Source organism: Xenopus tropicalis, chromosome 1 (assembly GCF_000004195.4).
Source record: "Xenopus tropicalis strain Nigerian chromosome 1, UCB_Xtro_10.0, whole genome shotgun sequence".
Classification (NCBI taxonomy): Eukaryota; Metazoa; Chordata; class Amphibia; order Anura; family Pipidae; genus Xenopus; species Xenopus tropicalis.
Window position 1 is genome coordinate 169,520,042 of NC_030677.2, and position 288,358 is coordinate 169,808,399.

Sequence of the window (288,358 nt, forward strand, 5' to 3'; positions counted from 1 at the left end):
ACTTGACTTTGCATTAGGTGCTCTGACCCTTTGTTCGGTTTTAGCAGATGCTTTATCATCCTTAACAGCAACACAGTGTACCAGTATTTAAAGCAATCTTGTATAAAGGCAAGACATGGAGCGCAACACCCAAGGGTCACTTATTGAGCAATAAGATGGAAAGGGGTAAATTTAGTGACATTGTATTTCCAGGTTATGGTACACTATAGTCTTTATATGCAGAATTCACATAGAAATGTGTGGCAAAAAATCACACAATGACTGTAGAGGGAAACCAGCTATATGGACAAAATAAGTTTAGTTTCAAGGGAAGGCAAGGAATTTTTTTAATATCATTTAAAGGGGTTCACTGTGTGAGTGTGTTGAAAGTGGTTCCAAGATGCAGGTCACAGATCACAGATGAAAAGCAAAGCAAAGATCTGGGAATTAAGAGACAAACCTTTGCGATGACAAACCAAGGATTCAACATTGCCATGTAGCTTCCTGAGTTGCTGATCTAGATTTTCAAACTGCTGCTGTTTTTCTTCAAACCACTGGTAAAGAATAAAAGTCAAAAGGTTCATTTATCAAGGAACAAAAACTATGTTATATTAGATTTACTAGTAGTTGACAAGCTTATATAAAGAGAATTGAGTCAACACCTAAATGATCTTACTTTCTGCCTGTAGAAACTTAAAATTCAATTGTTTAGCCTCATTAGTCCATCATTATACAATTCAAAAAAATCAGTTCTTACAGCATCCGATTCATTCATCTTGATTGTCATTTTGTTGACAGCATCTGCAGCTTTGTTCACCATTCTCAATAATCCTGCTCCGCTCAAAGCCTGGGTGCTAACCGCTCTCGGCAGCTGCAATTGAATGACAAATAAGGGCAAACAAACAGGTTAAAAAGATGGAGTCTTAACAGGGCACTTGAGTATGAACAGAAAGGATGCAATGTTTTCTAGACCCTTCTACAAAATAAAGTAAATGCAATTTTCCCCGATTTACTGCTTTCAGTATCCCAGAGGACAACAAAAAACAAATGAATGTACATTTGACTTTGACAGACAACTTTAGATGAACAGACTTGTTGTTTGGCAAAGGTCAATGGAGAGAGGTCCTAGAACTTAAGGGGAAAAAAACAGGACAGTCTGTACTGGGTAGAAGGACGCAGTGGTGTAAATATAAAGGAAGCAGAGCCCCACGGTTGCAGGGATGCCTGGACCTCGGGGGTCACTTCCTCTATAGTAGTGGAAAGCCCCCCTCCCTAGCCACACTACTCCTAAAAGTGAGGGGACAGTGCAAGCTGGCAGAGAGCAGGGAATGAAAATGATGGGTGAGTTGCTCTTTGTGCTGGGTCCTTTCAAAGATTTTTAAGCATTGGCCCTAGCGTGGGATAGTTACGCCATGGCAAAGACATGGACAGCTGGTATAGAATGCTTGAGACCTGGAGTTGTCTGCATAAGAGATCTTTTGGTAATTTGGATCCCCATACCCCATAGGAATATTTTGCCACCAATATGGATTCATGCCACTAACATCAAGTACAAGGAACTGTTTTATTATTACGGAAAAAAAGGAAGTTAAAAAAAAAATGTTCAGAAAATAATAGAAAAAAACCACACACCTCAGAACTTTCCAAGAACTGCCTCAAATCTGGATCTTGCAACAGAGTAGGGTGTTTAACTGTGCGCTGTAGATATCTAGGGGTTTAAAAAAATAAACATTAACTTCAGAAAAATAATTTGATGCAAATATCACACAAAAAAATATTACCAACTCTATATACTGTAGCTTATACAAAATATTTGTGTCTAAATAGTGTTCAATTAGAACATTTATAGGCAGTAAAAGGTTATTTCTGTCAATTTGTATCTGAGTGAGTGGCAGCAGCAATGGTGGTGCTAATGCAAACCCACAAATGACAGTGCACCCCAATATAATGCAGAAACATAATTAACTATATATATATATATATATATAGATAGATAGATAGAGATAGATAGATAGAGAGAGAGATAGAGAGAGAGATAGAGTAAGAGATAGAGTAAGAGATAGAGTAAGAGATAGAGTAAGAGATAGAGTAAGAGAGAGAGAGCTATATTTTATATATACATACACATACAAATGGTAGGGAAAAGCATTAGTTCATCCTTTATTCTTACAAACAAACCATGTTTTCTTTGTATTATTTAAAGGAGTTATCCTCTGAATGAAATAAGTATTTAAAACTCAATAAGATATATCCAAAAACTCTGTTAGTGTCTAAAGATCAAAAAGAAACAAATTTCCAATATAAACCTAAATAAAAGGGGTATCTCCTGTCAAGCTATGCAGCTGCTGGCAATGCTGTGAACTCATGTTTATACAGGAAAATAGCAGAAAAGTGTTTATAAAAATCTATTATTGCTCTACTCTCTGTTTCAGTAGCAGCCTTGTGATATTGCAGTCTTGGTTTGTCAGCATCTAAGGGAATAAGGGTGCAGCACAATTTACAGTTTAGTACAAGTGAACAGGCACTCCTACTACTTCCCATCTGAGCATGAGCTGCACCAAGTTCGGCTAAAGATCAGTGGGAAAAGGACACGAAAAATGTGCTTAGTGGCTGCAAAGTGGGCCGAGTAGCAAATAAGTTGAAACAGGGAATGCCAATGTAGACACATCGCCTATATACACACCGCTATTTAACATGAGCTGAATGAATAGAACCTGTGCTGAACATACTTTTTATCTACTGTTTTAATTAAGAAATGTATATAGTGCGTCAAGTTTCTAACCTTCAAATTATTGCTTTATAATTGCCAAAAAATCAGAAAATAAGGATTTTTTTTTTTAAAAAACAACAGGCAAAATATAATCTCATTACAAGACTAATTTATTGTGCTCTGTTTTAGCAAAAATGCTTTTAGGTGTATATTGCCTGTTAAAAGATTTTGTAAGGAAATTACCTTTCTAGAGCAGCCCTTCTCTTCTCAACAAACTCATTTGATGATGAATCTTCTTTTCCTACCTTTACTTTAGTCATGCCTTAAAAATAAATAAGTAAAAATAAGGACAATGGCATATATGCAGTTCATTACACACACAAATTAGTGATCCCCACAGGCAACAGAATGCCTGAAAATACCTTTGTATAGTGGATTCATGGGAATCTCCTGTTCCAAACCAGTACAATCACAATCAAAATGCTTTCACACTAGTCCTTACTTGAAAGTGGTTACTTAGATCAAAATAAACTAACATGTAATCCTTTTATTAAGGGCAAATTCTCATCTTCTGCAGCTGCTCAGAAGATCCACACTGTGCAAACTCAAGGGGACACCTCTCATGGAAAACTTTGTAGCACACATATTCAGAAGAAACTAAGACAAAATAATTGAAATGTATTTATATTATTATAATAAAGAAAAACCACAAATACCCTGTAAGTGATATTCTTATAATAGGTGTTTTGTGATATCATCAGTTATTATTGGTGCTTAGTTCCATGACCATTTAAAGCCTATAAGGCTGAAGGCCTTATAATATCCTTATATTTTACAACAGGGGGTATATTATTCACTATATTATCATTTATTTATATAGCACTAACATATTAAATATCACTTTACAGATATTATACATTATTGGCATCTGTCTCTGTGCCAGTTGAGCTTACAATCTAAAGTCCCTATAACATTCACACACACATTATGATCAACTTTATCAGGAGCTGCCTTTGCAGACATGGACTAGAATGGACTGCCAAACTGTGATGAAACCTTAAAAAAAATGGGAAGACTCCTGAATTATTTCTAGCTAAACATAGAGTTTTTAAGTTTCAATGCCAAATTACTTAACAGCATGAATTATTATACAGGTATAGGATCTGTTATCTGGAAACCTGTTATCCTGAAAGCTCTGAATTATGGAAAGGCAATCTCCCATCAAAAAAATTCAATTAAAAAAAAAAGACTTCCATTTTCTCTGTAATAATAAAACAGAACCTTGTATTTAAGCCTTACTAAGGTACAATTAATCGTTATTGGAGGCAGAGCAATCCAACTAGGTTTATTTAATGTTTAAATCATTTTTTTGGTAATCAGCTTGAAAAAGGAACTAAAATGTTCTGAAAGTTTGCTATGGTTATCTTAGTTAGCCAATAAAGGTATCACCTTTATACCACTTTTGTTATTTTTTTATTTCAAAAGGGTTACCCTGTAATCATTTTTTAGTAGCCTTAAGGTATGGAGATCCAAAATACCGAAAGATCCCTTATCCAAAATCCCCAGGTCCCGAGCATTCTGGATATCAGGTCCCATACCTGTAATGCAGTTTTTAATGCCACCAATGTGTATTTCAGGACAAATATAATCTGGAGAGGGTTTTAAGCTAAAAATTACAGTCCTGGCAGTGATTCTCTCTGGTACCATATTTCATTAATAACATGAATACTTTAAAGACTAAAATGTTAGAACTACACATAAAAGAGTAAATATGCTCTATTTACATGTTACTATATACAGGTATGGGACCCGTTATCCAGAATGCTCGGGATCTGGGGTTTTCCGGATAAGGGGTTTTTCCGTAATTTGGATCTCCTACAGTAAGTCTAAGAAAATTATTTAAACAGTATTTAAACCCAATAGGATTGTTCTGCCTCCAATAAGGATTAATTATATCTTAGTTGGGATCAAGTACAAGGTACTGTTTTATTGTTATAGAGAAAAAGGGAACCATTTCTAAAAATGTGGATTATTTGATTAAAATGGGAGTCTATGGGAGATGGGCTTTTCGTAATTCTGAACTTTCTGGATAAGGGGTCACAGTACAATATTAATGTGTAGCTTTCTGCATGTGAAGAAGATTTACAATCTCTACATAGGCAGTACAGTTAAACATCACAAATTAGAACTCGTCTTACCTACTATACTTTTCTCAGGAGCTGGTGGCACGATATACCCAATATGCATATATTTTGTTGCTAGTTTACTATGCAGCCCAAGAAAATCACTAAATCTTCTACGGACAGAGAACTCGTTCTTGTTGAACATTGACAAAGATGTCTGCAAATAGAAACAAAGGACTTCAACTAAACACCAGCAAAAATGCAAAAAGCAATTTTCATTATGATTAAGCAGAAATTAAATCTGACCTTGGTTGTTACTTTGTATGCCATATAAGCATTCATTCCATCCCCTAAAAATAAAAAACAAAATGTCAAAATATATTGTTTAATATTATAAACTCCTAAAGGGACACTGCCATAAAGTGATACTGACAATGCATATTCAATTTGTAACTAAGGCAGAGGGGGTGCCATTCCCAGAAATCTGTGTCCTTGTGTGGAGTTTTGATTCATCTAAATCTCTGTATTTTCATACAGAGCATGTGTGTATGTGTATTTTTATTTATATAATGTGACTTATTTATACAGAACTGTACATAAGAATGATACATTAAGAAAACAAACAGGCCAATACAATAATATATACAAATAAACACAAAGTACCATTACATAACAGAGCAAAGTGTCCAAGAGACAAAAGGAAGAAGGTCCCTGCCCTGTAGAGTTTACAATCTAAGTATGCAGCTGAAAATGCTTGCTGGCTGTCAGGGGTCACTGACCCCAGCAACCAAAACAGATTGATTATGAGGATTCAATTTTATTGCTACTGCACATTTCCCTTCCGGGCCTAGCAACCTGATAACAGGTTAAATTCCAGAATAAAAAAAATTTTCAAATCAAAAGTTAAACTAATCCTTTTATTTTACACCCGAGTACATTTAGCATCCCATGTTTCGTGTGCGATCTCTTATTCAGAGATACAAAGCCCAGATTAGCATATCCATGTAAAATGTACTTTCCCAGTGTTGTTAATCTATTATTATCACATATTTATAAAATGAGGCAACTTTAGAAGTCAGTTAAGTATCCCTGGTCTAGTGCATGCCATGGAAATACGGACAACATTTACAGATACCTAGCTCCTCACCAAAGAAAGTCACTTGAACCTTAGACTGGACCACTATGGATGATGAATTCTGCTTCATTTTAGCCTTATACAGTGGGCATACCTATTGCTGATGATTCATATTTCTGATACTGTTATCTAGATACTGATATCTAGGTAACAGATATATTGAAACATTGCTGTACCAGCCATAGGGGTGTGTTACCAACATTGGAAATACATATCACTGGAGAGGTTTGTTATAGCAACCAATTGGCAATAAGATTTGAACAGTCACCTACAAGTTAGAAAACAAGCAAAGATATTATTGGCTGCTACGTGCAACATCAATCCAGTGTTAGTAAACACGCCCCATAGTCCAAAGAATATTTAGGACAGCAAATAGACTCCAAATCTTACCCAAAATTGCCAAAAGTGCATGTAAAGCTAGCTCCCCCTGCCAATTCTCTGGGGCCCCAAGAGGAAAGGCAAGCCCCACAGTTTGGAAACCAATGACCTAAGTACAAAATATCTCAACATTTTGATTTTATTCAATGAATATACAGAGAGGGGGAAAAAATTACAGCTTACCAACTTTTTCTGGGTCTGAGACACCAATTTCCACGTCAAAGGCATCCCCATTTGCTTCCTCTTCAATCTATTCAAACATAATTATGTAAAAAAAAAAAAAGGGGGGGGGGTTGTTTAAATGTAGCTAAATATATATAACTAATGAAAACATAACTAATTTATCAAAATGTTTACTTAGTGAAAAACACATAATGCTGCACTTAATTTGCATTTCTATTGCTACTTTAGCAAGAATTTATCTTATCATGAAAGGGAATCTGACTGGAAGTCCAACTCCTCATTGCTTGACCATACTTGCAGCATTCTGTAACAACGCTTCGCCATCACAGATTTGTTCTGATCTTATAACATTAACAGACCTATCTAGGTCTCACAGATGGACAGAGAGTAAAAAATTGCTGCATATAAAAGACAGAAGTGCATACCTTTTAAAGCAAGAATAGGTAATTACCAAATGTCAGCTATTAAGAAACGAGTACCAAATAATATACGGGTGCACCTAAGGTCACCATACACTTGTTGAAACATGCCAGTATCAAGGGCAGGTTGGCCCACAGGAATAATAAACTGGCATCATAGCAGTGGTCATACATGGTAAAGCCACCTTTCTATTGCCGGGCCAAATAGGAACAGCATGGCTGATGCATCATGCAATTGCTGACATGGTACTTGGTGCATGACATGGTGCAATACCTAATCCATGGCATGAATTTATTTGTCAGAACTGTCCACCAAACATACATGTATTGAAAATCACACAAAGAAATGTATACATAGCCAAATTCATGGACAATAGTTTTGCTGTAAATATTGGTAGCACAATTAAATAAGATTTATAGAGCCAAAAAATGTAACCAGAAATACAAAGGACGACATTTCCCATTATAAGATATCTTCATACCTCATCTGTTGATCTGTCATAAATCACAGGTGCAGATATGCTAATAGTTTCCATTCTCGGCATTATAAGTGAAGTTGGTGTCACAGGAGTTATGGCTGGACTTGGTTCTGATGAAAGAATGAGATCTCTTTCAGGACTGTCCAAGGAAACTTCATCTGTAGCTTCTAAAAATTACAGGGGTTTGTGTAAGGAATATGCCACATAAATAACAATCCATATTTGTTTATAGCAGAGATTTCTAGTGAGCACAAGAGGCCATTTAAGTTTTCCCCCAAAAGGAGTAAAGAAGCCTATGGCCATTCTGCAAGAGCAGTACACAGTGTGCAAAGTGCAAAAAAATGGCTGACTGTGGACTGTACAGCACACTGCATTCTGAAACATAAATGACTCCAGGAAGGACAGATGGGAGTACTGTCAGGGGCCCCATAGCAGAAAAGAGCCCAGACAGACAAGGTGGTCGGATTAATGGTTCTCTAGGTGATATATTTAAAAAAAAAAAAAAAAAAAAATTATATATATATATATATATATATATATATATATATATATATATATAGTGCTGGGCGTTATACCGATATTTATTATTTATTTTTTATTTATATACCGTCAAATACCGTGATACCGATATAATTTTGAAAAATACTGTGATATAAATTTTTGGTCATACCGCCCAGCTCTATATATATATATATATTTAGCTTGCAGGGCTCTCCCCCAGGGGCCAGTGCGCCCCTTGGGGGTCTGATAACCAAGAAGTACGGGGCCCCATTATTCCTAATGGGAACCTTGGCTCCATTCAATCTGTTCATCTGGCCCTGCCAATGAAATTAGCACAGAGACTTGAAAATTTTAGGTCCCCTTTAAACTAACGGGGATAGGTAGGAAGCAGGGGATGCATGCGTGTCTGCTCCTACCTGCTCCCTCTTCAATAGGGCACTGCCTAATGCAGGCAGCACTCTATTCAAGAGGCTAGCGCCAGGTCATTGTACTCTGGAGTTATTGGTGATGTCGCCAAGCGAGCGGATCTTCTCCCAATATCCCCCACCTACGGTTGGGTGATATCGGGAGAATCCAGGCTAATTCGATCGAATTATAACGACAGGTATAGGCAAAGTCGGTTCGGGGACTGCATCAATGAGCCAATGCAATCCCCGATCCAACTAGATTTTTAAACCTGCCCGATCGAGATCTGGCCGATTTCAGACCAGATATCGGTCGGGCAGTCCCGTCGGTAGTGCCCATACATGGGCCGGTTAACTGCCGAATCGGTCTAAGGGACCGATATCAGCAGCTAGAATTGTATGGGGACCTTTAGAGGCTTGCAGATTTTCTGCAACAGCATAACAGAAAGCAAGGTGCAAAAAAATGCTGACTGCAGCCTTTTTCTGCACTTTGCACACTGCATTTTGCAATGTAAAGAGACAGATGGGAGTCCAGACAGGGCCCCATATCCATAGCAGCCTGGACAGATAAGATGGTCTGATTCATGGTCAAGCATGCTTATAGGGGAGAAAAAAAAAAATTGGAGCTCCATTCTATTTAGCTTGCACTGTAAACATACATGCTCCCACCAAGAAATGAAAAGACCTCAATTTGTAAGGATGGGCTTAAAAGGGTTTATTAGGCATTTAAATATATTAAACTGTTATGCAGCACAGGTAAATATAGTAAATTTGCATCAGAAAATATTTATTATTATTATTTATATATTTATTTATCAATAAAAAAAACTTTTGAGTTCAAAAACACAAAAAAAACCCCCCTCCAAAACGCGAATATCTCGAATTGAAAATATGGCTTGACTTTGCCTAGGACAACTCCCATTGACTTCTATTTAAACTCAAATTTTTACATTCGAGTTTTCAGGGTTTTTTGCACTTATTTGACATTTGAGTTTTTGAACAAGAACTCGAATTTGAGGTTTTTTTTTTAGCACAAAATAAAACTCGTATCTTAAAAAAAATCTCCCCCCTAGAGTTCATTCCAGCTGAAAAGGACAAAATGGGACTTGTTTGCACAGCCAATAGAAGATAAGCTGTGTAGCGTACACTGTTTTTGTTCTTAAACAAAAAGTTATACAGGAGTAAAATGCTACTCATGGTTTTCTAAAGGAATTTAGAATGAATAATTCCCTTATGTAACATTTATTGCCAAGAAACAGTTAATTCTTAAGTGCGATATCAACAGACAAAAAGCTTTAATGTAAATATACATATATAAATATATATTATATATTTTTTTTTACTTTAAGCTATTTCTGGTGCTTCAAATGAAAATAACCCACAAGATTATTGAACATTATACCTATGAAACAAAAACAAACTTTACCAGCAAAAAGATCTTCTCTGTCATCACAAAGTAGAACTTCTGTAGTCTTAGGCCCGTTAGAATTTGTACTGATGTCTTCGGCAGGAAGACTGGCTGGTTCCGGGGATGATGGGCTTGACTAGAAAACAAGCACATACAGTTTAGAATGTTTTCACTATGGTGAAGCCCTACCGACACTTACAAAAGGAAGCTGAATGTTCGTTTGACATTGAAACCAAAAAGGATATAGCAGAAATGTCAGCACTTTCCACTTCCTAATCATGACAAGATAACAATAAACAATGAAACATTCATCACAAATACAACACACCACATTTTAGGAGAACCAAAAGGTCACATTCATAGATTAAATTTACTTTTACCACAAAAACCTTTTGTTTTTACAATAAGTAACATACTTTCAGAGAAACCTCAGCTAACATAAAAGGAAGAAATGGAAACTGAGTCATATACAGAGCACTTTTCAAAATACATGCCTAACTGTACAGGCCTTATCGGCCCGTGTATGGGGCCCTCAGATGGGCCTACCCGACTGATATCTGCCCGAAATTCTGGCAGATGTCAGTCGGGCAGGTTTAAAAATTCTGTTGGGGTGAGGATCACATTGGGGCATTGATGCTGTACTCATCCTGACGGCCTACATTCCGTCAATGTGATCCGATCATTCCACCCGATATTGCAAGGTGGGCATATCAGCGAAAGATCTGCTTGTAGGACCACTTTAAGACCTTGCCAATCTATCAGATCTCTGCCAGATCTGCACACACTTGCACTGGGCCAAATCAGTCTGATTCAGTTTTGACTAATGATGATTATACTGCAGGTTGAAAAAAATGATGTGGCCCTCACCCTATGGGATTTGCAAACCTTCCAGATATTAGCTGGGCAGGCACGTGGGAGGGCCCTATACACAAAAAGTTTCATATATACATATATATATATACAAAAAACATACATTTCACTTTAATTTTTAGATGTAGATACTACAATTTTGTGCATTTTGTCACTTTATTGCCAATAGATCCATCACAATAGTGCAAGCTAGAACACTATATTTATTTGGGAAAATGCTTTACCATACCTGAATAAACAGTCATAGAATCTCCCTCTGTTTGTTTAAGATAGCAGCTGCCATTTAAGCTTGGTCTGAATTCACTTCTGTGCCTGCACACTGCTCCCAGAACAGCTCTAAGCTCAGATTACACAGCAGAGATGGGAGGGGGAGAGAGGGAAGATGGGAGGAGGAGAAGGGAGAGGGAGAGGAGCAAACTAAGAAGACCTGTGCTGTGCCCTGAAGGGTTTTTCTGAAAGTAGGAAGTCTGACACAGAAGATCATGTATACAGAATAAAATTAAAGAAATGTGGTGTTTCTGAACTCACTGATGAGCAGCAGTTCTTATGGCTGTATTTACCTTTCTGATAACGCTTACTTTGTTTTTACCTTGCCTTCTACTTTAAAGTCACTTGGGGGTGCCAAAATGTTAAGCACCCCCAAGTGACTTAGATCGCTTACCTTGTACCCTGGGCTGGTGCCCCTGTTAGGAGAAAAAAGCACCAGCCCAGGGCACCTGTAGGAAGCGCTTCCTCCTTCCTCTTTCTTCTCTCGGCGAAATCCGTCGGCCGGTGCATGCGCAGTAGAGTAAAAAGCCGACTTAGTTTTTTAAGTTCGGCTTTTCACTCTACTGCGCATGCGCGCGCAAGCGAATAGGAAGTAGGAAGCGATCAAAGTCACTTGGGGGTACCTAACATTTTGGCACCCCCAAGTGACTTAGCATTTCCTTCTCCTTTAAATATTTTTTTAAAATTATAAGTAACAAGTATTTCTCTGTTATAACATGCCAATCATCAAACATACAGATAACATACAATTATTAAACAAAACAGGAAGAAAAAAGGGGGCATGACACATAAATAAATGGAAATAAAAATATTTTTTCAAAAAACAAACGCTGAAACTAAATTAAGAAAGATTTTGAAGAGAAATGTATTCTAATAAATTATTTAGAACCTATTTTCATTCCTTTAATTACAGTCAAACTGTCAGCTAACTGATATCATAAATGCTCAGACTCCAAAATCTCCCCAGTGTGACTTTAGAAATGGGTGTGTTTCCACATGAGCAAAGATATCTACTAATACACATGTTTTGCAGCTAAAATGTAAGCTACTTAACAATAATTTTATTAACAAGCAGAAACCATAAGCATATACATTTATAATACACGTTTACAAACAATATATAGAGGTTAACAGTACAATATATCCTTATACTTGTTGCCCTTGATGTTAGACATATATTACTTGCATGGTCCTGTTTATTCTTGTTTAACTGAATCATATCTACATATCCAGCACATATTCTATTTGATTCTATTAAGAAAATTCAGGAATTACACAGTGCCAAACATAAAGCAATAGTTCTATATTCAAAGCTCCACAACTGCAAATATTATTTACAAAAATCTGTCAAGAGAAATGTTTCTTTTAAATCTCAACAGAAAATTAACTCCAACAAAGAAAATATAATCTTGGCTGTTTTAAATTCACCCCACATAATATTAGGGCATTGAAATTGATCGCTACCAATCAGATTATGTGAGAAAGGGCCAACAGTACTTAGCCAGTCAACCAGCCCAAGAATGCAGACAGACCTTATAATGGTTATCTAACTATACAGTTAGTAGTACATTACAACTCACATCTATTGACTTCTAGTACACACATGCAAGTGATTTCAAGCAATTCTATGCGCTGTCAGACTAAAGTTGCAGCATGTCAAATTTTGGGGTGCTGGATTTCAATTGTTGAGTATGAACTTGTACCCAACTTAAACATAAGCCAATGAGTAACTTGCAAGGACCTAACTTACAGTAATAACAAGCAGTTCAGCTGTAATCAGTAAATAAGAATTATCACTTCATGACACAATTATGGTTTCCCTATCTTGCATATATAACAAAGCCAACACCCACAGGAGCTCTGGAACTTTTTTCTTTTCGTCTTCCTGCCAGCATATCTCAAGTACAAATAAGAATTATTTACAGGAAATAAAATATAACAGCAATGTATGGTAACATGATAAGAGTGAAGTTATTAAAAAAAAAACTAAGTTTGAACTTTTTAGCATGGGTCTATGTAAACTTTAGGAGAGCAAACAAATATGGTAAAATGTCCTGCAACTGAGTTATGTTGCACACTAAAGGTTGCGCTTGAAAGCAATATATTTCCAGGAAATTGTTCCTAAGGAGGCACTGGACCTGTTTACTGTACAGCGCTGCAGGATACATTGGTGCTTTATAAATGTATTATTATAATTATTAATAATAATAGTGCAAGACTATTGGGCAATCTGAAGCTTTTACAAGCCATTATATTCAGGAATCTTCAAGACACTTAAAGACACTGTCAACTTGGCATATGTAAAGTTTTGACCCACAGGAAATGGTACATTGAAGCAGAAATTAATTTAACTCAATGCTATTTTTGAATGTGAAAAATAAATGAAATACAAGGTAATGTATGGTAATGTGAAAATGAAGTTGCAAAAAATGGAGTGTAAACATCTTTACTATGGGTGTATTTCCCTATGAAAGAAATGACTATATTTGCTAAAGTGCAACTTCCAATGTGCCCTGTTTGTGGCAGTGACTATAGGCTGCCCTTCTACAGCAACAGAAGCACCAGAGAGCATTGATGCCTATTGCCAGTAATGGTGCAGAATCCATTCTACGTAACAGGAAACACACTGACTGTACATGTAGAAATGTGGCCATAGTGATGTCAATAGTAGTGTCAATTGCCTTTCCCCTCCTTGTACTGTGCTAATTTACACACAATTACATATTGTTTTCTAGGAAAAATCATATCTTTTTATACACTTTTACAGTTTAATACAGAACTGTCTGTTTACACATACAAAACTCTATTGTGTAGACATAACATTCAGGGAAAATGCCTTTCTGGCACAAATAGAGCAGCCCTCTTAACTCAGCTTTATAACTAACTTATCCAGCAACTGTTAACCTTTTGTCATAGCATTAACTATTAGTTATACAGTGACAACTTTCCCTGCAGAAATTATTTACCATCTGGAAAGACATCCACCAAAGAATGCATTTCTAATGAACTAGGAGCTGATCTACAAAGTCCTAGTGGCAAGTGAACGTCATCGTACAAAAACAATTGGCATCTTTTGGGCTTGTACTCTCAAACTCCATTGGGCCATTACACTATAGGAGTTCAACATGTGACCTTCCTGCTAATGTTGCACTGCAACTCCCAACATCCTCTGGCAGGCTATGATTTTAGGGGATTTCAGAGATGTGCAGTTTAGGCTTTTTCATCAAGATAAGAGGGTAACCCAGAGCAAGATGCTCTAATGTACCACCTTACATTGTGCTTTAGGTTCAGTATCTAATGACATTGAGAACTGATTTTTACTTTGTGACTCAGTAGCCATTCTTGCACTAAAACCCAAGCCAGGCTGCTAGAGGATGCAGGCAAGTGTAGTATAACAACAGGACGTAAGACAAAAATGCTCCCCAGAGAACCTACACCATGGAAGGATTTCCCTTACAAACTTTAGAGAAATGTCCAAGCAGCGGCCGGCCCTCCAGCTGTGGGCAAGTTCAGAGGTCAGCTGTTGAGCCCAGTGCGCTGCTTGGCTAGGCTGCCCACAGCTGGGGAGGTGTTGGACAGGCTGCACAACATCGGCAATGGGAAAGCGTTCGCATAGCAAAAGCGATAGGGAAGAGCAGAAGCAAGGCACACAGTGTAGCGGTACAGAGCACCAATGACACGACAAACCCAGGCAGCCACCCTCAGGCCTTTCTTTCACCCTTACAGCTTTGGACCCTGACACCGGAAACAAGCAGCTGCCGGCCCCAGTCTCACCTCCAGCGTAGACACGGTACTGGTAAACAAGTCTTCCCCATCCTCCAGATCCTCACACTCAGGCTGTCTCCCATCCCCAAGAGGAGGGGGCTCTCTCTCTGCTGCCATCTTGACTCGAACTGTCACTGCAGCTACTCCCTACTCGGCTTCTCCGTCACGTGCAGGCGCCTGACCCACCTGACGTGAGCACTTACAAGCCTGCAGCCAATAGGCCGCTACACGGGAAACAGTGGTCGGCCATGTTTGTTAAGGGCAATGGCAAGCTTTAGTGATGCATAAGTCTGCAGTTAAACTATATAGAGAGTTTCCGTTGAACGTATCTGTCTGTCATGGATAGTCGAGTGGTCCAAACTCTATAACGAATTAGAAAGATTCGAAACCTGGGTATACCACCTTCAAGATAGGGACACAAGTGTACCGCCTATGGGACTACTGTAGCTCTCCTAGGTTTTACTTAGGGGGCCTGACAATGATGATTGGGCACCTATTGTTCTGGGATGCTTTGTACATGAGTAAATGCTGAATAACTGTACTGCTTCTGTGACTGTCCTCCAAGTGATTGTTCTACATTCCTGTGAATGAACAGTTATCATTTGTTTTAAAGAATCACTGGCACCCAATTGAGTTACTCAATCTGAGGGTTGCAGTTCAGAAACACCCTTCCTCCACTAACTCCACCAGGGCCTGTTCCAAGTTGCATGTTTGTTTATTGGTAAAGTAAGCAGGGAGTTTTCTGGAGAACACTGCCATTCCATTTAACCAGTCTTACATATAAATCTATGGCTACAAAAGGTCTGATAGGAAGGAGTTGATAGGGCTGGATCCCTCAAGTAGCAGGGCCCAACACTAAGGGGGAGATTTACTAATCCACGAATGGTCTGAAGGTTTTTTTTCGTAATGATCAATATTTTTGCGACTTTTTCGTCGCCGTCGCAACTTTTTCGTATGTCTCGCCATTTTTTCGGCGCCATCGCTAGTTTTTTGTATATTTGCCGTCACATTTTTGACGCCGTAGCGAGAAAATCGGATTTATGGAATATATTTTTATGGAGACCTCCATTGTTTGAGGGTTTAGATTTCCTTATAAATATGGTTTTTATTTCCTGCAGTCAATATTAATACAAAGGAGAAACTGAAAGCACTTTCACTTTTCAACTTCCTGGTTCCTTAGAGAAATTGTGGGAGGAGGAAATGTCATTTAAAGGAGAATGAAAGGCTAATAATGAGTTAATCTCAAATTGCTGGCATAGATTCAATTCTCTCAATAGTTAAGTCTCCCCATATTTCTCCCGTTCAGATGATCAGAAGCCTCATAGGAAAAAAAATAGCTGAGATCTGTAAAGAAAATTCACATTAAAGTGTGTAAGCAAACATCACTGGTGATGGTGGACATAGCAACCAATCAGAGCTTTACTTTTGTTTTCTAACTTGTAGGTGAAAACAAGCTGATTGGTATGGGCAAAACCACCGGTGATGTTGACCTACACACTAAAATAAATATGCTCCACTGCGTAATGAATGTAGTGGCTGCAGTTTGGGGGGGGAGACGATATTATATTAAAGTAATACTGTCATGGGAAAACAGTTTGTTTTCAAAATGCATCAGTTAATAGAGCTTCTCTAGCAGAATCCTGCATTGAAGTCCTTTTTAAAAGTGCAAACAGACTTTTTAATATAATTTATTTTAAAATTTCACATGGGGCTAACCATATTCTTCATTGCCCAGGGTACTACAGCCATGTGATCTGTGCTCTGATAAACTTCAGTCACACATTACTGCTGCGCTGCAAGTTGGAGTGATTTCACCCCCCCTCCCTCATGAGAATAGCACTCAATTGTAAGAAATCCAAGTCCGGCTTGGGACTCCTTCAGTTACATGGGAGTAGGAGAAACAATAGGTTACCTAAAAGCAGTTCTCTGAAAGCTCAGACTCAGGGACAATGCACTGAGATGGCGCCTACACAACAATATTGCAGCTAAAAAAATACGTTTGTTGGTTCAAGAATAAAACTTTAAATGGTAAAATGAATTCTTTTCTATGCAATTTAGAAACAAAAAGTAGGCATGGGTGGTACAATGACACCATTCAATTGTCAAATCCAGTCTTTAAATAATTCATGTATTACTTCCAAAATAAAATAATTGTCCACCAAAATTCTGATTCACTCACCATGTTTCATATTGACTACTGTTAATCTCTAATGTTTGGCCTTCACGTCCAGAGACCACTCCAGTTCATAATAACCGTTATTCCTCTGTCATGCCACTTTCTTATTTCAGGATAATGACCCTGGCATCCAAAGCAGTTCAAAACTCTGCTCCATTCTACATCTCTTAAGTTCTTCTAGCGAACTCTTCTAGTGATCTACTCCTCAACACCTCACTTTACTAGAGCTGTGCCCCTTCTCTGGAATCCACTCAGATAAACATATTCCAATCTCACTGCCTTGAGATGATCTCTTAAAACAAATTTCTTCAGAATAGCTGATCCCTATTTAGCCTAGCATTTCTTTACTATATGCCACATGCAGTTCTTCATATCATTCCTCACTTTACTTACTCCTGACTTTGCTCATCCCTACCCCTTATGTATTCTTCCCTCATCTCCTTTTAGACTTTACTGAGAAGGGGCTTCTTTATGTCTTGCATCAGTTAATCATTTCATGCTATCCGTATGTTCACTGTATACACCACTCTGCTGTACAGAGCTGTGAAATATGTTAAAGTTTTATAAATATGTGTTAATTATAATAAATGCCAGGCAGCTGCTACTACACTGGAATTTTGGGAAAAGTAGTGAGTAAAAATTTGGTTCAGTGGCCTAGCTCATTAAGCTATTTGTAGTTTGTTGACCTATATATATAGGTTTTTTTAATTGATGTTCTGGTAAGCTATATTACATACATGTTATTGCTGTTATGATACCTGTAACACTTGTTTGGCTTAATAGGGGTATTATACCAGGCTAGTTGGACATTTAGAGCACGTGTTACAGCAACCCCCTTTCCCAGGAATGGGCCTCCGCTATATGGGAGCTATGTCAGGGGCTATATGGTATTGCTGAACTACAACCCACACTGGTGTTGTGCAATATAATAAGTAATAGGACGCCAGGAGCTCTTGCAGTTAACTGGATAATACTTTATTGGACAAGGCACATATGGAATAGTGCAGCAGGGTATATACTCACAGTCACAGCAGTATAGAACTTGGTCACAGAGAACAGCAGCAGATGTGACACTTAAGGTAACATTATAGCCCACTTGGAGCATATGCAGAGTATTAGCTGTATACCAGGAATGGATGCCCTTTACTGGAATGGATCCCCTCCAGCCAACTATGGTTCAGGGTGAGGAACTGCCTGAATCCTGCGTCTTAACTGTGGTCCCTACAGCAAGGCATACAAAGCCTGGGTTAGACTAAACCCTTACAGTCTCCTTTGATGGGGCTAGTGCTGCCCTTACTAAATAAGCTATCTATGCTCACCACTCCTAGAGGGTGCTATTACATATGACTGACTGTGCTGGCTTTATCTCATTCACGGGGCCCTGTCCCCGACTTACAATTGGCAGGTTCTCCTTACTGGGGCCTAATTGCCTCAGGCTCGATGACGTGCAGCCTTAGGACAACATCAGCCAAAGAGAAAGACACTTCCTTGTGCAAGACACTATATAGTCTGCCAAGGGGAGTGGTCAACCTGGCTAACCTATAGGGGGTAGCCTAATAACTGTAATCTGAGTGTAGAGGGCCCTGCCCTATAACAGCACAGATAAGGAAAAGATAGGGGATCACACCATAGGGAGCTTAACCCTATGGGTCCCTACATACCTATTTAACTTTTATGCATTTTCAGTAATTTAAGATTTTGATTTCTAAATAACCCTAATAAACTGAGTAATATGTCTAGTGGTATAACAAATAAATATACCAATCAGCTAAACTAGATTGATAGTTGTATGGTGTTAGAATAAACTTTAGGTACTGTACCCATGAGCATTTATGCAATTTTGTTGCAATGCATGCGGCTACAGCTTTTCTGTGTTTTGCAATGCCTTCTGCTAATGTGGACACAGAACCAAGGGACAGATCTTGCTTTGCCTTGCATTTAGTGGAATAGTACTTCACTGCATGAAAAACAGTTCCCAAGCTCTAGCTACACCCAAATACATGCAACACATATCCAAATACAGTAATATCTAATATATCTGAGCATGGTACTCTTACAATACACTAACTTAAATACACATTACCATAATTTTCTCACATACAGACCAAAAAACGCAATGAAATCATTCAAATCAGAAAAAAAATCAGCTAATCAGGGAAATACAACAAATAAAGGGGCCCTGGTCAAATGAACTAACAATCTAAAGATCTCAAACCTGTTTAGACAATTTACTAGAGTTAGAATGTATTTGAATTTGTTTAATGTGTAAAATAAACGTAGATAAGGCCCTAGTAAAACAAAAAGTATTTTTATTTAAGAGGTGTATCACTATATGCAAGAAAGATGTGCCCACAATGAAACCTAATTTAATTTTAAATTGATAAATCAATGTGTAAACAAATTGTCTTTTTAAAATTTGTACTAATAGCTTGTCCAGTTATTTTGGCATTAGATCAATTTTACTTAATCTAAAAGAAAGTGATATTGATGTGAATTACAACAGACCCAGCAAAGATCAAAACACCAATCCATTTGGTCAAAGAACCTGTTACATTACTGCTAATGTGGGTGACTTCCTTACTTATAATCTGCAGGAAGATAAACACATAATAAATATTTCTTTAATCACACAGCTGTAGGTTTTTGTTTTACGGAATCGCTCAAGTGAAGAAAATCATAGTTTGTCTTTTGTGATAATGCCATCTTTTTGTGCCTCTTCTGAAACAAAGCCATAGCAATTATACCATATAATTCTGTAAGCATTCCATTCAGATTCAGCACTGCTGCACTGAACCTAACCTCAGCTGAACTTAGCTGGCTCTGTAGTTGCCATGTAGTGCTCTTTTGGTCTGCTATTTTCTAAGCCAGTTTTGTTGATATATCATTGTATCAGGCAATTGTTATCATATTCATCTGCATTACTGCCAGTACCCTGCACCTCAGCTGCACTGTGCCAGTATGGGGGGACCTGATGCCCATGTCCATGCACTAGTTACACAATTAGATGGTGAGGAGGGAGGGGGAATGTGAGGAGTGCAGTGACATCTAAGAAGTTCTGAGCTGAAAGTGAAAGTAACTGTCTGCCCCACCCCTATGCCTAAGGCATAGAGGCGGGTCAGGCAATATATGATTGACAGCTGGGACTTTTAAATGCTTATATAATAGGTATAGATGTGTTAATAAAAAAATGACTTTGGGTTACATGTTTAATTTGAAAAGGGTTCGCCAAATTCGATACCAAAGTTACTCCACTTTGTTGGAGAGACTGTAAACAAGCAGGTTCTTTGGAACATATCTTTTGGGAATGTCCTAAAATCCAAGGATTGTGGAAGGAAATAGAGGTTTTTCTTAGGAAATTACCTGTGAATTTGATGTGTATTCCTCCCAGTATGGCCCTTCTCCACATAAAGACCATGGACTTGCCTCCCAAGGAGAGACTGATTTTTAATCACATTTTTGTGGTTACCAAGTGTAAGATAGCAGAAAATTGGAAATCTAAAATAATTCCCAAAATTGAAGATATTCTTAAAACTGTAGAGTTTAATCTCAATGCAGAAAAAACCTGGGCAATCAGATCAGGAAATTTACAGTCCTTTCTGGTGAGATCAAGTTTATGGCATTCGATATACCCAGATACTAAATTGAATGATCTTAATTAGAGGTTATAAATCCCATAAATCTAATAAATCCAATACATCCTATAAACCCTCTCACAGAGATGGAGACTTTTCCAGTTGTGTATTCTGCATAACACAATAATTTATGAGGAGAGCGTACTGTTCTTAACTCTTAGCAATTGAATACAACTTCATTAGTTGTAGTATTAGGTGTAGTTGTAGTTATAGTTTTTACTATATGTATACTTCCTTATTGGGATATATCAATTTATTATAGTAAAATATTGCTCTATATTTTTGGTGAAGCAAAATTTCTTAATGATACAGCTTGACTATGTTCAATCAATCCTTAGATGGATGCGACCCCTAGGATCTCAGTAGTGTCAGTTTATACGCGTTTTGCACGTTTTCAACGCGTGATTAGTATACGGGTATAAATATACGTGTACATAACAAATTTCTTAACCAACAATATTAAATTATATTATATCATATTTTATCATATGTTGACCAATACTGAATGTATAAGTTTTCAACGGCTGTTATTATTTGTACTGCAGATTATTTTTCTGCATAATGTAAATATTAATGTTTGAAAATATTTTAATGCCTTTATTTGGCTATAATGTTTAAAAAATCCCAATAAAAATGATTGAAACTAATTTGAAAAGGGCTTTTATTATACAGCTTTTTATGTCTGGGTGACAGGTCCGCTTTAAACACAACTTTACAAATACATGTTTTTTTATGAAAACCAGATACCTTGACAGATATAAAACGACACAGAGTTTTAAATTATTATTATTATTATTATTATTATTATTATTAAAATGTATTTATAAAGCGCCAACATATTCCACAGCGCTGTACAATAAGTGGGTTTCATACATTGGACATACAGAGTAACATATAAAGCAATCAATAACCGATACAAGAGGTGATGAGGGCCCTGCACAAAAGAGCTTACAATCTACAAAGGAATAACAAATTAAATTGTGGTATATAATGAAAGTATCCCCTTTCAGTCATATATATATAATATAAATCTATGTTTTATAAAATACGCTTCTTTTACAGTGTATATACTGATCAGATAAATGCAAAAATGAAATTATTGCCTATTTTATAGTGGGTAACGTAAGTGAGTTGCACTGCCAAGAACTGTGGTGCAGCCAAAGTCCCAAGAGATTGCTGTTTAGCACTGGCCATATGCTGCTCCTCTGTGCCAAACACATCAATTCCCTAGTGACTACCGGATATCAGGAAATGCTCACCACATGCTCTACCTAGCGGGAAAAATGCAGAATCGAATACAGTAAATATAATGGGTTTAAGAAACTATATAAATAATCAACCTCTAAAGTGCTGGTCATACACATTATACAACCATTATCAAAAATCAGACAAAAAATGATTCATTGCTAACATGAAGACTGCTATATTTGGCATTTGATCATTCACAAAAAACATTTGTTGTTAAAGCCTGCAGTCAGACTTTATCATCTGGATGGATGATACTATTGTTATTGAAATTGCCGGTCCAAATCACTACATTGTTCATTACATAGTTTATATTACATCTGAAAGAAAAAAAACATCAAGTTCATATATGCAAGAGTACACCCTTTAGTGATATGCACATACACTTATATATCATCACATACCTATACTAAACTAAAAATGTTAAGATCGCACTAAAAATCTGTAATATCACAATAGCTTTAAATATTATGCTTGTTCAAAGAATTAATCCATCTGATCTTAAAGGCATTAATAGAATCTCAACACAATCACAACATTACCAGGCAGGCAATTCCACAACTTCACTGCCCTCACTGAAAATTCTGTTTACTGAAAGGTCTGTTCCTTTCCCCTATCTGTCTGCAGTGTCCAGGTGACGATTCCATGCAGGGAAAAGAATCTAAAAATTGTTCCTGAACAGAAAATTAACTGTTGAATTGTAAAGTATCAGTGTCTGACATTGTAATTAAATATGTTAGTAAAATAAATGTGATGAAGTATTTGTGACCTGATAAATATACACTCACAGCTACAACCAGTTTAAGTTAAAGGGATACTGTCATCATTAGTATGGTATACTGTACGTTTATTTCTAAGTTACACTGTTTACATAGCAAATAATTCACTCTACCATTTAAATTTGTATTCTTGAACCAATAAATGTATTTTTTTAGTTGTAATATTGGTGTGTAGGCAGCCATATCAGTGGATTCTGAGATGTCAGGAAAACTAGCTCATTTCATAGGGAAACAACTCTATGACCTATTCATTGTTTTTCTTAGTGCAGTTCATTAGCATTCTCTATGTGCTATTTTTTTAATACATTGCTGAAATAGTACCTAAAGACTCCTTGTACATACAGCCTTGGTTTAAAAAAATACAGAGGCTTATTTATCAAAATTCAAATTTGTACATTTTTTCAATTTGAAACTAACTTGAATATTAAAGATTGAATAAAACCGTAAAAAAAAACTGGAGAAAAATTGAATGCATTTTATTTATACTAATAATCATTTTTAATAAGTACACAAACTCAAAAACAAAAAGTACTTTAAAAAACCTGAATTGAAAAAATCACTTAAATTTTGCCTAGGACAACTCCCTTTGACAAGCTTTTAGATACCTACTGTTAAGATAGGTTACCAAATCAAGGTGAGACAGTCTCAGGATCAAACTTTATTAGATGATTCTAACAGAAGCCATTACTGCTGAACACACTCTCTGCAGCTACCAACAAGTCTCTGTTAGCTAACTTGTACCCAGGTCTAAAAGGAGTGAGACCTCTAGTGGCTAAATCTAACACATATTGCTACATCCTTTCTCTTTTAAAGAAGACAAACATTTATAACTGCAAACATTGTTCATAACAACAGTGCTTAACATTTAACATTATGTTGTGGCCAGTTATATATAATCCTTGAGGTGGGCTGGCTTTCTGCACATTCTCCCAGCTCTTGACACATACGGTATTTCTTTAGACGAATGTGGCACTTCGGAGACATGCAAATCATTGTTTGTTGTGGGCTGTCCATTTTCTTGCTCCCCACATATTTCAGTTGCTTCCTGCCTTGTCTGGCCTTGAAGATCTGCTGTTAGAGTTTTTGATGAAGGCCAATTTTGATCATCATCAAATGGTCTGTGTGGCTTCCAGTCATCAGGTTCTCCAGTCTTCTTTAAATGTCTACGATTTCTTCTCAATACCTTTCCTTCCTCTGTTCTGACTAGGTAAGACCGATGTCCTAGGGTTTTTATGACTTTTGCTTTCTGCCAGTGCTTGCTATATTTATCAAGTGGTTGAACCCAAACATTATCGTTTATCTGAAGAGTTGGTAGATCTCTTGCTGATTTGTTGTAGTACTGTGCCTGGCGATTTTGAGTGAGTTTCAGTTTGGATTTTATGTTAACCGCAAGTTCTGGGTTCAGAAGTTGTTTAGTTATTGGTAAGAGAGTCTTTGTGCGTCTGCTCATTAGTCTCTGAACTGGACTACTGCCCAGGCCTTGTGTGGGTGTATTTCTTAACTCCAATAACATAAGATAGATATCTGTACCTGCTTGTTTTGCTTTTCGCATCAGTTTCTTGGCCATTTTCACTGCAGATTCAGCTTTGCCGTTGCTCTGAGGGTATCCTGGAGAGGAGGTATTGTGCTCAAATTCCCACTTCTTAGTAAATTGTTTGAACTCCTCTGACGTAAACTGGGCAGCATTATCAGAAAACAGTATATCTGGAATGCCATGTCTTGAAAAGTGGGCTTTTAGCTTTTTTATTACTGTTTTTGATCTGGTGTCTTGGAGGTAGTCTACTTCCCAGAAATTGGAATAGTAATCAACTGTTATCAGAAAGTCTTTTTCATTCCAAGTGAACAAATCAGTACCAACTTTTGACCATGGTCTGTCAGGGATTTCGTGGGGTTGCAGTGTTTCCTTTGGCTGCTTGTCTCCACAAGATGCACATATTTCACATTGCGTTATGAACTTTTTAATTTGATCATTCATACCAGGCCAATACACACATTCCCGTGCACGGCGTAGACACCCTTCTATACCTATATGTGAGGAGTGTAATCTTTCCATAATGTCTCTTCTGAGACTCCCTGGTATGACAACTCTTTCTCCCTTGAATATGATACCCTGATGTATTGACAGTTCATCTCTGATGTGAAAAAAGGGAGAAATTTCAACAGGTGTATATTGTTTATATTTTGGCCAACCTTGTAAAATTGTAGTCTTTAGAATTTGCATTGTGGAATCATGTTCTGTGCATGTTTGTATCTCTTTAAGCCTATCTTTACTCATTGGCAAATATTCACACATATTGATAGTTTCAATTTCCTTGTCACCTCCATGTGAGTTAGGAAGGTAGGCCCTGCTCAATGCATCTGCAATTAGTAAATCTTTTCCTGGACAGTAGGAAATGTCACAATCATACTTTTGCAATCTAAGAAGCATGCGCTGCAGTCTTTTTGGAGCATTTATTAGAGGCTTCTTTGTAATAGTCTCCAGAGGCTTATGATCTGAATGCACTGTTACGTGTCTTCCATATGTGTACTGATGGAACTTCTCCATACCAAAAACAACAGCTAAGAGTTCTTTCTCAATCTGAGCATAACCACGTTCTGTAGTTGTTAGAGCTCTGCTTGCAAATGCTACAGGTTCTTTCTCCTGCATCAGTGTGGCTCCCAGGCCATTTTCTGAGGCATCACATTGTATTACCACTGCTTGCAAAGGGTTATAGTATTTGAGAGTGGCTGCATCTGCAATACCCTGTTTTACCGAGTCAAAAGCTGTTTGCTGTACTTCTGTCCACTCCCAGAGTGAATCTTTATGTGTTAACTGTCTCAGTGGTTCACACATATCTGACAAATGGCCACAGAATTTGGAGAGATAATTAACCATGCCTAGGAAGCGCTGAACTCCCCGTATATCTGTTGGGGCAGGCATTTCCTGAATTGCCCTGACTTTTTCTGGATCCACTTTTAAGCCACTTGATGTCAAAAGATGCCCTATATATGGCACGTCAGTCATTTTAAGCTTAAATTTTTCCAGGTTGAGTTTAATTCTTTTTTGTCTACATCTTTCTAGAAGCTTGATCATTTTCAGATCATGATCCCGGGTGGCAGATTCTAGGCTGTCACCTTCACCAACAATAAGTATATCATCAGCTATTGTTTTAACACCAGCAAGTCCCTCTAGAGCTTGATTTAGCCTTTGCTGAAATACTTCTGGAGCTGGACTTATTCCCATTGGCATTCTGAGCCATCTATATCTCCCAAATGGGGTGGAAAAAGTTGTCAAGTAACTTGATTTCTCATCTAGTTCCACATGCCAGAATCCGTTTTTAACATCACATACTGAAAATATCCGGGCTTCTGATAAATCTGGCAGAATATCTTCTATTGTAGGCATTGGGTAATGATTCCTTTTTAGGGCTTTGTTAAGTGGTTTAGGATCTATACATATCCTTAGTTTGCCTGATGGTTTCTTTACTATTACCAAGCTACTTATCCAGTCAGTGCTCTTCTGTACTGGTTCTATAATGTGCCTGCTGTGTAAACTCTGAAGTTCTTCTTTTAGTGGTTGCATCAAAGCTACAGGTACTCTCCTTGTGGGTAGCCTGGATGGTTCTATGGCAGTATTGACCTCCAGTTTATATTTGCCTTCTAGGCATCCATCCCCTTTAAATAGGTCAGCATAGTTTGCTTGTATTATCTGTAAATCTAAATCATAGTCCAGCTTTTCTGGAGAACTTTGGAGACTTGCAGAGCCCTGTAGAGCCATTATGTTGTGAAACTGCACTTTTATTAAGTCCATAGCCTGCACAGCTTTTACTCCCAGCAGTGGCATATGATCTCTATTTTTTACAACAGTAAACTCCAGCCTGTAACTCTTTTTATTACACGGGTTATGAAGTTTTAGTCTGCATTTACCCATAGGTTTCAGAATACTTTTGTTGTACATCATAAGTACTTGGTCAGTGTGCTCTAGTTTAACTTCTTTTTTAAGCATATGACAAGGAATAACATTGCAGCTTGCCCCACAGTCCAGCTGAAACCTAATGGGCTTTTTATCTAGAAGAAAAGTGGCAAAAAGTTGATTTGAGTCATTAAGCATTGGTGGTTTTACCACATTTACACTCTCTGCTGCTGATTGTAGTTGCAGCCACATTATGTCCTCTGTGCTGTCAGAGTCTGTGTCCTGTGTGACTGTGTTTACAGCTCTGTGCTGTGACTTGCTGCTCTGCCTGCACTGGGCTGAGAAATGATTTCTTTTGCCACAAAGCCTGCATGTCTGACCATAAGCAGGGCATTTCTCTTTGTCTCTTTCATGCCTTTTACCACAGTATTTACACAGTATTGATACTCCCTGGATTTTGTATCTTATTTTGCCTTTGCCAGTTACTGCATGTACCATACTCTCAGATGGGCCCTCAATCATTTTCAGACTATCTTTTGTCAGCTCAGAGGCTCTGCAGATCTGGAGACATTTTTCCAGGGCCAAATTCTCTTCCCTAAGCAGTCTCTCTCTCAGGTGTGTGTCTCTGATTCCACATACTATTCTGTCTCTTATGAGGGAATCTCGTATATCCCCAAATTCACAAGTGGATGCTAGTATTTTTAGTTCTGTGACATATGTGTCAATATTTTCCCCAGGTTCCTGATTCCTTGAAAAGAATGTATATCTTTCCACAGTTTCATTCTTTTTTGGATCACAGTATTTATCAAATGCCTGGATTATGTCTCTTAAAGTGGGATTATCATCTCTGCCACTTGTTATGCTTAAAGTCTGTGAGATTTCTCTGCCCTTTTCCCCAATCAAATAATGAAAGAGCTTTATTTTGCGGTTCTCATCACTGGGTGCTACTGTGAGTTCCACATACAGGCCAAACTCCTCTTTCCAGTGTTTCCAAGCTTGTGACAGGTTGGGAGACGTTACATTTAGTCTCTCAGGGGGTTTTAGTCCGCTCTCCATATTATGTGAATATTAGCAGTGATTGTTACTCACAGTTATAGTTGTACCTCCAGTCACAGCTGGTGCTGCTTTATTTTTTACTTTCACTTCAAGTGATTCCAGTCAGCTTTTCACTCCAAGGTTCTGTTCCCTGCTGCCACCATGTTAAGATAGGTTACCAAATCAAGGTGAGACAGTCTCAGGATCAAACTTTATTAGATGATTCTAACAGAAGCCATTACTGCTGAACACACTCTCTGCAGCTACCAACAAGTCTCTGTTAGCTAACTTGTACCCAGGTCTAAAAGGAGTGAGACCTCTAGTGGCTAAATCTAACACATATTGCTACACCTACGTTTTACATTCAAGTTTTTTTGCTCTTAGTAAATATCGAACATTCAAGGTCTGGAAGCTCTAAAAGTCATGAAGTCATCAATTCTAAGTCATGAGTTTTAACGCAAAATAATTTCGAATTCCGGGAAAAAATTACATTCAAACATTGAAAATCCGCCCCTTATTATAGTATTACAAATATGTAATTATTTGTCTTATTTTCTGGCCAGGGAAGTGATAATCAAAGTTAAAAAAAAGTTGTGCAAAATGTTTGACTATCAAAGCCATACTAGACTGTAATCCTATTTTCTGACTGTCATGTGCTCCCATCCTGACAAAGAGACCTGCTAAGCCAGTAACCGTAGGCAACCTTAGTTGCCAAACTACTCTGTGGTATGTGGTACACCAAAGTCAATAGAAGTGATGCAATTTGTTTCTCTAAACAAGTCATTTTCAAGTTAGGAAGTACTATAAGCATATGTGTGATTGTTTTATTGTTTTATTTATCCATGCATGTTATTGTGTTTGTGTGGTTATTGTATTTTATTCTGCCACTACTCTAACAAAATCCTAAAATGCCCTTTGGTTTGCCATAATTAGAGACCCTCCAACCACAAAGCAGACTCTTGGCCTAAAAGTTTGGCCTGAAACCACAACAGTTGCCCCCCATTCACTAGAATGAGAAATGCAAGACAGTATTGGTACTGGTGCCATTCAGTCCAAAACGACTAAAATGTACTAGCCCCGTTGCATTGCCCTAAATCCTCTTATTCAACGTTATAATTTTAGATTCATGTCTTATTAAAAGCAAAATACTGATCTTGCCTACTTGTACATTTTAGCATTTTGTTACCTATGCTCTTGTTTCAAAAATTAACTGATACCATGAAGTCTAGTACATTAATATACTGTAGATATTCTAGCATAACACATTCAGTGACTGTTATTAAAATGTTAGTCAACTCATGGACTTTTACATGTGGCTTTAACACAATTACTTTTATGCATTGGTGCATATGATACTATAAGATAAGATACATAAGATACTACAAGTACGGGATCCCTTATCTGGAAACCCGTTATCCAGAAAGTTCCCAATTACGGAAAGGCCATCTCCCATAGACTACATTATAAGCAAATAATTCTAATTTTTAAAAATTATTTCCTTTTTCTCTGTAATAATAAAACAGTACTTGATCCCAACTAAGATATAATTAATCCTTATTGGAGGCAAAACAAGCCTATTGGGTTTATTCAATATTTAAATTATTTTATCAGACTTAAGTCATGGAGATCCAAATTATGGAAAGATCCCTTATCTGGAAAACCCCAGGTCCTGAGCATTCTGGATAACAGGTCCCATTCCTGTATAAGCAAAACCATTTCCCTTTGTTAGACTACAGTATGGTGGCTTGTATACTGAAAAAACACCTGCTTAAAGGGGTAGTTTACCTTTATATTTACTTTTAGTATGTTTTAGAAGGGCTGGTTCTAAGCAGCTTTTCCATTGGTCTTCATATTTTATTTTTTTTATAGTTATTGAAATTTTTGCCTTCCTCTTTTGTTTTCCTTCTAGTTTTCAAATAGTGGTCACTGGCCCCAGCAGCTAAAAAACGAATGCTCTGTGAGGCTACAATGTTATCGTTATTAATTATTATTATTATTTGTATTATTTATCTTTATATTCAGGCCTCTCCAATTCAAATTTCAGTCTCTCATTCACACCCCTGCCTGGTTGCTAAGGTAATTTGGACCCCAGCTGCTGAAAATCCAAACAAGAGAGGTTCTGAGCAAAAAGTGAATTAATTAAAAGAAAAACAAATAATAAAACATGAAGACCAATTGCAAATTGTCTCAAAATATAATGCTCTACATCATACTAAAAGTTAACTAAAAGGTGAACAACCTATTTGAAAAGAAACAGCTAGTACTCATTCTTTCATTGAGTGTTATGTAGTCAGGAGCTCTTATGCTTTATGGGTGCTGTGTACTGCTTGTGTCCCTGAAAGTATAGACTCTCCTAGAACACTGTTTAAGTAGCAGTATTGCCTTTACACAGATCAACTAGCTATAAAAATCAATGCAGCAATTCTTCCAACACAACTTAAGTGCCCACAGAATCCAATTATATGCTTAAGGTGGAGATAAATATATAATATCCTCCATCTGCCATATAAAAGTGTATTTCAAAACTACTTTAAGCTAATTTTCACTTAGAAGGAGGTGTTAAAGGTAACTATTATATGGTGATATAAAACAGTTTGAAACCAGTCTTCATTTAATTTTATTATGTGGTTTTTGAACTTTTTTATGCAGCTCTAAATTCTTTAAAATTAAACTGCTGGTTCTGGATATGGTTATCAGGGTCCCAGAACCAAGCACCCAGGCAGTTGTATGAATGACACAGGAATGTGAATAGGAAATGGCCTGAAATGAAATGCCAAATAAAAATATTAATAATCATTGCTCTTTGTCAAGTCAGTCTTTAGCTTTCTGGTTGCCAGACAGTTAAGTTAGCCCTTTAATTTACAGGTTGGAGAGAAACAGGGCAAATATTTATAAATCTACAGAAAATGAAAGGAAGTGCTTGGGATTACTATTAACATTTTACTAAAATCAGTTTGAGGTGAACTTCCCATATAGGATACACAGCTCTTTTGACACAGTGTTGCAGTGTTTCACATTGCTATCTTGCCATGACCTGCCTACACGGGTAAAAATAGATTTGGCCAGGAGAGTTGCAGATACATTTTGACTGAATCTGGGCATTAAAGAGTGCACAGACGTATTATATTTTTTATTTTGTAAATAATTTACTAATTTCTGCTCTTGGCATCTGTAACTTAATCTACATTATCCCACATTATACCATAGAGAGGCCATCAAAACAGGCCACAAATAAAAATAATGTTTAGCACAGTGATACCATAAATGAACTAGACTAAAGCAAACAGCATTGTTATTTCTTTCTATCTGTAGATATCTGTTGATTTATGTGAAAACATGAATCATGCATTTTGCTGTGACAAGATTTACAACAGAGGGAATGGCCCAATGTTTTCCTTGTACATTTACAGACGAAATCAAATACTTTCCCTAAGTTTTACTGTATTCAAGTTTTTGGATTTCCCCTTTGTTTTTCATCTCTTTATCATTTTATTGAAGAAATTCAGGTTTTATTAAATGGGCAGCACACCCCCTATTTAAAGGCCAATGTTTGTGGTTTTTTTTTTGCTGTTTTAATTAGGAAATATGCAAATATTCAAACTTTAACCCACTGATAAATATGCTTCTAATAATATGCTTCTAAAATCCCATAGGAATGAATAGAACATGGGTAGGTTTTTATGTATTCATTTCTACACTTACATTTTGATAAATCTGCCCCTAACCATGTGTATTTTTAGATTAAAGCAACAGACAAAAATTATGTTCAGCACAAGCCCTATTCATTAAACGCATGGCGGCAATGGGGGGAGGCTTTAAAGTGTGAATCACCACTCACAGAGCATAATACAATTGAGCTGAATATAGCGCTTCTCTTATTACGCTGCCCATTGAGATATATATATATATATATATATATACATATATTGATTGCTTTAAGTTTTGTCGGTTGTTAAACTTGAAAGACCACTTCAAAGATGCCCCTGAGACGGTGAATTATGGACCTTCTTTAAAACTGAAAAGTACTTTTACTCCACCGATCATAAATCCTGCCATTAAATTGTATAAAAATGTTATTGAAAGAGAGGGTACTAATAAATCTTTTGCCATTAGGTACAAGGACAATCTTTCTAAAAATGAACAGTTGGCAATTAAAACTCTTGGGGATGATACAAGTATAGTGATCCGTCCTGCTGATAAAGGTGGCGGTATAGTTATCTTGAATTATGGTGATTACCGTGACGAGATTTTGCGTCAACTTAGTGACTATTCGGTGTATAAGAAATTACCAAATGATCCCTTGGTTAACTTTAAAGCACAGGTACATGGGACGGTGGATAGGGCATTTGAATGCGGTATAGTTAATATGCAATTATGTGATTTTTTGAAGCATAACTATCCTAAATGTCTCGTGCTTTATACACTGACTAAAGTTCATAAAAGTTTGACAAAACCACCGGGGCGCCTGATAGTTTGGGGTGGAATCCTTGTTTGATCCCATTGGCATGTATATAGATTCAGTTTTACAGCCAGTAGTCCGCAATATTCCTACTTATCTAAAAGATACACCACACTTACTTGAGTGTATTAAACATGTGGTTTTACCCGACGATGGTCCTTGTCTACTAGCGAGTATGGACGTGGTAAGCCTTTATACAATTATACCCCATGCGTCTGGGATTGATGCTGTTAGGCGTTCTTTGTTGGGTTCAGAAGCATATGTTGGTCCACCGGTGCCTTTTATTTGGGAGTTACTGAAACCTGGCTTTATCATTGAATTATTTTTGTTTTGAGCAGAGTTATTATTTGCAGATAGCTGGTACGGCTAGGGGGGCGGCGATGGCTCCTGCCTGCACCAACCTCTATATGCATCAATATGAGCAACATTATATTATGCCAAGGTTCGGACATCATCAAACTCTTGCTTTTTCGTCATTACATCGACGATATGATTATTATTTGGCGTGGCACCGAAACAGAGTTCTGCGCGATGGTGGACAAGTTGAATAGCTTTGAAAGCCAGGTAAAGTTCACCCAAAAGTTAGTTTACCCAAAATACATTTCTTGGATGTGGAGCTTATTAGGAATGGTACACGATTTGACTTTACACTCTTTCAGAAACCCACTGATAGGAATGTTTTACTTCATTACCAAAGCAGCAATCCCGAACCTATGAAAAAATCATTAACTATTTCCCAATTCTGCAGAGTCTTAAGGAACAATTCAGTTCGGGATTCAGCAGAGAAACAGTTGGGGGAAATATGGGTTCGTTTTAAGGAGAGGGGATACCCAGACAGTATTTTGCAACAGGCACTTAAAACTGCACGGGAAAGGTGTACAGGCACTAAGAGCCCTAGGATAAGCGAGGCGCGGTTGGTTTTTAGTACCAAATATAATCAGAGCACTAGATCTCTGGGCAAAGTTGTTAGAGATCAGTGGAATATAATTGGCGTTGACAGTGATTTAAAGAGAATTGTCCCAGAACCACCTATGATCTGCTATAGAAGGGGTACCAACCTTAGGGATCTCCTAGTCAAAAGCGATCCGGTAAAATGTTATTCTCGAAAACATGGCACTTGGCTCACAGGGGCGAAACAGGGATGTTTTCGTTGTCCAAATTGCACTTTGTGCCAATATATGACACCGGGTGAGTCATTTTTGCACCCACACACAGGGAAACGGTATAGCATTAGACATCATATCACCTGTACAACTACCCATGTAATTTATTTAATTACATGCCCCTGTGGGCTTTCTTATGTGGGTAAAACTGATCAAACCCTGCGGTTGCTGATGGATGGGCACCGCTCTGCTATAAGTACGGCCTTTAGAGATGGCACAACCAATAAGCCCGTAGCCAAGCATTTTTTGGAGAAAGGGCATAGATTGCCTACCTTTCATTACATTGCCATTGATCATGTCCCGCCTCTCACTAGGGGTGGTGACCGGGCCAGGGTACTGCTCCAAAGAAAGGTGTTTTGGATTAAGAAGTTAGGCACTTTAACACCAGCAGGGTTAAACGAATATTGTTCCTTCCTGTGCTTTTTAGATCAGAGGTGAGGTGGTGCTTTGGAGAAGTTGAAACATTTGTTACAAGTGTTACTATTTTAGGTGTAAAGTTTCTGTATCTTTTTCTGTATCTGTTCTGTGAGATGCAGCTTCTATGTCAGTAAAAAAGCATGAACTGGTTTTTAATCTATTGTATTTCCTATCTATTTATTTGCTGATTTTAATAGTGTATATGGTCTTGATAAAGGTCTTAGGTGGAGACCGAAACGTTGGCCTGTTTTATCAGTATGATTCAATAAAAGTAATGTTTTATTTTTAAAGGATCCTGGTGTGCACCTTATATTTTTGGATTTTTGGATAACTGCATACATAGAGGTAGCACCCAGGCACTGTGATTTGTAAGTTTGGTGTGCTGAAAGAGTTTTGGACTGTATATACATATATATATATATATATATATATATATATATATATATGTATACTCCAATCCAAAACTACAAAGCTTCCTGCAGATAGGCATTACCTTCCCACCATCACAGACAGCAATGGAGCCCTGAACTTGCCACATGCGCTATTATCATCATCATTTATTTATATAGCGCCAATAAATTACGCAGTGCTTTATAATAAATTTAAATAAACACGGATCTTAAAAAGTTTAACAAACAAGGGTATACAGAGTAACAATAGGATCAGAGGGCCCTACTCACAAGAGCTTACAATCTACAGCCTTGTGCCAGATTTTTTTTTAGTTCAGCCAGACCCCAGATGTAAATGCTTTTTAAAAAAGCATTAAGGGGCAGCATTCTTTCGCCTTGCACTTGACTTGCAGTGTCTGCAAATGACCACCTATGTGGTCCAAAGTAGAAGATCTCAACCTAAAGGACAGTTTGGGCATTTGGAGCCAACCATTTTTTTATTGTTTTAGATTACTGTTGGGCCTCCACTTGGATTTATGAAGCAACTGTATTAGCATGCTTTATCTAAAAAAGCACTGTTGTAACCATATGAGCCCTGCTGTTAAAGGAGAACTAAAGCTGAACTAAAAAGTAGGCTATAAATGCTGCACATTATGTTTTGGGCTTCTGTACCAGCCCAAGGTACCCTCTTTAACAGTGATAATCTGTGCCTTCAAAGATGCCCCCAGTAGCCCCCCATCTTCTTTTCTGCTGATTCCCTGCACATGCTCTGTGCTGCTGTCACTTACTGAGCTTAGGGATCACAATATACAGAATATATAGAATATAAAAGTCACTATACAACTCTGATTAGTAATTAATTCAGATTCTCATTACAAAGCAGGTCAGAAACCAGTGCAATATCTGAAAATTGTTGCTTGATTACATTTTTTCCATCTTTCAGGTAAAATCAAAGCAGCACATAACTAGGAGAATTCAGTTTTTTATCTGTGTTTTCACCCAAAGAAAAAAATAACTGAGAAGGCAAGGAATAAACTAAAGGACATTGGTGAGAGTATACTGTATGTACAAATCAAGCCATCATTTACTGGGCTTAAACAGATCAAAGGTAGGGACTCCCATTCTCCACCCCCCCCCCCCCCCCCCCGAACACAAACATGTGCATTCTTTCTGGTCACATATGGAGCACTGGGGACAGGATGCGCGTCCCGACTCCAGTACTCCGTATGGGTGCAAATTTTATGTGTGGCTTGGTGGCATGCCACCTTTAGATTTATGCCCCCCTGGGCCTGGGTCTTTGTGGCCTCACTACAAATTCAGGCATGGGTAGGGGAGGTAGATTTAATTTAGGATGTCTGAGTACTTGTGTTGTGAGGTGGAAGTTACTAGATGGTTAATTCTTTAATTAAACTGTACCCAGCAATAGAGCTTTTGTACTAATTCTGCCAAAGTGACTCAGGTATCAGCTTTGATAAATGTGTCAATTTGTACAAAACTTTTCTGTTTGGGAAATGTCTCTGACAGCCAGGAAAGTTTTGCTAAAATCTGAAAATATATAGAACTGTTGGGAAGCATTCTGGATTCCTTAGTTCAGTCTATAATTAATCTGGCAGCAAAGCTTTTTGTTTGTTTTCCATGCAGTCATTTCCTCAACACAGAGCCTGTTTTTATTCTTTCAGTTATGTATGAAACGCTATTATTATATTTCTATCCTAATATCTCTTCTACAAGTCTTTCCTCTTCACTGATTTACTCTCTGGACATATTATTCTGACAATCAGCTTACAAAGACAATCGAACAAACTGCAGCTCTTTGGTCCCAGAGATATGATTTTCAGTCCTAGACTTATTGTACCTTGGCGGATGTACTGTACTGTTGGGGGAGTAAGCCAGACAAAGATTATGGGTAATTTATCTAGCTAAACAGCATTATAGATCATTCTTCATTGTTTATAGTATGTTTGGTTTAAAAATAACTATTAATTTAGTCCCCTATATGTAAAAAAATAAATAAACGTATTGGGGCCGATTCACTAAAGTGCGATAAAATGTGCGCTATTTATAGCATGCGGTAAAAATTTATTGTGTCTTAATTTTCGCGACTTTTCGCAGGATTCACTATAAGTATACTTGCGCTATTTTACGCGCGATATTTCATGCAATATTTTTGTCGCAATAAATAGCAGGCGCGGTATTTTTCGCATGCACGATATTTATCACAAGCGCTAATTGTCGTGACATTACGCACACGACAATCGGCAGCATAAAACTGCCGACATTTTGCCCTGGGAGAGCACAGAGTGCTAGAGAGGTGCTGTATAAATGTTTATTTGCAAAAAACCCCCCCCAAAAAGCAAAAAAATATAAGTAAGAAAAAAATAAGAATAAAATAGGTGGGGGTGCATTTAAGAATATTTAGCCAAATACTTAGGAGTCCGTTTGCTAAAGTGGCTTAAATTAAGTGGGAGATTTTAGACACAGAATAAATGGCAAATATTTTATGGGCACTTTATTAAACGGGAACAAATATAATATTGCAATTATTCTGGCAACAAAACATTTGATTGGCAGTTATCACACTCGCCAGAAAATACGCTACGTACTAATTAACGCAAGTTTTACTATTCAGCAAAATGGGCTAAAGACAAAATTGTTGGCAGAATATTTGCAAATATTTAAACCATATAGCATTTTGATGCTGTTACTGATAAATGTAAGAGTGTAGGGGAAACTACATGAAAGTATAGAATACCATATCAATGAAGGATAAATAATTAGACATTACTCAGTTCAAAAGTACAAAAATAAAACAACTTTTATTTTTACAATTAAAGGGGAAAAAAATAGGGAAAATAAAACTTAGGGCTTGCTGCCCTTGAGTTCTCGAATGTCCCTCCTGAGTTCGTTGATTTCCCCCCGGAGCTGGGCCAGCTCGGCCTTGATGTTGGCCAGGTCCTCCTGCACTGATGGTCCCTCGCCTGCAGGAGAACCTGGTGCGCAGCGCTTGGCCTGGGGGGAGTCCGGGGCCTGGGGGGAGAACTCAAGGGCTTGGGGGGAAACTGGGGGAGGAAAGAAGGGGGGGAGTGTCGGGGGCCTCTTCGGCCTCTGGGGCCGGTGCTGCTTGGGCCTCGGGGGCCTCTTTGGCCTCTGGGGCCGGTGCTGCTTGGGCCTCGGGGGCCTCTTCGAACTCGGGGGCCACTGGAGGTCGGGCCTCTGAAGCCGCTGGAGGAATCAGGCCCATTAACTGTTTCACCATTCATCGTGGTGGATAGGGATGGATAGGAGTAGATAGGAAGTAAAGGGTTGCATGTTTTCCTGGTAGTCATTATTAGTTATTTAGGTTAAGTGACATTATTATTGATAAGTGAATTTTTCAGGACACCATTTTGCCATATCCAAAGTGCGCATTGACTAATGCACTTGGCAGTGAATGCAGTGAAAAAACATTCATTGAGCATTAATGCATTTTGTATGAGAAAACGCCACGAAAAAACACCCATTGACTTTTAATGTGTTTCAGGAATTTTCCGTAGTTTACCAAAATTTTTAGTAAATCAAGATGGGACAGATTTGCTCATCACTAGTTTTTATGCACAACCATACAATGATTATTGGCATACAAACAGTAGAAACATTTGTAATATGCTGGACGCTGTTTAATACTTTTCAGGTCAAAGACAAATCAGAATATAAGTAAGAAGTACAACACTTGAATGCAACATTTATAGTATGGGACCAAAAGGTTCGGAAAGGCACTTGAGCACAACAGAAGAAAAAATCCTACAAGAGCTTGTTCCATTTTAAAATCACATAACCACAATATTATATTTACTTATTATAATACATACACAAACCTTTGCCGTGTAGCACTGGAGACCTAAGAACTACCTGAAAGGAGTTTGCATATTTTCCCTGCCTCTGCTTAAGTTTCTTCTGGTCTTCTTCCCATGTATATATATATATATATATATATGTATATATAAGTAGCTTAATTGTTTTGGCTCCTGATGAAATTTGCCCTAATGTGCATTGTGTCAGTGTGATAGGGAATTTAGATTGTAAGCTCCATGGGGCATGAACCAGCATGAATAATGTACAATCTCTGTAAAGCATATATAAATATAGGAAATATATGTAAAGGATAATAGGGTAGCTACCATATTTTTCCTGTAATACCAGCCTTTGGGTTGGGGGCGTAATATGGGGATGGGTAATGATGTCACAGGGCAGGGAAATGGGTGTAGTGGGAGGGGAAATGGGTGGGGTATAGGTGGGTCTGTAAGGAGTAATCCTTTAGCGAAGTGGATCAGGGAAGGAAGGGATTATATTGCATTGCATTCATTTGTAATTCTGGCCTGGCCCTAGTTGGTGATTTACCAGCTGGGTTAGTCAAATACCGGCCGGCGGTAACCCTATTAAAAGTATATAGCCACACAGGATAACACACACATATGTATAAATAAATATATATTTATTACTGACTGTGAGGTATTAGACAAGTCCTTGGTTTGGCCCTGATAATTGTATTTTCTATGCAGCGCAATGTACTTTATGCAGTAAGTGTTCAGGCAACCCTTAAAGTCATGTGACTTTAAAGATCTGGACAAATAAATATGCCATAGTTAGATAATGCCATTTTTTTCTTTAATTCTCAAACGCAAATATTCAAATTTAAATTTCTGGGCAGTATTTTTGTAGGGGTTTAGATATTCAGCTGCTTTCTTGTTCTTGGTTGGATGATGCATTTTGTAATTTTTACTCATATTTAAATATTTATGTTCAAATATCTGGTCAGTATTCAGCTAATCTTTGTGGAGGTTTCAATACTCAGCCAGATGTGAACATTTTGCATCCCTAGTTTAATAACAATAACATGCTTAGATTAAGCACACAAAACAATACCATGTTCTTGATATTTTTCTGTAAAGAACCTTAGTGAAACACAGTTTCATAATTGCTGCATGCCTTTTACCTTTGGGACATGTGGTGGCAAAGGATGATATTCCTTGTTATCCAATTAGGCGAAACTTTGCTGCTTTACTGATGTCAGAGACTGTCACACAGATTGACCTAACTATGCTTTAACTGCTCAAGTTAAGTATTGAACTGGAGTCCTGGGAGCAATGCTAAAAATAAAACAGTAATGCAACGTTCTTTTTTTACACAGTTGAAGCATATTGTAAATTCTGCTCATTTTGTCATCAGGATTTTTTTTTACATTTTTCTTACTAATATCCAGCTGAATGTACACTATAGTTTCTCTGCCAGTTAGAACTTTTCAAGCAAAATATACCCCCATGATTTGTAAAAACATTTAAAGCTGGCAACGGAAAATAATGGATTATTATGTATTTTCCCAAGGCACAACTTTGGAAATGACCACTGAAAAATTAGACAAGCCTGCCTCAGCTCCAGTCCCTGGTGAGTAGTTATCTACACAGAAATATTACTCACATTAAACAGATACCAGTCCAGACTTTGCTCAGAAATGTATGGCCAAGAAAGTAAATCAACCCTTTTCTAAAAAGGTGATGATTAATGGAAGTCAGAGGTCAAGACTTAACAAAAACGAAATGCGGCCCTTACTTATTTCCATGGCATTCAACAACTCAAATAACTTCAGGCAATTAATTTATAGGAAAGCAGAGTTAAATCATCACAGCACTGCTTTATTCTAGCCTTTGGTGTGAAGCCTCAATTATGAAATGTGTAATATTTAATGCAGGTGTGTTTTGATTAAAGTATTACATTTGGTGAAAATTTACAACATAGAAAAAACATGGACTCATTTAGCAAAGATTGGTTACATTTCTTTACTTTTTTCTCCAGGGAAAAATGGGATTTTTTTACCCTGTTATTTTTCACCAGGCATATAATTTTCGATTTTTTATTATTATTACAGGTAAAAATACTTGATTTATCCATCACACAAATGGATCCATTTTGCATTTTTTTAACATGGGCCTTCTAATATACTTTTTTCATACCTACAAGAAATTGGTCCATTAGCTATAAAGATTTTGTGTTCATTTACTGCCCATTGTAGGTCAAGCTAAAGGTGGCCAAACATGGGCCCATTGTAGCTGCCGATAAGCTGTCCCTTAAGCTGGCCATACATGCACCGATAATATCGTACGAAACCTCGTTTCGTACGATATTCGTGCGTGTATGGTAAGTCGGCGAGTCGACCGATATCGCAGGAAGCTGCTGCGATCGGCCAGGTTAAAAGATTTTGATTGGGCGCCATAGAAGGCACTTGATCAAAATCTGCCTTCTGGGCTGAATCGGCAGAAGGAGGTAGAAATCCTATTGTTTCTACCTCCTTATCTGCCGTTTCAGCCCTGAAGGTTAGTGGCCGATTGTACGATCTTTTGTGCGACCGATGGTCGCACGAAAGATTGGAAATCGCCACGCGTGTGGCCACCTTTAGACCAATTCAGCAGCTTATCAGATCGTGTAGGGGCACAAACGACGGGCCTGCCCAACCGACATATGGCCTGAAATCGACATATATCGATCGGGCAGGTTAAAAAAATTTAGTCAGATCGGGGGCCGCATCGGCTATTACCGGCATTCTAATTACATTGTTTGCCTGCAGGGCCTACCTTGCTTGCCCCTGTGGGAGTTTTGTGGTAAGACCAGGTGGCACCCGAATAACTGAGGACTAGGCCAGAGGCAAAAGGTGGCTGTTATAGGCAGACCGGAATCCAGTTACTCCCCCTGGGGTTTGGGTTTGCCATACGTGACATCGGGATCTCACCTCTGAGTAAAGCTTTTTGCACCTGCTGCAGGCAATTTTGCTCCTCAAGCACTTGGTTGTAAATGGGTTTGCTTGTCTCTTATTACTGGACTAAAGACAAGACAAACGTTGGAAAGAGTGATAATTCAAGCTTATTTAGGCACCTATTTCATGCTTATTTAAGCATTCAGCATGTTAAATAACAATTGAATTAAAATGAAAAATAACATTTTTGTTGTCTGGAATATAAATAGGCTTTTACAGGAACTACAGAACCACTTTGTTAATGTCATTATTAGTGAAAGCAGAGCAATTCAGTTCATGTCACAATACTGTGAACAGGAATCAGGGTTGTTGGTACCACTGCATCCAGAATCTGTCCCGATATTTTGAACTCTTTATGATGAGATCACTATTTACCAAGTGCATGATCTGTACTATCTAAGCACTGCTGTTCCTTTCAAAGGCATAGTATTGCAACTACACTACATGTTGCAGGTTATGCAGAAACCATATTGGACCAATATTCAATTATATTTTTCTTGGCTAAGCCAAAATAATTTTGGTTACTAGGCTAGGCAAATTTTGCACATGTTGTTGTGTAACCCTGATAACAGACATAAGGCCTCATTACATACATACATAAGCAAACATAGGTGCTAAATAGCACAAGTTCAGTTGCACATAGCAACCAATTCATTTTGATTAGTCAATTAGAAAATGAAAGGAAATATCTGATTAGTGCACTTGCCTAGGTAAATCTGCCCCTACTATTTGGAAAATGTTCTATATTTAAAAAAGTGTTTTCCTGTTCCAGGGTGGCTATATAAAAAATATGGCCACTAGGGGGAAGCCCACATTACCACCCAAATTATGCACTGTACAGAATACAATGAAATAGCATGTAGTTCATGCATAAATACATAGCATCTAAGGGTGCTAAGCACAGGCCAGGTTGCAAAGTAAAAAATAGTACTTTCCACGTCTTTTGTGCACTTTGCACCCTGTCCTACATCCTGTGGTATGTAAACAAACTCTAATGTTTATATTTACCATTGGTGTCTGTACATTTGAGTTGGAGTACAACTGATAATAGATCCACCATTTCAGGTTCTACTGACTGTCTTAAACCTGATAAAAGTGAATGTAAATGTGCTGCACGCACTTGTATTTATCCTACAAAAAATACTACATGGCTCCCACTCTCAAATGCATTCATCAAAGAAACATACATCATGCATCTTCAGAGCAGTTTCTATCGTCCCATAAACAAAAAGGAATTTCTGCTTATTCATCCTTTACTGTACAATATAAATGAAACAGATCAAAGATGTGGGTTATGAAATTAAGATACGTGACACATCCATGCATGCACAGGCATTGCTTGTATGAGCAAAAATTAAACTGATTACCAGGTCAATGCCCCATGTATATATCTGACTGGCTTTCACATTCAATAAATGAAGTGTGAATACAATAAGCAGCATGCACCTAGGGAGTACTCTTGGCACAGATTTCTGCATCCAAATATTGGCACAGTGGATTGCTTCCCATATTTTCCTTGATTGACATGTTGGCATGTAATAAGTGCTGATTGATGAGGTATCAAGAAAAGTATAATGGGTTTTTATAAAAAGCATATTAGCTCATTTTGTTACTAGCGTATAGAGTTTAATCCAAAAAACAACTAATTTAGTTGTAGTGAAAGCTAGAGGGTTAATATCTATGTGTATACAGTACATATCTACAAATTTACAAATGTAAACCCTTAGTGATAAATTGTACTGAATATCGTTAATGAACTGCAAGTTCTAATCTATATTATTAGTCTACATACATTTTCCAGAATCACATGGTATCACTTATAATTTATGTCTGGAAATATTAAAACCTGGATTGGATTTCAAATAAAAAAACTTAGCAATATAGACTTAAAGTCTGGATAGAAAAACCTTGGCTAGTTAAAATTCAGCAGTGGGTGTCCAGTTTGTCATCTATATAACTTAACATCCATTGTTTTCTACATCATCAAACAATGAAAAAGAAGAATGAGTTTACATACTACACTTCTCATTCCTCATTTGCTCAATGGCTCATTGGTGGCGGGGATCAATACTGATTTATTGGCTGCTGTTCATCACCCACCTCCCAGTTTCAATGTAACATTTCACACCTGAAAGTTTCTTTTGTCCTCTATGTTCACTGAGAATTTGACAGAATATACTACTGATAAAAAGAAAACTGGCACTAAATAGGGGATGAAATAGCAGATTTTCTTCAATACATGCATAAAAATGCACTTTGATAAATGGCTTATCAATATGTATCTGTTTGTATATTTCATCAGAACATGATGTGATATTGGGCGGTAATTAATTAGGTTTTTATTTAATTTGTGCTTATGAGCCAGTTAATAGTCCAAATAAGAATCAAAACAAGAAAAAAATGTTTGTTTGCTTGTCACTTACATAGAATCTATAGCACTAGAATAGATGAATCTTTGTGCTGACACAATAGTTTCTATGCTTTTGGGTATCACTTTTAACTATCCCAGTCTTTGTAACATCCCATTTCCATGTTTTCTTTAAGAATTTAAAATATGCAAGCTTCTTATACCCTTAATACTAACATGAAACATTGTTGGAGAAGGACCCAAGAGTATTTGTGTAAAATAAATTTAGCTCTACAAGCAATGCCAGTAAGAAGCAGACAGGGCCTGCAAGGTATTCATGGGAGGACAGGGCAATTATTTACCTTTTCAAAGCACTAGCCCCACCTAGATGTCAGGACCAGATTGGCTTCACCTGTGCATGATGCTGGTTATCAAGTACCATAAAGTTAAGGGCTAGACAAGGCATGCACCAGCCCTTCTGTGCTACTCTGCCTTTTATTATCAGGTATATGGAAGCAGGCCATATTGGGGAGTGTGGGTGGAGCGGTTCAAAAGGTGTCTTATTATATATAAGTATATAACTTTGACTTAAAAGCAGTGTTTTTCAGGGCTGTGAAGTTACTTTGCTAGAGTAAAGATCATTCAAATTAGAACAGATTTGACACTTTAGGCTTAGGTGTTTCTCTAGCAGAAGGGTAGTTTCTCCAGCTTATCAATGACACAAGTGTATAAAGAACATATCACAGTATCATAGTATTGAAATCTGCACAACTTTTGCTTTGGAGATTATCCAGTGCTATTGGTGCATCCTGGTAATGATGTAATCTGCAAACGGAAATTATTGCCATTGCCACATGATGCTCAAGAGAGGCACTGTGGATATAAAATAGTGATGACTTGCTTAGTGATGGAGGTGGGAGTTGGGGTTGTTGGGTCTTGTGCAAACTATAACAAAGAGTAAGTGTCTTTGTCTATGTGAAGCACTGGCTGTAGACAAGGCAGAAGATTAGAAGACTGAAATAGTTACAAAATTAAATAGTGTTGCTGGTTTCAGGGGCTTCTTTACATCTTCTGCCAAGCAGCTCCTTGGCAGAAGATGGGTTACACTAAATTTTAATACCTTCCTGAGACAGTGAGAACATGGATGGTTGCAATGCATATATACTCACAAGAGATGCCTAACATTCTCAGTATAAGAAAAAGTATCCGGTTACTGTTTTTAAATCAGGAAGGATTTTGCCTCTTTCTTAAGGCATTTGTCTGAGGGGTCTGACTAGTTAATTTGACTACTGCTAATTAACTACAATTTATATTTTGTCATCCTTTTAGTAGCAAGGTACATCCTAGTGACAAGATAGTGAGTTACACAGGCAATGGCACATTTGGGGTGTTATGCAATGGCACATAATAATAATAATACATGGAACTGGAAATGCTATACAAGAATAAATATAAATATAAAAGTAAGATGGGCTTCAACCAGGGGCTGGTTCAGGGGCTCAAGCTCTCAGTGATGTTACAATTAGTAACTAACATAGACTAGATATGGTACATGTGCTGATCTGAATAAACTGATAATCATTAAAAAGTTAAACAGGAATTGAGAAGCTGGGAAGTTCTGGCACAAGATACAGACAGCTCAGCATATGGGAAACAAGGAAAACTGAAATGCTGTGTTGAACAGGAAGCAGGAAAAAGGACAGATCCAGTCACGCTGGATGATGTACGGCAATGATGTTTTCTACAAAGAACTACCAAAAATATTTCCTTATTCTTTCTTTAAACCAAGGTATTTTTAACTCACATAAATGTAAATATAGTTACAGTTTTTACAGATCATCAGCATTTACAGAATATTCAGCATAATAAATACGGTTTAACATGGATAACAAGTAAAAACAATTCCTTTGCAGCCTGTATTTTATCCTGAGAAAGGTAAAAAGCCACATAAAGCTGTCTGTGATTTTGGGCACAAATGAAAAAGATATATATGTTACACGGGAGCACTTACCGCTAGTCCAAGTGTGCTATCACGCTGACCCACTCCCAAAGGTCACAAAATCCGAACATATAAGAAAAATAATTAGCGGAGCACCACAAGGATAAAAATAAAATCCAGTCTTTATTCCATCAGTGATAAAAGGCACATGCACGTCCCACAGGGTCTAACGCTTAACGCGTTTCGTGGCCTCAACGCCACTTCCTCAGAAGCCTGTGATTTTGGGCAGAAGGGGGATACAAAGGTCATTTATGACCATGAGTGAAGTGTCCAAAGTTGTATTTTGGACACAAATCACCATGTTTTTAACCTGTGATACAGTTAATTTTTTCCTGTACTAGCGGTGTAAGTGGTATATTTTTGCGTGAACTAGTATTTTGATATGGAATAGCACTGAGAAATTTGCAAGACTCATATAACTGAATATCACTGCAATTCAGCATTCATTACTAGCCCATGGAAACCACAGGAAATCATCAGGAAAGCCAAAAGCCAAGAAGTGACCAGATGGGTAATTTATGAGATCCACTGTGCAGCCTGTACCTTGCACCTTGCATTGAATGTGGCTCAATTTGCAAATAACAGCGCTGCAGGAGCAATGCAACCCTCTGCTTAACACCTGATATAGAGCAGGCTGTAATACAGGGGTCCATTATATCCTACACCCTATGGCACTCATTAGCTTGCAAGTCTAAAGGGCCCAATTACTAACATTTGTAATTTGTTAATTTTCACAAATTGTATCTTTTAGCACTAAAAATCACGGATTATACTAATTTCTCGAAACCATAAAAATTGTGTATTTTATTAAGCGTTAAAAGCGATAAACAAAAAACCCTATAACAAAGGGGTCTACTTTATTTAATTTGTAGTTTTCACGATAATTTAGTTTCTAAGCATGCAAAAATTCTTATGAAAATGAGGTTTCATTTTCTTATTTATATTTGTTCCGTATTTTTATTTGTCTATGCTTTTTATAATCAGATCTCCTAATAAATAAGTCGATATTCCACAAAAATGACACACATTTGAATTCTGATAAATAGGCCTCCACATAATGTATAATGCCCTGAGGGAATGTTTACATACTGGCCCCACATGTCATCGATTGCACTTTTTTTTGAGCTTTGAGTAAATGAACCAGAGTTGTATAGCATATCCATAGTAAAAAATTAACCTAGAATACAAAAGTGTTCAGATATAAGGAAAGAAGCCCTTATGTGCTGCTCATTTTGTGCAGTTTGCATAAATGTGTTAAATATAAGCTAATACATAAATATAAGCTATACAACATAGGCACTACTATTAAATATGGTACTGGTTAGGTCACAGTAGGTAAGATAATTTTCCCAATTGAATTTATTTGTCCTTACTCTGACGGTTATAGTCCTAAATCTGAATGGTTTTAAAAGGTAACAACACACATCGCCCTTCTCCTTTCTTCATTGCTATTAAATTTAATCTGAAAATTGCACCCACTTCCACAAAAAGATATTGTTTCATGTAATGTAAAAGTGAAATCTAAATGGTTTTGTGTTTTTGTGGAGCTGAGTGTGTGTTTATCAGAATAATATCTTTAGGGCTCTAAGTAGTTCAGTTATTGGGATTAATCTTTCTTTCTTCTGTGCCGGATAAAAAATGAAGTCCAGAGGAATGTTCATTACCTTTACGCCATGCATTGACTGCGCTGATTCGTCATCTGCCAAAGTGTGTACACTGGCTTCTGTCTCACCCAGAGACCTCTGCAACTGTATGTAATTGATCAAATTACCTTTCATTTAATCCCACACTGCTTTTGTAACCAATGATGCTTGTTATCCTTCTGGAAAAACCGTTTATTTAAACTATCACCGTGACATAATGAAAACTGCCCTTAAACATGTCAAATGAGCACTGAAGGAAGGAGACTTAGCCTCAACATAGCCAGGGATAGTTATTCACCCTGAAAGATAAAGCTGAAATATTCCCATGGTCACTACAAATATTCTATTCTATACTAAGTAAAGAAAATAGATTCTAAAAGAGTCTGCAAAGATAACATCTGCATTAAAATGCAATTAACTGTATTGACTGGTTAGGCACAGTGTTACCTGAGGCCTCATGCTGGCTTCAGCAATACCTAGGGTCTGGAGACAAGGACAGGCTGGCATGGTAGTGTAAGCATTCTGATATACAGCTTATAAAGGGGAAATATGCACCCATGATCAACATGAGTTCAACACTCTAACACTCATCTTGTGTCGGGTGTGCTTAAACAATAGGTGCATAATATATATGGCTTTTATTTTTTCTTAACTTAAATAGCACAGAACAAGTGCTTAATACTCAACCCCAGTTCTTCAAAGCAGTCACACTTTACTACCACTTTACTACCTGTACTAGAAACGTCTCCTTATCTGAAAACCTGAGCCACACCAAGCAGCTGTTGGAAGGTAGTGGTTCATTAATACAGAACTATTTATTTCTATTTAAACTAATTCTTCTGACAACAGGGAAGGAAGGAGGTAATTGAAGGGCTAATGTCCCATGGAGCGAGTTAGTCGCCCACAATAGATCTCTGCTACCGCTCCAAAATGCCTTTCCACAGGCAACAATAGGAATTGTCAAAGGGACAGAAGGGCCTGATTTACCAAATATCATACTTTTTCATTCTGAGGGATTCCCAGCAGTTCAATATTTGCTCTATTTGTCAGGAATATGAACTGAAACCTACAGTATATCTGAAACATGTATTAAACTTTCCAAGATGGGGAGCTCCTGTGACAACTGTAAAAACCTTTACATTACTCATTACTGCTATTTAGATGCTGAAACTTTAGGCTGCTGCAGTAAGTTCAGTATATACAGTAAAATATGGGATTTTTAGCCATGTTTATTTTTAGGATTTAGTTCTCCTAATTTGTTTCATTGCTTTGAGCAGTCGGATGCTATTCTGATCTGTGGGGAGATATCACTCTCCTAGTGCCCAATGCTCAGCACTGCTCATCACCCATTCAAGTTGTAACTCTCCAATGTGTATTCACTTGCATCTGGAAGTAATGTCACTGTAATGTCACTGCACACCGGCTGTAGCTGCTGATAGTTTGCCACATGCACTAATGCTTTATTGGCATCACTGAATGCTTGGAAAATGCAAAACCAAAAATGAATGCACAAAATGACCAGTAGTAAACAAACCACTCACCACGCATAAGTGGTAGTCCAGGTGCACCAGCCCCAGACCCTCAGCATGGGGTGCAGAAAGCAGAAAGCAACAACCACTATGGGCATATAGGCACTCAGTAAACTCCACAGGGGTCACAAATTTTAAAAGTAAAAAAGACTTTATTCAAAGTTACATCATAACATCTCCAAAGGCCCTATGTGTTTCATGCCCTAAGGGCACTTAATCATGAGCTGACATCACTGAATGCTTATCATGCATGTGCACACTGAAATTTGTAGAAAAACTGCAAAACTTAGGAGAAAACCTTAAGGTGACTGGCAGGGGCAGAGGTGGCCCAAATTGGGTAACTTGCAATGAAATAGGGGGGTTGACAGATCTGCAAGAGGTACTTGTGCCTAAACATGCTACTTACATTTTTTTGAACTTGCTCTGAGCGTTGTTGTATCCACCCAGCCTGCTCTGATAAAAAGTGAGGCTTATTATCTTTCTTTGCATACTGGGATCCAAAACTATACTGTGTACACTTAATCAGCCTTGCCAGTGCTTCATACTTCAAGGGGAATACATCCTTATTAGAATACCTATCCTTAAAAAGGATAGCCCTAGTTGTTGCCAACTGGCATTGCTTGGTGCAGCAACAAACCAGCAGTTCTCCCAATAAAATAGTATGGTTGTTTTTACATTCAGTTGAAATAAGAGAAATGTATCTTGGCATTACACCTTGACTGATTCTTTGTATGCTGAGATTATTTTTCTGTTTGCTTAATTATATCAATAAAGATTTAATAAAACCTTTTTAAAAAGTGTCACATTATATTTTGCTAAATCATAACCCATATAATAGATATATATTTGTAAAGGGTATAATCAAATAAAATACAGACAAATACAAATGTATTCTAGCGCTGCTTTTAACTTCTAACAGTTACTCATTTATTCTAGGTATTAAAACTGTCACATTCCTTTTTCTTGGATGAAGGTTAAATTTTTTTATAGAAGCCCCATATCTGACCCAGCTATTTCGACACATAACTGGAGTCCAATTATTCTTATTCCAGGTACTGACATGTATATTAGTTTGTGAAATCTGACAAAAGTATTGCCTTTCATTAAAGCTCAGAAGTGGTTATTTAAAGTGAAGGATTCAGATTTATAGCTAATGAGTGTTAATATAAAGACAGTATTAGGATTTATTATAAAGTCCTACAAGACATTACAGAAAAGATGTAAAATGCTAACATCCTGAACTATATTTTCTTCATGTAGGAGTCAAAGGGGAAAACCAAACTAAAGTACAGATAAATTTGTCAGATTTCCACCATATTCACAAACCTCAATCTCCACTTTTGTGAATTTGTCTTTTAAACAGATCATTTTCAGATTTTGTGAACATGACATTTTACACACTTTTTTGTCAATTTGTCTGTAGCTCTTCCTAATCCTTTCAGTCTGTCGTCACTGACTCTCAGTTATACTTGTGCCTTGTACAAATGAGTCTTTCAGAGAAAGGATTCCCTACCTCCTTTATAGGCCGATATGGGAGAACACACGCTTTATTAACTAAAATTTCAGTTTATTTCTCAGCAGCCTTCTGCGATATCGGTCGCCTCGCCGACTTGCCATACACGCACCGAAACGAGGTTTCGTACGATATTATCGGTGCGTGTATGGCCAGCTTTAGTAAGACACAGGCTTCAACAGGATTCTGTACTTACTGCATGCCTTATGGCAGGTTTACCATTTTGTCCAGATCTCCCTGCAAGGATGCCACAGTGTGGATAGAATTAGTTGGGCTGCATAGTTTTGTGCTATCAGCAAACACAGATTCATTGCTTACATTACAATACTATTTCCTTCATTTTCTTCATTAATGAAGAAAATAATATAAGTTGGCCAAATACAGGACCCTGCAGGACCCCACTAAGAACCTACTTTAAACAGAGAATGTACTATTGAAAGCCACCCTTTGTAAATGATCCTGTAGTTAGCTTCCTATCTATGTACAAACAACATTACTAATACCAAAAGTATGAAAAGTAAATGTCTGTTTGGCACTGTATTAAAAGCTTTGGCAACATCTAAATAGATCTACTGCAACCCCAAGTTCCTACATAACAGGAATGTGAATGTGATCTTCTAACAAGACTTTAAATAGCTTGTCAGATTTACAAGCCTATAATTGCCAGGCTCAGAGGCTGAGATTGTAATCCATTTTTAAATATTGTAATTACATTAGTTCTTCTCCAATATATAGGTACCCTACTTGATAAAAGTAAGTCTCAGAACATAAAAAAAATGGCCTTGTTATATATCAACTGTATTGTCTAAGTACTCCAAGGTGTATTCCGTTAGGACTCGGGCTCTTGTTCACATTAAATTTGCTTAATCATTCAAGTACCATATCCTGTGTCAGACATGAGCACCTTGACAGAGTTGGTCCTGTGTCTCCTCAGTTCTATATATGAAAGGCAAAGACTGATTTCTAATGGTGACCCTGCTGTTAGGTGCAAGGGAGCACTGTACTAGATGATACCCAAGCTTGGGGGCATTCAGAGGGACACCCATGTGACTCACACTGTACACAGCACTGTATGCCTACAGAAAGGGTGTTGTGAGGTGCATCTCATTCTTTGAGTCTTGGTAAAACAGGTGCAAAGTGCCAAAAAAAGATGTTGAGTTTTTGCCTAATATTACATTATCAGGTTATCAGTGAAATGTGTGCACTCTAGATGAGAGAAACAATAATGCTCATGGCGTTTAGTATGCACATTGACACAAACATGAGCTTACTGAGCACGTGTTGCCCCACAGTACTTGGCTGGGGATACATTTTTCAGTGGACAGTTGTTTCTCCTATTTGGAGTGTTGGCTGTATCAGCCTACAGCATGGGGGGGGGGGCCGGCAATTTTTATGCAATAGGCGTCCTTTAAGGGATCTGGCAGCTGTAAGAATGTATTTGGCTAATCTCACTGGCTTTGTACTTTTAAAGAATACACTTTCAATAAATGCAATAAAAAACGTAAGATCAAATCTGCTACTTTGCAATTCCAAAAGTGGATGAAGGAGGCACTCTCCCCTCAAGCATGGAAACAGTCTGATGGGACTAATTCACCAAACATTTTAGGCATTGGGAAGTACAGTACCATCTGTATGTAATCCTGTTATGCTCTTTCTCTAGTATTAGCACACACAGTAGTACTCCCCACATTTTCCCTGATGGTTTTCCACTTTGTCTCATTGATAGTAGTATATAACATTTTAACCCAACAGAATCCTTCATTATATAGAAAGGAAAACATAGAAACTGATTTAGAAACGAAATGGTCCATTATGAGTTGAAATATTTAGCTTAGGCAGCGTCTGCCCTCTGCTGGAATTCTCTAGTGCCTGTAGAGATTTTGTTCTGGTAGCAGGAACAGTCTGAAGCTAATGAGGTGTCTCTCTATCATTATTTAGCATGTTAAAAGTCATGGAAAAGTCAGCTGCCTTCCCATTTAAAAAAAAAAACGGAAATAAATAAATATATGTGTGTGTATAGATATTTTTTTTGTGGTTTCAAAAAAACTAAAACCACTAAATTTTAAATGTTAATAAATGGGCCTCTAAGGGGGAGATTTATTAAGACACGAACGCTCCAAGCGTATTTTCGCCGATTTTTTTGCGCTTGCGCTACTTTTTCGTAGGCTTGCGTGAAAAATTCGGAAAGGTTCTGCTGCTGTTTACAATCGTTCGGTATGAAAATTTCGGGACTTCCGGATCGCCAATAAGATATTATCGTGACTAATACGTTTTTTTCGTAAGCATTTTCGTGATATTTGTGATCTTCAGAAATTATCGTATCCAATCCGAATTTTTCCCATTCGGGATTTGATCTCGTGTTTTAATGAATCGGCCCCTAAGTGTTTGTAATAGAATAAAACAGACTAAAGAAGTTCCACACTTATAATTGTACTTTGTATGCAGAAATGAAAAATGATTTATTTTTATTCTTTAGAAACTATAATATGGGAATAAATAGCATACTTATAAATGATGATAGCATGTTAACTAGAGCTGAGTTTATTCAAAGGGAATCAATCACAAGATGCCTCTCCTTCAGGTATGTGCAAATTTAAAACATATTTCTGATGTTTTAGATTTGTTTTTTTTTAGCCTTCAACAAAATGGGAGGAGTCACAAAAGGGAAGGATGGGAATGGGTATAGCAATAGTCTATGCTTTATCACTTTATGTTATCAGAATAAATCTACCAATGTAAAAGACTTATGGAGACATATGCCCAGTAAGGAAAAGTGCCTCTGTTATATAACTAACAACTGTAAGTCAATATTGATTTATAATCAGAATATTTGTCAATCAAATATGCCAGAAGGAGTCATTCATTACCACACATCAACAAAACATGGGGAATGGGATCCTCCTAATGGCAGATCCCTTTATTCCATGGGGGCTCAGCACCAGGGAAAGGGGCTTGAACCAAAGAAAGCCAGGGCAGGCCAGGGGCAGAGCCAGGGTACAGGCAGGGGTCAAAGGAATAATAATTCTGCTATGGATCATCCCAGTGCAGTGCAGTCTATTCAGAGTTAAGTAGGATTGCAGTTAACATTTTTCTCTGAGCCCCTTATTAAAAAGGAGCAAGAAAGGCAATAAGTTTACATACAAAAAATACACTAATTTAGGGGGGTTCTTGCCAGCCAACTGAATTAAGAGTGACATAACATTAAGGTTTAATGATTGATTTACTTTCAAAGTTGAGTTTGAAAAAAAGAAAACCGATTAAAGTCAGTAACGTTTTCCCTGCAATCCATTTTTTTTCTTGATTCACATATTTATGAGATAAAGCATCCCATTAAAGCTTAGAATTTAAAAAAAAAAAGAAGGGGTTTTGAGTGTTTATAGTTTCAGGTAATAGCCTGCCATGCAAGTGCATGAAATGTACACCAGGCCATTTTTGAAAACCTGGCACCAGTATTTATTATCATTATGACAAATCAATAAGCACTTATTTATTGCACCAGAAGCAAATTATTTAATCACCTGAGGAAGTTGTAATGATTATGTCATGCATGATATCACTTGCTGCTGAAAGCCCATGCAGGACAAATGGCAACTGTTTCCATCGAAAGAGGAAGAAAATGTATTTAATTTTTAAACAAGAACAATCAGTAACATTAAAATACTGTGGAATCTGTCAAGTGTATTAATGGCCCCACAATAAAATAATTTTCCTTTAGATATACAATACTCCGGTGCTAGTGAGCTCTCACAAAGCTGGGTGACTTTTACTGGAGTGCAATTAATCCGATTAAAAGTAGCACACAAAATAATGAACAACATAAAAAATACATGAACGATATCGAAGTGTCTCTGAATCTACAGTTGAATTCTCAAAATGTTTTCTGCAGTGCAAACTGTACCTTAAACAGTGCATGTTTTCTTATTATTGCTCTATTTGAGTAGTAAAGTATAAAGCAAGTACAGGTATAGGACCGGTTATCCAGAATGCTCGGGACCAAGGGTATTCCAGATAAGGGGTCTTTCCGTCATTTGGATTTTTCATACTAAAAAATCAATAAAACATTAATTAAACCCAATAGGATTATTTTGCATCCAGCAATGATTAATTATATCTTAGTTGGAATCAAGTACAAGCACTGTTTTATTTTTACAGAAAAAAAAGAAATCAGTTTAAAAAAATCTTAATTATTTGATTAAAATTAAGTCTATGGGAGACAGGCTTTCTGTAATTTGGAGCCTTTTGGATATTGGGTTTCCGGATAACAGATCCCATATCTGTATTAAACATTGCTTACACATGATTAAAATGAGTATATAATATCACAGAATTTCTCAGTATTTAACTGTATTTGATAGACTTTCAACAAACTAGTGAAAAGTGATATATCTTTACATCAGTTGCTTTACCTGAGATTTCCAAGGAGGTTTTATACCAACGCATCATTTTTATATTTAAATAATGAATGATTTAATTAATGAAAGAAGAACAAGTTCACAGAAGAGTTTCAGGCTTTGATTACAAGCAAACTAATAACAACAATAAAATGGAGTCTTTGACATAGAAATTTAGGAAAACTTTTATGTATGTTATACTAGCTTAACTTATTTTCTGTATTGGTAAGACTACACCCTTGGCAATATATTATTGTCTGATGGCTTCAATTTATGATAGAACAATAGGAACACATTTACATTGTTTATAAAATGGACTGCATTATACTAAATTATACCAGCATTTGGCTTCACCTTTTTTACACTCAATTCAAGCAAAGGTTAGAATGCTATGTTTATGCTCTGTTTTTGTTTCCCCATTATGATGAACATGTATTTTAAAGCATGTGTTCCCTAGTTCTGTAAAATTATATTTGGTATGGGATCTATTATCCAGAATAATACAGGTATTGGATCTGGTATCCAGAATAAAACAGTACCTTTTACGTGATCCTAAATAAGATGTAATTAATCTTTATTGGAGCCAAAACAATCCTATTGGATTTATTTAGGTTAAATCTAATAATCCTATTGGAATTATTTCATGTTTAAATGATTTTTTGTAGACTTAAGGTATGGAGATCCAAATTATAGAAAGATCCCTTATTTAGAAAACCCCAGGTCCCAAGCATTCTGGATAACAGGACCCATACCAGTACAGGTATAGGACCCATTATCCAGAATGCTCGGGACCAAGGGTATTCCGGATAAGGGGTCTTTCCGTAATTTGGATCTCCATACCTTAAGTCTACTAAAAAATCAATAAAACATTAATTAAACCCAATAGGATTGTTTTGCATCCAATAATGATTAATTATATCTTAGTTGAAATCAATTACAAGGTTCTGTTTTATTTCTACATAGAAAAAGGAAATCAGTTTTAAAATTCTGAATTATTTGATTAAAATGGAGTCTATGGGAGACGGGCATTCCGTAATTCGGAGCTTTCTGGATAACGGGTTTCGAATAAGGGGTCCGATACCTGTATAAATAAAAAATAGACTCATACAAAGGCAAAGGGAATAAGGGTATCATTCACTTTAATAAAGAAAAAATTGTAGAATTTATTTAATTAAGATTCTCATGCAAGAATCTTTGGTAATACACAATTAAAATTAAAGACAATTTTAAAAACTGGAAAAAGCAGTTGGATAACTGTTTAAAACGTATGCATTTATTTTATTTTGAGCAAATATTAGGGTTTCACATAGGAACACTAAATACAAACAAGTAACAAAGAGTTGTTAATAGAGTGGTGTTATTTGCAATGTTTATATTGCACGTAGAATCCAGTAAATAAATCAATCATACTGGCAAGTGTGTTTAAGTTATCAGTACAATAATTCAACCTCACTTTGTATGTTGACTTTGCCTGTTTAAACCTTCAGGATTTGAGGCTGCTTTAATTTACTGCTTTGCAGATGGTGATTATAGAGGGATTTGAAAAGGTCTTTGCTAAAGCAGCAAGCTCTCCACTGGATTTGTTACTGAAGCCTGTTCATCTAGTGGATCAATACAGTGCGACAGCATTGGCCTGTCAACCGCGTCTCTTGAGGACTTGCTGTTCTGCTGAGGAACTTTCCCTGTTTCCGCTAAAAAATGGTTCACGTAGTTCATCTTCCTTTGTGCCACATTTTAGGCTCATTCTGCTCGATAAAAGCAGCCCCAGCACTCCTTAGCAGAGATTGGACAGTCTGTCAAAAAAGCACTATGCTAGTTACCAGCCAGCTAGATTCAGAAGCTATATCTGTTGTTTCACATTTTCATATAAATGTTTTTTATAATTAGTTCTGACAAAATCACCTTGCCAATAAACAAATGTCCTACAAGTTCACATTTTTTGACCAGCTTCAAAACAACTGAGGTGCCACAACACCTTTACAATATGCTATGAATCCCTCTGCAGAAAGTCCGCTCATATTGTAAAATACAATTATTTAGTAAAATTATTATTATGTCACAATATACAGTATTATATGCATGTTATAGAATCAATACTCACTCATTGTAAACTATGGAGCAGATTTAAAGTGTGATATTAGAACTCACCACAATAATGGGCTTATTTATCAATTTTCGAGATTCGACTTTTTCTAATTCAAATAAACTCGCATTTCACATGCTTGCTTATTTATTAATAATGAAAATGTGTTTGAATATAAAAGCTCAAATACCTAGAATTTTCGAGTTTACAAACTTGAATAAAACTCAAAAAATTCAAATGTAAAATATTGCTTGACTTTGCCCAAGACAGCTCCTATTGTCTTCTGTATAAACTTGCAAGCTTTTAGATGCTTTTAGATACCCAAGCTTTTAGGGTATCTGCACTTAAACGCTAGACATTCAAATTTTTGAAAAAAAATTCTTATTGTGCAAGTTTTAGCAATAAAAATCTTGAATCCTGGAAAAAAATCAAACTCAAATGTTGATAAAACCCCCCTTTGCATATGTATTAATGGGTGGAAGTTCACAATTTCATAAATGCACTTCTTAAAATCCTATAGTAGAGAGTACAGAGCAGAATTTTAGGGGCATTTACTAGCATTCGTATTAAATTTTTTTTCATGATTTTTTGTGACTTATTAAGGGGCAGGTTTATTATAATGTGAGTTTAGAGCTTAATACTTAAAAACTCACCCATGTTCTATTCATTCCTATGGGATTTTTAGAAATGTTTAGACAGTATGTTTAGATGGGTGAAAGTTAGAATTCAAATATTTTGATAAATCTGCCCCTAACCATCAAAACCACGAAAACAAAGAATACACAACTTTGTCATGAGGTCATGTAAAAGTAATAATTCATGCTTTTAGAGGTTTTTGGGTTTTTTTTCATTTAAAAGTGCACAAAGATTCATGGAAGGATAAAAAATGTGTGATTTTCATGTTCTTCATGTTTGCTCCTCATTTTAATTTGTTTGTGCTTTTTTAATTCATATATTCTAATAAATGACTAGACACTCATGGTTTTAGTGGAAATGAGTTTAGCTGTGGTTTAAAAAAACTCTAAAACCACAAAATCAGAATGTTAATATACCTGCCTCTTGCTGTGGTGAGTTTTAATTTCACACTTTCATAAATCTGTTCCTATGGTTTTTGGTTTATTAGATTACATTAAATAAAATATTACATGTGCAATGAACTACGTGTCCTAATTATCCACAAATGCAACTGGCTTACTTTTTTTTGCCAAATTATGGATCATCTTTCATCTTTTTAGGAGGATAATACTCCATGCCTGAGGAGTCTTGTGCTTTCATCGACCAAATAATAAAGATTCTCTTCCATTCACATCTTAATTACGAAAGATCAAAAATCAAACACAAAGCGCCTTTTTTGTACTTTTTTTGTACTGTTGCCCACACATAACAAGAAATAAAGCAACGTACAGTTTTATTATTATTTTTGACTCAAGATGCCACTGTCCACAACAAAGTAGAAAATATTCCTTTTGAATTACATTTTTCATTCATCAGTAATCACACATTTCTAGATAAACCAGAAGTTGAAAATATAAAAAATGTTACTTGGTGTACAAAGTTTAAAATGCATTAGGTCTTAAACCTTTAGGGCTCTGGCACAGGGGGAGATTAGTCGCCCGCGACAAATCTCCCTTGTCACGGGCGATTAATCTCCCCGAACTAGCATCCCACCAGCGAACATGTAAGTCGCCAGTGGGATGGTACACGCTGCGCAGGCGATTTCGGCAAATCGCCGAAGTTGCCTCGCACCGCCTGTGCCATCCCACCAGCGACTTACATGTTCACCAGTGGGATGGCAGTTGATGGCAACTCTGGGAGATTAGTCACCGCGAACAGGGAGTTTTGTCACGGGCGACTAATCTCCCCGTGTGCCAGAGCCCTTAGGGTGAAGACACACGGAGCTACTAGTAGCAGCTACTTGTCATGGCTACTAAAATAAACAATGCTGATCATTTACTAATAATTGTCTCTACGTGTGTTTTAGCAGAGGCAGTTGTCTATGGCAGGGTATTTTCTGGTGATGAAAACGTAGCTGCTACTAGTAGCTCCATTAGCAGTCAGTACGTAGAGATTGTATGCATGAAAATCCATCAGAAGGAGTGCTTGAATCAGCACCTCCCCTGGGTAATAGTATTGAGGAGAAACAATGGTATAAGCCTTGGCAAACCTGAAATGAGGAGGCCCATTTATTAACATTCTCATTTTCGTGGTTTTAGAGGTTTTTGCAACCATGAAAAAACTCATTTTCTCTAATACCAAGAATGCCAAGTTATTTATTAAAACAGCCTTTTAAAAAAACACAAATGAAGCAAAGATTAGCCAACTGAAAAAGGATTTTTACTTTCGGAATTGTCACAGTATTACCATAAAATAAATAGCAAAAAAACCCCATTTTTTTCAAACAAGAGTTTTAGCATAAAAAACACTAATTGTGAAAAAAATATGAATCTTAGTAATTACCTCCTGTATTTCCATTAATAGTATTGCTGGAAGCAATATATAAGGTACTTTTTAGATGGTATTTGACTCTAGCTAGTCAAATACCAAATACCTAGCTAGCTTTGTGAAATTTGTGCTCATGGTAACTGTTTCCTTGGATGCTATAATTTGGGGACTATCAGACACATATGCTGGGCCTGTCCCCAGGCAATTAGATTTGGTCCAGGGTGTATAATTTGATTTTTTCTGCTTCATAAGAACTTAAGGAAAAACCCACACAAAGCCCTGTTGGGCACCGTCCCTGAAGCTCTCACTAAACCTCAGCTATAGTTAGTTAATCATATACTGCTGGCAGCCTGACAGTCACTGGCTAAATCCTAGAAACAAAGGTCAATTCATTTTCCAAGCTATAAAGCGATGATAGATTGGATATTTGTTAAAGAAAAATTAGCCAGTATTACATTAGATAAACACACCCAATGTAAGAAAACATGGCTGCCCTGGATTGCCTACACATACGGAGAGACACTTACCCCCAACTGCCTACCACTCTAAAGTTGTTTAGCAGAGAGGGGCCTCCTTTTCCTTTAGCCTTTAATATTCATTTTTTATTCTGTTGTGATACCATACATTTTTCGGGCGTCAAAAGAATAGTCACGGGCATCAAAAGAATAGCCGCGCAACGAAATAATAGCCGTGCGACGAAATAATAGCCGCGGGCGACGAAATAATAGCCGTGCGACAAAATAATAGCTGCGGGCGACAAAATAATAGCCGCGGGCGGCGAAATAATAGCCACGCGACGAAACAATAGCTGCACAACAAAATAATAGCTGTGGGCACCGAAACAATAGACGCGGGCGACAATTTTTTTTTGCCGCACGACATTTTCGCCATTTCGCATTTCGAAAAGATTCTCGAATTTTTTGGCGAAGCGAAATGGAACAGATTCGCTCATCACTATTCACCATTTATTATTCGTAAAGAAAAAAAAAGGAAATATGGCTTCTAAAAGTGGTCACGGTCATGTAGAAGTCAATGGGCAGCTGTTTTGTTTCTGATCTTCTTTTGCTTAATTGTATTTTGGATTTTTTGGACACTCCATTTGTTAAAAATTCAAGTTTTCCAATTTTTTTTTCTGCATTTTTTTTGGTTCATGCTTTTTTAAAAGGCTGTTTTCATAAATCACTTGGCATTTGTGTTTTTTATGCCCCCCCCCCATCATATTAAATTATAATAATAAACCTGTCTCCAGGTATCTGAACCATACCATGATCAAAGTAAAATGGCGTAAACCAATTGTTACAGTATCTACACCTTCATTTCATAGGAATTTTATATTTTCCAGACTCAAACAAAATGCAGATGATGAGGTCATCAGTAAGAGGTTTCTGGCGTGTTCACAAGAAATGATCAATTGTACATATGTTCTAGAGTGAAAGAAAAAATAATAGTCGTGGGAAAACGTTCTGTAATGTTTTCAAGGAATAGATGACTGGCCAAGATAAAAAAGACAAATAGTAGATTACATGCATGCTGAGTGAAAGAGAAAAATAAAGCTGTAAAAGTGCTCAAAACAAGTCATTAGCAATCATTAAACAGCCAGCTAAACATGATATGTTAAATGTTTTCATTTCTAAGCTGTCTCCTGTCCTTGTTCCACTGGCTCCGCTACCTGCCTTCCAATTTGCAGGGGGCGTCCTCCAACCAATGTGTGTTTGACATGTAACCCTACCTTGGCTAAAAAGTGCCTTCTCCACTGCCATATTGTTTCCACTCTCTGGTCTGAAGTGTCCCAATTCATTTCCCAGTTTCTATCTACACCTATTCAACTTACCATAGAAATTGCATTGTTGCTATCTCCCTTCCCAGCTCTATCTCAGAACAACACATGCTAATTGCACAAATATTAGCAGCTACCCGCAGGGTTATAGCTCTGCAATGGTTAACCTCCTCACTGTCCATATCAATGGTTAAAGACAGATTTAAATTCATTCATTCTATGCACTATTTATCAGCTATTTTGGATGATAAACTGGAACATTACAACAATATATGGTCACCATGGGTCACTTACCTCTCTACAAAAAAAAACTGATTATTTAACAACCTCCCTTTTTAGGGCTCTGGCACACAGGGAGATTAGTCACCCGCGGCAAAACTCCCTGTTCGCGGGCGACTAATCTCCCCGAGTTGCCTTCCCCCTGCCATCCCACCGGCGAACATGTAAGTCGCCGGCGGGATGGCAGACGCGGCGGGGCGATTTCGGGAAATCGCCGAAAAAGACTCGCGAACAGGGAGTTTTGCCGCAGGCGACTAATCTCCCCGTGTGCCAGAGCCCTTAGTCAGTTCATACCAGTGATTATGATAAATTATGATAAATTGCGGACTATACTTTGCATAATAACTTCTCAATCAACCAAGACTTACCTGCCTATTGATTTTTTTAAATCTACAAGTTGCCCATTTTTTTCATGTTCTCTCCTTCTTTACCCTTTTTGTTTTGTAAAAAAAAATGTTTGATATCCTATACTGTAGTTACATTGTACTCAATTGTAAAGTGTTATTAAAAAAAGTTCCTTGTCCAGCTAGTGATGGTAGAACATGGGTCACACTGACTGGAGGTTGGACTAGATTACTGGGAGCTCCAGTGGGGGGAGTTAGAAAGCTGTAAGGCAATAAATTGGGGGCTAGGGGTCTGCTTCACCCATGTTTAAAGCCTTACTTTGACCTCTGCAGTAAGTTACATTTTATGTAATAAGTGCACACAAACCTTTCAGTAATAGTTGACACAATTGGTGCTGGGAGCAGGTCCGGTGCACATGGTACTTCTATTTGGAGCTATATTTTTTTGTGGTCTGATTCCCCTCATTGAAATCCTTTCACACAGCTGGGGTTCCTGTTCCCCCACTTTCTCTAGATGGTTTGTCCCTCTAGGGCAAAACTTTTTACTGGGCCTTGTTGACACCAGACTCCCCAGACACATCTACCTGGGTCAGAAGATGGAAGGCTAAAGAGGAAGTACCACCCCTTTTCAATCACTATAGTTTAGTATAACTGGAAGTGGTCACTACATCCTACCGTCCAAGAACAAATATATTTAAATAAGGTAATTTAGATACACAGACTTCTGTCTAAGAACTAGGGGAGCAGCACTTGTAGGGGATTTATGTCCGTAGGGACTAATATTGGCCCCTACAGACACCTAGGGGCACATTCATGAAAACGCGAGTTCGAATCCCGAATGGGATAAATTCGGATTGGATACGATAATTTCTTAAGATCACAAATATCACGAATATCATGAATAAAGCCATGCAGGTACGAAAAAGTCGCCGAAAATACGCTGATCGAACAATCGGAGTGTTCGTGGATTAGTAAATGTGCCCCCTATAGTGCTGTTATACTAGCCTATTTTTATTAAACCTTAAATATGGAGGAGCCCCAAAATAATGGATAGGCGGCTCATTTTAAAACATTATTAGGGCAAGATCTGTGTGAATGTATAATTGTGGGCCTTTTTTCTTGAGGTGTAGCCTGAAAGCCAGTTGGGATTAAATCCAGGAAAAACACATATATTATATTCTCTACATTACGCCAAGATGAATAATAACAGTCCTTTTGTTGATCTTTAACCATTTGACATGAGCTTAGACAGTTGATCTTGATGTAAAAAAGGCGAATAAACACTATCTAAACTGCCAAAAATAAATATATATTTATTTTTTTGTATGCAGACATACTTGATTCCTCATATTGAAAGGAAACCAAGTCTGATCCGTACCATTTTCTCACCCCTTTTAGGCTAGCAGTCATTCAAACCCCTCCCTCACTTTGTTCATTCAGGAACTCAAAGCTCCTCCATGGTGGGATTTTGGAAAGTATAATGAGGTCACTATATCCCCAAAATGTCTTAGCTATCATTTATTCAAGCTTTATGTGAATCAGATTTTAATCAGTGAGTACCCCACTTTTATAGCAGGTTCTGATTCTAATGGTTGCCTTGGAAGGGTTCTCTGGAAGTTATTGTTGTTGTTATCTCTGAAGAAAAGTGTAAAATTTTTCCATTTTAACTGTACAGTGTAGGGATGAGCGAATCTGTCCCGTTTCGCTTTGCCGAAAAATTCTTTTGAAAAATATTTTGAAAGATTTGCGTAACGGCGAAAAATTCACGAAACGGCGAAAATATTGTGCGTCAAAAAAATAGTTGCCCGTGACTATTTTTTTTTGACGCGCAACTATTCTTTTGACGCGGGCGACAATTTTTGGCCGTGTGGCAAACTTTTCCGCAGCAAATTTTTTCATCCGTTTCGCAAAACAATCTGCCAATGGCGAAACATGGAAATTTGCTGCGAATCCATGCCTGCCGAAACATTTTGCCCATCATTAGTACAGTGTACTACATAATGTATATATTATGCTTAAATTAAGGATCCTACTTTTAGGAATAAAGGAATTGCCTGCTACACTTGGCGCTAGTATAGGGAAAGCATAAATGTGAAGGAGGCAAATACACTGCCTAAATATGAGGTCACATATCTTTGTTGCATGCCTCCAAAAATACTTATGCTAAGGTTTAGATAATGATTCCTAGTTCATAAATGGTGACCTGGGCCGCCATCAGGGTTACGTATAAAGTTATGTTAAAACGTACGTAATGTATATAACTTCCGGAAAAGTTGCCTAGAAAACTTAAGAAACTGGCGTAACTTGGCGTAAACCTAGGTAACTTGCATACAAGCAAAAGAGAATGCAGAGAAGGGGCAGACAGGGGCAAACTCCACTCACCACCAATAAATGAAATAAAAGTTAAATTCCACTGCCCCCAATGAACTGACTCAGTGCTGTCCAACTGGCGGCCCGCGGGCCGCATGCGGCCCGCGACCCCCCTCTGTGTGGCCCCCCACCTGTCTGGCTGCTTTGATGGTTTACCTTTGAGTAAGCATTAAATGGTATCAGTACTGAGATTAACTGCCCCCCTGCATGGTTCTCACCTCAGATTCAGGCTGTAATCAGGCTGTATTGTTTAAATATGTAATCCCCTGTGTTTTTCACACCTTTTAATCTCTGCATTGTTCACCCCCTGCAGTGTTCACACCTCAGGCTCAGGCTGTAATCACCCCCATTGTTCACTTCTTCACACCTCAGACATAGGTACTGTAGGCAGAGTATGGCACACACAGGAAGGGTAGGGCAGGTAGAGTATGGCACATACAGCCAGCATAGGGCAGGTAGAGTATGGCACATACAGCCAGCATAGGGCAGGTAGAGTATGGCACATACAGCCAGCATAGGGCAGGTAGAGTATGGCACACACAGGCAGCATAGGTCAGGGAGGGTATGGCACACACAGGAAGGGTAGGGCAGACAGAGTATGGCACACACAGTCAGGATAGGGCAGGCAGAGTATGGCACACAGGCAGGGTAGGGCAGGCAAAGTATGGCACACAGAGGCAGCATAGGGAAGGCAGAGTATGGCACACACAGGCAGGGTAGGACAGGCAGAGTATGGCACACAGAGGCAGCATAGGGAAGGCAGAGTATGGCACACACAGGCAGGGTAGGACAGGCAGAGTATGGCACACACAGACAGCATAGGACAGGCAGAGTGCTGCCTGTGTGTGCCATACTCTGCTTTCCCTATGCTGCTTGTGGAAGGTGAACCTGGCAGGGGTTTGTTGTGGGAGTTTGTTAGCAGTTGGAAATAGCCATTAAATGGTCCCTAAGGTGTGTAATTATGTGCTGGGGGTTGCTCTGCTATCCACAGGGGAGGAGGAGGCATATGGAATTTAAGGGTATATCTTAATATGACATAATTCTTTCACATATGAATGATGGTTGATATCCCCACAGTAAGGACTAAGCATTTGGGATTTTGCTGTGCTACCACCATTGTGAAAAAATAGGTGTGGTTTGAAGTAGGTGTGGTTTCAAAAAGGGGAGTGGTAAAAACTGGCTTCCATTAGCGGCCCTCCACCATGTATGCTAGAGAAATTCCGGCCCTCAGCACCGTAGAAGTTGGACAGCACTGAACTGACTGATTAATTAGTACATTTATTATTCATTGTAACTATTTATTTAAACTGCTTATTCTAGTGAAACATCAGCTGTTTATTTTGGGAGCTATTTACTGAATTATATTAGTGTCTCCTACATGAAGTATCAGCAGGAGTGGCTGGTTATTGGGTCCCACAGCATCACTGGACCCCTACGCTTACGCAATTTATGTAACTTGTGCAAAAACTTTGTTTTTGTTACTTCCCCCAATTAAAAGACTGACTTATTACCACATTGTTTTTTCTATATTTCTTTTACTATTTTTATGAACCACTACTAACTAGTTATTGGGCCCCTAAACTTATACAGTTTAAGTAACTTATGCAAAAGTATACGTAACTTTAATCTCAAGCAATGGCAGCGCAGAGCTGGGGCAGGAAGGAGATTAAACTTAGGGCAAACTCCACTTGCTGTTAATGAACTGTTAATTAGCACATTCATTAATGAAACTCTTTCGATGAACTGCCTATCATAAAGTAACATCAGCTTTTTGTAATGTACACACAAGGGGCATGGGCAAAATCTTGGTACTGCACGCTTGTGTTCATGGGGGGGATTAAATAACCTGTGCAGGGCCCCAGAGTTTCTGATGGTGGCCTAATGGTGACTCCATCTGTTATCCTGCACAAATATCGGAAAAATACTGCCATTGCAAGAAACCAGAAGGTTAGTATGTTCTGACATTGGGGAATGATGAAATATAACTCAAGCCTTAGTGGCCCAGGTTCAGTACTGATACTGACACAGCTTCTTTATAGAATCTGTTAAATCTTGTTTAATTGCAATGCATATTTCCTTTTCTTTAGTCATGATTATATATTTTATTTTATCACTTTGTGAGTTATGAAGGTTCCTTTATGTCAATAAGTGCAGTGAGTAATGCTCAATTTTGAGTGCAATCACCATGTTTTTTTCCCCCATGAGGGGGTGATGTGATTGGAACAACTACTCTGCTTCTACCGCAATTGCAACTTGTGTGGAAGCATAATTTCTGGTGTTCTGCCAATTCAACGGTGCCTTGGTGATATGTCTTATTGGCGACACCAGCACCATAACTTATCATAAGGCTGCACTAAATAATGCTGTTAGATCAGATACTGTTCTGAATGGGTTATAACTTCCAAACAGTGTTTATGTTAGTAAGCACCCCCCCACTTTGCTCTAGTTGTCTTTATAAATGTACTATCATTAACTTCAAAATACAGGAGTAAATAGCATTCAGTTCAATGCAAAGCAGTATCTGTGCTCTCGTCCTATTTTCCTTCCATTCATTATTTTTATGAACTTTACTGCTCTTTGTGATTTTATCCCTCTGACAAACTGTTTATGGAAAAATGCACTGATTGCTGGAAAGATCAGAGGAGCAAGAAATGGAAAAATATTTTCAATTGACCTCATACCTTCTAAACTAAATACAAATCTTGTCATAACTGAAAATACAGCTAGATTACAGTTAATCGTATAAATATAAATTGTGACAGAAACATTAAAGCTTCAGCACACCCTCATTTAAAACAATAAAACACCTCAATATCGGTCACTTATACATGGCAGCACATAAATATTAGAGAAATGTACAAGTATATAATTACAGCTTTTACATTTTATAGACTCTGTATCTATTTATTGCCCATAAAAGCTATTTAATGTGAAATGTCAGGTTAGACAGATGGAAATTCTATATGCATATTGCCTATTTGGGCTTTGGTAATGGAATAGATATTCATTATAATGAAATGTAACAAATAGTAACTTTACACATTTATGATGCTACCTATTGTAAACATGTTTTATTAAATGCTTACTTTATGACCTAATAATCCTTTATATCAAAAGGTTTAGCCTTATTTTCACCTGGACTAGCAAATATACATGATGAGGTTTATTATGTAGAGGTGTATAATCTCCCTTTAAAGGGGAGGGAAACGTTAGATGCTTTTTTGCGAATACATTTTCTATTTTTCACCTCAAGACCTGAGAGTGCGGTACCTTCTATGTTATATATATATATATAGACATATATATATATATATATACATAGCTGCAGCAGAAAGCACTCACGGCTCCAATTTGTGCAAAAGTATCAAAAGTTTTATTGCTCCACGCTCACATCAACGCGTTTCGATCCACCAGGGACCGTCGTAAATGTAGGGGATCCCGTCGTAAATGTAGGGGATCCCCTGTAGTTGGATCATGGTCTTACTAACCCAGGCTTTGTGCCCCAATACCTTACAGGCCAAACACAGAGGTAAGCCTTTCTTACTTACAAGGCAATAGGATCATACAGCCCCTGTTTCTCCAAAGATTATTCTTACATTTAAAAGCCTAGATCCTTTTCTTGGGAAACCAACCCCTGCACAGCTGCTGCCTAATCCCCAAGCAGTTACCTGTCTGGGAATCCAGTTCACCTGGAGTCGCCGACTGGAATGAAGGACTCACCCACTCTTATCCATTGACTCCAGGGACTCCGTAAACCAGCTGTTACTGAACCGAAACAATAGGACAATAAAACTTTTAAATATGTTTCCCTATTGTAAAACCGGCATTTCCTGAATTTGCCACAAATATAACATTTTGAGGAATTTATAGTTTTGCAAAATTTTGTATCATCACAAAAATAGAAACAGTACTTACAATGCCACCATTTATGGTCATTAATATATAAATTTAAAGCAAAGAAACAAGGACAGACTGAGGTACCGGTCCAAATAGTAAATGTTCCATTTACCACCATTCTTTATAATCTATCCTTTAACCAGTTTCCTATCCAAGGACAAATATGTTCCAGGTGCAGATTTATCAATGTTCGGATTTTAGAGTTTCTTTAAACCATGACTAAACTAATTTCTACTAAAATCACAGATGTGTAGTCATTTATTAAAAGATCTGAATTAAAAAGCATGAATGGCAAAAAAAAACCTGTGGAAAAAAACAGGAAAATTACAATGTTTTCGTATTGTTGCACAAATGAAATCGTAAAAAGAACGCCAAAACGTCTAAAACCGCAAAGCAAAGAAAGATCTGCCATTTGTAAAAAGGACACCTACCAATGACTTCTACATGATCTGGACAGCTTTTAAATGGCATATTTTTTCTTTCATATTTGTCTCAGTTTCGTTGCAAATAATATTTGTCACATAAATGAATAAATGGTGAAAAAAATTTTGTTTTTCTTTAACAATACTGTATTTTTTTTGCAAAAATATATTTTATACATATAAATAATATATACTGGCAGTTAAGTAGTCAAGATATGACATCCCACCGGCAAGAATGTAAGTCGCCGGTGGGATGGCATACGCGGCGCCGGCGATTTGCCACGTATGCCATCCCACTGACGATTTTCATTCTTGCCGGTGGGATGTCATATTGGGGAGATTATTCGCCTGCGACAAGGGAGATTTGGCGCTGGTGATTAATCTCCCCATGTGCCACAGCCCTAATGCAAAAAATCCTATATACACAGAATACCTATATGGAAGCAGATAATTATATTTTCAAAAAGATATACCCCATATACCCCATTTACTATACATATAATTATTATTATTATTAATAACATGTATTTATAAAGTGCCAACATAATCCGCAGTACTGTAATATACAGATCCTTTATATTGTATCATAAGCTGTACATATTTTAGATTTTGCAATAACTTATTGTGTGTCAAAAGCAACATATGCAGATATTATTGATTCTAATCGTAGAAGGAGTTGCTGGCCTTTTTGCCATACAATACTAGGGATACTAGTATTTATACTTGTAGAAAAGCAAAGGAAAAGAGAGAAACATACAATTTCTTCTCACTTACCAGTCTGCAGACAACTTCAGAGGGTACATAAAATGAAAGTCTAGTCAAATTGCTGCAACAAATTCTCTAGCACTGAATTTCTGCTTTTATCAAGGAGCAATACTTGAACTGATGTTAGACAGGCAGCTGAAAGGTCAATGAGTTCCCTTGGTTGCCTTTTGTCAAGGGTTTTTGACTTGTGTGTGAATACGAATGCCCCATGAGGAAAGCAAAGTTAGATTCCCTGTCATGCGGAAGACAGCTAAGAATGTGAAAATGTTACAAAAAGCATGAGGGACTTCAAGCACACCTTCAATACAATGCTGATGCCAATCGTTTCCCATGTAAACATGTACACATGGATGTTTTGGATTTGTTCTGTCAGCTTTTGGTTGTGGAACAAATTATTGTACAGCTCTGAACCTTGAATACAAACTCACTTAAAGGTCTAAGTAGAGTTCTGAATCTAATAAAATATAACACCCTTAGTGATCAGTCAAATACACTGAGCTGAACTTCATTCAGAAGCAATAATGGGTCCTCTTTTTCATACAAAGACATTTAACCCACAGTTTCCCATTCATTGTTGGGACTATTTCATTCTACAGGCTAATGCCACATGTAGCATATGGCGCATATTTTCAGCAAGCTGAAAAACGTCTGGCGAAAATACACCCCATGTGCTTAAAACTCCCCCTACCTGTGCCTGCACTGAATGAATTGAATACGCTCGCGGGCAGGCACATGTAGCTGATATCCACATAAAGATGGGAGAAAATATGAAGTTTTGTGTTTTTATGTGGATATCAGCTACATGTGCCTGCCAACGAGCGTATTCCATTCATTCAGGTGCAGGCACAGGTAGAGGGAGTTTATATATATGGAGCGCATTTTCGGCAAGTGTTTTTCAGCTTGCTGAAAAAATATGCCATAGGGTTCTAGAGCTTAGCAGCAGCATTGAGTTCTAACACACCACCTCCCCCCCCATACCTTCAGCATGAATACTTAACCAGCAGACGCCTGTGTGTGATACTTTAGGAGCTGTGGAGCTATATATTGGCACTGAAGCAGGGTTTTACATAAGAGCTGTTTTATGCAATATAATTTTGTAGAGACCTACATTTTGGTGGTATAGTTTACCTTTAAACACTTTCAATCTAAGATGCATACTTAGCTTTGAAGGTTTCTGCTTCATTAGAAAGCATGTTTGTATTACACTACTGAAAAGTTTTGCAGTAAGAAATAACACTTTACTGTAATTTCTAGAACTAAGTAATGTATATTTTGCAGAAAACATATCTTCAATTGCCATGCTGATATGGGAAAATGGATCTGAGACAGGCATGCCAGTCCAAACAAATACACACAGATCTTATCCAGAGTGTAACTGCATTTGTTCAGGTGGTTAGATTTATTGCATTAATACCTAATATACACTTCTCAGACTTTATAACAACGTGATAGCTCTTAATCTTGATGTTATCATTTTTTTAGGGAGGCAAAGTTACATTTTGCTGAAAATGTTTCTTTTTTCACAAAGAGCATACTTAAAAAGGGATGTTATCAAAAGGTAGGAAACATTTGTTAACTTCACCATAAACTGCTATCGATAGATTACAAAGACAGATGCCATGAATCAAAGTCTCCCAAACTTTAAGAAAAAACATCTAAACAGTTTCAAGGTTTGTGTGTATATTCTATATTGTATGTGTGTGCACATAAGGTGTGTGCGGTAAACTTCACTTGTAGTAATCTATATTGGGAAATTAAAACGTAACCACTAATTTAGGTTGTGATTCTTAAATAAAAATAATAGAAAAATTCCAGTATACCAATGGTTTTACAATAGCAGAAGATATAGCAGGGACTCACTATTAGCGCACATAATAATAGGCGTTAATTAGCGCGCATGCGGTAAATGCTGCATGCAATATCGCGTGTAAATTAGCACAAGTATGCTTATAGTGAATTGTACGTAAAGTGGCGAAAATTTAGATGCAATCACATTTTTATCGCACGCTATAAATAGCGCACGTTTTAACGCACTTTAGTGAATCAGCCCTTATGTGTTTAATGTTTATGATACATTTTTGTTTTATTGCATCTGTTCTTAGGATATGTGAGCTTCCTGTATGTTCTAGTATGGATTACCTGCTGGGTAATGCACACCCAAACCCCACATATTTACTGGTAAACTCCTCGGTGTGTGACCCTATCACAATATTTTGTTTTACAATGAAAGCTTTCATAATTACTTTCTCACAAGTAGGACAAACCTGATCACCCCAATTTGTCCTGGTTTAAATAAACAATGATGCCCAGTACAAGGCAAAATAAGAATATTTTTGAGATCAGACAAGGTAATTTAGGAGCCGTTTAGCACAATACTTTATTCTGCACCTGCAGTGTCCGTTATAATGAAAGCAATTTTTTTCCTTGTTAGTTTAGTGCTCTAACATCACTCAGCATTATAATGCCTCTGCCGAAAAGGTCACACGTTTTCCTATCAAAACATTTCTTTGCTGTTTCTTCACCCATGGGTATACACAGAAACAACAATCGATATGAAAACATCACACAACTCTTTGACTTACCTTCAGAGCAATATCTGTAAGAGCAGCAGTCTACTGGGAGCTCTTTTCCAACAAAACCTTCTTCTCATTACAAGAAAAAATACTTTAAATTCTAATCACCTGAAAAAAATTCTCGATATTTTGTAGACAAAGCAAATCATTTGTGATGTTCAATTAATTTTTTTTTAAAAACTGCACACTGAAGACTTAATACATGTCCTACATGTAATAACTGGATTTGCTGAATATTTCCCAACCCTTTTGTATTTATTCTGAAATAAATAAAATGCTTAATGAAGTAAGAAGCATTGTTATGATGCTAATTTAAAATTGTTTTAGTAGAAGGCTGATGGTGACTTCCTTGTGGTGTTTTAATGATGGATGAAAGTGACTTTAAATGCACTTAAGTGTCCTGAGGCTGCACTTAGACAATGGTCTGTTGAGACTCATCAGTGCTTCATTGCATTGAAGTCTTTGTAACTGCCCAAACTCTGCTGCAAAGTAACTTACTTTTCCCAGGAGCACAAGGTCATTAACACTGGTTATAAAATTAGTCATGAGTGAATCTGTCCTGTTACACTTTGCCAAAAAATTAGCAAAACAGCCCTCACTTACTGCCCCCAGGTTTGTGGTTCATGGGTAATAAAAATTGGGAGTCTCATCTTTGGGAATAACACTACCAATGATATTGAAGCTTGGTTAAAAAGAAAAAGAATAGAAAAAAGGTAGCAAAACTAAAGAAAATATACATATACATAAAGGTAAATAAGAGATAATTAGAACACTATAGGGATAATTTATATTTTTCCAATGAGCAAGTGGTAAAACATGAAGGGGTGCAAAAGTGTGCCGCTTAGTGTTCATTGACGTGCAAGTTAGGAATGGGTTGGGGCTGGAGGGGGGATGCTTACATGACCCCCCCCTAACATGGGCAGTACTCTGGTTAAGGGGCTATCAATGTGCAAGTTATAAAAAAAAAGGTCAAGAGAACCAAGAGCACTTAAGGAGTGTTGAAATTAATATTTCAAATATTTTTATCATTTTATTAATTCGATGTTATGAAAAAGGAGCAAATACTAGTAATAGTGAGTGTGCATCTTTCCAGTATACTACTACTTGTGCAAATCTGAATTTGTCCCTTTTAATACTGTAGGTTGAATGACTAGTGTGCATGTAAGATTTTACGCTAGACGGAGTACTATCCAATAAATATGGCCACTTGTTGAAAACTGCAGGAATTCAAACTAGTATCAGCAAGGTTGTCAATGGAAGAGAAGTGAACCTTGTTGTCTTAAAACATTGTGTTAAGCAGTTTGTTAGCCCAAAACATGGACAGTTGAACATATGCAAAACCATACAAACTCATGCAAAATCAGACTGGACAATGAAGGTTGCTGAGCCATTAACATTTGGCATGTCTGACCTGACATAATGGTCAGTATTTACTGCAAACAGATTAGATGGAAAATGGAATGATTGTGTTGAGTAAATAATAGAAACTACCGACATCTTTGACTATGGTGTGCTGAGTACACCAAGAATCATATCAGAATGCCTATGCTTGCTTAGATACTAAATACCATACGCACAAATTTACTTATATGGAAATATAAGTACTTATATGGGAATATAATATATGGCAAATATAGTGGGTTTATTTAGGAGCCATGCCTACTTTAATTTGCATTACATTTATGATGTTAGACTGAAGATGGTGTCATTTCTGTCCCCAACTTTCTCCAAAAATGTAATAGACAATATGTTTATTAAGAAACAGAATATGTACTACACCATAAATAAATGCATGATGAAGTGTTTGCCAGGTTAAGGCTATGGGGAGGATTGCTAAAAGGCAAGCTCCTATGAAAGAGTAGAAAAGGGTTATCCCTTTTTAATCCAGTTAAGGCGAGTAGTTGCTTTCCTTATTATAATGTGACAACTATGAGGAATGTGAAACTATGATGTGTACAGTCCCAAAGGTATGTCTGCTTATTATTATTTGCTTTGTGTCATAGTCATTTTCCCTCAATGATCAATACTGTCTGCATCTAACTAGGATTTCAAAAACGACATCTGTCAACTTTTCATAGGTACAATTTATTACAAGGGATCTGATGAGGATCCAAACGTGTCTCGACATGGTCACTGATAGCAGCCTGCAATAATATTCATAATAATATTTACGTACGCTCTGTTTAATGCAATCTATAACAGAAATAAATCATTTGTTTATAATATTATAAGTGGACTCATACATTTAAATATGTAAGAAATTAAAAGAGGAAATGGTGTTATTTTAATATGAGTGTGTTTATTTGATGTATCAAATATAGACATCTAGACCTTGTGCAATAAAAGTGTAAAGTTGTTTTAGGTCTAGTCACCTATAGCAACCAACCAGATGTTTGTTTTTAAATTGCAAAGCAGTTAAGGGGTTATGTAACAAAAGGCACTAAGTTTGCCCAGGCGCAGTAGTCGACAGCAACCAATCAGCAGGAAGCATTTACTGGTCATCTGTTTAAAAGTAAACATCTTATTGGTTGCCATGAGTTACTGCTACTGGGCAAACAGTGCCTTTTATTACATGAGGGGGTTAATGTTAACTTCTAAGTCAGTGACTTTGGGGGGGGGGGGCACAGCTGAAAGCAGGAAGCAGAGTTCTGGCTATTATGTTAGACATCTGCGCACTCCAGCTTTTATAGATTACATTTTTGCCTAACAAATATTTTTTATTTTGCGCAGTTTTTTTTTTTTATTTTACCCAGTTTCATTTCTACACTGAACTGTTCCTTTAATGAATTGCTTCACTATACCCTCTATATTGCATCCATTTTAATGCAATCACATTTGCGGATGCACAAGAATAACATTTTACCCTGCAACAATATGCAGTTAGTTTAAATAACAGTTGCACAGTCCACACATTGCACATTAGTTGGGGTCCTCAGAAGCCACAGCATTTGCTGTTTCTTCTGTTATCTACAGTACTATCAAATATATATACAGTGGTATAATGTGCCTCAACTAGGCTTTCCTGCAAAAGGAATTTTGGACTCCTCAAGACTTACACCCTCCATGTTCATTCTTGCTGCCAGCACCATTCTCTCCCTTGTACAAATACGTTCACTGGCAGCAAAAATATGGCAGAAAAGATAAAGTAAGATGGAGCCATACAGCAGACCCCTGGCCAGTTCAGGTGACACTTTTGCCCAGGGCCCTGTGGTCAGGGGGTTTGCTTCTGGTACATACACCACTGTTGGTATACATCTGGTAAGGAGTACCTTACTCCTAAAATCCACTTCATCCCTAATCCTCTTTGAAGCCTGAATTAGGCTTGGTAATTATTTTAGGGATGCATCCCATTTATAATCATTTGCTTCATCGTGACTGAGTGAGCCAAATCCAAATACCAGACATCTGTAATTTAACTAGAACCTTGAGGTTAAGCAGGAAACACAGGTGGTTGATAAAGAAAGTTAAAGTGGAACTTAATCCTGATAATGAAAGAATATACACTATGAAAGAAAATACAATTCCAAACAATTATGCATTCATGAACGTTGTAAATAATTTTAAATAAATGTTATTGCTGTCAAAGGTAGTATCTGTCTGGCCATTTGTATATTCTACAGGATTTAGCCAGGCTGTTGCAACACTGGTAGTAAAAAGTCAGCTTTTCTCCAAATAATCTGACTTCACTTCCACAATGTCTTTTGTGCTTTTTTACGGCCCAGTTAATCACAGAACATGCAAGACATTGTAGAAACTGGCGTCTTGGCTGATGGAACTGGATTCTGAGACATTATTTTAAAATTCAGGAGAATAGAATGGGAAAGGCAGATAATGCTTCAATATCGAATACATTTACTAATAATATTAAATTCACGGCATGTTTGTAATGAATGTATATCGGAAACTTGTTTGCAGTGCACTAGACCAGTAAGAGCTAACTGTTGATTCACTGCTGTGGGTTGTGGGGCTAGAGTAAATATTGTTCACGTTGCTGCATGACTATGTTAGTCCGTAGTTGACCAATGTACCTGTTTCTTATTCACACCCTATTCTGATTCTGTCTTTTTAAAATGTATTACGATTTAAAAGGCTTGAGAAAGGGCTAGAGCCCAAACGTTGCCTGTTCTGTTGGCACAATAAAGACCTTTTTCACTTTATTCGGGGTGCTGCAGCGTGTTGTACTGCAAAGTTATATTTGGTCCTTGGCAGTGGGTTCAGCCGTCAGCACCCGACGCAACAATAAGTGGTCGTTATAGGTGAGCATTACCAATTTGTATTTGGATTTTGATTTAAAAGATTATAATCACCAGAAGGTTTAATTAGCTCTTATGGTGTTTTTTCTGCATTACTCTATCCCCTGCTCTTTTCAAGAAATACATTAGCCTATAGTCAATGCAGTAATGCAATGTAAACCTTTACTAATCCAGCAAAATACCTTTCTTCAGTCTCTGTAAAAAAAAGGTATACTTGCACATTTCTTTCGTTTAGACTTTGCTCTTGTCATCCAAGAAACAACAGAACCCAGCGGTGTCAATTATATTTGATTGACTGAGTAAAGCACACACACAAATACGGGAAAACAATGGACACAAAAATCTATATATGACTCCCCTTGTCAGATGGAATCTTGTCTCTTCCATACTTATTCTGGATGGTGTCCTGCTGCTACAGAATTAAATGTTTCCTCTAGCCCCTAAACTAGCACCAATTAAGTTAGTGGGGTCTTCAAAAGAGTCAGATGACTCCCTTGGTGATTGAATCCAACTTCTGTTCAATAAATAAGACCTAATTTATCAGTTTAACTCCAGTTTTTCGAAAACTAATGTTTAACAGCGTTATGTATTTTGTGCAGTAGGTGGGCAGTGTGCCACGATTGCAGCAATGAGAAATTGACTAACATCTGGCCAGTGACTAGACACATTTTTTTAAAAAAATTTAAGCATCTGTATTATTCCCCAATGATTCTTTCTAACATTTTGCTGTCCTTCTGGAAAATAAATAGTTAATTGACTTTTTTATGACCTGTCTGGTGTGCAGAATAGAAAGACGTTCATCAAGATACCTGAGCTCAGAAGCAGAAGAAGCAAAAAGAAGTTTTAGTTTAATATCTGCCTTGTATTACAATTTTATTCTGGGAAAACACTTAGGGGCAGATTCATGAAATCACAAGTTCGAATCCCGAATGGGATAAATTCGGATTGGATACGATAATTTCTGAAGATCGCAAATATCATGAAAATGCTTATGAAAAAATCGTATTAGTCACGATAATATCGTATTGGCGATCCGAAAGTCACGAAATTTTCGTACCAAACTATTGTAAACAGCGGGAAAACATTTCCGTTTTTTTCTCGCAAGCGTATGAAAAAGTCGCACGGACATCGGAAAATGTCGCACAGGCAACGAAAAATTCAGCAAAAATATGTTTGGAGCATCCGTGTCTTAGTAAATCTGCCCCTTAGGGTTTGGGTTGAATTAAGTGAGATTTCCAAACTTGTACATTAAAAAACATTATAAATTAGTAAATACATTATAAATAGAAATAATAGCAGGTTTACCCTTAGTTTACCATTGTGGGTTCAGGTTGGGTGCATGTCAGAATGGGGTACACTCCCAAGTTTCCCTGTATTGGAACTTATGGTGTCCACAGAAGTAGCACACAGAGTTAAAAGACACTGGTACAGATTGGGTGCAGGTTTTACAATCTTGTGGGTTAGAGTTGGGCATGGGTTAAAGTTTTGCAGGTTAGGGTTTAGGGTTGGGTTCAGGTTGATTTTTTTCCTTTACTTTACATAATTTTGATCTCCATATGTTAAGTCTATTAAAAAGTCATTTAAACATTAAATAAACCCAACAGGATTGTTTTGCTTCCAATAAGGATTAATTATATCTTAGTTGGGATCAAGTACAAGGTACTGTTTTATTATTACAGAGAAAAGGGAATCATTTAACCATGAAATAAACCCAATAGGGCTGTTCTGCCCCAATAAGGGGTAATTATATCTTAGTTGGGATCAAGTACAAGGTACTGTTTTATTATTACAGAGAAAAGGGAAATAGTTTTAAAAATTTTTAATTATGTGAATAAAATGGAGACTAAGGAAGGTGGCCTTCTCGTAATTTGGAACTTTCTGGATAAAGGATCCCATACCTTTATTATTAAAAGTTAAGAAAATTAGGGCTGCTAAATGCAGGTGTCACTTAATCACTTAATATGCATATGAAATGTCAGGAGGGGTCATTTGTCCATAATCACAGATAAACAATGGCTTTATGTAGAACACTTGTAGGGAGGGCAACCAGCAGTTCTCATACTTGCACCATGTGAATGGCACACCACTTCCAGGCAGTCAAGCAGAATAGTACCTTTATTCATACATCCAGGGGATTCACAGCATCCAGGCACATATCCACAAAATTCTGGGCCTTGTAACATGTACATTTGCTCATTATCCAGAGGAAGTCAGTCCTACCAGAAGTAGCTACAGTAGGTTGGGTTGTGATGCTGTCTCCAGTCTCCATCGGATCCCAAAGCTCATCAAACCCTTCTCCTGGCCTACCCCTATCTGTTTGGGTCCCTATCCTGTGGATGTTCCACTAGGAAAACTATTTCTCTTCTACCCTCCTCTGTGGGGCAATAGGACACCTAGTGCCTGCTCAACTATTAAGCTGCCCTTCTCTGACCTGTCCTTACCCTGTATGCCTGGTCTTCTCTTCCTCCCAGATGGTGTCTTCACTGAGCTCTCCAAAAAAGTCCCCATATCCAGGATGTTGTTCCCCTTTTATACCCTGTTACCCCCCACTGCCCCTACTGGTAGGGGTTCAGTATTACAGCTACCTAATGTCCCAGATATACTGCCACCTACTGGCCAATCAAAACAAAAGGGGCCCCTTAAAGGAGAAGGAAAGGCTAGAAAAGAGTTAATCTCAAGCTGCAGGCATACCTTCAGTTGTCTCAATAGTGCCCTTAAGTCTCCCCATATTTCTCCTGTTCAGATGATCAGAAGCCAAACAGGAAGAAAAAACGCTGAGCTCTGTAAAGAAAGTTCCCATAATGCGAGGGTAAAGAGATGTTTTCCTAAAAACTTGTTAGCAATAGACTACTGTAACATACTGAAGGCAATTTAAAGGCGAACTACCCCTTTAATGTGCTATTTTTTATCATTTGTTCTAAATGGGACCTGGCAATGAGAGCTGCAAAGTGTCTGAGTTTCTAGCAAGACATATGCAGTGCGCCAGGTGCTACAAGGTGCAATGAAAGGCAGCGTACCACTATAGAATAAAATCACTTTCTACCCCTTTAGCTCTTTTTTTCATTCTAAGCAGTGCCTGGCAGTGAGAGCTACGGATGGTTAGAGTTTCCAAAAAAAGAGCTTTGCATTGTGCTGGGTTCTGCCTTGAGAGATAAAGAAACAAAGATGATTGCTAAGGGACAAAAATACTTCTTGTTTTTTCAAAAAAAAGAGCAGTGATTAAATTCACTGGGGGGTGTCTAACATATTGGCACCCCTCCTAGTGAATCCTGTTTCCTTGTTCTTTTAATAATAGACTGTTCTATAAAATACTAAATCATATTGTTATTAAATGTAAGCTACTCCTTTACTTGCTAATTCTAATTAGTTGATGTTTTCATTAGGTACAGTATGAGGGTATAGCACATTTTGCATCTGATCCCACCATTTCAACTATACAAAAGGGGTGTTTTCTAAAAAAAAAAAAAAAAAAAAAAAGGGGGTGTTGTATTTGGGGGGCGTGGTCACAAAGGTGGACGTGTTCAAAAAATTTTGCCACACTGTGAGCAGCCAATCTTTTTGTCCAGCTTTACAGCCTCGTTATTTAAATAAGATAGTGTGGTTCCTTTCTTCAATTTAAAGAGATACTGACACCAGAAATGAGACATTTTTATCATATAATTTTGCTATAAATCTACTGCCTGATGCTCTTAGTTTATCTACATTATCTGATCCCCCATGCTCCCCTATGAGGGGGCGCCCATATTTGTGCAGCAGGAGGCCGTTAGCATTAGAAGTTATAACTGACAGGCTGAGAAGGGACAGTCAGGTTAGCAAAACACTCAGGTTTAGGAACTTCAAGTAACAATAACTTACAAAAGCAGCCCTATCAGTGGAAACTGATCAACATGACCTATAGGGAACTTTTAATGTACATTAATATTTTGAAGAGTTATTTTTTTTCATGTCAGTTTTACTTTAAAACAGAGGCCCACAAGGTCCTGGGTCTCCTATGCTGGAGTCTGGTAGCAAAAATAAAGTTGCATGCATATTAATCCATATCTAATTCATTAAATAATAGCTCCAATATGAGGTGAGCAAGGAAGCACGTTAATAAAGCAAATCGCACTATATTCCATTGAGAATAAAATTAAGAACAGTCCCCTCGTGAACATCAGTTTCCTTATATATCCACTCTTTCAGACAGTTACTGCTTTAAATTTATAAGAATATAACATGATTCTTGCTCAGCACACAAAAATATGGTTTTGAAGAGAGACGGAAACTAATTATTGATCTTTTTAGGAAAAAAATAAATAAAGTTCAGCACAGCTTCATCTGTCCCCTGGGTCCTCAGGAAAAAAAATGAAATCTTCTTCCACCAGACCTCAGTGTGATGAAATAAATTAGTATAATGATTTATGTTTACTGGTTTAGTCAATTCTGATAGAGATTATAGAGACAAAATGACAAAGTGCTTTAGCAGCAAACTTAAATCATGTCAGCCAATCTTTAGTTTTTCCTTACTCTAATTGCTGACCCTGTTCATTTATCTTCCCCAGCAATCTGAGGAAGAAATAGTAGTTTAATCAGTGCATGTGCAAAATACAGGAGATAAAAAGTTTAGTCTAATTTGTCTCCGTAAATTGCAATGCCTTTAACATTAAATGTTTGCTTTGAAGGGCACTTAAAAGTAATTTTCTAGGAAGATAGTTGAAAATATGTGAGGACATATACACTTTAATTTTGCTCTTGTAAATTGCAAGTATTAGATATAGGAGAAGTCTTCTTATTGATTAGTATTCACGGGGGGACTCATTTTCTAAAGAGGCATGATCCAGAAATTGGCATGTTCACGCTAGCTGCCACATTTCTTCTTTTGCATATGTCTGTGTATCATATCCAGTATATTGGGCACTTTAACTTGTATATTGAACACTCTGCCTAAAGATCAGTGGATAAATACAACATCAGCAAGGGATTTTCATTGCTAAATCTGATTTCTCCTGCTAATTATGACATAGCAAGAAGTTGCACACAAAGATTACTGCAAGGGTAGAACTGGTAACAAGAATAAATGGGGTAAAGGTGGCCATAAAGATCCGCTCACCTGGTGAGGTCGCCAAGCGAGCGGACCTATGGGTGGGCGATATTAGGCGAATTTAGGCTAATTCAGTTATTTGGCCCTGGGGCCAAACAATTGAATTAGAATGACGGTAATGGGCGCAGTCAGTTTGGGGACCGCATCAACGAACCAATGTGATCCCAATCCGACTGAATTTTTTAACCTGCTCGATCAATATCTGGCCAATCTCAGCTCAGTCGGGCAGGCCCGTCATTGCTGCCCCTACACGGGCCAATAAGCTGCCGAATTGGTCTAAGGGACCGATATCAGCAGCTACAATTGGCCCATGTATGGCCAACTTAAGCCCTCCATGCTGTAATTTTTTTGTGCAACTCCTTGCTATTTCATATTGTTTCATGCAAAGTTGCAATGAATCTAAGAAAAAGTAGTCTTTTAAAGGAGAAGGAAAGGCAAAGTCACTTGGGGGTGCCAAAATGTTAGGCACCCCCAAGTGAGTTAAATCGCTTACCTTTTACCCCAGGCTGGTGCCCCTGCTCGGAGAGAACAGCATCAGCCCGGGATACCTGTAGCGAGCGCTTCCTCCTTCCTATTGTGTAGTCGCAGCGAAACGAAGCCGGAAGCGCATCGCCCAGGGCAATAGGTAAGCGATTAAAGTCACATGCATAACATTTTAGCACCCCCAAGTGACTTAGCCTTTCCTTCTCCTTTAAAGAGATTTACTATTTTCCATGTTATTGTTCAATGGGTTCACCTGGTAATTGCCAGACCACTAGAAACTCTATATTTTATACAACCTGTAGACTAGAGGAAGACTTGGGATTTCTGCTTCTTGACATGTATAGCTGACCCCCCTACCTGTGTTTAAGCAATGTCAATGAAGAAAAAAAATTGAGTGTTCATGCATTAGGATCATTAAAATAGTGATCCTGATACCACAAATAGTTTTCCTAATAATCTATCCCAGGCTAGTTGGTTTCACTCATTATACACCTTGTCCAATTAGTCTTAAGTACATTTTTAAAATACGAGGGCTACACCAAAGCCAACATTTTGGGTTCAGCCACTAAATAAATGACCAAACCAAACAAAAACATTAAAACTGGAATAAGATTTTTTTTAAAAATATCCCCATATGTGAATAAAAAATATTAATTTCATTAAAGGTTTGACTAAATCTAAACTGAGCAAAAGCAATGGTGTTCAACCCCCTCTTTGTAAACCAAATCCTGGATTTTCACTTCATTTAACTTCAGTTTCATGATAAAATGTTATTTTATGTCATGTGAAAACTTATGGTTGCGATTCAATATGCAGAGGACTTTGCTCTTGGTTCATTTCCAGGTTTTTCCCATAGATTTCAATAAAGTTTTCATGTGACAAACAGTAAGAAAAGTTTTTCTCACTGAATTGCATTTGGCTCTATGGAAAAATCTGGAATTGAATTAGATGATAAGCTTTTCTCATCAGATTGAATCTGGCCCAATATTTGTTATTGTGAAACAGAGACACTTCCGACTAACACATATTTGAAAAGTTGCAATATACAGTATTATTCAGCACTATAGAAGGGTATACACATTAAACATACAAATACCAACCAATATAAGTAGTGATAACAGTTCTGCTCGTCAGAGCTTACAATCGAAAAGATTAAAATATTCACAAATCAATTCTTTCTCTTTCCTGGTTTAATACATCTAGTGATACAACAAATATATTGTAACTGGTTCCAGAGCTGCCAAAAGGCCCAGTGAAATATAAATGATAAACAAAAAGATGTGTCTCATGATGAGTTCACTGCGAGTTACCATGATTGAATGTTTATTTGTGAATGTGGCACAACATGAAACATATCTGAAATCAATGAGGCACACCTCAGAATAATGAGGTTGTTTTAACACAAAGTGCCCTTTCCTTTGTTTGGAGTCGATATGCTTATTAATACACACAGTAACAGATGTAAGGTAATATATACACCATTGAAATCTCAATTGTTACCTACTGTGATGGCACAGAGAGCCTGATAATGGGGAATCTAACATTTAACATCTAACATTTTTTTTCCATCTGCTTGTGCCGTGAGTTTCTGAGTGAGTTTAAACTTCTGTAACTGGCTGATTCCACCATGAAGCAGCAATTTAAAATGTATAAGACATTGCTGGGAGTGCAATACAGGGTTATGTGTGAGGAGCACGATTAATTGACAGTATCTCACAGCAGGTATTTTATTAACTTAACTGCATAGGTGAGGAATAACAAAGGAATATATATAAAATCAAGACAGAAGGCGCCAGATGTTTTTGCTGAACATCCACAGAATTTACTCACAACACCGATTCTCAGAGGCAAGTGTAACAGGCAACAACACATGCAGAGTGTAATACAAACTGACATTTCCCTAAAGGCAGACTTTGCAGAAATCTCACTTCACCTCTGCTACAACCCATAGTGGCTTGGATCGCCTCCAGGGAATCCTCTATCCTGATTCCCTATCCACTGGCATCTCTACACTGCAGGCAATATGGCCTGGGAGAGATACCTACAAATCTGCCACTCTTACGCTGGAGCTCAGAACTGCTTATTCTAGCTCAACCCTAACTGCCTTACACTCCTAGAGAGTACTGGTTACGGAGCTACACCCCAACTTCACCAAGGACCCACCTCCTTTACTAGGCCCAATGCCCCAGCTCCCAGCAGACATACACCCTGTTCCTCAGGTGAAATCCAAAGAGGAAGTGCCACACCTTTCCCAGCACTATATCAAAATGAGGCAGGAAATTGTCACCCTACCTGCTAGCCAATAGCATATATATGTAAATTAGCTTATTCAGATACATTCCATTTTTCCCAGCAACTATGGGAACTGAACCTGTAGGGATTTAAAGCCTTAGGGGCAATTAACATCTGCAATGCATACATTACACTTGTCTCCTGACATAGCTCTGTAGCTGTTGCCTGGACAAGCCTGGGATCCGTATGGTACTGAGAAAGTCTAGGGGGCACATTTACTAATCCACGAACGTCTGAAAAGCGTCCAAATGCGTTTTTTTCGTAATGATCGATATTTTGCGACTTTTTCGCGAATTGACGGGAATTTTTCAAGCGCTCAATACGAAAAAGTCACGACAATTCACAAAAGTCGTAATGGCTATGAAAAAGTCGCGATAATTCACGAAAGTCATAATGGCTATGAAAAAGTCGCGACAATTCACGAAATTTGTAATGGCTATGAAAAAGTTGCGACAATTCGTGCAAGTCGTAACGGCTACGAAAAAGTTGCGACAATTCACGAAAAAGTCACGACAGTGACGAAAAAATCGCAAAAAATACAAAAAAGTCGCAAAATGTTCGTTTCCAATCCGATTTTTTCCCATTCGTGGATTAGTAAATCAGCCCCAAGGTGTGCTAGTACAATAATATAGCATAGTGCCTCCATGTAATGAGGTCTGGGCAATCACTAGTGGAAAGTTCCACTAAAAATAATAAACCACACACCGTGTACTGTATGCCATTGATATGATATGAGTTGTAGTGTACTTTTAAAATCCTTAGCTTATGCTCCATATTTTGGGATCTCCTACAGTAAGGAAACTGTGAGTTATACATTTGCTAATATTGCACGTTTAGAACAGTATAAAGCAGAGGTGTCCAAAACGTTGATTTTGTTGAAGTGCAGCACAAATGCGGAAGTGCAGCACTTTTATTGGATGTGTGTACATACACTGCATCTGGTACGTACGTGGGGAGGAGCGTGAATAAGTCTGGGCGTGAATAAGTCTGGGCACCACCTATATAAAGCATTAAGGAAATATGGTGTTCATTGCTTAAAGATTAGAATTAGAGTGGGAAACCTCTCTTTTTCAGATTCATACTAAATACTTAACCATCAAGTACAAGGTACTGTTTTATTATTACAGAGATAAAAGATAAAAATTTTTAATATTTCTGGATAACAGGTTTAATTTAATGAATCCCATACAATATTATTTTAATTGCAGGGAAAAATGTTAATGCCATTATGTTTCAAGAGCTTCCTTTGTAACAAAAGTATCTAAAGGATGTTCAGCTCACAGGTATGGGATCAGTTATCCGGAAACCCATTATTAAGAAATCTCCTTATTATAGGAAGGCCATCTCCAATAGACATTTTAATGAAATAATTCAAATTTTAATATCATTGCCTTTTTCTCTGTAATAATAAACCAGTACCTTGTACTTGATCCCTACTAAGATACAATTAATTCTTATTGGGAGCAAAACAAGCCTATTGGGTTTAATTGATGTTGAATGAATTTTTAGTAGACTTAAGGTACGGAGTTCTAAATCATGGAAAAAACCCTTATCCAGAAAAGCGTCCCATACCTGTACTATATATGGAATACAAGTAACCCTATTGACAACTGATAAATATTTAATATATTCCCCAGTATATTAAAGCTTTTTTTATTTCTGCTTTTACTTACTTAGTATAATAAGCGTAGCATATAAATCATTATGCTCTTAAATGTGCAGTAAATTGGGATAAAGCATACAGGTTCAATGGATTGTAGCTAAACAACATTTTCAATAAACCCAGAACAAAGCAGATGTCTTATACAATCCCTTAAGGAATTACCTTTGCCCATAATTTTTCTTTGTTGTTGAGCAGCAGTGTCACAGACTGCCGTTACACTCAATAATGCCAATTAATTTCTGCAAATGTTAATGACATCCTTTTGTGTACAAATCTCTGATATTGTTCTGTGAATATGATTGATGTTGGCAAACATTTGATTTGTGCAGGGCTCTTGATTTTTTTCCTACAGTTAAAAAGTCCCACTGCAGCCAATCAAGCGATCAACATCAAATTCTTAGATTCCCTATTGGAAAATAAGAAGAAAAAAAGACAATTCAATGGTTTGCATTATTTTGAATTCTGCTGGGTATGCTATGTAGTTTTCTTACTGATAAATTACCAACATTTTTCTTTGAGAGGAAAATTGTCAAAAATAACTTTTTGGAACTTAGAAATCACAGGGTAAATAGGGCAATGTGAACTCCTATGGGGGAATGTCAAAGTGTTTGCAATTTATTTCACCTATTGGCTGTCATACTATTCTGCTTTATTCATTATGGATTTTCTTGAGAGTTGTGCTTTCTGTTTCTTATTATCAAGTAACTGCAAAGATTATAAAGAGATAAACAATACAAACGCCTGCCAATTATTTTGCACCGTTGTATAAAATACAGCAGTAATTCTCTTCATGTTTCTTTGGAGGATTGTAGCTTATTTATTTCAAGAGTAGAATGACAGTATTATTTTAGTTTGTAGATGCTTACTTGCAGAGGAATCATCAATTTACCACATGAATTGCATTGATGACAATTTTGTATGTATTTTAAAAATATATATACATTTTAGGGCTCACTCACAATGCCCAGCGCAGTGTGCAAAGTGAAAAAAAAAGGTTGCGAATGGGCTTTTTTTATACTTTACTGCGTGGGGCATTGTGCAAATAGCCTTTGGCCTACGCAATCTGTTTCAGAGATCAGAGACCTACACTTAGAAATGGATGCCACCTGCATTAGGCCTCGCTCATCAGAGCCCTGTCCTTACTGCCTGCCTTGAGCTGTGCATCCTGACATTTTCACTGACCACTTGATTTTTCATTTGGCGCCCAGTGCAGAGTGCAGTATAGAGCGGTGCACAAACGCTCCATAGTTGAGTACAGGACACTTGCGCCCCCTGGGGTCATAAATGATCCTTTTTTAAAATTTGTATTGATTTAATTGAAATTGTTGGTTGGTTGGTGAGTATTTGCTTTCCTCTTCCTTCCTATTAACTTCCTTAAATCAGAGTTAAGCCAAATAGATTTATTCTTGATGTGTTCACATTTGTTTACAGAAGGGAACAAACCAACTAAGAAATGCACTATTGTTGGAGTACCAACGTGAAGTCATTTACATGATTTACATAATAAACAAAAACATACGAAAATCAGAATGAGTAAAAATGAAATGTGGAAAGTTACAGGGGTCTGCTTTATTTAATCTGAACTTTGAAGACTAAGAGGGGGCACTGAAAGCAGCATATCTGCCATTAATTCAAACTATACATGGCATTTAAATTTATCAGGATATGACATGAATTTGGATCTGGACAAAATGACAATTTTGGCAGCTAAATGTAAGGCAGTGATCCCCAACCAGTGGCTCGGGGGCAACATGTTGCTCACCAACCCCTTGGATGTTGCTCTCAGTGCCCCCAAACCAGGTAGTTATTTTTGAATTCCTGACTTGGGGGCAAGTTTTGGTTGAATAAAAACAAGATTTACTACCAAATAAAGCCTCCTGTAAGCTGATAGTGTGCTTAGAGGCTGCCTAATAGCCAATCTTAACCCTTATTTGGCACCTCCATGAACTGTTATGATGTTTGTGTTGCTCTCTGAGTCTTTTTACATTTGACTGTGGCTCACAAGTAAGAAAGGACGGGGACCCCTGGTGTAAGGTAATGGGCTTGGAATTTAAAAATATGAAGGCTATGTATACCTTAAATGGGACTAAGCTAGGGGGTATTTATAGATAATGAACTTAGATGGAGCAAGCAATGCCACTGAGGAGCAGGAAGGGCCAGCAGGGCATTCCTTTATATTAAAAGGGTTATAGAATCATGGATGGACAGTGTAGTTCTTCCTATTTACGAATTACTAAAGCCCCATCCAGAATACACAGTGTAAAGCAAAGTTGATCCAGAGACTAGACTAACTGCCTTTTTGGGGTCTGGATGGATTTTTTACCTGCTCTGAGGCAAGTTAGACCGAGACAGGGTTTGCTCACCTTCCTTTGGGCAAACTTAACTAATGCAGGTTTCTCTTGGAAATGGGGTTAAACCTGATATCTTATTTTAAACCTCATCTACTATGTAACTATGTAAGTGTCTTATTCTCGCATCAGTATTTCAGCTGCTTTAGTTATACAGCTACTGTAAATATTTTATTTATAACAGTCATTGTCTTACAAAAAACATTGTATATCTAGAAAATAATTTTACACCAAGGAAATCAATACACCATGACCCACATTGTTCAAGCTTAGCAAGTTGTTTTATTGTATAAAACTGTGTAATGTACAGTGATATGCTGATCTTCGGCTTATGTTAACCTAATTATACCTTGTTAAATCCAGCCTTTAGCTCAAATGATTTATCTGAATTTACTGGATAGCTGGTAAATGTGTCTAGTAGAGTGAGAGGATTAGGTAATGAATTGCGGGGATTAGTAGCTATCAGAGAGACATCATTAGCAGGCAATTTCATTTTAACTATGTTACCAGATGCCTGCAACTCATTAGTTCAATAACGTATTGGCTGTACCTTCTGGGGAAGATTGTTGACCATGTACTGATTGATATGCTGGAAAAACAAATATTACTAGTATTTGCTCAGTATGTGCTAGTGTTGATAATTGGTGGAAATTGGTCACTGGTCAGTATTTCTCATCTGAACATTCATAAAATTTGTTAGAAGAGGCATTTTTAAACATAAATCAATTGTGTGTTTTTTTGGAGTATTTATGAAGCATTATCTCCCTTCCATTCTGCCACTGATACATACTGTATTCCCTTGCTAGAAGGTGAATTTATAGATAGGGTTATTTACTAAATACAGTATTAAAGATTAAGACCATAATGATAAATTCTCTGGAAATAACAAGTATTTGAACTCCTCTCCTCCATTTCCAGTGTGCAAATAAATTAAAGACTGTAATACCTGTATGGTAGCAGTGGGGTATTTCAAATTTTAATGCGGTGCTCTTGACACATAAAGCAGAATTGATGATGTCGGATGACACTTTAGGACAATAGTTTTCCCTTCCTAAAGTGATAACCCACCATAGAGATCCCCAGCCCTTAAATACCCAGCAGTGCAGCGACACCTAGTAAATGTAAATTTCTATAAGAAAAGTATACATTGTTACAATAGTCCAAATCCATAGTTCTATAGTCCATAGTGTCCAAAATTTTAAAAAAAGTCCAAACATTTATTGCAAATAAAATGTCCATAGAGTTTGTGTGTACATCCAATTTATAGTAGGAAAACTTTTCAAGATAAAAATGACATAATACATTTTTGAGGTGTCAATAAAAAGTTAGTATAAGAGTATAAAATACTTACTATCTCTAGAGAAGGAAAATGTTCTTTCTTTCATCTGTAGTCTCCTTCTCATTCACTGTGAGAATAAAAAGACATATAATTAATTGCTTTATTTAAGCCTTTAGGAGATAAAGTATTGAGCCTCCATATCCAAAAGGTTTCTTTCTGCAAATGTTTCTCTTTTAAATACCTAGTGGAGACCGCCATGATCCAACACAATTGTGAAATAGAGTGATTACATTCATCACAGTTGTACATATAAAGCATTCTTTGGGGGTAATTGACAACCTCCTGGGAAGTGTGCAAAGTACAAAGAATGGGAGAAATGTGCCCTTTCTTTGCATTTCACACACTATGGGGCTGATTTACTAACCCACGAATCCGACCCGAATTGGAAAAGTTCCGACTTGAAAACGAACATTTTGCGACTTTTTCGTATGTTTTGCGATTTTTTCGGATTCTTTACGAATTTTTCGTTACCAATACGATTTTTGCGTAAAAACGCGAGTTTTTCGTATCCATTACGAAAGTTGCGTAAAAAGTTGCGCATTTTTCGTAGCGTTAAAACTTACGCGAAAAATGCGCAACTTTTACGCAACTTTCGTAATGGATACGAAAAACTCGCGTTTTTACGCAAAAATCGTATTGGTAACGAAAAATTCGTAAAGAATCCGAAAAAATCGCAAAACATACGAAAAAATCGCAAAATACCGATCATTACGAAAAAAACGCAATCGGACTCATTTCGACCCGTTCGTGGGTAAGTAAATCAGCCCCTAAAGTGCATTAAAACGTGCGTTAAAAATTTTATCGCGTAAATTTTTGCAACTTAACGCATGATTCACTATAAGCATACTTGTGTTAATTTACACGCAATACTGCATGCGTTATTTTAGTCGCGAAGACTATTTTCGTGCAGTATTTGACAGTACATGCGCTAATCAAGACCCTCGTATAAATAGTCGCCGCATATAAATAGATGCATATAAATAGTAGCTGCATATAAATAGTAGCTGCATATAAATAGTCGCCGCATATAAATAGTCACCGCGTATAAATGGTAGCGTATAAATAGTGCATATAAATAGTAGCATATAAATGGTAGCATATAAATGGTAGCTGCATATAAATAGTAGCATATAAATAGTAGCATATAAATGGTAGCTGCATATAAATAGTGCATAAAAATAGTAGCATATAAATGGTAGCATATAAATGGTAGCTGCGTATAAATAGTGCATATAAATAGTAGCATATAAATGGTAGCATATAAATGGTAACTGCATATAAATAGTAGCATATAAATAGTAGCATATAAATGGTAGCTGCATATAAATAGTAGCCGCTAGTGATGAGCGAATCCATTCCTTTTGTGCTTCGCCGAAAAATTTGTGAATCTTTCAAAAGATCCGCGAAACGGCAAAAAAATTAGCGAAAAGGCAAAAATGTTGTACGGCAAAAAAATTGACCCCTGTGACTATTATTTTGTACATGCGCTAATCAAGACCCGCGTATAAATAGTCGCCGCAAATAAATAGTCGCTGCATATAAATAGATGCATAGAAATAGTAGCTGCATATAAATAGTAGCTACATATAAATAGACGCATATAAATAGTCGCCGCATATAAATAGACGCACATAAATAGTAGCTGCATATAAATAGTCACCGCGTATAAATGGTAGGATATAAATAGTGCATATAAATAGTAGCATATAAATGGTAGCATATAAATGGTAGCTGCATATAAATAGTGCATAAAAATAGTAGCATATAAATGGTAGCATATAAATGGTAGCTGCATATAAATAGTGCATATAAATAGTAGCATATAAATGGTAGCTGCATATAAATAGTAGCATATAAATAGTAGCATATAAATGGTAGCTGCATACAAATAGTAGCCGCTAGTGATGAGCGAATCCGTTCCTTTTGTGCTTCGCTGAAAAATTTGTGAATCTTTCAAAAGATCCGCGAAACGGCAAAAAATTAGCGAAAAGGCAAAAATATTGTGCGGCAAAAAAATTGACCCCTGCGACTATTATTTTGACGCCCGCGACTATTCTTTTTTGAGGCCCGCAACAATTTTGGACGTGCAGCGAATTTTTCCGCGGCAAATTTTTTCATCCGTTTAGCAAAACAATCCGGCAATGGTGAAACGTGGAAATTCGCAGCGAATCCATGCCTGGCGAAACATTTCCCATCACTAGTAGCCGCAAATAAATAATCGTGCGAATAAACGCACGCCATGTTAGCCATATATGCCAATACTTGCGGAAAATTACTGTACTGAAAATGACCATTTCCTGCAAACTGGAGGCTACATCACTCTAGGGCCAACACAGACTTGAATAAATCCCGCTGCAAAGTCCATATTGTGTTCCCAAAAGCTCATTAACTGCACTTTTCTATAATTACTGCCTGCCTCAAGTAGGTGTTAATTTTTGCATAGACTAATGCGATATTTAGCGCGTCTAAGTGTTTGTGAATCATGCGTTAGTATTATTTCTGTGCGCTAATTCACGCATGCGGCTGCGCGCAAATTAACGCATGTGATGTGCAACTTAACGCACGCGGTAATACTGTAGTGAATCACGCGCTAATTTTCACGTTTATTTTAACGCAAAAAAGCATGCGATAATAATTAACGCACTTTAGTGAATCAACCCTACTCTGCTATTACAGAATTGTGAATTGGCACGCAGAGACCTGTGGCTATTCCCTACATGCCTCAACCCTCCCACACCCTACCCATCCACTAACTTGCATGTCATTCAGAAGTGTGACTTAGGTAGTGGCAGAGGACATAGGCCGCAATGGAGCTTTGTCCTTACCACCTGACTATGACAGGCAGTAAGGACAGTGCTGGACTGGGATCTCTGAGCACCTCATGCTTTGTTTCTGAGCATGAACTGGCATCACTGATTTTAAGTGAGCCTTTGTGATTTAGATATGGTTGGTTGGGGGGTGCAGCAAGGGAAGGAGATGTTTACAGATACCTGCATACCATGATACAATTTCTCCTTCTGGCCTTATGGTCTGTATAGCTGTACCTCCTACCCTGTGCTTTCCAGGTGCCTCTCCACCCGGGATGCTTTTTCATTTGCAATGATGTGTCTTAGTAATAGTATTTCTAAAAAAGACTTATTTATTTCAGGGGGCAATACAATAATTTCCCATCAACCAGCATCTTGTTCCATAAGGAAATAATTATTTATTTAAACATTCACTTTCCCTCCTACAAAGATTCACCAAGCCGCCTGTCTTTTTGTGTCCAAATAGTTTAGTTATCTTTGGCTCAATTGAGATTTACGTAGGAAAAACAAGCATCACTTAAAAATGCAATGATGGATTCCAGGCCCAAAACGCTGCCCAGTGACACGTCCTTCGTATCTCTCCCCGTGAAATATCCCATGCCAGCTCCTCTTTTATCGTTTGAAGGGGCTTTGCTCATCTGTAAATAATTATAGAACATTCTTATTAAAATCACTTTATCTTCCATGTAAATTAAGATACACTTGTTAAAACATGACTTTGGGTGTCTGGTAAATGAAACAGTAGCAGATAGTACAAAATGTTGTGCCCCAGTCAATATGTTTATGTTATCAGGCTTTGACCCAGCACTACATCAAATAATGTAATATATGAGTGGATTAGAATGCATTGCATCATTCTGCAATACAGTAAAGTAAAAAACTAAACAAGGTGACGTTGTACTCAACCAGCTCAAGTACAATAGGTGGGTGCGTCCTTACAGCATAGGAGCCTGGCCAGGTAAAAATAGAGCTGTTTTTATTTACTGCCCCCCTCCCCCCACTGAATGCGATTGTCCTTGTCTTTTAAATATGAATTAAGGCTACAGCTTAAGCATTTCCTATATTTACCATAGGGTATAATGGTTATATTAGCTTTAAGGCATTCTTAATATGACAGAAGAAACCCTTATTCAAAAAACCCCAGAAACCAAGCATTCAGGATAATAAATCCCATAATACATCTATGGGCACATGAAAGTTACAAAATAGAATGACGTTAGAATTAAAATTAATTATTAAAGTGTAAATATACACAACTGTTAAGGAAAATAAAGGAAGGAACCCCCTACTTATGATTATTTTAATCCTAAATAAGACTGCAAGCAATTTATGTTTAAAATCCTAAATAACCTTGTGCTTTGCATGATTGCCATGTGCTCTCTATATTGACTTTCTTCTCATTTTTGGTTATAACTAGGTAAATCTGCTGCATTTACTTTGTTCTAAACATTCCACAATAGCCACCGTGCGACTGTCTCTTACCAATTCATTGCCCTTATCAGGATACATGTCTGTTGATTAGTGGGGAGCAGGCTGTTTTTCGTTCCTGACAAAGTCCAGTGATTAAAATGTAGTGGCTTGCCCATATTCCCTTGATAAAGGTGACAGCTGCAGAGGTTCCAGTGTGAGTGGATATGCTCCATGCAGATTGCTTTTTAATGAAAGCAATATATTATCTTACCTAGAGACCCTACAGCCTTACCTTGCTAATGCAATCTAACTTGGCACCATGTTCATCTGTAAATTAGTCTTCCAATTCCTAGTTCTTGTGTCATTAAAGATCCATTCTTCTCCTTTCTTGACCTATACAGACACACACAAGGTACAAGCAAAAGTTCATTTTTTTACATATTAATTGCATGATTTATCAAATAACAGATGTGGTACTATACCCTAAGTACAGTCTCAAGCACAACACTTGGCACTTAAGCATACTTAATCTGTACATATGTACACTTATACGTACAGGTAACATTCTTTCTAACGTAATGAATAATCTTTATCTGTATTCTATTGTTATTGTATAGGCTTGGGCTTGACTTATTAGGGACATTTAATAGAATGTTCTGCAACTTGTTGCAGTTAGTCTTCTTTTTACATTCTATGTGGTTTTTAATTAATTTGTTTTGCTAGTCCTCCTTTTTCAATTCTGAAATGTACAATGCTCCCAGGCTAAAAGGGTCACTGATACCAACAATGCAGATTCATTTTTACTGTTATTAATGGTAGTGGGCCTGGACTGTGAGCTAAAATAGGCCCTGGCATTTTAAGTAAACAGAGGTCTAAACAGCCCCCCACCAGCCCAATATATAGTGACTGACTATGGCATCTTACAGCAGCCCCTCTGGCATTTGCCAGAATCCACAGATTCCCAGTCCAAGCCTGGATGGTAAATTTTCATCGTTATCATGCTATTCATGCCTTTCACTTGTTTTTTTCAAGTTTGCCATTTAAAGGAACAGTTCAGTGTAAAAATGAATCTGAGTAAAATAGATAGGCTGCGCAAAATACAAAAGGGTTGATTCACTAAAGTGCGATAACCCATATTGCATGCTTTTTTGCACTAAAATTGATGCAAAAAAACCCACGTGCGTTAATTTGCATATCGCATGCATTAAATTTTGCGCTACCGTGTGCGTTAATTTTACCCCTTTGCGTTAATTAGCGCGCAGAAATAATACTAATGCACGATTCACACTTAGACGCGCTAAATATCGCATTTGTCTGTGCGAAAAATAACTTGGGGCAGGCGGTAATTATAGAAAATACAGTTCATGAGCTTTTGGCAACTTTTTTGGCAGCTTTTGGCAGCTTTTTGACTTTGCAGTGGGATTTATTCAAGTCTGTGTTGGCCCTAGAGCAGCGTTTTTCAACCGCTGTTCCGCCTGGTGTGCCGTAGGCAGGGCCGCAATTTTTACTTTCCCTTTAATAAAATCCGGGCCCTGTCATTGGTTGCGCCCCGTGTGTACGGGTGACGTCAGTACGCACGGGGCGCAACGTTATAAAAGGGCCTGTGTGCGGTCGCGTGTAGGCAGAAGTGCAGAGGCGGCGCGCGTGAGGGGAAGATGCTGCTGAAGCCGCCGAAGAGCAGAAGTAAAATGCTGCTGGGCACCAATGTATTAGGGGGGGCCACGGGGCACACTGACTTATGGGGGCACTGCTGCTGGGCACCAATGTACTAGGGGGGCTGGCTCTTGGCACCAATGTACTGGGGGGCACTGCTGCTGGGCACCAATGTACTAGGGGGGCACTGCTGCTGGGCACCAATGTACTAGGGGGGCACTGCTCTTGGCACCAATGTACTAGGGGGGCACTGCTGCTGGGCACCAATGTACTAGGGGGGCACTGCTCTTGGCACCAATGTACTAGGGGGCACTGCTGCTGGGCACCAATGTACTAGGGGGGCACAGCTCTTGGCACCAATGTACTAGGGGGGCACTGCTGCTGGGCACCAGTGTACTGGGGGGGCACTGCTGCTGGGCACAGAGTTACATTTTTTAACATTTTCTAATGGTGGTGTGCCTCGTGATTTTTTTCATGAAACAAGTGTGCCTTTGCCCAAAAAAGGTTGAAAAACACTGCCCTAGAGTGATGCAGCCGCCAGTTCAGGGAAATGGTAATTTTCTTAAAAGTAGTTTTACGAAAGTAATGGCATGTATGGCTATTATGGCGTGTGTTTTTTCGCACGCGGCAACTATTTGTGCGCAATGCGTTCATTAGCGCGCGTTCCATCAAATACCGCACAAAAATAGTCTTCGCAACTTAAATAACGCAAACAGCATCGCGTCTAAATTAAAGTATCTTTTTAGTGAATCGTGCGTTAAGACACGAAAAATTAGACACAATAAAACTTTTAACGCATGCTATAAATAGCGCACGTTTCAACGCACTTTAGTGAATCGGCCCTAAAATGTTTTCAATTTAGATTAAAAAAATGTAATCTATAAGGGCTGGAGTTGGCAGATGTCTAACATAATGACCAGAACACTACTTCCTTAAGGGGGAGGGGGCATATGGGACTTAACTGTTAGTTTGTATTTGAATCTGACCTGCATGCTCACAAACTAACTAAACTGTTATGTCCCATGTAGCACCCCTAAAGTCACTGAATAACTAAGAGGCTAGAGAGCTGTAAAGGAGGAAGTAGTGTTTTGGCCATTATGTTAGACATCTGTCAACTCCAGCATTTATAGATTACATTATTGCCAAACTATATTGCAAACATTTTTTATTTTGCACAGTCTATTCATTTTATCCAGTTTAATTGTTACACTGAACTGTTTCCTTAAAATTCTAAGTTAGAGTAAATGTGACCCTTGGAACTGTCTATAAAAGCATTTCATACATAGTTACATATAGTCCATCAAGTTCAACCCTTCCAAGTAAACCCAGCACATACAACCCTATACTGACTTATCTATACACTCACATACATAACTATATATACAAACATTAATACTAACTGTATCACAATAGCCTTGGATATTCTGCTTATTAAAGAACTCATCCAGGCCCCTCTTAAAGGCATTAACAGAATCTGCCATTACCACATCACTAGGAAGGGCATTCCCCAACCTCACTGCCCTCACCGTGAAAAACCACCTACGCTGCTTCAAATGGAAGCTCCTTTCCTCTAATCTATAGGGGTGACCTCTGGTGCGTTGATTGTTTTTATGGGAAAAAAGAACATCCCCCAACTGCCTATAATCCCCTCTAATGTACTTGTACTTGTTTTAATAAAAATGAATAAATGAATTACCCATCTATAAATTTGCACTATTTAAACTAATGCCACGGTTCCACTTTGACTTGTAGGGGACATGTTATGTTTTGGTAGCCGGGAAATGAGTAAAGTGGCACAGTGCTTTATTAACAGCTTTAGTCAGCACAGCATTACAACTGAAGTAGGAACTTCAGTAACTGGCCAGTAGATGTCATTGTTCTATTCTATAAAAGGTGAAGCCTACATGCTCCCTGTCTTTCTTTGGATGGAATCTTCCTGGAAGGTGGGTGCTTTGGTGGATGTAGTTCCATCAGGTGAAGTTAGTGTGAAGTTAGTTCTATAATAGCGCACTCCTCAAGTGACAGATAGGATCAGGCTATAGAATCAGGTTAGCTAATGAGTATCCTGATGCTCCAACAAGGATAATTAGAAGGATTAGAGGCCTGGGTGTACCACCCTCAGAATAGGGATACAAGTGTACAGACTTAGGGACTACTGTACTGTAGTTCACCTAGGATCCACTTGGGGGGCCAGATACGAAGAATCCGATATTTCTGATTTTACTAAATCCACTGTTTCTTGACCCTTGATGGGTAAATGCTTATAGGAAGCTATGTACAGCTACACCATGTAACTATAGGCTTACACATTATCTATAAGTTCAAACTCCAGAGGCAACAGTTATGCTGGTATTTATGTTAAAGCAGACACTTCAGTGAACTTGGTGATGGTGAAAATCTAGAAAATCTGTGTAAAAACTGTGTAGTTGGAAAAGTATTATTATAAGAACTGATCTTGTGGTTTTACTGTCAATGCCAGTTCTGTATTCATTAACAGGCTGGCCATAAACAACCCCCTCCCCCAATAGTACTGTATCAGCTTTATAATTCCACTACAAGCACCCAATTAGGGGGTGCCTGGCACTTCAAAAATTACAAAACTGGGTACATGACTTGCTGAATAAGGCATTTTCCATAGCAGGGATAACTCTAGGTTCTGTAATTCATGCCAGCTCAGGTATTCCCTTGTGTATATTCTTCTCTCCCCCATCTCGTCCAGCTGCTCCTTGGGCCCCAGCTTGTATTGCACTCTGCAACATTCACTGCCACGTAAATCCAATAACTGGGCATCCAACAAAAGGCAGCTGTCCTACAATTGTCTAAATAATAGCTTTCCAGCAAGTGCTACATGGAAGCGTGGAGATGGAACTGTCGGCACCTCAAAGAATTACACAACCTCCTAAGCAGATATGAATTTTATGAAGCTGCATTTCTAGGTTTAATTAATGTAGGTAAACTGTCTGGTCTCTAGGGCAACACTGCCCAAATTTTTCCAAATGAGAAAGTCATTTAAGACTGTAGAGCTCTGCGGTAGACTGGGGGGGGGGGGGGGCACATCTGGCTGCAGACCAAATATAAGAAATACTTATACTGCTGATTGGGCACTGTTGGCCAAGGAGCACATCGATGTGTTGATGAAGAGGTGGTACCATGCTTGGCATTCTATCAATATGTCGCAGGACACAGGATGGGCTGGCACTGGATCCTCCTATGCCTGTGAATTAATTTTTCACCCCCCCTTAAAGGAAAACTATTCCCCCGAACCAATTAGATCTCTATATAATATATTGCATAAACCGGCTCATGTAAAACTCTGCTTCATCTAAATAAACCATTTTCATACTTTTTTAGTACCATGTGCCATTGGGTAATCCTAAATAGAAAATTGCCATTTTAAGAATTAAGGGCCTCCCCTGGGATCATAGGATTCACAGTGCACACAAACAAGGCACACATACATGCTAGGCCCCATCAGCCAATGAATGGACAGAGTTCTGTCTCTTGCTTCCACACTACTTCCTGTTACAGTAAGAGCTGCATTATTTCCTGTCAGCTGATCTCTGAGGGGGCACACAGCCCATCACTAAATGGTGGCTCAAGAGAAAAGTTGCAAACGAGCAATATTTACTGATATTTATATTTCAGTTTGGCAAGATTCTTTAATAGATCACTTAACATAATATAAAATGACATTACTTGTCATTTAAGATTTCTCAAGGTAACTTATAAATGGTGCATTACCAAAACAAAAACTGTACAAAAATGTACAAACAAAAATGTGCAATGTTTATTTGGAAAACTTTAAACAAAAAAAAAAAAAGATTTAGCAGTGTCTTGTATGTAACTTTTAACTGCTCTCTCCTCTTTGTTTTATATATTTACAATACTAGATGATTTGCAGATACAGCTAAATACCACATAGATATTAAAATAGAATATACATGGAAAGAGGTTGTGTACTTGGTGTGATGCTGCCATCTAGTGACAAATAACTATACCAAAGAAACATTCATTACTGCTGCTTACTGCATAGTATTTCACTAAAATGTCTCATAAATGTTCTGTTTGCCCCATGGGATTTATTTAATTAAATTACAAGATGCTTTTGGAGAGTTTAGACTTTTTGTATTGAAAAGGAAAGGAAATCTGTATTTTTCAATTATTCAAGGTAAAAAAGAGTCTACTAGTGAGTAACTACTGACAGCAGGACAAATCTGGGACTACTGTAGTTTTACTAAGATAAATCTGCACCTACAATATGGACTGAACTTTAATTTACGGTGTTAGACAGTGGGGATCTATAAAATGATTTAGCTGGCATATTGCACATTCAGCTTGGCAGTGAGTTGACTGAAGTCCCAATAGGTTGGTATTTCAGCACATTTTCAGCTATTTAAGTGAAAGTACTTAAAGAAACCCTGGTACCTGAGAACATTCTGAATGTTTAACTCTTTGCATGGTTCCTGTACCCTTTGCTGTTAGCAGGTGGGATCCTATCTCTGGTGCCACCATAGACATCAGACCAGAAGCAGCCCCTCACCAACCCTGTACTTCACTCAATTCTCGTGACCAGAGCACTAAATAATTCTAACTTAATTCACCTTTAAAGTTGCCAGACGTGGCTATTTGCTTTCTTTTCTAAAGTTCTCCCTGCCAGTTTCAGGGAAGGATCTCCACCAAACCCCCGGACCACTTGCCACTGGCCCTGATCTGCCAATAAAATCCCCTTCCCAAGCCCGATGTATAAACCCAGTAGACTTATGATAAACTCAGTGGGCTCACTGGGCTGACATGCCTGCTACCATAAAGATTGCTTTATTTTGTTATCTTGTGGGATATACTTCTTCCCACTTTCAACCGAGTCAGTGCCAGAGGGGGCAGGGCTAAAGCAAATGGCATGTAGTCTGCCCTGCATCTATGTTTACTTTTGGTGCATATCATTGGTTATTATTTTAACCTTCTAATACTTATTAAAATTGGGTCACTCTCCCAAGGGAGAATTTGTCCCTGTTGGCAATTCCTGGGTGCCAGATATGCTGCGGAAACTTACAGAGATGCCCTGCCTTTGCCCACAAGAAAAATGATAACAGGCAGCTTAAGGAGCCATGCCAAGTTTAACAGTTGTTTGACTTTTCTGCCACTTACACAGCCCAAGCATGGCTCCCTGATTGTGATCTGAACTTCAGAATACAATATTTACTATGCAGCTGAGGAGAGGGTGCTTGGCAAGGAACCCTAATGGTGGGTATGGTGGCCCAGTGGTTAGCATTGCTACCTTGCAACACCACCGTCCTGAGTTCGACTCCAGCCTGCCTGCGAGGCGTTTGTATGTTCTCCCCAAATCTGGTGGACAGAAACATACAAGCAGGTGAAGTGGCTCCTAATGTGTGTGAATGTGAATGGGACATTAGATCTAAATGCACAGAGGAAAGGACTGTGTGAATGTCAGTGTTAAATAACACGAGATGTACTACCCAATGCTAACCTCCGGGGTTGGGTGCAAGCTAATTTGCCTCATTCAACTTTGAGGTAAGCTACAGTATAACCGGTATCTCTTACTAAACCTGCACTATGGCCTTCTCCTACCAGGTACCTAATAAGGTATTACCAGATGAGGGAGGCTTATGAGATATACCTAATACAAGCCTGCATATTTTTTAATAAACCCAGTGTTATGCACTTTACATTAGCATGTAACATATATACTTACTGTATAACTGCAATTTAACTTCCTTTGAAGCCAGATCTATATAACTTGTATTTGACATAATGCATGTGTTATGACTGCACTGGTTTTTATATGGCTTTGCCATGTTTATAAATTCTAAATGCTGGCAACTTTCTCCTCTAATTGCCTATGTTTATAAAATACACCTAATGTAATTCTGCCCAGGTTTATCCAGTTGTAAACTCTGCACCCAGAAATGAAAGGGACGAGTTGGCAGTCCTCTTTGTTGCATGGGTTTCAGCACAGCTACACAGAAGTCAGTTGCAGTTCACAACTAAATCCTATATGGTTCCTGCCCTCTCTGAGCCTTTTGGAGTTATAATCCTGCTTGGCCATGTAGTCAATCCTTTCCCCAGAATCCTTTTCTACAGAACAGTAGCCTCTTTTTCAGTCCCATCTATCGCCCCTGATCCTCCTCCTGGTTTAGGATGGAAACACCTAATAATCACCATCAGCAAATCCCTGGCAAGATACTGGCACTGTCCAAATGCCCAGAATACCTGCTGCAGGGCCACTTGAAGGGTTTAAAGGAGTAAACCGCTTTAGAAGCTTTCTCTGTTTGCTTAAGATAGCAGCTGCCATTTTAAGTAGCTTCCTGCCTGCAGTCTAGCCATTATAACTCAGATCACACATTCTAGTGGGAGTGGGAGCAGGAGAGGGGAGAGAGGAGGGAGAGAACTGTGCTGTCTCTGGCCACGAGAATTAAGGATGTTTCTGACAGAGGAAGTCAGACACTGGAACATCATGTTTATGAGACAAGAAATCCTGTGTTTCTTTTGATAGAGGACTCCGTGCAGTGTTTCTGTGAGTGCTTATGGCTGTAATTATATAGACCTTTCTAATAAAGCTTACTTAGTTTTTACCTTTCCTTTTCCTTTAAAAGAAAGATACTAGTGTTTAATATTTAGGTGAAACTTTTCTAAACAGGAACCAAAAATCCTTTTGTTGATGCCAAGAAACACCAGAATGTCTAGAAGAGCAGAATGCACTAAAAAATCTGGAATGTATCTCACAAAGGATCAGATTCAGTTCAGTGAGAAAAGGGTTTATCATATGTCGAGATTTAATTTGAGATGTTATTCAATTCAGAAAAATCACAGCTTATTATGTGAAAACTCTATTCAAATCTATGGGAAAAACTGGAACTGAATAAAGAGAATTGTTTTTTTCATCAAATTGAATCTCTTCCATGAGTTTTCATGTGATGAACCATGAGATCAGTTTTTCTTACTGAATTGTTCATGTACCCAAATTAGCTATACTTGTTTGGTTTTTGACCTGGTTTTTGTTGTAAGTTGCATCCCACTTTGTATTTGAATATGTCAGTAAAAGCTGCAAATACTGCAGTACAGTGCACCATAGTACTATCATACTATGATTAGTGCCCCAAAAGTACACAACGTGGTCTTTAGTATTGCTGTGCTGGTGGTGGGACTGTTGGGACTGGTGGTACAACCAATACTGTATAACCAGGGTGAGTTGGGACAGGATGGGGAAAGAAAGTTTTGTTTAACTGGGTTGTGGCATGGGGAACAACAAACAAAAAGCACTGGGACTTATTTGTCAATGCTGGGCAGATTTCCAATTAGGCAGTAATCAGGCCAACTACATCCCCGGTCTGGCCTACACTTACTTTCATTCTTCACAGCAGCAGTGGCCCGCTCCATATTGTAGCTCCCATCATTTCCAGCGACAGTCAGGTGATCCCAATGGGCCAATAAAAAGGGCAACCATTTGGGAGTTTTAACCCTGAAAGCAAGTAAGTTGCAGGTAAAACTTTGTCCCTGTAAAATGTATAATGAAGCAGTTGAATTCTTAATGAATCAGATGAATGTGAGTGTAGGACTGGCCAGACCGGGGATGACTATGACATAGTTGGCCAGCTTGAAGTATATAACAATATATGTATGTATGTATAACTTTATTTATAAAGTGCCACAAGGGTACGCAGCGCTGTACAATCTTACAATATACAGAATTACACACAGGGAGGACGAGTGATATAATAAATACAATAAATCAGTATAAATACACAGGGAGTAAGTGCCATGTGGTATGAGACACAGTAGGAAGGAGGTCCCTGCCCCGTAGAGCTTACAATCTAAGTGGTTGGTAACATACAGGCACAAATTGGAAGGTAAGAGTGCACCAGGTATGGGCATTTGCCCTTAAGCGCAGGACTGGGCAAGATAATGTCTTAGTGCTCCAGAAGGTAACAGCTGAGCTTTTTCTTAAAGAGAGCGGGTGCGTTTTCCCTACGGAGGGATTCAGGGATAGAGTTCCAGAGGTAAGGAGCAGCGAGATAGAAAGGTTTAAGACGAGAGAGCGCAGTCGGTATGGATGGTGTAAAGAGACGGAGGCTCTGAGAGGAGCGGAGGAGACGACCAGGAACATGCAGGGAGACCAGTGAAGAAATGTAGTGAGGAGCAGAGGAGTGAAGGGCTTTGAATGTCAGCAGAAGGATTTTGTAAGTTATCCTTTGCTTAACAGGCAGCCATGCAAGAGAGTTTAAGTGAACAGGTTCCCTCTGCAGCAGAGTTTAAGATTGAAAATATGGACAAACAATCCCTGTTTTATTTAAAGGGAAGGGCATTTCCTAGTAGTTTAGTGCACAGAATGTCTTAGGGGCTTATTCATCAATTTTCAAATTTGTGAATGTGAGTTTCCTTTTCTAAATCGATTAAACTTGCATAGCGAATGCTCGCTTATTTATTAAAGTGGCAAACTTATGCAAATTGAGTTTCAAACTCAAAACAAACTGGAATAAAACTCATAAACTCAAACTGAACATATGACTTGACTTTGTCTATGACAACTCCCATTGACTTCTATACTTCAAGTTTTTAGATGGTGAATTTTTACATTTGGGACAGGGTGACACTTTTCAGACCCTATGTGATGCAAACAGGACTGGAAATAAAGTGGATCCAGCAATACAGGAAATCTGGGGGTCCCCAACTTTAGAGAAAAAAATAATGAAACCACAGACGTCTGACCTGTAATCCTTCCTCTTTCCTTTCATTGAGCTGTTGGATGGTTGTTCTACAGTAGCTAGAGAATCATAGGATGAGCACCCCCACATTTATTTCCACAACATAAGTAAGCATTTTTTCATACTAAGGAGATCTTCTGTTCAAGAGGCCCCTTATGGTAGTTCAAAATCTCTAATTTGAACAAAGAACAAATTAAGATTTTTTTTTTTTTAGAATATGGCACAAGGCTGTATAAATAAGCCACCTTGGGTATATAAATCCCTTACAAAAAGTGATTCAGACCAGTTACACTCATCCTACACAAACCATATATTAATTGTAGATTCTCTTAGTACATAAAGATTCTTTCTTTTGTGTGGAATGATTTTATCTAGAAAGCAGGATTATCCATAACGTTAGAATGTAATATATTATACAAGAGGTTGGGGGCCATCTAAAAATGAATGTTAAACTGGTACCACAAAGGAAGCCGGAGGTGCCATATTTCATTTCAGCATCGCTTTTATTATTATTTTGTTTTTCTCAGCCTCAGTCTCATGCATGACTATTTTTAGTCTATGTCATTCTTTCATTCAACACTATGGCTTTGATGCCAGCCCTGCGTAAATACTTAGCTCTTTTCCAACAAAGCGTAAAGAGCCTTTTCTGCTGTTTCGGATGATATGGCTTTTAAACTAATGCGATTAATGTACCATTAAATAACCAGTAAGAGACAACTGTGAGAAAAATAAGCTGAACAGTGATTTCTATGGACATATTTGGACTATAAAATTGCAATTCTTACTGTCTGTAAATGGCAACATTAGTGGAGGATTGAGCTTTAGCTAAGGTTCTCTCAAGGCTTGGTAATTCCATGTGGGAAAATCCATTCAGCGATCCCTTGTGTGCAGAAAATACTATTGTAATATGCTCCTAGAGAGTTCTTTTGCATTAATTCTGGGGTGCAGTTTGGGTGTATTAAATAGGACCAAAATGTTTAAATATTTTGTGTGAAATGTAATCATTAACCTGTGACATTTACTTTAGTAGCAAAACTGAAAAATGTAACATAAACACACACACATATATATAGCTCAACAACTGCATAAATTCAAATTATTCTGGTCAGCACTCAAATGTAAATGACAAAATAACAGTGTTTAATTGCATATTAATCAGCACCACCAATGTTTTGGCTCCTATCTGGGGCCTTCCTAGGGAACTTATAAAATATCTTTGTTCACCGTTGTCTATGTTAGGCCTAAAATACAGTTCTCCTATGACGTGCTTTGGAACGTTCCCAATATGATAAGCACGCATGCTTTGATACATTAACAGAACAGAATGTACAATTGTATTTGGAGTTTGTTAGCAGAAACCAGAGGCTTATAAAGGAATATCAGCCCTGCACATGAATTAAAAACCCACATTAGGCTTAGATTTGTAAAAGGTTAAGACGTTCACCCTGAGCTCAATCTTGAGTTTTTCCTGCAGACTGAGACCTTTCTGTGATTTAGTAGTTTTCTCACTTTTTTTTACCTAAGCATCCGGGTTCTCAGTGGTGAGGAGATTCGAACGAAAAGTCAAACAAGCTAGGGTTGCTACCTTTGTGTTATTTGAAAACTGCATGGGAGGTGGCTAATGTCAGGGACAGAGTTGACAAGAATGGCATCAGGGGACAAGGCTGCGAAGCAGCAACCTGTGATTGGCTGACTGCAGCATCAGTCAGTCTAGCAGTGCAGTTTTGAACCTGACAGCCAGTTCAAAACTAAACAGGTAGTAACCTTAAAACCAGCTTTAGCAAATCCATTCAGTAGTAACATTTATTTATCAAAATATTGATGAACATATATACATATAACTTTTGACTTCTTTTAACACTTTCTGTAATGGCTATAGTGAGCTGCATGTTGCCAAAGTTATTGTATATATCATATTTTTGGGTCAGATTATGTTAAAATGATAAAATAGTTTTCTTATCCAAATAAAATGTCATTATCAGTAATAATAATCAGTAATTGAAATCATCTGAAGCACTAAAATAGACTTTATCCAATAACCTTATCAAAACAAGTAGGTTATGATGTGTCTTACCCCTAATGATTCGGTTAACCACATGACACAAAATAATGGTTGGACAAATGGGTCAACTGGAATGAGTGACTGTAGTAGGTGGTTTGCAGATTTGACAAAGCACACCTCAAACACCCACCAAGGCAGGGGCCAGTATTACAAATTTACCAGCAAATTTACCAGCAATGTAGTTTGCCAGTAAATTTGTAATATCCTTAAATTTAGCACCTGGCCTGCCCACCTAAGCCCTTGACCTGCCCCAATCTTAACTTTTCTCTTTACAGATCTCCCCCCAAATCCACCCTCTAGCTGTCCATCGCATCATAGCCCTGCCCCTTTGTGTCACTTGCCCTCTTGTCACGTCCCATTTACATCATTGCCTGCCCCCTTTAGTCACTGCCCCCAGCCAGCTGGTAAAAGGAATTTTTGAAGGTGGCAACCCTAACCTCAGATCACAAACAAATTTTGTACATTTACATTTAAAATGCTTGACAAACATGTCTATGAAGGTTTTTTCATCCAGGTCATTATGTATCTAATAGTGGTAATTCTAAGTCATCTGGACTAGCCAATTACTTTTTCATTCCTCATCCTTTCATCCCTCGACAAACATTTATCCTTCATCCAAGTGGCTTTTTCGAGCAATTTATACAATTACTATAATGCAACCATTTACACTAATAATTTTAATACCTGCCTCAGCAAGTCACATGGAATCATGGTTACTGGATAATGGCAGTTATTAATGGTGATGGTACATAGAGTTACTTAGGTCTCTGTAAGCGTCCCTTCTTTTCAGCAGCCCAAAGAAGCTTCCCATAGACTTAAATAAACCACCTGTCATTGCTTACCACCACTAGATAACTCACAAATAAATGTGGCTAGCCTCCACATTTTTTTTAAGCTTGGCTGTTGGCCATAAGCAAGAAAGCAACTTTGATTATTTTCTTTTTTTATTAGGTGGGTTTTTATGGTGCCACGGCAAAAGATCCAACTTTGTTGTCAGTAATAAATACAAAACAAACTGGTAAAAAAAATCAATATACAAGAGAATGCATCTAATGGTCTAAATGTCTCTCAGGCAATCAATCTAGTTCATGCAGCTATTACAGTATAGAAAAAAGGGTTGCAGTCCTTAGGAAAGTTTAGTATATCATAAGAAAAAGTGCCCACAGGAAGCCAACTCTTCTCTTCATCGAATTGCAAAAATAAAGGCAGTAGAAATGTAAGGCATTGGTTGCTGGTAAGCTCTTGGGGCACAAGCTTGGCATTTCTTGTTGTGAGTGACCATTAGAGGAAGAATTCTTTCATCTCTTCTTCTTTTCCATTAATATCTTCAAGCAAAATCTTCACTGTTCTGTCTACCACGTTAGGCCTGAAAAGGGCAAGAAATACATTATTGAGACTTATTCCATAAGCGACAGTGGTGGCACATAGCCCTATTATATCCTACAAAGCACCTGTATGGCAGGCAGTGCAGTAATCAGGGGTGGTTTTTGGCATTTTAACCAATGACCAAAGAAAGGCCATTATTAATGTGATTTGGCATCTCGTCCACACACATTTATGCTTACATTTACACACACATAGACCTACAGGAACATATACCTATTCAAGGTCACTTTTAGAATAGATCAAAAACATAATTTGTTTACGGGCAATATATGGCATTCTAAAATGTAAACTATAAATATAGGCTAATTGGCCTTGGTGATATCAATTATTTTATACAATTTATTTGTGCTTTTACAAAAGATTTAAAATCTGTAAAGCTCAAGTATATCATCATTTTTTTTATTCCCTATATGTTTCACTGATACAGAGAGAGCTGAATGTATATTTGATATTACCCCTAGCTTCTATGAAAATATTACTGGCTTAGCCTTCCCTGGTAGGATGTCCACAAGTTCCTTACAGGGGTGATACTTGCCCCTGCGCCGCCCTGAGGCAGCTTTAGTGATGCCTCCCAACCACCCCACACTTACTTTTCCAGTGCTTAAGGGGGTCCATGGGGGGCTGCATTGCTAGTGCACAATAGAGCTTTCTGCACTAGATGAGACAAATTTCCAGTTTAGTAACTAGAAATGTGGCTAGTTAATGCCCCCCCCCCGGTAGCTCGCAGGGCATTTCCACCTAAGGCAAGGTTCTCACAGCATGAGTGACCCTTGTTCCTTATAACCTCCCATTCTCAGCCAGAAGGGGGGATTGCCAAATGGTCAATGAAGGGGTGGTGCTATGGCATCAGTAGGCATGAACACATTTGGAATTTAATTTAAGCCCTTTAAAGATATTAGTAGCTTCTATGGCTAATCAGGAAGTGCAAATAAGAATATAAGAATAAGCACATCAAGAAATTCCTCTGTTGTAAAACTGTTCCCATATGACACATTTTTACGCTATTGGCTCTGGAATAAAGCTATTTTTGAGTTTGTAAGGAACATCTGCTACATGTTGGGTCATTCTTTTTCTAGTTTATTCCAAATGGGTCCACTTCTCTTTTTAAGGGTGGTTATAAGAGTTATTATTTATATTTGTATTTGCAGAAAGCAGGCTTATATCCCTATACAGTATATATGCTCCCCTAACAATAAGAAAATCTGTAATTCTCTACTGTCCGGGCTCTGTGTATCATTTAATAGCTGACAATATTTCCATAACGGACACGCATTATTCATTTAGTTCTGGCTGGCTCTAGAAATAACAAGTGGAAGTGCATATACAGATGTCTGTTTGGTTTTTCTTTAACTATGATGGATAATGTACTGAAAGTACACCAAACCCATTAAAATGTCACATTTATGTGTTTTCTGAGTTCATCCAAGACTTTTTGGGCAGCCCAGAGTATGTTTGTGAGAAAGAACATTCTAGGCCAGTGGTGTTTGTATACTAGCTAAATCTAACTAGGGAGAGAAACATCCACAAAGGAGGCGTCTCTGATTTGGGGCATTTCCACTGTAAGGTAAGGTTACAATACATCCATTAACATGTCCAAAATGTGCTATGCTGAATGGAAATGTTGGGCAGCCATCATTCCTTTTCCAATTACAGCTCCATCCGTTCCCCGAAGTTCTTTGGTGGGTGCTGTATGGCAGTGTGTATATTTATAATATGATTGGTCCTACATTAATACTCAATAGCTACTGTTATTAACATGGCACATATATGCAGCTATATTAATATATATATATGAGTAAGAGCTTTGCTGAGTTGCGGTGCAACATCATTTAGTGCATATGCATTATCTATCTATCATCTATCTATGGTAAATGGCTCCCACTGAGCAAGCAATATGGCAACTTCTACACAGTGAAAGTAGCAGTTAAGGAATGTTCTGTGCAAATACTCAGTTGAAAACAACAGAGAACAACACAAAAGACACAAAATTAACCTCCATATTTTTGACCCTAGGTTCCTGGCATTCTGTATTTCTGCACACACTGCAAGCACTTAATGGAAGCAATAAACAGTATCTGCCATTGCCATACATTAGGCCAGATTCAATTCGGTGAGAAAAGGGTTTATCACTCCTCAATGAGATTCAATCTGAAATGCAATTCAATTCAGAAAAAACTCTATTGAAATCTACGGGGAAACTAAATTTGGAGAAATGTTTTTCTTCTCGAATTGAATCTCGTCTACTCGATAAACCAAAAGATAACTTTGGTTATCTTGGAGAATGCAGTTATACAGCCCTATTCAGCTAATGCCCTTAAGAACTAATATATAACTGACCTTACTGTATGTAATTGCAATAGGGACCTTAGATTGTAAGCTTTTCTGAGGAAGGGATAGATGTGACTGATGTATAATCTCTGTATAGATCTGGTGGTGCTATATAACTAGGTATTAATGATAATTCCTGATTAAAGAGTACTAGTTCCTAAAGAGCATATGAAAATACAGCAATTTTTCCCATGATAAACAGCCCACCTGAAGCAGTAAAGTGCTTGCAGTTCACAGGAGACCCCTGTTCGTATTTGTTTCCCTTTTTATAGAGTTGCTTAAATGCTAATGGCTATTGTTATATTGAAATTACAGCAGCTTTAATGAGCTGTGGTCACATTCCTACATTCCAAGACTTACAAAAATGCTTAAAATAAAACCAGAGCACACATTTGACTATAATTCTCATTCTCCACACCCAACAATGCTGCAGTCCATTCCGCGTATTATTTGCAGGCACTCCTTATTTGTGAAGTAAACACCAATTATGATAGTGTGTGGGCGCAAGCCGCAAACTCATTTTTAAGCAATATGATTTTCATTTATTTTAATGGTTATTTTTAACAATGGAGTCAACATCCCAACGATAATCACTGAGGGCATTCACTGTCTAGACTTCTTTCTGGTGCATGTACCAAACATTAGGGCCATTCTTCATCAGGTCCAATGTTGACTGGTGTGCCGAAATGAACTATCTATATATCACCACCTTGTCTTTTCCCTATAACCACCCTGTATTTATAAAGTACATAATATTAAAAAATTACTGTTTTCTGAATTTGGAGTAATGCAGACAAATAGAGCCCATGACAAAAGTGGAGTTGCTGTAGGTTTTTGTCTTTTTTAAAATCATTTCCTTTATGTTATTAAAGGAGACATATCATATAAAAATTAAGAATGTACCAGTGAATTATACTCCTCAAAATATAGAAGGGTTGTACTTAATAAAGTTGTGTTTCGGACTGATTTATTGAGAAATTCCACCAACACCCCACTAGCCCCGCCCATCCGTTCCACTTCCTGTTGGCTGAATACTCTGGATGTGCAGGACGGCTGGCAGCTCTCGGTACACTGCACTGTAGGATAGGAACCAATCAGCAGCCAGGCTGACCTGATAGGGAACTGAAGCCTGTCTTTGCTTGTGTGAGTGCAGGGCTGTGATTGGCTCTCCCCCTCCTACTGTGCTTCTGGCAGGGACTGTTAGGACACGCCCACCCTTCATTTGAAACACGGACAGAGAACTGATAGGATCTATAGGGAGCTCCAGCTCATGGTTTGCTACTATTAAAATCAGCAGGGTTTATCCCGCTTAAACAAATCCTGTTGTGCCAGTATTTTGTGTTATTTGGATCGTGGTGGAGAGTACCGACGTCTCTCTAAATACTGTGCACCAGGTGGAACAGAGTGGAAAGGCCAGGGTGTGCTGGTGAGTGTGGATTAGCTCCAATAGAGGGGCCATTTTTACAGATAGAATTTATGTTTAGCCCAAAGTGAAACCAGCACCATATATTATTCATAATTGCCTATAAAATTAGGTTTTTCCATTTATCCAATATGTCTCCTTTAACATATTCAGAAAACAGAGTGAATTGGTTGGAATCACTGTTGCTCCTAAGTTTTTGAATAAAGAAAAAATGTTTTCAAAACTTCTGTGAAATAAAAACCTGGGTAGTATAATGAAGGCCCATGGCATTATTTGGTGGCTCTGCTCACTATAGGCAAAGAGATATTAAAAACACTAGTAACAACATTTCTGCATTGGGAGGTGAATGGTGCAGCATGTGCAATGCCTTTGTGTCAGGGGCAGCAGTGCATAATGGGTATATAACCCCCCCTCCCCCGTGATTTAGGGCTCTGAGCAGCCAAACACCATGATAACTTGTGGGATTGCTGCCATTGGATGCAAGGCTGGGCCATATTGGCACTCAAGGGAAAAGTACTTGACTCAGTGCCCTGTCTGAACCCCAAAACCACCCCCCGCCTCGCTCACATACCCATTCTGCTCCATCCAGCTCCATCTCCTCTGCCCCCACAGTCTACATGCTCCCATACTTGCTTCACTTGATTCTGTTCCTCTTCTCCACTCCAATTGTAACCCCCTGCCAATTTCACCCAAGACACGGGCTTTGTTGCCTACTCCTAGTTCTAGTATTGACTGGACGCCACAACTGTTCAAATAAGTCAATAAGTCAATTTTTGACTCCAAACATTAGTCAGATACCAGTTATAGTACCAGATGGGCTTCATGAACATATTTTTATATTTGTGTATTACTGAGTGACTTATAAGGAAAAGCACAAAAGAGATTGTGTAAGGTCACTTCAAAGTCCAGGATGATTAAGGACAATTTTATTTTTTATGGATATTTCCCCTGAGGTCAAACCTTCTATGCCTACAAAGGAAACTGCCTGTCACAGGAGGGAAGATTGGCACTGGGACTGTGTGCCTTAAACAAAATAATTATAAGATTACTGAGTTTATTTGAACACTAGCAATGACTGTAAAAACCAGAGACAGTAGTGTTAATAGGGTATGTTACGCAGCCCCCCAGAAGGACTGCCTCCATGCAAAATATAAAACAGAAGATCAGTGCCTAATGTTGAAAAGGAAAGAATAAAAGAATAATAAAAATCTATAGTATTGTTGAAAAAAAATCTGCGATGTACCCAGAGTGGCAGAATTCACTTTTAAAGTTCCCAGGAGAATGCTATACAATCCAAATAATGTCCTGATCGCAAACACTACACCACTCTGACAGAGTCATCATATAATGCATTCCATAAGGTACAAATTGACTTTGCTCCCTATCTCTCTCTCTCTGGTCTCTTTAATAAAAAAAAACAAAAAAACCTTTGAGTCCAGGCTTAGTGAGGCAGGCTGAAAAAAGTTAAAAGCACAATAATCCAGTTCTGTAGCTGGCGGGTTGGCTGCCAGTTGGAACGCACAAGCACATGCTAAGCAAGTCGTCCTTTCCAAAGCAGGAAGAGAGCTTTCGTATATTAAAGAGAATTCAATTTCATTCTTGCTCTACATGGGAAGTCATTAAATATATGCAGTCTGTTTCCTCTATTAGGAGTAGCCTTTATATATAACTAATTATTTCACATAAGAAAATCAAGGTATAATAATGTAAAATTCAGTTTCACTACAAAGTGGTGCTGGATAGGTTATAAACGGCTTCGTAGTTAGGAGCAAAGCTCTAAACGTGACTGAATAAAGGCATATTAGTCACTGGCATAACAAACTTATAGGAAAACCTTACCTATATATGTCAGTGAACATTAGACTCAAACACAATCAAACCCTCTATACACCCTAAGGCTCATTTGGCATTTTTTAAACTTAGAGTCAATACTACACCTGTAACTGCACAACAGTATTGCAGCCATACTGAGGAGCGATGCATGGCTTGCACCTGTTTGCAGCTTTGCTTTGACATTTTGAAAAGGGGAACAGTCATGTTGGCTCCCTGACTTTGTCCAGCCACCAACAGGTGGCAAAAGGACCTGCTTGGGTGGCAGTGGCTGAAAATTTGTGCTACATGTGAGATTTTGTAGAAAAGTAAGGAAAGAGTAGCCTGCGACTCTTCCATTCATGCTGATGGACTTGTAAGCAAAGAGAAAAGAAACCTGCCGCTTGCACACAGCCGACTTGATAATGTGGAGGTGATTTTCCCACACATGGCAGGAAATTTAGTTTCCATTCACATCATCTGCTAAATGACTTCTGCTCAGCAGAGACCTCGAGCTATGCCAAGATGTACTATGCAGCGAGTCGGATTTATGAGTGCGACTTCCCTTTTATATGAAAAGAGCCAGAGTAGCCAATTCTGCTCCGCTAGAGCTGTCAGCAAGAAATAACTGCTGATATATGTTTTTAATTGAAATAGGCAGATCTATTTGATTTTACTGCAACATTCACATCCAAGCGTGGAAGCTTAAAGAAGCATGCATACATAGAAAACACAGGAAATACCCGTTAACCGGTGCCAACACATACCATGCAGGAGTATTAGGAAGAAGATCCTCAAGCAGAGCCCTAGTAGAGGAAATACTGCCACAGCAGGTGTATGATTCCTGGGGGATTGCACACAGAGATGAGTACATGCAGCATGCAGAATGCATTCCATAGCTCATACATGCAAAGCAACACATATGGGGGCAATGGAGAACATCCATAAACAGTGCACTGAAATGTTAGCACAAAAAATACAACTTTATACAATACAACTCGTGTTTGTTTCTTTTTACGTGAATTATGTTTGCAGGTGACATTTCCACTAATTATATGGGAAGCAAAGCAGCCTCAACTGCCAAATTAGTTGCTCCTAATTTTAGACCTGACTTGAATGCGCCACTATTATGTGAACATGAAAGGAATACTATCACCCATAAAAGAAACTGATGATCTGCTTCTAACTGAAACAGAGCATGTGATTTGCCTGAGGCTGCATAAGAAGCGCACCCCCCAAACAGCTGTTATCACAGTGACATAACACCAATGCCCCTTTCTTGGCTGGCAGGATACTCAGCACGTTAAGCATTTCAGTAGCTGCCAGTATTATGAGTACTGCTGTATGTACCAGTAGCTGCCGTATCCAGGGTGCTCCTTAGCCGTACATAAATGGGTTCTTTGCACAGAATTTAGAACACTCGGAAGTGCTAATTGTGAGACAATGAAGCTATGTTATTTTTATTTGTTTTTAATCCAAGGAAGACAGCATTTCTTTAATTAAAATTCCCACTGTCCTGTCCATTGAGCTTTCAGCTCAGTACTGGTGGCAAATACAAATAGGGTTAGGTACCAGATTATTTCAAGTTTAAAGCAAATGTTACTCACTGAAATGCTATGCCTGGAATTTGTACTGATAGCTACAGTAGAGAATTGCTCTGCTAGTGATCATGGACATGTCTTATCGCTAGTGATAGCCACTTGAAATTCGGCAAATTGCCATTACAGCAAGCAGGCTATCCTTTAACTATGCATTCACTTGTCCAGTTTGACAACTGTTTAAATTATGGTAAGTACTACCGGAGACACTTCATGTAAATCTTCAACTAAAGAAGGAGAAATAACCATAGCAAGCAGCTACATCTTCAGCATGTAAATCTCAACAGTTCTCCAAATGTGGGAAATTATTGGACAAAACACAAAATAAGGGCACAGAACTTTTTGACTGTATTGGAGTGGATAGTCTCCTGCATTAAGTTATAATACGATTATAAGGTGGAATGCAGAAACACATGATATTAAAGAAGCCATTATTAAGAACAACTTCTAATGCTGATTTTGGGGGTTCAGTAGTTTTAGTTGCCTTACAATCAGGCAGGCAGGGCAGTTGAAGAAGAAATATAACCTATGTAAAAGAAGTGACTAAATGGTGGTTGGTTTCTATTATTGCTTAACATTAACATTAAATCATTATGGATTCCCATTGGTATGTGCTGTATATAGATACCAAAGGTTATGCCAAAGCATTATTTGAGTCACTTACTGTTTTGTTTTTTCCCTTTGCGGGGCCTGCGGGATTGGCCTTTGCCTCTGTTGCCTTTTTCCCTAATGAGGTAAAGGAGGACGATGCTTTGGCTGTGTTTGCAGCCTGGCAATTATTGTTATTGTTCTGATTTCCACTAAAACTTTCCATAATGGATCTTAAAGCTCCAAAGGGCCTTTTTTGCTGTTCTCCAGTTTCACCATTAGATGGGGCCTTTTGTGGAGCTTTGCTTGTTTCTTTCTCTTTTTCTTCATTTGGAACATCCTCAATATGTTCAACCTGCACTACAGGCTCCTCAAATGTTACTCGAAGTTTCAAGTTTTGTGAAGTCCTTCGTTTGGAAGATGGTGATTTTAGGGCACTTTTTGGACTAGTAGTCTTTTGAGCAGAACTGCTGTTTGGGGAAGAATTGGATTCCGCTGCTCCTGAACACTGAGGTATGCTTGACATCTGGTAGTGTGGCTCATAGTCAGGGTCACTGCTTTCAGACGTCGGGGATGGACTATGACCATCCACAGATTTGGAAGACTTTAATCCAAAAGGAAACCTCCTACTTGCACTACTTGCCTGAGTATGCTTTTTTATAATTAACTGTAGATTTTCAGAGTTTTCTACATTTTCTACTATGGGCTGTGGCCTTGGCTTATCTGCTTTTCTGACTACAGGATTCTTCTGATCCTCTGAATTATTAGAGTCTGTGTCAGACTCGCTGAGAGATCGTTGCATAAGTTGCCGTAAGCGAGCAAGTTTGTATTCTCTCTTTTCTGGGGGAATTCTCTTCCCACTTCGGGTGGCTTGGCCATCTTGGAATTCCAGTGAAAGCTTTTCTGGACTGGAAACATTCTCAGCAATGTCCTTGCCCAGTAACTGCCGCAGGATTTTATCAGATTCGTCGTCTAGTGCCCGGCAGCGTAGTCGGCTTGGAATAGATGTATTCAGGGACTGGTAATTTTCACTATAGCCATTAAGTTTGCCTTTTTGATTCAAATCTTCTGCATCAATTGTCTTCCACTGGTTACTGCCAGATGCAGGGGATGATGGTGAGCTGAGCAAAGCAAAGAGAAAGATTAAGTACTGTAACAGGTACAGATTTTATAAGAAGTTAAACATGCACTATATTATCTTAATGCAACATTTGGTACAGAATGACACCATATCAGCTCACTCGATGATCAGTGCCTATGTTATTAGTGTATCATGTTAGACTAATTGTGATTTAAAATTATAAACAGACCCCTGGCTGCAGCCCTTGTTGTACTATATGTATGTGGTTTGTTCCTGCTGCTATCACTTACTGTATCACTATGCTATGTAGTATATTTCTGTTTGTTGCATTTTCACCATTTTATATATATGCTTCTAAAAATACCATAGGAATGAATAAAGAGTAATAGTTTCCTCTCAAGGCAACTTTGGCGACTTCGGGAAATCACGGAGCCCCGTATGCCATCCCACCGGCGATTTACATTCTAGCCGTTGAGATGGCATTGCGGGGAGATTAGTCGCCCACAACAAGGAAGATTTGTTGTGTGGTGACTAATCTTCCCATGTGTCACAGCCCTTACTGGCACTGTTGGTTTAAGGCCCAATAACATGCTAATGTACTATTTTAGACCAAAAACTGTTTTTCTTTCATGTGAATGGTGGTGGCACAGAGAGGTTTAGGATGTGTTTCTGTGGGCTGACATAAAAACGCAGAGAAATATTATGTGTGCCATTATTTAAGCTGTTTCTATGTAAAATGTAATAAGTAGGGCCCCTTTATCAGCTTCATTTTGTATGAAGTATGTGTATACACCCTTCTGTTGTACAGCACTATGGACTACAGTAATGTTTTATAAATATTACATTAAAATAGAGTCTTGGGCTATGGCCATACTGGTGTGATTCTTGGTCTGTGGATAGCCCCTGCACTCTGATTAGATTTCAGATGTGCCTGCATCCGGAGCCACTGCATCAGTCCGGGTGCAGGCACACACAGCGGTACATACTCATGGATTTCAGGCCAAAACTCGCTCTGTGTGCCTGGACCTGGGCGGACACAGTGGTTCCAGATGCAGGCACATACTGTATGAAAGCTGATCAGAGTGTAGGGGCAGATTCTCGGCCTGCGTTCATTCACAGCCCAGGAATCAGCCCTATATGGCCCTATATAAGCTCAAGGACATAAACCTAAAGCAACCAGACATTTCCTTAATTGATAATATTATATCTTCTAGAATTGGTAATTTGCTATAGGTTACAGCCCTGCCATGTAACTTAATGAGTGACATAAGTTTTGCAACAGGAAAATTTGCATTGAATTACACTATCTTTCTCATCTTTGTTATAATCTATAGTAAAGTTGGTACATTTGATTGATAGTTATATGCAGAAAGAAAACTGTGTTATTTGCAACACAAACACTTTGGTTCAGCTGCAATGCTCCTATTTGGCGCTGCTAACGGGATTCTGCTCTGTAACAAAGCATCTACCTTGTGGTAGGAAGCAGATATTCAGCAGCCGGCGTGACCTTCGCTACCTGGCCTATTATATTTCATAGTTACAATTCCGATTACGTGCAGAGACCAATGAAATATTAAATGGTGCGCTGGGGTGCGAGGCTTCGTCATTCCCAATGTGTGAAACAAATACCCGTAGAACACAAATCCTTTAAGTGAATTTCAAGACATGAAACTCTAGCTAGTGAAAATGTACACATAATCCACTGGATTTTTAGAAGGAATCAAAAATAATATCAACGTGCCATTTGTGCATGGACTCTGGACTATAGTGTGTCACAGCTCAGCTCTTTGTACTGTAGTTCCACGGCAGCTGTTGCTGAGTTAAAGCTCCCAGCATCCCCCAACATATGGATGATGTGGGATGTGGGGACTTGTAGTCCAACAATGTGTACACTGAAAGTAATCCTGATTTAAAGGGATAGTGCAACTGATTTTAACACACACATTCATAAAGAACCCTGTATTTAAATTCTAAATGATAAAATTGTATTAAAAATCTGGTTTTCAGAAGGAACTTGGAGGAAGTCAGTGAGCGTGCATGCTATCCTGTGTAGCACATGTGAATATCCGGTGTAATGGGACCTGCCCCTGCTCCAGTCTTTCACTCTGTTTATTATCTGGTTCTCTTGCTTTCCAGCATAGCACCCTTTGCTCTTTGCCTTCATCCTTTTGGCAGGGCATGAACAGAACCCATTATATTACCTGGGGGATGTGGGGAGGGATCTCCCCTCAGTTCTGTGCGCTTCCAGTAGCTGCTGAAGGTGAGTCTGTAAATTGATACGCTCAGCCGTCTGCCTGCAAAGAAATACGCTGAATTTAAACCGAAGTTTCATGTGTCAGAAAGCCCCTCCCGACTCCAAGTGCTTTGTAGCTTAATCCCAGAATACTTTTAAACTGACTTTTTGCTTTTATTGTCATGGTTCTTGCCTATAAACTCTTAAACAACTCGTAAAAGGAAACGTGACGTGTGAGCTGATTTTAACCAGAGGGGCACTATATCATTATTTTAATGGTAAAGAAATGGCACTGGGAGCTGTAGTCGTGCAAGAAGTAGTATGGCTGTCTATTCCTGGAGGGCAATGATGTCCAGTCTGCATTCCACTAGTTGTTGTTGAACCACAACTCCCAGGTTGTACATCCCTTATGTATTTACTTGAGATATCAACTCAAGGGCTCCTCTGTGTGGGGCCCACCAGACAGTATTATTAGTAGCTGTGTATGGCCATCTTAAGGCCATCAGCCACATTCTCTCTTGTGTAAGATGCACAGTCACTTCCTTTGTTTAATTATTAATCCTGCTTTACAGCAAATTGGGAATGTACTTGCACCTTACCCAGAACAAAGGGCTCATTTATCATTTGCAAGGCAGGGTGCAAAGTGAAAAAAGCAAGCACAAGTTGGCATATTTTTGCACTTCGCACAGTCTCCCAAGACAACCACCTCTGGGGTGCAAGGACCTGTGCTTTCCCCATGAATACAGTGCTAACTACATTGACAGCACTGTATTCATAAAAGGTAAATGAGCACTTTGTGGGTATGTACAGAAGCAAACCAAACCTCAGAAGCATGTTGTGAAGCTCTAAGGATCACTAAATCAAGCAGTGCTTTAGCATTTGCATCTCGGGCACTGGTTAATTATTCCTCAATTATTAACTGTAGAATCTGTCTATGGAACCCAATCACCCATGATATGTAACATAAACACGTTAATAGGACCTTTTCTGGATAGAGGGACCCTGCCAAGTCAAAGGTCCTGAGGCAAATGCTCTGTTTTTAACATACAAAGATGAGGATATACTGTACACTAGAATTTTAATAAAAGAGAATATACAGTGTTTCATATAAAAGAGGTTGTTTTTGCATCTCTTACTCTTTTAACTGTTTAGTGAGTTTCACAACTTGAGAAGCCAAGGACATGCACGTCTCGACGACAACCAAGTATCTGGAGCACATTGTGTGGCCCTGGCGTTCGGCACTCTGTGAAGGCTTTTCCCCGGCATGGTTCTGCATAGTCACATTTGCTCCATACTCGACTAATGTCTGAAAAAATAATTATATTTTATTTCATGATATAAAACAGTCACAGAATGAGGGCATTATTTCTGCAGAACCCTGGAAATCTCACGGTAACTGAAGTTTATGGATCCATGCAATTCTAATAAAATATTTACATACAAAAACCATCAGAACTGAGTCTACCTTAAAATATTGGGCTAAGTCTGTAAATATCATTGGATAAACAGTGTATCTATCAAAGGGATTCTGCAAAACCTTTTAGGGTATAGTTTTTATTACTATATTACACTGTTCCCATAGCAAATAATCCATTCTACCATTTAACATTTTATTTTTGTAATGTATTTTTTTAGTTGTAATACTGGTGTGTAGGCGCCATCTCAGTGCCTGAGTCGCTGATCGGCTGCTGGGGGGTTTATCATAGCACAAGTCACATGTCTCTGACACCTGGGAAAGTAAGAATATGTCTATCCCCACTTCAAATTTTTTAAAATTAAATTTAAAAAAATGTGTTTGCACTTTTGAAAACAGATTTCAATGCAGGATTCTGATGGAGAAACACTATGAACTGATGCATTTTAAAAAAACATGTTTTCCCATGACAGAATGCCTTTAACTATTATTCTATAAAGGATTCCTATATACAGAGGCACATAAGACTAAACTATTATATAAGACTTTGCACAAGATCGTAAATTGTGCTTATTTTTCTGTATCAACAAGGAGGCAGAAATCACTAAGTAGGGATCTATATGTATAAATATATGTAGAACATACTTTTTCACATGTCCCTGTATATCAGCTGTCTGTCGCTGGCCTTGGTTTTGCTTTATATCTCTGGTTAGTGGAATCAGTACAGTACCCATTAGTAACTATGTTAGAGCTGTGAGCTCTTTACTCCTGTCACACTTCTTATACCAACCCCAATGATAGGGTATCTGTATCTGTCTGAGCAGCCAGCCATAGAGGGAAAACCCTGGAGAGAACATGTTGCATTCAGAAACAGGAGACTGTTGCCACTGTACAACTGGTTAAGTTTGATTTTGTTTTAACAAAGAAGTGACAAAACAATATGTCTGATCAAATTATGTACTAATATTTATCTATTACAAATGTAAAACTATAGGAACAGCTTGATTATAAAGTGCACACATTTGCTATCATCCTCATGTTTACGCAGCAGAATAGTCTGTCATATTTGGCAAAGTGCTGTACACATTCAGAATTATGACCTTTATATGTTATACAAATGTATAGTTCCGAGGCCCACTAATGCTCCAGACACTAATGCCAAAACTTGACTCATACAACTTTTGTGCTATTTTATCCTATCAAGCAATACTGACCCTGCTATGTTTTGTTATTAACCCCCTAAACAAAGTGGAAAATGCCACTACAGAAACAGCAATATTCTTTGGAACAAAATAATAATGGACCCAACTATACTCCATCTGCACTATATCATTAACTAACCTAATCACAAGTCTTCCCAACAAAATCCCCTTCATTGGCTGCCAACATAAAAATGTTCTTCCACTAGAGGGAGGTATCTGAAAAAGCTTTGAAATTAGTAAAAAACATGAACAAAAGCAACTAGCAAGCATATCCATCTTTGTTTAACAAAGCTTCTCTATTTACAAGCCAGTGCTATAAGAGTTAAACTATGACCAATTACCTGCCAATTAAAGTCAATAGTGCCACTCTTTATTAACATGAACTAATAAAATGGCACCTAGATAATTAAGTATGTCCTAATCAAATCTTAACTCTTTTAACCACTAGTCTGCTCACTTTGTGTGGGTCATAGCCTATGCATGATGTATGGGCCTTTGAATTTTACTGAAGACCCAATGAACATTAGTTGTACACATCTCTATACAGTATAAGTAAGTGCGTGCGCGCACGAAACGCGTCAGGCGTCTAGTTTTTAGATGGAATAATAAAGACCTGGTTTTAGCAGCATATCGTGTCCGGAGATGTTTGGAGCTCAACTGTGTATGATATAGATTCTCCCTCCAGCTACGGGTTCGGGGCCCTGAGCACCCGGACCATTTGTGGACTCTGGTGAGCCTTTTCTGATTCTGCATCATTTACAAATCTTTATTTGGGGCCCCCTAGAGATTCTTTACAACTACGCTAGGTCTGGGGTGTTCACACCTGGACCTTATTTATCTATTTGGTACGGGTTTTTACTTATTTGGGGCTTCAATTGTTATTGTTTATATTTACTTTGTTATAAATATTATTTAGATTTTAGGCTTTATTATTTGTTTGCACATCTCTATACAAACCAAAACAATATAACAACTGGATTGAGGAACATATCATCCTAAAATAGAGTAGTATGACATAAAATAGACCCCTTTTACCTGTATGCAGCCAAGATACCCATGCTGGGATGCAATGTGCACAGCGCTGTTTCCACACTTGTCAATTTCATCCAAGGAAATCCCTTGTTCTTGCATGAACTGTAGAAGCCAAAGAAGTATTTTTTCCTAAGCAAAACACAAGCAAGGTCATTTTCAGTCTTGCTGAACACACCCAAGCCCTGCTAAACAGAGATTGCTATAACCTAGGTGTATTGGCAGAGAGAATGAGGCAATGTTTTATGAAGCCTCTTAACAACTGTTATTCATTAAATATTGTGAGTTTCATTTTCCCTCTGGTGGATGCATCAGGCTGCTCTAGGCTTGGAATGAACTATGCAGACAGTATTGCGCACTGCTTATGGTGCAGAACAGCAGAGGTGCTGCCAGTATTATATACATAAAGCCAGCGCTACATCTGGTCTGAAACCAGCTCCACACACCTAGTCATACTGGAAGAATTACTTCTTGTGTCTTTTTGAATAATAAATCACTGTATCTTATCCATGTGAGCAAATGTATTGCCAGGCAGCCTAACATTAGTTTATCTATCCATACGACAGTAGACTCAATGGCACGTTGGTCCATGCATGTACCAGTGCTTGGCAATACCAGTACCCACCTGTATGTAGGAAAATTATTTGCCAAACACAAATAGCCCTACTGTACCCCTTGGCTACAGGTATATGATCCATTATCCAAAATCCTATAATCTAGAAACTCTGAATTATGGGAGGGCCATAGAGTCTGTTTTAATCAAATTATTCTAATTTTTAAACATGATTATCTTTTACTCTGTAATAATAAAACAGTAACTTGTACTTGATCCCAACTAAGATATATTTAATCCTTATTGAAGGAAAAACAATCCTATTGGGTTTATTTAATGTTTTAATGATTTTATAGTAGACAAAGTATTGTGATCCAAATTATGGAAAACGCCCTTGAACATTCTGGATAACAGGTCCCATACCTGTAGGTTTATATTTTAATATAGCCCTTGTCTTCATATATGTAGAATAACACTCTAACTTCCTGCATCCCTCCACCTCCCCAACTCCCATTTCAGTTTTGGGTTTTTAATTGGTACTGTATCCAGTCTCTTACTATGCTCTTACAATGGTATTAAGGGTTTCTTGTGAAGTTCTGAACAAAATTCATGTAACCCTACACTATTACACCTTAGGTCATTTTCCAACTCTAGCATGTCCTGTCTCTAATATTCATAGAGAGCCAAGTCTTGATACTTTGCAAATGCATCTAAACATGCAGCTTCTCAGAACTCCATTTAATTGTAGCTCCCAGTAGGGCAAGCCTCTACTGATCACCACCTACTCTCTGTTAGTACAAACAAATAGATTGCAAGGTGCCTGGGCAATCTGGACATCACCCTTCATTTTTTTTATTAAAGGATGGGGATCAAGTATAAAGGCTAATTAGAATGAGATTTAGAATACACACTTGATTCCTGCAGGGGTACTTCTGGATTGAACAGAATGATTAAAACAATAATGTTATATATAGCAAATAATTTAGGCATGAGGCCCAGGCTAAATTCATTTATACAGGTCATGAAAGTAGTACACATAAACACCAGTAGAAAGAATATATGTTACACCTTATTCCCAGCTCTTGTGTATTATTTAACATTGTTATATGCTGGCCTAACCAAATATCATGGGGCAGGTGGGGGGTGAAATTGGGAAGTTTGAAAAAAAACTGCCCTGGGGAGCAGGTCCAGTATAGCTAAATATATACATAATACATATAGTCAAATTTGCAATATACTGAGAATGTTTTCTATAAACTGATATCAAACAGATGCTGACACTGCATTTTTGTTTTATGGATCATCTGAAGGGATATGTTCTGTTCTGCTTTCCTATACTCCTTGCCATTTCCTATTAGTGGTTCTCAGTTTGAAAAACAAAAAAAGAAGCTGCTCGGATGAGTAGTGAAATGTCTTCAATGATTACCAAACAAGTCCAGTTGCTTTAGATTTATTTATACTAGACAATCTATATTTATGTTTCCTTGTATCCTTGATACTGTTATTATTCCCATGTACTGTTGATGTACCAGTTATATACTGCATTGCATATTCAGAGTCTACCAGGCCAAGGGAGTCTCTTGGGACTTATGGTCAGAAGAAGCCAACACAGGAAGAGAATCCATGTTTTCCACAATAAAGGGTTCATTGTTACAGCTCAGGTTTTCAATGAAGTCGCTCCTTCAATTTCCTTAATACCTCATTACCTTTACTACACATTTCTAAATATTTCTGAGACTGGGCAATTATGAAAAGGAAGAACTTAGTATAATCTCTGATCTGAAATAACATTAGTGGAATAAACAGTAATATAATTCCTTAGGAATATGGCCCAAAGGAAAGTATGTGGAGGAAAAAGGGTGAAAGTTCAAAATACTTGAAGAAATGATTATCAATCTTAGGTGTTCAGAGGAAAACAGCAACCATCAATTTTACGGCATGTTGGGTGAGAAAAGGGCAGTGACAGCAATAATATAGTTATATTATTGCTGTCACTGCCCTTTTCTCATCCAACATGCCTCTAGATTTAAGACTACTTTTTGGAGAATTCCTTTTCTTAAGCCCCTCCATGGCAGTGATGGCATCACTCAAGCTCACAACAGTGTCAAGTAAAAAATAACAAAATCCACAAACTTAAAACAACATAGGCTACTTACAAAGAGCTACGTTATGGGGTACTGCTTCCAAAGTGGCAGATTCACATTAATCCTTTGTGTCTATGTAACATTTTGTGCCTTTTTAACTCAATTAAGGGTGGTCATAGACGAGTTATGACAATTTGTACCTCTCAACTTTTGCACTTGTATTTTTTAAAATCTTTCTGAAGTTTGAGTTGAGCCAGCAAACTGATCAGAGCAATATACAAAATACAACACAACAAATAAATCTATTTAGCTAATCTGGAAACTATCTCAGCGCTTGTGATTGGTTGCAGTAGATACACAATTGAACAAATCGCCCATGTTGAGGTGTAAGAGCTAAAAAATATGTTATACTTTGTCAATTTTGATACACCTTAGAAAAGTGTTCTTGTTTATCATACGTTATAATGAATGAAAATGAGTGTAAGTGTGCAAAGGGGAGATTTGCATGACTGTAAAAGTGTTTTTTCTGCCTTATGTCTTGTACCATGTGTTACAAATTTTAGGAGAAAAATATGGTAAAGAAATATATATATAATATATATATATATATAATATTCAAAATATATATATAATATATATATAAAGAAAAACATATACTGCTAAATGTATAAAGAGAAATATAAAGAGAAAGAAGAAGAATGAGCACAGTAAGAAAAAAGAGGAGGTGGGATCAACTGAAGGCTGAACAGTTGGAAGCTATGGATGACAGTCAAGAAAGTGCTTCAATACACTGAAAAGTTTATGAAAGCCTTTCAGGGCTTTTTAAATGTGCTGATTTGTCAGAATTCATTTACCTGCTTTGATAAGTTAAATTAAGTTCTTTCCTACAAAGATTTAGAGTTCACCCTACTGTGTTGGTAAGTCTCTTAAGGACTTACTACAAAACAAACGTATATAGACACATTATTCTGCCCCCCAGTTATTTGGCCTTTAGGCTGAATATGCAGGTCTAAGATAAAATAATGTATAATTTTGGCTTTGTTCACTTCAACATCTACTGATGCCCTATCTACTCCTAAAGAAGGAGGATCAACAAATTAAACTTTTACTTTGGAAAGATTCTGATGTAATAAATCGCGTGGCAGGATAGTCTGTCAAAAATTCCCCCTATATATGCCCAGATGGTTAGGTAGTATAATTAAAATTGACAACATTCCCTGAACAAATCTGGTCAAGTGGCAAACAGTGTGTACACTAAATAGTATACTGTGTACACTAGAGTGGGGCACTAAAGGCCCACCAGAAAACCCAATATCAAGCGCCCACACAACTTGAGGCATTTTTATGCTTGCACAGGAAAACTCTGGTATCCCCATATATTAAAAAATCAAATTGAGAAAGGGCCCACTGTACGCCGGCAGGCCAGTCCAAAACTAATTGTATACAAGGATGATGGATGTAACAATGAATAGGCAAACTTTGTTACAAGAGGTGTAGTAATAAATCTATCCATGAATAAAGCAGTAATTAACACCAAGTGCAGCCATAAAAGTGTAGTAAAATGACACAGTGTGAGCTACATACCTGTCCATAGCCAGCGGCATAATGGATAAGGCTTGGGTGATCTTTAGAGCAGCTTAACTCTGCAATGGCTTCTGTTTCACTCACCATCCAACGGACACACTCCAGCTGACCTCTCTGAATGAAAAGGAAGAAAAAGAATTTGTCAAAATATACAGACATCATCCCTGGCCCAATAAAAAGCCTTGGAACAAGAAGGCCTGTCATAAGAAAGTACGTGTATTAATTCATCACGTTTACTGCCTCTTTCTTTTAAGAGGTTCTGGGAAATGCTGGTTGCCAGAAATAATGCATCAAGTATAGTTATGGGCCACTGGACAGGCGTAGTTATCAGAAGAATCCTGCATACTTTCTCCTCTCCTTCGGACACAATAAGTGAGTAGAATTCCGCTCTTAGAACATTAGCTTTATCTAGTTTGCACAAAAACATTAAACATTTACAGAAACCTCTTTATTCCTGTTTGACTGAATGTCAAACAAATGTCATTTTTCATATTCCTTATCATGTGCTGTTCTTCTAATACTCCCTAAAGACAACCAAAAATAAAATTTCTTAAAGTGAAATTTTTTTTGCCACAAATACTCGAATCGTTGCAAAGATTGGAATTCGAATGTTGATAAATCTGCTACCTCATATCTTTTATTATATAACTCTGTAGTCTCAAAAAAAATGCTTACATTTTAATACACCATTAAGGGATATAAATCTTCAAGACAGTGCAAAAACTTAACAAAAACGCCAAATAAATCATAAATGACATTTGCTCTACATAATTCATGGCCTGGTCCATATAGAAAATGTACTGCTTTGCTCATACAAGCAATGTTTAGTTACTTTCAAAAATGATTCTCTTTGCATGGAATCACAAGTCCATTTATCAATTGGAACATTCAGTACACTTACTAAATGTGCCTTTTTAAAACATAATTACGAACATATGTTGAGTGCGCAATGGCAAAGGCTATGACATGAATATTAAGCAGACATCATTAATAAATTACAAGAAACATGCAAATATTGTGATCTTCTTCCAGGGGTCATGAAGAGACATTCTCATAAGTAATTTAGGATTCCTCTCCATGGTCTTTGGAGGAAGCAATATTCCTCATGGGCCTCATTTAACAAAACAAGGGCTTGTTTGTCAGGGGTCAAGGTCTGCAAATGGTAGATGAGGTTCAAGGTAAATTAAGGCAAAGTTATACATCTGGATAGTTAGAATATTTATGGTAATGATAGGTAAATAGTCCATGAAGAATAATTTGTGGGTAATAATGAAATACAGAATAGGCAACTGGAAGAAATTTCTGGAAGGAGAAAATATTTGATTAGATAAGCAGTACAGCTCTGATAGCAACTTCATAAAAGGCATGTCATGAAATGAGTACAAATTGCCAAGATGGGTCGTTTAACTAATATTCAGTTTGGAGGATCAGTTATGGATTCCCAGAAGCTTGAAATGATCAGATTTATTAATGCCTTCTTGACTGGCAGGAAAGTAATCTCCCATTCATCAGAAGAATTGCCCAAGGGATGTGAGGCACTAAATATTTTATTAGCGTCATAGATTTTGGTTATAAGTTAGGCAGACATACTGATATAAAAAGATTTTTCTTCCACTAGCTTGTCCTGCAGTTGCCTAAATACAAGCAAATTGTCATTAGTAATTCAGATCTGGAAAAATTGGTGTGAACTGGGATATTTAATAAAATACATATCTGCCAAATGCACAGATGGTGGCAGTTTCACCTGTATGTGAATCTAATGGACAAATGCACAGTATGCTCTCTATGAATATATCTATGAGTATTATATATACCATAAAACGTTTATATCATTGTATATGTATGAAGTCAATTATAAAAAGTTTTTTTTTACCAAAAGCAAGTATTTTGTTAATCCCTCCCCTCCTTACATGATAATGCATTATTTATGGCTATAAGGTGTCCTGCAGAATTCCCTCTTTGCTCTTTTTCCAAATGTATATAAAAGTTTGTTGAACCAGACAGACACAATCTTGGATATTTTCCAAAAAAAAAAAAGTTAAATACAGCAGTGACTTATGGCAAAAGCATTTAACAGCCTGTCGATTTAAATACCCTTGGGGTGATGAATCAAACTATAGAAGGAGATCTTTCTCCATTAAGTTACTCTAAGCACCATTTAAAATCCAAATACTTTCCTTCTGTTCATATGAAAAAGGCAACAGTTGGATTAGTTATATCACGTTCCAGGTGTTATTTGCTGGGAATGCAACAGCGGTAATATTTTTTAAAAAGCAGCATGTTTAATCACATTATTAATTCAGTAATAACCAGAATGGGGGGCAGTATTATATGGCATTAGACTAATCTTATCTTTTAAGTGCAGAGTTACCATAAAGTTTTGTCATTCTAAAACTGCATCTATAAAATATAAGATACGAATGAACAAAATTAGAAATATATCTTGAAATTAAATAAATACATAAATAATTGATATGGGTTTGCAGACATGGTATCCATTATTAGTTCCTTAAGTTGCTACAGTAACCCATTATTTATTTACTGGTTAATTTAGCTGATGGCGTAACCCATCATTTATTTATTCTCAGTTCAGAATGACAGGATTAAGAATGAAGTGATGGAAAAAGCCCAGTGTAGCCACAGAAAGTAGGAGGAGGAAATAATTAACTGACAGGCCATGGTTTGTATTGGATAATGTTATTGGGTTTTGATCCACTTCCTTATCTAGAGTAAAGCATATTTATATTTAAATGTTCATTTTATTGATTTTTCTTTAGTCTTAGGAAGATGTTATCAATGTTAATATTCTGGTTGCAAATTTGGTAGCTTTTGACTTTTCTTTATCTAAAACGTCACCAGGACCAGAAAGTCTGCTAAACTCAGTTCAAAGTTAACCTAAAACTGAGGCTTTTGTATCTTGTGGTCTACTATCCTTGCCTTAAAATAACTTTACTCAGGTTGTGGCGATACATTACTTACACCAGTCACTGCCCCAGTGGAGCTTACAATCTAAGGTACCTATCACATTCACACAAGCACTATGGTCAGTTAACCTCCCTGTTTATTCTGGGGTGTGGGGGGAAGTTGGGAAACCTGGAGAAAACACACAGAAGCATGGGAAAAACATATAAATTCCTTGCAGATATTGCCCTGCCTGGCATTGAACACACTCACTAAGGTATGACAGAAGTTATTTAAAAAAAAATAAAAAACAAATGAACTTATATTTCTTAGATATCCCTTTTAATCTTCTAGCTCAAATCTTATTCTAAACAAGAAGAAAACTGGAAGTATGCCATATCTTGACATAAGCAGAAATCCCATTTGTAAATCATCATGCTAAACAGTAGATAAAAACCAGTGGGGTTGTTTACTTAAGTCTTCAAAGTGGAAAGCTTGGCACAAATCCTGTCAGTGTCTATGATATTTTATTTACGAAGTAACCTAGATCGCTGATTCTCCTCTGATTATATAACAGTGAGAAGGCGCCGTAATGTCTAATTTGCTTGAAGAATCAAATAACACCTGAACTGCTGATTTTCTCCCCCAAAATTAATACAGATGCATTTTTTTAGCTATCTCTTCACTGGTCACTCAGGTCTCATTGGATATCAACCGGGGAATCTTTAAAGTACAACTAGTAGTGTTTGTTGGATGTGGTTGAATTAACAGATCACATCCTATATGTCAGATGTAGGTACACATGGCTATTAATAAAATCTGATCTATTAACAACTAGGATTTTGCATCCAACATGACAATTGGAAGGGAATATGAAGGTTTTGTAGGATGCCACAAAATCTTGAGCTGTTGCATGATGAGTTCCTATGGGTCAATTAAAGACAAAAATCTACCGTGTCGATCTGACCTGTTTGCCAGCACAATGCGACCAAACAAGAATTACCTTTATTGCTAAGCCAGCAGGAGTAAGTTTCTCATCATTCCTTTCACTCAAGCAGTCTTCGCCCATGAGAGAAGTAAGGTGCTGCAAGCATTCGGCATGGCCCTGGGATGCGGCAATATGCAAAAGGTTGTTTCCATTTTCATCATGGATCTGATCCAAATTATCAACGGCAATGTGCGGCTGTACAAAGGAACAAAGGAAAAGCACAACTATCATTGCAGAAAAATTTATGGAAAGAATCTGTCTTTATATATGTTGTAAATTTACCATATCTGGAGCAAAAAGCCACAATAGGCAATATGTTCTAGTTTTTGCTGTATTTCTTTAGTTAAAGCTGATTTCAAGGCAAACCAAGAAAGATTTCCAGTTAAAACATCATATTTTAATAAGAGAAGGAGATGGAGCAGTGTGCTTGCCAAGATGTTCTGGCATTTAAACAGCTCTCAGTAAAATATGATGAATTCATGAACATTTCTGATGGATCTGCATTATGGCAGCCATTACCTTTGTTATAAATGTTTGTGTATAAAAGGCAAACCTGTTTGTCAGTGCTGTAAACAATGGCATAAAGGTAATGCAAAATGATGAAAAAAACATATAAAGGCATAAAACTGAGTGGGAATTCATTGCTGCTAAATTAAGTTTTACAATCTTTGGTCAATAATGCACAGAGTCAACCTATATAATAGTTCCCAAGCTGATACCTGTGTCAGGTAGAATGTTATTTATGCAAGAATGAAAGAGAGAAGACGCTACTGTGACTCAAAGATTTATAAAAATACAAACCATCGTTCAAACCAAAGAATACATGAAGAATGCAGAAACAAAATGGCATCTCTGAATTCCTCCCCACCTGTCAAGGGATAATAATGGTGGTTGTAGCTGAACAGCCAGAGGACCACAGGTTGGACCTTCCTTCAAACAGTATATTTAATAATATAATATACGTAAATGTATATGGCAGCATGGTACAGCTTTTCTAATTAAGATACACATTTAGAATGGCTGAGGTGCCTGGTGATATACCCAATAAAACAACACATTGTGTTCCTGTAGATAGCACAGACATGTCAAATAGCCAGCACCATTAGCATCTGCAGACAGCCGTTGCCAATCTCTTTCTGGAAAGCTGACAGGTTGGCTTGCCTTCTGTCTGTCTCCCTTTTATCACTTATTACTTAGTACAACATCTGCAGCCCACACCACTAGTAGACTCAGCTATATAATAATTACAGGAAGGCAGGCTGAGTGCCTAGTTGGGACACTGTCCAGTCAGAATAAACTCTCATTATTCCAAGAATACTGTTAATGATATTTCCAACAATGACTTACTATTCTAGACTGTAATTATCCATAAAGAGGTTAGGTACAGAATGATTCCACCAATGCTCACAGTAGAGGGCTAAATTGGCTTATAGGTAAGGTACAAATACTTTCCACAGCATTACTTACAGATGCAGGAAATCATAGAGTGGTGCCCCCAAAATTCTAATTTTTCCTTTTAATGAATGATTTTTGTTTTTGTCAGTCTTTTATTTTTTCTTGGCAGAATACCCCTCGAACCAAACATTTAATTAGGAAAATTTGCTGTACCACAAGAACTTCATATTTACTTAAAATAATATGCCCTCCCTCACAACTTTTATTTTAGCTAAGAACAATGTGTTGCTAAGAGTATATTTTGATTCCATACTAAGAATTATATGCCTTGCCCCAGATTTTTATTATAGCTGAGAAAAATATATCATATAGTTGCTCCTATACCTTTATCTGGGCTTACCTGTATTTTAAATGAGCATAAGATACCTTTCCCCTAGACTTGTATTTTAGCTAAAAATAATATGTCTTTCCCCCAGGACATTTATTTCTGCTGAGTACAATATGTCTTGCCCTGAGACTTTTACTTTTTGCTTAAAATAACATGCCTTGGCCCCAGGGACTTTAATATATTTGGTGATAGATGATATTTAAGTTTTTTTGGAGAATAATGAAATTTCAAGAACCAAACTACCATCTATCAGCACAGATTTAGAAGTCTCTGGAGAACAAAGACTAACATTACCTTCTTAAAGCCTAAATAAAAGCCCAATTCCCAACAGCTGCTCAGTATGTAAGTATGTATAACTTTATTTAAAGAGTGCTTTTAGGATACTAGTATTTTATGATTATGGTAATTCTGAAGAGCAAGTGTCCAACCTACCACTTGCACAAAATAACTACTTTGATAGATATCTTTTGATAAAACCCCTTTCTATTAATCTTGTTGCAAGATGGTCCTTTTTTGCCAACGCCATGTATTCTACACCATGTGGGACGTGAAGCGTTAAACATGGTACTATAAAGTTCAACATTATGATTCTTCAAAAGAATCTCCATTCAAGTGGAAATCTGGTAACATTATTTTGAGCTGACTGTGTCAGGTTTTTATAGTTATTCATTTTGGACTATAATGTGTTTCACCAAGTGCTAAAATCCCTTGGAAGGTTTCACTACTATCGTTTCAAAGCTATATTCCAGACAGTTGCACAAATTAACAAATTAAACTTATAGTGAATTTCCCTGAATACTATATAATCTTATGAGTGCCGGAGGGTTCAACAGCACATCTGTCATCAGAATCAACGCACATAAATTTTATTTATAGCAGTCAAGAAATTACATTTGTCAACTGATTCAGTGCAGGTGTCTTTGTGTTTTTTGTAAATCATGGAAAAGTCTTTAAACTTGAGATGTGATTTCATTTATTTCACTTATGTATATATATACATATATATATATACATACACAGGTATGGGATCAATTAGCTGGAAAACCCATTATTCAGAAAGTTCAAAATTACGGGAAGGCCATCTCCCATAGACTCCATTTTAATCAAATAATTAAAAATGTTAAAAATGATTCCCTTTTCTCTGTAATAATAAAACAGTACCTTGTACTTAATCCCAACTAAGACATAATTTATCCTTATTGAAGGCAAAACAATCCTATCTGCATAACAGGTCCCATACCTGCATGTATATGTATATTTACACACAAGAGTTATGAATAATCTATAAAATGTTATTATAAACAGGGATTAACGAAGTCATCAGCTCTGCTTTGTGCTTTGTGATGTCACATGACAAACTAAAATGTGCAGTTTCATATATAAAAGCACTCGGCTTGTGGCCTTGATCTTCTATGTGGTGTTGGAATTCCTCAATGATTTACAACAGGGGGTACGGTATTCCCTCTATAATGTATTTGCAGTATAGTCTAGGAAATGGCTTGCTCTTCTCTGATTGCATGACTTGCCATGCCCTAATGGAGATTCATTGCAGGAATTGCCCAAGTACCTTTTTAATTGTTGCATACCAGTAGAAAATGACACACAGTAAAATTAATTGGACATGTATCTAAAGGCACAAAGAATGAATAGCCTAGGTCCCATTGTATAAACAATGCCATTATATACATGAAATCAATTATATTTTGTTAACAAACTTTGCACTAATGGAAAAGACCACAAAATTAAGCAAAAACCAACACAAACTTACATAAAATGCCTGGTGCCATCCAGCAGGTAATACATATTTTCCTAATTAACTCCAACCTGGCGAGCATTTATAGTAATTGTGGTTAGAGTAACAGAGAGGCCCAACATATAACCGTACACGTTAGGTATAACTGTCAGCAAAGAGTAAGCCAGAATAAGGCTACAGGTTTAGAATGTGCACTAGAAATGCATGTTATTTTGTAATGTAAAAGACCAGGCTGCATGAATTGCTTCATGTTTTTAAGCTATTATTTGTCACTTGGTAACCAATAATAATGGCTCCTAATTAGCAAAGCTTTGACTAGCAAAACACTTTGCATGGGTCGGGGGATATTTATCTTTATGCTCAGCCTCTGCCTGTGAAGTCTGTGCTGTGAAGTGCTGGCAAAAAAGTTCCTCCGAATACTAATTGAAGGACAAGAGGCAGGCCGGTGTTCCCACGGTGAGCAATGACAAGCAGCTGATGGCAGCCAGGCTTCCTTGCATTGATAATGAAAGCTATTTCAAAGCTGACACAGTGTAAACATATTGAAAAATAAATAAATAACTCAATTAATCATGACGAAAATTTGTTGGTTCTTGCGGAAATGAGCTACAACATATGCATCAAATTATACCCAACTACTCCTCCCTGTTTCCCCTCTTTGTCACCTACACATATATACATACATATATATAGATTCAGTTCCCATTAAAGTGTTTGTGTTTTGTTTGCAAACAGTCTGCAGATTGCAGTCTTTGCTACATAAAATTCTTCTGCCTCCTCAAAAACAAACATTAAAGAAAAAGTTTTGACTCACCAGCAAAGATATTTGGCCTTCTTTAACAATGTTTATTATGCTTTTTATTTTCTTCATATCTTCACTTCTTTCCTCAGAAAAGTTCCAGTTGAGATTACCATTTATTCCATCCAGTTGTGTGTCGGTAGCTGCTCCCTGCAGATGGAAAGCCCTGAGCTGGCAGTTTGGCATATTCTTTTCAAGTTTCTGTGCATGGGAATCCGACAAAGTCCTGTTAAGAAAGCCCTTGTTCTGGTATTCAGGTTCATGGACTGAGCCACTTTGAATACCAGACTGAGAAAGCTCTAATCCCCCAGATGAATGCCTGTTCTGATCAAGGACAGAGGGCTGGGCAGGGTTTTTAACAGGGGATAGCACACAAAATTGTGCACCGTTTGATGATAAATTTTCTACGTTTCCAATAGTCCCAGTTTTTCCTTTGACCAATGGGTATATATTTGAAGTCCTTTTCTCAGCTGCAACCTTAGTAAATAGACTGAGCTGTTGGCTGGATTTGATGTAAGGCACGTCCAAAATCTCATCCATGTCCAAGTCATAATGTTCAATTTCACCAAGCAAAACACTTGCTTCAATACTCTTAGTTTTATAGCCCCCATCATCAGCAGGAATGTTCTCTGTGGTGCTGGACTTATCTGGATCACCATTCTTTTGGTTTTCCTCTTTTTCTTCTTTTTGGTCATCACTTTCATTGATCTGAGGGCTCTCTGGCTGATGTTTTAGTGGGGAAACTCTTTTCACTGGTCTGAATTTACTATAGACATCTGCAATTCCTGTTGGCTTCTGTGTGTTTCCAATAAGAGTTGACACTCCACAGCTCCAATTTGTGCTGGAAACTAAAATATCATGAAAACAAATCATTATTTAGGAAGGCTTTCAAAAGACATTCACATTAAATGAACCAAAAAAATATATGTGTGAAGTTTCTTTCTTTATAGACAAACATTTTAGGACATTTCCCTTCAAATTATTTATGGGGTACATTGTAATTATGTCAAATCATTGGGCCTGGATAAAATATTCTAAATAGACATCACAACTCAACTATACACCTTTTGAAGTGAAATACAAGAGAAAAATGGGGGAAACTCTAGTGGGGGTCATTTTTTAAACTCTGGGCAGTTACTTCCAATCAGAAGTCTGCCTTAATTGTTACGCAGCTGGCTGGTAAAACATAATCACTGGTTTCTGCAGGTTCCTGTCCAGGTGTAAATTCACCCAGTGTTTATAAATGAGCCCTGAATCTTCTCTGCTACCATAGGACATTACAGAAGATGGCTTAACCTATAGGTAATACTGCAACTAACCATTTTCTATTCTTTCTTATTCCAAAAATATCTGCCATTGTAACCCTACTCTGAATTTTGTAAAGCAAAAATAAATAAATATATATATATATTCTCACTCCTTTTCGACACTGAATGTTTTTTAGGCAAAAGAAAGGAAGAGGAAATATACACATACGACCAGTCTGTATGTGCACTCCGCAATAAACAGTATTTTTTACACGAGCAAAACGTTTTGTATGCATTTCCTCTTCCTTTCTTTTGCCTATTGCTATATGCACTTAGCCAGGTGCACCAACGGATAACGGACTGAGTTTACTACGGGGAACTGTGAGTGTATTTTTGTTTACTGAATGTTTTTTAGACACTGTGGTTGTTGTATTTGTCACTTTGAAAAAGGCTAGAGTGCTAGCCGAATTGTTAGTCTCCCCCACAATAAGTGTATAAGTCCTGTGAGTACGGATCCTTTACATTAGAAAGTCGGCACTCACGATAAAGTAAATCAGACAACCTGGGTGCAGTCCATACAAATCATTGAGACCAATATCATCCTACGAGGAATCAGCACTCACAGGACTTATGTGCAAAAAAAATTTTTTTTTGTTCTCCAAATAAAAATCTTTTTTTGCACATAAGTCGTGTGAGTGTGGATTCCTTGTCGGATTATTTTGGTCTATATATATATATATATATATATATATATATATATATATAGGACAATATGTGAGCTAAAACTATAAAAATGTAATTGTAAGTGACAGTATTTTCTACTACCCTTCTTATGGCTGCTGAACCAGGCCTGTTCCTGTTCTTCTATGGTAAATAAACTTATGGGCAGCTTTAGGCATCAACTCAATATTCTTAGAGAGTACAAAAATGTTTGTGATTTTTTTTAAGGGTGGGTCCTGTATGAAAAATAAACAAAACTATGCCTTGTTCTGCTGGAATAAAATGTGTTTTGTTTCTGGTGGAAATTTGATACTAGGGGTATTTAGTCTTTCAAGCTAGGAAAAATGTAGGGATACAGCAACTTTTACAATGGCTTGTATGAAAAGCCTATGCAGGGCAATCAGAACAATTGCTTTATTTAATAATGTGATGTTTTAGAAGGAATTTACTAAAAGTAAAGTAATGATTTCCAACAAATTAGCCAACAAGTAAGTATAGAATTATCATGCTAAAACTTTGGAGACAAATTACTTTTTAAGAGTATCTAAAAGTCTGTGAATTTAATCCTGCTGATAAGGAATCCCAAATATCATATATATTGATAAATATATGCTATAAACAGTAAAAGTAATTACATTTTAAAGCCAATTAATATTTATGAGGCAAACTAGATAAATTCAAATTGCTCCTATAGTTTATGAGAAAATATCATGGAGCATGTCAAGTTGTTTTGAACTCTGTGATCTTCCCTGCACAAATTTAGGGCAGCATGCCGCCCAAGCCACAGTGAAACAAACAGAGCAATGGAGACCGGACACACAGAAACGTCAGCATGTCCTCTCCCCACTGCTCCGTATGTGAGCTAAGTGGGTGCACATGCGCGGAAAGGAAGAAGGAGGTGGGTGGGCGTAGAAAGGAGGTGGTCATGGGGGTGCCCAGTTATCAAATCTGGCCCCGGACACAGCTAGAAAAATGTTTAAGTGTATGGGCAGATTGTCAGCCTGCGTTTATCTGCAAGCTGACAATTCACCTATGTGACCCTACCCTAAAAGATTTAATTAAAGAGACAGCATGCACCCCTTTTCAACATGATCTAATGAATAGGGTTTGTGCTGAACATAGTTGTTGGCTGCTGTTTTAATAACAAAATACCTATAGTTTGCATTATTTCTAGCACTTCTGATCCTGTAGGGCATAACAGGAGCTGATAAAACTTATTAATAGTCCACCAAGAGTCCCTAAGGCTAGGAAGGGGTTTGTTCTGAATAAATTAACCTGTTTATAAAGTTTTAAATCAGTACTTTAGAGTTGACAAAAAAAAAATAGGAAAATAAGTTGTTTTTTTAAATTAAAACTATAATTAGAATGTCATTTCAACACAATGCCTACTTATTATGGTCATTTTTAGCAAATGTGTTCACAACAGCTTCACTATTTCTCTTTTGTTTGTACAATGTATCCTCCTACTTCGGTGATGCACAGGCTGAAACAGGTGGTTGCAGTTTGCAGTCACATTGGTGATATAACGGCAAAGACAAGTTAACAACTTCTAAATGATGGGTTCCTGCCTAACGAACTAATGACCTTAAAAGGATTTACTGAGGCTGTTCTTGTACATTTCTTTCCTTTTATTAGTCAAAAGGATCTCTGATTTCTTGACTACCCAAACTTACAGAATGTAAGCTGATGTAAAAAAAAATTGAGAAATCTTGGCGTTTTAGTAAATCTGCCCCTGCGACTATATAAACGCATGCAAAAAATTTCAAGGTGCATCATTTTGTTACTTTTTTAAAGATTTAAACACCTGGAAAAAGTAGAAAAAATTCTTCGCAATTGGAGCACCATACTATTGGACTTTTCTGCCAAAGTAGATTTTTCTTCATTATTAGAAAAACCAAATAGAGCCAAATCAAAAAGTCATTTGGTTTCAAGCACTGAATAGCCAAAAGCAACACATCTCTTTAGATGATACAAACTTCTGAGGATTTTGCTTAAAGTTGAATAAGCAAATTAGGGCTTGGATTCAGTTTGGTATTTGGCTGGATCTTTTTGCCAAGGATTCAGTATTTATTCAGTGCATCCCTATATAATATAAAAATGAAAACCTAGGTAACAAAAATACTAGAACACAGCATAGAAATAAGGTATTATTTATAAATATAGAAAGATAAGCTTAATTATTAAAGATCAAATAGAGAATCCCACAGGTTTCATTCAAGGTTCCTATCCATTAATCTTGTAGTCATCTTAATGAAGCCAATTCAATTATACTATCAGATTGAATCAATTTAAACTCTCACACCCCACATAAGGATCGGCTGGGAAGATGAAATACTAGCAGGGTAGTTGTGTGAGGTATGTAGCTACGTGATGAAAACTAATTAGTCAAAGCAACATGAATAAATGGATATCGGCATAAACAGGTTTTATCTAAGGCAGAATGGTAATAAATCATAGGACTACACTGCACTTTATTATTTCTATTGATTTCACACGTTTCTACAATATGTTTACAGTTGGATTTCCTTTTGTAGATGACATAATCATTCTCAGGAAACAAAGTTGCTTTACCCCCCTCTGTGCCATAGAATGTAGAATCTATAGTGCTCAAATAAAGGGGCCGTAGTGCTGTAGATTTGACATTTCTGCTCTTTGAACTATGCTGCGCACTTGTTTACTTGGCAACTTGCAACACAGATTAAAGGTCTGGCTGCTGGCACAGACAGAGTTAAAGTTTAGACCTCATTTTATTATTGGTGTGTTACATGATAAATAGTTTGTGTGTATTTGTATGTGATATTTTAATGTCAGGGTGTGAGTCAGACTCCATATTTCATTTTCCAAACTGGAGAGCGCGTTCACTTGCTAATACACATAATGTAACAGGCGCATTGCAGTTATCAATTTAATGCACAATGCAAGTCAAGTAGACTGGAAATGTGATTCTTGAGTAAACACTGTGATAAAGTAAATTCCCTTGTAGCTTAACTGCAGCTATTGGGCTAACAGACCATCCTTATGCGTTTTTATAACACACAATGATGTGTTTTATAATAGCTCTAAACTAAATTGCTTTCAAATATGAGAGCATGACAGATCCAAAGAAACATTATAACTCTACAAATGTAGAACCTGTTCACAATAATGTGTGTAATATTTCAATCTTCAAGGAATTATGGGACTTCAAAATGTGTGTAATATTTCAATCTTCAAGGAATTATGGGACTTCAAAATGTGTGTGTAATATTTAAATCTTCAAGGAATTATGGCACTTCAAAATTTCACACAAAAACTTCATGGGAAAATACACAATCTATCCAAGACCTTTTTTTTCTAGTGTTTCTAGAGTTAAGCACTCTTCCTGTGATAAATTCCATATTATGCTTGTGTTGACTCAAGCTCAGCTCATCAGCCATGTATTACAAGGTTGCTTTATGGGCTGCTGCCCCCTTACCCTCCTGTGTTCACCTATTTTGCATTGAAGCAGGGGCTCATCACTACTGTAAAGAGTACAGTTGCACTCTTTGCACTAGAAGGGTCAAATTTGGCTTTTTAAAGTTACAAAAGGCAGCTTTTTGCCATGCCTGGTTAAGTGCTACCTCAAACAATGTTCTTACATTGCCTAATGCCTGAAGCATCCCTCATGTATTAGATAAATACCTTTGCCAGCAACTAACAGTTATTTTACACTGATTCTCATCTTAAAAAAGACAAGAAATGTCACCCAAACTGGACCATGTTAATGTGGATTAATGACGATTACAATTATATGTGGGTGTGGTATCATGGAATGGAAAAGAATGTCCCCACCACACAAAAAAAACATTTTTATTGGTTGTTACCTTTAAGGGCAAGGGCACACGAGGTGGATTGTCAGCCTGCGGATAAGCACATACTGACTGCCCCTATGCTCTAGTTGTGCCTGCATCCGAAAGCAGTGAATCTGCCCAAGTGCAGGAATACGCAGCTGATATTTGCCCATACTTGGAAGGTTTTTCCCAAAAAGCCAACAAACAATGGAAATAAAAGCAAGGAAAATAGCACTGTGAGTCTGTAATTCCTTAACAGAATTTACATGAAGAATTTACAATTTAAGAAAAAGGTTGAATCGTTTTTAATGAAAAATGGTAAAAAATGAAATGAAAATAAAATTGCATTGTTTTATTCTTTTTCATTGAAGCTATAAAGCTATAACAAAAAGCTAAATATCTGAAAAATCACAAAAAAAAAATACAAACCAACTGCAAATTGTCTGTTATAATAAACGTTAACTGAAAGATGAACAAGACCTAAATTTGCCCCTTGATATTTTATTGCGCTGGTTTAAAGGAAAAATGAAATCGGAATAATGGCTCATTAATCTCTTGAAGGCAAATATAATATGGTTAATATGATTGTTCTTTTCCAGAAAGATTCATATTTTTTCACATTCTGTTTGGGGGCTTGCTATTCTGTAGCTTAGCAATGGTTGAATGATGCCAGCAGTTAGTCTTGCCCAAATGTCTTGTAACTCTAATTGACTCACATACAAAGCCAAAATATATAGAAACCTAGGCAATTCGCAGATATTTGATGGCATCCTGCCATGTAAACCATAAAGCCATTCTGGTATTAAGCTCATCAATCCCATTCTCAGCACCTAGGTATGGTGCCTAGTGTATGTTTGCTCCTTCTCTTACTTTGTTCTTATTCATTTTTAAATCCGTTAGTTTGCAAAAAAACATGAAAATGAACATTACACATCAGACTTTGGATTTAGTGATCTCTGTAATGTAACGATAACTTTGGGGATAACATGGGACATTCTGAACAACTGATAATGATGGCTGTAAAGGGAAAGCCAAGTACATGTATTGCTCTGTTTAAGCTGTTATGGCTGAAAGCTACTACAAAGTAGATGAGAAGTCAGTCTGTGACTCAGTGCTTGGGGCTATTGTTGTGCTTAAGGTATGATGTGTTGGTTACATGATCCAGCGCGGGACCTTTTCCAAGCTGCTTTTCAGTAATGCTTTAAAAACTGTTTCCAGGCATAGACACAGGGATACTTAAAATATATACTGAACATTAGAAGATGATTTTGGAGCTTCTCTAGCCAATAAAATATTATTGATTTTAGCTATTTAAGTCCATGACATTCCACAATATATTGAAATTCCCAGTGAGCTCCTTCACCTCGTGTGCCGGGTTACTTGTCAGAATTCTCTTTCTTTTTCATATTTTTCTATTGTAATTCATACAGTGCAGTTTTATGTCAATCTGCAAATCTTACTATGAAGAATACAGAGGGGAAACAGTGTGAAATGTACAACTCGTTGCATTTAGTATGTGCCAGTCAGCAGACAATCAGTAATATGCTTTTGAATTTGGCATGCAATCGGGTTGACCCTCTGATTTAGAGTGTGGCTTGAATTATAAACTGAAATAAAAGCAATAAAAATAATAAAACTTGAAAATGAACCTCACAATGAGTGAACAATAGCATAGAATGAAGAATAAAAAAGTAACACAGTATATAAAAGTTGCCACAGTTCTCCCTTAAGTGTAATGGCACATAGATTGATTCTCTGTCTTTTGTTAACTAAGCATCATCACATAAGGCGAGTGGGCAAAAAGATTTATCTTAAATGAATTGTCTGCACCTTAAGGTGCATTCACAGGATAGGCATGGCTAATGCATTTTTAAATGATAAGCACTATACCCTGGAGTGCATCAGGAGGTACACAGGCAGATATCTTTATGAATGCCATAAAAAACACATCACAAGCACTACAGCAGCAAATCTGAGATACCCTATCACATGTATTTAACCAATGGATTTATCACTGCTGTGCTTTTGCTTCTGTATAACAACCCACTGTTTCATGCTTGGATGAGCAGGAGGAACATTTTCAACTGAAATGTCCTTGAGCCTCCTAGCCCAGAGATCTGCAGACATTTCTAACTCATATCTCAGTTCTTACCCTTCTGCTTGGTTTGCTTTAGATAAGGATACAGATATCTAAAAACATGGTCCTAACTTTCCCTTTGCCAAAATTAACCAGGCCAGTATCAAATATTCAACCTTTCATTTACCTTAACTAAATTCAAGCCTGACTACCCTTTCCAATGCATTAAACCATCCAAGGGTGGGGGGGGGGGTAATTTAACTTTCTAATATTTCATTGCCTCTGTCATGCAAGGACAGCAGTTAGTGTTAGTTACTCAAATTAAAATGGGACAAACAGGTTTAGATATTAGGGAGGACCCCTTAAAAAGGCTGATCTAAAGGATAGGCATATGATTTAACCAAAAGTAATGTTAGCAGTTGTACACGCAGAATCCTGTAATAAACACAGGTAACAGGAATTATCTCTGGTCCTTGAACTGTTCTTGACCAAGACATTTTAGTTATACAGGAATCTTGGCAGTTGGTCGTGGTCACTAGAGCCTAACCAATCCCAGGAATACAGATGAGGACCAAATGAAAAACTTGTATTAGTATTAAACAAACTATGTGCAATACTGCAATACCTGCCAACCCAAGATTTAATTCATAAAGCACAAGCCAGCAGTACTTCTTCCCTTCCAAAGCAAACAGGCATGGTGGCATGTGCTTTCACTAACCTGCACTCCCTGTGGATAATATTCCCAGGCAATATATTATCCATAGACAGAGTATATTTTTATAAAGGTTAATCCTAAACACAAAGTGCCACATGCACCACACAATGCAGGTGACAATTCAGAGATCTGTAGTCCCAGTACGGTTTCGCTGGATGTTCCCTTTGCTGGAAAATCTAAAGTGCAAACGTTTGGACCTACTGCTCACGTTATCTCAGGACAAAGGAAACGGCAGTAAGTCACTTGTCCAATACAAAGAGAGCATTGTGAAGATTTATTTATGCCTCGTATAAGATTCTAGGTTGAAGGGCTACACTTTTATGTTGGTTTTATTTACATGTGAAATTTTTTCCAAGTGATACAGGGAAATGGATACCATATGCTCCCCAGCTGCTCTGCTCTGACAGGAACCATTAAAGGCAGTGCATGGAAATGAATTCTGTCTAAGCCTTATGAAAACACTTCTTTCTGCACAAGGGTCTGGCAAGCAGGAAGACTCGGCTGCACTTTCAGCTTCTTGTCAGTTTCACAGACATGGCTCCGCTGTTCTGGCTTCTAACCTGAAAATGAACCTCAGTGCTCTCATGTATATGTGCTACTGTTTATTTAATATTTTGTTTGTTTAGAAGAAAGAAATTGGACCTACTGAAAATGGGTTAAGATGTCTTCATTCTAATGAGGACAGTAACTCAATGTGTTTCCCAAACCTTATTTCATCCATTTTATCTAGTCTCACCTCTGGTACATGAAGGCTTCTAGAGATACTGTATCTTGATTTTTATCTGTGATGAACGATATGGTAGTATAAGGGCTTAAATGGACCCTGCAGCTAAACCTTTCAAGGGCATATCCATGCACGTTTATGAGCCTTATGGCTCTGTGCTGCTTTTACTATTTTTAGAATCCATAGGTCCAGTTAATTACCTATTTATCAATAAAATGAGTCTGGCTTATAAATAAAAAAAATTCTAAACATAAGACCCCATACATAACTACTATTTTATCAAGTATTTATTACGTAGCACAGTGGTTTGGATAAATATATTATATAATGCCCTAATAAACCTTAAATATGAATGCTACTGAATGTGTAGTGCCTCCAAACCATTAGTTTTAATAACAAATATCCCCAGTGGTTTTACACTTGCCAGATAATTTGTAGTTTTTTGGCCAAAGCTAAATATATTTGCAAAAATAATACAGAAGGGTGGAGGTTTGCACACTTTTTTTTAATAATACTCATGACTGGAAGTAGGCTTTGAGTATTGGGAAATGATGCCAAGGCAATAAATGACCTCATCAAATTTTGTCAATGCCATATAAAAAAAGGGGGGACTGAATAAAATTCATGGTTATGTGAATATATATGATTTTTACATTCTCAGTTATATATTGTTACATTTTACAGTATAGGCAACTTGGCACCGCGAGTTCTCAGTAGTATCTATTCGGTTATGCCCAACTTCTCCCTATGCCAATTAAATCCTTTATTCAAAAAAAGAGTGAAAACTGGAAAAGTGTTAAATTAGTCACTCAAGTGATACAGGTATATGATCCGTTATCCGGAAGCCCATTATCTACAAAGCTCTGGCTCATCGCCTAAAGACACTTTAATCAAACAAATCAAGTTTTAACAAATGATTTCCTTTTTCTCTGTAATAATAAAACAGTAACTCATACTTGACCCTAGCTAAAATAGTCCTATTGGATTTATATAATGTTTTATGTACATAAGATATGGAGATCCAAATTACAGAATAATCCCTTATCCAGAAAACCCCAGGCCCTCGTCATTCAGAATAATAGGTCCCATACCTGTATATAGTGCAGACAAAATAATATGGGCCAGATTCATTAAAGTACGAATTACAAGTACGATTTGCGAATTACGAAGTCGCATTGTGCTTGTACAAAATATCGTGGTACAATCAAAAAGTTACGAAATGTTTGAATCCAAACGATCGTAAACGGCGGGAAAAACTTTCTGACTTTGAACCTTCAGTGCATGATTTTGGAAGCCTCTCATAGGCACTCTGCAGCTCCAACCTGGCTAAAGGAAAGTCATGATACCGAAGCTTGAATGAATCCAAGACTTTCGTACCCGTTGTGACAAATACGATTTTGTCGCACAAATTGTCGCAAAGTATGGAAGAGTTGCGCAAATTAACAAAAATATCGCAGAAAATACACAAAAGTTGTAAACTTTAGAAAAAATACGAATTTTTTGTAAACTGACCTGTAATACTTTAATGAATGTGCCCCTAAATGTGTACTGAGTTACACATAGAGAACAGCTTCAGTCATTTTTGAGAGATTACATTGCCCTACATGCTTAAAACAGTTTTTAGCAATATTTGGCCTTTTTTCAAGAAGAAAAATTCCCAACTCTTTGAGAGGTTAAAGACATGGAAAACTGCTCTACAGTGTACACTTAACTCTAGATTTTCTATTAAATGGCAAAGAAAGGCACTACAGACTAGAGAAACTATAGAAGGTGTTTGACAATTGAGTCTGGCGTGAATGACCAACTTAAATCAAATTAGAAGTGCATATAAGGGGTTTAGTCATGGAATGTGGGTGATTTTTTAAACCAGTTACTACACTGAAACCGTTTCTGTATTCTGTGCTTAAAATTCTACCATGCTGAGCAATACCCAGGCCCTATAACTTACACAATTACAAAGTCCATCAAATTCACCCCCTCCAAATGATACCCAAAGCATATATATACAGCAAAGGGAAGATGGCCACTCTAGCTCTGTGCTAGTAAAAAACACTTTTAAACTTTAGGGCCTGTTCCACTAAGCCACATCTTGCCAAGCTCTATTGGAAACAATTTGTGTGAGACCAATTTTTCTTTATATACACAACACAGGCCTTGGATATTAGTACAAGGTTTGAAATGGTCATTAATGTTACCAGACCAAAGGGAAAAAGGGAGCCCCACAGGTGCAAAGAATATGGCTGCAGAAATAAATTAAATGCAAAAGACTAACATACTTTTACTGATAGGAAGGATAGGGGCTGGATGAGGGTTTATAGTAAGAACCTGGTGGTGACAGGGCCGGGTGTTAAAGCAATAAGCTGATACTAGGACTAAATGATTTTACTAATTCACTAAATCTTAATAAATAATAAAAATAAATCTCTGTTTCCTATACAAATGCCTATTGACCCAATTAAGGTCTCAAAGTAAACAGATGCCAAGGCTGAATGTATCAGCTTCACTACTCATCTTTACAAGTATCAGACTGCAGAATTCAGACGATCAAAGTTTGACAGTCTCTACAATACTATTTACGGTTGGTCTCTACAATACTGCTTAGGGTTGGTCTCTACAATACTATTTACGGTTGGTCTCTACAATATTGCTTAGGGTTGTTCTCTACAATACTGCTTAGGGTTGGTCTCTGCAATACTGCTTAGGGTTGGTCTCTACAATATTGCTTAGGGTTGTTCTCTACAATACTGCTTAGGGTTGGTCTCTGCAATACTGCTTAGGGTTGGTCTCTACAATACTGCTTAGGGTTGGTCTCTACAATATTGATTAGGATTGGTCTCTACAATATTGCTTAGGGTTGGTCTCTACAATACTGCTTAGGGTTGGTCTTTACAATATTGCTTAGGGTTGGTCTCTACAATACTGCTTAGGGTTGGTCTCTACAATATTGATTAGGATTGGTCTCTACAATATTGCTTAGGGTTGGTCTCTACAATACTGCTTAGGGTTGGTCTCTACAATATTGCTTAGGGTTGGTCTCTACAATATTGCTTAGGGTTGGTCTCTACAATATTGATTAGGATTGGTCTCTACAATATTGCTTAGGGTTGGTCTCTACAATATTGCTAAGGGTTGGTCTCTACAATATTGATTAGGATTGGTCTCTACAATATTGCTTAGGGTTGGTCTCTACAATATTGCTTGGGGTTGGTCTCTACAATACTGCGTAGGGTTGGTCTCTACTATATTGCTTAGGGTTGTTCTCTACAATACTGCTTAGGGTAAGTCTTCTTGATCCCCCTGAATACATTGACATTTGTTTCCACAGCATGCAGATATATTTGATGTAAATTTCCAAAAACAAACTAAGCCAAACTAAGCACCTGCCTGTGCCTTTATTCAGTTATAATTAGGGTGTTGCTCAACTGGCAAACGGGAAGGGCAAATAGTACCATTTACATTTATAGGATTGTTCTGTTAGCTGTTCTAGCTAGCAACTTCAGAAGCAACACATCTTGAGCTGACCTTATTGCACTAGTTTCATGGGTTAATTATATACTGGGCTTTTTCCAGTCCTTTCTTGAACAATATGCCACCTGAACCCCTCCATGGTTGGAACACCAACTGTATGCTGCAGGACTAACCACAGTCAGGAAAAACTAGATAGAACATTCAGAACGTCCTGTGCTAGAAGCTGCTAACTGCTCTCAAATAAAGGAAAAACACAAAATGTACTGGCACATGATACACACTCAGTTCTTTGCAGTGACCATCAACATTTACCAAAAGAAGATGTCACACAATTTCTGTGTATACAGGGAAGAGCTCTTCTACAGGACGGTCCTATGGTGGCTATGACTGATGGAACTGTTTATTTAGTGATGCAGTTGACAGATTGGGATAGGAAGAATTAATATCTAGCTCAGTCCAAATATTTTGGAAAGATAATGGGCTGTTTGTTTGTAGTACAGATATCCAGTACATTTTTATTACAAATGTAAACATCTCTCGGCAGTACAATGTTTGGAAAGTAGAGTTTTCATTTGACTTTTTATGGTCTTCTTTTAAAATGCTTTCACATTTAATTTTTTTTTTATCAAAAAGAAGAACTTCTTTCATACTAATCGGAGCACCAGGAGACTGAAGAATAATAAGAAAAATGAAAGATTACTGTATTTACTTAACTGATAAGGAGTCAAACTGATGCCACAGTAAAAAGAGATGAACATAAGTCAATTAAATATCTTTCTGTCTTTACAAATGATATGTCATATGTTAATTCCATCTCCCCTATAAAACTTTAAAAGCCACTCAGATGAGCGGTGAAATGTTTTCAGAACTCAGAAAAGTCCAGTTGTTTTAGACTTAATTCTGCTAGATACCGTTAATTTGTTATTCTAATCAGCAAATAGTCCTGTTTTTGGTCACTGCCTGATCAAGAACTGAATGGACTGTATGTAGAGATTCAAAGCAAGATCCAGAAATGTTCATATAAGCCATGCACCTTGGCATCTGTGGTCACCATTCTCTCATGTTGGATTTTACTAAAATGCCAACATTCAGGCTAAGCCTTTTACTGTATGTAAGCCATTCTTTGTATAAAAAAAACATGAAGTTCTTACACCATCAATATTTTCTGTGTATCTGATAAAGGTTAGTTTATTGGTGAACCTTAATCATGTCCCTAAAGCCTTATTTTGAGTATGCAGTGCAGTTGTGGGATCTGTTCCTTAACAAGGATATAAATGAGCAGGAGATGTAGAGATGTGTATCTAAACAGGTAAAGAGAATGGAAGAAATAAACTATAATACTCATTACAAGTACATTAAAGGGCCATATAATCAGATAGTGGGGGGTTTTCACATATAAAAAAATGTAAAAGAACAAGAGGCCACCGCTTTAGACTTGAGAAACTGAACTTTCCCTTAAAACAACTCAACTAATTTTTCACAGTGAGGGCAGTGGGATTGTGGAATGCCCTGCTGGGTGATGCTGTAAAGGCAGATTCTATTATTGTTCTATTATTCAACCCAAATTAGCAATGTGACTATGGGGGGTGTCATTTATGTAGCCCTGGGAAAGGTATACAAGAGCACGCAAAGGGACGCAAGAGCACGGCGGACACCATTGTGGCCTGTGTCCACTACTGCTGCCTAACTTGTGTGTCAGAATGCCAAGCAAGTTGGGGGATGGGTAGGGGAAGGTTGTGGGCACCTACATGCCTGTGTTTAGCAGTGTTGTGTCTGCTGTCCCTATAACTAGCATGTCAGAATGACAAGTTAGAGGAATTCTAGGGGGAAGGACAGGGAGCACCTACATGTCTCCCATGGCCATGCAAGGTATGGATTGATTAGAAGCAGTCATTTTGGTGCCCCCAAGCTGTTTCTGCCTTATATCACCAGAGCCTGCATAGTGTGCCAAAGCCACAAAGAACCTGAAATAGTGGATTAAAAAGAAAAGTATCCCGGCATGATAAAGCTGTTTCATTATTTAAAACACAGGTATAAAGTTGAGGAAGACATACTTAATAAGCTACTGTATATGGAGTATAAAATCAGCTTTTTATTGTCCTATGCTCCTTTAAACTGAATGTGGACCCCACACCAGGCTATCATTTTTACATTTGCTGACAATAATAATTTCAGATAACATGTTGCCTGTTTTTATCTCATCGGAGGAGGAAAATAAAATAAAAAAGAAACATGTCTTTTGAACTAATAGCATTAATTCAATATATTACAGCATATGGCTGGAGGCGACAGATAAGATGAATCCTTGTGTTTATTTGCTCTCATGTATAAATCTTTGTCATTATTTTAAACAACTGACCTAGAATTCGATAAAATACTCATTTCTGACAAACTGTTGCCTTAACTGCTGCCCTCAGGGACAAAGCAGAAAATGCTCTCAAATCAAGGTGGAATGCTAGAATATACACACATGGAACCACTCATACCTGATCTGTCATCGTTCTGGGGATCACATCTTCTGCACAGCTCTGGAATTGTTTTCAGGGATGTTATAGAATACTGGAAAAAAGAAAACATATTCATTATACCATACAACTGGCAATTCGCATTGCTGTGTCACCTATGGCTAAATAATGCTTTGATACATAGAAGACATTAGAATTAGGCCTTAAAGGGGTGGTTCACTTTTAAGATAGCTTTTAGTACGTTTTAGAATTACCTATTATAAGCAACTTTTCAGTTGGTCCTTATTATTTATTTGTTATAGTTTTTCAATTATTTAGGAAAACATCAGGCAGGCACTCTGGTAATCCCAAAAATAAGTTTGCAAAGTAGCTCAATATTAAAGTAAAAACATTGTATTATTATTATTATTTATATAGCGCCATCAATTTACGCATCGCTTTACAGAATAGAGGGGTACAAAAGCAGAACAGTTAACATGTACATATAAACAATTCACAAAAATGGTTTGCAGTTACACTGGATGAGGATCAGAGACAATAGGGGGAGGGCCCTGCTCGCAAGAGCTTACATTCTAAAAGGGAGGGCTGAGACATTTTAGTTTATTATATCCATACACATAATTTGACAAAAGCCTTATGCGTTTCATACTAAAAGGGGTACTTAATCATAGGCTAATTTTTTTTCATTATTTGCCTTCTTCTTGCAACTCTTTGCAGCTTTTAAATGGGGTCACTGACCCCGGCAGCCAAAAAACGTATTGCTCTGTGAGGCAACAGTTTTATTGTTATTGTTACTTTTTGCAACTTTCTTTTCTATTCAGGCCCTCTCCTATTCATAAAACGGTCTCTCATCCAAAACCCTGGTTGCTACTACTACTACTGAAACTCAAAACTGGAGAGCCCCTGAACTGAAAATGAAATAAATAAACAAACTACAAATAATAAAAAATGAAGACCAATTGCAAATTGTCTCAGAATATTACTTTCTACTAGGGATGCACCAAATCCAGGATACGGTTTGGCATTCGGCCAGGATTCGGACTTTTTTGGCAGGGTTAGGTTTCGACCTAATCCACAGTCTTGGCCGAACCAAATCTGAACCCTAATTAGCATAAACTAGCATTTGGAGGGGTTACATGTTAGGGGGGAAAAAATTTGCCACGTGCGGCGATTTTTAACCCTTCCCGATCCTATTTCACATAGGATTCGGATTCAGTTTGGTATTCGGGCCGAATCCATCGGAGTGGGTTCGGGGGTTCGGCCGAACCCAAAAAAAGTGGGTTCGGTGAATCCCTACTTTATACATCATATAAAAGTTAACTCAAAGGTGAACAGTCCCTTTAATTAATTAGGAATTCATGTACATCTGCTGGAAAAAGGGATGTAAACGCATAAAACATATAGTCCAGTGAAGGAAATTGTATAGTTGACCATATATGGTAAGATTGGTTTATTTTGCCAAGAGCTGATCTTTACTTAATTTGGCCACCAACACTGTGCTTATAAAGTCTGCGGCCAGCAGTATATTCCGCCAGATATCAATTGGGCAGTACGTACTGCAACCCCATACACCGGCTGATAAACTGACTCCTACCCCACAAACACTCAAGCCATGCGATTACCTGAAAGACTTACATTATTAGACCTGACCAAGTTATAATGTATCACCAATGGGAAGCAGTGTAGAAGCAGGTGACCGATTCACTACAGGGTTCAGTGCAGAAAGTTTGCCGCAGTTGTGGGACAAACTGGCATTCATTAATGGTACTCCTTGAACAACTCTTTCTCTATAGTTGCACTCAATATTCTGTTTTCTTACTACCTTTGCTTGTGTGCCTATTGATGCAGAGAAACCCTGGAGCTACCGCCACACTCAAAGGTACCAGTTGCTCCAGGGTTCCCACAGTGGCCTGCATCAATAAGTGCATCAGGCGTGCATGTATTGCTATACATACAATAATGATTTTACATCTCTATGCTTTTTGTGAGCTAAAGGGGCCCCTGAACAAATACTAGACAATAATGAAAAGTTAAAAAACAAGGCATTATTAATTATAGGTAAAATAAATAAGTACCAGTCCTGAAATCCATGGATACCCCTGTTTATGTCCATTATGACTATAGCTGTGGGCTGAATGGTGTTTGGGGATTAACTGCAGCACAAGCAGAGTGGATCTGACAGCCTCTAGGAGAACATTTGCCAGGCTCTCAGCAGAAGATTGTAGGCCCAACCTGAGATGTGTAACTATGAAAACTATTAAACAGATGATTCCTTCAGCTCTAAAATGCAAAGAAATGATTTGAGGCACAAAAACAAAAGTAATAGTGTTGCAATCACGCATTTCACAGCCACATTTTTTCACAACTCATCAGCATATATAAACATGAAGGGCTTATTATGGATTCAGTTTCAAATTCCTTTGTGACCTCTGCATTTCTTAATCAGGCACCAAAAAGCTTTCCTTTCATACGTCATTTCAAACAAGGCAGAAAAATAATATGGAAAATAAAAGGGAAACAATGTCAGAAATGCGCAGAAATTAAGCCGAGCTGCTTTTGCAATAGGAAATAAGGCAGCAGAGCTGAGTGAAAGAACCACAGCATTAACCACAATAAAGATTTACTATTTATACTTTGGTTTCTTGTTCTAGCGCAGGGTAACATTTTTATGTTCTTCATCCTATTATTATTCTTATTATTGTGTGCTATCCAGCCTTCGGATGTTAAAAATAAGACTATAGCTGCATGATTTAAAGGGGTTGTTCACCTTTACGTTAACTTTTTGAATGACGTAGAAAGTAATATACTGAGACAATTTGCAATTAGTCTTCATTTTTTATTATTTGTAGTTTTTTTTTGTTATTTCATTTTCAGTTCAGCAGCTCTCCAGTTTGGAGTTTCAGCAGTTATTTGGTTGCTAGGGTCCAAGTTACCTTAGCAACCAGAGAGTGGTTTGGATAGACTGGTATATGAATAGGAGAGGGCCTGAATAGAAAAGAAAGTTATAAAAAGTAACAATAACAATAAAACTGTAGCCTCACAGAGCAATAGTTTCTGGCTGCCGGGTGAGTGACCCCAATTTAAAATAACTCTAACAAATAATGAAGACCAATTGAAATGTTGCTTAGGATAGGTCATTCTATAACATACTAAAAGTTGCTTAAAGGTGAACCCCCCCCCCCTTTCCAGTGACTTGTCCCTAAATGTATCATATCAAGAAATAAACCTGTAAACCTTGTCTCTAAATGTATTTTTCTCTTTTACAACCCCAGCTCTTACTGGATACATGTAGTTAGGCTTTGCTAGTGCCCCTGTAATCATGGAGCAATAACCATTTAACTGTGCATTGTATTATATTGTTGAATATTTGTCAATTGACTGCGGTACAGGAAGGTACCAGGCTCAGCATAAAGGCTAGTCATGCTGACATTAGTGGAGAATACTTATCAACCATGGATATCTCTGAAAGCCCAGCCTGAAAGCCAGTTGACACAGTTGGCATGTGTGATTTGCTGTTCTAGACATGTTTAGAACCATATCCCCATGACTAATACATATCTCCAACATTACGGTCCAGATGTGGGACAAATGGGACCATGCCCAAATATGTACCAACACCACTGATCCTCCCAAAACGAAAACAATTTTTTAGGTCTGTGATTCTTGACTTTTCCAGAAAATGAGACAGAATTGTCTGCTTTAAAGGAGAAGGAAAGGTAAAAACTAAGTAAGCTTTATCAGAAAGGTCTATGTAATTACAGCCATAAGCACTCACAGAAACACTGCACTGAGTCCTCTATCAAAAGAAACACAGGATTTCTTGTCTCCTTTTTTGTAAACATGTTCTTAGGGTATCTGATTCCTCTCTTTAGAAAAATCCTTCATTCCAGGGACCAGAGTTTGCGCAGCTCTCTTCTGCTCCCCCCTCCCATAAGAATTCATAAAACTCACTCCCCCCACCTTTAGGAATGACTTTCCTTCTCCTTTTAAAGATATGGATGGATTCTATTAGGCTAGAGAATGCATGTTTCACAGCTCTAAGTTCATAGAGGTAATCTGTTCCTAACTATTATAGTATATTACTAATGGGGGTGGTTTAAATACAGTGATGGACTTAGTTATCTGGAATGCTTGAAACTTAAGGTTCTGCAAGATATAGGGTTTTTTCACCATAGCACCATACCGAAACACAACTTAAAAACACATATTAAAAAGCCAATTGATCAGGAATAAAGTACTAATAACTTTTGAATCAAGCACTCTTGAGGAGGCCCCTTGTCCCCTACTTCATTAGCTTTCCATGGAAATGTTGCTAAACTATAGGAAAGTGTGTTGTGAATGAAATACAGAATGGGACAATCCAGGGAGGCCACCTTATAGGAACATTTCTGATTAAAATGAAATGTAAATGTGGAACAGCTGTAGCAAATTAGTTGCACAGAGAACACACAAAAATAATACTGGAATACTGGAGTAGTTGGAATAAAGATCACAGTTTGTGTGTTAAGCAACAATCTGTACAAGCAGTTCATTTCACAAGCTGTTGGTTAAAGAGGAAACTAAAGGCTTCACACATATATTTTACATTCTATGTTCTTGGGTCACAAGGCTAATGCATAAGCCTGAAGGTACCAAATGCATGACAGAAAGCAATGTAGCCCTTTTACTTGCCCCATAACTCTATGGGGCCTATTTATAAAGATGTCTAAAAAGTGCTGTAAAATAAATGGCATATTTATAAAGCTGTGTATTTCTCTTTATGTGTGATTTTATCCCAATCCTGGAAATCAATCATTATTTGATTTGGTATTTATAAAGACATTTGCTTAAATGCTGTTTTGAACACTGCCATTTACACTAACCCAGACCTGGTGTAACAAATTCAAGTAAAAAAGAAAAGTTCAGAAAATTAACACTCCACAGAAAACAATTTACCCAGTTTATTCTTTTTCACCTTTATTTCCATCTCCCACCCATTCTCCACCCACAATCCTCAGACTGGCTATCCCCAGCACAGTTTTTGGTCCCCTAGAGGCCCGTCCTTACAGTGTTGGACCAGAAACAGCAGGCAAATACCCTCCACAATGACATAAACGAATAAAGCACACCTTTTTTAAGGTATCCTGCAGTACTTTGACTTCTTTTTTTGGATTGTTAGTCTATGTTTTTCCTATTACTGATTCTTTTTTTACCTAAAACTATTTTGACTGTGCATGGCTTCCCGATGACCTGCACATTCAATCTTCATCATTCCAAAGGCAGCAGAAAAAAATAACAAACAGGCCATGAAATTCTGATCAAGACCGTAAGGCATATTTTTCAGGTTCAATTAGGGAGCGTCGGGAGTTTGCTGGGAGAGCTGCTCCTATTACTAACACGTCTGCCAGAAGCAAATGATCACATTATATCATAGCTACTAACCAATGTGTTTTCACATTGTGTGTTTTAACTATGTAACTAGTGACCATATTCCCAGAACTTAAACTCCTGCATATGATCAGTTAGCTGCACTCAACCAAAATGAGCTCTGCCCACTGCTTTGGGATATCTCATATCACTTTAAACAAAGGAAATTCAAGACAATTGACATGGATCAAATCAGGTATATGATGGAAAATTATTATATTTTTTCTTGTAAACAGGAACAATTAAGATGCTTGGGATACTAAATATAAAAACACTGACTTTATTGTTGAAATCTATATTTTTAAAGTTTTGTTTGACCTCTACCCAACGGTCCCTACCCTAGTCACACCCCCTTAGGCCCACTCACCTGTCCATTCTCCTGCATTTGCAATACAAAGTGGCTACATGTGCCAATTGGATAGATTAGCCCCCCATTATTCAGCTACACTGCCAGATATTGTAGAATGTGTCTGGCAGCGGGCTAAAAAAATCATTTTTATATAGCTACTTATTCGGGTGCCTATATAGAAAATATCTATCTATATTTATAGCACTCAATCTGTTTGTTCCCCCTGTCTGTACTGTTATGACATTGCATACATTTCCAAAGATAGATATATATATATATATAGTAAGTAGTTCAATAAAAATATGGACATAGATACAAATGCACATTTAGTAGGTATAGTAAACCATTAGAGCATGCAGAAGCATTTGATTCTAAGGCTTATGCCACATGGGGCTGATTTCCCAGCCTGCAGAAAAATACAGGCCTAGAATCAGCCCCTAAGCTGGCATCAGGCTCCATGCCTACAGCTGGAACTATTGCATTGGCCTGAAATGCTTTGTCTTGGGTTTCAGCGATGATATTCGCCAAATGTGCCTACAGCTGGGTCAACACAATGGTTGCAGGCAAGGTAGGAGGCTGATACCAGGCGCAGGCCCAGAATCAGCCCCGTGTTACCTATGAGTAACTAAAATTACTTTTATGAGTCCATCAAGTTCAACCCTTCCAAATATACCCAGCACACACAAACCCATACTGACCTATGTATACACTCACATACATAAACTATATATACGAATGTTTTAGCATCACAATAGCCTTACATACTATGCTTGTTCAAGAACCCATCAAACCCCTTCTTAAAGGCATTAACAGAATCTGCCATTACATCACTCAGAAGGGCTTGTATTTATATTATTTCTTGCTGCCCAGTTTTCCAATTTTGTCAAATCGCTCTGCAAAGTTGAAGCATCCTGGATGGAATGCACACACTTTAGTATCGTCAGCAAAAATTAAAACAGTACTTTGTATGCCCACCTCCAGGTCATTAATGAACAAGTTAAAAAGCAAAGGACCAAGGACTGACCCCTGCGGTACTCCACTAACAACACTGGTCCAATTAGAAAATGTTTCATTATGGATTTTCCTGCAACAATCCATTGATTATCATCCCTTTATTAGACATAAATGCAAGCCAAAGTCTCTGTGGGAAAACAAGTACTAAATAAACAAAGTAATAAAGTGTAAAATTCAAATGATTATTTTCAAAGATGATTTTCTTTTTTGCAAATGAATTGTTTTTGAGCCGCAAGATTGTTCCTAGGACTGAAATGGTTAACATCGCCTGGATGTACAGTCACTTTGCCAGGAGCTTTCTCCACACTTTCAGCAATCTGGCCTTTAATGGGTCCAAGTTTGCTATTATATGTGGAGAAAACAGAAAGCGTGAATTACGTGAGAAAGTTATGGTGCTAATAACTCTCTTTTACTAAGTCTCAGTTTCTTCGGTGGTAGCTGCTGCTGCACTTTGTTACAGATCGGTGCGCTGCCATTATATTAGCAGCAAACAAAACCTTTGCTTGGGAACAATAGCAACACTGTCGTTTCAAAGGAAGTCCTAGAAAGTGATGTGTCAATTGGAGGAAAAAGGAAACGTTTAACGCTCTGAAAGTCCTTTCCTGCAAAAATACATTCATGGGAGTGACTAAGAATCCAGTCATTTCACCACAGAAAATCAGAAAACCTAAATTAAAGGAGAATGAAAACTTTTAAATAACTTATGGTCCTGCAGAGGCTGCCACCCTCCCCCACAGAAAAGCACCACACAGGGACCCCAATACTGTCTCTTTGCCTGTACCTCAATAAAAATCATAGTAATGCAGTGGGTGGCGGCGTTCCATATCTGGCTGCTTGATATCTTATTTTTCAGCTCTCTGGTGAATCACTGGGCAGCAGCATGTACCAGAGCTGAGAAAATGAAGTTAAGCGGCCAAAGATGGAAGCTGCCAACTCACTGTGCTGTAATTTATTAACAGGTACCGCCATACAGGATAGTACTGGGGGCCGTGTGGTGTGCCATTCAGGAAAGGGCAGAAAGCCTAAGTGATATTAATGGCTTTTGTTCTCCTTAAAAAAAATTTATTTGGTAGAGGACAGTGTTTGTAAAGGTGACCATACACCTGAACATCTGCCAAACAAGCAGATCTATGTATGCTGAATAAGGGTCTGTGTGTGTGTGTTTATGTGTGTATGCTGTTTGCATTAGGAAAATGTGATGGTGCTGGCAAGCAGAGGGGATATATGCAGTAGAAATTATGCCATTTGGGTGAGGGACACATGCCCAACTGATATATATTGAAGGCAATTGTAGGCTTTACATGTCCTTTAATGGTATTCTAAACTAAACACAATATAAGAACCAGAATAAAGGTAAGGTAAGTTATACTTACAGATATGTCATCGCTAAAATCAATTTCATCCAAGTCGAGATATTCGGGAGCTTCCATCATTCTTCAATGAACATTTTTAGTTGGTAGCTGAAGAGTTACACAGACCTGACAGAGAAAGCAGAGTTGGTTAGTAAGCAATAAACTGCACCTTAAGTAGCCTAGAACTAGCATTTGCTCTGCTTGTAATGAGAACAGCATGTGTAAGCTCTTGCTGAGACTTCAAATTGTGCAAAGGAGGGGCAAAATGGACAAATGTTTGTTTTTAAGCTGAAACAGTTTCCCTCCGGTTATAAGTAAGCTATTACAGTGCTAATTAATTGAGTGTTATATGGCACATCCATTTATAACCAAGATAAAGATGTACTGTGCAGCCCCTTGCTTTAACCTCATGGACTACATTTTCATGGGTTCATTTTGCTGTAGAATAATAATGATTGCCATACACAGGAGTACTTCAAGCATATCCTACAGGAGTGGCAGTAACAGCGAGTATAATTCTGACAGTGATTAATTAGCTGTTATGGCTTACTGGATCAGGGCAACAATATTTGCCCATATTACTATATACCTTCCTAAGTTTCTATTTTTTGTGGACTTCCCATGATAGTGAAAGATTTTCTACAGATTATAGGGGTCTGTAGAATTTATAAAATGTTTTCCTAACCAGAAAAATATATTCAGAAACCAATTAGGATTAGGGGACACTGCTTTTGCTCTATGCCTTTTGCCAGTGGCAGAAAAGGGGCTGCTAGTGCCCAAGAATTGACAACTGTTTATTTTCACAACTGTGGGTGAAAATAAAATTCAGCACAGAATGAGGACATAGTTTAAATCCTGGCACAGCACAGAAACTGGATTGCATAAACTTGCCACACATTGCCAATATCCACCATCAGCAACTGGAAAATGGAAAACAGTTGTTACTGCAACAGAACATCACAGTCTGAAAATTGAAAATTTTAATAACTCCCATACATCTGGGGGGGGGGGGAATACTGACATCAGTCCCATAGAATGCTGAGGTTGGGCCAGAACTGTAACGGGCACTTTGCTACCTGATGAATCTCTGTATGTCTTGAATAAACATATAATTATCTCTGTGGCTTTCTGGGCCCTATACAAGATTACATTGTGGAACCCACACCTATATCTAGGATAGACGCATTTAGGCCACTAACTTAACAACAGCTGATTAAACTTTACATAACAAATCTTCACTAGGTAATGGCTTTTGCATGTGCTGTAACATTTTCCACGCGTCTGCATTATCTGTAGCTATCAAGACATTACATCACCAAGATAATCTGTCTCATAATTTAATTTGTGTCAGATTTCTCATTCATTTTTTACAAGAGAAAATTAGCATGCCTACAGTATAAGCCAGTGAACCCATGGTCTTACTTATGCAGTACAAACTCACACCTTGACAATACTAAAATAAATGTATAGGCAATAGATTGGACATTTATTTAAACACTGGAGTGAGTTCTTCCTCTATTTTTATGGATTTCCTCTGGGTGCTTTGGTTCCTTGCAAAGTCCAGAAACATAGAAATAGGTCAGTTGGATTTTGAGGAATATTGGTCTATATTTGTATGTCATTTTTATGTTTTAAATATACTTTATAATGTAGTGCTATTGGCACTTTATAAATATATATTTAATATGGGGCTTGTAGTTGGCATTCCAATGAATCTAAATGGGATTCATTAAGGCTGAGTTGAGGATTTTATGCAGTTGGCAATAAGTGCAAATAGATCAGCCTTTTCATTTGTATCTCAACAAAACCAATTCTTGGTTTGTGTAACCTGACATTTTTTTTTTAAATGAAGCTACAAAAGGCCTTAGATATTTGCCAGAAAGTAGCAAGCACAAGCTAGTCAACAATATCATTGCATGCTGTGGTGCTTAAGTTCACATTTTTTGGAGCCAGGCATTCTAGTCTAAACCATGAAAACCCACCCCAGAATATAATACCAGCTCCTAAAACTACAGCCACCATTACACATCTAGACTTTCCTTATATCCCACTCGCCCCCATTAGGAAGCCACCTCTCCATGGAATTCTATCTTGTTAAGTTCCTAACCACTGATGTTGCTCAAAGAGACAGTTTGAAACTCAGCAGCACCAAGTCGCTAAGATCCTTGGTATGGCTTAGATATAATATCGCTGTGCACCTAATTCACACCTAAATTCTAAATATTCAATTTATTTGGCCAAGCACTGAATTTCTAATCCAGCTTTTTACGGTTACTGTCTGCTTACAATCAGTGTTCTATCAGTCCTTGCCTGGAAACATAGTAGTATATGAGCAGCCAAAACACAGTTCTGCCTTCACACAAACAAATACAGACCACAGTTTCCTGTCTGGTCCACCTAGCTGCTGATTGGCTGTCAGCCAGAAAAAAACCTTCATAGCAATGAAAATGTGATTGTTTCATTGGTTTTTACAAATTCAACTGTTAAACTTTTACTAAAAAAGCTTGCTAGGTCTTAATTGAAAATCTTTCATTTGAATACTTTGATTGATATGTCTTATAGATTTTAATTTGAAAGACTTTCCATTTTTTGCTGCAATTTTCTTGAATGGTGGCAAAACCTCTAATATGAATTTTCATAATCAGGCTTTAAGCAACAGTCCTCTTTAAAGGTCTGAGTGACATTTAACCCAAGGGTTGCTGACTTTCACCCAAGAACCCAAAGCCTATGTATTAGCAGTCTAAAACTCCTAATATCTAAAAATAGAAAGAAAATGTTAACTGTTTACATAATTTCATTTTTGGGTTTAGCTCTCCATAAGTTAAATCACTGATTAGAGGCTTGGCAGCTAAGGCACCGAGGTATGAATCTAACCTTGGCCAAATGAATATTTAATAACCTTGATTATTAAATAAAATAAACTTTTCCATTAATAAACTGAATAAATTCAGTTCCCTGGCCTCAAGAAAAACATGGCATTGCAAGCTTCATTGTCTGTGTAATGGAGCGTAATATTTCAAAGGTTGGAAACATGGCTGAGGGCCTTTATAAATGTTCTAAATTAGGATCAATATTTTGGCTTTTTAATGCAATGCCCCAAGAGTGATGCATTGTTCAGTACATACAATTCTTTTATTTTTACAATTCTTTATTTTTTACATACTTATTTGGCCTGTATATGAATACTTTTTGCTACTTATCTGTGAACATCTATACTGTTACAAACCCTGCACTTTTTAATATGAACAGAAACAATAAAATACTGAAATAATAAAGGACTGGGGATCTTTGAGTAGGAAGCATAAGCCTCAGCTTACAATTAACTTTTAGGGTTCATTTATTCAAATTTAAGATTACATTTTTTTCAGCACACTCTCAATAGGAAGGGCATTTTAAGCATTCCAGTTATTTTCCGTAATTCTTCTAGCAAGTAAATTTGTGAATTTTCTTTTGGAAAAAAAGTTTTGGAAAAATATTGAATCAAAAATGAATAATTTGACTCCTTTTATTATGAAGACAATGGAATTTTAAGACAATTTGCAACTGATATACATTGTTTTCATTGATTTATTTACATGTATTGTTCTGAGTGCTCAGGCTTTAAATTTACACCATCGGGTTTATAGGGGTTTATTACCCTAGCAACCAGGAAGCAGTTATGAGAATGAATAGTAGAAGGCCTGTAAAGAAAAATGAGAGCCAAAATAACACAGATAAGAATTTATAGCATAAAAACCATACTAACAAATAACAAAGACCAACTGAAAAGTTTATTTTAATAGGTCCATCTATAAAATATTAAAAGTTAAGATAAACTTTCCCTTTAAAAACAAAAATTAAGCAACGGCAGATAGTGTGGAAATTCTAACACATAGGGGCACATTTACTTACTCACGAACCGGGCAAATGCGTCCGATTGCGTTTTTTTCGTAATGATCGGTATTTGGCGATTTTTCCGGAAAATTATCGCGAATTTTTCGTTGCCATCCGAATGTTGTGCAAAATCTGGTGATTTTTTCGTAGCGTTAAAACTTGCGCGAAAAGTCGCGCCTTTTTCGTAGCCATTCCGAAAGTTGCGCAAAATGTTGCGATTTTTTGTAGCATTCGGATTCATTCAAGCTTCAGTATGGTGACTTTTCTTGGGCCAGGTTGGAGCTGCAGGGTGCCATTGAGTCCTATGGGAGGCTTCCAAAATCATGCTAAGTCTGAAAGTTTTGGCCGCCGCTTACGAGCGCTCAATACGAAAAAGTCGCGACAAGATACGAGCGAATCGTAATGGCTACGAAAAACTCGTGTTTTTTCGCGAAAATCGTATTGGTAACGAAAAAGTCGCGACAATTTCCAAAAAGTCGTAAAGGCACCGAAAAAAATCGAAAAAAATACGAAAAAGACGCAAAATGTTCGTTTTCCAACCGGAATTTTTCCAATTTGGATTCGAATTCGTGTCTTAGTAAATCAGCCCCATAGTATGAGATTTGGTGATAGAGCCTTGCACAGTGAAAGTAATTCAAAATGTGAGTATGCAAGTTCCTATTCCAACAAAAGACCTTGGAGGTTCATACAGGGTCTGCAGTTCATTTCCTTCTGCTGCTGGATTCTCAGCTGGATCTGTCTTCTGCGGCATTAGGAATTCCTAATATACCAAGGCTTCTAATCCTGTCTGAAAGTCCTGTATAAATTATGCAGAGGAATTCACAAGGGGATAGCTAATATCAGTGAGTGACCCACTGCCCCTCCTGAAAATGCCTACAACAACCATTTAGCAGCAGGGGATAGGTCAGGACTGCCAAACCATTGCAATAAATGAAGGTTGGTTTTCCTCCTGCTGCTTCTCAGTGGGCAGTTCACAAAACAGATTCATGTTCATGATTCTTCCAAAATTCTGCCTTTTTTTACGGATCATGCAGACTTCATTATACAATTTAACCGTGACGAAAATATTCAGTTCTTTTATGTCCTTCAATAAGGCTGCTTACTGTATATAGGGTCAGACAAGGACCCGCCAAGAAACCTTAAACTAATGGTTCCTATACTGAGGAGCTGGTTGGTTGGGGGTCTAGAACAGAGGCTGCAGGAAGGGGGGCTACTAGTGGCTAAGGGGGGCCTTGGTAAAAAAAGCCAAAAAGACTTTTTTTTTTGACTGTAATGAACATGAATTAATTTAAGGAAAAATGGAAGGTGCAGTAGGAAGATGGTGTACCCATATGATGCTAAAAATGATAAGGATGCAGCATTTACAAACAGGGAAAAATTTTATTCTCTGTGCTTCCAAGACTTGTGTCCAAGCCAGAAATTTAAAAATGGCCACCTACACTGAGGCGACTGGGGGCAACATAAAAGGGGTTGGTGAGCAACATGTTGCTCTTGAGCCACTGTTTGGGGATCACTGATATAGAACATACAACCACACGGGAACTTGGACCATTGATGGTCCACTGTATGGTTCCTTCTCCCCAGTCCTGTCTTTAATTTAAAATTTCCCTTTTGCTGCATAAAAGCGAGCAGGAGGAAAAAGAGAATGCCGAGCCTTAGATTGTGAGCAAGGCTACCTGACTTTTTGCAGGGGGGCTGGCTCTGTTAGTTATAGTACTTATGTCCAGAAAATGTTGAAAATAGAGTCCAAGTAGCAACTTTTTTTTTTGCAAACAACATTAGATTTGTACCTACTTATGTGCAGCAAAACAAGCGGCATGTTTTTGACAAAATTTTGTATGGTAAGCAACAATCAGTATGCCAGCAGCCTTATGGCATCTGGCTGCTCACTATTTTATTGTATTTATTTATTTGTTTATGCACAACAAATATTCAAAGTGTATTACAAGGCATAAACTCAAACAGATCAGAAGAATTTGTAATCTATAAGAAAGAGGAGGCAGACAGAAACAGTGGAACCAGTGCATAGAAAGTGCCTATTGACTAACCATTGGCATTCTGCTTTTGGCTACCAAATACATGAACACTAATTGGCCACAAACTGGAAAACAAACTTCCTAATGATCATGAAAGCTTTGTATGAAGTGTTTTTGCCAGTATCCTGTGCGCCTACTGTAACCATGCTATGCACGCGTGTTCCAGGCAAGGAAGTCTTATAAAAGGACCTCTTGTCAAAACAACATTTTTAATGAGCCAAAGCCTGAGGAAGGGTAACTTCTATTTAACTCGTCAATATGTCACAGTCAATTTATTAAACCAGTTAATTCACAGAATGTTACAGATTTACTGAGTCACCAAAAGATCAATTTGCTTTCACAGCTCAGCTAGAATTCCCAGTGGAATGGAGTAATGAAAACAGTGGTCTAGGAAAATGTGTGCATGCATACTGTGTAGTCTTTATAAAAGGCTTGTAGCATGAATACACCATTGCTTGGAACTCTTATTAGACAATGATAATTTGATCAGAGACTTTTGCAGACATTGCCTTCCACCACCCAAAATTAAACATATATTTTGGCAGCCACATTAAGCATGTAATGGAATAAAATCACCTAAAATACAGCATTTTATAATGTGCCTGCTATTTCCCCAAAACCAAAAAGTTCAGTAACAATGCAAATATTTATCTATTAAACTCTGCTGACTCTACAATTGATTCACATGCTGTATAATGTAAGCTCTTTTGATTGCTTATTGATTTAATGACCAGATTTTATCTAAAACTCCACTAAGGTTTTTGGGAAGTAAATGTATCTCACTCTTTTTCCTGGAAGAGATCTCCTTAGTCTTGGCAAAGCCCAATATCCTCTCTCATTACTAATAAACCAAAGTAACTACTAGTGTGTGTGAGTATGTAATGCTGCACACAGCTTCCCTAGCAGTGTTTTATTCTTCATGCTGTGGTGAGACTAAAATTAGCTTTATACAGAAACTGGACTTTTAAATACAATAAATTTAAATACAATAAATGAAATGAAGGACTAGTGCTCCAGAGTTTGTTAAATCTCATCTTTAGTAAGAAACACCCATTTGCTTTAACCCTACTACCAAGCTCACTATCTGACTAGCACTGGTATATAGAATGGAATTCTAAATATGTCAACTCAGGGTTTTATATCAGTAGGATAAGTGACATCTTATGTTTGACACAGAAATACACTGGTCAATGTTCATTTAATATCCACTGGTCAATGTTCATTTACTATATTACAAAGACTAACATAAAAGACAATAGTAACTGACAATCTGTTTTACACACATGAAAATAACACAGGTAAGGCCATATGCATTTCCTAACTGGTCTGAGCTTGCTCCCACACATATATTCTACATTGCCTCAATGAGCTGCACATTTTTGGCTGTAGGACAACAGAAAGGTGGGTTATCAGAGAAACAATATAAAAAGCTTAGTCTACAATTTCATTAAGGATACAGTGCATTTACTGGAAAAATCACTTCTATCAAATATAGAGATAACAGACTTATGTGCCATTGAATACAGAGTGCCATCTCCTGTTCTAGGTTTGTAGGAACAGTATAATTGACTCACTGACAAGCCAGGCTGTTTTCATGTTCCATCTGTTGCAGAACAATGATTTCTTGTGTCCTCAGCAATGATCTGGAAGTTGTAGTCCAGCAGCAGTTAAGCCACAGTGAATCGGGAGGACGCAATATTTCATGAGACAGTGCATGCTAGCAGGTGCAGTTATGTCCCTCAGATATTTACTTGCCTCAAAGTCTTAAAAATACTTGCTTTCCAGATGTTTTGTGCATTAACCATCTCATCTGTCAACTATGCATCCCCCCCCACTAAATTGATGACTCTGTGGTTAACTGTTTGCACTGATGTTCCTGGCAATAAATACAGTTAATGGATGGAACATTTACAGTATAAAATAAGAGGCAGCTCCATGTATGAAATAAAGAAAATTCCACGTGAGGAATATGTCTGTCAAAGTAGATAAACCTGTTAATCATGTCTGTAAAACTGTTAACAGTAGCTTTTTCTCTCTGTGGGTCATGCAGGTAAATTGGAGCAAATTCAAGCTGTTATGAGGGGGGAAAACACAAAAAGTGCAGGTCAGGTTTCTAGAAGGAAGGAAGAGGAACTGTTTGTGGCTGAAATGGAGAAGTCTAACCCTGTATGAGAAATGCATTTTAGATCTTTTATTCCATTGTAGATTAAGGGAGTCATAAGACTTAAATTGGAAAGGAAACAGCAGTAACAGTCATCAGACCAAAGAATGCCCAAATTAAATACACAACCCAGAAACCAGACGACTAGGAACATCTAAAAAACAAAATGTTTTCTTTGTCAGAATCTAAGAATATGAATCTTGACATATTTATGCTTTTTGTAACACACTGACTTCTTCAGTTTATCGAGGTTTATTCTAATAACATTTTTTTGCTTTACAGACTGCAGCATTTCTCAGTGCAGTCAAGGATAAACTATATTAAATATATTAAACATCAGATCTTGTAGATTGTAAGCTCTTTTGGGCAGGGCCCTCTTCACCTCTTGTATTGTTATTGATTGCTTTATTACTCTGTATGTCCAATGTATGAAACCCACTTATTGTACAGCGCTGTAGTAATAAAGTTTTCTATACAAACATACTCAACATTATTAAAGTGAAAATGCATTCATATGAAGCACCCCTTTAAAAATATATGGTGGAACATCAAAATAACTACTGACGAAGTAAGTGTTACTAGTATGGTAATTAAGTTTGTAAGTCATTATGATTTTAATAGCTAAAGCAATGTTCTGTGGATTAATGGTACCTTCAGGAAAATATATGTATTTGTCCTATTCTTCTTTCCCCCTTTAGGCCGACATACTTGCCAGATATTTTTATTGCTGTTTGAGTACTGCAATAAGCCTTGCTTGATGTCATCAACAATTGAATTACAGCTCCTGCTGTTTCCGTTTTACTGATCTTTGGTTGTTATATGATACTTCCCAACAAGCACAGGGATTAATCCATTCAGGTCAGCACCGGCACAGCCAGAAGCACAAGGTTTCACCTTATTGCTGTATAATAATGCTTAGCAGGGTTGGTTTTAAGGAAGGGCAGAGTGGGCATTTACAATGGGCCCCAAGTGTCTGAAGGAGCCTGTTGTAACAGTGAGATAACTGACAGAGGGTTCAATAGTCAGCTGTAAAGAAAATTATTAGATTACAGGGAAGATATTATTCTGAACAAAGTTCTGATCCAAGGTCCATTTACACTTTGGTTCAGAAAAAAAACATAAGCCTTATCAAGAGTTTGGGCGGTGCTCTCACAGTCAGCTATCCCTATAGCCTTTCTCGCTAAAAAAACCCCAAATTACATTTTTTTTATGGATTTGCTTAATTACACATGTGGCTGACCCAAATGTGTTTGCTTTCATCATGGGTTTGTTTGTGTAAGAACCCTTGTATTGGGGACCCTGCCTCTGAACACAGAGGAACCAAGAGCAAGGGGAACATAGGAGATTAAGCCACTAGAATTGACTTTCCTATTGTCAATTAGAAACATGGCAGCCCCATGCAATTACATGAAAGTGCAGACAAAATTTAATATGGTGGTTTTCAGTTGCCCTTCAATACCACACATGTTCTTTCCTATGTCTCTATTTCTCTCTCTCTCTCTGTATTGTGAAACTTTTAGGTTCAGATTACAGATGTATTTTATACATTTTTTCTTTCAAAGCAGTCCATTTATATGGAACAAACGATTTTTTTAAAGGCCATCAAACGTCTAATTTCACTAGGTCTCCTCTAAAAAAAAACTCTTCCAGGAATAGTTAATCTGGCAGACACAATCTAGGTTCCATTGAAAGCTCTTTAATATCACGTATTTGGTTACTGTTCACCTCATCCCCCTCCTATAAATCTGATCACTTCTGCTTGGATTGCAGGCAAGGGATTATTTTGTGGGCAGACTCACAGATGTCTCCTATCAACCAAGGCAAATGTTAGAGCCCTATAATAATGCCTCAAACGTTTCTTTCTAATCGAACCACCTTATTACACTGAATCCACTCATAATATCTGCCAGGCTCTTATTTCTGCCATTTTCAGTAGCTAAAGAAAGTGATGTGATCATGATTGCACCCTAAAACGAGTAACCTGATACAGCAGGACCTCTGCTTGACCACACCAGTTCTTATGTCCATGAAACTGGTAGCTTTTAAGCAGTTTAAAAGTACTTTATACCAGGGTTTAAATACTTTATATCTGTGTTTGTCAAAACATACATTCATACAAATATAAATCAGTATAAATAAGGTCAAGTTTTTATGTAGATTCATAACAGACAAAATCTAAATACACTTTTGTAGGAGCCTCTTGTAAAACACCAACATTAACATTGTCAGCTCAAGACCAGTATTAAGGCCAATATTTCGAAAGTATAGACATTTTTAGCTGGAAAGTAGCACAAATTAAAAATGCTTTGCACAACACATGTGACTGTCTTTTAATGTAATTCAAACCCATTGCAATTTAATAATTCTTTAGATTTCTGTGTTTTATTTTCATTTTGGTTTGGATCAAGTTCTACACTTGGCCCTTCTTTGGTCTGTTATAGATACGGCAAGCAAGTGAATGGAAGGATCCAAAAAATATTTTATTTCTTTGGCTGTGAAAAACTCTTAGACTTCAGAGAGTGATTTCAGGTTATAAACTGCCACTGGATTCTGAAAATAGCTGCGCTCAAGGTAATGAGTTTTCCATAAAAATGTACATTGAGTACAGTGTTATTTGATGACCAAGGGCAGGATGTAAATCTTTTCTGGATGTAATTTACTATTTAGAGCAAGGCCAATTTTAAAGTTGGGCAGAAAGTGCATTCATCTCTGATATGATAACCCAGTAACAAAGGGGCCCCTTATAAGAAAAAACTATAGATAAAAATATGCTGTACAAGTTTAAGATACTTTTACTACATACAGATGTAGAAAACTTGACATCACATTACAGCACAACATGTCACAGTATGTGTATGTAAAAAGATGCAAAAATGTTTTTTAAAATAGAATGACATATCGGCAAAAAACTTTGCTCTATCTGTAAATCAGAGATCTCCAACATCCAACCTGCTGGCCTCCGGTTGTATGTGGGATTTATAGCTAAACAGCTGCAGGGTTGAAGGTTGGACACACCTGATTTAGGTATGTATCTCCTCCATTCTTTCTGCATTTCTGGGGCACCACTCTTTTCTAGCTCTTGTCCTACTTTTTCAGACCAGAACATTCAAGAACTTTTTGTTTGGTGCAATTTTTTGTATTAGTAACTAGTGATGAGCGAATGTTTTCACCAGGCATGGATTCGCAGCGAATTTCCGCATTTCACCATTGGTGAATTGTTTCGCGAAACTTCTGTGAAAATTCGGTGTGCAGATTTTTTGTTTTCACATGTCAAATCGGGTGCAGTCGCGTCAAAAAAAGAACACGGTCACGTCAGAAATAGTGCGGGTGACAAACAAAATAGACGCGGGCGACGAAAAAGACATGCGCGACAAATGCGTTTCACTAATTTTCTTGCAGTTTTGCAAATTTTATGGCGAAGCAAAACAGGACAGATTCGCTCATCACTATTAGGCACCATGTTTTTGTACTGCCATCATTATAAGCAAGGTTCTGCAGCCGAGCTTTCAATAGTGTTAAATTATTACACTTCCCAGGGTCCCTTGATAGCCGCTATGCCATATTGCCCAATATCAACTAAAGCCAATATCAACTAAAGACATTTCACTGCTTCACTTTAGCTGCTCAGCTATCTAATTCTGGATTGAAGGACCACTGTAGATCTATATCATTTTCATTCTACTAAGAACAGTTCTTCTAGGAATTTATAAAATGGCCTCGATTTAGGGTATCTTTCTGTAAAGGCTATGAAACAAAGTAAGACAAATTTAAGAAAGTGCTCTTTATAACCCTGTTTAGCAGCTTGTTATGCCACTAGCTCACCCCCATTACTTGCTTCTTTTGGGAATGATAAACAAAATTGTCCCTATAGGAGGTGATAGGAAAACCTAGGGCCAACTAGATAACCAAATAACGGCTGCTCAGGTAAGACAACTCAGCTACATGCTTCAACAGTAATACCTTTATAGAAATTTGGAAAAATAAGTATACTTTTTAATTTTAATATATTCATTAGACATATTAAGAAGAAATAGTAAAAAGAAAGAAAAAAAAAGGCACAGTGAAGTCTTATGAACATTAGCTTCCAGAATTCTGCCATCCCCCCTAGAGTCAATGATTAACATACAATCAGTAATGATGTTGTTACATGCTATAGTCTACAGTGAGTTGCATTCACCTTTTAATTCAGTCGAGTTCTACATTTAGGAAAGACCACATAGCGCTTTATATAAATCAGATCTATGTGGTTTCAGAAGTGCCTGCACATAATTATAATGAAAGTCCAATAAAAAGTATCACATCCAATAAATGATCCCATTTTCACTAGCACAATTAAGGCTAACAAGCAAGGCTAGACAGAAGCAAACACTTCACCTAGGGAAATCCAAAAACGTGCCAAATAATAAAATATCATTTTATTATTATAATATAAGCCTTTTGTGCCTCAGAAATATTCATATAGAGAAAAGGTACCGTAGAGAGTAGGTCACAAAACTACAGACTTTTCTGAGCTTAAAGAAGACTTTCATACACAGACAATTGGGAACTATTGCAGATCCAAAAAAAAGTTTTGTACATTTTAAAATGGGTGCAAGGCAAATATGGGCACAACAATTCTGCCTCCATGCTTTGTGCCTGGAAATATGTGGACTGGCAATCTATGGATTCTGGCAAATGCCAAAGGGGCTACTGTAAGAGGCCTTAGGCAGTCACAATTTTTAGGGCTGGCAGGAGGCTGTTTGGGCCTCTGTGTACTTGAAATGCCAGGGCCAATTTTGAATCCCAGTCCAGACCTACAAGGAACATTAAAACAATTAATATGGCATCAAGCTGTCAGTGCACATGATACGGCAGTATAGCAATTAGGAATCCAGGCTGCCTTGTGTGTTTGTAAAACCCTTAAAATCTGAATGTAAGAACATGTTCCTCAGTTTTCAACTATAGCATTTTTGGGCAAGGATTTTTCAGCATCTGAAGATTTGCTTTTTTTTGTATTTGTACAGCAGAAGGAGCTCAAAGATCTGAGCTTTAAGCTGATCTTGTAATTAATTAACATTAGCAAGTACGGACTAAGACTTGAATATCCAGAAAATAAAACAGCCACAACCGTTGGAGAGAAAGACCAGGAAGTGATATATTTTAGAAAATAGACAAGAATAAAATGTGAAATCCATAAGGCGGTAACCAAGGACATTAAGAGAATTACCAGCTTTGATGCTCTTAATACCTCTGTTTCAGAAGCATCATGGCGAAGCCAAAAATTTCCATAAGTAGCATTTTTTCGCTCATAAAGAAGAAGCACAATTCGAAAACTTAACATGACCAATATGGCCAAAGGGAGCAAGTCAATGATAACCATAAATATTTGCTGGTAATACAATTTCACATTATCATCTCTAAATAAAATTCCGCATTCCTCATTTAGAAAATTGTGATGAAAGAAGTATGAAATGTTCAGTGGTGCTTCATTTTCCACATTGTCCCCAAATATCAGATATGGACAGGAAAGTGCTATTGCAGTAATCCAGAGAGCGAAAACAGTCATTAAGTGAAATTTTCGCCACTTGCCATTTGGAGGGGCCCTTCGTGGATAGACAACGCGGTTGAGTTTAAAACAATAGAATATCGCTAAATACAGAGTAAACCAAATCTCCAATGTTGTGCCCACTGATCCAGTAAAAATTCCAATTTTGCAGGAAAGAGTAGTGGAGGGAATTCCTGCACTATATGATATATTTATAGTATTGACCACCAAGTTCTTGACTAAATGCACAACTGAAAGACTGAAAATAAGAGCAAAGGAAGTTGGCAGGCGTCTCTCAATGCATCTCCAGGTGCAGTAAATCAGTATGGTATTTCCAAGAAAGCTCACAAAGATTAGGATGGAGCAGGCAATTATTCTGACACTGTTTGCTGGAAGCTTCATGTTTTCTTCATCGAAGATTGCTGGAGGATTCTGTCAATTTTCCAATGTTAAGTAGCAGCCAAAGAGATCTTTGATTATGGTCATATTGAATATCCTCTCACACAAGTCAAAGAAATTGCTAGAGCTGTGAAACACGGGTTTCTCTGGCTGAATTCAGTGCTGCTACTGTGCAAGCAATATGGTATTATCATGGGATGGAGTGATGGAAAGACACTGCATGCGCACCTGATAATTAAATCTCCTAGAAACCTGGGAGGACTTAAGCCATATATTACTATTTCTCTGGGGGATTCTGACTGCAATGCAAAAACTAAACTGAAATAGAGAAATAAACACAATCCATTCACTCAATAATCTATGTAATTTACTTAAACGGAAAGTATTGAACAATCATTGTTTGAAAAGAATGCAGCCCAAGCAAATTACTAGCAGACGTTGGGTTTGAGCCTGTAATTGCTATAATGGATTTGATAACGTGTTTGTTTCCTTGTATTGGTTTTACTATGCAAAAGGCATTTTTTATTTTAGTATGTTTCGTCGCATTTATTAAAAAGACAAAGTAAATAAAACAAATTTCAAGTACTGGTGTTTTCTAGGATGTTTTTAAATGAAAAAAAAATAAGGTTAGGGTTAGAGGGCCAAAAAGGAGCTGAAAAAGGATTGTGAAAATAGAAGGTACCAGTGGTTCTGGAGGCACAGTTGGTCATAGGAAAGTAAAGGAAAACTCTGTATATCTCCACCCATAATTCCTGTAATTGGTGGTTTTAAGGCAGTGCTAAATGTGTAGTATGAGGCATATTAATATCTTCTAATTTCAGAAGGCATTTCAGTTCCATGTGGCCCTTTTCACTCTAACCTTGATGGTTTTTTCATTTATCTGTTTTCCAAGTCCTACCTTTAAGAAACCTTGTTCCAGAATTTTATACTTAAGGCGCTTAAGGTGGGATATGATAGCTGTGTATAAATACATAAGAGGACTATTTAATAAACGTTCTAATGCTTTATTTAACAGTAGGTCCTTCCAGCAGACACGAGGGCATCCAATCCAATTAGAACTTCACAGTAAGTAAGCTGTGAAGTTGTGGAATTTTCTCCCTGAATCATTCGTACTGGCAGATACAAGAAGGAGTTGGATGGCTTTTTGGCAAGTGAAGGAATAGAGGGTTTTTGAAAATAGCTCTTAGTACAAGTCCAAGTTTGGATTTATGTCTCTGAATTATTAGGCACAACAAGCATTAATATGATAGCATGCCAGCTAAGCACATAACAACTTCTATTTTGGTAGTTACAACCATGAAAATGATGAGATTTGGCCACAACCTTAAAGGGATGTTAAACTGACCACTCATGGGTAGGTGCCGCCTTTTGCGTAAAAAAATGCTGTGCTTCCAATACTTTTGTCTTTTTTCTCTATTAATAAAATTGGCATCAATACCAGCCCAGATGGCAACTCTAATCATGGATTTTTAAAACCATACATGTCAATCATACATCAACCATACAATCACTTCTTTGAAGAATTACACTATAATTCGCTTATGTTAATCAAATTCACCTTTTAAAGTTATTTTATAAAGCACACCAAGCATTTCAAACATTGCCCATCAACAGTAACAGTAATTATCAGAGCCTATGAATGTGATTACCTCAACACAAACATGGTTCTTTCCCAGTCATTTTAATATAGAGTTAGATAATGCTCCCTATGCCAAAAACATATTTCAATGTTTATAAAGGAGAAAAAAACAATTTAAAACCTATTATAAAATAGCCTCTTCTGGCTCTAATTTAACTTCTGCACTTTAACACAGTGTGTTGAAAAAGACACCTGTCGATTAAGTTCATTCTTTTATGTCTAAATGAAACCTGCCTAACTGCTAAAAGGCAAAAACCCCATTTGAAGCCTCATCGATTTGCCTTAAAGATGGCAAACGGATCAGTCTTCGGATCATCCAGACTATTTTCAGTAGCCCTGTATTGTCTCACTTGCAAAAAACAATCTAAACCCTTCTTAAAGCTATCTAATGTATCAGCCAGTACGACTCAGGGAGAGAATTTTTACAACTCTCACTGTAAAAACCTGTTCTGAATATTTAGACAGAAAATCCTTTTTTCTAAGCTGAATGAATGCCCTTGTGTCTGAGGGAAGGACCTACAGTAAATAAAGCATTACAGAGATTATTATATATTTATACATAGGTATCATTTCTCCCCTTAAAGGAGAAGGAAAGTCTAAGTCACTTGGGGGTGCCAAAATGTTTAGCACCCCCAAGTGACTTAAATCGCTTACCTTCTACCCCGGCCTGGTGCCCCTGTACAGAGAGAACAGCACCAGTCCGGGGTAGCAGCGTTCGCCTCCTTCTTCCTGATCGCGTGCGCGCGCATGCGCAGTAGAGTGAAAAGCCGAACTTTGAACAGAGATGTCGGCTTTTCACTCTACAGCGCATGCGTCTGTCCCGGACAATTGGCTGCAGCGTGAATAGGGAAGAAGGAAGCGCTCGCTACAGGTACCCCGGGCTGGTGCTATTTTCTCCTAACAGGGGCACCAGCCCGGGGTACAAGGCAAGCGATTTAAGTCACTTGGGGGTGCCTAACATTTTGGAACCCCCAAGTGACTTAGACTTTCCTTGTCCTTTAAGCACATTTTCTCTTGCATAAACAGACCCAACTTGGCCAATGTTTCTTCATAACCAAAATGTTCCATACCCATCCCTTCTTTGCACTCTTTAATTCATTAATATCCAATCTGAGCACTGCAGACCAAAACTGGTCTGCAGATAGGCCTTACCAGAGCTATGTAAAGCTGAAGAACAAATCTCTCCTTCTGTAAATCTATACCCCTTTCAATACAGCTCAAAACCTTGCTCTTGTCTTTAGTCATCAACACCATACTGCCATACTGTCACACTGGTAAAAAGAAGGTACCGGTATATTTATTTATCCATAAATGTCCAAGTCAAGTTTAAACCTCAACCTAGAGCAATCTATGGGGAAGCAGCTGCTATGGGTAATTGGCTGCTGCATGTGCCTGTGCCAAGATAGAAAACTAGCCTAACTTATAACCTACGTAAGGATTGTCCATCAGATCACTGTGGCAAATCCACAGACACAATTTCCCAATAAGGCAGCATGTTGACCATGTTATAGATCTCATGACAAGTCTAAGCAGCTCATGGAAGTGGTAGACTACAGAGAAGCTCGATTTGCTTGCAGACGCATTTGCTTCTGTTCCTTCACTTCAAGTGACATTTCCTGAAAATGATAATTACCATTACTCACGCAGGTTTTGGGTCAAAAAGAAAAAAAAGAACAAAGAAAAAAACCCAATGGTCTGCTTTTTCTTCTACTGCATTTCCAGCACGTGTCATAAGTGATTTATGTTATTGAAAGAATAAGCTCCAAGCAAGGGATCACCTTATCCTTTGCAAGGTTTATACAGATTTTTTCCTTCTGCGGAAAGTTCAACAGTTCAGGTTGAAGTAATTTTTTGGGGGGTGGGAGAGAGGATTTTACTTCAGAAGGCAGCGTTGCTTTTAATCAGAAATGAAGAGATAATAAAAGCAAAAAAATCAAATCTGGCAGTGAGCTATAAAGATATACATGTGGGATGTGTGCATGTATGTTTTCACTGCTTTCTTAAAATAAACTGGATTTTATAGACTATGGGTGAATGACATAGCAAATCCAGACTCCAAGGATATGTAAATTAAATGCTGCAGCTTTGTATTGTATAAAATGAGCAACATTTGCCATAGGCCTCAGTCTGTTACCATAAACAATTACAGTACAGTTATGGGATTCATTATGCAGAAACCCATTATCCAAAAAGCTCAGAATTATGTGAAGGCCATCTCCCATAGACCAATCCACACACACCAGCACACCCTGGCCTTTCCACTCTGTTCCGCCTGGTGCACAGTATTTAGAGAGACTTCGGCACTCTTCAATATGATACAAATAGCACAAAAATACCGGCACAACAGGACTTGTTTAAGTGGGATAAACCCTGCTGATTTTTAATAGTAGCAAACCATGTGTTTGCTACTATTAAAAATCAGCAGGGTTTATCCCGCTTAAACAGGTCCTGTTGTGCCGGTATTTTTGTGCTATTCATCTCCCATAGACTCCATTTTAATAAAATAATTCAGATTTTTAAAATTGATTTCCTTTATCCGGATAATAAATCCTATACCTGTATTAGCCACCGCACTAATCTGAGACATAACATTTTCCAAATGGTGAGACAAATATGCATTCTATTGTACCGTAATATTTTGGATAAATTATAATACAATTGTGATGTTTTACCAAAAAAAAGTAAATTTGCTTGGTTAGTCTGAGAGACATAAAAATAACTTAAAGAGCCACGTGTGATCCACAGTATGGCAGACCTGAACTAAGGCAATACCTTTCAAGCTTTATTTCTCCAACTAGAGACCTGAAAAGGTTGTGGGCCATGTCCACAAGTAGAACTGTTTTGAAAAAGTCAGATCATAGAACTGTTTTGAAAAAGTCAAATCAGGTGGAAGATCCAGCTAGAAACTCTTTATTCTATTTAAATAGTGGCTAGCTGTAATATTATTTATGTGTTTACATGTGTGTATTTACGTTGCGCACTGAATCTTGCAAGCTATATTAAACTGTAATTAGCAAAAAAAAGCCTTTCCAAGGTTAATTTGAGGCAAACTAGAAGAAGTCAAATAACCCTCTGCCAAAATAATGCTCTCAACATTATTTGTACGTAATTATATAAGTTTCCATATACAAAACCTGTTTATTGTGCCTTTAGAGGCTGTTTGGGACTCACTGTATTTAAAATACAGGGTCTCATTTTGAATCTCAGTTTGAACTTGACAATAATTCATCTACTCAGGGCATCTACGTGTGTTGATGATTTGTACTGTTTGACTTGATTTATTAAAGGGTTTGCACATCTAATAAACTATACATGCTTATTTAATAGTCTATCATAAAGATATATATATATATATACTTGCCTTGGCTGTGCCATTCTGTTTACAACAATGCAAGTAAAAAATATGGCAAGTGGTATCCAGCCATACACATGCACATAACAAAGCCTTTATGTATGATCACATACTTTTATCTCTAAGTGGAAGAAATCCCTTACCCTTTTTATGTTTCAGATGGTGAGCATTACATAGAATCCTTTGAAAAGCAGTTTATAGCAATCTAGAAATAAGTCTGGATGTGGGTAAGTGCTACTGAAAAAATAAGAAATAGAAATAGGAGTAGCTAAAAAGGAGTTTTATATAGAGCTGTCACATTTTCAAAGGAGATGGAAACCAGAAAACCTTCTAAAATAAGACTGGACCTTTGAAAAATGGACTTTCCAAGTTTAAACTCGACAAGTGGCAACACTTAAGGTCATGCATGTTACAACCCAAATGTAATCCTGATCTCATAGCTGATGAGTTATGTTTGGTCCCTGCCTCTAATATATCAACTGACACAATGAAACAAGCAACTGAGCTATACAAAACATGATTTCACTTTAAGATTTCTAAGAAGTACAAGTAAAGGTATTTGAAGTCCTGCTTATCTACTGACGCTGAATAGTTGCATTTAGTGTATGCATTATACTGGTAACGCAGCCTTTGCCAAACAAAATTGCAACCTAGTTGCTATTTAGGAAATGCCATAAATGTTTACTTATACAGCAATAAAAATACAGCAAGGTAATCAGCATAATAATGAACAATGGAGGTAATGAGAAACACATGTGGCATATTTATCAAGGCAGAATTTGAGTAATTCACAATCACTGTGCCCCAGAATTGTTCCTATTTAGCCTTCACAAACAAAAGCCATAGAGTGCCTACATGTATCAGAAGGTTTAGAGTCTGGCTGATTCCCAAACTCAATACTAGATCTGGTGCATTTCTAGTTAACTGATGTGTTTTTGTCTCATTTATTAAATAGATGCAGACACAACAATACTTCTGCTTGGAACAACCCTAGTTACAAAGTAATATTAATATAAGGCACTTTCCTTAGGCTTACCCCTTCTCATGGCACCTCCCCTACAAGAACATTTTTTGTGTATACATTACTGGGTCCACATCCTGAAGCTTATGCCCTAGGCACAAGCCCTCAGGATCCTATAAAGAAAATACAGCTCTGCCTAATTACTGTACAGTAAAGTAAAGAGTAGCAATACAAATGTGTTCTGCTGATTGAGGTGTACATAGTTTTTACACCTCAGTAGCACTTACCCATTGAAAGAGCAACGCTTTCCGATTTGAGAGTGCCCCTGCTTTAAAGAAAAAGATAACAATAATAGAAATAGCTTCATAGGTAGATTAAAGGGAAACTTTATACCCAGAATTAATACTTGAAAGGTATCTATGACACTAAAATTGCTTTCCTCACCACCTGGATAGGCTAACAGATGATATCATATTAAGTGGCCTATTAAAGAATCTTGCCAAACTAGAATATATATATTTCAGTAATTATTGCCATTTTGCATTTTTACCTTGAACAACCATTTTGTGATGGTCTGTGTGCTCAGATCACCTGACAGGACATAATTTCTGTAACAGGAAGAAGTATGTGACCTAACATGTATGTGTGCCCTTGGTTTGTTTGTGTGCACTGTGAATTGTATCATCCCAGGGGGTGGTTGGTCCTTAGAACTTAGAAAGTGGTGGTTCACCTTGAAGTTAACTTGTAGTATGTTATAGAATATCAATTTCTAATCAACCTTTCAATTGGTCTTCATTATTTTTTTTTTGTAGTTTTTTAAATTATTTGTCTTCTTCTTCTAACTCTTTGCAGCTTTCAAATGGGGGGCGGTGTCACTGTCCCCAGCAGCCAAAAATACTGTTGCTCTGTTAGGCTAAAGTTTTATTGTTTCTTTTTAGAATGTTTTTTTTTTTTTGCAAGTGTGTTATATAATAAGTTTCCATGCATTCATACCCTACAGAGATGAAGGGAAAAATCCCTCATTCCATATACTAATTTTGGAAGCAAGCACAGTACTGTGGAAAAAGAAATGTCACATGCAAAATTAGATTAGTAAGCCCCTAAAAGAAGAATAGGATGGAAATAAAAGACAGGTGGAATTTCATGCATATATCCATGCTGAACTAACTGGAATCAGGAATACATTGACCTTTACACCACATCAATGTGTTCTACTTTTTGTGACTATTTTTGGTCAATTTTAAGGTCTTGCTGTTTATTTCTATTAATGGATTTATACCACCTGCTTCAGGCTCCCTAAAACTTGGGAATTCCCCTGCTGGGATTTGGGAACCAGTGCTTGGTATAATTTTGGTATATAAAGCGGCAATGAGCCAGATAATTCGAATAGATTAATAAATTAACGTAACAGATTCCAGCCATTGGCAGGAATGTTCTTAGGGGGGTAGGGTACTGTGTAAGGTAGGCCCGCTGCCAAATTAAAACCCTAATTTTCTTTAATGTGTGAACTAAAGTCAAGTGATGTTTAGGGCAGGGGTGGGCAAACTACGACCCGCGGGCCACATCTGGCCCGTAGGTCTTTTTAATCCGGCCTGCCGATTCCGCAAGTCTCATCATACGAGACTTGGCGTCTGGGGACTGACGAGCGGAAACGGTGTAACGCTGCCCCGGCCCGTCTGTCAAATTTTAAAAGTCAATGTGGCCCCTGAGCCAAAAAGTTTGCCCACCCCTGTTTTAGGGTCTGGATTCAGTTGGACTAGACATTTGGATTTATCTGAATCCGAATCCTGCTGAAAGAGCTTCAGATTCTTGGAATTCTAGATTCGGTGCTTCCGAATTTTTCTATAGTGTTCTAAACTATATTTTATAGGTATTATAATTTAGGAGTCACGTTTGACACTGTTTTTTAAGTACAGGTATGTAATCTATTATAATATGGAGAGGGATGTGACAACCATACAGAAGTGCAAGGAGCACTAGTGCAACTGACTGCAGCAAACCCAAGTGATTGTAACTGCATTTTTGCTGTCATTGGAAATACATTGTTTTGCCATCAACATAGATTCATGCTAGCTTCCATAACTAGTAGGTTACTATCATATAACATGGTAGTTATCATCATACTAACATATCATCTCCTACAGTTACAAAGCAAGGTCTGAGAATGATCATGCAGTAATCAGCTATAGAGTGAGCTTTTATTCAATTTCATAATGTCAAGTAACTTTTATTCTCTTACTGCATAACCTAAAACACCAAATGCAACCAACTTTTGGTCCACCTTATGTGCAGGAATGGTTAAAGGGAAGTCAATTCTAACTTAATAGCACTACTTATAATCTCTTCCATGATTTAATATATCATACTTTAGCTGGGGATGTCCCCATGAGTCAAATGAATCAGAGAATAGACCATTTGTGAAGCTGAGCTCTCTCCTTGACCCCTCTTAACCTGTTTATATGTGTGTTTTAAAGCTTGTTTTACTGTAGAGCTGCTTGATCAGTGAAGAGCATGCTGTCAGTTTTGGTCATGTTACTGTCTATTCAACAAACACAACTAAGTAAAACAAAATATTCAAATTAAAAAATATATGTGACACCAAATGCGAAAAAACAGTTTCATTGGGTAGTGTATGGGTTTAATGCTTATAACCAAACCACAAATTTGCTTTCCATGGTCCTACAGTGACAGTGTCCTGTGGTTAAATGAAAGCAAACACAGAAGAGAAAATAACTACGGTCTTCACATATTTAATTGGGAATGTCTGTATTTCTGTGGAAAATATAATTTTAAAAGTGTCTGAGGTATTAGAAAAAATTGAAAATCTTATCAGGCAATTGTTGTGCACAATAAATATGTGCTGACTTCATTACTTGTAATGACATAAATCAGTCACATCATTTGCTAGGAAATTATATCAGCAGTAATAAGGTACCAGCATATCACAGGGATAAAAGTGAATGCATAAAAACTTGACATGAGTAACGTTGGAACTTGACCCGCCCTTCTCCCAACCAACAACCCCCTTTTACCTCTTTACTTACCATCCCCAATAAACACACAGACACCAATTCTTGGGATAAAAATGGCCGCAGAAAATTTATTAACAACAAGTGAAGTTTTAATTTAAAACATAACATAAATAACAAATGTGAAACAACATCTCAAACATAACACAAATGTTTGTATAACAAACAAATCAACTTTTAAATAGCCAAACACTGTAACAATCCAATAACTGCGCAGCGCAACTGGCGCTGCCAGCTGCCCTTCTGGCCCGGAACCAACTACCCAACAAAAATCACCTCCTAATCCACTTTCTTACCCCTGAGGTTCCAAGCATGCCAGCCCCACTTAACTATAAAACTCCCCTCCTAACCCAACCATTGCTTTCCCCCAACTTAATCACCCCGCCAACGACACTCCGCTACCTCCACCTCTATAGGGTGGGAGGGTGGGCGTTTTACTCTGCTGACTAAAATGGAGTGAGAAGCGGGAACCGTTACCAGCATTTTATACCCCTTACGAACTAACCAATCACCTGCAACTGGGGAGTGGCTAAGTCTGTCCAACGCGTCTGTCATGCCCCTGCTTCCCTACGTTTTACTACGGGTCATTGGGCTACTGTACAGACTGCATCATGGGAACCAATCCATTCTGAAGTAACATAGTAACATAGTAACATAGTAAGTTGGGTTGAAAAAAGACATACGTCCATCAAGTTCAACCATAATGCCTATATATAACCTGACTAACTACTAGTTGATCCAGAGGAAGGCAAAAAACCCCATCTGAAGCCTCTCTAATTTGCCGCAGAGGGGAAAAGTGACCATCTATACAGCACAACACACTATGGCTGCACATTTTGCAGTCTGTAGTCATTATAAGTCTGTGAGCTGGTATCTCCCCAGGCTATTTTGTCTTGTATATTATTATATTAGGCAAATTTTCCATATTGCAGTGTCGTAAATCAACTGGTCAGCAGTTAGATACTACAATTAGAATAACAAAATATTAATGGTAGCTAGTCTTGTAATTTACAGCAATCAATCCCATGTGCGTACTGTATCTTCCTACTGAGATTATACCCACAAAAACCTAACTGCTTATTTTTTGCTATAGGTTACTAGACCATGGAATATGTTGCCTAGACTTGTTGTACATACTGATAAGGCTTGATCAAAGGAAAAGAGTAGACTTACCTGATTTTATTATCGTGGAGTGTTTGGGCATAGAAGGCACAATGTCTTGTTCAATTAATGTGACCTAGAGAAACAGAAAACAATGAAAGATAAAAAGGAAATTACATAACATTTTTTTTAATTCATCAAGTCATTAGCCACACTTCAGTTCACATATTTGTTATTTCTCATTAAGACTTAAGCAGGACATTGATGCCCAGATTTTTTACGCCCGCACTGGGAGGGACACATCTGCACCCAATGCATCAAAATGGGTGCAATTGTGTTTACATCTTGAGGTAATTCAGACACAATTGCGCTAAGAGTTTCTAAGACAAGATGAATCATTTCTGGAGCTGGGCATCAACAGTCAAACTAGTCTGTTATGCATAATGATCCTGGCTTAATGAGAACCCTAGAAATACAGGCAGCTTGAAGGTGGTGATAACTCAAGGGTTCCCCTGCAGAGAGCCACTTGCACATAAATCGGAACAGAAGACAGAATGGACAGACTTGCACTAAGAGCAACTATAGGGAAGCACAAGGTGCAAATTTGGATGAAAGAACGTTTGATGAATAGCATCAATAAATGTACCAACTGCATTCATTTCTGCATAACCACAACTGCAGTCGTAAAAGTGCCCAATGGAGTCTCACTATATCTAAGTGTACACTAGGGGGCTGATTTACTAAGACACGATTTCGAATCCGAATTGGAAAAATTCCGATTGGAAACGAACATTTTGCGACTTTTTCGTATTTTTGCGATTTTTTCGGCGTTTTTTAAGATTTTTGCGTAAAAACGCGAGTTTTTCGTAGCCATTACGAAAGTTGTGCAAAGTCGCGATTTTTTCGTAGCGTTAACACTTGCGCGCAAAGTCGCGCCTTTTTCGTAGCGTTAAAACTTAAAAGGCGCGACGTTTCGCGCAAGTTCTAACGCTACGAAAAAATCGCGACTTTGCGCAACTTTCGTAATGGCTACGAAAAACTTGCGTTTTACCGATCATTACTAAAAAAACGCAATCGGACGCATTCGGCCCGTTCGTGGGTTAGTAAATGTGCCCCTAGGGATGCCACCTTTTCTGATAAAAAAATGGCCTTGTTATCTTTTTTCCCTATTAATAACATTGGCATCAGCTATCATTTTAACTTGTTAAGCCTGTAAAATACTGGCCAGGTGGCAACCATAGTGTACACTAAGGGATAGTGAAAAATAACTGTATATTTATGATTGGTCCTACTGATAGATACTTATAGATAGTAATAATATCAGATAAACCAGTTAAAATGACTTCACAAATGATTTAAATATTTATCTGCATCACCAATAATAACTGGCAGCTCTATTTTTTGTTATCAATAGAAAAAATACCTTCCAGCCAAATGAGGCAAAACGTGGTACTGCAAGTAACCAATATTGATTTTGTATCTGTAGTACATTTTTTTCGATATTATCCTATCATCAGCAAAAAAACGCCTTTAGGGTGTAGTGGGTTAACACCAAGATAATAACTTAATAACACCAAAATAATGTAATTCTAAAAGACTGGGAAGGAACGTATTTGAAATAATAATGATAAAATTACAGTGTTTGTTTTCCTGGCCTCTAAAATGAAGCTCAGTTTGCAGCACAGATGTCTTTTCCTTTCGAAAGTTCAAACAGATGTTAAGGATAAATACCAAGATGCTCTTATTCCTAAAGTACAAGAGTACTATATACTGTACTAACCCTCTGGGGCTCACTTAAAAAGCAGATGCACACCTTTGTCTTACTCTTTCCATGTCTAGGAAAACACTGCAAGAATATGTAGAAAATAGTTGGGATAAAAAAATATTAGATAATGTAATGTTTGTTTTCTATATAAATAAATAAAAGTTGTTTTTTTTTACGGTCAGCAAAAGGTAATTGGCAGCGCTGCGTTTGCTCTTGAACTACAACCTCCATCATCTTCGCTCAGTCAGTAGCTGACTAACAACAGCTGGAGAGTGCAGCTTGCCAACCCTTGACCCAAGTAGTCAAACCCAATCCTCACGGGGAACTATCAGGGCAAAATTTAAGCACAGAATATCCCTTCTGGCGCACACGTGTCTCAATAAAAAATAAAATCATCACGCCATTTGTAACACAGAGGCTTTTAAACAGCAAATTGCTTAAATTGTGGCATGTAAAGAAGTGACCTAAGGTGTCCGCAATAAGCACCATGAAAGAGCAAAGATAATATTCTGTTTCATGCTATAAACTACTGTTCTATAATTACATTCAGATATATTTGTATTCAAATCAGCACACAAACATCAAACCATGTCATAACCTGCTTACATATGTAACAAATACATATATATAATTGATTTACAGTTCTATAAATCAGTAAATGATCTGCATTGTCTATTTGTAGCCATGACAAGTAGCTGCTACTAGTAGCTTCATGTGTCTTTACCCTAAAAGAGCTGAGGATATTTTAATGGTGGCTTATGTGTTCTGCAAAAGATATTTAAATTATGTACAGATAAACTGTGCTGAACTGCAAAGTAAATAAAAAGATCTCTAGCCATGCTGGGCCAGGCTTATGACATGTTGGTACATGCCTACATGCTTAAAGGGGAACTCGAGCTTCAAAACCAAAATTTGTTAAAGAGCCCCACACAACACAGAAACCCCCAATATACGTATCACTGTAATCTGTTCCTTCAAAAAGTATGAATAAATACCATTTTTATATGCTAAAATCCATCTGTAAAACAGTTTTTTCTGTATCATTTGAAATCCTGGCATGGGAGTAGGGACTAAAACACTGATGTTACAAATAGTAACAACTTCTCCAAAGCTTACAGACAGCATGCAGGTACAACATAATCCACAATGCATTGTGATGTTACTTTCCTTACTGACATCATGTGCAGGGAATTATGGGATTTGGAGGATGCAGGCTGAAGACAGATTGAGGAAAGTCAATTACTGTTACTTTTTTCTCAAGTCTCAAAGTAGTCAGCAGGAGAACAGGGGGTCAGGCTTAGGTAACTGTTCCAAACCATATTATTACATTAAAAATCACGAAAAGACTGCCCATTTTTTAATTGATAGATATTGCAAAGATGCTTGAAATTATGAAATATATTGAAGTTGTGTTTGTGTGGAGTTCCCCTTTAAACAGATTTGTATGAAAATATAAAGCTGATTGAACAGTTATAGTTGTATAGGTAGTATAGGCATACCTCCCAACATTTGAAAACCGAAAAGAGGGACAAAAAGATTTGGCGCGCGCAGCGAGCCACATTTTTGACCACGCCCACTTTTGTGGCCACGCCTCAATTAACACACCCCATTTTTTTCTAAAAATACTCCTTTTATATAGTTGAAATGGCGGGATCAGATGCAAATGTGCTATACCCTCATACTGTACTGCCTAAGGAAAACAAAATAGCAACTCCTACATATAAAATACAAATATAGAGAGAAGGCAGTCAGTTATAAGTGAGTTCTAACTATCTACCAGTTTTGCCCCCCCACACAGGGGAGACAGTACCCCCCATACACAGTGCCCCCCATAGACAGTACCCCCATAGAAAGTACCCCCCCATAGAAAGTGCCCCCACTTGACCCCATAGACAGTGCCTCCAATTTCCCCCATAGACAGTACCCCTCATACACAGAGCCCCCCATACACAGAGCCCCCCATACACAGTGCCCTTCATACACAGAGCCCCCCATACACAGAGCCCCCCATACACAGAGCCCCCCCATACACAGTGTCCCCCCATACACAGAGCCCCCCCATACACAGTGCCCCCCAAACAGAGCCCCCCATACACAGTACCCTTTATACACAGAGCCCCCCCATACACAGTGCCCCCCCATACACATTACCCTTTATACACAGAGCCCCCCCATACACAGAGCCCCCCATACACAGAGCCCCCCATACACGCTCCGACTCCTTGCACTGCTTCTCTCCTTATGTGGCTCCTTCTCCGGCGGTCCCAGGCCCTTTTATAAGGTTGCGCCCCTTGTGTACGTGTGACGTCATTACGCATGGGCGCAACCTTATAAAAGGGCCTGGGACCGCCGGCGAAGGAGCCACATAAGGAGAGAAGCAGTGCAAGGAGTCGGAGCGCTCAGCTTAAGACCTCTCATCCTGCTGTCGCGGATCGTTCAATGAATGTCCCGCATTTCCGTAATCTATTACGGAAATGCGGGACATTCAGGGAACTATCCGGGACAGCGGGATGCGCTATAGAAAGCGAGACTGTCCCGCTCAAAGCGGGACAGTTGGGGGGTATAGTATATGTATTTACAACAGCGTGGTGACATTAAAAAAAAAATAGAAACATAAAAAATTCACATTTATACACATTTATTTTTGAAGCAGATCCTATCAGATTATTGCATATTTACAAGCTGAAAAAGTTAAAAGCTGGCTGGGTTTGTGTGCACCGGAAACTGCAAGTCACCTTGCCCTCTTTGCCTGCATTCTGAACATTTTCAGATCAAGACCATGTTAACAGAAAGCAACTACTCAGCTAAGAAGTGGGGTCATTTATAAACATGGTTGGGCAGGGCGAGAATATGATGGAAAGATAAAATAATAAAGACACTGGTTGGTAACTGTCATTGGCCTCTTTTTAAACAGCATTCATTTTATCTTCATTCTTGGGTGCAGTAGTGGGAGTGTGAATGTAGATCTGCTCTCACATTTTTGAAGTCTCTCTGCCTTGTTATTACATAAAATGATAGATTTAGTTTATGGATATTATTTTCCTTTGGAAATCATATGCATTCAATGAAACCCTTGGTGTTTGCCCTGCTCAAGCCCATGTTGGCGTACAGCAAGTAATACTTCTGCATAACCTCCTATTTAGTCACCAAACCGGTCAGTGAGAAAAATGCTAGCAGCTGTGGGATTAGGTTCTTATATTCATCTGATCTGCATCTAAATACACATGATAAAATTGTATTGTATGGAGCTGGCAACCATTTAAATGGCCACTGAGGTTATGTTTCTGAGTTTATGGTGGATTTCTATACATGTACATATTTTTGCATGCATTTGTAGATTAAAGACTTTTTCTATAAAGAAAATGGAAAATTCTGTCAATATTCCAGGCCATCTGCCAAAGTAAGAAACCTGTAATGAAAAACATGATCCAAAACAGCTAAGACATTTAATAAACAGGTTTTTCTGTTACTTCAAATTCTATACATTTTATGCCACAAAATCCCAAATACAGAACAGTTGGGGACTGGTGCCCAAAATAAAACCACGACATTTAATAGATTCTTTGTCTGTGACTGGAATACGTCTTGCAATAACAAGACTACAGCAGTGATATTTAATATTGTTCTAATGATGTTAACCTTCCTCCTGGCAAACAAGTCTTTACTGGATTCTTTGTTCAATACTGCAGACCATTTGGGCTAGGTAAGTGTTGGGAAACCAGGCAGAAAACAGGGTTGGATCACGTGTAGAATTAGCCATGGGAAGAACTATTCCATCTTTAAATATGACTAGATGAGTGTGTTGTATTCTGTTGAAGACCTAGATGGGAAGTTATATGTGATTTATGTTTTTTCAATATTGTTTTAACCTGTTGGCTGCACCATATGCAGGGTTAATAATTTGAAAATTGGGCAATACTGTAGAAGGTATAGTGTTACTAGCTGGCTAGAATTTTACCAAGGTGACTTCTTAACTTCGAAGACTTGGAAGATGGAAATATCATCTCTGGAACGTATATAACATACAAATTGAAACACACAAAGAGAAATTACACAGAACACTATCTTCTTACAGTAAGAAAACAGAGTTTTTTATATCAATAGCCTGTTGAGATAAGACATCAAGGAATATGCTTTAAGTTCAGAAGAAAGTACAGGAAACAGAAAGATAGTTTAGAAACTATCATTTTAATTATGTGTTCCTCCTGTGTTCAAGGCCCCGGTCATGCAGAGGGTTTGCTCCACCTCTCTCTGCCTCTGGTTTTCAGTCCTTCGAATACAGGGGTGCCCAGACCTTTTCATGCGGCGATCGACTTTGGCTCCTCCCCGCGTTTCTTCACCTGACCGAAAACCACAAACGGAGAGAAGCAGAGCAATCACTCTGTGTGACCGGTGCCTTACCCTCAACAATTCAGTGCCGTGTAGCACATTAAAAAATAAAGTGTGTGGAGTAAGAAGATAGGAAAATGAATCCCAGTTTTGATCCAAGCTCATTTAATTGGGTTTATGTAGAAAACTCATATAAATGTATTTTTTCTTAGAGTGATTCATGCCTGATTCCACAGATTGAAAGCAATCCATAATAGTCTTTCTCTGTTACCAGGGATAGGCTCACAGTGAAATGCAACCCTCACCTTGTTCCATTTTGAAATTATGGATTTTGGGACTTCAAGTGTTTCTGCTCTCGAAAGAATCTGTGCACTACCAACTATGGAGATCAGAGGTACTTTAAGTTGCAGAATCAATCACATCACATCAGAACCCATCATCAACAGAACAAAGTGAGGAAGGGGTTACAAAAGTGATGTTCCTCAGAGAATCATGGTTTCCTTTCAATCCATGGAAACAGGTACAATATGTGTGTTTAAAAAAAAACAAAAAAAACATTAGGGTTGTTTTGTATATTTATTTTTCTTCTTCATATGCACACAAAATGAGCTTTCAGAGGTCTTAACTAATTAACTGATTAGTTTCCTCTATATACCGTATAAAAAGTTTTGTCAAGAACCAAGAATTCCAGCCCTGGGCTACTATAGGAAAAATGGAGAGCTACTGGCAACATCTCAAACAAATCAACCAGTGTCATGTACATGGGTTAGACATTCTCCATTGCATTGTATATACACATAATGGAGGACTATCCAGTGGCATGCATACAGAGTGAAAATAAAGAACAGGCGTTACTTTGTACTGGAGCCAGGGAACTTGATAATGTTAATAATTAAGCTTTAGATTTTTTTTAAATTAAAGTTTCTTTTTTCAGTTAAAATGATTACTAAACCCTTGAGCTCTAGCCTCTGACACACCTCAAAGTTGGTGAAACCATAAAGGAACCAAGGATCAGTGTTACTCTGTTACATCATATTTAATCATATAAACAGATATTAAAGAATATACACAAACTGCTAAATTCTGTTACAGTGCTGCAGATGGGGGTTACAGAAAGCTATTTTTTGTTAAAATAAAAGTAATATATGAAACTAGAAAAATAAATAGTCAGCACTGCAGTTTCCATCAGGGAGTATGAGTTAGAGTAGAGCCGGGCTGAGAGAGCAGAGCTCCACCAGATGAATTGGTAGGTTTGAAGTGTGGAATTCAACAAATGTCAAGAACTATAAATTCTTTTTTTGCACACTGTTATCTAAAAAATTACAGATAGTAATTTTAAAGGGAGGATGCTTTCACCAATGTGTTTCATATGAGTGTGTGCACACAAGTGTATATAAAACAGATATTCCAAGAACACAACACAAACACATGCTGGTGTCATATAATGAGTGATTAGTTTTATTATCCTAACATTCATATAAGGTACCACATAGAACGCATGTTTCTGACAGCACCCAAAGACTGGCAGGGTTAATTGCATCCACTTACTCATAACTACATGCATGCTGGGAATGTGTGCCACGGTGTAATTAGTTCAAAATGTACAAACAAATAGAAAATGAAAAGGCAAATCTTCAAAAGAACATTTAGGTGCAATACAAACAAATGGGGACCACAAGGTAATTGCTCGGCAAAGCCCTAGGCAGATCATATCCAGCTTTACTAGATAAAGTCATGAAGTTAGGATTATTAGCTTTGCTTAGTAATGTCTGACATAGTAGACACAATAAATATTTTTTAACATGCATTAAGCATGTAATGTTATTTATAGTGGTCCTGTGCCTTTCATTCATATGGCACTGACTGTTCCCCATGAAAGAGGCATATTTTCCCCTGATGCTCAGCTCTTAATTAGCAATGAACTGTATTTCTGGGCAGCAAGCTCCATGTGTTGTATAAACAATCTCGGTTTTAAAAGGTGCTAAATTCTGAAGTAAAATTTTATTAAATGCAATAAGAAAAAATCTATCTGATATTTCTCTACAGGCCAAAAAATGAATTTAGAGTATTTTTAACAGATGGACTTAACAAATAATGGCCACATATGTTCTCTTTTAAAAAGACAGATTTGTTTTATTGCATAGCTGGAGAGGTGTTTTAAGTGCAGATGAATAAATAAATGACATTCAAAAAAATATTCTACTTGTTATAATAAGGAAGTACAATGCAATATTAAAATGAAGCGTAGGCCACATAAAAGTCCAACACTACTGAATCTGCACTAGCCTTTATATCACTGCTAAAACGTCTGTTATTGAACGTGGGCTAACATCACCCCTGTCTCAATCCATGCCCTCAGTCTGGAGCACGAGCAGTGTACCTATATCTGCTACCATTCAGGAAAAAAATGAAACAACTGAACCTGACATTCAAAGCAGATCAATATTTTGACCCAATGTACATATATCTCTGAAATGTAACCCCAAGTATTCGCCAAGAAATGTTTTAATAATCTCCTGATTTCCTCAGTGATTAACTCTTCACATATACAGTGAGAGCTGTGAAGTTGTGGAATTCCCTCCCCGAATCAGTTGTGCTGGCTGATACATTATATAACTTTAAGAAGGGGCTGGATGGCTTTTTAGCAAGTGAGGGAATACAGGGTTATGGGAGATAGCTCTTAGTAAAAGTTGATCCAGGGACTGGTCCGATTGCCATCTTGGAGTCAGGAAGGAATTTTTTCCCCTCTGCGGCAAATTAGAAAGGCTTCAGATGGGGTTTTTTGCCTTCCTCTGGATCAACTAGTAGTTAGTCAGGTTATATATAGGCATTATGGTTGAACTTGATGGACGTATGTCTTTTTTCAACCCAACTTACTATGTTACTATGTTACATATTCAATCAAGACTTGATTCAGAGTAAACCTCTAATTTGAACGGTAATAAATTTTAACGTTTGTTTGAAGAGCTGGTACTCACTGAAACATTTGCTCAGTGAGTGCTTGCTCTTCAAGCAAAGAGTGATATCCACTCCAATAGCTGAAGGCTCATGGCAATGTACCCGAGCCTCTTTCTCACTGTGGTGAGTTGTCGGAGGTGAGTTTAAAGGAAAACAAGCCCCCTAAAATAAATATGGCTAGAAATGCCATGTTTATATATTGAATTACTGAACCAGTCTTAAGGTTTAGCATCTCTATATTAGTAACGATCTAAGCCATCAAAGTTGTCACAGGAGCTCCCTCATCTTAGATTCTGTTAAGGGTGTCAGTGACACTCACATGCTCAGTGTGCTCTGGGCAGCTAAGCATAGGGGCAGCGATGAGCAAAAATTCGCGAAACACATTGAAGTCAATAGACGACTGTTTTACATGCACTGGATTTTTATGTGCAACGTTTTTTATGCACAACTTTTTTTCTTACTCCAAATGCATAAAAGTCAATGGGTGTTTTTTCTTCCCCAAAATACATTAAAGCCAGTGGGCATTTTTTTTGTGGTGACTTTTTTTGTATCTCTCACATATTTTTGCTGCAGTTTCTTGAAAAAATTTGCTAATCATTGTTGCAAATTATCAAGCTTCAATGTCTGTCATTGAAGATGATGCTGCAGGGCTAATTCTGATGCTAATTGCACTGGTTAGAGCTGCCATGTAACAATAATCTGTATTATTATATATTATCACCCTTATATTGCGACGTATGTTGTAAGTTGGTCCCTAAGCAGAAAAGAAGATGGGGAGCTACTGGGGCATCTTGGAAGCATAGATCTTCATTGCTAAAGGGCTGTAGTTGTGTTGGGCTGGCACAAGACCTAAAAAAAATTGTACATTTCTGCCCCATTACAGGCCTCCCAACTGTCCCACTTCACGCAGGACAGTCCCGATTTTTTGCACCCTGTCCCGCAGTCCCAGATTAATTTTTAAATGCCCCCCGTTGCCTGAAGTGCCCCGCTTTCTAACGTTCCCTGCTCTCTGCTCTTTTCCCCATGACGACACACTCTCGTCCCTCAAGAGGGAGCACCATAGCTTCTGCTGCGCCAGTTCCATTATAACATTTAGGTGAATGCTAAGCAGAAACTGTGGTGCTGCCTCTCGAGAGATGAGAGTGTGACGTCATGGTGAAGAGAGCAGAGTGGGGAAATTTATTGTGAGCACTCGTCTCTGGCCATGCTCAGTTCTCCTGCTCCAGCTATTGCTTTTTAGTGTTTATGCCTTATGATGTAAATCTTTTTTCAAGCACTGCAAATTTCTTATCTTGAATGCTCCATGATTTGGAAAGCTCAGGGAGGAGGATGCAGAGGAGAACAAAGCTGGGATTGATAAAATACTAAAAAAGCCTAGTGTATGAAGGTGCTTGAAAAAAGATTTACACAGTTGAAAGTGGCAAAGGAGGCATAAACACTTAAAAGGAATGGCAGGACCCAGGCAGAGGATTGACCATAGAGGGGGTAGTCCAAAGGCTGAGGGGCATAGTGCCTAGGGATAGCAGTATGGGCAGCAGAGAAGTGCTGAAGCTGTGTGAGCAAATGTAAGTAAATAAATGTTGCTGTTTGGGGAGTGGCCATAAAGTGGGCATGACCTGAAAAACATTTTTTAAATTTTTTTTTGGCCCTCTTTGTGCTTTTCAAATGTTGGGAGGTATCCTATTACTTTAGTTAAGCTTTATTCAACTTCAACTAAAGCCATATTTCTCTGGCATTTCCTTCCAAAGTTTTTGTTAAATATTTGCAAACAATTTTATTAAATGACAGACAAAAATGGCATGGTAAACAAGAACCTTTCCCAAAATTAACTTCTACATATCCTTGCACCCCCACTAGTTAGTTAGACTGGGTTAGTATTGCTAGTAGATAAAAAGCATATCAAGTACAGCACTGTGACAAGGTTTGCTTTAATGAATAAATGTATATGCATGACATATATACTGTACTAATCAGGGAACATCTGAAGACAGATGTAATAAACAGTAAACCAGCTTAATGGATGTGGCTGTGCACTAATGAAAGAAGGGATTAGAACAGCAACAAATGTAAAGTCTGCAGTATAAACGTATGGTTTTTGAGTTTAAACTTTTAAAATCAAGCAAGATATAGCTGGATAGTATTACACAGAGCATAATTACATAAAGTCTTTAATTTATGTGAAAGAAAAATAAAGAGAAATGCAGAGGGGCTGAAAGGTACTGCAGAAGGTGTTTGAGGATTTTCATCATCTCAAATGGCACTTACAGCTCCCAGCCTGAAACCGTGAGATATCTTCACTGAAGGTATGCAGCCCATTAGAAATGTCAGCATATACATGTGGTAAAAGTCTTATTTTCCAGGATTTGTGCCTCTGCAGATTTACATCTTGAACAAAGCTGCTGAAAAAGATGGTTGTTCATTGCCAGTATAGAAATGACTCCTAAGGAATAAGGAATCAGGAATAATGCACTCCTGTTGTGAAATGATGCTTGAAGTCACTCTGGAGTTCCATAACCATATAGCAAGTGCTTTTATAGAGGTCAAAGTATTCAAAGGTGACTGCACTTTTAAAATAGGAGATAAATGCTGTATAACAATACAATTGGGTTTATTTAATGTTTTAGTGTTTTCTAGTAGCCTTAAGGTATGGTGATCTAAATGATGGAAAACACCATGTCCCAAGCAGCCCAGAAAATAGATCCCATCCCTGTAATACAGTTTCAGTGAGTTATGCGATATAAGGAACATCAGTAAGCACAGCTTATAACTGATGATCTCAGCACCAATTACAAAATATTTAAAGATAAGGATATTTATGTATCTGTGTAGTACAGTTGAATCCTGACTGTTATGTTTGCTGTGGTGCTGTGCCCTCGAAATGTTAGCCCCAGTGGACCCAGGACAACCCAGTCTGACACTGACTGAATATCCCCAATTACATTTTGAATAACAATCTTTGTCCCCTGGTTTAAAGCAACTTTGTACATCTCTGTAATAATAAAATATGTATATTGCTGGACAATGACCCTATATATGTGTGTATTTCAGATGCATATATATAGGGTCATCAACAATCCATATAATTCTGTTTTTTTCTGGGTATATTTTATAATCTAGTTATTTCACCCTATACAAATCGGAGGGAAATGAGAAAGCATTGAAAACTAACAGTGATAAGGTATCAAAAACTGGTCAGAGATCACTGCATGTTCAGTCTATAAATTCAAATCTATTAGCCCATCCAAAAAGGCTTCTGGAAATATTTACCTTTAGTTCAATCAGACCAAAGAACATCTCCTTGTACAAACTATTCTAATTTCACATTTAGAGGAGCATTAAACATGTATAGATTTTCATTCTGGGAATGTTTTCATTTCTACAAGTGCAAGCCTTGCGTTTTTAGCTACAATGTCATTTAATATTAAGTATATAAGTAATTTCTTTAGAAATGAAGCACTTTCCTATAACGACACATATGTTTCCCATTTTCAGAACAAAAACTATGTATGTAAATAGTATATGATCTCTGGGCTTGCTACCGGAGTTCTGAAAAAAATGTATTAGGATTTAAAACATTTTATATCCACTGGCAAAAAATGAACTGCATCAGCCTTTAAGAAAGAGCAGTTATAGAGTTTTGGTTGTTGTGGTGTTGTTGCCTATTACTCAAGATTATGGTATTCTTTTGCATTCTTGTGACACACAACTGATACACAGGCAATGGCAAAACTGTGTACTACAAAGAGTTCCCTATTCTGCTGAACAGCTGCAGGTGAGGATGTGTGTTTCACCTCTGCAAGAATTTATATTTAAGGTAAATAGCCTGGGGTAAATTTGACTCCTTCCATCCCTTCTCTAATCATATTAATACCAAGTACCAGACCTGATGATTTTTCCTTTACAACATTGTTAAGATTCATCATTTTCTCACTTTTAAAACTCTCCATGCATCTATCCAACATGCCTCGACTACGGCAACCTACAGCTAACCAGCCATACAGACTCATATCTCTCCTCAGTTTATCTTAAACTCTGCTGTTAGAATCTTTCTCACCTAGAAAAGAGCTCCACCACTGTTAAAATAATTTTTCTGCTTTCTGATAAGCACAAGATACAGGGTATAAAGTACAATAAATTGCTATAGAGTGAGTTGTTTTGCACCCTGGTCACGGGTTGCATGCTCTCAGGAAGGATCACAAAACTGCCAACATTTGACAAAGATTATACTGCCCCTTTAAAAATAAAAACATATCTGAGATATTAGATGCACAATTTTTGTTTCCCCAGGTATTTGTAATGTTTATCACACACCATACATGACATACCTGACTGAGCTGAAAAAAGGCATGCATCACTGTTACTATAACACAGTCTGACTATTATAACCGGAGAGTGGAAAGAGTCTATTATGGATCAAAGAATTTGAAGCCCAGAGATTAGAGATGAACCTATCATTTCATCCAAAGAAATTTATTTCAGATCAGATCAGCAGATAGTTTCAGCCAAATCCCTTAACTGACCTGGAAATTTGCCAATTTCAGCTTATTGGATTTAGCCTGCAAATAAAATTATTACTGATTTCACTGTCTCTGTAAAGTGCATTGCAGATTTAAAATAAAGCATATAGTATAACTCTTATGAGCAATTTTGGCAGTGAAGGCAGGCCACCACATACATTTTTGCTACCATGTCTTGGATCCTTATATGGCCTATAGCAAAATTACTACTGGGCTGGTGCATGGGCTTGGTGAATACACAAACAGATGTCTCCTATTTACTGTCATTCTATAACGCCAAGCTGGCTTGAGGTTTTTCCCAGTTCCCATTATGCAGCAATTTACCAAGGGGTCTGGATCCATTAGCAGCCTCATTTAACAGAGAAAAGATTAATACCCAAGGAAGTAAAAGACTGGAAAGTAGTACTCCATAAATGTCAGGGTTTATTGCTAGGTAAATAAACAAGACTTCTGTACAAAAATGTGCAGGGAAACACGTCTAGCAATTAAGAAGCCAAATCACAATACATAATAGATTATACACAAACAGTATAAATAGGAAAATATAAATTAATCTATGGTCCCAGTATCCAATATCAATATATTTATACAAACCTTTCAAAAAAACAGACCAATTAACAACAAAAACATATAACTGCTGTGTATGCTGTAAGACAAATTTCTAATTAAATAGACTGATAGTACCAAAAATAAATACAGAGAAAGGGTGGGCAACAGTTACAAATCAATTAGGGGAGAATGTTTCCTTTCAGAGCAACACGTTTTTTCATGAGTAATCAACCCCTAGCAGAGACTAGTGCTATTGTATTAGCTGGGTGCAGTTGAGTTATGAATTGGGACTCTGGAGGCACTCACAGGGACCCCAAAGTAAGCTATTAGTGCCTTACAAGCATGAAGTTTCATTATTTTAAGGCTTATGATTCACATGAATTATTGATTCCTGTAGTTCTCTCTGTAAAAATCAGGTTTCCAGAGTGATAATCAACATTGGCCAAAATACCTACCATAAAGAAAAGCTGCCAGAAAGCACTGGCATGGTGGAAAAAGAGGGAAATTGAAAAACAATACACCAAAAAAGGAAGGGTGCTAAAAGACATGTAGGAGCTGGAAGAGCGATGCAAAAATGGGAAATGTGGTCCTTGATGGAGGCTAAAATTCACTAAAGATGGGGCACAAACAAGATTTCAGTGTATTCAACCCTGTCATTGCTTAGGCCCCAAAAAGTCTACTTGGCACTTTTTCATAAGTCATAGTGGTCCCTATGTGTCCTCCTTGCTAATGGTCCAGAAGACAGGTGGGATTCAGATGGCTTCCTTGTGGAGAAGCACATTAAGAAACAAAGATGGCGTTGGAGGGAGAGAAAGAAACAGAGTGCTTTTAATATATAGAGAGTGTTAATGCCACAGCTCCAGTGCCCATTCACTGTCACAAAAATGGGTTTTCTAGCATTCTGTGTTGTTGCTGTATTTCAATTTGTTTGTGGAACCTGATGTACTGCTGCATCTCTCATTAGGTCCTAATTATAAAGCAGTTACTTATTCAGCTAATTAAGTGTCAGTTATGCAGTATACAGTCAAAAGAAATGGAGAGCATTTTCATTATGTTTGGGAAAAGGAACATGCTTTTAGACTTACTGTAGATTAGCCTTCTGCTTGTTTTCTTTCTTATGTGTATGATCCCCCTTTCTCATTAAAAGAACAAAAAAGGTTGTTCTTGGAAGAGCATTTGTTTAGTAAAAACATTTTTCATGTCTCTCATTTCAGAGGATACACATATGAAAATAAAGTATTGCCTTTACTCTTTTGTTTTAGTAATGATAGAACACTAGATTGCTAGCAGAGGATGGAATTGTTGAATTGAGGCCGATGGGTGAGTAGGATTTTCCATGCTGTAGCTGCATTACATAGTTCATTTGGTGGAAAAAATCACTTTAAGTCCATCAAAGTATAATTTAAATGTGGTCATTCTGAAAGATGAAAAAATAGCCATCTAACCTCAGTCAACTTTTGGGGAAAATGATTAGAAAAAAAGCTGTGGGATTTTTAACAAAGGCTAAAATATTTGGGGTCATTTGAGGATCAAGATTATAGTCTTTGTGATAGGTTAGTTATAAAAATGGCTCTGCCATGGAATATAAATTTAACAGGAGTATGTGACATCACCTACAGCAAATATATTCCTATTTCACCACCTGATTTGATTTTATCTAAACAGCCTTCCCTCCTGGGAAGCCACAGTCTATCATTTTTTATTCTTTCCTAACACTCCACAATCACTTGATATATCCTGTCTGGCTACCTAGGTTTTAGTGTGGAGGCACAAAGAACAAAAAGAAAGCAAAGTTTTTTGTTTTTTTTTCATTAGATATATGAATTCTCATTTCAACTGTTAAGGACATCCTGAAGCTGGGTTAAGAATTTGCTTTAAAACCCACCATACATGATACATACTAAGGATGGAATCATTATTTATTCCAATAATGGTCTGTGTTAAATACTTGGGACAAAAACTGGGTAGTATGATGTAGAGAGCACTATTCTGAGACAATTTCCAGTTGCTCTTTATTTTTAATATTTGTGTTTATTTCACTTCTTGTTGAGCAGCTTCAGGGTTTGGAATTTTAGCAGTTATCTTGTTGCTGAGGTCCAAATTATCTTAGTAATCAGGGACTGGGTTGAATAAAAGGCAGGAATATAATTAGTAGAGGACCTGAATAGAAAGATACGTTATAAAAAGTAACAATGAAAATAACATTTTAGCCTTACAGAGCAACAGTTTTTTGGCTGCTGTTGTCAGTGACCCCCTTTTGAAAGCTCGAAAAAAAATTAGCGTGAAGAAGCAAATAATTAAAAAACTATAAAATGAAGGTCAATCGATAGTTTTTAGGACTGGCCATTATATAACATACTAAAAGTAAACATAAAGGAGAACTTCCCCTTTAATGGACTAGAGATAATCTTAAATAAAGTTAAAATGAAAAGACTCTTGCGACAATGACTAAAAACACTGTACTATGGTAATAAGAGGAGAGTTCTGCAAAGGGAAATACAACCCCCTAACATTTCATGGCAGGGGAATATATAATTGCAAAGTGTTATTTGCTAGATAAGGCCACTTTAACCTATATAGAAATTCTCAGCAAACACTCCCGTGAACCATACCTTTTCCTGCTTCTGGTCATTTTATCACTGAAAATGAATTGGAAATCATTTAAAAATGGAAGAAAATTCTGTATTTGTGGACTGTCATAAGAGTACAGAGTAAAAGAAAAGTGGGTAGAAGAGAAAGCCCTTCTTTTAGAAGAGAACAAACACAAATGAAGCCTTGTTTATTCAGTATTGTAGATGGTTAAATCCCTTGATGGATATCATAGAGTTTATGTTATATTTAACCATCTCAACTGAATGCAGTGTAACCGAATTTTCAAGCCATTTGAGAGGTTTTTTAAAGGAATACTGTCATGGGGAAACATGCTTTTTAAGGGCTGTGGTACACGGGGAGATTAGTCGCCCGCATACCAGAGCCCTAAAGCATCAGTTAACAGAGCATCTCCAGCAGAATACAAACATATTTTTTTCTATTTAATTTAAAAATTTCACATGGGACTAGCCATATTCTTCATTTCCCAGGGTGCCACAGCCATGTGACCTGTGCTCTGATAAACTTCAGTCACACTTTACTGCTGCGCTGCAAGTTGGAGTGATATCACCCCCCCCCCAGCAGCCGATCAGCAGAACAATGAGAAGGTAGAAAGATAGCAGCTCCCAGTAGATATCAGAATAGCGCTCAATAGTAAGAAATCTAAGTCTGGTTTGGGACTCCTCCAGTTACATGGGAGTAGGAGAAACAATAGGTTACCTGAAAGCAGTTCTAATGTGTAGTGCTGGCTCCTTCTGAAAGCTCAGACTCAGGCACAATGCACTGAGATGGCTGAAACTTTTTAAGTTTATTGTTTTCTAAATCACGAAACTAGGGAATTCTGGATTGTGAAAACTCGAATGACTAGCAGGGGTTTCATAAATAAAAAGCAGTTGCGATTAGCTAATAATAGGCAATAAAATATGTGATTTCCCAACCACGAGCATTATTAAATCGGCCCCCAACTGCTGTAAGAATTTATTGCAACCCTCTCTATGGACAACATAATCATTATAGGGCACAAGACCACTCATTGTGAGCTTTATTAAATACTATGAGACTCTGGAACATTAAGAGATACCAGGTATTGATGTATCCCTAATATAATACTTTCTTGGCATATAAAAAATAAATAACAAGCAGGGGTTTTGGTTTTTTTGAAAACTCTGCTCTAGAAGTGCGGTTTAGGTAAGAACAAAAAATAAAAAGCATGTGTACATTTCATTGGCGAAATCACACAGCACACATTAAATATATGGATTCTGAAAACAGCTGTTATGGTTTATAAAGATTTCTGATTTCTTTTTTTTCGGCTTTAAATACAGTGCCAATATACAGCCTGCAGTGCTGATTTCTGAAAAATAGCTCCGAAAATTGTGTGATTTTATTAGTATGTGTTTAATAAGTAACAGACAGTTGGAGAGGAATCCTTTTCATCCATGTGTTGCTGCTTAAATCTACGAGTAAATTTTTACGCTGCATAATGTAAATAAGGATTCTTGACTGAACATCAGATACAGGGAATGGTGCTGTTACATGCCAAGTCTATTTCTGGCTTGGCTTCTAATGAATAGAGTTTAAGGGCCTTAGTGATGGAGAATTTCTCATTAACATTATCTTCCTTTTAAGTGCAAGAGGGAAACAGCCAGATATCTATCATCAGATTAACTTACGGGTACTCACTTATCTGATTCCCAACAAAGAGACTACAAGACAGAAAGCAGGAGCTAAACTATCACAGAAAAAGTACTTTTAATATGTAATAAGGGAACCTATTCTAAGCAACTTTTCTGTTGCTCTACTTTTTTTTATAGTTTTTTTCTTTTCTGGTCTGCAACTAAAAATACGGGTTGTCAGGGGCAATGACCACGGCAACCAAATAACAGATTGACTTTAATTTTGTCTTCCATTGGAAATTTAATGCTGCTGCTTTGTTTTAGAATAATTGAGCAGCAGCAACAAGATATCAGGTAAAATTCCAAGGTTAATTAAAGCAACAGTAACAGCAATAAAAGTAAAGCAATTAAAAGTAACTAAAATATAATGTGCTGTTGCCCTGCACTGGTAAAACTGGTGTGTTTGCTTCAGAAAGAATACTATAATTCATATAAATAAGCTGCTGTGTAGCCATGGGGGCAGTCATTCTAGCTGAAAAAAGGATAAAAGATGCAGGTTACATAGCAGATAACAGATAACTTCTGTAGAATAAAATGGTGTTTCACAGAGCTTATCTGTTATCTGCTATGTAACCTGTGCTATTTATCCCTATTCCAATTTGAACAGCTACCACCATGGCTACACAGTAGTTTAAAACACACTACAGTAGTTTTTCTGAAGGAAACACACCTGTTTTACCAGTGCAGGGCAGCAGTACATTATATTTAATTACTTTATAACACTTATATTCTTTGGTGTTACTGTTCCTTCAAAATAAATACGAAACAATTATGGGCTTTATGTTGTCTGTCACAACACACCCTCCTGTAAGTAAGCATATGAATTGGAGCAAGCACGTCGGTGAAGTTGTGTAAATGCAGGAAAAAGCAACCACAAGTCTTTTTTGTGAACTTTTAATATCATGCTTGCAGCACATAAATTAGATAATTGGACTATTAGGTCACTGAATGCTTTATCAGAGGTATCTCTTTCCTTTTGGTATAGTTCATTTTTTTAAATTGTGGATAAATATGTGATTGTTTTGTGCACCAAATAAACATTTCACGTGTGAAACTGCCAACTATTTGTATTGTACAGTGCTTAATGGCACGATATCATATATTTGTCAAAAAACATGGACGGCCCAAGATGAAATTAACCAAAGTGCCACGTTTTATTGCCATGTATTTACCTTGTCGGGCGTCTACTTGTGCTCTAATAGAGGAATGTAAACAAGTCATTAAAAAAAAACACCTGTGTAAGTGAGAACAAAAATTAGCATTTTATATTGTATAATTCTTCATTAGACAGTTATTATACTGCAAATTTTAATAGCACATAGAGCATTTTTAAAGATCTGCTTGAAAGTGGTATCATTTGTGGAACATGTCCCCAAGTTTGTGCTTCATTCATACAAATTAACTAAATTGTCTATGTGTAACTTATAATAGAATAACATATTTGCTAATTTAGCTCAAACATCCACACCACTGTCACACCCTCCTCTGTGACTGACATAGAACAGAATGTTGCTCCTAAATGGGCTATCCATGTATATTATTATATTCTTACTTGTGTTCATGTGCCAAATATAATGCTGAAGCATTCCAAATTACACTCACAATCAGGTTATGCCAGCAGCCTGTCCATATGAGTCATAAGCTTTTGAGATTGCCTGTGTTGCAGTGAATTGTTGTGACATTAACATTTCAAATCTTTTTAACTCAGGAAGAGATTGTATTCGGCTTCCAAGCTCATAAAGCTGAAAATAGAGAAAAAGTGTGGAAATAATTGCTAAAATTATATGAACAGTGGTAGACAAAAGAAGAACAAGTCAACCTGATGTACATTCTGTTGTAAAATATTAGGATATTAAAAGTCACTTCAGAGTTCTATGACTTGTATAAATGGTCATCAAACTCTTTGGTGACTTATAATATCCTTATATTTTACAATAGGGGGTACATTATTCACTGTATACAGTATATAATGGCAACTGGATCTATAGGTGTTTGGGTAGCAAAAGGGGGGCCCAATGCAATGCAAATATAAACCCTTAAACAATATAAAGCCTTCTTTGATTGCTAAGACCAATAAAACCAAGTGTTTTGGCAATAATAGATTCTAGAAGAGTATTCAACAAGCCAAACGCCTGCAGCAAAGTCAAGTTCTGGCATCACTGCATGAAGGAGCACTCAAACTGGAAGAGATGATAAACGGAGCATCTTAAATTCAGAGAAGAGCCAAGTACACAGGAATTGATTAAACTCACACATGCAAACAGCATTTAGGAAACTATTCATTAAAACAGAGGCTTGTAGGGGCATAAATTATTCAGCAGAAACATTTATTAGGCAGCAACTGAAAATGAGGAAATAATATACAATGTTTTAAATATGTTATAACACTGTGCAAACAAAGCAACATGAACATGGGTTCTCTCACCTTAACTGGCAAGGACGTCAGACACAGAGAAGAATGTGCAGTCTGTTCGCTGCTTACACGGCACTACAGGGCAATGTAAGGGTTGAGCATGTAACACCTCATTTATAAAGAACCAAAATCTTTATATTGAAAAAATAAAATAATAATAAATAACGAAAGGTTCTCTTGGGCACATATACAAAAATCAGAAAAAAACTAGGTATTTCGGTCTGTCATCTGTAACTGTTTTGAGGTTTTTGAGTTTAAGATCCCCTTTGTGGTCAAAACCTGCTCATCCCTTTCCTCATAAAAAGCTTTAAAATCTATAAAAATAATGTTGCAATCAGTAATTTTGCTGTAGCTCTACAGAAAGAACAGTAGATATGTTTTCTCTCCATGTTATGAATTCAACAAGCCCTGAGGGTCAAGTTTCCAATACATCCAATTTTCATCCATGAAAAAATGCAAACTCCATAAGTTCTCCAAACAAGGAATTCATCATTTTCCTAAATCAAGAAGGGTCAAAACACTTATTTTGATAACTGCATCAACACATTCCAATTTCAGAATCTAAATACTAAATCCCCTTTTTAATGAAATGCTCCCTTGTTTTGACAACAGCAAAAATCTGTGGTAAAAGACAATGATCATAAAACATTTTGGAATGACTCTATGCACACCTTTTTATATTTTTTTTGTGGTTTATGCATTTGTCAAAATAAATCATTTTTTTTACATTTGTTCTTGTTGAAACTTGTTTTCATGAATTGGGTTTCAAATATTTCAGGCAACATTTCCTAGATAAATGATTCCCTTTCAGCAAAATTTCATATGCTGTTCTGTGATTCCAAAAATGCATTATATTGGGCAAAAATATAAAAAGGCATTATTTTATGTAGGGGACCAAAAAGGCTGATTCCTACTACTCAGGAGGTTTGTATTTGTTACATATGTCCGGTGGGAGAGAGGTTTTCTCAACTGGCCCATGGGTCTTTTGACCAGCTACTGTCCATAGGTTGTATAACTGGATGGAGCACACGGCTCATCCTCAACACCTAGTACCAAAGATGACTGTGCTGCCAGTCTAGAGCATAAGGGCCCAGTGTTAACTGTAAATGCTTTGTTTTTGAGGTACTCGGATATTCTTGGGATCTGTTGTTCCTTAGTGTTACAAACCATCTTTAATCTACCACCACCAGTTTATTGCTGCACTCTTCTATTTTTATTGCCTTTTGTTAAATGCATTATGTAGCATTCAGTAAGTGTACTGATACATTTAGGAGTCAGATTGTGTTATAAAACAGATTTGCATACCTTCAGTAGTGTTTATAGGCTTTTAAGGGAAGAATGAGAAAAATGCAAAGTGAAGACAGCTATACAGATGCCCCTGAATTATATAGCATGTTTCTAATGTGGTAATAGATGACATGGGAAACCACTGCACACAGCAATGTATATGTAAATGAGCAATATAGATTAGTGTAGAAAGGAAGGCAATGAACATGAACACATGAACTGTCAAAGAAATAAACAAAAATTTCACAACTGCCAATTACCTAAATCTGTGATGATTAGGGCCCCCATGCCCCAAATTATAGTTCTATCAAAAAGCAAAAAACTTTTAGACTATTTTCTACTTCTTTCTTGACTTCTTCTTTGATTGCATCTGGCTCTTACCAACACAATCTTTAGTAAATAAATATAATCTTAAGTAAATAGAGCTTCAGCAAATTTGAAAATTTTGGGTGAAGGACAAAACAAGATTTAACCAGGAAAAAACAATTCAAACTTTGGTAAGCCTTTTGCATAGATTGAACCGATGATTTTATGAAATAAGGTTTTTCTCCTAGCCTTGAATTTGACACATTATGTCAAAACAGTAAAATAGTTGCCAAGGTTTTGGTAAATTATTCCCACACACTCCCTTCTTTGAGTTAGTTAATCATAAAAAAGATTTAAAGTTGAGCCAAGCACACAAGAAGGCTGAGGGGAAGACATGGGAGCCTAAATTAATTTTCCAGTGTGACAGTATTTTTGCTTGTTGATACATGAGGTGGAAGAGAGCAAATAAGTTCTGCAGACATTAACAATTGTTTATGTGATGTGATATTTTCCCCCCGCCCTTCAGTTTCCATTTATTAAGAAAATAGCTAAAAGTATGGATTGACACTTGGGGGTCCATTCATTAAAGCACAATTTTTTTTCCAAAAAATCGTATTTTTTCTAATTTATAGAACTTTTCGTAATGACCACAATAATATAGTTAAAACTGCACCACTTTTTCGTGGTTTTCGTTAACTTCCACAAAAAAAGTTGTATTTTTCGCAGACTACGACCATTTCGGAATTCATTCAAGCTTGGGTATCGTGACTATCTTTTGCCCAGGTTGGATCTGTACAGTGCCATTGAATTCTATGTAAGGCTTCCAAAATCATGCATTGAAGTTTCAAAGCTAGAACGGTTTTTGCAACGTTTACATTGGTTTGGATACAAAATTTTGTGACTTTCGGATCGTAACCACAATATTTTGGTACGACCGGGAAAAGAATTTTCGTGACATTTTCACATCAGAAATTATTGTGGTTACTCTGAATTTGTTCCAACTATGCTTTTAACCACCCAAAATTTGTGCTTTAATGAATAGGCCCCTTGGTATATGCACTATTCATTCTTTCAAAGGTCTATAGACCTTTTCACTTCTATACATATTTTGGTTCTCATCATTTAGTCTGGTTGCCCTCAGCTCAAAACAAGGTTACAGATTTGATTGCCACCCTGCAATAGTTCCTATCTGATGTATCAATAAATAAGCAACTACCTCCAAATTTGGGGTGAACTAGCCTTGGTCTAACTGTTGTTAATTTAACAGCCCCCGTAGCCCCTACAAATTAATGTATCTCAAAGGATGCAGGGGGATTGTAAAGAGAAGGAGAAGTGCAGACTGTACATGTCTAGTTTTTCCAAGATTTCGGCACTGAAGACCGTGAAGCAGTTGCAGATAATGATTTGCAGGTCCTTCTGGCATTCACTTGTATTTTAGAGTCCAACTCTATTTCCAATTATTTGTTCTTGTTTTGAAGACCTTTGTACATCTCCCTGATGTTCCATACTAAGCATTAAACCCAAACAGCTTTAATGAAGATACCCTTAGATAGAAAGCCAGTTCAGAAACTGATTGCAATGCTTGTTTACTGCCAAATAACTCCTCAGAGGGGGCTATGAAAATGCAGTCTGTCTGAATTCTCAAGAACAAAGGAAGTGAACTTTATCATTTATATTCTGATAGCTGATTCCAGGTAATTTAAAGGGATACTATCAAGACATACAATACAGTGTTTCTGCTATTTCTACAAGCAACTATACAGTTCTGTATACAATGCTACACAACTTCTACAATATACTATACAGTTTATATATATACAGGTATGGGACCTGTTATCCAGAATGCTTGGGACCTGGGGTTTTCTGGATAAGGGATCTTTCCATAATTTGGATCTCCATAACTTAAGTCTGCTAAACATCCTATTGCTTTGCCTCCAATAAGGACTAATTATATCTTAGTTAGCATCATGTACCAGGTGCTGTTATAATTACAGAGAAAAAGGAAATAATTTTTAAAAATTAGAATTATTTGCTTATAATGGAGGCTATGGGAGAAGCCTTTCCGTAATTCAGAACTTTCTGGATAAGGGGTTTCCCATTCCTGCACTATACAATTCCTGAAAGTAACAATACAATTGTCTAGTAGAATTAGGTCTCAAACAACTGGACTTTTCTGAGTTTTTCTTGAAACTGTTTCACTGACTGGTAGGGAATTCCCCAGTATTTAACCCCTTGATGGTAGTACAGTCACAGACATCCAATCACAATGGTTCCATTGAACTTATTCAGTTAGGTGTTGGCTGAAACTGACAGGTGTAAGAAGGTATGATCCAGTCACAATGGTACCATGATTCTCATTGACGCAGGTGTTAATCCTTCAAAGGAAGTCTGAACTGTTATGAAACCGCCGGGGTAAGAATGTCAAAGTGGTGTTGCAGGCCCCCTCCTCTGTTAAGGGAAGGCAATTTCACAACAGTTCACACTCCAGTCATGTACTTTGACTTAATTCTACTAGATACTGTATATTATGACCTGGATAATTGAGAATCTTCATAGACATACAATACAATTCTGTATACTGTACAATATACTATACAATTTCTGCAATATACTATACTATGGATTACCCCATTTATATATATTATACAAGTTCTGCAAGTAACTATACAAATAAATAAATATGATAATAGAGCTCCTTGGTTGGCATTATGGAGCAGTAGCATTGTTATTTATTAGTAGCATGTATTTAAAGAGCCAACGTACTCGGCAGCACTGCACGATAAATGGGTTAATCCATTGAACATACAGAATTACATACAAACCATACAAAAACCAGAAGACCAAAAGAGCTTACAATCTAAAAATTAAAAAATGTACTTAATAGCAAACAACCCTACAACTAACAATAAGTTGAGGGGCTTACCACAAGCTTCTATTATATGAATTTAAAAGGAGGCACTTAGGAATTGGCCTTACTTATACAAGAGACAGAACATTACAACAGAATCTCTAACTTTAAAGCAGGGACACAGTTGCAGAGTTTATCAGATCTAAAGATTATCTACTGCATTAAACCACTCACAATACAGAGACGGACACTCTCCATTAGTAAGATGGAATTTATCTGTAAGCTTTCACAATCAATCACTAGCCTTTCACAAGATCACACCTCAACACATTCTAATCCTCTGAGAAAAACACTACCCTTATGCCTGTACTGTTTAAGAGCTGCAAACTCCGTTAGCGTCTCTGTATAGGTATGCTCTTGTAGCCTTATTGTGTTCTTGTAGTCATTGCTGGTAATAATATTCTATAATACTGTTCATAGAAGTGTTTCAATAAACATCTCATGCATAGCATTTTCAGTATACACTGGGCAAATCCCACATCCAGGGGCACCCTTGCAAAAAAGTGAAAAAATATCCCCTATTATAACATAAGCTTATTTTGGTTATGAAAAAAACAGTATACATACTATGTGAACTACCAGAAATATATATTTATTTATTTTTTACAAAGTGATTCCTAAGATTTAGGGGAAATAATGATGGGCTGTCTCTAACTCCCAAGGGCTATTTCCCCTCCCCCTTAAGCTCGCAGAATCAATCAACCCTTCCCTCACCTTGTTAATTTACTCTATACTGGGTCCCATAAGGGCCTGATCCCATTGAAAGATCCTCTGGTACTCTGTCAGGCCAGTCTGATCCTGTGTTCTTTCCAGACCTTAGTGATGTTATATATTAATAATATATTATTATTATATATAATATATAATATATATATATAATTATATATAATATATTGCCAAGCGTGCCAAGACTTGCCCATTTTTCTGTAAATGAATCTTAATCTTAAATACTGGCCCCACCGCATACCTCATTCCCTAATTGTAAATACTCTTGAAATAATACGCCTTTTTGCTATTTGCTTCAGTGTATTTTGGTTTTCTGTGCTATTTGTACATATTTTTATATTTTGTATAAGAAACTGTATATGACATAATCCATTTTAACTCTGTATATCCAAAATTTTGATGCACTAATAAATACACACATATAAAGCCAAGGTGATCTAGCACTTTATGCACAATATGGGGCATCTACATATATGAGATTTTGTGCTATTATATATTAATACTGTATCTAGAACAATGCAGCCCTGACACATGTATTTTTCATCTGACCTGAATAAAACAAGAGCTCTTGTCACATTATACTAGTGATCAAATGAAAGTCAGCCTATCTCACAGAGTTCACCGCTATGTAGAACAAACTCTTGGAGGCATAATTATCAAAGGCTAAATTTGCTCTTGTGTTACAAAAATAATGAAATATATCTCTATTTGCCTGTAGCTCTAACTTTGCAAGATTATTTTTTTCCCATCTTTAGTGAAAGTTGGACATGCTTGACAGAACATAAATCATTCCCTTAGGCCACTCAATTTCATATTTTAAATAGGAAGAATTGTGGACACCATGGTAGCAGGGGGTGCAAATTTTTGCATTATGGCTCCTAATTAGGAGGGCATGGCAACAATGAGTTTGGGAAAAAAGTATGGCTGAAGTAAATCATTAATAATATAAGGAAGTGCCCAAGTGAGAAGAGGTCACTAACGGGCTGTGATTCTTGGTGGGAGGGAGTAATGATGAAGGGAGGACAGTGTGAACACTGTTGAAGGTGTTATATTTATAAAAGAAGTGAACTGCAAAAGTGGGAGGTAATTTAAAAATTACAATGATTTGGCTTCTTGAACAATTGAGACAGCTTGCAGGTTAACACAGGCAATTTTAATCAAACTACCCAGTGTTTTGGTGAGTGTGTTGCCAACTGTATTAAGGATTGAATAAAACATGTCCTTTGGCCTGTGTATGCAGTCTTTAAGAGAATTGGCTTAGTGAAAATCTCTTAGAGATTTGTTCATTTACCCAACTTCCAAAAGGCTACATTTGTACCTTTACCAGCCAATTTCAGCCTCCAGGTATGTCATCAGTAACCCATTAAATACAGTGAATTACCCATTGTGACCAGCATTAAATATATGGGAAAAGATTAGATGTCTTCATGCACCATGGTTCTTACTGTACTTTATGAAACCACACAAGAGAATATGAAGCAAAACCAAATACTAGTGCTGTCTTAAATGTGAAACCTTTCAGCTGGCAGACAGGGTATATTGTTTTAAATTTTAAGATTTATTTTGACTAAGACGACCCCGCCCCATGCTGCTCACTATACAATTACAGTCGAAAATTACCTATTGTATACAGTTTTCTTCCTTGTTAGATCTGTGTACTTTTCACTATTACAAATAACAAACTTTGCATTATAAGGCTATTAACATGGACAACAGATGTTGAGAATGATTGTTCCCTTGCAGATCACTACATCTTTTATGTTCTGCACCTCAGTCAGTTGTAACATTAGACTATAAATAAGGCACTCCATGGTACATTTTCTGACTGGGTTTAAGCTATTTGTATCTGTGGTGTATGCTGAAGAAAAAACACACCGAGGCAGTTAACCGCACACAAATGTAGCTGAAAGAAGAAACCACATATGAATATATAATCAATTACAACTTGCAGGGACAAGATGGATAGAGGGACAACAATGACCTCTGTTCAAATGCCTTTAAAATGATAAGCTATTGTATCTGTCTACTCCATTAGGGCAATGGCACACGCTGTGGTTAAATCTTAGCTACCACGAGTAACTAATATTTAGCTTTTCTATTTGGATTAGTACCAAAACCTATTTTCGGAAGTAACAGGAAGATGAAGTGTTGTTTTAAATGGACTGTCCGGCACAATATTTAGATAGCAACCCTTTTCATCACAAGGTAAAAGGATTTCTGAAAGAATGGAAATCCCACTATATAACATAAAAAATATGACAGCTAGAATGCCAAAGGTCCGCAGAGCTAAATTACTGCAAACTGAACATTCTTTGACAAATATAAAGTAAGATGAATAGAACTTTCTTGGCTAGGGAGGCACCTAACCTGGTAATTTGGTATTCGGCTGAACCTCTGAAATCTTGCAAAAGGGTACAGCAGAATATCCAACCAAATCCAAACCTGGAAATGGAAGCTCCCAAAGATGCAGTTCACAGCGCATGCAAAATTTGTTGTGTACATGTATCGCAAGCATCAATTTTTTTCCAGTACATAGGGTTTGGATTCAGTTCAGCCAGGCTCTTGCATTCTCCCAAATCCTGCTTAAAATGGCTCCCATTCAGCCGAATCCTAAACTGCATCCGGGATGCAATGCATCCCTAGTTATGGCATTGTTAATGTATTGTTGGTATATGTATGTATCAATGTAATGCTACTTTGGTGACCCATAGTATGAATTTCTATAAAAAAAACATGAACTTGCCGGGTCATTTAAACCTTCAGAAGACTAGTGTAATTATAAAAGTTTATCAAGAGAGCATTCCATATTTGAGGCCCCCTTGTGCTGGGCATACAAACGAACTAGCTAACTTGACAACCTAAAATATAATTGCAGACTGCATTCATATAGACTGCAGTAGAATAGAACTAATTAACATTTGAACAGCAGCTGCTCAAGGATAGTGGAAAATCTTTCAATATCCCCTTGATTTGTATCCTACACAGACACCTCTACTTTTCAATGTGATTCTCAAGTCCAGGCAACTGTATTTAGTTAAGTAAGTTGCTTCGGCATCAGTGTTTCCTCTTCAACTCTCTATTCTTGATTATGTATTCTAAACAGCACCTGCTCTTTTCCGATTTTTTTCCTTTAGATGAATAGTTGCCAAATAACTCCAAGCTTCTTAGTTCCCATCGTTGTCTTATGTATGAATAAGCAACCCAACTGACGTCTAATTCATTCCAAGGCTAAAAAACTACTAGTGAGCAACGGAAGCGCATAATTCTCTGCTGAAGATTTACTCTGACAGACACTTGGATTTAAAGTCATGTGTTTATGACGTCCTTTATTCCAAACAAACACTAGCAATCACTATGCCATTGTTATGGCTAGAACAGAGAAGCTTTGAGGAATGCACATTTCCTTTTAAAAACAGCCAGTTTAATTGCAGTAAACATAACAATTTGTTTAATAGATGTTAATAATTATGTAACAAGATAAAGTAGTGCCACCTTTACATACACAGCTTTAGAGAGACAATGTGACTGGTTAGAAAATGTCCTTGGAGACTGAAAGAAAGCTCTGATGAAACAGTTACTATAACTATAAATGTAAACTAATTAACTAAATCTATCATGTGGAATGCTTGGGACCTGCAGTTTTCCGGATGCGTTTTTTCCCATAATTTAGATCTATTAAAGAACATTTAAACATTAAATAGTATTAAACCCAATAGTATTGCTTTGCCACCAATAAAAATGTATGCGATTTAGTTGCCATCAAGTACAAGGTACTGTTTTATTTAAAGGAAAACTATAGAAAAACCTAAAAAAAATAAAAAAAATAAAGCTCATATGTAAATCCCTGCTTCATCTAAATCAAATATCTTCATAAATATATACTTTTTAAGTAGTAGTATCGGCTAATCCCCAATAGAAAATTGCCATATTAAGTACTAAGGGGATCATATGATTATTGTGCACACAAACAAACCAAGGAGGGCACACATACATGTTAGGCCCCATCAGCCAATTAATGGACAATGTTCTGTCTTTTACTCCCACACTTATTCCTGTTACAGTTAGAGCTGCATAATTTCCTGTCAGGTGATCACTAAGGGTGCACACAGCCCATACCAAAATGGTGGTTTAAGGAAAAAAATGTAAAACTGATCCAGTTTGGTAAGATTTTATAATAGGCCCCTTAATATGATATACTATTTGTTGGTTAAGTATTTATTCTAGCTGTATAGTTTTCCTTTAACTGAATATTCTGACATTTTTTCTGCTAAAACAATGTAAACTAATTGTATTCTTTAATTGCACTGCATGTCTATCTCCATCTGGCACAGAAATATTTACCATGGAGCTACACCTGATCCAATATACCACAATGAAAACCTCTTAGCTATATCTCTGGGGAAAACAGATCCACTTTATTTTAATCCTAATAGGATTCCAGCAATCAAGTATGCACTGAAAAAGCAGTAATTAAATACCTTGGTGTTTCATAAAACCACACTCTGCAGGGAAAGGCAAGTGCAGCTACTCCACAAAGAATTAAAAAGGGAGATTGATTTTCATGAATGTTTGAATAACGGTTGTGAAATTTTCTCATTACCTTACCATTTATTATTTTCTAGTGCTTCCACTACCCTAGGTTTCCTAAAATGCTTGCAGCTGGCCATTCCACTTCAGATTCAATCATTTGAAAGACAAGAACTGATATACTGAATATACAAGTTATTAAGCAATAGCTCATGCTCAAGATAATGAGATTATTTGTTCAGTTGCACATACAACAAAACTTGTAAAGCACAACATGGAAAGAACATCCTGGACATACAGTGATAAGCACTTTTTGTTGCCTCACTGGCATTTCCTACCAACACACCTACCTACACCTCCATTTGCATTAAATCCATATTATATCCATGTATCCAAATACATGGATATAATATGGATTTAATGCAAATGGAGGTGTAGGTAGGTGACAAATTAATCCTATTCAGTGACCTTAGACCTTAGGCCCACTCTCCCCTTCTCTGTTCACTCACTTTCCTTAGTCTCTTAATTACTTCTTTTTACATACTATTATCTATCCTTTCCTCCATTTCTTCTGTTTCTTCTTACATAGAATTGAGTAATGGCCATGGTATAGGCAAACAAGGCAAATGGTTGGGTGAGCAGGAGTGCCCAGCGACACCTGGGCCCACAAGGAGTTTTCCTGGTATGCTGATGGGCCAGTCAGACACTGATCCTATTAGTTTTATTTTCAAATGTTCTTTTAATAGGCTTAAGGTAAGGGAGATCCAAATTATGGAAAAAATGCTGATCCAAAAAACCTTGGGCCCCATGCATTCAGGATAATAGGTCCCATACCTGTTATTTCTTTAATACATAACAATTCCTTCTTGTTGTAACTAGAGAATGAGTTAACACTTCCTCTATGGTACTAAGGTTCCTCATTTTCACCTTTCCCCAGTTGCAGCACCTCTGTGTCTGCAATTTTCCCATTAAAAAGTTATTATACAAAATAAACGAAGAAAAGTAATTGGCACAAATGTAATCGCTAGGTTACATTGTAGACTTGCAGGGCTATAATCTTACCAGGGGCCAAAAATGTATTACTTAAAAAATATTAAATCTACGCACAGAAAAAGGATTATTGGAAAAAAATTGCAATAATATTTAAAAGTTGTTTTCTTCCCTTTTGCTGCAGGAAAGGTATCATTTATTATTCTGTTTCGAGAACATTTTCCACTCGTTTTTCAAACGAAGAACTATCATCACCAGGTCAAAAGGCTTTATTTGAAATTCCTTAACACAATTTACAGCCTATCACAAAGATGTTGCTAGAATTTCCAATCTTTTTGGCAGAGCAAACAGTCCCTTGCATTGGCTTATTTATTTATTGTGGCTTTGGACTTGAAGGGGAAAATAGTTTCACCGTTAAGTGTATACTGTAGATACCTAAGCAAGAAATTTATCAGGGATTATAACACATTTTTAAAAAGATATAACAGAAAAATACCATTATCTAAAGAGAATAAATCCAACTGGTAGCAGAGGGTATAACTCATAACACTTATGCAATATATATATAATGTTTTATGTGCTTTTGATACTACACTGATCATCTGTACTTAGACTTTCTTATTATCACAAGGGCATGTCCAGAGTGAACTAGGTAATTCATACTGAAAGACTCCTCAAACTTGACACTCCTTCACTTTATATAACTCAGCTCATAACCACATGTGTTTGCCTGCAGAGTGAAAACGTACTAAATGTGTGAGCTTTGCTTACGTGGACCCTTCTGAGGTATAGTGTAAATGCTTGCAGGCCACATTAAACTCATTTTATTAGAATTTAGTCCGATGCCTTTGGAGAAACTAGAACAAGATTCAACATTCTAAAATTCTAATAATATTAGCATAATAATTATAAAAGTAGATGTTGTGGGAGGAGCCCCAGAATGAGCATGGCATTTGCATTGGGGCATGTCTTCTGAAACCAAAAAGAAAATATACAATGAGATTTGTGGACAGTGCCTATTTGCTTTCCTTGATACCCCTGAAAGCTTAGCTAAAAGATCAGTTAAGGTGAGAATTGGGGTGCTGCGTTAGATACTTTTGGAACTTTGACTTAACCAATAATTCACCAGTAATTTGCTATTGGTAATCATGTTACGAGATATACAAAGGTCAATCCTTCAAGAGGGGCTTAAATTAAATAGTCTGGCAGGCATACGCTTTATTTTGGCCTTTATATATTTCAACATAGTTCTTCTTACTACATCGCCTTCAATAATAGTTGCTCATTGTTTGGTAACTGCACCTATTAAGATAAGTTGCAGGTTCAAGAAAAAGTGGAGAGTTTTCACACGCATTCTCCTAAGCTATGTATAGGAGTAGACAGATAAATCGGCATGGGGCAAACAGGTCATCAGTGTCCAGTGCTTTTTAAATACTTTATAGTTCTCTGGCTTTTGAGAAATGAAAATATAACTAAATTAAAAATGCCTGTTGAAGATACTTTTAACTGTTAATTCATTACAGCCCTAACTCTTGTCAGCTTTCTTCCTTCTCTGGTCTTCTCATATCCAGTTTTCAGTGCTGATAAAATAAAAGCACATCATACTCACTAAATCAATCACTTTAAAGTATGCTGCCTTATCATATTTTCTGCACTGTATTAAAAACCCTAAGCTTAGATGGTGAGCGAAACCTTGAGAAACTGACCTAGGCCGTGCTTAGCAGTATCATGTACACCAACACCTACCAGCAGCTGGAACAAAAATCTCATCTATTGTTATAAATATTACACATTAATGTAAAATATGCAGATAGTAATATACACAGTATGGAAGTCTAATCAGTAACCAAACAAGTGCCATTATCAGGCCCGGATTTGTGGCGAAGCCACAAAGGCCCGGGCCTAGGACGGCACATATTTAGGGCCGCCCCGCCGCAAAAAATTTTGACACTTCGCTCCCATACGGAGCAATGGGGTCTGCTCCCCACAGCTCCGTATTTGAGTATAAATGCCTGCGCATGCGCGCATGCGCGCTTGCGGTGGTGGGGGAGAAGAGATGTTCGCACATGCGCGACTGTTGATATTGTTTGCGCATCCACGCGGGGGGGGGTGCGAATGGGGGGAGCGGCCTCGGAGCGCCCAGATTTGAAATCTGGCGCTGACCATTATCATTCAGCAGCAAAGAATAAACGCCCCAAGACAATGAAACTGTTTCCACCTAACATTCATGTTCAACATAAAAGAAGAAAGGAGCTCACTTGGACAGTGGTTGATACAAAACAGTAACAAGGCTGTTTGCGCTGTCCTGTTTATAATAAAAGTTCATCAAGCCATTATTTGGAATGAAGGTTAGCAGAGGAATATTTCATAGTCACTAGAAGGTCTTCTCATCTTTCTTAAAAACCTCAATAAATTAAAGAGATAATTTAATAGATGCAATTGTGAAATGCACTCAAGGAAAGGTGATCTTGCCATGTTATTATGTGAATTTCCTTGGTGTTTATAAGGGTATCTTCTACCTACTACAACACAGAACTATGATATACTTCTGGTTGTGTCCTTCCAGAAAAAATTAAATCATTTTTCAAGAGCTACTTTATTTATACCCTATCACATATACTGATTGATAAGGTATAAATAATGCCTATTGACCCATTTACAGAAATCTTTATTAAAAGGGAAGAAAAAAATTGTTACATGATTCTTTGTTTTATTTTTAAGGGTATAATGATACTGTTTTATCCTGATCATTAAGGGAAAAGGTAAAAGGTTAATTGTCTAGTCTCTTTAAGAGAAACAAGTTTTGTATATTTATTTAATAGTACAATTTTAGGGCTCTGGCACACGGGGAGATTAGTTGCCCGCGACAAATCTCCCTTGTCACGGGCGACTAATCTCCCCGCCTTCCTCTCAAGGCAACGTCCGCGATTTCGGGGAAATCGCGGCACCACGTATGCCATCCCACCAGCGATTTACATTTTCGCCGGTGGGATGGCATTTCGGGGAGATTAGTCACCTGCGACAAGGGAGATTTGTCGCGGGCAACTAATCTCCCCGTGTCCCAGAGCCCTTAAATGCTAAACTGAAATGATATGGCTACAGTTTAAGGTGGATTTTGAAGGGAACTTCTTGCATCTGAGCTAGCGTTGGACTAGAATATAGTCATTATTAAACTACCTCAGTTCATATTTTAATTACATAGAAAAGTTTCATTCTCTTAGAGTTTCTAAATTCCATTGTAAGAGCAGATAAATAAATTAAAAGAATATTCATGAGTTTTAATTCTAGGCAATCAAAAACTGTACATTTTACATGGGAATTATAGGATGAAGATAATGAAAACAACCACTTTGAATCCTTAAAAAAGCACACTTATGTTTAACTGATAATCAAAGCTTTCTTTATGCAAGAGCATATTTATATAGGTCAGACACAAACGCTTTAAGTCAGAAGAAAATAAACCATCAAGGTGTAAGTACAACACAATATTGCAATTTAAACAAACTTTTATAAACTACATTCCCAGATAAAAGCTGCAAGGGAAATCTCTAATTCATGGTTTTATATAATGACTAGTGCAAGCTTCACATTTGCTTTATATGAGGGCCAAAGATATATTTTTTTAACCAATTCTCATATATAATTCAGAATTCTAAACGAACGCAGAAAACGACTAAACTGTTCTGATATAAGTGAGTGTACAGCCAGTAAACCAGTCTTTAAAGGGAAAAGTTCACTTTTAACAAGTTTTAGAATGTGCTATTACCAACTTTTCAGTTGGTCTTCATTTATTTTTATTACTTTTTTTTCTTTGCCTTCCTCTTCTGCTTCCAGCTTTGAAATGGGTGTTAATGACACTAGAAGAAAAAATACTATTGCTCTGTGAGGCTACAATTGTATTGAAAAGTTTTAGTTTGAGAACCCATTTTATATGTGGTAGCTTCCCATCCCTGTGGAAAAAAAATCCTGATGTTCCCTCTTTCATAGTTGAACCTACTGGAAAGCTTACTGGGGTGCCCTAACCTTAAAAATCCAACACAGACAGAGGTCACAAAGAAAAGTAAACCATTACTCCAATTTTATATTTGCTGCAGAACGGTGTATAATTGAATTTCCCTTCTTTCCATTATTTCATAACAATGTTTTGAATTAACTGTCCAACTGTTCATATTACAAAAGTACGCACTTTTATTTGGTGAATAAAAGCTTTTGTGATCTCACAAGTAATAGAATTATTTCTAATGTTAGCCAAGGATCCACCAGGTCTAAAAACCAAAAGCATGCTGTTTCCATTCCACTCCGCTTTCTTGGAATGACTTACAAAGCAACACATGTTCGGTTACAGATAATATTTTAGTGGCCACACAATATGATTTCTGGATTGTACACTTGGTTGAAGTCAGTTCACCTTCTATATGAACCAGATTTGTATTCAGGCCTGTAGAAAAATTACCCACACAAATGCCAGAAAGGGCAGATGGCACACCAATATTGTAGAGGAAAAGAAATATGTGAGTTGAAAAATTAAAATAACTGACCTATTTTTATGTTGGCACAGCACAGACCCAAGAACAACAAACACCCCTCAATTGTTCTCCAGTAATTTATCTGTGGGATTACGTAAGTGCATTTTATGTGCTAGGCAGATAGCAAGTCAAGGACAAAGACTGAAAAATGGAGATCTGGAAAGCACTGCAGTTGAGAAAGTGAGATAATTTTCAAGACAGAACAGCTATTCATTCATATGTTATTGCACATGACTTGCTTCCCATTGCTCTGCAGCCATTTTTCACAAAGATGCCAGAAGTGTATTGTCATGCACTGATATGCAGTAAGACAAACGGCTAGCTATAATTACGTTGTACTTTCTGCTGTTTTAAGAGAAACAAAACAAATTATTTTAAGAATTTCAAAGATACTGGACCCTGCATTACAAACTCCACTTGAGAGAAGAACTGATTTTGGTTGGGTGATAAACATGTTGGGAAACATAAGCTATACAGAGTTCTATGGGGTGCTGCCATTGTGTGTTTATGTGTTTATGCATTTTATCTTCAGAGTTTACCATCTCTGACCTATTACATTTTATTTTAATTCCGCACAAAAAAAAAATAGTTTTTGGAAAATCTTTCAAATGGTCAATTGGCAACCCTACCAGTGGCCTGTTTTTGTCTGACAACTTCTAGTGATTTTGACATTTGTACTGCACAAAAAAAAAATAGTTTTTGGAAAATCTTTCAAATGGTCAATTGGCAACCCTACCAGTGGCCTGTTTTTGTCTGACAACTTCTAGTGATTTTGACATTTGTACTGTAGTGTACTGTAGGGGAATGTAGTGTACCAGAGTGGGGATAAAATTGACCCTTGTGTCAAAAATAGAGAGATATAAAAAGAAGGTGCATTTTCAAGGAGGTAATATTGGAATAAAGGCATTGTAAGATATGAAGGAAATGAGGGAATAGAGAAGTAACCCTGGGCCAATTTTTCAAAAAGGGAGCACAGTGCCAAGGAAAAAAGTTAGCCATTTAATTTACTGAGACAAGGAGGGGTGCCTAACAAATTGTCACCCCTCCATGTAAAAGGCACTTCATACACTTTAAAGACAAATTTAAAAAGGATAACCACCAAAAGCTGACTTTCCGCATAATGAAAAAAAGATAGTTGGTAATTTAAGTTGCAATGATATTTACAAAGCATTTTAAAAAATTGTATAGAATTACATTTTCTTTCATTAGGCGAAAGCAGCTTTTTAATGAACATTCCCTTTAATAAATGTCATAATGAATTATCCATTTTCATATTTACACAAAACATTACGCTTACACAACAGAAAACCATTACTTTGTATTTGAAATTCTGCATATGAGGTCAAAATAGTCTTTGATTTTTGTGTATAGTCAATTAAATACTCAAAGCTATCTTTTAAACAAGATCTTGTACAACAAAGACAATTGAATTAAGAGACACTAGCAGTACTAGTATTACAGCATGGCAGATATAATTGCAGAAATTCGGCTATGGAACAAAACAGTGTACTATTACAGTGACTAAGATACTCAAGAAAAAAACAAGTGGCTTAGTGGTTAGATAGCTGGCGCTGTGCCTGCCTATTGTGAATTCAGTCAGTCACTCCGGTTTCCTCTTGTAAACTTTTCGGGAAGAAGAATAAGTCAGTGTTCCTGTATTATTCTAGCAAGTGCGGTCCTCTGATAGAAAGAATGCTTTCTTTTTCTGTAAGTCAGCAAACTAGCAAGAGGTACTGTAGAACAGAGAGGTTCCAGGCTTTAAATATAAGACCTTTTTGGTTGCATAAGATACTCTTGCCACAACTATAGTTTATATTAACAATATGGAAACTATAGTACAACATATAAAGCAGCGTTTTTCAACTTTTTCATATAGCATTCTAATTAAATGATAATGTCATACAATGAAGATTATGGAGGCCTTGAACAGGCTGGTGGGCATAAAAAAAAAAACCTTACAGTGCCACATCCAGGCTGAGGGCCACCATCTGGAAAGCCCTGCGACATATAAACTCTATATTCAATATCCTCTTATTTTAAATGCAAAATAACCTTTTAAGGACTCATTTACATAGCTATTACACTTCTTGTGCCTTTAACAGTGCCTGATCAGAAATTTCCGTCCAGCCCAATTGACGAGACGACCGATATCCAAGGCTTTTGCGATAACGGTCTCCTCATCAATTCACTATACACGCACCAAATATCGTAAGGTACCTCGTTTTGTACACTAATATTGGTGCCTGTATGGGCACCTTTAGGTAGAGTGTTTGTCATAATGAGCTACTGAAAAGCAATGAATGAACCTACAAACTCAGAAGATTTATATAAGTACAAGACAATGACCTGGAGATAGAGACATCTGTGATCAGAACAGACATTTCTGCCTTGTTATTTAACTGTTTGCCAAGAATGGATGCAACATAAAAAAATAAATTAAAAAAGCTTAGGATCAAGCATTATATTCACTGCAAAATTTCCCTAAGGGAATCCTAAAAACTTAACATCAGTCTGCATGCAGACTTGGCTCATACAACTAATGAGGCTACGGCAGAGAAGGTAGTTTGGAAAAAGGAGTTAATGTGCTGCCTGCCATCACAGCATGAGGTAACACAGCATCCTGAAGATTGGATTACTGAAAGCTGTCTAGCACTGGAGACCAAAAAGCCTCTAGCTACTCTACTAGCAAAAAAAATGTATGCTTCAGTTACATTTACTATAGTCATATTTTTCCCATGACATAACTTAAAAGGCTGCTCATTAGTATTAGGGTTGCTACCTTTTCGAAAAAGTACCAGTGGGTTGTAAGGGTAGGTATAAATGGGCACATATTGGGTGGATTGGGAGAACTGGGACTGATATTGAGTTGGGTGGGGGTGTAACTGTGAGGGCCAGGGAGGCATAACTGTGTGGATCATGAATGTGTAACGACCAATAAACATACATTTACTAGAAAATAAATTGTTTACACAATCCTCAGTTGCTGTTTTATCAACTAGGCTGTTATATACTGGCCAACTTGTGACCTTAGTAGTTTAGCTTCTAGCATAACTTGGAAAAATGTATCTGTAAAACTAAGGTTTTCACAAACCGCTCTATGTAGTCTAGTAAGGCAATGACAGAAACCAGAGAAGGTAACAAAGGGAAAAACCTGAAGGTCAGAAAGTCTAATGGGTTCTTTTTTAAACAAATTAAAAATTTCCTTTTTTTTGCAGAATGGTGAAGAAAAGAATTATTAATTATTAAGTTCTTTGGCGTCACTCAACTTGTACCCATTGTATGCCAACACAACCACACACCATTAGCACCACAGACTTATGTATGTATTTATAAAATTTATAAAGTTACAAGTTTCTACAATGTAGAAAAGTACACACAGGGAGAATACATTTTAAAATAAAGAAGTACAGGTATGGGACCCATTATCCAGAATGCTTGGGACCTGGGGTATTCCGGATAAGGGGTCTTTCCTTAATTCGGATCACCTACCTAAAGTCTGCTAAAAACATTAATTAAACCCAATAGGATTGTTTTGCCTCCAATAAGGATTAATTATATCTTAGTTGGGATCAAGTACAAGGTACTGTTTTATTATTACAGAGAAAAAGGAAATCATTTTTAAAAATGTGAATTATTTGATTAAAATGGAGAAAATGGAGAAAACATGGTAGATGGCCTTTCCATAATTCGGAACTTTCTGGATAATGGGTTTCCGCATAAGGAGTCCAATACCTGTATAAATATAAAGAAACTGGGTGCCATGTGGTAAAAGACACAGAAGGAGAGAAGTCTCTGCCCCAGGGAGCGTACAATCTAAGTACACTATTAAATGCACCTCCTAAAGGCACAGCGAAGACCCTTGATGTATTGCACATTTGTGAGATAAAACACATACTGGATATAAACACTGCACCCCATAGGAGTGATTATAGCCAGTTATAGGAACATATTGAACGCAATGCATCTTAGCCAGTCTTACTCCCAGTGATTAGGTAATTCATTAGGGAAGGTCGTTCAAATACAACTCCGCTACAAAATTTTGGTTTAAATTACAATTTCACAGAATTATATATTAAACTTCACTTCCAAGAAGAAAAAAGATACTCAAACTTCGAAAATGTATATTAATTTACCGTAAAGGTATGGAAAGAGCTGAGTGCCCCGAGGGTAACTTGAATGAAAGTTACCCTCGGGGTGTTAAAGCTTGAATAAAGCTTTAACAGTCAAGTACCCATTACCATCTATATTAAATTGTATTTTTTATTTTCCCCCTGTTGTCCGGCCTTATGTACAGTCAGTTAGAATCCAGACATTACCAATTCAGGGTCTATGTTTATCTATAGTATCCCATTATGTACCATAGCAGCTGTGCTGTAAGAACACTATTCCAGTATCAGTGTAAAACTTACACTGCATAGCTAAAAATTGTGTTTCTGTAGAAACAAAGGAACAGCACCAAGCCTGAATCCAATTAATGAGTGACTGAATGGAGGTGTATGTGGGCAACTGTACTGGTCTGTTGGTTCACGTTCAAAATCTGCTGATTTCTGATTATGATCTTTTTGGGTGTATCTGCCTTAATATTATATTATAATAATATTAATGCATTATGAAGAATAATAAACTGAACTAAAAATATTATTTTCAGTATCTAACATTGAGTTTACACACCCTACACAGCTGATCTTGGTTCTGTCTCCCATTGAATTACAGCTCAGAAAATACTTGGCCAGCACTGGCTCAACTTAACAAAGCTCAACAAAACACCAATCCATTTTCTTTAAGAGGAAAAAAGCACATGAAGAATTGCCATAAGAATAACAATGTTAATCATCTGGGGAGTAACACAAACATTTAAGAGTGGTATTATGCTATTATGCAACATATATTGATTAATTAGGGATTATAAATAATGTTGGCTTCATAAATATCACATTTTAGTTCATGTGCCTAAATCTTGCTGGCAAGATGTGCAGTGCTTGGTATTTGGCTTGGCTGTCCCATTTCCCTCATCTACAATGAACTTTGTTTCTGGGTCCAGTTCATATGGTTCCCTATCCCTCAGTAAGACATCCTGGCACTTGCATGGCTAGGGCTTCACAGGCTAGGAGAGGATAGTAAAATTATTTCATAATATTCCTTAGTATCTCATATGTCACCAGTGATTTTCCAGTAAAAAAGTTTCAGAGATTATAGTGGAGAAAGTTTACCCTCTGGCCTGAGATAAAAAAATTAACAGGTTGTCTCTAGGTTGATGGCACACAGTGTAGAGTTACTAACAGCTCTTGATTTATCTCTAGTACCATCACATCCTATCCATGTACTGGTCTGTATCAGTTATGTGAATAAAGGTATTTTTATTATAAGAAGATTGGAATACGGAGTGCTGGTTATAATTTTTGGATTGTTTGTCCTGTAATGTAAACACAGTGTGATGTAAACCCAGTAAAAAGGAGTCTGGTTTGGTGCTGATTACTAGCAAGTTTACCATCACATCCCTTCCAGTTAGAGCCCAGCAACTGTGACTAAAGTTAAAACACAAGAAGCACAAGATGACTGCTACAGGCCACCATAAAGGCCATGCCTTTTATTCCCAAAGACAGTTTGAATGAATACATCCGGACAGACCCAAGAGAGATACTACTTTTACATTTTACATTCTCTGAATATTTTGTACCTGTTCAAAGGGAATGTCTATCCAACATGGGCAGTCTGTTGGATGATCCATAGATCAGTCCTTCACTACACTCTTTCAAAATACTCCTGTGCTTATTAAAGCAATACCATGAAACATGTGTTTTAATAGATCTTTTAAGGCAGGAATGGCAAGCATGCAGCCCTCCAGCTGTGGTGCACTGCAGCTCCCACTGGCTGGCTAAGAGTGCTGGTAGTTACACATTACAGAGTTCGAAGGGCTGGGAATCTGGCACGGCTGTTCTTCCAGACTGAGCAGACGCTGAGCTGTTCTGCTACACTAGGCCCCATAAGTCCACATTACTTGCAAATCCAAATACTGCAAAGGCCAGTAAATCATAAGGGGAGTCTGCAGCCAGGTGTTCAGTCCCATTGCAAACATGTAAAATTGAGAAAACTCTTTCAAATATGCACATTGCTTATAACTGCAAATTTGTCAGCAGCATGTAGTAAATGTCACACCCACCGGGGATAATCTCTTGGTACATATAAACTGCATGTTTGCAAAATGACTCTTTCTTTGGAGTAAATAATTTTAATTAAAAGGCATCTTTGACTGGGGTTTAAAAACAAGAGCTACATAGTAACATAGTAAGTTGGGTTGAAAAAAGACATACGTCCATCACGTTCAACCATAATTACCACTATTATTTATTTCAGCAGTTAAACTACAACTCTCAGCATCCCTGACAGCATTCTTCTGCTGGTGGGAGCTTTGAGCTGTATAATTATTGAAAGGCTGAAAGATGGGTGCCACTTACAGAAGGTACTACTGCCACCACCTTACCCTTCTTTACCTGCTGTATACAACAACAGTCCCTTCCATACACTTTTCCCCCTAGTGCTGTTTGGGTGGTGTTGCATTATCATGCCTGCTACTAATGATGCCTGCACACTCAAAAGCTGAATATGTTGTATGTTTCTGAGATTTCTCATACTCAGGTTGGTCACTCCTGCTTGAACCCCTAAGGAGAGAACTCTTAGTGGCAACGCAATTATGTTTGGGGATGGTTATTCTCTGACACTGTTAATATGCTATCTAGACCAGAGCTGTGCAACCTATGGCCTATCAGCTGTTGCAGAACCTGGCTGTGTGAGGATGATGGGAATAAATCAGAGCTGAAGGCCTGAAAGCCCTTGATCTAGATTGAAATTTGCTTTTAAAACGAATTCCACTCTCTGTTTTGCTGCTGTACACAGTGATAATACTGGGATATATATCATTCTAGAGTTTTGTGGAACCGTGTAGCCCAAAATATTGGGGTTCACAACTAAACTGAGAAAGACAAGAGCAGAATTTCCTATAAAGCAGAGTGCCTCACAGTACAGCTAAACAGTACCATAATGAGCACCAGAATTCCAGCTCCTGCGGCACTCCTAATCCCAGGCATGCATACCCTTGTAGCATTTATTAATAGCAATCTGATACCTGCAATTGCTTGCATGTGAGTTATATGGTTATTTTTCAGCCTACTCGCCAAGTTAGGTTATTCTTTCAAATGTCAAGCCGCACATGAAATATGTCCATTTAAATTGCTTTCTTTAAAATCCTCTGTGCTCTTCTAGAGCTTCTTTAGCAGTCCTTCAATAAATGAAATGAGGCAGACTGCAATAGGTCTCCTGGTTAACCCCATGTGGTACAATGGAGCTTCAGAAATCCAACTGATGGTATCAATATCGACCCCCCCCCCATAAAAAATACCAGTAGTGATTTCATTTAGTGCCATATTGCTTATTCACAAAGGCTACTCCAACTCCCACCATCCCCTGACAGCTATCCCACAACACATTATGGGGGGCAGGCACTAAACATTAGAAATCATTGATGAAAAACATGCGAGGAAAGACAGCGCAGCATTCCAAACCTGGAAATAGGGAACAATGTGGTTTCAGAGCAGGATCAAGTCTCACTGAGGAGAAACATACGCTACCAAGGGAAAAAAAGGTATCCGAATGTATACAGAACATCCTGTCACACAAGGCATTCTGTACCATGGAATGGCAAGGTGCCACAACTGGAGTCATTCATCTCCCCAGCAGCATGGGGTCAGAGCTCGGAGGTACATCAGATAAGAACCCCTGAGGGAGTGTGTTGGGATGAAGTGAGCCCTCTAATTGGAATAAAGTGAGCTCTCTGACAGCGCCTTTAAGAGCAACGTCCCCCAGCCGAGCAAACAATACAAAGGGCACAGTACCTTTTCTGCATCAGCTGTGTACAGTGCTCTATTGTAATCTTGTCGTTTGCTATCCCTTTGTTCTAAGGCAAAGTAAAATGCAAATCATAACAATTACTTCAGTGATGCCATTGTAGCAGGGCACAGCATTATCAAAGCCCTGATTTGGTGCAAGGTTGCTTTAAATAATGGTATTCTTCAGTTTTTGGGCTGGTATGTTGCTCACATGACATCATAAATAGCACAATATCTTTGTCATACATGGGCTTCATATTCATTTAGCACGGTTAAAACTAAAGGCTGGTATGGGAGCAGAAATGCATAATATGGGGCCCTCCAGCTTCTGTTGGACTCCATCTCCCAGAATCCCCTGACAGTCATGCATTGGATTATGGTACCCCCCAGGCTTGGGTATTTCATGGTATTCAGTGTTACACATAATGTCTTCTTTACAACCTAGACAGCACTGCAAGCCAGGCTGCCACCATCTATAGTAGCCAACAGACACTTTGGAAGATAAATCAATGATGGCCAGTAAAATCACATCCTGGCTATGAAGATAATGAGATTCAGCGTGCAGTACCCCAGTACATTGTAGCCTTTCTGAAAGGAGCAGCACAAAAGGAACAGGCACCGTTACTATAGATACAATTAGCATCTGCTCCCCAGACAAAAAGTCCCTTCCCTCAGTGAGGGATGCAGAGAAGCGGTACTACAGCGCTACCCATCATCCTGTCAATAGGATCCCGGCAAATAGGTAACAGCCCGTCACTCCTGGAATGTACCACCTCTCTTAGAGTCCCCTTTTTTCCATTCTGCCAAAGCAAACTTTCATCTTACCTTTGCCTTGCCTGGACCTGTCTCCTGTATTCACCTTGTGCAAAAGCCTTGTCCACTGGCAGTCCCGGCACTCCAGTACAGTAAGCAGAAATGCAATGAAAACGGCCTCCCATACAGCGGCAGCCTTACACACACATATGGGCCTGCCTCATAGGCACATAGGGTTAACTGTGGCAGAAAGGCCACACCTCCAGCGGCTGATTGGGTTCAGCTGTGGAATAGAAACCTGAGCCAGGGCTAGCCACTCCCTATTAGGTCAATAGCACGGCCCTGCTTCTTAGCAATGAGGCGTCGAGCTATTGCAGAAAGGCAGAGCTGGGGAGCTGCTGGGAGCGCTGAGGGAAGGTGCGCAGCAGGGTTGCAGCACTGACCCGCTTTTATTAGTGACCGCATTGTAATTGTGTCCTGCAGTACCGCCACTATCGGGACGTGAAGCCTGTCTGTAATGCTCCTTCAGCTAAGCAACAATGAAAAGACTCATCAGGTTGTGCTGGGAAGAGATTCCCTCATAAGGGTGTATTAAAACCATCAGCATGCAGTGCAAAGCATATAGGCATACATTTCCCTGATTTTACCTTTTCTAGGATCTTACACCATTTTTTCTGGTCCACTGAAAAACGTAAAATTGGGGTTGTACGGTGTTATGTTCCGTATGGGTTTTGCAGAGTGATGCTATGTATATGTATTGTAACATCGAAGGAAAACACAACTCTTGATATGTTAGTAATGCCAGTGTAACCTGGCAGTATCACAGCTTTGACTGGGTGCAGGGACACTATAATAAATATGGTGCATAGTTTATTTTTTACAAAGCTTTGCAAGAAATTGGATGGCATGTGGCGGTTGCGCACAGAGTGACTTCTGACTTTTTGGTGAAAATCTACAAAAAAAATCTACAGATCTAAGCATTCAATGTAGTAGAGGGTAAGCTTACCAGTATATTAGGTTGGTCCAGGTGCTCATGCCCCAGGCCCTCAGCATAAGGGAGTCCTTATTGGAGAAAAGAAAATGCAAAGCAGGCAAGGCACTCCAGAATCATAGTTGAAGAACTCAGGTATAGAGTAAAATCATTGTAACTTAATTAGTTATATTACATAAATGCTATAAAGCCTTTATGACTTTTTGGTGCCCATGATTTTCAGTAGCTCTGCAGGAGGTGATAGGAAACCACTGCTTGCTATGGCAATAGTCTCACAGGCTTTGTCAGTCAACTGTAGATTGGAATGCCTTTTTAGAGCAGGATCAAGTATCACTACCAGCACATATGTCTCTGCCTCTGACTGCCTTGGCCCTACCTACAACTTAATACACTGACATTACAGACACCTCCCTGAACAGTGCCCACTGCTTCTCTGTAATGCACCTTCACACTAAATTGCTGTCTGCTATCAAGAGTTGTGTTTTCCTTCGATGTTACAATACATATACATAGCATCACTTGCTATGCACTCCCCATGATTTTTGCCCACCACTGCCATGCTGTTAATTCACACCCCCAAAAATCCCTGACCACTGTTCCCTGATTGTTCTGATAAGTTAAACAATTGAAAACAAGATTCGGGGAGCACTCACCGCCACAGACTCACATTCAAAGAGTCCCGTGCTATCACATCCAGAAGACGCCCCCGATCCAGGCGTAATTTGATGCAGAGAAAAATTGTTGGTAGACGGAGCACGCCAGGACTATTTTCAATAAAAAATATATTCTTTATTCTGGTATCCATTAAAAACATGTTGATACACTACACCTCCAGCTTAACGCGTTTCATGGCTTCTCGCCACTTCATCAGAAGCTACCAGAAGCTTCTGATGAAGTGGCGAGAAGCCATGAAACGCGTTAAGCTGGAGGTGTAGTGTATCAACATGTTTTTAATGGATACCAGAATAAAGAATATATTTTTTATTGAAAAGTAGTCCTGGCGTGCTCCGTCTACCAACAATTTTTCTTCTGATAAGTTAGCCTCATCTGACAAGAAAGAGCCTTACAGATATTATCTATTCTAAACCATTAATGTTTTGGGGGACTGGTCTTATAATCCTACGTGTAGTGTTGGAGTAGCTGTGTTGGTCCAAAGAAAGCGACAGTAGGTTGTGCAACCTTAGGGTTAATAAGAGCTTTGTGGTTGGGACAGGATTTTGCCTTAAAAATGCCCAACCAGAGACTCTTTTATACGAAGTTCAGAGTAATAGTTTATACTATAGTACTAGTATTTATTTTTCTAATTTGTAATTGTTTAAGTTCTGTCTGTCAAACTGTTTGTGTTCTCCCCAGTTCATTGTACTTCACTATGGAGTATGTTGAGTCTCTATAGGTAATAATAATAAATAACCCCAGTTATATCCCATAGAACTAAAAGGTGGGGGTTCTGCACATTTATGTACCGATTTCTTATTCTCTCTTGGCACTTATGTAATCCCATGTAGTGACTTGTTCATGTGTTTCACTACCTGAAAATGCAACATGCAGCATCCCACATGCATTTGGTGGTTTAGCACAGCATCCTGGGTAAGGAAACACAGGAAATTATGGGCTCCATTAACTCGTGTGTTTCCATGCCGTGGAACACATAAATAAGTCACTGCATGGGAACACATGCCTATCTTTAAGTCTATGAGATTGCCACTGAGAGTTTCCTGCTTTCCCTGACAGCCAGCAGGTAGGCACTCTGAGTAACCTGGACTGTTAGCAGTGGTAAAGACAGCTCCTTTTGGGAACTGCACACATAAATCAACTTAAAGGAGAAGAAAAGGCTAAGTCACTTGGTGCCAAAATGTGACTTAGATCGCTTACCTTGTACCCTTGGCTGGTGCCCTTGTTAGGAGAAAAAAACACCAGCCCAGGGTACCTGTAGGAAGCGTTTCCTCCTTCCTTTCTCTTCTGCTGGCGAAATCCGTCTGCCGGCGCATGCGAAAAGGAAGGAGGAAGCGATCGCTGCTACCCCGGGCTGGTGCTGTTCTCTCCGTACAGGGGCACCAGCCTGGGGTAAAAGGTAAGCGATCTAAGTCACTTGGGGGTGCCTAACATTTTGGCACTCCCAAGTGACTTAGCCTTTCCTTCTCCTTTAATATTTAAATAGCTGTGCCTATTTTATATTTGTTTATAGTTCTTTGTAGGTGGCATAATCTAAAAGATTGTCCTTCCCTGCTTTCTTTACATACCCCAAAGATATTTTGAATGAACAATACCGATTTCTTCTGTAGATGTTTATTTTCCTTTCAGACCTTGGGGATTTTGCCCTGGCTCCAGTCAAAGAGGTTGGCGCTTTGATTTTTTCCCCTTTATTCACAACTGCTAACCTTTTGATGGGACTGTTTTGCTATTTCTTTCCTTTTTTTTGAGTTTTGCCAATCTGTTCCTTTTCAGCGCTGCATGCCACAGCTGTCTCCTGTCCAAGGCCTGTTCAGAATTAGGGGCATGACCCACAAGTCAGATATTTGCCTGATAGAAAACATCCTTCTTTCTCTGTCTCATTCCACATCACTGTTATCACTTCATGCAACAGGTATCCCATTTCCCATTAAAAAGCCATGCACATAGCACTGTTTGAAAGAACTGAAGTCATAGCTGTGCCTGTTCAAAGGCTATGAGCTCAGCTATTCAGATGGCATGCCAGTTGACATATTACACTCTACAAATCACATTAAAAGGAACCCATGAGTTTCTTTTGCCAAATTCATGCTTCTTGCTCAAATTTAAATTGGATGTAATAAAATTGTATCCATTCAGCATAGAGATAAACATTTGATGGATATGATTCTGGCTTAACTTCTATAGACAATGTTAATAAGTGTTTGTGTCAGTATATTACAGTTTTTGTAACGCACATCTCACCGGCTACTTTAATTTATTTGTCATGCTGATTAATATGTAACATTATTTGTGCCTCATAAGAGCTCTTACACGTGTGCTTTTAACTAGGGGTGCACTGAATCCAAGATTTGGTTCGGGATTCGGTCAAGATTCTGCCTTTTTTTAGCATGGATTCAAATCCATTCCTCTGGCCGAACCAAATCCCTGAAATTTTAACATAAACACAGAAGTTGAAATATGTTTACCCCGTGCTTTGCGCAAGCTTCTCTGTAATCTCTCTCTTCTCTGTGCAAAATAGAATTCAGATTTGGTTTAGTATTTGGCCAAATCTTTGGCAAAGGATCCCTACTTTTAACTACATTCCCCTGACTATTTATTTTGGTCCACTGCACAGTAATCCAAGAGGTTTACTCTTCCATATGGGTTGTACTAACAGGAGCACACTGAAACAACAACAAACGGAAGCAAAAACAAAAGCTATGTTTTTCATTTGGCACTTGGGGAGTGTTAATTATTTTTGTGCAAAAAATGTGCAAAAATCCCCTGCATGGGTGTCTGCGACATTGACCCCTGTAACTGATGGGGTTGGGTGCAAATCTCATTTAATCTTTGTGCTATTGAGCATAATATACTTGGCACTGCAAGTATGCAATCCTATTGCACCTGTAAGGGTATAGCAGCCTTTCTAGCTTAGATTTTCTGCCCTAAATATTGCAATTTGATTCCTGCATTGAAGCTATTGTGTCAACTAAATTTCATGAAAAAGTCAATACTAATTTTATTCATAATTTGTTATATTAGCCAAGACCACTCAGAACAAATAAAGTTCGGGCCCATTATAACCAAGTCTTGAATATTTCAATTTTCTGACAAACTATACCTCAAGAGTTGGTAAATCTTAACACAGTTCAAAACCCTTCCCACCCTGTGTTTCTGACCAAGTTTAAGTACTCACATCAAACATCTTATTGTGCTTTTCTAACGATTTACTCCTTAAGGCTAATGCCACACGAGGCGTAGGGTGGATATTTTCGGCAAGCGGAAAAGCGCTTGCTGAAAATTCCGCCCTATGCCTCCTACATGTGCCTGCCCGATATATGTATGAAAATGCGAAATAATGCAAAGTCTCACGTTTTCATTCGTATGTCAGCTACATGTTTCTGCACCCGAGCGTATCTCATTCATTCGGGTGCAGGCACATGTAGGAGGCGTAGGGCGGAATTTTCAGCAAGCCCTTTTCCGCTTGCCGAAAATATCCGTCCTACGCCTCGTCTAGCATTAGCCTAACACCTTACTTATTACCTCTTTACATGCTGAAGTTTCACCCCTTCTGTGGAATTTTTACCAAATGTTATCAGACTTTCTCTGTCTCTCAAGCTTTAAATATTCATTAAATACATATTTCTTTAAATAATCTTATCCTCATCTAGCCTAGCATTTCTACAGTATACACCATATGTTACTGCCACCTGCTAAATGAAGTGCTCAGTGCCACATCTCTTACTCGCTGCCTTCTCATCTTTCCCATACCCACATATTTTGTCCCATACCCCCTTTCAGCTTTTAGATTGCAAGTTCTAACTAGAAAGGGAAGTTTGAGAACAAACTTCATGTTGGGTTGAAAAACGTGAAGTCACTGAATGAAATCTGATCTGTTGTTGGCTCCGTCCACTTTTTCTAACTTTGGACTACAGTTATATAGAAAAACCGCTGTGCTAAGTTTGTGGACCCTGGTTTTAATAGTGTCTGAATGGCAGCAATTTAAATTTCCCCACTGAAAGTCAACGAGTGACATCTGATTGGTGGCTCTGCCCACTTTTTCTAACCTGGAACTGCAGTTACCCAGTGACTAACTCTGCAAAGTTTAGGGACCCTAGGATTAATAATTACAGAACGGCAGCATTTTAAATTTAAACCAATAAAAGTCTATAGGTAAATTGTGATTGGTGGGTGTGCCCACTTTTTCTAACCTTGAGTCGAAGTCACCCAGTGACAAAAAGTGGGCACCCTGGTATAAATAGTGTGAGAATGACAGCATTCTAAACTTAAATCAATAAAATTCAATGGATGGAATCTGATTGGCTGTTAGTGGCCCAACCCACTTTTCCTATTTTTGAAGTGCAGTCCCCCAGTGACCAACTGTACAAAGTTTGGGGACTTAGGCATAAAAATTGTGAGACTGACAACATTTTACACTTCACCGTTGAAAGTAAATAGGTGAAATGTGATTGGCTGTTGGTGTCTCCGCCCACTTTTTTCTAACTTTGAATGGCAAATACCCAGTGAGTAACTCTGGAAAGTTTAAGTATCTGGAATTAATACTTAATTAATGGCATCAGTAAAATATAAACCAATGAAATTTAATGGGTGGAAATGGGTTGGCAAAGTTTGGGAACCCTGACATAAATAGTTGGAGAAAGGCAGCATTTTAAATTTAAACCAAAAAAATTCAATAGGTGAAGTCTGATTGGCTCTTGGTGGCTCCACCCACTTTGTAAAACCTAAAAATGCAGTCCCCTAGTGGCCCTGGTGTTAAAGGAACAGTAACACCAAAAAATGAAAGCGTATAAAAGTAACTAAAATATAATGTGCTGCTGCCCTGCACTGGTAAAAGTTGTGTGTTTACTTCAGAAAGTCTACTATAATTTATATAAATAAGCTGCTATGTAGCCATGGAGGCAGCCATTCAAAGGAGAAAAGGCACAGGCACATAGCAGATAACAGATAAAACATCACTGTATTCTATAGAACTTATCTGTTATCTGCTATGTAACCTGTGCCTTTTCTCCTTTTTTCCAGCTTGAATGGCTGCCCCCGTGGCTACACAGCAGCTTATTATATAAATTATAGTAGTGTTACTGTAGCAAACACACCAGTTTTACCAGTGCAGGGCAACAGTGCATTATATTTTTCTTACTTTAAAGCTCTTTCATTTTTTTGGTGTTACTGTTCCTTTAATACTATGAGAATTGCATCAGGTTGAATTTCCCCATTGAAAACCAATAGTTAAAATCTGATTGGCTGCTGGTGGCTCCACCCACTTTTCCCAACTCTGAACCTCAGTTACCTGGTGACTAGCTCTGCAAAGTTTGGGGACCTTAGTATTAATATTTAAAGGATGGTAGCAGTTTAAATTTAAACATATGAAGTCTATATGTGAAATCTGATTGGCTGTTGTTGGCCCCACTCACTCAGATCAGATGGCTGTTATTTGTTTGTGTAGTCAATTTGCTTATGATCAAACCATTTATGCAGGAAATGACCAAGGAGAATGGAAGTCAAAATTTAAAAAGCATACTGCCCAATAGCACTCCTATTTTTTAGTAAAAACGCCACACTTTTGGCTCACCTAATCAAATATTTACTCAGTCACACTTACTTCACATTTTCTAGAACAGACAGCCATCTCTAAAAAGGTATTCTCCCTTCCTTTCCCTCCTTGCTTCATACTGCACATGTGTTTCATTCCCTCCCCCCCCCTCCCCTCTGGCAGATCCGCTTCTGATTGGCTGATGGGCATGTGTAGCTCAGAACAGGAGACAGGATCAAGTTACATACATGCTCAGAGAATAGGAAGGCTGCCTCTGGCACCTACAGGAAGGGGAGAGAGATTTCAGTGATGTCACAGTAGTCTTCACATTGCTGTAGGCTGCCAGCACCATATCTCAGAGAAGCAAGCAGGGATCTGGGAATTTAGATATGCAGTAAGTACTTAAAAAGATGCCTTTAGACTTACTTTTAATTTATATTAACCTTTCATTGTCCTTTAAGTCAAGGTCAAATTGGCAACTTTGTCTTGGCATTAAGCTGCGACTGAACGTTGTACAAAACTTAGTAGCCACACAAGTATCAGCTTACTTCTGGCTGAAAATTTTCCCATAGATACAGTACATGAGCTTTTTATGAAGATAATGACTGGGCCCCTTTTATATTGAATTGACTTTGCACAGACATTGTGTAGGATTCTGTAGTCAAGTAGCTTACATGATTTTGAATAACAGAATGTGAATGTATGAATTTGTGGTAAAATGGACCATTGATTCCCGGGAAGGGCTATGGAGTCGAGGCAAGGAATACTGAAAACTAAGGGCTTACAGTGGCTTGCAAAAGTATTCGGCCCCCTTGAACTTTTCCACATTTTGTCACATTACAGCCACAAACATGAATCAATTTTATTGGAATTCCACGTGAAAGACCAATACAAAGTGGTGTACACGTGAGAAGTGGAACGAAAATCATACATGATTCCAAACATTTTTTACAAATAAATAACTGCAAAGTGGGGTGTGCGTAATTATTCAGCCCCCTGAGTCAATACTTTGTAGAACCACCTTTTGCTGCAATTACAGCTGCCAGTCTTTTAGGGTTTGTCTCTACCAGCTTTGCACATCTATAGACTGAAATCCTTGCCCATTCTTCTTTGCAAAACAGCTCCAGCTCAGTCAGATTAGATGGACAGCGTTTGTGAACAGCAGTTTTCAGATCTTGCCACAGATTCTCGATTGGATTTAGATCTGGACTGTGACTGGGCCATTCTAACACATGGATATGTTTTGTTTTAAACCATTCCATTGTTGCCCTGGCTTTATGTTTAGGGTCGTTGTCCTGCTGGAAGGTGAATCTCCGCCCCAGTCTCAAGTCTTTTGCAGACTCCTAGAGGTTTTCTTCCAAGATTGCCCTGTATTTGGCTCCATCCATCTTCCCATCAACTCTGACCAGCTTCCCTGTCCCTGCTGAAGAGAAGCACCCCCAGAGCATGATGCTGCCACCACCATATTTGACAGTGGGGATGGTGTGTTCAGAGTGATGTGCAGTGTTAGTTTTCCGCCACACATAGCGTTTTGCATTTTGGCCAAAATGTTCCATTTTGGTCTCATCTGTTCAGAGCACCTTCTTCCACATGTTTGCTGTGTCCCCCACATGGCTTGTGGCAAACTGCAAATGGGACTTCTTATGGTTTTCTGTTAACAATGGCTTTCTTCTTGCCACTCTTCCATAAAGGCCAACTTTGTGCAGTGCACGACTAATAGTTGTCCTATGGACAGATTCCCCCACCTGAGCTGTAGATCTCTGCAGCTCCCCCAGAGTCACCATGGGCCTCTTGGCTGAATTTCTGATCAGCACACTCCTTGTTCGGCCAGTGAGTTTAGGTGGACGGCCTTGTCTTGGTAGGTTTACAGTTGTGCCATACTCCTTCCATTTCTGAATGATCGCTTGAACAGTGCTCCCTGGGATGTTCAAGGCTTTGGAAATCTTTTTGTAGCCTAAGCCTGCTTTAAATTTCTCAATAACTTTATCCCTGACCTGTCTGGTGTGTTCTTTGGACTTCATGGTGTTGTTGCTCCCAATATTCTCTTAGACAACCTCTGAGGCCGTCACAGAGCAGCTGTATTTGTACTGACATTAGATTACACACAGGCGCACTCTATTTAGTCATTAGCACTCATCAGGCAATGTCTATGGGCAACTGACTGCACTCAGACCAAAGGGGGCTGAATAATTACGCACACCCCACTTTGCAGTTATTTATTTGTAAAAAATGTTTGGAATCATGTATGATTTTCGTTCCACTTCTCACATGTACACCACTTTGTATTGGTCTTTCACATGGAATTCCAATAAAATTGATTCATGTTTGTGGCTGTAATGTGACAAAATGTGAAAAAGTTCAAGGGGGCCGAATACTTTTGCAAGCCACTGTATTTACTAAAATGGAGCACATTTCTGTGGTCCAGCAACTTATAACAACCAGTGACCATTTAGCAATGAGCAGTGTACCACTGATAGAATAATAAAAACAAGGAGAGTGTAATAAATGGTGCCAAGTTTTCTCCATGTCTAGTAACCCAAAACAACTAAAGCAACCAAATATGATTTACTGTTCAGCTGTTTGAAAGCATACTTCTAATTGGTGGATTTCTAATTACAGTACAGGTATGGGACCCATTATCCAGAATGCGCGGTACCTGGGGTTTTCCGGATAAGGGGTCTTTCTGTAATTTGGATCTCCTACCTTAAGTCTTCTAATAAAATTATTTAAACAGTAATTAAACCCAAAAGGATTGTTTTGGTTCCGATAAGGATTAATTATATCTTAGTTGGGATCACTTACAAGGTCCTGTTTTATTATTACAGAGAAAAAGAGAATCATTTTTAAAAATGTGAATTATTTGATTAAAATGAAGTCTATGGGAGATAGCCTTTCCGTAATTTAGAAGTTTCTGGATAACGGGTTTCCGGATAAGGGGTCCAATACCTGTACCATTAAACTCTTACTGGTGGAAAATTGGCCCATGTCAGTGAATGAGCCACTCTTTTCATGGGAGGCAGCATTTATTCCTGTTCTCTGCAAACAGGGGATTGTAGTCAAACTGGTTTAGAAAGTTCAGTGCCTTTGATTCAGTGTTGCAGTTGTGTGTCCCCTTTCTATAGACATGGTCCTTTTTATCTAATCTTCAGTCTGCCTATTTTGCACTTAAAAGCTTCAAAATGTTTTTTTTTACTAAAAAAATTATAAGAGATTAATACTTGACTATTTTATCTTTTAATATATGAGGTGGCCATGTAAATTCAATAAAAGAGTAGAATACAGAGTTTGATGATGGATCAGCTGTCAACATTACAAACTTAAGCCTTCAGAATGTGGAGGCAGGATGCTGCCCCCACTTAGCCTTTCACCTATTGGTGTTTTAGTATAAGCAAATGCTAGGGAGGATTTACATACAGGATTAGAAGGGTTCTGTTCCATGTTTAATAAGCCTCCATGCTTTCTAAATAAGATGTTTTGCTGTTATTATAAAAACTTTAAATGAAGGTAGTTAAATACCTTCCACCAGGCCACCAATTCTAAAGAACAAATAAAACTAGTTATTTACATAACTGACAAACGTTATGTTTACAGAATTGAAGTTATGTTATATAACCTCTCGGATCTATTTAGTTATGATTTCAGGCATAACTAGAGGCCCATTCATTCCAGGGCAGACTTTGAGCTGGAGCCCCTTCCTTGCTGCCCCAAACACATACAGAATGTGTTTCATTTACCATTTTTTTTCTTATCCCTTAGCACAACTTCTTCCCGTGGCCCCTAGTAAAATTAAGGGTGATTCTGTGTTTGCTGAAACATCTTCCCGCCCAGTGGGCAAGTGCCAGGATGCTTGGAATACCCCTGTTCATTCCTATGGCAATTGCCTGCTCCTGCAGGTGTGTTCATGCCTCAGAAGATTATCACTTATAATTCATAAAGCAAAGTTTGTAAATGCACCCCTAGGTACAGGTAATTACCATATGAAGAAATGGGTGGTGATTTTGAGCATTTAGTCGCCTGCCAATGAGAAAACATTAAAATAAACAATAAATGAACAGTATTTCCCCTCGTACCATTACTCTCTGAGCCAAATTTCTATTTCTGTTATTCTTTTTTGCAAGAAATTCAGCTTTTTTAGTATACGGAGCAATGATGGAGGTCGGATGGGTAGGGATTTACCACCTCAACTGCCAGCACAGCCAGAAGCAAGAAAAAAAGGTTTATGAGAGATAGTGGTTGTGATACAGATGACAGTTGATGTGGTTGTAATTTTCTATTTATGCTACCAAATCTTCATAAAAAAAAGTCGCCTGCATGTATGATGGAGTTAATAAGCCTAGGCAAACATATTTACTGTCAACCAGTTATAGCTGATTCTCTTAATGTAGCAGTTCAAAAACTGTGACCTGCAGGGCCCCATAGGACAGACTGAGGTCCCAGCCTGACTGTAAATTGTAGGTCGATAATTTATATTCTTGGATATATGCTGAACTATGGCAGGGCCCTGCAATTAAACAGCTATGAGGCAATATAATTGAGGCAGCTCTGGGCCTTTACTAAATGATCAGCATATTGCTGATAATTCTTGATTAATGAATTAATCATTTCGGAAACATATGGCTATAATTAGTGTTTTGGGATTAACCTTGGGTTTCATTTAACATTATACATTGGCTTGCAGATTGTAAACACATTGATAAAGACCGAGACCGATTGCATGCCAATTCCTGTTGGTGCTCCCCTTCAAACAGGCTAGAAATATAAAAGTTACACAAATGATTCAGTTATATGAATGAACTTTTTGTAAGGTGGAGTGGATAAAAAGCAGACATAGACTGATCTAGTAGTGTAGTAATGGAGTACTGGGAAGGTTTATGCCTTGTCTAATTTATTGAGTGTTAAATTAACAAAGACAATGGGACTTATTTATTAATTAGCCCCACTCAGTAAAATGTTACCAACACTTCAGTATTTAAAGGACAAGGAAAGTGAAAATCACTGTGGTGCCTATTTGTACAATCACTGGCCTTGTTGCCTGTACTGGTGCTCTTCTTTGCTTAAAGGAGAAGGAGAGGTACAATCACTGGGGAGTGCCACACTACCTGGGAGGCACCAGCTACCCCGGGCTGGTGCAGTTTTCTCCTAACAGGAGCACTGGCTCGGGGTATAAGGTAAGAGATGACCTTTTCTCCTTTAAATATTGAACGGGCACGAGGTATAATCCTAACAGCGCTTCCATCTTAGCCCACTTCTAGTGGCCCATTCAAGCCAACAAACTGGGGCCCCTCTTAATAACAAGTAAGAGAATCTTCCAATAAAAATAATCTTTGTCAGCTTGTCAGACATCTCATTGGACTATTGGGCAATTGGGACTATTGTGCTTGTATCACACTGTAACCAGACTTCAAAAGGTTGGATAGAGAGCTGTTTAAGTATTTATAGTTACAAGTGTGATTTAATTACTTCAGCAATTCCTTTGTATGAAACCAAAAATAGAGAGTCAGTTGTAAACAGAGCAGACATAATTCCCAATAGAGGATAGTCTTGCATCAATTCAGCTCCTGGCTAATGATGAGCGAATCTGTCCCACTTCATTTTGCTGAAAAATTTGCAGCTGTAAAATTTGCAAAACAGCAAAAACTTACAAAATACATTGAAGTAAATGGATTTTTTTCACAGCAACTTTTTTTGTGGCAACTTTTTCAGAGTAAAATACATTGGAGTTTATGGGCTTTTTTGCTTGAACACTTTCCGTGCAAAATACAATGGAGTCTGTGAAGTTTTTTATTGCAGCACCTTTTTTTCATGCAAAATATATAAATGTTATATACATTTTTGCAGCAACACTTTTGCAAAAATACTTGGTGATCACAAATTGCATAATTTTTCCGCAAATCAATACCTAGCAAAAAAATTTCTCAGCACTACTCTGACAGACTTAAAATGTTTCTTAAAGAAACATTTAATAATAAAACTTTTCCACATCTCTCCAGAGCCAACAGCACAACAACTAAATATCTGTCATCTGTTTATTCTGTGACATAGTTTTGGTAAGTGGGAGTGTTATTGTTGAATTCTCATGCATTTGCAATTACATTTATGTAACCTTATGAAGGGTTTGGATTCCTTTTAAGGTAGGTGGTGTCACAAGAGTATTGCCAGCATATTTGCTTGAAGGAGGCAGTGTGTCAAAGGATCCATACTCTGGGACCTATTATCTCACTGTTTAATACAAGAAAACATTGAAGTCTATGGGAATAGACTGGAAATGAAATAGGAGAAAAGTTATTTTTCTTCAAATTGAATCCCATATGTTTTCACATGATAAACCATAAAATAACATTTTCTGGCCCTATATTTTAATTTCAGACATTTCTACAGAGTTAGGTGCCAGATGTAAGATGTCTGCACTCTTAGCAGGTTTACCACACGGGATGTTCACTTAGCCTCTCCTTATTCACTAACCAGTTGAAATTATGGCTCAGCTCTAAGTAACAGAAAAAATCTCCATTCTTCAATATAAGAAGAAGATCCTACCTTTTATTCATTTTAGTAATGTGGTTCACACTCAAATACCTAATACTGAAAAAACTTTTGTATCTCTCATCTTTCAGTTTGCTATGTGTATGTGGGAGGGGTATGGTAATTATCATTTATTACCGATAAACTGCTGTTTTTCTGCAGAGAAATTTAAGGGGGAACTACCTCTGTTCCTGCATTTTTAATGTATTTGAGAAGGCATTATTACTTATATTTTCTGTTACTAAATGTCACCTTTCTAAAAAAAATATACAGGATAAAATGCTTGAATTCTATATTACATTTAGCTTTGGGTATAATTCTTGGATAACTCAAATACAAAAATACAATTGGTTGGGGTACACAGGGAATCATCAGAGCTAGCCAGTCAGTTATTTTTAGCCCAAAAACAAAGCTGTGTTATTCAATAACTTATTTCCTTTCAGAGTATTGGCCAGGTAACTTAAGGGAATCAAAATACTTGAATTCTTGTACAACAGTTTTCACACAGATGGAGGAAAGCCTACTGATCATGTGCTTGTGAGATTTGGCTTTTCTTGCTTTTAATAAAGTGTTGCAGCATATTACAGGTCAGAATATTGCTCTTCATTTCTCCCAAATAACCTGTAAAGTCTCATATTCCATTTGCAATGATCTACAGCCATTCCAAAAAAGATCTGTCATATGCGTGCAGCATTAAGCCAGAGAAAAATATATCCTTTAGTAAGACCTGTCTAAGGTCCTCATCCTTAGAATGCCTCTGGGCGTATGAGCCGTGGAACCTGGCTTCAATCAAGAAGATAGCGTGTGTATGAGTGCTCCTGAGTCTTGGACATTATCCCATTAGATTATGCACTCAGCTGTTTCCCTTTGTCCCTTAGCTCCCTATCACTGACTAAGAATAACAGTAGCCCAAACACTGTTTTTTCTAAAGTATCACAGAATTGTAGCATTGCAGTGCATGCTGAGAAGATTGCAAAGAAGGCTTTTATTTGCAGTAATAAAAAAATATGCTTATGTTTCCTGGTATATCTGGAAAATATTTATAATTTGAAAATATTTATTACATTTAAAAGAAAGAATGTAGTACAACAGCAGATCAGTGGCTTCTTGCTGATTGGTTGAAATGGGTTGATAGAACATTTTTTGCTAAAATACCTCTTTAGTGCATACAAAGTGATTTTTATTGCCAGAATGATACCCCTTTGCCTGCTACAGCCATCACAAGTATTTGGCCATTCAAATGGATGCCAGACAGTTGTGGACTGCAGTATATTCAAGCGACAATCATTTGGCAGTCCTAAACATATGAGGGTTGATTCACTAAGGTGCATTAAAACGAGCGCTATTTATAGCATGCGCACGATTCACTAAAAGCATACTTGCGCTAATTTAGAATCGCGAAGACTATTTCCATGCGGTATTTGACACAACACGCACTAATTAACGCAGCGTGCACAAATTGTCACAACGCACAAAAAAACGCACGCCATATTAGCCATACATGCCATTACTTTCGGAAAACTACTGTTCTGAGAATGACCATTTCCCTGCAAACTGGAGGCTACATCACTCTAGGGCCAACACAATAAATCACACTGCAAAGTCCATATTGTGTTGCCAAATACTGCCAGAACTGTACTTTTCTATAAATACCGCCTGCCCCAAGTAGGTGTTAATTTTCGCATAGACTAATGCGATATTTAGCGCATCTAAGTGTTTGTGAATCATGCGTTAGTATTATTTCTGCGCGCTAATTAACGCAATGCGTTAAAATTAACGCATTCGGTTGCGCGCTATTTAACGCACGCAATATGCAACTTAACACATGCGATAATACTTTAGCGAATCCCACGTTTTTTTTTCGCGTCAATTTTAACGCAAAAAAGCATGCAATAACGCTTACCGACCTTTAGTGAATCAACCCTATAGTGTGCCGTTGCCAACGATGGTAGACTACTTTGCTAACTATTAGTCAGAATTTGTAGGTAATCCGTATGTCTGTATTCACCCTTCATTGTACAGCGCTGCTGAAAATGTAGGTTTCCTTATGAGGTTATGAGGAGGGTCGGACTGGCCCATCCATAATACCGGGAAAAATCCCGGTGGGCCCTGACCCCGTTGGGCCCTTCTGTTTGCCTGCAAGCTAGCCAAGTTCAGGAATATTCAAACTAAGATGGCAGTGCATTCCATTGTGAAACACACGGCCATCTTTAATTCTTCTCCAGAGGTGCGGCCCAATTAATGCCAGGAGTCTAAGTAGTGCAAGAGTGCAGAGATGCATTTATCAATACACATATTTATTTTTACTATTTCTTTCATTTTTAATTATCAGATTAGACATCTTCATATACATACGTATATTACATGCAAGCATGGAGTAAAAACATGCTTGGGCATCATTTATATTGACTGATTTGGAATTACAGCTGCCCCCTGATAGTTTTGAGTTGTTGTCTACAAACCATTCAACAGCAGGAAGGCCAGAGTTAGGTACTAGATGTAGTAATCCTTTAATTGCCATCATTTTACCATTTAACAATGCTGGTTATTGCCCACTGGTAGCGCTTCAGGTATACTTGTTTATCCCATAATATCAGTCTGCACTTTGCTTTTGGAAACAGTACCTTGTATGCAGTACATTTTATGGTCAATCTCCCGTTACCTACTGTCCCCTTATCTTACTTTGGCTTGGAATTGGGCACAGGGCTTTTGGCTTATAAAGATTCCAGGTGCTGCAATTTGATACGCTGCAACGTTTTGTAATGTTCGGAAAAATATTTCAGTTCTATCCGTACTGTCCGTTCTGTGTTGGTTTCCAATAACCAAATAATTGTTAACACTCGCTTTAAAAATAGAATGTTTTCCTTCTTGTTTTGTACTCAATATTAAACAAAAACAGTTGTCACTATTTTTACCCCACACTTACTGTACTTAATTGTGTAAATAGCTAATTTCCAATCATTCTCACAGTATTATCTATGCTCATTCTGGTCTTTCCTGGCTTTTCGTTATCTACATTCAACTCAAATTTGTTTTACGCATTTATGTCACCTTTTTTTCCAAAATAATTGTCTCTTTTTCCCTGTACATATGGTAATAATTTTAAGCATTTCTTTTATGTCTTTTACATTTCCCCCCTGTTATTATCTAAGCAGAACCCATAGTAAGTAATGCACACACACACACACACCACATTCTGGTGCTTGAATCTGATATCATAAAATGAAATAGCAGTTATTGCAAAGGATAGCTGTCTCTGCATATTATTGGCCAATGCTGTTACCAGTTTCACTCCGGCTCCTCTAGCACCGTCTGTAATCCCATGATTATAAGATGCCAGATACCATGTAGGTTAAATATTATGCTGAACATTCCTCAGTATGAAAAACTGGTCTTTAGCACCAGCAAGATAATCTGTAGCATGGGATATGGATAAGGCTTTGCAAAGTAATTTGGTACTCGTAAATAAAGTGCCTTTGTGTCTAGATTTCTCGTTCCTTGGGAGATACTTCATTATTTAACCATGACAGTGAAACCTTTCACCATGCATAATATAAACATAACATATCTATGTTTAGTAAATTATAATGTGTTCAATGCTGATTATGTGGTGCTAACTGCGGTTATGACTACATGAGCTAAACTTTGTATCTCGGCAGGCAGGAATACAGTACTTTCAGCACAGCAATGCTCCTTTTCTCAAACAGGCATATGATACCTTATAGTAAAAACACACAGGCTCTCAAGAAGTCAGCATAGAGAAAAAAATATCATATCTGGAACAAGTTAAAGTGGACTAAAAACATCTGTTTAAACAAAGTAAATTTGCAATTTTCCTTTTTAACAGAGAAAGTTAAAGAAAGTGGAAAAAAAAATCACAGCCAAAATAGTATGCAGCTCTGAAGTGCAGTTAGGCCTCGGCACGCAACGCAAACACACAAAACAAGACTGTTCACACAGCCTACCCAGTGCCCCGGTCCCTAGTGATGGGTGCCCAGTTAGGGACACGGAAATACAATGACCTATGTAAACATAGGTTAACGAACAGACCCAGGGAAGTGTCGAAATCAAGCTAACTAATGTCGGACCATTAAAACTGCACCTCTCTGTGGGAGTACGTAAGAGTTTATTCAAGATGTTAAATGGTATCTCTAGGTACATGGTACTTGGTGATATATGACTCAGTGTTCCACTCCAGTAACGCTAATGCCCTGCTTTTCCAGATGTTTTGTACCTCAGAAGATAACTCACCCAATGAATAGCACAATAATGCATGTTGTTTCACTCTCCTTTAGAGCTCATGCGTTAAGGCTGATTTGTGCAATAAATTAAAGTGATTTGTACAATATGTAAAGCTGTACTTTATAAAATGAAGGGCCTCATTAAATGCACTGAAAATAAGCTAAACTGGAAGGTTTACTCCTTTTTGGTACAAGCATGTTTGAGGAAGGGAATAGGTCAAAGTTCTGTAAAATGAATCTTGTCAGACTGCAAACTCGCTGCCCTGGGAAAACAGCAAAATGACCTGATAAGGCGTTTGTAATAAAAGTGCAGTTTGTATTTATAAGTTCTTTACATTACAGCACATGCTTTAAAAGGACATTCGTTTAACATTTTTACAGGAAAAAAGTGACTTGGAAATCAAGTGTACAGAAACTATTTTAAATGTTAATGATGTGTGGGTCAGGAAAAACTCAACCCTCACCTGACCCTAACCCACATAACCTTTAACCCACACCCAACCCTAACCCGCAAAGCCCCTGCCATTGTAGGACCTGCACCCAACCCATACCTGCGTACCTCTGCATCTTTCCACTTTTACACTACTTCTATGTGTGCCTTAGATTCCAAGACATGGAAACTTTGAGAGCAGAAAAGTGTACTTCCTCAGACTGACCCAGATCCAACAATGATTGCCCTAACCAGTTAGGGTTGTGGGTCAACACTCACATCACTAGTTGGTGTGCAATGTCAGAAAGGGATTATTGGGCTCATTAGAGAAACAAAAGTCAAGTCACTCATAACCTGCAACATTTTCAATACACAGTAGAGCGAGACTACTAAATAATATAGTATTAGGCAATAGGAACTGATAATGGAGGTGTACAGAACATCACTAAATGTCTAATGAACCACAGGAATAACACATGGCACTCCTTTAGATTTTCTTCATATTTTACAGGAAGGGGTACTATTTATTAGAATACATACGTTTTAGTGAGTCGTATGTAGAAATGACATCACTAAGCACTGATTACAACTGATGACATCACCAAGCACCATTTATAAGGATATTATTTACTTGACATTGATGACTATTGTGTATTATATATCATTCATATCATTCCCTGCTAAGTGGAATGTATAATCTAGGTCTCTCATCACATTCGCACCCACACACTGAAGGATTTGTTGACTCAAACCAATATTAATTATTGGTCATGTGCTTTGTAGTTCAGACCTTAGGCTTATGGCATATATAGCTATTTGGGTATTTGTTTGCAGTGTTTTTTCAGACTCAAATAAGGGGCAGACAGTCTCAAAAAAATCACCCACAGGAACTACATGAAAAAAACGCAAGCTGGCATTTACAAAAGATTTTTCACTGACATCAGGAGATGCAATGTTTCAAGCTCGCTCCCTTTCAGATTGATTTGAATTAGGAGTAAGGAAAGCCCTGGAGATATAAGCGCAGGGGCTGCATGACAAGGGATCCGAATAACCAGCAGCCAGATTACACTGGTTTATGTTTAGAGATTGGAAGAACCAGGTTCAACTGTGATTAGGTGAGAAGGAAAGAGTTAAGGCAGGAGAAGGCTGGCCTGGGGAGGGGCGGAGAAAGAGAGGGATGTGATGTCAGAAAAGCACTCACTTCCTTATCTTCTGAGCAGGTAGAAACATCCCACCCACCCTCCCTCTTTTTGCATATTTTGAGAAATGTCAGGAGTTTCTCTTCTTTTGGTTTTCATATTATCTATTAATAACTGAATGTGGAATTTTACCTGAATGCATTTTTATATTGTGCTTTCTGTATCTTTATATGGTATAAACTTGAGAGTCAGCTTTGTGTTTAATTCATGTTAACGATTTCTTGATCCAGGGAATGTTTCCGATCGCCCAGGGGGTCAGGAAGGAATTTTTTCCCTCTTGAGGCATAATTGGCACTAGCTTCAGGTTGGGTTTTTTGCCTTCCTCTGGATCAAAATAGTGGATATATGATAATATATTTTAAGTTTTATTTGTCACAGCAGCGGTAGGACCTTGCCAGAGTACTGCACAGGTCATTTTAGCAGAGGGAGAAAGGAGGTTCTCTCCTGTGACTGCACGGTGGATTGATAGATACAGACGCTACTACTGCTTGTGCTAGGTGACAGCCTGCTTGGATTTCCTATCATCGAGACACTGCAGATCCAGGACCGGCAGCAGGGCTGCTGAACTTCTCTCATGGTTGGTAATGCAGCTCCTGCTGGTAGCAGAGTTTGGGGCCATCCTCTCTGTAGGTAGAGGCAGTCTAATACTCATTAAAGTCTTCAGCGAGGAACGGCAGAGCATAGTAGCGACCTCTTATGGAATTATGGCTTTAGAATATTGCCTTGGGTTAGGCTGGCAAGGTCCTATTTATTTGATAAAATGTGAATAAATGCTGTGGCCATTTTCTCCACCTCTGTCTCCTGGTGTTTCATTGAGATATGTAACAAGGGGGTTCAGTGGGGTGCCTCAAGGCGAAGGGTCAATTGAGGAGTCCCCTTGTCATGTCTTTTTCAAAAAACTGAAACTATCCCATTATGAGGGAACACGGGGTTTACAAAAATAAAACAAAATATATGGTACAGAGATAGCTATGAGAAGTTACAGATCTATGGTTACATCTTGATCGAGTTATTGAATCCTAACTTGAACAATTAGTATCCCTTCAGCATCTTAATAAATAGACCGTTCATCATTCACATCTGTCCCTGCCCCAGTGAAGCTTAAAATCTAAGGACCCTATCACATTCGCTTGCTAAAGTCAATTTTATCAGGAATCGGTTAAACTGTCTGTATGTTTTTGGTGTGTGGGAGAAAACTAGAGTACCAGATGAAAATCCATGCAGACAGGGGGAGAACACACAAACTCCTATAAGTCTCTAATCATGATCATATGTCTAACAGCAGGAGAGGAGAGAATACCAAAAAGCCAAGTGTCCTGTCATCCATTATTTAGTTACATGGTTTGGCTATTTGCAAAGATCTTGGCAGTCTTTCTCTTGGGTGAATTAATTAATTTAAAAGTCGAGACTACCCCATTCAACAATCTAGGGATTCTACAGTATTTTTAGGCCCAGTGACATATATATACTGTTATTTCATTTTTGTGCAGGACTGAAAGATATTGCATCCTTTAACTTCCAAATTCTGTAATTCTGACAGGATCAATGCGGCTCTGTTTCCATTTGAGCATATATGTAGTTCAAACATATTGGGATGCCTTTTTGCTCTAGGTCTACCCAGTAGGTACATCAAGAGTCTAGTGTTAGACTAGTGTGAGACTAGTATTAGAAATGGAGCTTACTAAGCAATCTTGCCACCTGTTGCCGGGGGTTATTCTGGGGAACTTCATCAACTGTCTAGCACTGCCTGCCATATGTTATATCTCTGTGCGTCCTAATTTGGACGGTTGCGCCCAATTCACTTGGGGCGGATGTGTCAAAATCTTGGCAATAGTGTGTATAGTGTGTACAATTGTGTGTTTAGGTACAAGTATGCCTTACTTATTGATGCTGCATGCTGTGGGAACACTGGAGCTATCTCCACCATTGAGGCTACATTTTGAATGGTAAATTGGGTCAGTGTGGTTTTAATTTTATCTAACCCCACTTAGCATTTCATCAATATTTAAATCCATGTTTCACCATTGGCAGATTTATTCGAGAAAGCGGGCGTAAAAATTTGAAGCGTTATAAAAAAAAATTGTCGCCCACCGCGGGAAAAATTTACGGTTTTTGACACATGCAACAATTTTTGTACAGTGCGTCATTTTCAACGTTTCATGATTTTTTTGGGGTTGGACAGATTCGCTCATCACTAATCACAAGCCTATAAATAAGATTTATTATCTTAACCTTAGCAACATAATAAAATACATAAATACACATGCTAATAGCATATACTCACATATAGCTGACAAGTCAACACTGGGACCTGTTATCCAGAATGCTCGGGACCTGAGGTTTTCCATATAAGGGATCTTTCCATAATGTGGATTTCTATACCTTACGTATACTATAATCAAATACAAGGTACTGTTTTATTATTACAGAGAAAAAATAAATCATTTTTACAAATTAGAATTATTTGCTTATGATGGAGTCTATTGGAGATGGCCTTCCTGTAATTCGGAACTTTCTGGATAATGGGTTTCCAGATAGTGAATCTTATACCTGTAGTGAAAATATTCTGCCTGCTAAAAAAAACCTCCCTAAAATACTATCCTTTCGCACTATTCTTAAAGAGTAAAACGCATGCTGGATGATCATCAAAACTGAAAATGAACTTTTTGGCTCAATTTAAAACCCAAGAGACAAAAAAAGAGAAGTTATTGCACATTTTTTGCCACGTTTGTGAGCTGTCTAAGCAAATTAAAGTCTTGTTTGTATGTTCCATAGTTTGGAACCGGTTATGAACCTAATGCAAATTCACAGCTGCATTGCTTGGAAAAAAGGAGAGAATTGTAATACAGATGTTTTAGTGGCATGACCTAGGGAAATACATAAACAGCTATGCAGAAGTTATGGAAGTTACTGTCTTACATAATTATAGTCCTGTGCAATGAACGAGTTGTTTTTGATGATCCGGTCCAAGTGTAGTACCTTTATTATGGAGGTGCCTACAGTGTTACACATCTTCATATAGATTTCCTCAGAGATGTTTTAAGTTGTAAGTATATTTCTGAAATTTTATGGTTGAACGTTATTCTCCTAAATCTTTTTTGCAGACACTTATAATGTTGGACAATCATTTGTTTCAATTCTGGTTTTGTAGAGTGAACTAACTCACGAGCCAGTTACAGTCATCTATAAAATGCATGTTCTGTAAAACCTTGCAGCACATTGGTTATTGGTTTTAGAGTAGGGTTATTGTATTCAGCATACGCTATAATGTAAAACTTAGTCTTTAAAACTGTAGTCAAGCCAAGCTATAAACTTTGATGTGACAACGATGGCCATTTGTATAGTGGCGCCACTGCATGCTGCTGAGAAAGAGAGGTGACCAGGAGGCATGATATTGTGTCTAAGGCTACACTACTCTTGCCAAAAATAACATATTCGATTTAGGTTATTAACCTTAAATAATACTGCCAATTATACACAGCGCTGTATTATAAGGGACATTGACCCTCACCCAAATAAATTCTTTGTGCTGGGGATGGAAGAATAGACTTACAGATTTTTACAAGAACATTGAAACCATCACCCATAAAATGCAATTGACATGTTCACTCGGTCTGAAGCAGAATTTATGATGTTTCTCAGCTCATCCAATCTGAATTGTATCAGTTTATGTTCAACTGATTCAACATATAAGATTATATAGCACCTAATAGTGCGCTCCGACCGCCATGAGGGAAATAGATTCCCATGCTGGTGGACAAGGCAATACATTTCCAATATTGTGAAGTGTAAAAAGTTAGAATTGTTGATGACTCTCTCAAACATATGCACCCTCATGGGTGCTGGCTCAGCAGGTGGAAAAAATTTGACACTTTACTGTGCATAGTAAATCAAGTCTTTATAACCTGTGGAAACGCCAGCCCTCCCAGAGGTGTGTGCACCCACACATATACAGTATTTTATTACAAATACAGGTATAGCTGTTAGGGATGCATGGAATCCAGGATTCGGTTCGGTATTTGGCCAGGATTTGGCCTTTTTGGGCAGGGTTCGGTTACGGGTGAATCCACGGTCCTGGCTGATCTGAATCAGAATCCTAATTAGCATTAATTAGGATATGCTAATTAGCATTCAGAAGGGTTAGGATTCAGATTTGGTTCAGTATTCGACCAAATCTATCAGGGTGGGTTCGGAGGTTCGGCCGAACCCAAAAAACTGGATTCAGTGCATCCCTAATAGCTGTACGCATTGTTCTGCAACATTACAATATGCAGCACAATGAAAGTACTGCTAATTTATTGCAAAGCACAGTACAAATAAAAGCCTGCACACTGATATACAAACTTTTATAATTATTACTCCTGCATATTATACCCTCTGATCTATAGCTATATGACTATATACTTTACTTTGTATAACCATATAAGCTCAATAAGGCAACTACTTGATTTTTTTATCTGGAAAAGCTTGCATATGCCACGCTTTTAGAAGGTAGAAATGCTTTATTTATTAACTCCCTATATTCTATTCAGACTTGAATATAAATCGAAAACTACAAAAATTCTATACATATGTATAGTCTAATCTGAATCGTAGTATTGTAGTGCCAGATAACTGACCTCCTATACCATCCTCTAGCTATGGAATAGTTGACAGTGGCAGCCAAGTACATGTCGGAGTAGTTCTACACAGGGATAAGTTTAAAATTAAGGGGGGGGATTAGGGTTCCAAGGTTTTGTCTTAATCTCGCTCCTCCTGCCAGCTTTTTCTAAATACTTGGCCATTGCCAATACATATTGTGCATTGTATATATTGTTCTGTGAGGCTACAATTTAATGTTATTTTTACTTTTTATTACTTATTTTTCTATTCAGGTCCTATTCCAGTCTCTCATTCAAACCACTCCCTGGATGCTAAGGTAATTTGAACCCTAGCAAACTGATAGCTGCTGGAATTTCAAACTGAAGACCTGCTGAACAAAATGTGAAATACTGTATATACTCGAGTATAAGCCTAGTTTTTCAGCACCCAAAATGTGCTGAAAAAGTCACCCTCGGCTTATACTCGAGTCAGGTGCCATGGGTCCCTCTAGACTAGCACCCTCTCTCCTTTGTGTGCAAATTAGGCTACCTGCAACCAGACCCTCCAGTGCCCTGGCCTAGGCTCCCACTAGCAATACTTATTTCCCCTTACATCTCCTCAGGGACTGGGTCTGCTGCCAGTTTGCCAATGTGCAATGAGCGTGGGATAGTACTCATATTGTTTTTGTTGACCCTCTTCTCCACTTACAGAGCTAGTTTACTGTTTTTCTTTGAAATAAATATTGAAAAACATATACCCCACTGATGCCTCATTTAATGTAATTTTATTGGTATTTATTTTGATTATTAAAACATTTCCCACCCTAGGCTTATACTCAAGTCAATAAGTTTTTCCAGTTTTCTTGGGTAAAATTAGGTACCTCGGCTTATATTCGGATCGGCTTATACTCGAGTATATACGGTAATTAAAAAAACAAATAAAAAATGAAGACCAATTGCTAACTAAACTAAAAGTTAACTCGTAGGTAAACAACCCCTCTAAGGTTTTTCTTCCCATCCTTAGACCTCAACAATCCTTGTCAGTGAGATGGGAGGAGTCAATGGGGAGGTTTTTAATCATCATCATCATCATCATCATTATCTTTTATTTCTTTATAGTGCACCAACAAGATCCAACCATTTTGTAACATATTTTGTACAACAAGTGATACAAAATAAAACAGGAAGATTAGAGGGCATTGATTACAATACTTTGTACAAGACATAAAGGTGCTTACATTGGTGATTATTCTTTACAAAATTTTGACTTTGGACAATCCCAGTTGTATTAAATAGGCTTATTTAACAAATAAACCTTATGGTAGTGTTTGAAGGTTTGGAAATGACGGGTGAGGCTGATCACACGCAGAATCATTGTGCTACTGGCAGCACAGACATACTCTTTTAATGAATGGTGACTAAATGCCAAATGCAGCTTAGCAGATGCAGATATTGGAGGGAATTTACAAAACTGGAATAAACTTGGTTTATATCATTTTCGCTATACTTCATGATGAAGTAATATACTGTTTTTATTATTTTCAGTCTCCCAAAACCCCCACAGCTTAAAGTTACTAATAGGTTCGAGAGTCCAATAGGACTTAGCAGCAGGGCAAGCAGAGGTACTTCTGTCAGTCAATCTGAGCTGGGGACACTGATATCTTTCTATTAGATGTAGTACTATTTAGATTAGTACTGTAACCTATAGAGGGAAGGATTGCAGCTCTAGGGTCCTAGATTCTGTTCCAGTCAGTGTACCACATGCAAAGAGTTTGTATGTTGCCCCTGTGCCTGTGTGGGTTTCCTCCCACTCTCCAGAACATACAAGCAGGTTGACTGGCTCCTGATAAAATTGACCACAGTGTGCGAATGTGATATGGAATAGGTTGAAAGGGACTAGTGTTTCGAGCTATGTTGGCACTATAAAAACAAAGGATAATAATAATTAAATATACAGGCCCGGATTTGTGGAAAGGCCACAAAGGCCCGGGCCTAGGGCGGCACAAGTTTAGGGGCGGCATGCCGCCCCGCCGCAACAGTTTTTTTAAATTTGGCTCCCATACGGAGCAGTCGGGACCTCTCCCCACTGCTCCGTATGGGAGTTTAAATGTGCGTTTGCGCATGCGCATTGATCGCGCATGCGCACTGGAGGGAGAGGGCGCCGCCACGATTGCGCATGCGCACTCGGGCGGGGGCGGCCTCGGGGTGCCGGCAAGTTAAATCCGGCCCTGTAAATATATATAAATAACCTATGAGAAAGTAGCATGGAAAGCCAGTTGAAGAGACATTGAACTGTTCAAGTTTATATGTGCAGCATTATACATGGGCTGTTCAGTGTATTGCAGCCAGATGTTGGCAAAATGCTGTGAAATTTGCCCATGGTTTGGACAGATCAGTCAGTTAGGGGAAAGTTTTAAGTTTAAGCTGTAGCAACAGATTTACGACAAGGATATTTTCAAATACAAGGCACACTGTTGATTGTCAAATTCTTCTTCTTATTTTGAGCTGTAAATAAAATACTGTACTAAATCTCCTAGCTAAATGGTCCCTGCTGAGACATTAATCAGGTAAGGTATGCTGGTGGTGACAGACTTTGGTGCTTGAAATCACTAGGTCAGCATGTTGGGAAAAGCTTGGAGCTTGCTTCATTAGGCAAGATGAAAGCGACATTTTGCAGACGCTCAGTATGGGTACAGAACAAAGAAAAGTATATTTTCTAAAATTCACCTAATGTGGTTTATATGCAGGACTTCTTAGCTTTTCCACGTGCAGATTTCTGTCTCCCAGGAGTATTAAAAGCCAATAAACTGTTTTCTTTTTTTTTTGCTTTTGACTTTACCTCATAGAGATATTAAAGGGACAGTAATACATTCCAGATTTTAATAGAACCGTGTAACTATGCCTTTAAAAACCTATTATGCCTTAATCTCAAAAGTGGCCCCCTGCCTATGCCCTCTCTTCATCTCCCTAGTTCACTAAGTGTAAATCAGTGATATAGCTCCTAGGCCTATGGGACACAGGGTATATTCTCCACCTTTTAGCAGACAATCTACCAATAGGCTGGAGGACAAATGTAAAATAACACACAGGCAGGTTCTTTGGAACCACACATTTTGTCTCTGGCTGTAGTGCATAATATAGCTTTGTGAATCGACACCTGCCTACAACCCTTACCCAGATATGTAAAGTTCTAAAACATAATATGGTTGGTTCCCTTTGTTTAAAGAGCAGGCACAGTTATTGGGCATTATTGTGGATATAAATAAAAACATATAGAAACAAGATAAATAACAGACAGCATCTTGTAAGAAAGCATGTTTATACATTGGTCTCATTGGTCTTGTCCTAGCATCAAATACCTGATTGTCATGTTTCCTTCAATATATAAACTTCCAGGAAATACCTAATAAGAAAGTAAAGGAACCCATCTGAGGCTTGGTTGGGGGGAGCCTCCTATTTAATTATGCATGTTATGATATCTAGACACGGCCAGAACTAGGGTTAGGCAGAACGGCACAGTGAGGTTGGGGTACAGCTGAAATCTAACTTGCCAATCAACCCCCATTTTCAGATGAATTATTTGCTGCCTGGTTTACCCAAAGTCCTCCTCAGTGGAGGGAGATGGGCAGCCCTTCTCACTCCCTCTTACCCCTTGCTCCCTACATTGTTTTGTCTCCGTGTGTATGAATATTTTACTTGCTACAGTACTTCAACATGCATGGTGCATAGGAAGCGACCGGTCTGAGCATGATCTCTTCCCAAGCAACATGGATGCTGAAGTAGGAAACAAAATAGGAGTGGGGTGGGCAGCCTGTAGGGTGCAACATTAGGGTGCAACACTAGATGCTAGTGTTTTCATTCTATCGCCATTAAGCAAATTAAAGTCTACAGTATCTGGTATAAACTGGTAGTCTTTTGGAACTGGGCTAGAACTAATCCACAGGCGTGCTAGGCTGCCATCCCCTCTGTAGAGTATTAAGCACTGCCTAGAGATCACAAAGAATTGCACCTCAAAATACACTAAGCATGGAAAGTTGAAAAGTGCAAAAAGCATGGCCCTTTGCCCACCTTACCCCAAAATAAATGATGACTGAGACACTTATCCTCAGCAATAAATTATGAATAGAGTTCTACAAAGTGTATTGAACTTCTGTGTAACTGTCTGCTAGTCCACTGACCCAAACATTTTTCAAGTTTGATTGTGTGTTTTGATTGGTGCAGTTTTCCAAGGAAAAAATTGCAATGATAGTGATGCTCAAACCCTTACACCGCAGGCTTTGGGTAACCACTGACAGCTCAAGATCCACCATCTGGAAAGTTATTTATTACCAAGGGAAATTATTTTTAAAGCAATGCCTCAAAAACAATTTTGTTTTAAACACCTGCTTCTAGAATTAGTGGAACATGTTATCACTCCAATTTCACACTCACACATGCATAGGGATTAAAGCCTAGTACTGGTATGTGGAGCACAGTTTGTACAGGAATGCTGGTCAGCTGCTTGTGATTAAATGGTTTCAAACTAAATGCTGCTTACATCCAGCACGGTGATAAACCTTAGTAGAATAAAATATGCCTAAACAAAGCAAAGCCCTGAAGCAGTTTTCTCACCTTTTTGATAGAAGCACAGATTGAAAAGTGAAAGAGAACAGCAAACGTTGGCGTTTTTGTGCTGCAGTCATCCATGCAAGCAAACCATTGGCTGGGTCAACCTCATGTCATGAGGGAGATAATGATCCAGCCCTGTTTTTTTATGGGCAAATTTACACTAAATGATAACAAGAAATAAGGTCTCAAAAAGGCCTGGAGTGGATCACTATCTCTCGCATGACATGGTGTTGGTTGACGGCTCTACAAATGATGAAGCTCCACTGTGTGTAAATTGTGCTCTGATGGGCAACTTATATCAGCCCATGTATGGGAAGCTTTGCTCTACTTCTGGGGTCCCAAACATTTCTTACTAATCGGCCACAGTCAAATGTAAAAAAACTTGGCAAGAAAAACAAGTATCAAGTTCAAAAATAACCACCTGCTTTAAGGACACTAGGGACAACATCCAAGAGGTTAGTGAGCAACATGTGGCTCCTGAGCCACTGGTTGGGGATGACTGGTCAACACCAACCTTATCTCCCATTCTATGATCTACAATAAGGTTAATAAGTAAGGTTCTTTGCACAGCTTCTGTTGTCAAAATGCAAATGAAGCAGGCCTTAACCTTGCAAGCGGCACAGAGACTCAGCACAATAGAAAAACAAGAAGAAAAGAACATGCCTGCTGCACTACAATGCTAACTCCATCTCAGTCTACACTGTGCATGGAGAGGAAAATGTTTTTATTAATATGAAAGTTAATTGCTAAATTTCTTCCTGTTCTTGTGCACATTCCCAGAGTCATTTATTTAAAGAGGCTTACTTTCATTTAGTTTAGCTTAACTTTAGTGTGCTGCTAAATGCAACTGCCAGTGCTACATCTCTCACCTTACTTACTTCTGATGTTGCCCATTCCCAACCCTTGTGTCTGAGCCCCTTCTCCTTATATATTGTAATTTCTTTTGGGCAGGTATTGGGTATTGGGTATTGGTTGCTTTGTATGTAATTCTGTATGTCCATTGTATAAACTGGTTTATTGTACAGCACTGCAGAATATGTTGGCACTTTATAGATACATGGTAATAATACTAAAATAATAGGGTCATTCCATAGTAACAAAATTGTGATTTGCTAGAGATGCCAAAATGCATATTATTGTGTATCACCCCCTATCCTTTTGTTCTGGCACCAAACATATTAAATCTACCCACAAGGGCAGAACAATTGACATTGTAGCCAGGGAGATTGTTCCCAAAGCTTTACATGGGTACAAAAGGTTTACATGGGCTTTACAAGGATAATGCAGTTATTAAACTCTGGACCAGGTAAAATTCATCATGTCTTCATTTTAGACAAGTAAAACACAGAATTTAGGATGGCACACCAAAAAGGAAATAGAAAAAAACAAACAAGGGTGCTCACTATGGGAGACCACCTGAGCATCCCCAATTAACTCAGCAAAAAAAAGGACTCAATAGGGCACTGCTTCAGAAAATTCTAAATTTTAATAGACACTCATTAACACAACCCAACGTGATTTGTCCCTTAGGGGCCTTCATCAGGGGCACATGCAACAAAAATAGATTTTTTGCTAGCCTAGCACTGAATGATTACAAGTAGTGACGAGCGAATCTGTCCCGTAAATTCACAGAGAAAAATCTGTGAAACGCATTTGCCGCGCACCTTTTTTGTCGCCTGCGTCTTTTTTGATGTGTCTATTTTGATGCAACCATGTCCACACACAACTGTGCCCAATTTCACGCAACCGCAACTTTTTTGACGTGTAACTTTTTCCGCTGCAAATTTTCGTGGAATTTTCACAAAACAATTAGCCTATCGCAAAATGCGGATATTCGCTGCGAATCCATGCCTGGCAAAAAAATTTGTTCAGCACTATTTACAAGGTGTATTGATTAATCATTTTTTAATTAAATATAAAACTTGTTCTTACACAGTAATTATTTTACTATATCTGTAAAGTTCCATTTAATTATAGAATAAAATATGTTCTATAATTATGGCTTACATAACGACTGTTATGTAAATGTTTCCAGAACGGTGAACTAATGCTTCCCCATTAGCTGCTGGAAAAGTCAATGGAAACCTTGTGCGTGTTTTTTTTATATATTTGGTTTCCTCCAGTTTCCTTAGTTCTAGAATGCTTCCACTTTCAGTAGTAAACAGCCAAAAGGGCAGTTTCTGCATTCTAGTACAGTATTAAATAACACAGGGACTCTGGCAGTGAAACACTTTAGGGCCAGTATGTCCTCAAACACAGTGAGCAAAGTTACATACATAGGGTTGAAAAAAGAGTCCATCAAGTTAAACCCTTCCAAGTAAACCCAGCACCCACAACCTATACTTACCAATCTATACACTCACACACATAAACCTTATATATACCAACATCAATACTAACTGTAGATCTTAGTATTGCTATAGCCTTGGATATTATGCTTGTTCAAGAATTCATCTCTTAAAGAAGAAGTAAAACTTGTTATTTTTTTCTATCTTTAAAATTACTCTAAGCAACCCCAAGAATAACATACCTTAGTCCTTGTGTTCAGTCTGATCGGGTTTCTGAATTATAAGTTCAAATCTCCAGCTTCTTTCCTCTTCTTCCTGGTACAGCGGGAAGCCCCGCCCCCTCTTCCTGTTCAGCTCTCCTTATCTCTCTCACTGCATGGAAGCTTTCTGGGAATGTACAGAGAAGCAGGAGCCAGTGTGCAGCAGCAGTAGCTTTTGTTCTGTGCCCATACATCACTGTATGGGCACAGACAGTGCCTGAATCACTGTACATTCCCAGAAAGCTTCTTCTCTGTCAGACACGAACAGAACAGGGCCGGAACTAGGGGTAGGCAGAAGAGGCAGCTGCCTAGGGTGCAACCATTGGGGGGCGCCAGGCAGGAACCCCTCCTGCGTACCCCTAGTCTGCTCTCTTAGTCATTGCCCCGCCGGTTGTCATGCGGTGGGGGCAATGATCTATCATGTCGCAAACCCCGCCCCCCTCGACTGCGCATGCGCGAAAGTACACGGGGGGGGGGCGAGCTGGCTGACCGGGTTGCCTAGGGCGCCCGGTCGGCTTGGCCCGCCCCTGGAATAGAATGCTCTCCTCTTCAACTCCCCATGTATCATTAACTTTCTGTGAGGTACTGTATCAAATGCTTTAGAAAAGTCTAAGTAGATGACATCCACTGCCATTCCAGCATCGAAATTCCTGCTCACCTCCTCATAAAAGGCAACTAATAAAACCATGCTGGCACAAATTCATAGTATTGCGATCTGCAATATATTCAAGTACCCTATCCCTTATTACCCCTTCCAAAAGTTTTCCTACTACTGATGTCAGACTAACAGGCCTATAGTCTTCAGGCTGAGAACGGTATCCGTTTTTAAATAATGGCGCCACATTAGCAATTCGCCAGTCTCTTGGAACCATGCCAGACCTCAATGAATCCTGAAAAATTAGGTGAAGAGGTTTGGCATTGACGGCACTAAGCTCGTTTAATACCCTGGGATGAATCCCATCCGGTCCTGGACCTTTGTTTACATTTACATGTTCAAGTGCAATTTCAATCTGCACAACATTGTTTAGGTGCTAATGTGCCTCTAGCTGCTGGTGGGAAAGGGAACCCTGGAGCTACAGTGTAGTCAGGAAGTAGCAATAACTCAAGGTTTTCCCATGTCAATAAGTGCAGCACTTGATTCGGAATGGAAGGCAGAAAGAACAGAGTGGTGCTGAGCACAACTATACGGAAGTGCAAGGAACACATTTAGATGCAAATTCTATTAATGAATGTGGTTTTGCACACAACTGACTGTTGGGAAATTGTGAGGGCTGCAACTGCACTTGTGGATGGGGAATGGTGGATAGCCACAGCATAGAGGTATGTACCTGCTTTAAGCACAGATTGAATCATCTAGAGCAGTCATCCCCAACCACTGGCTCGGAGGCAACATGTTGCTCACCAACCCCTTGGATGTTGCTCTCAGTGCCCCTAAAGTAGGTAGTTATTTTTGAATTCCTGACTTGGTAGCAAAGTTTGTTTGAATAAAAACAAGATTTACTACCAAATAAAGCCCCTGTAAGCTGATAGTGTGCACAGAGGCTACCTAATAGGCAATCCTAGCCCTTATTTGGCACCTCCATGAATTTTTATGATGCTTGTGTTGCTCTCCAGGTCTTATTACATTTGATTGTGGCTCACAAGTAAGAAAGGTTGGGGACCTCTGATCTAGAAAATGTGTGGTTCCGAAACCTGAGTGAATGATTGAACAATCATAAAAGCCAAAGATGAGCAAATTTTTACGCCAGGCATGGAGTTACTGTGAAATTTCTCATTTTGCATTAGCAAATTTTTTTGCTAAACTGCTGCCAAAATTTGCTGGGAGAAAAAAGTAAAGGTCATATACAAAAAAATTTCAGCTGCGCCGAAAAAAGTTGTGTTTACTTCAAAAATAGTTGCAGTAGCATAGAAAAAAGTCTAGCGTGTCAAAAAAGTTGCACAGTAGCTGCTTTTTGGGATGTTGTTACTGTTTAGAGAATTTTTCAGCAGTTTAGCGAATTTTTCACAAAAGCAAAACGGGAGAGATTAGCATCACTAGCAAAAATCTCTCGTACCCAGCCTGCCCAGCAGGGCCGGAACTGGGGGTAGGCAGAAGAGGCAGCTGCCAAGGGTGCAACGATTGAGGGGTGCCAGGCAGGAGCCTCTCCTGCCTACCCCTAGTGCTACTTTGTTATTGCCTCCGCCGCTCATCATTAGCAGCGGAGGCAATGACCGATCTAGTCGCACCGCCTCCTGTGCTTTGGCGCGCATACGCCGTTCGGGGGGGCGGGCGGAGTTGGCCGACCGGGTTGCCTAGGGCGCCCGGTCGGCTTGGCCCGCCCCTGCTGCCCAGTATAATAGCTATTTTCTCATTTTCTAGACAATTTTTAAGCCTAAAATTCACTTTTATTTTAAGGAATAAAACGTTGATGCTGAATTCTACTAAACTCTACTTTGGTTAGGATGATACACCCTGTCCAAGTTGTTTTTGTCTAAATCTGTATACGCCTTAATTGTATATATATATTTATATAGATAATTGTAGGCTCTGTGGCAAGCTCCTTTTCAGAAATTACACTGACTCAGTGCTGCTAAAAATACATGAAAAGCAAATGATGTGAATTATGAGATCTGCTTCCATAAAGAACATGAAAATGGCACTATTAGAAAATTCCAGCCTGATTTATAAAACAATGGGAGCAGCTGCACAGATACAGCAGAATACCAATGATGAACAATGATAGGCAGGAAAGAGGGGAACTTCAGCTGTTTATACGCAACTAGGTTTCCTTGATTTATCCTTGTTTTTTTTGTTTGTTTTCCAAATTAAATGATCTTTGGCTTATTCCAGCCTCCTATATCGACTAAGCCCCCTATCGGCTATTCATTTTGGAAGCCACAATCTTGCCATCATATATGAGGCAATAAAGTTTCTGTGTGGTTAGCATTAGGCTAGGGCTAAAGTCAGCCAAACTGTGGTATTAAGTCATGCAGTTTGGCCCTATCTCCTGTGTGCAGTCAAGAGGTAGCTACTTGGGTGCTGTTCCTATAACATCATTATAAGGTGGTTAACTGAAGTCCTGCAACTTTTTCAGTGATCCTGCAGTAAACATTACAGAAATTTGCTGCAAAGATATTGGGTTGTGGCCTACTGTGTTGTTTATGTCTAAATCTGGATACGCCTAATTGTATATATATAATTGCAGGCTTTGTGGCAATCTCCTTTTCCAGAAATTATACTTACTCAGTGGTGCTTAAAATAAACGAAAATCACTTTTATAAGTATTATGAGGTCTGCCTCTGTAAATAAAATGAAAATGATACTATTAGAATATTCCAGCCTTATTTATAAAACAATAAAAGCAGCTGCACAGAGAGAGCAGAATGCCATTGATAACAATTACAGGCAAAACAAAGGGAAACTTGAGCTGTTTATACACAAGCAGGTTTCCTTGATTCATCCTTGTTTTCCTTGTTTGTTTGTACCCCAAAAGAAGTGATCTTTGGCTTATGCAAGTGGTGTGCCAAATCTAGCTCATAGTTTAATCCCCAGATCAACAATTACTTGGGGGGACCGTGTAGATCCATACAGCCAATACATACAACTACAGCTGTTAGAAGCAGATAAAATAGGTCCTAAAAATAAAAAAGAGACACCATTATGAGACAAGCAAATGAATTCATTATAGGAATAAATTGCCCTTTTTTGTCTATTGCCATATTACATCAACAGAATTATTAGGTTATTCTAGATTCCCATCTATAGTAAACACTGGCATAGTATTTGAAATCCCAGAATGCCCCATAGCAACAGGAAACACATGATTAGTTGTCAGATATGTATTTCCTATACATCTAATAATAAATCTCTGCACTTACGGCTGCTTACAATAACTTGGTTTAACATTTTCCAAGGCTTTCCCCTACAGCAGTTCCGATTCCTGTTGGTTATTTGCAGCACATCTTATTTGAAAACCATGTCCCCTATTTTTGTTGGAATTAAATAGCAGCACATTTTTAAAACATTTTTTCTGCTACGTACAAGGAGAGCCAACATGAATATTCCTCATTAGATCATAACAAAAATAGAACCAAGGTTCAAAATGTAATGCTTGGCTTAGCTCGTGTTTCATATTTTCGGTGGTTTGCTCCGCTGCTGGCGAACAGCAGTTTCTAAATTCTGGTAACATGATCCATCAAACAAAATAGTGTGAATTTATACCCTGGGGTGATTAAGATTTTTTTGGCTTTTCCTTTTCACTGTTAGCACAGGAGTGAGACATTTGATTAAGACGATTATATTTCTATGATAATGAAAAAATAATATCAACAGTAATTACAATGTATAATTGTTTTTTTAATCATAAGCAGAACTTCAGTCTCTTGGTATAAAGAAAGAAAATGTCTGAGATCTAGTCTATAGTTCAGACACATTTGAAGTTAGTTGTAAATGATGGAATGTGTATTTCATGTATGAAGTGCAGCATTAATGATATTTAAGGAATAAACTTAATTGTGTCATTTGCCTTTGCAAATATAATGCCTTTATTATTCACAATCTCTGAAGCCATTTCCAGAATGTCAAAAATATTGTGTAACAGTTGGTCCTGTAATTACATTGTTTTTATAGTTTTTCTAGTTTTAAACTGTTTCCTTCCCCTTTGGCATGGTAAAGGTCTCATCAGCTTTGTGAAGCAGGAAAGTTCAGCTCAGCATTTAATCACATATGTGGCACAGCTAGGGATTTAGTTAAATATATGTTCTATTAAAGGCTTTATTTACCCAGGCCATAATATACAGCATCTAGTAGTTTCTAGTCTGAAGCAAAGAGATTTGAAGAATAATCTTGAAAACATTTTGCCTCTCGTCTGAGAAGTTTCTTCAGAGTGTTAGGGAATTATCCACCATCCAAACACTTTAGGGCAGTGATCCCCAACATGTTGCTCACCAACCCCTTGAATGTTGCTCCCAGTGGCCTCACAGCAGGTGCTTATTTTTAAATTTCTGATTACGAGGCAAGCTTTGATTGCATAAAAACCCAGTGTAATTGCCAGACAGAGTCTTCTGTAGGCTGCCAGTCCACATAGGGGCTATTAAGTAGTCAATTATAACTATTATTTGTACCCCCTGGAACTTTTATCATGCTTGTGTTGCTCTCCAAAACTTTTTTCCATTTGAATGTGGCTCATGGTTATTTTAGGTTGGGGATCCTTGACTTCAGAGTAGTGCAATCATGACAATCTACAACATAAGCACAATAGTTCTATTAGCTGAAACTCATTAAGGTGTCAATATTAATAAGATCACCATGATCCAATCAAGATGGTACCGTGAAATTTAGGGGGTAGGTGTTAGCTGGTTTTGACTTGATAACTGCATGGCTTTATACATTTATGCCTACTACAGAGAAGAAATTGAAGAAATTAGATCAAATTCTCAGCAGCATGCAAGGATGTGAAATTTGTTGTAATTTGTTTCAGTGTTAATAGCTGTTATATTAGTTTGGCCAGTAGGTAGCAACGTCCTATAAGGTTGGCCAGTGAAATAGTAGTTCTTGCCCAAAAGTTTGATTTATTGACAGGGGTCTTTTTCTATTAAATCTATTAATCACCAACTGAGTTTTCTGCCATGGGTTTTTTAGGGGTGGTGGGTGTGTATTCCCATGATGGTATCAGTCCCAATGCATGCTTTGACCTCTTGATTTGAACTGAGCTAGATACTTTTTATCCTTTAAGCCCTTTATGAACAAGTGGTTATTTTGTAAAAGGATGATTTGCTATGAGGCAAATAAGCCTAGGCTATTTGTAACCAGTTGGATTAGCTATAATGTAACATAAATAGCCGTGGATTATTTCATAGTATGAATTTTACACAGTATCTAATTCTTGGATTACAGACAGTATTTTTTACATGTGTTTTCATGTGTATTTCTCTAACATGTACAATTTGATTTAAGCTGATTTATTGACAAGGGGCCTTGAAGTCAACAACGGATTTTCCTGTCATGGGATTTTTTTTTAAGAATAGTGGAAATTTACATTTGCTTTGTGAAAGGCAGTGGATGCAGATGAAATTTCACCTGTGTTAGTAAAGTCATCGTTATTCAGAAGTCCGGAGTGCAGTTTTGGGATTGGATGAATCTCCTAAACATTAACATGGTACTTATATTGTAGTGTCACCCACTGTGACCTACAGCACTTATATTTGCCTATTTGTGTCTGTTAGTTACCCTACCATATAGATTGTAAGCTCTACGGGGCAGGGACCTCCATCCTCTTGTGTCCTCGACTCTTAACTTATTGCAGCTGTATTTATCTTGTATTTATCTATTATTATCTTAACACCCTGTTTGTATGAATGTATTCTACTGTACAGCGCTGCGTACATAAGTAGCGCTTTATAAATAAAGATATACATACATGTAAGTTTGACATCCGTGGTGGGCAAGTTATTTGAAGGCTTGTTAAGGGATCACATTCAAAATTATGTAGTGGATAATGCCATTATGAGCAGTAATCAGCATGGCTTTATGAAGGACAGGTCATGTCAGACCAATTTAATTGCTTTTTATGATGAGGTAAGTAAGAAGCTGGACAGTGGGGATGCAGTAGATATTATCTATTTGGATTTTGCAAAAGCATTTGATACCGTTCCCCACAAACGACTGCTTTCTAAGCTAAGGTATATTGGTCTTAGTGAAGCCGTTTGCACATGGATAGAAAACTGGCTACAGGATCGGGTACAGAGGGTGGTTGTTAATGGCACATTCTCTACTTGGAGTAAGGTTCTCAGTGGGGTCCCTCAGGGTTCTGTACTGGGTCCACTTTTGTTTAATTTGTTCATAAATGACTTAGGGGAGGGTATTATGAGTAATGTATCAGTGTTTGCAGATGACACAAAACTCTGCAGACCAGTCAATTCTATCCAGGATGTGACATCCCTGCAGCAGGATCTTGACCAACTGGCAATCTGGGCAGCTAAGTGGCAGATGAGATTTAATGTGGATAAATGTAAGGTCATGCACCTGGGATGTAAAAATATGCAAGCCCTGTATACCCTTAATGGGACTGCACTAGGCAAATCCATAATGGAGAAGGACCTTGGAGTCCTTGTAGATAATAAACTTGGCTGTAGCAAGCAATGCCAGGCAGCAGCTGCAAGGGCAAACAAGGTTTTGAGCTGTATTAAAAGGGGTATAGATTCACGGGAGGAGGGGGTTATTCTTCCCCTTTACAGAGCGCTGGTAAGGCCCCATCTAGAATATGCTGTTCAGTTTTGGTCTCCAGTGCTCAAACGGGACATTACTGAGTTAGAGAGGGTCCAGAGAAGGGCAACTAAGCTGGTAAAGGGTATGGAAAGTTTCAGTTATGAAGAAAGACTGGCCAAGTTGGGTCTGTTTACACTGGAGAAGAGGCGCTTAAGAGGTGACATGATAACTATGTATAAATATATAAAGGGATCATATAATAACCTTTCTAATGTTTTATTTACCAGTAGGTCCTTCCAACGGACACGAGGGCACCCACTCCGTTTAGAAGAAGGGAGGTTCCATTTCAACATTCGGAAAGGATTTTTTACAGTGAGAGCTGTGAGGTTCTGGAATTCCCTCCCCGAATCAGTCGTGCTGGCTGATACATTATATAACTTTAAGAAGGGGCTGGATGGATTCTTAGCAAGTGAGGGAATACAGGGTTATGGGAGATAGCTCTTAGTACTAGTTGATCCAGGGACTGGTCCGATTGCCATCTTGGAGTCAGGAAGGAATTTTTTCCCCTCTGTGGCAAATTAGAGAGGCTTCAGATGGGGTTTTTTGCCTTCCTCTGGATCAACTAGTAGTTAGGCAGGTTATATATAGGCATTATGGTTGAACTTGATGGACGTTTGTCTTTTTTCAACCCAACTTACTATGTTACTATGTTACTATATGAGGTGTGTCATACCTATAATGTATCCTGATGGCTGTCCGACAGGGCTATACATTGTATTTTTATGTCAACCAATTCTGTGTAGTGAGCTATGTGTCTGAGCAACATGTTGATTGCTTGGATGTAGCAGAAAATATCTAAATAAAACTGTTCAAAGTAATAAATGTAAAGTAAAACCTTTTAAAAAACTCGAAATCGTTGACTAATGAGGAACAACTCCCAAAAACAAATAAAGGATTTCACATATATTTTAATATAATGCACTTATAATTTAAGCTTGTAAAAATAGGTTGTTTATAAGATGTAAAATCCTCAATAGGATCAGGTCCACTTGTAGCAATGAGAGCTGCAATACAAAGTCCTGCGGGGCCCTACCAGCTCTGGAAATAACAGTTTGCACAGCAGACATTATATAAATACGGTGATTGTATTACTGAAGTGTTGATAAACAGGGGTCAGTCATTCATGGCTCCCTACAAGCATGTAAGATGAAAACCTTCCTATATATATATAATAGTACTCCGGCTGCCAAGAAATATTTTATTTGCACATGCTGGAGAGACATAAATCTTGCTTGAATGCTTATAAAGTACTTTATCTTTTAGTGTTGCTGACTTTTAAAAATACTCAATTGAACTCTGTTGGGCTGTCATTCTAATTTTCCAACTATTAAAATTAATTTTTAAATGTGCTAATTCTATAAGCAGCTGGGCAATGAGCAAAATCCATTTGGGTGAGTTTCATATTGGGCCTTGTCTGTAGTCCATGTCCTACGAATTTGGGATTTGGAGATATCCTCTTATTTAGCACAGGAGAAATATATACATGTTACATGGATGGCCAACATTAGTTAAAGGAAAGAATGTCATTTAAATGTCACTTAATCTTTCTACCAGATGAAAGATTTGCCATTGTTTTTTGAAAGCATGATATTTCTGGTCCCAATTATCATTTAAATTTCCAGTGAACATAATAGGCATAAGGCTGCTGGCACAATTAAGTCTGAAACCACCCCTGGTACTACCCACTCACTTAGGGGCAGATTTATTATGTGACTTTGCTGCGTAAAACCAGTGTAAAATCAGCATCATTTTTTTGCACATTTATTCTTCCTCTGGAACTTACGTAAAATCAGACGGCGAACTTCCCCATTTATTTTATGCAGCTTTTTACACTGTTTTTTTTGCGAATTTCATTTTCTACACCATAATAAATAGGCCCCCATTGCACAAGCATTAAGCAGTAGCATTTTTGGAAAACACTAGTACAGGTATGGGATCCCTTATCCGGAAACCCATTATCCAGAAAGCTCCAAATTACGGAAAGCCTGTCTCCCATAGACTCTATTTTAATGAAATAATTCAGAATTTGAAAACTGATTTCCTTTTTCTCTGTAGTAATAAAACAGTACCTTGTAATTGATCCCAACTCCTTATTGGAGGCAAAACAATCCTATTGGGTTAAATTAATGTTTAAATGTTTTTATAGTAGACTTAAAGGAAAAAAAAAAGTCAAAGTCACTTGGTGGTTCCAAAATGTTAGGCACCCCCAAGTGACTTTAACCGCCTACCTTTTACCCTGGGCTGGTGCCCCTGTTCGGAGAGAACAGCACCAGCCCGGGGTAGCTGCAGCGTTTCCTCCTTTGTGATTTGCTGCGTGCGCATGCGCAGTAGAGTGAAAAGCCGAACTTAAACATTAAAGTCGGCTTTTTCGCTCTACTGCGCATGCCCGGCCACCGGCATTTTAGAAAGCGGAAGCCGGAAGGAGGAAGCGATCCGCTCCAGCTACCCCGGGCTGATGCTGTTTTCTCCGAACAGGGGCACCAGCCCGGGGTACGAGGTAAGCGGTTAAAGTCACTTGGGGGTGCCTAACATTTTGGCACCCCCAAGTGACTTTGCCTTTCCTTCTCCTTTAAGGTATGGAGATCCAAATTACGGAAAGACCCCTTATCCGGAATACCCTTGGTCCTGAACATTCTGGATAACGGGTCTTATACCTGTACTGGCAAGGCCAAGTTAATAGAAGGAGGCAGAGGTGGGTCTGAGTGTTTTCTGCAAAGAAGCAATAGTACTGGTGCTGCAGCCATTTCCTATTTCAGTGATGGGATGGGGGTGATGGTTAAAAATATACAACCAAGTCCATATCTCTACATTAAATTGTTAGAAATGTTCATAAAAAATCCTAAATGATAACTATTTGGCGCAACAGTTTGTCAAACCCAAAGGTTGAATTTTTTTGATGAGTACATTTAGGATAATCAAAATACTTTTTTAGATTTTGCAAACACTCTAAAACGAATTTTTTGTTATGACGAATACAATTCTGCAATAGTGTGATACATTTTGAATGCAGTCACATTATTCACTAGCAGCAGGAATCAGACCACCAAGTGATTTCATCGAGACTGCTCACTACATGAGCCAGCTCCCCAGTCTGTATCCAGAAAGCCATACATCTCCACATCAAAGATACTTCTAAGATCTCAGTGTGAGGGAAGAAATACATTTGAGACAGCTCAGCATTAAAACCATCAATTGTGGCGATGTTATTTTCTTAACATACCCAACAGTGCATAAATATACTTAAATGTAAAATGTTACAAACTTAGATCAGAGAACATTCCTTCCTCAACCACTGGCATAGCGTGTTGGACTGAGACCTAATAAAGTTATTGTGAAAAAGAAAACAAGTTAATTTTTACATTTTGGAGATCTGAAAAATAGTTTTGGAAACATAATGAAATTATTGTGAAGAATATAAATGGGTTACAATTGACGAATTATATTAGTTGTAAACAACGTATTTCTTAAGCTTGGATGACAAGGCCACAATATAACCTCAAACATTTGTAGGAAGACGGTAAAACTGACATTTATAAACCTCCATACAAAAGTCTCCTGTATTGTCTCTGAGCATAATAGAAAAGGTAGGCAAAAGGGCTTGTTACCACAAAGATGTTACATCAACCAGTGAAAAATGGCTGTAAATGGAGAGTGCTGTTTGCCCCAATTCCCATGCTAATACCATACCTATGTATGAGTCCAAAGTCTACATAAGATCCCCAGAACTTGAAGGGCAAAAATAATATCAATGTCTCTATGGAGGATAGGCTTTCTGAGCAACTTGTGGTTGTTATTGATGTAGATGTAGAACTCATAGCCTAGCAGGTTTCCATTGCAAAGGTCTCTTTCCATTTCTATTGCCAAATGGCCAGAGCTTCCTTCAGTGAAGGATGGCTGGGCAACACATTCTAGATAAATACTAGATAAGTGCTAGATATTTGCTAAATCAGTGCTAGATAAGTACTAGATCAGTGTTTTTAAATATATCTGCATCAGTCATTCAGACACAGTTCCAAAAATATCTAAAGCAGCAAATATACAGCCACCCCCAAATGACCCTAAATGGCCTCTAGTCTAAGCCCACCTGCTACTGCTCCAAGTCCCCTTACGACAGCAAGCCCCACAGTTTGGGAACCACTGTACTAGATAAATGCTAAATAATGGGACTTCAGTTATCAGTAACTATGACCTGGCATTGAGAGAGTAACAGAAATACAGTATCAGGAAGGAGCTGCTTTTTGAGTGTAGCATAAATAGCATAATGCAAGAAAGCTACAAGTGGCTTCGTAGCACATTGCCCAACCTCAGACATGCCAAATAATTAGATTTTTTTTTTCTGGCTTTGAAAGTCGTATAAACGCAAAGTTAGAAAAAATCTGACTTTATCGCAAAATTGCTTAGTAAATGTACCCTCTGAGTGTCTGGATCAAGCGTAGGAAATTTCCCATAAGCAACTCACACAGGCTCCAAGCTTGCCTTAGGTTGGTACAGGAAGCCAGTGAAGTAGAGAAATGGCTAGAAAAGCAAAGTACCAGGGGTTGAGCAGAGAAATGGTCAGGAGATCCAGGGTCGTACGTACTTGTCTTTACCTGGTGTCATTATGAGGATTGGCAGGCCAAGGCAAGCGCATGTCTGACTATTGTGAAAAACACAAACATAAGCATGGCTTCACTAAGGTCACTTACTCAGTATTGTCATGATATAAGAATCTGTGAATGTGGCAGGAATAGGTACATGAGGAGATCAGGAAGAAGAGATGTAACATTGAGAAAAAGCAGGGGGGGTGAAGTGATCTTATTTTACAAAGGGCACTATTACACAAAAAACAAAGACTATTTTAGGGAGAGATGACAATGTTGATGAGTTCATATGTGGTGACGGTAGAAGAACAGGTGATGCTCAATTTTTTACAGGGTACATGGTAGTGGGAGAAGCTTTGATGCTGTAATTTGAAAAGATTAAATTACCTTCTAGTCCTACAGAAAATATGTGTGAAGACGTGATACTCTTTCTCAGGAGGGACATGACTTGTAGAAGAATAGAGGGAATCAGGCAGAGCGTGCAGTAGTTATTCTGTTTCAGAAAGAAGGTGGCAGTGGGAAAAGAGCTAATACTATAGTTAACAGCTTCTTAGTAATAAGATATGACTATATATGACAATTCCTTAAAGAATTTGTAAAGAAGCCTCCTTCTGCTTCTTCCGCTGCCTAACTTGCCATGCATATGATTGCACAAAGCCCTGTGCAATGAGCAAAGTGCAAAAAATGGCAGATTGCACACTGCAGTCTGAGCATACTATAATTGCATGTTTAACATGATGTACAGTAAAAATGTATAAAGGTGAATATTAGGAAAAAAACAAAGCAGATTTAACAATCTCAATGAAATGGTTTAGTTATGGGCAAACACAATGAATGCATGGGTTGCATGGCATAATGGTAGCCATTTACATATATGTTAACAGCCAATGTTTAGAGATCTCTGTTGATTCTTTACTGCAATACAGGAAAAAAACAAAAAGCCTCCCCTTTAAATTAGCCGGTTTATGCTACAGTATGTATATGGAACTCTCTGTCAAAATATGCTGTAAAGTCAAATTCTTTCCATGCCTTCAAAAGAGATTCTCTTTGAATCAGTAAAGTTCCAGGCTTACAGTCATTATTTAAATAAATGTAATATTTGATGTTGATCTAGGGGAAATGCCATTAGTCAGTAAAGGGATACTATTACTGAATACTAAACTGCATTAGTTCTGTGGAGTCTTTGATATTTAAGTTTCCAGTTTTTATAGAACATAAATATTTTAAACGAAAAGTATTTTGCACAGCTTTCTTAACTCAAAAGGCTCAGTTGCTTTGGCCAATGGATATCAGACAGAATTCACCAGTTATGTGACAGAATGCTCAGGTACCAATCAGCTAGAATTTGCCCTATAATTCAGGACAGGGCCGCTGCATATTGAGAGAAAATAAGGAGACAGCATTAAGACTATAATGAAAAATAAATGTCACTTTAACTCTTTCAAAATGTAAGTTAATAACTTTCCCCCAACATTTTTATCAGGGAAAATGTGTTCATCCCCTGAGGGAGATTTGATATGAGCTGCATCCCTCTCCTTGGCAGTAGTCAGCTTTTAGCAGTTCTGTTTTTCATATTAGAAGCACCATTTATTACCGCAAGTTCCACTTAAATGGATGCAATAGGTGCACATATTCATGCTATTCATCTTGGTACTTGCTTTCAAACATGATCCTTGTACTTCTTAGTTGTGCGCATCATTGTGTCTATACTATGCACATTTTGTGGTATGTATTATCTTACAATTTTATGTGTTATTTTTTTTTAATACTACCACTGTGCTTGTGTTTTCTGTGTGCTAACCCTTATCCTATTTAAAATTACTGTTTTATGTACCGTTATATGTTTTATGTACAGTTTTTGGGTTTTTTGCACCAAACACCTATATTGCTTTTTTTGTATGTCAATTGAGTGCCCTCCATTTATTTATATTTATTATATGTTAAAGCCCTAGAGATACCACCCTATTTCAAGTTTCCCACTGTGGGGTGCATCAATAGAAGCTAAAAAAATACTTAGCTAATGTAACACTGTGAGCTGAAAATAATGTGATCCCCAATCTGATAAATTTGCCCGCAACTTGCATCCAATTCACATTTTAGGGCAGTGGTACATTGGACATTACTGCTTGTTGCTGCCCTATTTTATTATTCATTGGTTGGACTCATGAACTCATTAGAGCGCCAGGCCATTTACATGAGAAGTGATTAGTTATTCTTGTTTAAAGGTAGAATTCCCCCCCAGTGATTGTAATCATTTGCCTGATACCCCAGGCTGGTGCTCCGGTTAGAAGAAAATTACACCGGTCTGGGGTACCAGCAAGTGAGCAATCCTCTTCAGGTAAGTGATTACAATCACTGGGTTTTTGCCCCCCCCCCTAGTGATTGTACCTTGTCTTCTCCTTTAATAAAATAGCCCTTTTTTGAATTATTAGAGAAAAAAGAGTGTACACTTTTTATTGCTTAACAAATGCTAGATAAACTGCAGGGCAACACCAAGGGGCCTGTTTACAAAGCTGTGTAAAATGCTTTATGCCAGTAAAATGTGGTGAAAATAAACAACATATTTATTAAAGTGAATATTCCTTATTATGCATGAGTTTATGCACATAGTGATCCACTAAAATAATAATAATAATAATAAGCTTTGGTATTCACAAAGGTGTGTTTCTTATTTGAACACCAAATCTTTTCCATTATTTTACACCACTGTAGACATGGTGTAATCCATTAAAGTCAAAGGGGGGGAAACTTCAGACAGCAAGAAAATTCCTGTGTAAAAGCTGTATAAAATCACATTTAAGGGTTGAAAAAAGACCAGTGTCCATCAAGTTCAACCCATCCAAGTAAACCCAGCACACTTAACCCACACCTACCAATCTATACACTCACATACATACACTATAAATACAACCACTAGTACTAACTGTAGATATTAGTATCACAATAGCCTTGGATATTCTGATTGATCAAGAACTCATCCAGGCCCCTCTTAAAGGCATTAACAGAATCTGCCATTACCACATCACTAGGAAGGGCATTCCACAACCTCACTGCCCTCACCGTGAAAAACCACCTACGCTGCTTCAAATGGAAGCTCCTTTCCTCTAATCTAAAGGGGTGACCTCTGGTGCGCTGATTGTTTTTATGGGAAAAAAGAACATCCCCCAACTGCCTATAATCCCCTCTAATGTACTTGTACAGAGTAATCATGTCCCCTCGCAAGCGCCTCTTTTCCAGAGAAAACAACCCCAACCTCGACAGTCTCACCTCATAGTTTAAATCTTCCATCCCCTTAACCAGTTTAGTTGCACGTCTCTGCACTTTCTCCAGCTCATTAATATCCTTCTTAAGGACTGGAGCCCAAAACTGCACTGCATACTCAAGGTGAGGCCTTACCAGGGACCTATAAAGGGGCAAAATTATGTTCTCATCCCTTGAGTCAATGCCCTTTTTTATACAAGACAGCACTTTGTTTGCTTTAGTAGCCACAGAATGACACATGGCTTTATGAACAAACCAGATTTCCCAAGGCAATGCCTGACATTCAGACTGTGTTATGAGGCAATGTGTGGTATATTTATACAGGGAGTGCCTGTGGAAAGTACTATTGTTGTTGTATTTATCCCAATATAAATACGCCCTGTGCTGAAACCACAAATGATGATACTTTTGATGGTGAGGGCAGCTTGTGCCATCTCTACAAATAACAAGTGTCAGTCCCTAGTTTACTGAAGCTCCTGGCATTTGACTCTTTTATTATTGCACCGCTGTATTTTGATACAGGCCAGCCGCCAGTGTTTATAGCTGAGGACCACACCCTCAGCCAGAGAGCTAGCCACCCCTGCACCAACATACTTTTTAACCATAGTACTGTAAATATATTGTGCTTATGTTGTCTCTAAACATCAAATTATTAAATGCTCCCGAACAATGTAGGTCTCTATAAAAATATATTGCACAAATAGAGCTGCATTATTTCCTGTCAGGTGATCTCGGAGGGAGCACACAGACCATTACAAAATGGTGGCTCAAGTAAAAGGGCAATATTTATTTATATATATATTTCAATTTGGCTAAATTCTTTTAATAGGCCACTTAATATGATATACAGTAAACTATCTATTAGTTAAGTACTTATTCTTGGTGTATAGTTTTTCTTTCAATGGGTAAAATCATATATTCCGATTTCCATGTAATATTTAGCTCAGTTACAAACATTTTCTGAAACTAAAAGTTGATTTTATAGTCCATTTTCAGCATTGGTCTGTGCTAGAAAGTGCAGTGAGCACAGCTGCTTTGCCATGTGTGTATCAGTGGTCCCGCCGGTCACATGAAACTGCTGCACTAACTCTGCAGTCGGTAAGGAAGTTAGAATCTTTACAGTCATCAAGGGTCTGTGCAGATCTATACAAGAAGCAAAGCCAATCTGTTTGTTATCATTGTTAACACCAAGAGACAGTAACACATGAAAGCTGCCACTTGTTTTAATTAATGTGTCATAATACAAACCAAATGTGCATGTCTCTGTTTTATTGCCTCTACTTCTGACCAGCTTTCATCTTTTTCTCTCCTTTTCAGGTAGTATTTCAGCATGGTAGATTCCTTTCTTTTGGGTCTTCATATCACATGCCCAGAATGTTCTCTGCGTAATATATAAGGAATTTAAGCAAGCCCTTCCATTATCGGCCCTTCACCATGTAGGCAAGAAAATTCCCAGGTCTCTGAAAAAAGCGGCTCGCAAAGCACCATGGTCAGCCAGAAAATGGATAAAACTCGAACTTTATTTACATTCTTAAAAACCCAGAACGCCTGACACGTTTCATGCGTACCCGCACTTAATCATAGGCAGAAAATTCCCAGCCCTCGGTACCACAGAAGTTGGACAGCACTGCTCTAGTGTATTCTCTAAGACAAGTCTCCATGGAAACCTATGGGAACTTAATTTGTCAATGGACACTGAATCCTCTGATATACCCTTGTGTACCTGTGTACCTAACTATTTAATAACAACCTGACTCCTGGAGGATAGGATGCATATTTCTAGAATAAAAGGGAACATAAACAAGAGAATTAGAAATGGGGTAGGGTACTTATTGTGGGTTGGATATTATGAAACAGGTAACTGTCTTGTAGGAGTAACACTACAACTTTGGAAAATGTTGGTGAGAGTTTTGATTCACCGTTCTGAAACCCTTATCCAGAATTAATCTCTAATCTCAAGAATCTCTAAATTATAGGAAGGCCATCTCCCATAGACTCTATTTTAATAAATGATTCACATTTTTAGAAATGATTTCCTTTTTTCTGTAATAATATAACAGTACCTTGTACTTGATGGTAACTAAGCTACACAAATCATATTGGTGGCAAAACAGGTATTAGACTTAAAGTATGATGATCCAAATTATGGAAAGATCCCCTATCCAGAAAACCCCAGGTCCCTAACATTCTGGATAACAGGTCTCATACTTGTATTAGAAATCTAAAACCTTTTAGTTTCACATCTATTACAACTGGTGCACACTCTCTACCGTTTGTTCATGGATGTGCGAAGCGAGTGAACAGAATTCCTTGTATTAAAGGCCCAAGTCTTTTTCCACAATATCCTAGAAACCACCAGGTTTATCCAGAATAGAGCATGGCAACAAGTTGCTGATAAGGGTTTGGATCATATCAACTCCATCTGCTTTTTGCCTACTATTTACATAAACATTCATGGTCCTTTCTAGCCTAATTACACAAAAGTAACAAATTAGATCTACTCTTATTTAAAAAGATGGGGGCAGCCAGATTCAGACTATGATTAAGGATAGGCCCTGACATTTTAAGTAAACAAAGGTCCAAACAGCATCCCACCAACCCAATAACTGGTGACTGTCTATGGCAACTTAGAGCAGAAACTACAGACTGCTAGTCCAGACCTGGGGGCAGCCCTTTTGGTTTGCACTGCTACAGATGGAGATGGTGTAATCTGAGTTGTGATTGTGGTGCTGTTTTTGTTTTTGTCAGCTAAGGATTAGTACAGTAAAATCACATAGTTTCAGGGGCCCATCATGCATTCCAGCCTCCACCTACCAATTCTCCATTAGAACTTGCTCTATCAGTATATTGGATTAAAATGACTGTGCCAATAACATGGCATCAAAGCATAAACTATATCCCATACAATTGGGCAATTTTGTTATTGCAGTTTGTGTGTTGGCCCTTTTGATGCCTCTCTGTTACTCTTTTTGTCTTAAACTGAGACATAATTAATATGAAGTTCTCCTTGCAAATGGATATTACTTGCAGATAAGGCATAATAAATTAAGGATGTTACATAAATGTTTATATAACATGCTTTTTAAAGAGAATCTCAAAAGCTTACATTCTTTACATAACCTAGACAGTTCATAAACAGTTGCTCTCATCTTCTTCTGAACTTTGCTTAACATCATACAGTTCTCTCCTTCTTGTAATAAATTGGAACTGTTATTTGTGTGTCTCCTTTTTGTGTCCTCTGTTCTTTTTTCAGGGAACCAGACCTTCCATACCAAAGGAGCACTATACTCCTATAATCAACATGAGCATCAGAAATAGGGCTTTCATTAGAAACTGCGGTCTTTGTGCCCATATGTACTATTTGATTGGCAGAAGGACCAGGATCTTAGTTTTTTTGCTCAAAAATCCAATTTTGTCTAGAAAGAAAATACATTTCTTTGCCATTTATTATGTGACAAAATCCAAAAATAGAAGAAAATAAGCCATTTTAAAGCTGTCAAGGCCATGTACAAGTCAATGGCAGGTGTACTTCTTACAACTAGATCTTCTTTACTTTGTGGTTTTAGAGGTTTTGGGGGTTTTCTATGCTTTTTTTTGTGCAGCAATGCAATTTTAAATCTTTTTTCATAAACCACTTGTCATTTGTAGTTTTGGAGAAAATGAGTTTAGTTGCATGGCATCAAACGAGCTTACGTACGATATTATCGGTGCGTGCATGGCCGGCTTAAGGCTGATAACATAAAGGGCCAGCCTGTCATTGGCTGTATTTGAAACTGCCTGTCATGCTTGGCCACAGGTGGTTTAAATTAAAGCAAATAACAGGCAGCACCAATGGCAACTGCTGTAGAGAATACAAATTGCAAATTGTTGGAAAAAAAGTCTGTGTATATTGTTGCTTTAAATTGGCTGTATGTCTGTTAGAATAATGGGTCTAAGGTACTCTGTACTATTATGTGAAAACTGTTTACCAGAAAATTGAATATATAAACGCTCAGCCTTACTTCTCATACGGCACGATACTTCAATCCCCAATAGCCCACCGCCTGGCTTTTTGGAATATCACAGAAAAAGAGGAGAGCACCTTCACGCAGATAAACTGCTTCAGTCTTTATTCAAACCAGAATAAAGACTGAAGCAGTTCATCTGCATGAAGGTGCTCTCCTCTTTTTCTGAGAAAAATGTTTACATAGTTATAGACAGACCCATTGATACACTCACATATATAATTATATGTATCCAAATACATATACAAAACTAACTGTGGATCTTTATATCACAATAGCCTTGGATATCATGCTTGTTCAAGAACTCATGCAAGCCCCTCTTACAGGCATTAATAGGATTTGCCATTACAACATCATCTGACAGGGCATTTCACAATCTCTCCATATATTAATGCACTTTGGTGACACATACTGTATGGATGGCCAAATCTACCAGTCATACAGTGATAATGGTGAATGTGGCCATTTGTGTTCGGTATTGACTAATAACAACAGATCTTAATTTTTCAGTCTGGTTTTCTGTTCTGGTTGAACATCTCTGGTGCTAGCAGCCATATTGATAATTTTGAGGGGTTCAAGCATGCACACATGCTAGTGATGAGTGAAATTCTTTCCAGGTATGGATTCATGGGAAAACTCTACATTTTGCAATCAGCTAATATTATAGTGTCAGGAACTATAGGGATTCGAACCCTGGACTGTATGTGGAACTCTAGGTGCACATGTTTGCTGAGCCACAGGGGGCTCTTTGTGCTATATGGGATCGGTTGCCCTTGTGTCCCTTCTGCCTTTTTACCAGTTTCCCTATTGTTATTGGTCATCACATGTGTGGCTGCTTTAGTAATTACTGGACTATATAAACCCTCTCCAGACTACACCCAGTGCTTGATCATCGCTCCCGCTTAGCCTGGTCTTGCCACCTCTGATTCCTGGTACCTTCTGATTCCGTGTTCCCTGCTTGTGCCCTGCCTGGTCCCTTTTTTGACTTCCCTGGTTTGACTTCTGCCTGACTCCTGACTTGCTGGAACCCTGCCTGGACTGACCTGTGCCTGATATACGGATGTGCTTGAACTCTGCCTGGACTGACCTCTGCCTGCCTACGGATTTGCCTTTTGCCAGACTCTGTATTTGCTTCATCTCAGGCTTGTACTTTACTTTTACTTTTGTTCTGTTTTGGTCTTTATTAAACTTCCTTGATTATCATACTTGGCTGTCTGGCCCTTAAAGGGAGTTCTGGGGGTTATTACATAAAGGCTCCTACCTGCTGGCCTCTTGCCAGAGGCCAGGCCTGACATATAGTAAATCACCTGACAAATCCATTTTGCGATTGAAAAAAAGTTGCAGTGAAGAAACTCCATGGTCTCCAATGTATTTTGTGCAGAGAAAGTTGGCACAAAAAAATCCACTTACAGCTTTGAAGCTACACTCCCCAAACTTGAATAAGAAAATCACGGGGTCACCCCGAATGAAACTATATTTATTCAATCAAATTTCACCCATTGACTTCATTGGGGAAATTAAAACTGCTGCCAATCTTACAGCTTTGAGACTACACTCCCCAAACTTGAATCACATAGTCATGGGGTCAGCCTGAATGAAAATATGATGATTGTTGGATGCCCAAAAGTGGGTGGAGCTAAGAACACCCAATCAAATTATTACCCATGGGGGGAAATGCTGCCATTCTCACAGTATTAATGCCAGAGTCCCCAAACTCTTTAAGGCTGGTCACTGGGGGACTGCAGATCAAGGTTAGTAAAGTCGATGGAGCTACCAACAGCCAATCCGGTTTCATCTATTAAATGTCATTGTTTAACATTTAAAACATATTATTTATGACAGGGTTCCCAAACGGCACAGTCAATCACTGGGTGACTACGTATTCAAGGTTAGAAAAAGTGAGTGGAGCCAATCACATTTTTTTCATTCATTTCAGTGGGGAAATTTTAACTGCTGCCATTCTCACATGTTTAACATCAGGGTCCCCAAACTTTACAAATTTTGTCACTGGGTGATAACAAGTTTAGAAAAGTGGGCAGAGCCAACAACAGCCAATCAGATTTTACATATAGACTTTCATTGGTTTAAATTTAAACTTATGCTATTCTTTAAATATTAATACCAGGGTCCCCAAACTTGGCAGAGTTAGTCACTGGGTAACTGCAGTTCAAGTTTAGAAAAAGTGGGCGGAGCCACCAACCATCAATCAGATGCCACTCATTGACTCTCAGTGGGAAAATTTAAATTGCTGCCTTTCTGACACTATTAAGACCAGGGTCCCCAAATTTTACACATTGTATTTTACTATATGACTGCGCTCCAAGGTTAGAAAAAATGGGTGGAGCCCAAAACAACCAATCAGATTTAATTCAGTGACTTGACATGTTGTTCTCAAACTTCCCTTTCTAGCTATTATTATTATTATCAGGTATTTATAAAGTGCAAACATATTCTGTAGTGTTGTACAGTAAATGGGTATACACATTGAACATACAGATCTACATACAAACTGGCAATAGCTAATACAAGATGTAAAGATATATTTATATCAGCTGTTCCAAGGCACAGGGTGACAGGCACTATAATTTAGGGACATTAGATTGTAAGCTCTGCTTGGGCAGTGACTGAGGGGAATGTATGTACAGCGCAGTGTGAATGTGTCTGTAATATAGAAATAAACCATAATAAAAATGATGTTCCCCATATGGGCAGAGTCACGCTATGTTACAGTGATGTTACAGTGCTACATGGCAGATCCTCCATAGAGTATAGAACAGCAAGGCAGTGGGAAGTTATTTTAAGGCAGATTGTCCCCCCTGCTCCCAGGTTCCATCTGATAACACAGTTGCCAACAGAGGGAAGACCGTGGGTCACTAGGCCCTAAATGGTCCTCACTGTGTATGGCTTGATTCATGGGCTTGATTATTCTGAATTTGAACAACTAATCAGGCTAGAAATGCTGCACATTAAATATAGGACTCTGTACCAATGCAAAAGCCAACACATCCCTTTAACTGAGGTTTCTTAGCTCCCCATTGTTTTTTCTGTTGCTCCACAGCGCATGCTCTTGGCTGCTTGTCTCTTATAAATATTAAAAATATAAGGCTGATTAGTTAGTAATTAATTTAGTTTCCAATTACGTGGCAGCACAGAAATCTTTGCAGTCTTTACCAAAATTGACTGTAGCCATGTAGCTACTAAAGTAAAAAAGATGGACTAAAAACATCTTTGTTGAAGGCCAGTCAGTCAGTTTACATCTGATGTCTGTTTGCCTAGAATTGATTGCTAAATACAGCAGAATGCTAAATGTGATCATGTAACATTTATTACATAGATAATTATTTTCTTCAATTATGTAAAGTAGACTTTTATATTGCAGGTGATGAAGACTAGGCTGGCTCGGCCCTCTGACACAGCTCTTTGCACTGAACACCAGATTTTTAATCAAGTGCAAAGTGCACCCAAGGGCTCCTTTGATGCCATCCCCCTGGGCCCCTCTGTGCCCCCCCCTGTGCTTACCTTTACAGCGCCATAGGGGGTCCAGGGGGGAACAGTTTGATGCCCATTGTGCATAGGACTGTGTTCCAAGGTTAGAAAAACTGTATGGAGCCAAAAACAGCCAATCAGATTTCATTCAGTGACCTCAATTATTTTTGAAACCAACATGAAGTTTGTTCTTTCTAGTTCTATATGTTTTTTCCTAAAGCAATCAATCATGACTTATTCCACTATCTACAGATAACGATGAGTCTATTCCATTCCAACATTCTTTATTTTTCATGGTCAGACCTGACTTGTTTTGTCTACTGAATGCTTTCATTTAATAGTTTTACAGAAGGGCCAGCTGCCAGGGGGAATATTATGTGCTGTCGCCCTCCCAGCATCACCCTCCCAGCTGCCCAACTTCTTAATTAAGATTATTCATTTCATTAAAATATTCTCTTTGTGAGATCAATGACTTAAGTTTTTAAAAACATTTCTGGTTTACTAAATTTGGAACCGTACCATTGATGTTAACGTAGCGTGACCTTTATCTTTCAGCAAGCTTTCCATGTCACCAGCACCAGCTCAACGTGACCATATCTAATCTGTTATTCACTAGCCAACTGTAACAAGATAAACCGACTGGTAGTGCCAAAGTGTTGGGTGTTATGTGCTACTAACATTGTGGGTCCACAGGTTCCAATGTCTAAAAATATTACTTAAGGAAATCATCACCCCTTGAGAGTGGAATATTATTTATTGCAGGTGCCATAGCACTTTTACATGTGTTGGTCTGCCTTAATGCCCCTTATTCTATAATTATTCCTTGGTCTCTTTTATCTCTGTGTAAACTGACCCTCTGGCATTTATATTTTCACACGGTGCTGTCAAATGTCAATATATCACTCTGGCATTCCACAAGGCAGCATGGGAATTTAAATGCACTTTCACTGGTATTTTATTCTGTCTAGTTATCAGGTGTAGATAGTCTAGGGCTCTAGGCTCTGTGGTCACTGAGTTCCAGCAAACCTATGATAGAACCCTAGTTTAGGCTAACTAGTCACTATTTTTATTACAGGACATCAAATGTTGAAGGAAAATTATACATATAACACAAAATCACTTCAATTTTACATTGTATTTATATTTTTATTACTGCTGTGCCATATGTTTTACTACTAGACTACAGTTCCTTAAAGGGACTATGAACTTGACTGCATTACATAATGGATGGCCCACTAAATGGATGGAACAAACAAATGAATGTATAAATAGCTGCCATCTCTGGGATGGTTGTTACATAATGAAAGCATTCCAAGGTTAAGTATAATTACATTAATGTTTTTATAAATCTAGGCACTTGCATGGACTACTAATAAAACATGGGGCCAGGGAATGTGCATTTTTCTGTCCACTCTTTTTCTTATATCCTCAGTTCAGTGGCCTAGATGACACTAGGTGCCACAGTAAATGCCCTTTAGGCCCCAAAAACTTTGGTAAGTTCTACCAAGATTTAATGAAATTGCTCATTAATTAGTGTCTCACTGGGCCATCTATACTCCTGGGCCCCCTACATCCTCAAGGCCTGCATCCTCTAGTTACACCTCTGCCTCAGCTGGACCACTCACAGCTGACTTCTAGACTACATAAGCAATGTAAGCACAAGAACTATTCCCAAGGAGTGTGGGGTTTTTATGGGTGATCAGAGGCAAAGAAACCAGACATCACCATACACAATGCCAAGCTTGGTGGGATGGTCACCAGTGTTGGACTGGAAGCAACAGAAATGCATCCTCTGAAGTGATAAATGGCATTTCAACTTCTGGCATTCTGATGGAAAAGTCTGGGCTTGATAGATGATAGGAGAACACTACCTGCCTGGATGCATAATTTTGATGGCTAAAGTCTGGTTAAGACTTTTTTGAACCTCAATAAGTTTCTGACTGCACAGTGAGTTTGGGAGCTGCTAGCGAGTTTTGCATGTAATTTAAAGTGTTGCATGTAGATTAAGTGTATAGTAGGCGTTAAAAACAAAAAAGGCACTTGGGGTTTACTGTGCATGCTGGGAGTGCTGGCTGAAAGAAGGAAGTAAGTGCAATTAACTAACTGCTGTGTGACTTGTAAGGGCTACCTGGCTGATTGAGCATACTAATTAAGGGGGTGGAGTAAATCTGGTAAATTCTCAGCAGACTTTTGGCTGTTTGGTTTGAACCTCAATAAGTTTCTGACTGCACAGCGAGTTTGGGAGCTGCTAGCAAGTTTTGCATTTAATCTAAAGTGTTGCATGTAGATTAAGTGTATAGTAGGCGTTAAAAACAAAAAAGGCGTTTGAAACTTAAAAGGCACTATACAAGGGATTGCACTCGGGAGACTGTAAGTACCCAGTGGCAATATGAGTTCCAGTATGATTGCTGGTGTTACTCAGTGTGCATCTTGTCGCATGTATGTGGTCCTGGAGCAGCAGTTCCATGCAGCATTTACTTGTGAGAGATGCAGGTGGGTTTTCCTCTTGGAATCTGAGGTGCAGAATCTAAGAGGGGAACTGGCAGCACTGAGGGCAGCTGCAAGCATGGGGGAGAACAGGAGGCTCACTGAGCAACCACTGGCAGGGGCCGGTGTAGTGGGGGGTGGAGAAGGGACAGTGGAGGTTAATGAGGGAGACAAATTTGTAATAGTTAAGAGGGGAAGTAGGGGACACAAGGGTAGGGGGGCTGGTTCACAGCTTGTACAATCCAACAGATTTGCCGCTTTAGGTGAAGATGCTGGGGAAGGCAGCTCTGAGCTAGCATGTATGGAGCGGGCTGACTCTCAGAGCACCCTGGGAGCCGGCACCTCTAATACAGGTCGGGGGAATAGTGCTAGGAAGGGAAGGCAGGCTATAGTTGTAGGGGATTCAATTATTAGAAAGGTGGATAGGGTAATTTGTCGCAAAGACCCTACATGCCGAACTGTGTGTTGCTTGCCTGGTGCTAGGGTTCGGCATGTGGTGGAACGAGTGGACAGATTGTTGGGAGGGGCTGGGGAAGACCCGGCGGTCTTGGTACACATAGGTACCAATGACAAAGTTAGAGGAGGGGGGGAAGTCCTCAAGAACGATTTTAAAAAGCTAGGTGCGAAGTTGAGGGCGAGGACTTCCAAGGTAATTTTCTCAGATATTACCTGTGCCACGAGCAACATTAAGAAGGCAGCAGGAGCTTAGGGAGATTAATGCATGGCTGAGAGATTGGTGTAGGGAGGAGGGCTTTGGGTTTCTCCAGAACTGGGCTGATTTCTCAATCGGCTACAGGCTCTTTGCCAGGGATGGGCTGCACCTCAATGATGATGGGGCAGCTGCTTTGGGGGAAAAGATGGCTAGAGGGTTGGAGGAGATTTTAAACTAGGAGTGGGGGGGGAGGGTGCAGAGGGAAATTCTGTGGTAGACAGGATAGATGAGGTAGTGGGCATAGTAAGGGAAAATGGGGGAGGAGACTTGCTTCGGGATACTGATAATGGCAGGGAGGCCCATAAGTTGTTTACACGTCATTCTCACGCCGGAACCAGTATTAAATGTATGTTTACCAATGCAAGGAGTCTGACTGGTAAAATGGGAGAGCTGGAGGTACTGGCGTTGGAGCGGAAATATGATGTGATTGGAGTTGCTGAAACTTGGTTGAATGAGTCTCATGACTGGGCAGTTAATATTGGGGGGTATACATTGTTTCGGAGGGACAGGGGCAATAGAAAAGGAGGAGGAGTGTGTCTGTTCATTAAGCAGGAATTAAAAGCAAATATTAGGGAGGAAGTGACGGGGGTAACAGAGGGAGCTGAATCCTTATGGGTTGAGCTTCTCACAGATAGTAAGGAATCTACCAAACTAATTGTAGGGGTATGCTATAGACCCCCTAATGTAAGCGAAGAGGAGGAGGCCCAGCTCCTGTTGCAAATAGAAAAGGCTGCTAGTTTGGGGCAAGTGATGATAATGGGGGATTTTAATTACCCTGATATTGACTGGGGCAATAGTACTGCCAGGACAGTAAATGGGAACAAGTTTATAAACTTGCTGCATGACAACTTTATGTCACAAGTTGTTGAGGAGCCAACCAGGAACAATGCTATACTAGATCTAGTGATCTCTAATGACCCAGAACGTATAGCAAATGTGCAAGTGGTTGAACCCCTGGGTAATAGTGACCATAATGTTATTTCATTTAATGTTTGGTGCAGGAAACAAATTTACACGGGGGCAACAAAGACAATGAATTTTAGGAAGGCAAATTTTAGCTCCTTAAGGGCAGCGCTTCAGGGCATAGATTGGGGCATTATGTTTTCTGATAAAAACACAGAGCAGAAATGGTTGTCATTTAAAATGATATTAAATCATTACTGTTCTCAATTTATTCCATTAATAAGAAAAAGTAGAAGTGTTAAGAATCACCCTATGTGGCTTAACTCTGAGGTAAAGAAGTTAATAGGGAAAAAAAGGAAAGCTTTTAAGAAATATAAGTCAGAGGGGACAGTAGCTGCGTTTAATGATTATAAACACTATAACAAGTGTTGTAAAACAGCAATCCGGAAGGCAAAGATAGAAAATGAGGAGCGCATCGTGGCCGAGGCCAAGACTAACCCCAAAAAGTTTTTTAAGTATAAATAGTAAAAAGATGCAGGTTGAGGGTGTGGCCCCATTGAGTTATAGTAACAATATGGTTACAGCGGATACAGAAAAGGCAGATGTGCTTAACCAGTTCTTTTCTTCTGTGTATACAGTAGAGGAGCCAGTGGGACAAGTCCCACCCAATAGCTGCACTGTTGCCTCAGCTCCAACTACACAGTGGTTGGCACAGGATATGGTGCTTAAAGGGTTACACACGATAAATGTAAACAAGGCACCTGGGCCAGATGGAATACACCCTCGGGTACTCAGAGAGCTAGGGGCAGAATTGCAGTGGCCCTTGTTTCTGATATTCTCAGACTCTCTTTCATCAGGTATGGTACCTAGGGATTGGAAGAAGGCGAATGTCATTCCCATATTTAAAAAGGGAGTAAGATCTCAGCCTGGCAATTATAGGCCTGTAAGTTTGACATCCGTGGTGGGCAAGTTATTTGAAGGCTTGTTAAGGGATCACATTCAAAATTATGTAGTGGAGAATGGCATTATGAGCAGTAATCAGCATGGCTTTATGAAGGACAGGTCATGTCAGACCAATTTAATTGCTTTTTATGATGAGGTAAGTAAGAAGCTGGACAGTGGGGATGCAGTAGATATCATCTATTTGGATTTTGCGAAAGCATTTGATACCGTTCCCCACAAACGACTGCTTTCTAAGCTAAGGTCTATTGGTCTTAGTGAAGTCGTTTGCACATGGATAGAAAACTGGCTACAGGATCAGGTACAGAGGGTGGTGGTTAATGGCACATTCTCTACTTGGAGTAAGGTTCTCAGTGGGGTCCCTCAGGGTTCTGTACTGGGTCCACTTTTGTTTAATTTGTTCATAAATGACTTAGGGGAGGGTATTATGAGTAATGTATCAGTGTTTGCAGATGACACAAAACTCTGCAGACCAGTCAATTCTATCCAGGATGTGACATCCCTGCAGCAGGATCTTGACCAACTGGCAATCTGGGCAGCTAAGTGGCAGATGAGATTTAATGTGGATAAATGTAAGGTCATGCACCTGGGATGTAAAAACATGCAAGCCCCGTATACCCTTAATGGGACTGCACTAGGCAAATCCATAATGGAGAAGGACCTTGGAGTCCTTGTAGATAATAAACTTGGCTGTAGCAAGCAATGCCAGGCAGCAGCTGCAAGGGCAAACAAGGTTTTGAGCTGTATTAAAAGGGGTATAGATTCACGGGAGGAGGGGGTTATTCTTCCCCTTTACAGAGCGCTGGTAAGGCCCCATCTAGAATATGATGTTCAGTTTTGGTCTCCAGTGCTCAAACGGGACATTACTGAGTTAGAGAGGGTCCAGAGAAGGGCAACTAAGCTGGTAAAGGGTATGGAAAGTTTCAGTTATGAAGAAAGACTGGCCAAGTTGGGTCTGTTTACACTGGAGAAGAGGCGCTTAAGAGGTGACATGATAACTATGTATAAATATATAAAGGGATCATATAATAACCTTTCTAATGTTTTATTTACCAGTAGGTCCTTCCAACGGACACGAGGGCACCCACTCCGTTTAGAAGAAGGGAGGTTCCATTTAAACATTCGGAAAGGATTTTTTACAGTGAGAGCTGTGAGGTTCTGGAATTCCCTCCCCGAATCAGTCGTACTGGCTGATACATTATATAACTTTAAGAAGGGGCTGGATGGATTCTTAGCAAGTGAGGGAATACAGGGGTATGGGAGATAGCTCTTAGTACACGTGAGGGAATACAGGGGTATGGGAGATAGCTCTCAGTACAAGTGAGGGAATACAGGGTTATGGGAGATAGCTCTTAGTACTAGTTGATCCAGGGACTGGTCCGATTGCCATCTTGGAGTCAGGAAGGAATTTTTTCCCCTCTGTGGCAAATTAGAGAGGCTTCAGATGGGGTTTTTTGCCTTCCTCTGGATCAACTAGTAGTTAGGCAGGTTATATATAGGCATTATGGTTGAACTTGATGGACGTATGTCTTTTTTCAACCCAACTTACTATGTTACTATGTTACTATGTAAGACATTTTTTCATGGTTTGGCCTAGGGGCCCTTGACTCCATACTTGGTTCCATACTTTACATTACATTAATGCCCCTGTGCACAAAGAAAGGTTCCTACAGGATGGAATTGCTGAGATGGGTGTGAAAAAACCTGACTGGCCAGCACAGAACCCTGACCTCAACCCAACTGAACAACTGTGGGAGAAACTGGACCCTGAATGTGAGCTAGGCCTAATCCCCAATACTATTGCCCAACCTCATTCTTTCACTAATGTCCACCAACAAGGATCCAAAATAAAGTGGAAAGCTTTTCTAGATGAGCAGAAGCTCACCTAAAGATGATAAATGTAATTTTTTTTTTTTTTTTTTAAATAAAGGCTTATTTATCAAACTATCATATATTTTTGTACTTTTTACTACTTCAATTAGCATCAAATTTAAAAAATAAATGTGAATGTTACCTTATTTATTAGAAAATCTGAACATAAAAACACAATTGATCCATAGCAAAAAAAATACATTGAATTTATAATTTTTAATTAGGACAGCTCCCACTGATTTCTACATGACCTGCATAATACATATTTGCATTTTTTTAAAAAGCTAAAATTGTGGAAAAAAAATACAAATGATAAATCTGCCCCATAGTGTTTATTCACATGTTGCTTGAATGCAAGTGGTACTCATAGGGCTCATTTGCAAATTGCAGGAGGAGTGTATTTTTGGCACACCATACTACACACAGCACACATAGCATTCCCACTCTTTTTTTATCACCCCAATTATATATTTGTGATTTGCAGAATAACTTGCTTGTATGGAAAAATATGAAAAACAGTTACATCTGCACATCCTCCCCCTCATGTGATTGATAATATAAGTCTGCTCATTTGCTCTCATTGTATTCATTTATAGCAGTTGCTGGGTAAATGCATCATTTCAACTTTTACATAGTCCAGATAGGCTCTACAAACTGCCAAACAGAGAATTTCTTTTCCTGTCTTTTTTTTATTATAGGAATTGGAGATAAAATGGAAAACTTGTATAGAGACTCATGTTCATGCCTCATGCAGAAGATATAAACATACATACCTAGTGCGATGAAAAACACATTGAATGATTTAAAAACCAATAGAAAAATAGTTTACTGCTATAGAGGCAGGGATGGAAGTTTCATTATCCGTCCTGCTGAGTCAAACAGGACTGTCAGCGCCTTGCTCTCCCCTCCCAGCTATTGTCTGCACACTGTGAGTGCCACACAATTGTGGAACACATGCTCTTCCAAGGGCACATGGACTGCCAAAAAAATGTTCCATACATATAGGGGATAGCAGGGTGAAAATAAGGCAGTGCGGAGCAAACGAAATTCCCCAAACCTCAGCAAGAATACCAGCTTGGGGGGGGCATGCAGACAGCCTGACTAGGGGTAGGCCCTAGGCACATGCCCCTTCTGCCTCCAACTACTTCCGGCCCTGTACAGATGGTTGGGGCCTCACTGCATCCATCAAATGTAGTCACAGAAAAAATAATTCCCTTTCTATTCCCAAAAGTAAGCACCACTGTTCTATGTGCTAAAAATGTGCTTGCTGCGTTCGAAGAGATTTGCTCCTCTTTATTACAATTCCACTATATCGTATGGAATATTAGAGCCATAAAATACACTATCACAAAATAAAGTAAAGTGTGCCAACTGCATGTTGCTGTGATCAAAATAAGCAATGTATGGTGGCTCACAGAATGCCAAGGTGGCAAGTCCCTTCTACTGGCCCCTGTTTGCAGCCGGAGGCGCACAAGCTGTGCAGCTCTGGCCTAACTTACCTGTAGGTTAGTCCTTGTAAATATTATGTTTCTCCAAGTCACTGAATGGCCTGCTAACCCTACTTCATTATATGTATATGTTATTGTATGGTATTGTAGTCTTTAGGAATAATTCTATTTTAGCCTTTTTTTTTTTTTTTTTTATTTTTGCAGCAATCTTTAGAGTTCTATTAATGATCAAGATTTATGGAGTGCTGTTTTATTGTTAATAAAAATATATTCCTTAATAATAAAATAATAATACCTATCCCCACACATCTATGTCCACAATGACCACTATGTTCTTATTAACACA

At 38.0% G+C, this 288,358-nt stretch overlaps 3 protein-coding genes and 1 long non-coding RNA gene across 8 annotated transcripts in view; all 4 read right to left on the minus strand.

Annotated features, from left to right (window-relative positions):
- snx2 (sorting nexin 2) overlaps nucleotides 1-14,829 on the minus strand; it is a 25,034-nt gene extending 10,205 nt beyond the window's left edge. The window contains exons 1-10 of one of the 2 annotated variants that reach the window (XM_012968441.3): nucleotides 14,631-14,829; nucleotides 9,738-9,855; nucleotides 7,410-7,573; nucleotides 6,509-6,575; nucleotides 5,119-5,162; nucleotides 4,888-5,029; nucleotides 2,933-3,011; nucleotides 1,612-1,687; nucleotides 737-850; nucleotides 440-533 (exon numbers count right to left, since the gene is read on the minus strand). In XM_012968441.3, the coding sequence (XP_012823895.1) occupies nucleotides 440-533; nucleotides 737-850; nucleotides 1,612-1,687; nucleotides 2,933-3,011; nucleotides 4,888-5,029; nucleotides 5,119-5,162; nucleotides 6,509-6,575; nucleotides 7,410-7,573; nucleotides 9,738-9,855; nucleotides 14,631-14,738 (1,006 nt within the window). In that variant the 5' untranslated portion in view covers nucleotides 14,739-14,829. The remainder of the gene's footprint in view (nucleotides 1-439; nucleotides 534-736; nucleotides 851-1,611; nucleotides 1,688-2,932; nucleotides 3,012-4,887; nucleotides 5,030-5,118; nucleotides 5,163-6,508; nucleotides 6,576-7,409; nucleotides 7,574-9,737; nucleotides 9,856-14,630) is intronic. The other variant, XM_002931715.5, reaches the window with a different exon arrangement.
- Nucleotides 14,830-91,606: 76,777 nt separating this feature from the next.
- Nucleotides 91,607-93,028, minus strand: LOC116408332. Its single transcript, XR_004220878.1, has 2 exons — nucleotides 92,934-93,028; nucleotides 91,607-91,869 (listed from the first exon to the last, which is right to left on the minus strand). It is a non-coding gene; the product is annotated as an uncharacterized LOC116408332 (long non-coding RNA).
- An 11,771-nt stretch (nucleotides 93,029-104,799) lies between these two features.
- Nucleotides 104,800-225,963, minus strand: sncaip (synuclein alpha interacting protein). 4 transcript variants are annotated; one of them, XM_031897761.1, is made up of 14 exons: nucleotides 225,808-225,963; nucleotides 181,106-181,169; nucleotides 177,191-177,228; nucleotides 156,980-157,084; nucleotides 148,859-148,931; nucleotides 133,628-134,460; nucleotides 129,293-129,472; nucleotides 125,389-125,502; nucleotides 121,174-121,299; nucleotides 118,659-118,828; nucleotides 117,491-117,583; nucleotides 114,285-115,329; nucleotides 112,790-112,866; nucleotides 104,800-106,442 (listed from the first exon to the last, which is right to left on the minus strand). In XM_031897761.1, the coding sequence occupies exons 4-14, from the start codon at nucleotides 157,037-157,039 to the stop codon at nucleotides 106,358-106,360; spliced, it is 2,856 nt and encodes a 951-aa protein (XP_031753621.1). In that variant the 5' UTR covers nucleotides 157,040-157,084; nucleotides 177,191-177,228; nucleotides 181,106-181,169; nucleotides 225,808-225,963; the 3' UTR covers nucleotides 104,800-106,357. The 4 variants fall into 4 exon arrangements, with proteins under 4 accessions (XP_031753621.1, XP_012814823.1, XP_012814816.1 ...); XM_012959369.3 differs by having other exon boundaries at nucleotides 177,191-177,231; XM_012959362.3 differs by lacking the exon at nucleotides 177,191-177,228.
- Nucleotides 169,956-170,954, minus strand: ancv1r (ancient vomeronasal 1 receptor). Its single transcript, NM_001367933.1, has one exon. The coding sequence runs from the start codon at nucleotides 170,952-170,954 to the stop codon at nucleotides 169,956-169,958; it is 999 nt and encodes a 332-aa protein (NP_001354862.1).
- Nucleotides 225,964-288,358: the final 62,395 nt, after the last annotated feature.

Coding starts and splice junctions, on each gene's coding strand:
- sncaip (XM_012959362.3), bottom strand. CDS start 157,039: ATGATGGAAGCTCCCGAATATCTCGACTTGGATGAAATTGATTTTAGC. Junction 115,330..117,490: donor TCCCTCCCCACATCCCCCAG/GTAATATAATGG, acceptor TGCTTTGCTCAG/CTCACCATCATCCCCTGCAT. Junction 106,443..112,789: donor CTTCCTAATACTCCTGCATG/GTATGTGTTGGC, acceptor TGCCCTTTTCAG/GCCTAACGTGGTAGACAGAA.
- ancv1r (NM_001367933.1), bottom strand. CDS start 170,954: ATGAAGCTTCCAGCAAACAGTGTCAGAATAATTGCCTGCTCCATCCTA.